General features: G+C 47.9%; 2 protein-coding genes across 4 annotated transcripts; one reads left to right on the top strand and one right to left on the bottom strand.

Annotated features, from left to right (window-relative positions):
• Positions 1 to 67,911: 67,911 nt before the first annotated feature.
• Positions 67,912 to 221,605, bottom strand: LOC144160889 (uncharacterized). 3 transcript variants are annotated; one of them, XM_077691994.1, is made up of 8 exons: positions 221,484 to 221,605; positions 164,617 to 164,696; positions 163,996 to 164,085; positions 108,067 to 108,114; positions 73,839 to 73,886; positions 73,364 to 73,499; positions 70,674 to 70,778; positions 67,912 to 68,058 (listed from the first exon to the last, which is right to left on the bottom strand). In XM_077691994.1, exons 1-7 carry the CDS (start codon positions 221,560 to 221,562, stop codon positions 70,675 to 70,677), a joined length of 585 nt encoding a protein of 194 aa, XP_077548120.1. In that variant the 5' UTR covers positions 221,563 to 221,605; the 3' UTR covers positions 67,912 to 68,058; position 70,674. The 3 variants fall into 3 exon arrangements, 2 of the variants coding, with proteins under 2 accessions (XP_077548120.1, XP_077548121.1); XR_013320426.1 differs by lacking the exon at positions 70,674 to 70,778; XM_077691995.1 differs by lacking the exons at positions 70,674 to 70,778; positions 73,364 to 73,499.
• Positions 221,606 to 271,966: 50,361 nt separating this feature from the next.
• LOC144160760 (uncharacterized) lies at positions 271,967 to 273,472 on the top strand. The gene is made up of 3 exons (XM_077691937.1): positions 271,967 to 272,219; positions 272,489 to 272,669; positions 273,307 to 273,472. Exons 1-3 carry the CDS (start codon positions 271,967 to 271,969, stop codon positions 273,470 to 273,472), a joined length of 600 nt encoding a protein of 199 aa, XP_077548063.1.
• Positions 273,473 to 288,358: the final 14,886 nt, after the last annotated feature.

Genomic DNA, 288,358 nt, shown 5'->3' on the forward strand with positions numbered 1-288,358 from the left:
GGCAACAGCAACGAAAGATTCCACAAGCTAGGTTCCACGTTCTGCTTGGAACGCACATGAAGCACGGCCACGCGGTTCTATAAACCTTGTAGTCGGCCGCCTCCATTCACGCGCGTCTCCGCCGTACTGCAGCGCTGCATCGAGGAACCCGGCCTGTAGCAGTGGAACGCGGTAAATTCAAATCGCCGTGCGCAAACCTTTGGTGTGTTTACCTTGGAATGAGCGCTACGGTACAGGAACAGCATGAGCGGTGAGCGGAAAAGCAAAGGGGTGCATTTCCTTGGCAAATGTCTACAAAGACTATCGTCTTTTGACGACATTTGCAACGAAAGGAGCAGATACGCGGCCAATTTTTTATTTGCTCTTTTCAGCTGCGTCCGTTTTCTGCGCAGGATGATAACAACGTCACCAACAACAACGCTGGTTGTTCGCAAAATGGGGCACTTCAGGCTTTCGCCTTTAAAAATCGCCAGTTGGACTGAGAGCTACAGAGAATACGTGGGGAAGTTAGCTTTGCCGTAAAGCGTCTTGTGTGTACTTTCGTCCATGGACGCCGTACACGATTGAGTTATTTGTGATGGAGACGTGTATTGGATACAGTTTCGCTCAAAGACTAAAACGATTCTTTCGGAAATTCTTCGATGAAATTTCATGTCTTCGGGGTTAATGTCTTCGACGTAATTTCAGACTTTTTTCTAAGCTATACCTACTGAGGCGAATCTAGATTTGGGTAAAATAGCTGCCTTAACGGTGTACTCAGTATGTGTTATACCCCTTGTTATGTGTACTGACAGACCCGGGCATGGCCGGGAACTAAGGCTAGTTTTTCATAAGCTGCTTTGATTGCACAGCAGTATCAGAGAATCTTGTATTCGTACCTTTTCTTGTTACTACCTGTTTCTTTATATTAAGGGATAATGAAAATCTTTGCGCCTACCAGCTGTGTCGTGCAGCACCAAAAGAGTATCGGCGATGAAGATAAAAAATTGATGAGCCATTACACTCTGTGAAGGTGAATTACCAGTAAAGCTTCGCGCGCAATGCGTAGTTTTCCCAATTTTCTTTTAGTTATAATATGAGTATTTATTTATTTATTTATACTCATTTTCCCATTTGTTTTTATTTTCAGTTATTTTATACTATGCTTTATTTCTATGAAAAAAACGCGAACATCATCCTTATCCATAAGAAAGGCGACATGAAGGACTTGAAAAATTACAGGCCGATCAGCTTCGGGGGGAGTCAGTCGTCTACAAGGTATTTACCAAGGTAATCGCTAACCGAATTTCTGCAACCTTAGATTTCAGTCAACCTAAAGAACAAGCAGGGTTCCGTAAAGGTTATTCAACAATGGACCATATTCACACGTTCAATCAGGTGATAGAGAAGTGCGCTGAGTATACTGAACCCCTGTATATACCCTTCATAGATTATGAGAAAGCATTTGACTCGGTCGAAACCCTAGCAGTCATTCAGGCATTACGGAACCAGGGGGTAGATGAGCATTATGTAAGAATACTAGAGGACATCTACAATGGGTCTACAGCTACCATCATCCTCCATAGGGAGAGCAGTAAAATACCTATAAGGAAGGGTGTCAGACAAGGAGACACAATCTCTCCGATGTTATTCACAGCATGTTTACAAGAAGTATTCAGAACGTTGGATTGGGAACCGGTAGGAGTAAGGGTTAATGGAGAATACCTCAGTGACCTCAGATTTGCTAATGACGTTGCCTTGCTTAGTAACTCGTGGGACGAATTGCAAAGCATGCTTTCCGCACTGGGCGAACAGAGTAGAACCGTGGGCCCGAAAATAATATGCAGAAAACTAACGTAATGATCAATAACCTCGGGACAGCACAGCGGTTTGATATAGGTGGCGAGGCAGTGGAAGTGGTAAGCGAATATATCTACTTAGGCCAAGTTGTGACACCAGATCCCAACCATGAGGCAGAGATAATTAGAAGGATCAGAATGGGGTGCCGGTGCATTTGGCAGACACTCTCAGATAATGAATAGCAGTCTGCCATTGTCACTGAAGAAGAAAGTGTATGACAGCTGCATCTTACCGGTACTCACCTGCGGGGAAGAAACCTGGAGGCTCAATAAGAGGGTTCAACTTGAACTGAGAACGACTCAGCGGGCAATGGAGAGTAAAATGATAGATATAACATTAAGGGGCAAGAAGAGAGCGGAGTGGGTCAGGGAACAAACACATGTTAAGGACATATTAGTAGAGATCAAGAAGAAGAAATGGACGTGGGCTGGGCATGTAATGCGAAGGCAAGATAACCGCTGGTCATTAAGGGTAACAGAGTGGATCCCCAGAGAAGGCAAGCGTTGCAGAGGGCGGCTGAAAGTTACATGGCAGAGGAAATTAAGAAGTTTGCGGAGATAAACTGGTCACAGTTGGCAGAGGACGGAGGTAATTGGAGAATAATGGGAGATGCCTTTGCCCTGCAGTGGGTGTAGATAGGCTGATGATGATGATGATGATGATGATGATGATGATGATGATCATAACGAAGTTGAAGAGCATGGGTGAGATGACGGAGCCTTGGGGGATTCCCTCACTACCTAATGCGTTCTCATACATCTTCAAGTCGCCAGCTCTGAACCCTGCCGTTCTACTGCTGAGGAAGACGTTAATATATTCGTACAACGTTTTACCTATGTTTAAATTGGATAAATTCGAAAGGATGGCCGAGTGCGTGACTTTATGAAAGGGCACTCTCCAGGTGAAGCCCGAGGACGGCTTTGGTGTCCCTGGTTTCGCCGTCGATGACTTGATATTTGATTTGGATCATGGCGTCCTGCGTGCTCAGGTGTTGGCGGAAGCCGATGATCGTCTCGGGATAGAGGTCTTCGTTTTCGAGAAACTCTTGCCATCGGTTGAGTAGGACGTGTTCCAGGACCTTGCCCAAGCAGTACGTGAGCCAAATCGGGAAGAGGCTGTCCGTGCTCAGTGGCTTCCCGGGTTTGGGGATGAGAATTGTCTTGGCCCTTTTCCACAGCTTCGTCAGGGTACCACTCCTCCAGCATTGGTTGTAATACGTCGTGAGGTTCTCGAAGGAGTGGTCGTCGAGATTTTTTAGGGCCTTGTTTATGATGAGGTCAGGCCCAGGTGCCAAACAGCTGTTGAGGTCGTGAAGGGCAGTGCATACCTCTTCAATTTCTATATCCCTGTCCAGACGCACGTTGGGTCGGCTGCGGTATGGACCGTGGTCGACCGACGGAGTCATCGGGGAGTATTTGTCTTAAAGCTTCTTTCGCAGGGTGGCAGCTCTTGTCTCCATAGTCTCTCGATGCAGAAGTTTAGCGAGACGGTCTCTTTGGTGGGACTTGGTTTTGGTCTCGTCAAGTAGCTGTTTGAGTAAATTCCATGTCTTGCCGTTGCCTAGCTGGCCGTCAGCCGCATTGCATAGCTCGTTCCACTGCTAGCTGCACAGCGTGACACAGTGCTCTTCGATCGTGTGTTTGAGCTCGGCCACTTTCTTGCGGTGCCTTCTGTTAAGCCTCTGCTTTTTCCATCTGCTTTGTATGGATTTCTTTGCCTCGATGAGGTAGGCAAGTCGGCTGTCCATCCTGTCTGCATCTACGTCCGTCTGGATTTCTCGCTTCGAGTCACGCACGTTTCGGACGATCTTTTGAGCCCACGTGTCGATGTCCGTGATCTCGTCTGTCTCAGCTTCTTCTCGATCCCTGAGCTTCCTGAACTCGGTCAAGTCGACCGAGGTGTACTTTCTTGTACTGCTTCGTTGTTCTCCCTACGTGTGCACAATGATTTCGACGATCGTGTGGTCGCTTCCTAGGTCCTCTCCGGTGTTTCTCCAGGTGATGGTGACCGGTTCGTCGTTCTTGACGAGCGTGAGGTCGGGTGTGGTGTCGCGGGAGACAGAGTTTCCGATTCTTGTGGGGTATGCCGGATCCGTGATGAGGGTGTAGTTTAGTTCTAGTGCGTCTTGTGCTAGGTTCCTCCCCTTGGCATTATTCATGGTGTATCCCTACGTCTGATCCATGGCGTTGAAGTCTCCGCACGCCAGTAGCTTTGACCTTCCCGCTGCAGTGCTCACCTTGTGCAGCACCGACTTGAACCGCTGTAGCCTTTGCGACGGGTTGCTGTATATGTTTAACTAAAAAACGCTTTCCTTTCTGCGTTTGGTCGGCACGAGCTCCGTGAATGTGCGCTCTATCTTAACGTTTTTGAGTACGTGCTCCACGAAGGTCAGTCCCTTTCTGACCAGGGGGCACAGGCCCCTGCCGTCTGGAGGGCCGGCGTGCACTAAGTAGCCGGGAAAGTATGGTGTGATGGTGAGAGTCTCTTGTAATAGTAGCACGTCGGGTTTTCGGTTGGCGCGGTCGATGTGTTGTTGGATCACTGCACGCTTCCGTTGGAGGCCGCGGCAGTTGCACTGCCACACGACTATGCTTGCTGGTTTGGTGGCCATGTTTGTCCGAAGTGTAAGTTGTTACCGGGAGCTTGGGTACCTTGCTGTTGAGCAAAAATCAGGTGGCTCGTTATCAGTTGAGTGTTCCTCTCCTAGACGGCGAGTTTGCTGTCGTACTCGCCGAACGTTCTCTCAATGGTGGTCTTCTGTGCCAGGATCATCTTCTCGAGCTTGTCTAGACGGGAGTCGATACCAGCGAAGTGAGCGTCGAGGTCACCGGCTGTCTCCTTATTTGCTTGCTTATCGACGGCTCTCTTCTTTCGGTCTGGCTCTGTGGCGGAGTGGAGCTCTTTCGTCGCTGCCTCGCTAGTACTCCGCACGGTTGGTGCTTGCTCCATTGGTTGTTCCTTGTTGTTAATCTCCTTGCGGATCTTCGCCATCTCCTGGGTTAATTGAAATATCGTGACCTTCATCTCACCATTTTTTTTCGCAGTGCATCGATCGTTTGGGTCTCCTTGCTCGCCATTTGTTGCTTCTTGCGGTCGACGCTTGCGTCCCTGCTTATCATTGCGTGGGGGCATCGGACGGTGTCTGCCCAGCTCACCCGGTCTCTCGAAGGGGATCTTTTGGCGCTATGTGCACTAGCGTCATGGCTCTGCAGTCTCTCTTTGCTGCCTCTTATCGATTGTGAGCAATTCCTGGAAGGAGCTCTCGACTTGCGCGCAGATGGTGGCTCAAGCGATGGAAAAGTCGTGCTCGAGCGACATCTCGCTTTCACGTTTCGCCGTTCCCACTGTCTCTTGCGAACGACGTATGTGATTTTGTACCCGGCTTTGCATTCTCTGTCGGCGGTTAAGTGCTTACCGCCGCAGAGCTTTTGCTGCACGTTGAGGCACAACGTGTCGGAGTGCCCGGCTTTCTTGGTGATTCCAGCCGCTGCGTGTATTGCTGTGGTGATGTCGATCAGCCCACTCTTGATGACGGTTAGGGCGCCCCTAGGTCTGACAACGATTTTGATTTCCTCGCGTGGCATTGCCCGCATTCTTGCGGCCCTAATGGCTGAGGCCTTCACTTTCTTGGCGTTGAACCTTGCCTTGCGATTGACGGCGTTGTCATTTTGGAGCTTCTTGTCTGCTCCTCGCTGGCGGTTTCTCAGCAGGTGGTCTCCTGTAAGTTTCCAGCCGGCGTCTTCGTGAAATTCTTCGGGAGAAATTTCTTCGCCCATCACATCGACACATATATTGGCTTCCGAGCTTCTTGTCGGAGCAGACGACTCCATCTCCGAGATGAGCGACAGCCGCAGGGGCCGGCGGTCGCGCAGCACGTGCAGCGACTGCACCTAGCTTCAGCGCAGCACGCCTAGGCTTAGCAGTCGGTCACACGGATTTGACACAAAAAGTTCGATAATTCGGAAAAAAATCACTTGCCTTCGTTAATTTCGGTGTCTGTCGACGCCGCTCGACTTTAGGAACACACTGGTGAAGAGGAAACTTCGGCGTTGGCTAATTAACACTGCGAGAGAACCCATTAAAGACGGAGCCGATATGAACACACCCGTTCGCCAAAGCGACAGCAGCGCCCTCTTCCTCCCTTAGTACACTTTTTTGCTAAGAACGCGTCGCAGTCAATGGGTGCGCTTCATTTCTTTGTATTTAATTTCTTATGCGCGCCAGCTTGGTCTCACTTTTCTTGATGTTTTATTGCGCCCAGCGTCACGGCTTACGCGCAAGGCGAACGCGCTGGCTCGTGAATCCTGAAGAAGAGACACCGCGATAATCATTTTTGGATTTCGCGTGCCTTACGACGCACATTTTGCCGTCGTACGGCGTCGCAAAAAGACATTTGGCGTGTTAAGTACTTTCTATATATTTGCGGTAAATATGACGTGAAGGAGGTGCCAGGGAAGGGAGTGTGGCATACTTCTAGTAGGCTCCTGTTACTTGTCCGTCACCTTCCGTTAACGAAAATCCATGGGTTTATCCCTGTCACGATTTAGCCCTGCGTTCGTGAACCGGAGAGGGCAGGGGTACCCTCCAGCCGAGTGACGACATCCAGGGCACTGGTGGTGACAGTGACTGACCGCGAGCTGCTGTGCTCAGCGGTGTTTATTGTCCGGCCACAAACAATGTTGCCCACCGAGCCTGGCGGGGCCACTGAACCTAGCGGCCAACGAATATCAGAGTTGGGGGGCGCCACACACTTGTCAAACCCATCACTCCCAAGTTTGTTTGTCCACACAAACACAAAAAAAAATCTCCGTCGCATGCCCCCGCGCGAGGGACACGAGTAAATGCAGAGCATTGGGGGTGGGCACATTGCGTAGGTTGTGGTAGTTGGCGATGGTACTTGTAGTTGTTCTTGTCGTAGGGGTTGGGTAGTTGGGTTGCGAGACGAGAGAGAGACAGAGAGAGACACGAGAGACGTAATTACGTAACGTGTTGTTTATTGCCATTGTTTGCACCCCACCCTCTCTGCGGGGCAATCGGTTGGATCTGTAGTCCGCCGTAGGTCCAAGTGCTTCGTAGTCTCTGCCCCGAGCACTCTGCGTCACTCCAGTGGGGGCGGGGGCGCACGTTTCTTTGACGATGCTCGGCTCCCGGTTGAGGTCGCCCACGTGACGAACGCACGTAAGCAGAACAGAGCGCAGGAGTACAATGGAGTGAGCCGCGCCGATACCCGCTTTATATTCGTAGCGCGCGCAGTAGAGGGAGAGGAGGGAGCACCTGCTGCTGCAACGCCTCTTTCAGCGCCGGAGCACGCGCATGCGCGCCCGCACCTGTTGTTGAGAGCGAGGAGGAGCGGGGGCGGGGCGCACGTGCTGGCTGGCTGCGGACGCCGATCGCCAACGGACGGGTGACATTGTGAGTTAAAGAAATGCTCTGCATTTAAAAGTCCACCTGTCACCCCAGCGAGTAGTGATACGGTGGCCTCCGCAGTCTCTCACTCCGCCTGAGCACAGGTGTCGAAGCAGTTGTAGCAGCATTGGGTGCCGTCTGTGTCTCTCTCGCACCAGCTGTCAGCCTTGCAGGTGTCACCGGACTTGCACGTGGCGCCACAGTGGAGCGAGTAGCACCAGCCCTTGGTGCTGTGCTGGCAGCGGTACATGTAGTTGGCTCCCCTGCCTGCTGGCTTCCTGAAGGGGTGGCTGAGGTTGCGAGGCGAGGCCTCTCATGGTCAGCATACCGGTTCCACGTGGTTCCGTCCGACATGCGGACCAGCAGCGACAACGCACTGGCAGGAGACCACGTTCCCGGCAGACCAGGGTGGACCAGGCCGGAAGTTCATGGCGAAGACCGGAGCCCCAGACTCCGGCAAAGACCCAGGACGGCAAACTCGGTCAGCCGCCAGCTTCTGCTTGAGCTGCTTCAGAAGCGCTGTGGACCGGGGGTCTGGGTGCAACACATTCAATGGTGTCTTGACCATCCGGCTCAAAAGGAGCTCGCAGGGGCCACGCCTGTGACGTCATGTGGTGTACTCCGGTACTGGAACTGGACCCGGGCAACCTGCGGCCTGAAATCCCCAGCCTTGTTCTTTTTGAGCTTGTCTTTGACCATTTGCACCACCCGCTCGGCAGCACTATTCGACGCGGGGTGGTACAGCGGAACCATCATCCGACGGATTCCGTTCTTCGTCAGCCAGGCCAGGCACTCCTCGCTGGCGAAAGCGGGTCCGTTGTCGGACACGATGACGTCCGGCAAGCCCTGGGCTGGGATGACTTGCCGCAACGCCGCAATGGTTGCTCCTGCCGAGGGAGTGGTGACTCGCAGTACCTCCACCCACTAGGAGAAGGCGTCCACCACCACCAGGAAGTAGTGGCATTTGAAGGGCGCCGGAAATCCATGTGCAGGCGGGACCAGGGTCTCTCCAGGAACTGCCAGGGCGTAACCTCCACATGGCGCGAGGCTCGCAGGTTCTCCTGGTAGAATTGGCAGCTCTGCACCATGCGAGCAATGTCCTGGTCCAAGCCTGGCCACCAAACGTGGGACCGGGCCACCATCTTGGTTTTCTCCACGCCTGCATGACCCGCGTGCAGCAACTGCAGGAACCTGGACCGCAAGCTCTGTGGAATCACCACCCTGGAATCCCACAGCGGGCAGCCCTGCTGCGCGCTCAGCTCAGCGGCCTTGTGGCTGTACGTCCGCTCAGCCAACTCCTCCTCTCGGGACACCGCCTTGACCACCTGCGACAGGACTGGGTCCCGGCTGGTCGCCTGCGACACTGCCGATCTGTACAGCACCTCCGGGTAAGCGCGGTCCAGCATGAACACTTCGGCAGGTTCAGGAACCGCAGCAGGCACCTCCGGCAGGGGCTGTCGGCTAAGGGCGTCAGCGGGTGCCAGGTCCTTTCCCGGACGGTAGACCAGCCAGTAGTTGCAGGCCGAGAGCCTCGGGGCGCAGCGCACCACTCGAGGCGATGCCTGCACTGGAACCGCCTTCCCAGGCCCCAGCGGTCACAGCAGCGGCATGTGGTCCGTGACCGCCTCGAACATTCGGCCCCACAGGTACTGGTGGAAGCGCTCGAGCCCGAACATGAGGGCCAGTCCTCCCTTATCCAGGTGGCTGTACCGCTGCTCTTCCACATGAAGCCGATGGGACGCAAACGATACAGGGTGTTCCTGGCCATTCTTCTCCCGGTGGGCCAGGACAGCTCCCACGCTGTACGGCGACGTATCTACAGTCAGGACGGCAGGCTTGGCCGGATCTAAGTGCACCAGCACCGGAGCCTTGGTGATCAGCTCCTTGCTGTGCTGGAAGGCTAAGTGCTGCTTCTTGCAATCCCACTGCTATCCACCTCGAAGCAGAAGATAGAGCGGCTGCAGTTGCGACGACAGGTTCGGCAGGAAGCTTCTGTAAAAGTTTACGAGGCCCAGGTAGCTCTACAGCTCCTTCTTGTTCTGGGGCTTGGGCGCATTGAGCACAGCCTCAACCTTACGGGGCACCGGGGTTAGGCCTGCCTGGGAAATGACGTGGCCCAGGTACTCAATGCTGGGGGACAAGGAAATGCACTTCTCCAGCATGAGCTTCAGCCCGGGCTCCTGCAATCGTGCCAGGACGTTGTGCAGGTTCTGCAGGTTGTCCTCGTAGTCTTTACCGGTCACTAGGATGTCGTCCAAGTACACCGCCACGTGCATCATGCCCCTGAACAGGTTGTCCGTCTCCCTCTGGAAATCTGGAAAATGTCAGGTGCTCACGCTACGCTGAACGGTAGGCGCCTCTAATGAAAGAGTCCCAACGTTGTCGATATGGTGACGTACTTCCGGGATCACTCCTGGAGCACAAGCAGCTGGTACGCATCTCTGATGTCGAGTTTCGTGAACTTCTGTCCCCCAGACAACACCGACAGAGATATTCAATGCGGGGCAGCGGGTACTTCTTCACGGTAGCGACGGCGTTGATGGTGACCTTGAAGTCCCCGCAGATCCTTACACTGCCGTATTGCTTCAGGAGTAGCACGATGAGAGCCGTCCACTATTGCGATTTGACAAGCACCAGGATGTCATCTCGGTGCACCCCTTGCAGCTCCTGGGTTACTCCGTCCTTCAGGGCAAACGGCAGCGGGCGGGCTGGAAAAATCGGGGCCGTGCTCCCTCTGGCACATGAATGCTTGCCGCCGTGCCGGTGAATGTGCCCATCCCAGGCTGGAACAGGGCCTTGAAATAGGTCAGGAGGCTCGTGACGTCTTCCACCGCACGCACTGCTTCCTGGTACTCCGGCAGCCGCACACCGAAAGCCTGGATCCAGTTCCGGCACCGCAGCATCAGTGACGACCCCTTGGTCAAGTACAGGTGCAAGGTGGCCTCCCTGTCGCAAAGGCGAACGCTGACCTGGGCTTGACCCTCGACTTGGGCGAGCTGTCCGGAGTACCTGCGCAGCATGACGCCCGACGCCTCGACGGACACGCCAGGGAAGGTGCGTCTGAAGGCTTTCCTGGCCATGACCGACACGCTGGCACATGTATCCAGCTCCATGGATATGGGACGCCCGCAGACTTCGACGGTCAGCAAGTATGGTGGCACCGACGGCTGCACTGTGGCCGCCTGCCACATGTCGAAAATCTGCGGGTCTTCTAGCCATTGCACGCGAAGCTGCTCCCGCACACCCCCGCCGCCTACCCTTGCGCCGACTCCCTTGGCCATGGGCTGGCGCGGAACATGTGCTCGACGCCGGCTGCTGCTTCTCTCCGTTCGCCGTCGTCCCCCCCTCGGCACGCCCGAGCAATGTGCCCAGTCCTCCCAGACGCAAAGTACACCGCTTGCGCGAACTGGCACTTTTGGGGGGGTAATCACCACCGCACGGAACGCATCTGCCATGCCGTCTCGACATCTTGTTCACCGCCGCCCCAGTCGACGGTGAGCCGGCCGCACGTGCTATCTCGCCCGCGTCCTTGGCCGCAGCATCCATAGCCAGCGCTGCCTTCACGGCGTCGTCCAGCGAGGGGTCGGGAAGCCCCAGGAGTCGCGTCTGCATGGTGGGGTCGTTGATGCCGCAGACGAAACGGTCCCGGAGCAGCGAGTCGGGCTGCTCCCCGATGGCGCAGCCGCTCGCCAACCCTCGCAGTGCTGCGACGAACTGCACGAGCGTCTCTCCGTCTCGGCGGCTCCGGTTGTTGAAGCGGAAGCGCTCCATTAACGTCGACGGAGCCGGGCTGTAGTGCGAGCGTAGCGTCGCGAGCAGCTCACCCAGCGACTTGTCATGCGGCGTGGCCGGCTTGAGCAGGTCGAGCAGGAGAGTGAAGACGCCGGTTCCGCATCTGGCCAGGAAAACGTCGCGCTGTTTTGCCTCGGGACTGTGGTTCGCCCGGCAGAACACGCCGACTTGTTCCCCGACTTGTTCCGACTTGTTCCAGGCAGACCCTTCACCCTCGAACGGCTCCAGCCTTCCGTACAGCGGCATGGCGTAAAGGCGACTGGCTTGTGGGGGCGGTGTCTCGGCGTTCTCGGTGGCGGCGCTCTCGGTGGCCTCGACCGCTCCGCGGGCTTCTTCCCTCGTCGCCATTGTCACGATTTAGGCCCGCGTTCGTGAAACGGGGAGGGCAGGGGTACCCTCCAGCCGAGTGACGACATGCAGCGTGCTGGTGGTGATGGTGACTGAACGCGAGCTGCTGTGCTCGGCGGTGTTTATTGCCCGGCCACAAACAAGGTTGCCCACCGAGCCTGGTGGGGCCACTGAACCTAGCGGCCAAATAATATCATGGTTGGGGGGCACCACACACTTGTCACAATCCAATGCTATGCTGAGCTCGCCTGTCTAGACCTAAACCTAAATGGTGAGGTTGAGGTGATATCGGGAAAAATCATTTCATTTTTGGGGGACGTGCAAGCTGGTGAGGTTGTTTTATCACCTCTGCGTAGCGTACCCTCAATGTACGTAAGAAAACCCAATTCTCTCTGGGAACCCCACCCTTCTGTGCATGTGCAAAATTTAAAAGTCGTGTATGCCACGTTTGTTTCACTTTATGTGGGGGCTTCAAAGCCATCTTACGTGGGGCAGTTTGGTAGATGTAGGCACATTTATTAGTAAAACGAGTCTGGACTTCTTTACATACTATTTTCTGTAGGAACTTCGATTGTTCCCCTTATACTGTCACGCAGCCATTAACAACGCAAGGTTTTCGAAGCAGTAACGTTTATTTGGAGCGAACTTGTACTACCTAATAAATTAAGAAAAGAAACACAAACGTCGACAGTGCACAAAGTGGAATGAACATTCGAGGGTCGGCAAACTGAATGTCAATGCGTATGTTCAGCACGATTTTATCGATAGGTGCTCATTTCCGGAAACATCGGTTAAGACCGAGAACACGATAGAATAAACGAGAAGCGTCGAGTATAGCTACCACAAGTAACACATTTTGCCTATCAAAATAAGATTGCCGGTGTGGCGTACAAAAGGAGGAGGACAAAACCCGCACTTCACTTAACACAAAACAGATAGCTGGGGGCGGCCTGGAGCTAGCACCAAAATATAAGCAACAAAATCAAATGGGCATTGTTCTCGGCAGTATAGGTTTGTGTAGTAAAAACCCGACCCGAATGTCAGAAGCCTAACGGCAGTCAGTACCAATAAAATGGACGTAAGATGACCACTCTATTCTTTTAACTATTCAAGAAAAACAGTAAGCTATTAGGCCATTTTTACTTTTATTTTCTGGCATATAAGGATTATCGCACCTTTGTGTTGAGCATGTGACATTATAGAGCATCTATGAACAGTTTTTCAAGGTGGCTACAGCAAGGTTTAGAGAAGAGAACTCAGCAGCTTCGTACGGCGACCCTAATTATATAAACACATGGGCGTAGCCTTAAGCAAGCGTGTATTCGTACGCTTTTTGAGAGAGCTGGCTGCTTTTTCTTCACTGGGTAACTCAAACTCCAATTTTTTGGTCTTTATCTGTCTGTCCACCGTTTCAAATATTCTCTCGCTTAAGCTCAGGGAGAGCTCCTTGCTTCAGTCACCATGAATATGTGCATTCGCTCCACAGGAAATCCCAAGGTTTATTTTCCTGAGGCTTTCCTTATTCACGGCGTCGCCTTCACACGCAATGGGAACCGATTCTGGATTTGTTCGACAAGTGCGTTAATTGAAACAAACCAATCATTCGGGAGAGGCAGGTTAAGAACATCTTCCTTCTCGCAAACAAGCAAACCATGTTCGAGAAGTTTACCTGCACCTCCTTTAAATGCCCAACAAAAGATGTCAATGTCACACGGAATCGAAAGAATTCCCTTTGATCTCCGTCTGAAGCGCAGCATTTTGTACTTCATACAGAAACACATCGGCTGCGCTGTGCAATCTCCGGCGTTCAGGAATCCTTGGGTCTTCGAAGCTATGCAGACACTGCTTGTTCAATTTTTTGTTGGCTCGAAGGTGCAGGCCCATCTGGAGCACCCTTTCCATTCCACGAAGTAGCCCTTCCTCTGCAATTAAATAGCGGGAAAAGCACTGAAAAACACATTATTCCGCTACATATGTTTCAATACCATAACGAGGGAGCTCATAAAAATATGCATGGCTAACATATCTCGATTGCTTACTCTTCTATATCTGAGAATTCAAAAAATTTGTTTTACAGAAAGTGTGTTTATGAAAAACCAGACCAAAAGCGGTCTAAATAGAAAGCGCTGATGGGGGCGCCGGAGAAGACATGCTCATGGAAGTTAATGCGTTCCCTATAAAGCTTATTTAGGCTGATATCTGCAAGGACTCTTGTGGAACCACAAACGTATTTGGTATTGTTTTATGGACGTCAATGCGCACTTCTGTCGTCTCATAACCGAGGTTCGTCGGCTAATGTATTCGCGCATTCCGTCCTATATCATGCATCGACGCCGCGTGAAGCTCTAATTTAAATTTGTCTTGGTATTTCAAAAGCCGGATAGGAATTGTTACTGTATTGCTCTATGATCTTTTGTTAGCATCGAATTAGAAATTTACCAACACCAAAGAAATAGATCCGAGTAGGCCCACTAGGAAAGTAGTACACTGGCTTCGGATTTTCATTTTAAAGCTTTGCCCTTAATGATAATTTAGTTATTATTCGCAATTCTAATTAATAGACACATTATATACATAAAGTATTCCTTTTTATGCAACAGGTTTTAGAATCATATATACATATTCCGGTTTTGCACCCCCGGCCACATTTCTACGCGTTGCACATTGCTGCAGAGGCGCTTTGTTTCAAGATAACTATATCGGTTCGGTGCGGTTTGGTTTAATCTTTGCCACAGCTGCCCGTACGAACGTTTTACATATACCTGTCACTTGTGTACCCCCCGCTGAAGCAAAAAAGGCCATGCACACGTTCCCGGGTACAGGTAGAGCCTATCTACTTACTGCTAACGTTTCACTTGCGCTTCTCACGTATTCTACTACTTCATACAAACATACGTAGTACACGGCACTGTTTCAATACCAACTTTGTCATTGTCCTTAATGATAGTGTCCTTCACGCAACTCATTAGGTGGCATCGGACAACGAACAGAACTGGTTTTGTATTCCTGTAGAGCTTCCGAGATCTACTAGGATCCGCGGTTGTTTCGTTTGGCAACCGGCTTTGTAGGAAACTATCTGCCCATGCTGGGCTATTCCGTGTGCCAAATTTGTTTTTCTTTCTATGGCTTTTTTAGTCCTTTCCGGCGCCCCTCACTGGCTTGAAGTGCATTCGATCCTAACCGTTCGTCATCCTTTGAAGTCTTCTATTCGTCAGGTATAATACGCGCGTGCCCGGCCTGCAGCCGTTGTTATATCGTCTTTTTTCGGTCCGTTGCACTTACTGCAGATCCACCCTGAGGGGAGCGAAAACCTGCTGTGGGCTTTACGGTGGACATAAATGAGGAACGATTTTGAGGTTAAAGCCTTAATTGGTTAAGTTTGCTAAAGCACGCATCCTTAGCCATTCTGCCTCATAGCTCACGTGTAGCTGCGGCGTGTAAAGGCCCCAAGTTTGAAATTTGAAATTTTGAATATTTTCAGCTTGTACTAGTGGACGTAACCCTCCCGTCTTCAGCCGTTTTGCCTTGATTTGGTCTACTGACCGTGGTGCTGAATACTTTAATCAACGATAAAAAAAGCACGCGCGTGCGTCTATAAACATTGCGCACAGCTCGTATTATTTCTGCACCGTGTATTTTGAGGCAGCTGTAGTCATTTTCTAGTCATGTAGTCATTTTATGGGAAACAGTTTTTCCCCTACGATATTACATTTGCCATTGAAACCCTATTATGATAAAAATTTGGCCACCTTCGCAATTGAGATGGGAAAACTGATGAAACAGCGGATCGGATGGCCGACACTAGCTTTAACTGGCTTTTCTTATGTCTGCGCTTTAACTTCAACTCAGCCAAAGTCCAAAGCCAACGCCCTCTCTACAAACCCAAAGGAAGTGCTGAACGCCACGAATGCGATAATAGTGTAATAGGGTAGACGCCGGTTTCATAAATCCAGGGACCCAGGTTTCATTCCGACCACGGGAAGCGGTTTTTTTCTTGAGGCGCGCAGTCCCCACACCTACTCTTCGGTGGCTTGCCTCCTCGCCATTTTCTCTCACACTTCTGGGCCTAGCCGTTTCTTCCTCTCCACTTTGCTGCACCGAGTTTTGAGCAACGCCAGGCACGGATGAACCCATTCCAAGCTTAAAGGGGTCCTGAAATACATTCCGCCGATGCATGGATGTACATGTAACCGAATAAAGCAATGAATTAGCAATCTCCTTCCGCAAGAATTTTGTTAAAGCGATGAGTATTAAAGCGAAGACCGCGCATTATCGTCGCACCGCGTTTCCTCCTCCTTTCAACTTACTCTCCGCTGTTGACGGCGCGCGAGCAGTCCCTCCCATGATGCTGCGCTCCTCAGCGGTGACGTACTTCCGCTATTACGCTCCTCCGACTGCCGTCTGCTACGGGCAAGCTTTGTTGACGTCATGAATCCCGCACTCCGCTCAAGGCTGGAAAAGCGAACGGGAAATCTGGCCGCATGTGTGCGTCCCCTGGCCTTGCCCTTTCGCGGTGTACGTTGGTGCAGTTTCTGTCGGCAGCACGTGACTTTTTATCGGCGGCGAACTCGCAGCCGCACTGGGAGGATCGTGCGCTCGTTCTCTGATGCACCGCGCACTGTTTTCCAAAAAGCGCCGTATCAGATGTGGCCCCGCTGGTGCCGGGTCTTATTTTGCGGCGGTGGTAATTCCTGCCGGCGGCATGTGAAAAAGACATTTTAAACCGATGCAGAACCCGTGCACAAAACGCTGAAATCAGTTCAGCTGGGGCGACGTGTGTTGGAGAGCGGCAACGTTGGCAAAACACGCTCCACCGCGGCTCGGAGCTTTCTAGCGCTGGAGCTGGCGCCATTTCTTTGACAATCTCAAACATCGGTTGCCTTGGCAACAAGGCACAAACCACTCTAGAGGTCAGTTACGGTTCCGTGATCCCGGTTCAGCTCGGGGCCCCACCTCGCGACATGTGGGAACTGCAGGCGTACGACTTACTCCGATTGGGAAGTGCGAGATGCGTTTGGCATTACAGGAGGCGATGGTGTGTGTGTTGTGGACGCCTTTGTTTCGCGATGAAATGCGACGTTGAGCTTCTGCGGGTCGATAGTGCTTCCCATGGTCTGGATTATCTTTCTCGAGCGACGTACGACTCAACCTCGCATGGTGTATGTGCAGTGGGCGTGGCTAAAAGCCATCTCGGCTTGTGCGCCAGAGTTAAGTGACTTGTTCTTCCCCGCAAGCCGCGCGCGGGGTGAGTGCCGAATTTACGACAGGGGGAGTCTGTCAATCGCGGTTGAGACTTGCACCGCATGTCGTGGCGTTGTGTTCGTTCGAAATGCATCTCTGAATTGTTTTGAAGTTGAATAAAATGTGTGCGTCAAACCCGGGCATTCGGCTCAGGGCGTTCTCTGCGATTGCACGAAAGAAGTGCCACGGGGCTTCAACGCTTTCTTTACGGAACGTACTCAGGTAAGAGAATATCCATGTCGTGTTATGGCTGTGTTGCATTCAGTACCAACGGTTAAGCGTTTGTTTACACTTGTTTCGTTTGTCGTAAAATGTCCAAGCACTCCGGCACTACGCTGGCAGCTCAGCCGGCGAGCCGACGCTGAGCAGACGACTCATCTCTTTGCCAGAAGTGCGTGAAAAAGTCGCCCAGTAGCAGGATGTCTTGCTCATGACCAACATCTGGGAATCGTTGACGTAGATATGTGATGATGGCGGCGTCCAAAAACACGAAGGGAAGGGTGAGAAAAAAGCGACAAACTTTGCAACAAAAGTGTGAGCTTTCCGCTGCGGGTAAAAGAGTGATACTGGGCACAGATGACGTTGACGACCCAATCTAACGATTGCGCTAGTTCATATAGTGTGCTCAAAATGCCTTTCAGGGCCCCTTTAAACAGCACAGTTGTTTAAAAAGTCAAGGCGGAGTCAGATCGCCCGCAGCTGCTCTTCCTTCAGCTTCTGGTTATCATACACGCGCTAAATGCGGATTGCGTGCCTCGACACGTTCTGAACCAATATATCGGATGAAGTACTGTCCATTATTGCCGTTAGCCATTAATGCATTGTTGTATTCACTGGTTACGTCAGCAAGCTGATTGGTGCCCGCCACGGCTTTCGGAGAATCAGGGTTATATGGTGCTGGTGTGCACATGTTCTACTCACGTGCCATCCCGTTCAGGTGTCGCGCGGCACACACTATGTTACAACTTTTGCGGTTCAATTCAGATTTTGGAGCACAGCCCTTATGCGTCCGCTGCCGGGGTTTGGGAGCGTATGCGTCAGCGTTGGCGTTGGCGTCTGTGTAACCGAGAGAACGAAGAGGAAACCGGAGAGAAACCAGTTGCTCGAGCCCCCGCGTGTTGAGAGAACGAAGAGGAGACCGAAGTGAGGCAAGCGGCATCACTAGTCACCGTGTGTCGAGAGAGGAGGACACCGCAGATAGGAAACCTGCAATGCGTGCTGTTGTGTGTTCGCCACGAGCCGCCGTGTGTCGAAAGGAGATGACACTGGAGAGAGGAAAGCTGTAGCGCGTGCCGTTGTGTGTTGGCCGATGACGCGATCACTAATGCGTAGCACGTCCACCGATACCAATGTGGAAACGATGCGCTGCATAACAGGTGTGTTCGGCGCGGCTGTGGACCGCACCAACTCGCTGCCTCCCGCGATGTCGGGATTAGCGTGGCAGTCGCACCGCGAAGAAGGAGTAATATGTGAAGAACAAAAGTGGTCTGTAACCATATATATATATATATATATATATATGTCTGTCCGAAATTATTTACCTCTACATATTTTGGAAAGTCCAACCAGCTAAACTAGCTGCGCTCACGCTTCGCATTAGGGAGTGTCGGAATCGTCAGCCAATGCTTTGTAAATTTTGTGAAGTGGTCACATAAGCCCCTCAAAGCTCTCGATGCCTGACCAATATCCAAAGCGGGTGTGTGCCTCGAAGAAAGGATTAACATGTTTTGTTCCACCGCTGGCAAACTACAGAGGTAGCGTGGTTGGTAACGCGCTTTTGTATGGCGCTGGAGTCCCGGGTTGAAATCCCATCGGAAGACAAGTGGTGTTTATTTATTTTCTCTTGAAAGCGGCGGCCCTTTTCTGTACCGAACAACGACAACGGCACTTTTTCGCTGAATGGGGCCCTTAAAGGTTTCGCCTTAGTAGGCATTGTGAAGAAGGATGGGCCTCCGCCGGATTGGAATGAAAAATGATTCCAGCCCAGGTTCAGATTGATAAGGGCCCTACCCTTTGGCGACCGACGCTGCTTGAGAATGATGTTTTTGGGGGGTAGGGGGTCTGCGAGCGGTTCCAAAGATTCATTCCTCCTGATTGTTAGGTGTGAGGGCTGTTCCACGTGGCTGCTTGCCACTTGCCCGTTCAGCGAAATTTAATGAAAACCCCCTCGGACTGCGGCACGTTAGCTTTACTATCGACACCGGAACATAATATTGCCGCGAACCATACATTGGGTTTGTTTATTTGTGTTTTGCTTTTACCGCCCGGCTCCGCCGGTCTGTGTTATCTCTGCGCCAAGGGAAGCGCGTGTTCCATTCTTTCTTTCTGTGCCGCATGTGTTATCTGTTGATAGGGAGAGCATTCCGATCTAACGTGAACAGCCCAGAATAATCTTCTTGGATCTACTATGTTCTCGATGCGAATCGACGTTTCGAGAACCACGCGCGCCAAAAGATAAAAAGCCTGCAGTGCGGACGCCGGGGAATGCGATTCGACGACACTCGCCTGTGCAGGTCACTTTGTTGACCGCTGCTTCGCCGCCTCTGTATTCTTTTGAGTGGTTAGGGGAGCACAAGTTCGCTCCAATAAACGTGTTTCTCATTCAACACAACTGCATCGTCCTTGTCTTCGTGACATCTGGTGGAGGTCCTGGGTACGCACCCTTCATGCCCACAACAACCTCGAAAAGCCGCCAAGCCAGTCCAACAAGAGCCAGCCCCCGCCTGCAAGATTTACCGCCCGAGTTCGGTTTGATGCCAGAAGGGCCCAAGAAAAGGAACGCTGCAACCAACACCATGGTGCAAGAAACAACGTCGCCAATCGTCCTGCAGCAGCCCCGGGAACCGCCATCGTTCCGACGAGCCCTCGCAGAAGACCCAGAAGAATGGTTGGAGAAACTGGAGCGCGTCCGGAAATTCAACAGGTGGGACGACGCAGAAACGTTCCGGCACGTTTTCTTTTACTTGGAAGATTCGGCTCGCACTTGGTTCGAGAACCACGAGAGCTCCTTGACAAACTGGGCTCAGTTCAAAAGCGAGTTTACTAAGACCTTCACTACCGTCGTGCGAAAAGAAAGAGCCGGCCTTTTGTTAGAAACGCGCACGCAACACCCCAACGAAGGTGTCGTGATCTTCGTTGAGGAGATGAAGCAGCTATTTCGCCGCGCGGACCCCGAAATGACGGAAGAAAAGAAGTTGCGCTACTTAATGCGCGGAGTGAAGGAGGAACTGTTTGCTGGACTTGTCCGAAATCCGCCCAAAACCGTCGCCGAATTCGTGACCGAAGCCAGCACCATTGAGAAAGCCCTCGAAATGCGTGCTAAGCAGTATGACCGCAACTTTGTTGGCGCGGCCAATGCGAACGACTTTGGCAGCACGCAAATCCCGGCCGACAGCCTACGCGAGACTATCCGCGCAATAGTGAGAGAGGAGCTGCTGAAACTTCTCCCAACGCCGCCGCAGCCCCAAGTCGCTTCCCTCACCGACGTGATTAGAGAAGAAGTGCAACAAGCGTTGGGAACTCCTACGCCATCCGAGGTACCCCGAGAGCCACAAGCTATGACATACTCCGCGGCTGTTCGTCGACCCCGCCCTGCTCCAACACGCCGTCAAGAGGCCCCGCCGTACCGCCGCCCACTGTCACCCGCCCCACCCCCGGTAGCCCGAAACCAGACGCCGAGGAAGGCGGACGTATGGCGAACTCCCGATAACCGTCCTCTGTGCTACCACTGCGGAGAGGCCGACCACATTTACCGTCGCTGCCCATACAAGAGACTCGGACTGCGTGGTTTCTCCGTCGATGCACCTCGCCCTCTCCCTGGCCAACGACCACGTGAGATCGACGAGTATCTATCTGAAACCAGCCGTGGCCCAGCGCGTTTCAACCGTTCGCCGTCGCCCTACCCCTACCAATCGCCGAACCGCCGTAGCAACGCTGACTTCGCCCGTGGAAGGTCCCCCAGCCCACGCGGGGGAAACTAAAGGCGGCAACTTCTGGAGGTGAAGTTGCTCTACGGCGAAAAACTAGAAACCCTCCAACGAAGCAAGGACGCGCTGATTCACGACATGCCCTCATCCCGACGACCCGACCTAACCCTGACGAGACTCCCGAACAGGACGACAGCTACACGGCGCGACGCGTACCCGACCTGACCGAGACGTCCGTTGAGAAGACGACGACAACGACGATACACAGTGCCCGACCATCAACACGTACAAGCAGAGATACGACGCCCCGACGAACCCGGAACTCGAGGACGACTGCATCTGACGTCAAGGTGTCCATCGACGGCTTTGACGTAGTCGCCCTCGTAGACACGGGAGCTGACTATTCGGTAATGAGCGGACCATTTCCGTCTAAACTGAAAAAAGTTATGACCAGATGGGACGGTCCGCACATACGCTCAGCTGGAGGCCACCTCGTGACGCCAAGTGGAACGTGCACATCGCGCGTCACCATAGACGGCACAACGTACCCTGCGGCGTTCGTCGTTCTGCCTAACTGCTCCCGCGACGTGATTCTCGGAATGGACTTTTTGACGGACAACGGCGCAATAATTGATCTGCATACCAAGTCGATAACATTTTCCTCCAATCACTCCACGACGCCGCAGCCGAACCCCGATCACCGTGCTGCTGTCAGGATCGCCAACGATCACATCACCCTGCCACCCAGCGCAAGCTTGATGATCGCCGTCTACTGTGAGGATGCTGCTTCTAACATCGACGCTATCGTAGAGAGTGATCGAAGGTTGCTTCTCGACCGCGGTGTCTCCGTCGCAAGAGGCATTGCGCACTTTAAGCAACGCCAATCTCACGTTTTAATCACTAATTTCACCGAAGAGTACCAGCATTTAAACAAGGGAGCTGCAATTGCGTTCCTCGAAGAAACGCAAGAAGCAAGTGATGTGATCGCAGTCGCCGACTTTGAACGCACACCCGTAGAAACATTCAAGCTCCCGCAGCCATTCGACGTGAATCCGGCGCTACTGCAAGAACAACGGAAAAAATTATTGGCTTTGCTGCGTCGCTGTAGCGAATGTTTTTCGTCGAGCGCAAAGCTACGTCAGACCCCTCTAGCGAAGCACCGAATAATAACAAAGATGGAGCCCGACCTACCCGACAGTCACCGTACCGCGTCTCTTTACACGAACGTGAAGCCATCCGGACTCAAGTCGACGACATGCTGAGCGATGACATTATACAGCCATCGAAAAGCCCCTGGGCTGCGCCCGTCGTACTCGTAAAGAAAAAAGACGGCACATTAAGGTTTTGCGGTGACTACCGGCGACTGAACAAAATCACGAAAAAGAATGTGTACCCCCTCCCCCGAACCGACGACGCCCTCGACCACCTCTGCCACGCGAAGTACTTCTCATCGATGGACCTGAAGACCGGCTACTGGCAAATTGAAGTGGACGAGAGAGACCGAGAGAAGACTGCATTTATAACCCCAGACGGCCTATACGAGTTCAAGGTGATGCCGTTTGGGCTGTGCACAGCACCAGCGACGTTTCAAAGACTCATGGACACTGTGCTAGCTGGCCTTAAGTGGCACACCTGCCTCGTATACCTCGACGACGTAGTGGTATTCGCCCGGACTTTCGACGAACACCTTGCAAGGTTGGAGTCTGTACTCGAGGCTATTCGTACGTCGGGGTTGACGCTGAAGCCTGATAAGTGCCGTTTCGCATACGGGGAACTCAAGTTCTTGGCCACGTCGTCAACGCCGTGGGAGTCCTACCTGACCCGGCAAAAACTTCAGCCATTGCGAACTTCCCAAGGGCGAAAGACAAGAAGGGCGTGCGGAGATTTCTCGGGCTGTGCGCATACTACCGGCGCTTCGTCGCAAACTTCGCACGCATTGCAGAGCCACTCACGCGCTTGACGAAAGATAGCAGCCCTTTCATCTGGGAAAACGACCAAGAAAAAGCATTCGGCGAGCTGCAAAAACGCCTGCAAAGCCCGCCCGCGCTCGCTCATTTCGACGGAAATGCCGAAACGGAAATGCATACGGATGCCAGTGATATAGGCTTGGGTGCCGTCCTTATCCAAAAGCAAAGCGGCTGCGAAAGGGTAATCGCCTATGCTAGCCGTGGTCTGTCGAAGGAGGAGAAAAACTATTCTGCCTCTGAGAAAGAGTGCCTGGCTATTATATGGGCGATTTCAAAATTTCGCCCATACGTGTATGGAAGGCCATTCAAGGTTGTAACAGACCACCATGCGCTGTGTTGGCTCGCCAATTTGAAGGACCCCTCTGGCCGTCTTGGGCAGTGGAGCTTGCGCCTGCAGGAGTTCGACGTTACAGTCGTTTATAAATCCGGCAGGAAACACTCCGACGCCGACTGCCTGTCCCGCGCCCCCGTCGACCCACCACCACAAGACTCTGATGAAGACAGCGCGTTCTTCGGGATCGTGACGGAGAGCGACCTAGCCGCCCAGCAGCGTGCCGACCCCGACTTACGCGTCATAATCGAGTACCTCGAGGGATGCAACGTTGCCGTTCCTAGGACCTTCAAACGCAGCTTACCAGCATTCAGCCTGAGAAACTCCGTCCTTGTGAAGAAGAATTTCAGCCCCGGAACAAGAGCGAATTACCTTCTCGTCATCCCCGTGGACCTTCGTGACGAAATTTTGGAAGCGTGCCACGACGACCCGTCTTCCGGACATCTGGGCACAGCCCGCACTATTGGAAAAATCAAGGCGAGGCCCGGCCCGGCCTTACCTCTGGCCCGGCCTTACCTCTGACGTCACCCACTACGTCCGGAGCTGCCGTGACTGCCAGCGACGAAAAACGCCGCCGACAAGAACCGCCGGACTTCTGCAACCGATCGCCGTCCCATCGAGACCATTTCAACAGGTTGGAATGGACCTTTTAGGCCCGTTCCCTACATCACGATCACAGAACAAGTGGATTGTCGTAGCGACAGACTACATGACGCGCTACGCAGAGACCGCCGCTCTTCCGAGTGGCGAAGTTCTTTCTAAGCCAAGTTGTGCTGCGACATGGAGCCCCGGAAGTCCTAATCACAGACCGCGGAACGGCATTTACTGCGGAGCTGATGCAAGGAGTATTACGCTACAGCAACACGGATCACCGAAGAACGACGGCGTACCACCCCCAAACGAACGGACTAACAGAACGTCTGAACAAGACAATCGCAGATATGCTGTCAATGTACGTTGACGTTGAACATAAGACTTGGGACGAACTGCTCCCGTATGTCACGTTTGCGTACAACACGGCTATCCAGGAGACAACACAGCTGACGCCGTTCGAGCTTGTCTACGGTAGAAGGCCGACTACGATGCTCGACGCCATGCTTCCGCACGTAGAAGACGACGACCTCAACGCTGACGTCCACGGATATCTTCAACGTGCGGAGGAGGCCCGCCAGCTCGCTCGAGTTCGTATAACGGACCAGCAGCTGGTGGATGCGGGCCGCTACAACCTCCGACGCCGAGACGCCGAGTACCAACCAGGGGATCGTGTGTGGGTTTGGTCTCCCATCCGACGACGCGGACTCAGTGAGAAGCTCCTGCGACGGTATTTCGGACCCTACCAGATTCTACGACGTGTTGGCCAACTTACCTACGAAGTGATCCCCGATGGTGACTCCGGCACATCACGACGACGCACGCGGCCTGAAGTCGTCCACGTGGTTCGCTTAAAACCTTTCTACGGACGATGACGAACTTTTATTTTCATTTGTTCGGACTGTCGCTTATGTTAGCATCGGGTCGATGCACTCTTAGAGGGGGGGGGGTTAATGCCGCGAACCATACATTGGGTTTGTTTATTTGTGTTTTGCTTTTACCGCCCGGCAGCGCCGGTCTGTGTTATCTCTGCGCCAAGGGAAGCGCGTGTTCCATTCTTTCTTTCTGTGCCGCATGTGTTATCTGTTGTGATAGGGAGAGCATTCCGATCTAACGTGAACAGCCCAGAATAATCTTCTTGGATCTACTATGTTCTCGATGCGAATCGACGTTCCGAGAACCACGCGCGCCAAAAGATATAAAGCCTGCAGTGCGGACGCCGGGGCATTCGATTCGACGATACTCGCCTGTGCAAGTCACTTTGTTGACCGCTGCTTCGCCGCCTATGTATTCTTTTGAGTTGTTAGGGGAGCACAAGTTCGCTCCAATAAACGTGTTTCTCATTCAACACAACTGCATCGTCCTTGTCTTCGTGACAATATTCAGAATGAACAGAAAAACTGCGATTGAAACTCAAGACAGCAGCGTTGAAGCTAACAAAGTATAGTGTAAGGGCTAGTTGGTATGGCCTGGTATTCAAATTGAGGGTGCCCTGCATCTTTGGACGAATGACAGGAACCGTGCGACAGACAAAATCATACGCACATCGCCTCCACTTTCGAAGGCGCAGAACGTACCACGTAAATATTGTGCCTCCCTGTCACTTTTTTCAGTGTGTGCCAAACTCTGCGCACGTACGGGAGCACTACCAGGAATTGTTTTGTGTAGTCTCGCTTTTCCTTTCGGTTTGTCATAAATTTTTCTGAGGCACTTTTAGCTACGGAAACCACTACCTTCTTTGTGTATCCGCTGGACCTAAGGCACTCAGATTGAAAGCTCAAATTTCACGAAAAATACCCCAGCAAAATGTATGACCAAAATAAAAAGCGAAACTATATAAAAAAGCCATCGTAGTGCTCTCGTACGTGCACAGAGTTTCTCACATACTAAAAAAATTGGCAGGCAGGTGCAATATTTACGTAGTATGTTGTGCGCCTTCAAAACTAAAGGCGATGTTAAAAAAAGTAAATTCGCTGAAGGAAACCACGCAAAACGTGCTATGGTCTCGCGGCGTAAAACACGTAAGCGAATTCGTGGAATGCGCAGTCGGCGTTGTTTATAAAATTCCCTTCTCCTATGGTGCATCTTACATCAGCCAAATTGGCCGGTGTTTGAGTGATAGACTTCGAGCGCTACAACGCTTGCAAACAACTGCAATCGCCGGTCCATCCAGCTGCCTAGTGCGCTAGGTGTGGATGCGCGGCTGGAGCATGCAACTGTGCTGAGATGCTCTCAAGAGAAGAGAGTGAGGGAGGTGGTGGAGGCTCTTGATTAATATGTTCTCGGAGGGACACGGCGAATGTGTTAAGCTTGCCGACAATAGCGCGCACTGATAGGGAGATCGCACTGCTAAAAAAAAACATCCGATGTCTCGTGAGCACACGTCAGCACTGTTTCACCACGATTGTACCCTTACCACTACCTCGCATGCATATATGTAACCATCAACACTTTGATTAAACCAGTTGCAAGTTTGCGCACCAACATAAGATTATTCGGTTCCACTGTCCCTGTCATTCGTCCAAGGATGCAGCGCATGCTAAATTTCAATTCAATACCGGCGTTGACCTTCAAAAAAGCTTTTGTTGCGCTTGTTGAACCTGCTTCTGATATATAGTAACTTTAGTATATTGGAAGAAGACGTCTATTCAGTTTATAAACCTAGTCTAAGACATATCTCAAATGGTGAACCAACGCACTCGCCATTCTGACGACCGCCCCTGAAACAGTTGGCACCCTGCTACACGTAGATACATTTTGCGATCATAACCTTCATCAATTAACCCTTAACATTCGGCTTGCGTTCACTGGCACTGAAACGACAAAATTACGCCCATCTTCCCGCGAGGGAACCCTAATGTGATGCGACGCATCAGGGGGGAGCGTCAGTCCACTCGCTCAAAGAACTTTCGCTTCCATCACGTCTTCATCGGAAGATCTTGCACGGAGGTATCGTCAAGCAAAGTCAAGTCAAGTGCGCGAGCGAGTGCTGGACTGATCCGGCGACGTGCGCTCACCCGCTTACATTCCCGCTTTTGAAAGGAGAGGAGCTGGGGAGGAGAGTCGCGCGCATGCGCACACATGCGCGCCCCCAGAGCACCGAAGCGCACACGCGCAGCTGTTGTTATGATAATGAGATGGAGTGAGAGTGCGCACACATGCGCGCATCCAGAGCAGCGAAGCGCACACGCGCAGCTGTTTTTATTATAATGAGACGGAGTGAGAGTTGCGCACAGCTGTCAAAAAGAAGAACGGAGGAGAGTTGCGCATGTGCAGTGAGCGTGAGGACAACGCCGCGACGACAACAACAATGGAGGGACATACCCGAGAGCTGGAGATGCTTCGCATCTAAAAAATCACGGTTACAGTAAAGATGACTACAGCAAAATTAGCGCCGCACTCGAGACCTTCTATAGTGACACATTCCTGCCATCTTTCTACAGTCCTAACGTCAGTGATAACTGGGTGCTCTACGGAGACAAATTATTTTCCCTAGCCGACCGATACATCCCTTATTTAAGTCAAAAATGACAAAAATAACCCCTAGCTGAAACAAAAAGAAGCGTTTATATCGAACAGACCTCTCAAAGAAGTAGTGACACCAAATTTTTACGTCATGTTTTTATTGCTTAGATCGATGCCTTCGGGGCTACCTATCACGACACAGTAGTTCAAATACATCAGCGGACGATAAATGAGGAATTATAACGCAGCGAAAACCGCCGTCAACAGCTTCCGTTTGAAAAAAAAACGCCCACCTCCCCTCGCGGGAACCCTGGTGTGATGCGACGCTGGAGGGGGTTCCGTTGGGTGTTTCCGTTGGGTCGATTAGTCGAATTGCGTGAAACGCGTAGTCAACGTGAATTGCGTTTCAATCACATCGTTGGATTCCACGCGAGGGGTAGCGGGCGTAATTTTGAGCATAATGAGAGACGGTGTTGTTGTCGTTTAGACGGAGGCTTTATTAAAGGAACCGTCGCATCAAGCAATCGTGGGTACTGCGAGAGAGCAAGCGCAAGCGCGGGCGACCATCGACTGAGAGACCGCCCGGAGCGCAGCACTCCGCTCAAGCGGAATTCACACGACGGAGTAGGAGGCGCGCGGAGACCGACGGATATGTAACATCAACAGCACGTGACCGGATTATCCGGCCTAGCGGCGCATGCACACGCGCGGAGCTACGCGGAGTGACTAGCAGACGACAGCGCCGAGGAAAAGGTTCCATTCCCCGCCGAGGGCAACCGCCCTCGAGCGGAAACATGCGGAGGCATTTTCTTTCCTGGAGCCTCCGCGGGCTATACCCATCGAGGGTGGAGCCTAAAACAAGTCACGTGAGCGGGCCCCGCGGGCCAAAAAGAGAGGGTTTCTCCGTCGTCTGAATCCCGCTTTATATGCACAGCGCACCGGAAGGAGAGGAGACCGCGGAGAGAGAGAGAGAGGACTGCACATTAGCACAGCGCGCAGCGCCGCCCACCGGCGGAGGAGAGTGCGCTGCGCCATGTGCCCGCAGATGGTTGGCGAGAGTGTTCCCTATCAGAGAGAGGAGAGGGGTGAGCAGAGGAGAGACGCAGCTGTGCGGACGCGGACGACAACGACGACGGACGCAGGACAGGGCCGCCGGCAAAAGATGCTCCTCTCAGCGTCGCATCTAAAAGCCCGGAGTTCGCAGGCGACCAAAAGTACGCTAGGACGTCAAGGTTTCCGCTGAAAAGGGCCGGCGCGATCACTTGGGTATGCGAAAACCTGTGACGCTCCATCCACGCGCCAGACGGTTGTGCCTTGGCATTAGCCGGGTGCGGAGTGGACGTCACGGAGTAGGGGAGCAAGCGGCTACGTCCCTCGTTTGCTCTACCACACCCTGATGTCACACGATGTCGATTTCGGTGGAGGCCTCCAGCACAGTCGTCTCGTCGGCGCTACATTTGCAATCAATTTAGGATATGTTCCACGCGACGCATGCTGTTCATACTTTACGCAGGGTATCCTGGTGGGTAAAGGAAACGAACTGTACAATAATATCAGCCCAAAAAATTGGTGTCAGTGCTTTACACCGTTGGGTGGGCAGTTGAGCGCGCGTGAAAGCGGCTCTGGGAAACCGGTGGCGACCTCAGCGTTCTGCGCAGGCACACTGGCGCCTCCGCTCCACTGGCCGTAAATCCGCTCAGTAAAACTAGTTTTCCGCTTTCTTAAAGGCAGCAATATTCTTTTTATTTTTCCCAGCACATGGAAAGGGTCATGCCCTACTGGAAATACTGACGGCATTGCACATTCTTAAAATTTCAGCTTTTCCTTTTATGCATAACGCATTGCAAATCAATGTGACTACCATAGCAAGAGAAAAATCAAACCAGTTTGTAAGAATGAAATCTCAAGCCATGTCATAATAACAGGGTTTACAAACTGCTATCCTCCTTTCATAATTGTATGTATTATTCGACCATGAGCATAGCCTGAGGGGGAACTTTCAGAGACTGGAAAAATTGATAATTTTTCCAGTTTGATCATTTATAATTTCCAATTTTGATAATTTATAAAACTAAATGCAAGAAAAACGGAAATAGCATGTAAATGACATGTGTTTGCAGCGTTTTATTCATAGTCACTGGGATCTTCCACACTCAAGATTGTAACAGGGCTGGACGAAGCTACGCTGGTGCCCGTTCATTGAGCTTACTTGAAGCACGGAAAAAATAACGTTTTTTTCTGCATCCTGTCTGCGCTACGCTGTTACTAAACATGTAAATAATTGTCATTGATATGCTGAGATAAACGAGTTGGGGGAATGGGGGGGGGTTGCATGTAAGTCTGGCGCTTTCTCGCTTTGCATGGGCGTTTTCTTCTGGAAATAATCAATTATACATCGTCACTAAAGTCTGTTTCGACAAGGTGATCACGGTTCAAGCATAGCTATAATGGCTCTTCGTTAAACAGCCAGCGCCTTTTTATTCTCGCGCGCTAGCAGAAAGCATGCCGATAGCGTTTAGGATTGCGATATTTCCGTCTACCGACAATAAATTGAGTAGCCTTAGTTCGCACGCAAAGTACATGAAAGCACCTCGAAGTTCAGCAATAAAAGACGAAATGTTGTAGGCATACTTACAAAGGCAAATAACAGTGACTAGAAGCGACACCGTCACGTTCCTTGTAGTCGTTTCCTCCTCGTCCAAATGGCTCTCTGTTTTTCTTTTCATTTTATTGCGCCAAGTGTCGCGTCACTTCGAGCTGTCGTTTTGCTTCTCGTCAGGAGCGGCGCTATTTTTTTTTCGAATGTCTACGATCACAGGACTCCCGAACCAAGGAAAACACGCATTTCTAAAGCTAAAACCCCGTCATTCCCAAAGACGGCCGCCAGTTGACAGAATCCGGCCCCTTGTATGACTAGAACTTGAGTATGCACAAACCGGCAGCGGCTTGATAACTGCTAATTCGGTTACGTCTGTTGTGCGTGGACGGAACACTTGACACGGGGGGAACAGGACGATCCGCAGACAACGATACGTTGCACGCTGCCGAGCAAGCTTTCACGCACGTATTTAAAAAAAGGGAAAGGGGGAGAAAGAGCGATGCACGAAACGCGAAGTTACCGTAACCGCGACATAAATAACAGTCAGACCAGGAAATACTAGCTACAGGGCATCCGTAATTGAAAATAAATGTAATCCAAACGAAAGGCTCACCTCCAACAAGCTCCCACGGAAAGTCTGGTCCTTCCTCGACGAACCTTCAGTTTTTTACAACGAAGCTGTATACTTCTCGTTGGTGGGAAAATGTTGTGGCGTAAACACAAAACGCACTGCAGGAAAGCCAACTTTCACTGGCGATGGGGATGATAGTGGATGAGTTGAAGAAAAAAAAAACGGTTCGCGTGTTCGGATTCGAACCTGTGTCCCTCGCGATATGTAGCCGACGTCAATACGATTGTGCCATTCCGACGCGGTCGAAGCAGTTCGGATTTGGAGAGGGGTACATGGACGTACCAAGTAATTAAACATAAATATGCACCCCTCACTCCAACGACGACGATGGTTTAAAATTCGTTTCAATAAGCATCAAAACGCATATGATAGATGATTAGGTTCTGTGAACAATGGGAACACCCTCGCACGCGTTCCCGGTAAAGGTTAGGTTGCAGCTGCATTCGAAATGGCCGTTTGATCTCATTAAAAACTCTCGTGTGAAGTGCAAACCGCACAATGGTTTATAACTACGCCTCCGTCAATGGGAGCCCGTTCCTTCACCACCCGTGTGTTTCCCCGTTGCATAAGAATGTAGCGAAAATGGCCGCGGAACCAATCACGGTCTACCATAGCGACCACAAAGCGATTACCACTACCATTACTCTAAAGTAATAAAACACACGCCCCATCAGCATGTGCGGTGTTTGATACAGCTTCGCTTGAGATTCACGTTTGCAGGGCGGGATGGCTGCCATTTTTTTTCCTTTAGTGGAGGTGGTTAGGATATTTACACACGACTCCCCTCTAATATTGTCACCTGCCACGATTGTTTACTGCTCTAAAAGAAAATTGCGAGCGCAGCACCAAGATGTAAAACATGCGCGCCTTCGCTGCACGTCGGACATGAAACAACAGGCGTCAGGGAATAGTTCGTCTGTATGGTCAAAGGTAAAGGCCAACATGCACACAACGTAGAAATACCTTCCCTCTCGCATGTACCCCCATGATAAGAGTTGTTTAGCGCCACATTTGTAACTTTACTCAACTGTAACATTTTTAGTACACGTGAACTGCGTAGATAGCGCTACCTAGCACATTATCGCAGGGACCAATGTCGGTGCTAATACTTCTTGCAATTTCTGAACTTTTTTGTTGATAAATGCTGTATATTGAATAAACGAATCAGAGCCAGCTACCTTTATATTAAATAAACGCACAAAAAACATTGAAACTGTGTTAAAAGATTTCCCGACGAGCTTTTATCCCTCATAAGCAGAGAAAATAGGCTTTAAAAGGATATCTCGACAAAAAACGAGCGAGGTACAGTAAATGTATAAACGTTTGTCACCAAAAATATCGTCCTTTCAGCACCAAAGTTAAATCGAAAAAAAAAGCTGCGTGGTCCGGAATCGACATCCCTTCCCGGAAAAATGAAACCAACCCGAAGTGCCTAAGGCAAAACCGCTCGGCCATCAGCTTTTGTTTTATAGCCGGTTTCAAACAAAATCCAGAAACAACGGTACATATGATAAAATCGCTGACTTCACCCAAGCCAGCGCTACATAACTAAAAACGGGGCATAGACAATACCTTTTCAAATTCATGCAACCATTCAGGAGTACATTTCTTACTCTTCCACATTTCTACAATACGTTGGGCACTCTCACAGAAATACTGCCTTGCTGGCCATCCGTCTACGTCACAGTGCCGAAACGCCATTCGAGACCTCCATATTCCGTGGAGGACCAGCAACATCACTAGGTTGTAAGGACTCCATTATCGTTTTGCAGTGCCAAAAACCGGATGCCATAAGGGCTCAACGGAAACTCCTTTTTTAATGTTCGCTGAAGAACGTCCCAGAAAAACACCCCATCCCAACAATCCTAAAAAACATGTTCCACCGTCTCGGGCTTTTTACACAAAGAACAGTCCACTCCCCGTTGCGCATACAGACTCTTCTCCAACATCCATGTTTTAACTGGCAACACACCAGAGTGCAGTTGAAAGAAAAATGTTTTAACACCAGGAGGAATGGCCATGGCTTCTACACGTTTCAAAACGTTTTGCCCGGGGCCCACTGGAAACATGGATCGGTATAGAGGAACCGGAAAACGATTTTCAGCAAGATCCCTGTAAAGCTTTTTCTTCGACACAGAGCTCAAATACTCCATCGAGAAGCGTACACACAGAAATTGAGTCGCTTGCACAACTTCCTTTAAACACCCGTGTACTCCGCTGTAGCTTTGACATAATGTAATAATGAATTGGGGCAGTAGTTTACCTAACCTGACTTGAATGAAAGGGCGCAGGAAGGGGTCCTTTACCTCACGCAAGAAATAAAAACGATTCAGCACTTGTCTTAAAAAAAGATGCGAGAGTGATAGACCGTCTTCGCGTACTCTTCCAAAAAGATTCGTTCTACTCGTCCTTTCCCCGGACGAGCCCCAAACAAAAACCGCACAAACGCGATGCGGCCGCTGAACATTGGCGCGAGAACAGTAGATCACTTGCAAAACCTACCAAAGTTCCGCAAACAAAAGTATTTTGCACACCGTTGCGCGCGAAAACATCGACAGCTCACGCCCCTTCCCTCCCCACTTTTCCGCTTTATCACGCATCGCAGTCATCTGGCTATGCCAGTACGGGTCGCAATCTCTGAAGTTTTCAAGTAGCACGCCTAAGTATTTGACCGGCACAACCTGCCAGTTCATACCTTCGAAGACACTAGCGGGTACGTCCCTATTGCCGTGCCAAAAACCCAAGCACTTGCTCCAATTTACAGATATCCCAGTATACTCGCAGAATATTTTAAGCAACTACACTGCAACACTGATGATTTTTCTGTCACGACAAAATAAAGCAATGTCATCCGCATATGCCAATACACGTACCTCACATACTTGCAACTGGAAACCATGTATAATGTTGCTGTTTAGGATGCTAGCACAAAACGTCTCGATGTACAAACAAAACCGTAAAGGGGGCAGCGGGCATCCTTGCCGTACTGAACGCGTGACATTTACTGGTCGGCTCACTGACCGATTTATTACCAGCCTTGTCGAACAATCTTTATACGCCAGCCTTACGCCCTTCATTATTACTTTCCCGAGGTTTACTTTTTCAAAATTAGTATAGAATAGCTCATGCCAGACCTTATCAAAGGCTTTTTCCAAGTGTATTTGTAGCATGGCTACAACGTCATTCATGCTATCACAACATTCGAGAATGCTCCGTGCTATGTGTATATTACTTGCAATAGACCTTCCCTTTTGTACCACAAGTTTGGTGTTCACCCACTACGTTCGTTATCACACTCTGTAATCTCTTTGCTAAAACTTTCATTAAAATTTGATAATCAACATTCGTTAAATATATTGGCCTATACGCAGTAACTTTTCTGAGCTCTTCGCTTACGTCTGTTTTTGGTATGATGACAGTGTGCGATTGTGAGAACGAGGGCGGCAGTCTTTCCTGCTTGTAGGCTTCTTTGTACAGGCCACACAACACTGGACTTAAGTCATTGCGGAAGGCTTTGTAGAGCGCCGTGCACAACCCGTGTGGGCCTGGAGACTTTCCCGGACTTAGTTCGCCGATAGCATTAACCTCCTCCTCTGTAATTGGTACTTCTAAATTTTTTTTTGTCTCATCTTCTGTCAGCGACAAAAATCTTAAAAAGTTGTCCTTAAACCGTTCCAACTTGACAGGTCTGTAGAAAAACAAACCATCATAAAACTCACAAAAAGCTTCGTTAATTGCTTCTTGTTAGCCAAGAACGTGCTCCTTGTAGTCTATTTCCGCAATCGAGTTGCGGGTGGCGTATCTCTTCTCGGAGCTAAATGCTCTCTTTGTAGGGGCTTCCCCTAACATGAACTTTTCCGCACGGGCTCGCACTATCGCGCCATGATATTTTTCTTGTTCTATAGCCTCTATCTGATGTTTCAAAACTTTAATGTCGTCCTTGAACAGTCCAGGTGACTGGCACTCAAGTGCAGAAAGCGTCTCCAGGTTCCCTCTAAGCACGGCTTTCTTTTTTCTTTTATCATGCTTTACGGCGGTCGACCTTTCTATTGCTGGCCTCTTAATTTCTGATTTGAAGTTCTCCCACTCAGAGGCCCAGTCACGTGTGTGCTGTTGAAGGTTCGTAATCTTTTTTGTAACTTCTTTTAAGAATCCTTCATCCTGCAAAAACAAGCTATTCATTTTCTATAAGTCCCAGTTGAACTTATTCTTATCTTTGGTCTTGCCAATCGAGAACGACACTAGGCAATGGTCGCTAAACGACACGGGTGTAACACTATACTCAGAGAACTCCGCCACAAGTTCTAACGAAACATATGCTCGGTCTAATCTTGCGTGGCTCGTTCCTTGAAAGTGGGTGAACTGGATATGCATCTTGCATTCCAACGTATCCCCTACATCTTCCAAATCCAACTCTACCGTAATACCATTCAATGCGATCGTACTTCCGTCACGATAAGGAGGGCCACTTCATTTATCGCGAGCCGAGCACACACAATGAAAATCTCCCAGTTGCACAAGAGCCCGTTCTGTGTAAAGCCGCGTCCGCAACTCTTCAAAAAACAATTTTCGTTCATCCACCCTTGTAGGCGCGTACACACAAATAATCCGCATTGTTTTGACGCTAAAATAAAATCACAAATAACAATGGGCCCAGATAAACTGGACGTCACGTTTTGCACTACTGCGCCGCTGCTCCGACGTATTAAAATCAGACAACCAGCCGATAATCCCACCGCATGGCTGACACAGACTTCATAACTAGAACTAAACACTCCCACCATCCTTTCCGTGCTTTGCTCGGTCTCTACTTTCGTCTCCTGGAAGGCTACGACATCTAACTCGCTCTCCTTGATGATTCTGTACAATTGACTCTGACGTTTACTCTCGGAAAGGCCGCGTACATTAAGTGTGGCACAACGCAGATGCGGAAATGAACACCGCATGAATGGAAGATGAAGGCAAGTAACCCACTGTTACACACACGTTTCAAGAACATTTGCCCCGTCCCTTTTCTACCCCTCAAAAAAAAGAAAAAGTATTGTCCGTGCCGTAAGGCTTATTCAAAGACCTCCCCCCGAAAAACAGCAAACGTTTCGCTTACGGAGGCTTGCCCGCCGCAGGTCCTCGGTCATAAGGCGTAGTGTAAGGCTTTGGATTGAAGCTTGGACGCCTCAGCATAACCCCGCCCACACTTGCCTTGAGTCGTCACGCTTGTCGTCCTCCTTACGCGGCCACTTGACGGTGGCTTCCGGGTTGACTCCGTCGCCGTCGCCGGCGTCACGCACTTCACGAGTTGACGCGTTGTTCGTCGAACCCGCGCCAAAACACTCCTCACTTTTCGCATCCAGCACAGGTGCCACTGGCGCTGGGTCGTTCTGGGAGGTCGATTGCTGCTCCGCGGGCGCAGCATTTACGTTCTCCGCGCCTGGTTCCGCCAAAGGGTCCCCTGGTGCGGACGCACCACCTCCACCTGCCGCCGCCGCCCTCGCCTCCTCCTCGTCCATACGGTTTTCGGCCGCGTCCGCATCTCCGACAGGTTCGGTGACATGTGCATACGTCCGCACGCACTGTGTCGCCTCGTGACCGAAGCGGCGGTAGACAGTGCAGCGCGGCACCTTGCAGTCGCGCCTCATATGGCCACCCCGAGCAGCGGATGCACTGCGGGGCCCTGCCTGGAACGACCACGAGCGCCTGGCCGCCCGCAACACGGAGCTAGTGCGGCAGGTCGTCGAGCCTCACGCCGGAATTGAGCCTGAGGGTCACCGACCGCGTCGTCGAACCTTTCTCCTCCATGCCCTTGACCCGCCACCTCTCGCGTCCGATGTCGACGACACGCCCGTAAGGAAGCAGTGCCGCTCGCACCTCGTCGTCCGGCACGTTGTACAGAATCCAGTTCAGTTTCATCCGGACATCCTGGTTCGCCGGATCGATGACGAGGCACCGACGCTCGTTCACCTTCACGTCGATGGCCGCGAGCATGCGCTTTACGCCGCCTTCGTCCCTGAATGCCGGGGCCCAAACGTGGTTCATTTTATACGCCCCCAAGGCAAGCACCTCGGGGAGCAGTTTCAAACGAGCCAAAGTGTCCCTGAAATCCTCGACGCGATAAGGCCTTGCACGAACGTCCGCATGAAGAAAAATGGTGTTTACAACACACCGACCTGTTGGCAGAACTGGTAAACTGACGGGGTAATCTCCCGATTCCTGGCAAAAACCTGTTTCCGCGGCCAGACCTGGCCGCATTCACCGCTCCTGAGGAGCCAAGCATCATGCGTCTGCACACTAGCGCGGCCGGAAGCAGAATCTTACCGCCGGCCATCAGAATGAAGATAGCGTTTATGTAGCTGCTAGGCGATAACAGTGACTGTTTCAGAAATTGTCAACTTGGAACGCTTTATCTTCCGCGTGATGACTTGTCGTTTGCACGCAAGGGAAGCCAAGTCCCTGCTCTAGCTATATCAGTTAACACAACCTGCAGTTCAGCCACTCTGTTGTAACTAGGCGCATTTTTGTGGCTCAAAGGTGGCTGAAAGTGACCCCGATTTGTAGCGCCTTCCATAGGCTCCCATTGTTCAAACTTCATCCGCTGTGGGAACAACTGATGTTGCGTTGGCAAAAGTGCTGTGGCCTTTAAAATGTTCGCAGGGATTACTGGAAACTCTTCCCGTCCTCACAAATTTGGTTTATGCCCTGTATTTTTAAATTAAATAAGAAAACAGCCTCTTCCCATTGAAAACGCGCGTGCTTCGCGTCGGCTCCACCAGGAGCGTCGTTGCTTCGTGTCCCATAATTCTGGATACGGCACCCCTGCCTTGCGCCGGGAATCCTCGACTCGCACCGAGTCGTCGGTGCAACCGCTGTTCACGGTGGATCTGCCGCTCCTTCCAGTCGAGGCAGTGGCGCCAAAACGACCTGACCGGTACGCTACGGGCACAGGGCACTCCAGAACGTGAAGCCGTCGGGCAGGTCTACGCTTCTACAATGGATGCACCTTACGGCGTACCTGAAGAACTGTGAGCTCGTTCTTCTGTTTTCCTAATAGTGACATTTAGCGGGTCCTAGAACTATTGTTCTTAGTATCAGGACTATTCCATCAAGCTTTCGTTTTTGTGGAGTGTGTGTTTAGTCTCGCTACTTTTGCTGCGTTCTCTCCGTCTCGAGTTCTTGAGCCCATTTATAAATGTGTCTGGTTTCTCTGGAGACCCGTGTTGCCTCTCCTTCTTTGCTTGTCACGTGTGCATCGTCTCGGTCGTAACACCCGAACCCTGATATCATCACTAGTAGCTAGGTTGTGCACCATGTTTGTATGGCGTTTATGGCAGGTCGAATAATGTCCTGGTGATAAACATAATGTTACGAAATTGAAATTCAAAACAGCGCAAAAAGACGGGACATGGATACGCGACAAAAGGCGCTGACTCGCAACTGTTTGGTTGGTTTATTGCACAGCTGGCTAGTGAGCGTTCGGTTTATTTCTTTCATGGGTATGTTTCGCAAGGCGGGCAATAAACCAACCAGTTGCTAATCAGCGCCTTGTGTCGTCGTATCCTTGTCCCGTCTTTTCGCGCTGTTTTGAATTTCAGTATGCACTAACTAGTCCAAACCACCGTTCTAATTTTACGGTATAGTACGCAGTTATCAGCAGATAGTCTGATGCGAGATTTAGCCCAGTCTGGTAGCTCACAATGAAAGTCACAAAAGGCACTGGCACAAGTACAATTCGCTGCTGTACCCCAAGTGCTACGGAAACTTGTGGTTGTTAACATGAGTAAACGCCACCCTGGCAGAAGGAAATCTTTTATTTATGTAATAAACAATGGGGTATTTGTCCAGAAGACTAAGCATACGAATAAGTCGTTGGTGAGGGGCACGATGGAATGATTTTGGGAAGTCTAGGAAATAATTGCGCTTATTTGAATCCTTGCGTCTATAGTTGAATTTGAGGTTGGGAATTAAGCCATCTAGTGCAGTAGCACATGAATATTGTCTGCGGCCACCGTGCAGACGCAAAAATCTAGGATTATGCGGTTAAATGTAGATAGTATTATAAAAAGCAGATAATGATCGAATTCTGTATATTATACCGTATTTTCTTACATGTGGTAGTGCCTAAGGAAAATGGCAATAATTAAGGAGTGGGGTACGATCACTTGATTTGAACAACGGAACAACCTTAGACATCGTGAAATCATGGGGGATCAAGGATTTTATTGGTGACTCGTGGATAAGGGCGGATAATATTGGTAAGATGCTTGGCGCTGTTTTAAAGTAGCTCATTTAAACCATTGGAGGGAGCGGAAGAAGAAATGTTTAGTTTGGTGAGGACAGAAATTATGACAGTGTGGGTTATTAATATTTTCGCATAAGCGCATCAGTGCGTTTTCAATGGTGGAAAAACTGGGCGTGAGAGACAAGACAATAACAAAGGGACAGGACGGGCGCCGACTCACAACTAGCCTTATTGAAAAAAACGAACCTGAGTATATACCATCTGTTGCACATGCGCACAAAGGCGCCAGTTTTGCCCCCTTTCCCTTTTTTTCCTCATCCATGCAGTATCCTTCGAAAATTCACACTCACTTCCGTACAACATAATAGAAGGTTCGCTCACACAATTTCCGTTGTTTTCACAGGTAAAGAAGTCTTCAATCAACATACGGCCGGCTCGTTCTCGGCTTCTGCTGAGCACTTTCCTTTCGTTTAACAGCGGCTGAAGCGGCCTTTAAATTTTAAAAAGATTTATACTCATTTAGGAAAAGTGGCAATGACCATTCGTGCAACTAAAAGCTTGCAGCTTACATCGAGAGTGATACTGGCACCCCGGAAGTTTTGCTATCGCAACGAAAATATCGAAGTCCGTTTCACGTAGAAATATAGAGTTATTAGTCAGAGCTTGTGTCTGACTTTCTTCCCTTTGTCCCGTGTCTTGCCCTGTTTCGTTTAATGACGTATCAGCTTGCCCAACTACAAACCGTGCTACCACTAGGAAAATTATCATTTCCCCAGATTCAGCTAAAACTGTTACTGTATGAGAAGTTGAGCTGAATAATCAGCATAAGGCCACATTTTTACTAACAGCACATATGTAATCTAGACTAAGTAACAACCATTTTCACTACTAGTAATGCCATATTTTATTGCTCATGCATCTTAGCTGAAGATTAAGGGTCGCGTCAAATCGGAAGAGCACGGGGGAAGCAGGCTTCGCACAGTTGGCTTCGGTATCCCGTGTAAACACCCTCACTTACTTTTTGTTACAGGCCAGGTGAACTCGGTCTTTGTGTTTATTTTTATTGTTGGAGGACTGCCATTATTTTCCTCTGTTTCCGCGTACTGCCGCGGAGTACTCTCGAGAAATGGCGGTTTTCGTACATCTGAACATCTTGACATTACTTAGTATTTAGCGTGTGAGTTTTGTTTCGTTGAGAAGCTTCGCTAATCTGGGTCAAGGGTGCTCGTTCGTAAATAGCGCAAGGCGATGCGCACGTGCGGTTGTTGCTCCTGGGTGGTGTTCACATAATTATTTTACTCTTTGCAGAGACGTTTTCCAGTCTTCGGGTTCAACCGTTACTTTATTACCGTAAACGAAAGATTAGAGCGCATTAAGTGGTTTCATAAGTAGTTTATTTTGTCCTGCAGCATAATAATACCCCGCTGGCTGCTGCTAGGAGAGTGAGGCGTAGCCCCTGATGACCATGTTGATTCTAAGTCTGGTTTGTGTTTCGATTTGTTTGACTCACATCCGAACTCGAGATTAGTCCCTGTCATGTAAACGATTAAATTAAACCTTTCATTTTCTGAACGTGCGTGCTCAGCAATTCTAAGTAGTTTTTTATTACCATGTGAGTGCACATTACTTCGTTTAACGATTTTATCAGGTTAACAGTACTTGTTTTAAAGGTTCTCGCGGCAGTAGGAATGATATCGAGTACTAAGAGCAGATCCGTTGACTTCTTGGTCAGGTCGTCTATAAGCAAGAAAATACCCAGAAAAGAATGAACGCGTGTGAATGTGCATTTCGTGAGAAGCACACGGGGTTGGCCAGGCTTGCGCGTGGGGTTGCACCACATGAGGGGATCGCGAAAAAAAGAGAAAAAAAAAGGAAGCGGCTCAGCTCAGCTAACCTTGGATATCCGAACCAGAAGCTTTGCTTAGTCTGACTGAGGCTTGGCTTCGCTTGGCTAACCTTTGCTGTAGCTGCATTGCCAACCACGCCTCAAAGCAGTTCGTTCCGAAATTTGTTCACAGTAGGAGGCGCGGCCTTGCTGTCGTTCACGGGGAACGCGGCTCGGGAGGAGTCACGAAGCTCGAGAGTCGAGACGACCCAGCGGCGCACCCGCTGGAGGCTGCGGGGTTGGTCGGCTGCCCATCAGCTGAGCGGCCACTCCCGACGCTGCCGCCGATGCTACTTCGGCACACCGACTAAACACAGAGCCTTGTGCACAGCGCTGCCAGCGGGCCAGGCGAATCACGCGACGCGCTTCAATGGGTGTCGCACCGGTGGTGTGTCTGCGGTAAAAAGGCGAACTTGCGCATCCGCGGCGAAACCGCTGGACGAAAGTTGCAAAGCTTTGCTTTAAAAATACCAAGCCCACATGCCAGTCAGCGTTTGTGCAAACCGCGTTGCCGAATGGAGAACTGCCATCTGCCCCTGAACTCACTCTCTCAGCGTTTCTAGGTAGAACCCCCCGCGCGTATATATTCTGAAACCTGGAGACGCAGTTTCGCCAAAACTGTCTTCGGCACTGTGCCGCGCACATGGGGGACGGGGCCACGAAAGTAGATCCGGATGCTCGAAAAAGAACCGAGTTATCAGAAAGTGCACTAGGCAGCCCTGCCCGAATGCAATCGCCCAGTCGAACACCAAGAAGAAATAGTACAGGTCTTCAACGGCGAGGGGGCGCTGTACACATAAAGCACTTATATGCCATACTTTGCTTTTGATTAAATCTTCCACTGACGAGCGCCATACACACAGGGTAAATTATTCTGAGTTACTGATATAATGCTCGTCGAGTTTCGCGGAGGGAGACGAACACTGCTGCGTTCTGAAATCAGGCTTGCACCACTTTGCAAGCTGGCTTGCAGTTTTTTCCTCTTGCGCTTTCGCAATGAGACCGCGACAGTTTAATGACCCTCCTCTCCCCTTAAGCGAAAAAGACGCCAATAAATACTCACAATCCGCTTCATTCGGCTGGAGAGAGGTCCATGGCACGACAGCGCGGCAAACATTGTTTATAAGGTACCATTAAGCTGAACGTTAACCTGAACGTTCTAAACATGCCATCGCAAGCGATGATTACATCATTCCAACCGCGGTGGTGTGGCCCGAATTGCCGAATAAAGGTGACTGATCAATTTCAACCCCCTCAGCTGAAATGGTTATGGTTTTTCCGCAGATTGGATGAAAATTCATCAGGCCTGGTTTCACGCCCCGACCGCTTATTATGGGCGGCGGCTCGTTGCTGCAGAACTTGTTCATTCGCACCATCCCCCAGTCGGCCACCAAGGTACAGCTGAAGTTGAAGACGTCTGACGGAGTATGACCACTAGCAGAACCTGTGCAACCACAAACGAGGAGTGCAACATTCGAAATGCAGTGGCGTGGTGACCAGTAATTGCGGACATCACTCAATAATTGCGGTCATTGATCTCTGGGTTGCCAGGAAAGCTTTCCTACAACGTCCTCTGTCCGGTTATTGGTATAGATTACGACTAACTAAAAGTGATTTTACCCTCCTAACTGTTATTCATGTCTGTGTCCTACGGCACACTTCCCTTGTGTAAGCAATGTTCCTGGTGTCAGATTTCCGGGTGTGTCTTCGGTGTTTAATTTCAGCTCTTGATGAAAACGTTCTAGGGAGTTTTTCTCTCTCCTCACTGCGGTCTTTCGATACCAAACGAGTTTTTATCAGGAACATAGGTACACATGCAGATAGGAGTTACAAAGAGATTATGTACAACAAGCACATCGAATTGCCGCCATGTCAGTGCCCAGTTTTTAATTAGGCCTCGATCTAAGCCGTTGTTGCCCTTGACACTGTATCACCATGTTCCTTACACAGCCACTCATGAAGTCAGAAATTTACGGTTACCCGTTGTGTAAAAAGCCTTCAGAATATTTCGCTACGCATTTTGCCAGACGTAATTTCGTAACACCCCATTCACTAGGAAGGCGTAAAATGCTCGGTCGAAAACACCTTGACCATTTTTAAACCAGTGCCGCCATGTTGCTAGCGCAGAGCCCCTGCAAGTGCAGCCGGTGCTTCCGGCGCCATGCAACCACCCGGCCCTGAATGTATTTACTCCCAACACGAAATAATGTATCCCTTGAGGGTCTATATGATCGCAGGTATCTGTATTTTAAATACCTGGGTTCAGGTGCTTCACTTCTACCATCGATGAACTCTCCAGAACAATAAATTTTATTGCACTTCGTATCCCGCCAATTTACGAAAACACCTTTTATTTTTAAACGCGTTGTACAGTTGGATGGACAATCAACTGTCTTTGCTGAAACTGCAAAAAACGTGGAATGGCTTGTATCATGCCACTATATTTTCTCTTCATACAGTTTCCGCTATTCTGTCGAGAAAAAAGGTTTTAGGCAAATGCTCTAACTGTTTGAATTGGAGAAAAGCCTTACATTCGATGTCTGCAACAAAAAAAAAGAGCTGTTGCACGATGCGTTATTGGTTATCGAGGCACTCCACAAAGCGTGGCGTTCTCCTCGTACGAAATAATTGTGTTGGCCATCAGTACCCCAATTATAAATAGTAAACGAGTGTTTCGGGGAACTCCACGCCACAACGACTTCAAAAACCCACGCTTAAACTTGGCTGTGGCGATATATAGCTGGGCACACAAGGGCTTAGCAGATGAATGAAGATATAAGAGAGGGGCATATTGCCAGCAGCCAAGTTTCTCATCGTGAAACTTCCATTAAACGGCCGCACTAAGAAGCAGAGGTGCAACGCACAAGAGGCAGATCAGAGCGATTTTAAAATTTTTAGGAGGGTCGCAATGTAAATAACTTCAAATAGAAAGATTACAAAGCCGTCCGACATTGCCAGACCAAAGAAACATACCTGATGGCATCAACTCGCTATTCATGCTTTCCATTTTCCAACCCCTACAATTTTCGTCGTTGTACTCAGATATGTTTTTCTAAATGATTGTAGATCACAAATTAGCTCACGCAAGCCTTATTTACTAAAAGCTGCCTGACGACGTTTCCTATATTTTCCGGCGCCGCAGTGCCTCGGTGTTGCGGGGCCTACTTTGTTGCAGTAATATGAGCCATCATATCGCATTTTAAAAAAAGCTATTTGAAAGCACCGTTTCTAACCCGTTTTTTTTATTTTTAATCATCCATCACTTTGTAATAAACGAGCACGAAAAAGGTTTCTTGTAAAAGAAGGTAAATATTACTATGTATGTAGTTTGCTCTTTCGAAATATTTTTTCTTGTATAGGACAGCTTAGTGACCATTTGGTGACATAATATGTTCACAAAAGACACCCTGTTCTTCATATGATGTTTTTATATTCATGACCTTTATTCCTCCTTTATGTCTATTTTTTTATCTCAATACTAACTTATGCTGACATGTATTGTCTAGTCTCAACCTGGTGTGCTCTGTACAACAAATTTGTTATTTTTATATATTCCTAGGTTTCTCGGCGTTACCGTTTGTCTTGCGCTTACCTCACCAAAACTCTCTTTTCCACAATGAATGTAACGAGTCAAGTTGATGAGAACTACTTTTATTTAGGACCCTTTTAACGATTTAGGTTTACGGCAAGTTCTTTTATTTGGGACCATTTTTACGAATTAGGAATAACATTTACTTATGTTGTCAATTCTAACTATTGTAACAAAACCTCACTCTGCCCGAATAAAGTATTCTATCCACACCCGTTGCAAAGCGCGCCAAGTTGCAAAGTCCGCTGGTCTGCTCACACGCGCACAGGCGCTCCGTGACATTGTAAAATGTGTGGCCCAAATATTGTGTTCGCGGACTGATCAAACTTGGTCTTCTTGGACTAATTAGAATACATTAAAGCCAGTTAGGCCATACTGGATGCAGGAATCTAGCTTCACGGAAATCTTCCACAAGAAAACTTATCGAAATACGATGTGCTCTTTATGAGCACCCACCCCCCGAACTCTGGGCCAGTTTTGTATGCACACAACCCAGGGCCGCGGTGTAATATTTTTAAGCATATTCCGTTTCTACGCTAACACTGGTAACCATGAACGTTGTATTCCCATGGTCACATCATAGGCAATTTACTAGCTATAGGGAAATATATATTGCGGGTAGATTAGCTAGCAACCCTATAAGTGTTTTTTACGTAAGAACAGCCCTGCGGTGTTGCTCCACGGCAATGCTGTGCGAGTCCTGAAAGAGACGCAATCGCAATTAGCTCTGGCGGTTTATGTCAGACGGTGATTGTTCTCACTGTCTCTTAAAGTACAAAATTTCGCCTAGCGTTTGTGCGCTGATTTAGCTTGAGGACCACACAAAATATGCGTACTCTCTTTAAAAATCAAAAATCGTCACGTGGAGTTCTTTCAAAACTATTTATTGGGGCATTGGGATAGCGCACTTCCGCAAACACTGGAAAGTATGCAGAATAATCTTTATTCAGTAGGCGACTCAACAACCACGGACAGAAGCAATGAAATGTGTACGACCTACGGCGGTGCACTCCGTTTAAGGCAAAGTTGCAGAGGAGTAACATCTTAGCGCTTCACACTTTACCTATAGGAGTGGCATTTTTAATAAGCACCGATAAGTATTTAAACAGAGCACCTTGAATTCATCTGCACTGCGGACAATAACAAAGATCATGGAGAAAGCAAAGGCAATATTAGAGAGCACCGTTTTATTAACACTGCGCCTTTCAAACAGTGGTTCATTGAAGTAATGCAGAATATACCGACTTATGCCTCTCCCAAAATAACTATCCTGGAAAGTTACACGTAAGGTGAATATGCCTGTTAAGAAAAAAACCCACTCCACCGATGCAGGTACAAGAAAATTGACTTTGCTGAGTGCTCGCCACATGAATGTCTACTCAGCTCAGTACTATGGAACATAATGGAACCATCTATGTTAATTAATTCTGTTATACAACGAGTGCACGTTTAGGCCCTTGCGGACGATGTGGTGATGTCCACAGTGGCCGCAAGCAGGAAAAAACTTGAACGAAATGCCAGTGTCGAAGGTGCAGAAGAGTGGGGCGAGAAAATGGGAGTCCACTTTAGAAGTCGAGAAGTGAAATGGAGGTGATTTTTCGGAAATATTCGGACAAACCCCTGGAGTGTACTTAATGCCCTAGCACCAAATCAAATCATTTAAATTTCTTTGATTAGTATTTTATCTCATACTGCCATTTCTACGGCAGGTAGAATAAGCACAAGAAAAGGGGTAGAATGTAAATCCCAATCTACCCACTTTCATGGCTCTCCTCAGTATTAGCAGAAGAGAAATTGTTATCCTTTAAAAAACGGGGACAAAATGCATTGTCGTGTATGCTGCACCAGTATGGTGCGAAAGCAGCACACATAAACTACCATACTCTCAAGAATTGAAAATGTTTTCCTCTAAATAACGCAAGCAAACCACACAGTTCCAAACAATTCACTAAACTTTGCGGATGTCTTGCCTGGACTTAAAATGGAATAGAAGGAATACGTATGTTTTTTAGAAAACAACCGGTAGGCGAGCCGTTTAAGGGGGAGGGGAGTGGAAATCAGCTGAGAGTGGTTGAAATTTAAGTTTTACTTCGGCGAACATTACACGAGCTCTGGCTGCGGTTAACTGGCCGGAAACGAGAGGAGCTAATAGAAGGTCACTGATAGGCGTTTTCAGCGCCCACAACTAAGAACGGAGTTGTTATATAGGTTGCTCAAGGTCATCAATGTTACCCGTTTGACAGTTTTACCTGTTAAGGAAAACAAACACTTTCGTTGCCAAGTTTGTCGCCCTTTCCCGCCCTTTCGGGAGTGTTTTTGGACACCACCCTTTTTAACGCACGTACAGCCGGCAAAAGGATGGTCTATAACGCGCAAGCAGGGTGCTCCGGACTGCCCGGGAGATATGTAGTGATAACGCGCGGTTTGAGACAGGTAGAATGTGAGCATGCGTGACCTGCATCAGCTATACGGCGGTTTCCCTTGTCGCTGTGCCCCGCGCTTTGCCTTCCGTAGCTTCTTTCGCAGTGAGAGGCGCTGCCTGCGCTGCCGGGCCGGGAAAGGATAGCGGCCAGGAGCGATTGGTAGTACAGCGTTGGCGGCGTTTAACTACGTGCAACACTTGATTTTTCCGGTGCCCCACATTATTTATACAGGAGTTTATTTTTCCGTAGGCGAGAAAACGAACAAAAATTGCCGAGAACGCATCGCTGCCAGTTTTCTAGAATGACTAGATCCGTGATCCGTGATCGCTTTCACAGTGCATTAAATAGTGTCATGTTAACCCGTCAGTCTTCTTGCTGGCGAGTTCACTAGGAAATCAAAGAGAAGAAACTGACGAAATCGCGGTATACCAGAAAAGAAGCCCGTCATATGCCAAAATATATACAGAAAGACAAAGAAATAAAAGCGAGGAAAAATACGCAAGTGCAATATATCAATTAGCAATAGGTATCGCAAGTGCAATGTATCAGATGTTATTTGGAATCGCCAAGCTTTCGTCGTCAAATCAAGTAAGATGGCAGAAGTGGTTCTACGAAATTTCGTATCTTAAAGCGGACGGAGGGTTTCCATAGCACCGAGCCGCAAGTACTTTGAATGTGGCGCGTTTCCATCACTCGCTTTTTTTTCTGTCCGTCGGCCTTAGTCACGTGATTGCATTGTCTGCCACCGACGGAAGAAGTGGGCAGAAACTGCTGCTTAGGACGAAACATTTCAAACAAAAAGCTCATCAGAACGCCTCACCCGCCGTGGTGGCTCAGTGGCTAAGGCGTTGTGCTGCTGAGCACGAGGTCGCGGGTTCAATTCCCAGCCGCGGCGGCCGCTTTTCTGATGGAGGAGAAAATCAAAAACGCCTGTGTGTACGAGATTTCGGCGCACGATAAAGATCCCCAGGTGGTCAAAATTAATCCGCAGCCCTCCACTACGGCGCGCCTCATCGCCTGCGTTGCGTCGGCGCGTAAAACCCTACAATCAAATAAAAAAATCAATCAGAACGCCTCAAATAAAAATAAATGAACTTTGTAGTGAAACACATATTATTCAAACAAAAGCGCGATAGAGTAATGTAGATTGAATTTGCTTGCCCCCAGTAGTTACCGGCGCAGCTGTGGAACGAGAGACAGCAATGACAAACGCGCCACGCCCTCGTCGCGCCTCCTTGGAACGCGCTGCTCTGGACCGATTACGTCGCCCCAATAATCAGCAAATAGCAGGAATTGCAGTTTTAAAGCGCTTGGACGCCGCCTAGAAATATAATCATTACGTTACGTGGACGTCGCTAGAGCTCGTTGTTTCCCGAGTTTCGCTGAACGTCGGGCCTTCTGGAATACCACCCCTGGATGTAACACTCGCGCCCAATGATAAATTCCCGCAGAGCACACGCCGCGGCATTCGATTCATCGTTGCTCGTCTACGCACGTCACTTTGTTGGGTGCTGCGTCGCCGCCCGTTATTCTTTAAGTTTTTAGGGGAGCACAAGTTTGCTCCAAGAAACTTGTTTTCCTTGAAGCCAACTGCGTCTTCTTTGGCTTCGTGACAATATATACTGTTTTTACTCCTTTACCACGCTTCTAGTGAAGGCGTGGTCGTACTAGGCGGCACGACGCCGACGAGTTGCAGGCGAGTCGACCACCATCTCAGTTGGCAGACCGCGCTGTCAGACTACGCCGAATGGAAAGCAAACACGCTCACCTGCCGAAAGTCCGCGTAGTGTGACTTGCTCGCCGACAGAAGATCCGACAATGCCGGTCGGCCGATGGATCTTCCGGAGTAAATCGAGAACAAAAACTTCATCACGAAAGCATCCCTTTCGTAATAAATGCAGCTGTCTTGTTAGTTCAAGAAAGTGATCCTTATAGAAATGACCGTAAAACCTGTTGCAAATAAAAAGAAAGAAGCGCGCCACGATCGCAGCCAGCGGGAGCTCGTTCCACGAGCGCGCGGCCGTCGGTTCGCGCGCAGCTCGATATCCGGACGCCTGGTCCTCTCTTTTCTTTCCCAAACTCTAATATTTGGTGCCGAGACCTCCAGCTGTCGGGCCACGTCAACTCGCGCCGTGAACATGTTTCAGCTACACCGAGGTGTTCTCCGTACCACCTTTACAAAGAAGGTGACGGCCCCCGACCTTCTGCACCAGAACGCGTCGGCAAGGACCATTGACTTGCAGATGCATCGGGGCATAATCCTCGACAAACAGCTAACGTTGCACGACCTTTAAAACCACAGTCAGGGGAGGCTCAAGAACGAAAAAAATCACGCTGACTTTCGTGCTGCGATAAAATACGACGAACGAATCCGCCCTTCTCAAGTGTGCGTCCTCCGTCGTAAGCCCACCCCATTGTGGCGGCGACGCTGCAGCCGTGTCCGCTGAGCCATCCGGGAGCGCATCTTCGCCGCCTCGACCCTGCATCCTTCAGGCCACGCAGGGAATCCGCTTCACGGCACTCGCGAAGCTCCATGTGCCGACTTTCTCGGGCGAGAGACGCGACTGGCAAGGGCTCTGCGATTAGTATGACGCGAGCATCTACTCAATCCCACCCGTGCCACGAGTCGACAAGTTTCAGAGCTTGCTATCGCACCGGACAGGTCTCTTCGAGGACCCGATCGATGGCATCAGACTGGCTGATGACAACTACTACTTCGCTGGCACGTTCCTCACCAACTTATTTGGGTGGGAAGAACTTCTCGTGGACGACGACTTCGAGAAGTGGCTCGCCCTGCAGGCCGCACAGAGATTTGCCTACGTCGCGAAATCGCTGGTCCTTTACACTGGGGTGACGTAGGGTCACAAGTATTGGGGCCACGGAATCGCCAGCCCCATACTGGACACAACACTTCTAACCTTCGAGGTGCTGACTTGCCTGATCCCTGGACCCGTTGACCCTTCCTTCACATCCCTAAGCCCCTCCGGCACTACTCATCTAGGTTCTCCGCCTGCAGCTATCCCAGCCACCGAGGTTAATGTCACCAGTCGCCCATTTCCAGCGCGACCACGGCGCACCACCTGGCAACATTGGCCGTCTCCTACGTCAGCAACCACGGCACCAGATAGCGCACTACATAAGCAGCAAAGAATCGCCGACTGCTCGGGGCACGGAACCGCCAGACCCACAATGGTCACAACAATTATAACCTTCCAGGTTGGTTACTTAGCTCATTCAAAACAATCGAGAAGTGATGACAGATGTATAGCGGCGGTGTCGTGCCCCTACGACTTGAAGTGCCGCGGTTTGGTGCTATTGTGCCGCGATCCGTTTGCCTTGTGTTTGTTGTGCGAAATTATGTTATTATTATCTGGTGATGAGCTTAACCCCGGTCCACCCCGTAGTGCTGATCTTCGACGCTATCAAACCGCTCGAGAGTGTTCAAGCCGCAATTCGTGCCGAGCGTGACCAAATCAAGTCAACCTAAACTTCCCAAGAAAAACATATAGCTGCAATTATGACACGCTGCAACATCTTAGAAAAACATATAGCTGCATATGGCATGCAGCTGGCACGAAACCACGAGCACTTCAACCGCGGCAAATATTATCGGCCGACTAGCGTGACATGACTACGTTGGAAGCCGCAAACGAGGCGATCAAGCAATACGAGACGAGCAAACCTTCTTTTCTTTGGCATTGACGATTCCGATAAAGACGTCAGGACCGATTCAGAGAGCAAAGTACTAGACCTGTGCAAAAATATTCTAGGCCGAACTTTGAACACCTGTGATATCGAGCGTGCGCACCGCTTGGGCCCATTTTCTGCAAACAAAAAAAAACCCTATAATAGAAAAACTGGCTCACATCAATAAGGAAGAAAACATACTGGGATTTGGGCGTAAGCTAGAAGACACATGTTTTGCAGTCAGAGGAGATTTCGCCCGAAGTACACGTGTTGCACGCTCCAAATTGTTAACATTCATTAGGCCAATAAATGCTCGTTTATGCTCACCCTTGATAAACTGCATGTTGGTAGGAAGTGTTATAACGACGCAGCATCCGACAGCGTGATCGAGCAGACAACAACACCTGACAGCAGTCAGCAACCAACTCGTAATGATAGCTTATCTAACCCACCCAACTGACGATCAAAAAAATCTGCACCTGCTCCCTTAAAACACTGGCCTAATTCATTTCTTAATATTAGCATGGCTTTCACTAACATCCGCAGTATTATACCAAAACGTGACCAACTAGAAAGTTTCATAGCAGGCACCACAGACGATATGGTGTTGCTAACAGAGGCGTGGCTGAATAAGGATGCCAGCGACAATGAAGTCTTTAAATCTTACCCTAACTCAACAGTTTATCGACGTAACCTTGATGGTAGGCGAGGAGGAGGCGTGCTAATTGCCGTTAGAGACGCCTTACCGTCCTCACTCATCTTTAACCCCGAAATCATTGAACTTTCTTGGGTATGTCTACACAGCGCAATTGGCAAAATGGTGTTCGGAATCTGTTACCGCCCCCCAGATGGTAATCCTTATTTTGCGAATTCTTGCGCCTTTCACAAGAACACATACAAAAAGATATGCCCGCTGCACCTATCTCTGTTCTTGGAGATTGTAATCATCCTTGCAATAATTGGCCGCGACTTTCGGTACCCCACTGAACACCACACAACGAACCCAAACAGTTTCTGGAATTAACCTAAGACTTTGACGTACATCAAGCAATAACATGCCCAACTAGGGGCGTCAGCACCCTGGATCTCTTGTTAACACTGGTCCAGACTACATAAAAAATGTAAATTCGCTCCCTGGCTTCAGCGACCACGGCCATATCGACATTTGTGTGCCTGTAAAAACGGAAGCCCCCCTCCACCCCCAGGCCAAAAATTAATCACCGATTATAAAAACGCCAGCTTCGACTACTTCAACTGAGAACTGGCACTCTTCTACAAAAATTCTCCACAGTCAAACTCGGCTCGCTCGGGTAACGCGAATTTGGAATTATACAAAAACGTGGTGCGGAATTTAAAAGACAAATATATTCCTACTATCCTTGTAAATACCGACAAAAATAACCAATGGTTTACACAATGCCTGAAGGGTCTACTCAATAAGGGAAAACGTCGCTATCGGAAAGCAAAGCTTACAAATAGCCCTAGGGCTTGGCACCCGTACCAGGCGAGCGCTAACGAATACGTTTTGCAACTGAAAGCCACCAAAGACAATTTCTTTTTCGACTGATCTATTCTCAATTCTCCAGTCTAACCCTCGTAACTGCTTTGAAATTATCTCCACGACAAATCGTCAAACGCAGCTCCAGCTATCAGACGACGACAACGTGATTGAAACTAAAATTTGTGCTACAGTCCTTAACGATTTTTGTACATCAGTTTTTTCGCCTGCTGCTAATTTTAGTTTTAGGGAATTATCACAGCGGTCCCAGACCGCAGTGCCCGAAATACAGATTAAAGCTCATGGTGTAGTTAACTTAATCAAGTCTCTAAAATTATCGTCCTCAGCTGTCTGCGGCGAAATCAGCACCAAATTGCTTAAAAACACTACTTCCTTGTCAAGCACAATACTAAGTTTATTCTTCCAGCAATCAATTAGTACCGGTGAAGTCCATTACGATTGGAAAAAAAAGGACCCCGACATGCCCTGGCGGGAGGGGCACGAGTAAATGCAGAGCATTAGCGGCGTTACGCGCGTGGCGGTGGCGATGGGTGTTGTAATGGTGGTGGTAGGGTTGTTGTACAGCCGCGTACGTACAGCCAAGTACGTACAGCCGCACGTACTTGTTGCCCTCCAGAACGTCTACGGCCTCGCTTCGGAACGGGACGTACAGCAAGACTTGCTCGCGCATGTACGAGTCGACGGCCTCGCTTCGGAACGGGACGTACAGCAAGACTTGCTCGCGCATGTACGAGTCGACGTCGTTGGCGGGGCTGTAGTTGCGGTAGCGTATGACGACAGGTCTCTCGCGCGGGCCAGTGGGTGCCGTCGCGCGTAGTGGGTCCAGGAAGTCGCGCTTGAACCGCGCGTCGGGGTGCGCAAAGTCTCGGTAACGTGCCGGCGCGGCCCGCTGACGCGCGCGGGTGGCCTCCGGTGTGGCCTGTCGTCGGCGACGCTTGCTCGCGGCTTCCCGTTCTCGTACCGCCGGAATTGCGGCTCGACGATGACGCTTCGAAGTCGTGTCGCGCTCGCGAATCGAAGGATCGGCGGCCCAACGCTGACGAGCCGCTGCCGCCACTCGTTCGCGACGCTCGGGTTCCGCGGCTAGACGCTGACGTTGCGCAGACACGTCTCGTTGACCTATCGCAGGGTCCGCGGCCCAACGTTGACGCTTCGTCTCGGCTTCTCGTGCACGTAGGTCGGCGTCGGCAGCGCGCTTACACCGCTTGCGCTCGGCGTCGGCAGCCCGCCGCCTCGCCGCCTTGTCTTCCGCCAACGATGCCGTTGATCCCGAAGATGAAGATGACGATGGCACGATGTCTTGAACTGGTGCCGCGACCCGGAAGTTGGATTGCGTCGCGGTACTAGTTGAAGGTCTTGCTTCCATCGCTTAGCAACTGCGACAACCGCGACGAGAAGAGAGCGAAGCAGAACTGGAGTGCGGCTGACGCGCCGACGCCCGGGTTTATATTCCCAACGAACGCAGTAGAGGGAGAGGAGGCGGAGAGAGAGCGCGCTATCACGCCACCGTCACGCCACGACGCGCCCGCACCTGCTGTTGCTACGGTGCTTGCAACGCCGGAGCGCGCGCTGCACCTGTTGTTGCTATCGTGTTGAGGGCGAGAAGGAGTCATGATATCTTAGAACATATGGATGATCATCTACAAATTGACGCCAACTTCCTCGACTTCTCGAATGCCTTCGACCGTGTCCCACACAATCGCTTACTTGAAAAGTTATCTACTCTTGGAATTCCCTCAGCACTCTTAGCTTTCACTGAACGTTTCCTGAAAGGTCGCGTACAATATACATCCGAAACTCTTATGGCTCCCCCATCTGGCATGTTACATGCGGAGTCCCCCTTGGAGCAGGCTTTTCACCCCTGTTATTCTTAATCTAGTACAATGACCTGCCCTTCAATACAAAAACCAGACTTCGACTTGTTGCAGACCATTGCGTCATACACAACGCCATTCATAACACTAGTGATTCCATTGACCTTCAAGAAGAGACGCTATCACTTCGTGGTGTGAAAAATGGCTCATGCCTCTTAACCTTAATAGGTGCCAATATATGTCCTTTTCCCATAAGCGCAGCGGCACAAATCACTCATACCATATAAACTTGACTGAAATAACCCGCAGAGACTGCTATAAATATCTCGGCGTTTACTTTACATAGTTATCATCACGGGTTGCTCATATTGAACCACACGCCACACGCAGGCTCGGTTTTCTTCGTCACAATCTCACATTCGCATCGCCCGCTGTTAAAAAACTCTGGTTTCAGAGATACGTCCGGCCTAAATTGGTATACGCTTCATCTATCTGGCACCTCTCGCAAGCTTATAAAACCTACGAATTAGAATCCATCCAGAACCATGCTGCACGCTTTACCATGTTAAACTACTCGCGTATAACCAGCATCACTGAACTAAAACGAACACTTAACCTTCCTTGCTTCGAATCACGTCCTATCATCTCGTGTCTCTGCATGCTTCGCTCTTTGTATCACCCAATCGCAAGACACCCTCGTCTTCAACCACCCTTTACAATCTCCCCGCGCCACAACCACATCAGTCCAATCGCGCACATTCACTGTCGTACATCTGCGATGGAAGATTCTTTTTTTCCTAATGCAATAACCCTGTGGAACAATCTCCCCGACACTATTGTTTCAACCACCGACCGCAAGGTCGTCCGCGAAAAACTAACAAATCATTTTACCTAGAAGGATTCTCATTTCTTGAACCCTATTAGTAGCAATGTATAGTCACGTGTATCCCTTGCTTGTATTTTTCTAATAACAGTGACTTCGACTTTTGTACCGGTTGCTTCTTTATAAGCGTCGTTCGTCTGTTGAATTTGTACACCTCTTTTTCCGTTTTCCTTCGTTGTTTTTGTGATTAAGAGCTCCCAAACAATGTTCGCACCCGCCTAATGTAATGCCTCCGGGCCTTTAAGGCTCCAGTTATGAAATGAAATGAAAGTGGTTTGGATGTCCTAAAAATATCCCCGGACCTTCGAGAATTTCCGCGGATTCTGTCGTGCTTCATCAAGTCCCTCTAAGGACCTTGCGCACGACCTGGGACTACTCTATAGGCCCAGGAATAAATGGTTTCAGAAGAACGCTTCTAAAAACTCCGCACCCCTTTTCCCTAGGTCCCAGAAAATCAAACTAATTCTAGACATCCTCCGCGTCTAAGGAAAAATTGGAGAGGAGAGTTTGATCGGTCTGCTCCGTTCAGCCACCGCTTCCACGAGCGACACCATTCATTGCTTCTGCCCTTCAGTCCTCCAACGGCGATGACTGCGGCCCCCAGTCCCGGCCCTGCAAGCTGCCCTGGTGTCAACGTTGCAGCGGTCGTGACCAAGGCCTCAACCACTGCACAACACTGCAATCGCCCAGAAGAAGCCAATGCGGCTGCAGGCAGACAAACGCTGTTAGAGATGTGAAAAGTACAACCAACTTGTACGATACTGCAGATCAGCCAACAGGCTTGTTTGCAGACTCTGGTTTGTCGGCAACTCATAACTCCGCGCGGTATCCAGCTTTCAGCGGAAGGTTCCCGACTTTTATCCGAGACTCACATCTACATCGCAGAAAATGCGCTATTGTAGGTAAAACCAGTGTGGTGACCTCAGCATCGGCTAGAGGTGCAGAATTACGCTAGTACTCCCACAGACAGGCCGTGCAATGAAGTCACGCGGAAGAGAAACCATCTACTCGTTCGCATTTTGGGGGCGAAGCCCCATAGGTACTCGGGCTGTCGGCGTGTCATGCCGTCATTGTCGTAAGAGTCGTCTCATGTAGTCATGGTGCTAAAACACCGGGACACTCGTTTACGCCTCGCGCCAGAACGCTTCGTGCTTCAAAAACACGACACTTTTACAGCAAAGCTGTTTATCTCTACCCCCAGCGGTTTCCTCTCCGTTGGCAAAAACGCCAACGTGCGAGAAGTACACTTATAGAGGGCATGCTTCGTCCCTCTCCATGTTAAACCTGAGTGAAGATGGTCCGGAATTTTTATACACAATAGTTCTCGAAAACAAAACAAACATAAGTTTTAAATGAAACATGAAAATCGCTATTTCAGGCCATAAAATAGACATGACCATCAGAGCCAAGTCTGCAAAAAATACGCATCAGGGTAGCGCGCGCATCCGGGACGAGATCTTCATCTGGATGCTTGTAGTCTGAAAACGTCATTCGACGTGACAAGTACCGCACACGTCCTTGTCCATTAAACGGTGTCAAATGTCTAAAGAGTACTGCGTTAGCACTCGCAGGAGAGCACTTAAAATCAGCACACAGGCCAGCACGTCAAAGTCAAGACATTGGAATTCCCAGACATCTTTACCGTCAAAAGCCCGCTTGTATGCAAGGAAGTCGTTTGTGCAAACGCTGATCGGTCAAGTTGCTGCTGATGCCCAACTTGCGTCCACATTTTCGAAAAATCAGGTCAGAGAGTTGGTCGGGTTGAATGCCTATTGTAAAGTGGCAACGAAGCAAGTTGCACGAATTGCGCCCACCCTCACTGCCGCGGAGATAGCTCTTGCTGGGACCATATATGGTTCGCTACTCGACAGCCCAAGCCATTGGAACGCTCATTTAAGCACAGTTTTTTTATTCCTTGGGATATGGGCCTCTGAAGACGCAACCGCACACGTTCGTGTCGTGCACACGTGGCGCCCGGATGCTATGAAAGTTCAGATAACTTCGAAAACGTTCGAGTTAGACGATCCAAGCACCAACCCATTCGAACGGGGGTCCGCTAACGAAAAGACCGGGATCAAGTTTTCCTTTCCACTCAAGATCCGGGATTTGATGTTCCTAACATTTCCTTCTTTCGACACTACTCTTAGCCTCCCTTTAATGTGTACGACATGCAGTGGGAACTCTCAGACGACCTTCTCGTGCTTAACGGGGACAATAATAAAACTGCTGTGACTGTGAGTGGAGCCGTGCAGGCTAATATAGATGCATTTCTGGGTAAGCATAGCAAAATCTGTCTGTCGCACAAGCTCGGCCTTCCGGAGGTCATGTTGACTGGCAGCCAGCTGTGCATCCGACAAAAATACATTGAAGCCGTAAAGCAGCTCCATTTGCACTGTTGCGAATGTACGTGATTTCTGCAGCTTCGATGCGCTGACGAGGTGTGGCGCTGTTGCCACTCAAGCTGCAAGTGGGAGTATACTGCAGCAGAGTGGCGAGTTGGGCTAGTTGGTGAAATTTTATGTCGAAGCCTTCAAAGAGCGCAACACTTGAAAAAACGCGACACAAACGGAGGGAATCCTGGACGAGCGCCTACTAACAATTTAAGTTATAAAAAAAAGACACAAAGAACATATACTCACTCAGTCGCCGACCACGCGTGCCTTTCCAATAATGAGATAGGAACAGCCCAAAAACCACAAACAATATTAAAAAAATAAAGAAAACTACCGAAAACAAACAAAATAACTACATCATCAACGGCCACTTGGTGTGCAACTCAATTACTACCAAACGCAATCTCTTTCGTGTGCAAGGCAACAGAAGCCTGGCTGACACAAAACTATCCTCTATGGCTTATCTGGAACGCCTCAGCTATTTTCCTTGCCATCTGACGCCCACGCTTCAACAAAATCTTTGTATCACAGAAAAGCGGCCTGCAACAACCTCGGTACCGGCATTTGCTCCAATGCTCCGCGATATGTGACGATACAGCCCATTTCAAAGACAGTTCGTGCTCTCTGAGGCGCAAGTTGACACACCAGCCAGTTTGTATTAGGTAATCTTTATCGGAAGCCAGTGCAAGCACATAAACGCAGCCAACGTTGCAGTTGATATACCTGGTTCATGTTTCACACTGCATTAATTCCTGCCTGCGTGGTGGTCACCGGACAATCTTTTTTCAACCAAAGAACAAACTCTACAAACTCTATTTCGTGCAGTAAACAGAACCTTCACATTCTACCAGGAACCAACCTATTCCAACGCATGAGACATTTTGTTCAGAAAGGGTATTACTGATGGCCTCTTATTTCTACCGTACAACCCTGTAAACGTACCAACGTCATCCTTCCTTCTTTTTAGTTCTGCAATAATTTTTGTTCATATACTCACCTCAAAACATTGCTTGGGAGACCGGCATCTCGGAGGCGACGCAAGTGACCATCAAAAGCCTCTTCTAAGCAATGGACACGGCACCAAACACAAACTTTGCAATTATTCGTTTTACCAACTTGGAATGCCCAGACGCATAACTCAAAATTGGCTTTACGGACGGAGGATGATGAAACCAACACAAATGTTTATTTTCAAGTTTCAAATTCAAATCCAAGAACTGAACTCTGATTTAACAAGGGGTCTCAAAGGTGAATTTCAGGACCAGAGCGACCTTCTCAAAGAGGTCTATAAAACCAGTGACCATGGAGGAGAAGGCTTCGTGGTTTCCTACTACCAAAAAATCATCAGAGTAGCAAAATATGCGGAATACTGAACTGGCAAGCATACTCTCTAAACGTCTGTGCACTCGAGCTAAGGAAATGTCAGTCAATGCGGGTGCTACACCTTATTCTACACTCCCTAATAGGAAATTTGTGCGCAGCGCGAGGTGATATCTTCTCAGTCAGGGCACATTTCTTCTGCGTCTCAGGAAAGGTTCGCGTGATCAGCGAAGGAGGAGGAGGAATCAACTTTTACTAAGCCCAAAAAGAAAGCGGTGGTGCACGCTGGCACCATAAGGGGTGGTTCCCTACTTACGGGACCCATATGTTCCCAGCAGCTCCTGGCCATTGTCTGTCAGTGCGAGCTGATTCGGTAGGGCGGGGCTAGACAACAAGGTCTACCGCTCAAGGGGTTGGGGATTGGGGGTGTTGTGGGTAAGGGAAGGAGGGGGGTCTTGAGTTGTGTGCACTCTCCCAAGATGTGCGGCCGGGTGACCTTCTCTCTTTCGCAAAACGGACAGAGCGTATCGTCTTCCGCAGGGTACATGCCGCTCATCAGTACGGGATGCGCAAGCGATCCCTCCTGCGCTCGACGCAGGATCGTCTGTTGTTGCCTTGTCAGTTTGGGGTGCGGTTCCGGCAGTCTGCACCTCTCCGCACGGTACATCCGGGTAATGTCCCCAAAGCTGGTAACCGGGTGCGGTAGCTCTTCCGGCTTGTGCTCGGCCCCGATTGACATTTCTCCGGCATGGTAGACGGCGATGGTGTTGCCTGCTATCAGCGAGTGAGAAGGGACCCACACGACTTCTATGGCTCTTCCCGGTTGCTTGCACTTGGATAGAATGGCTTAGGCCACGGAGGAGATTCCCCCCTGCGGAAGCTTCCGTACGCTGTCTTTAAGTCGGTGACCCCGGTGTCCATGCACGGCTGTGCGAGTGCCAGGGCCACGGCCACTTCCTTGGCAACTGCGGGGTCTGTTGCCTTCAGGGACGCGCTGACGATCAGCCTGTCTCCGGACGTAACTACCCCCGCTGCACGGTGGCTGTATTTTCGGAGCGAGGCGTCCGCGTAGAGGACCCTGGGGTTCTCTTCCAGCTTCCGGGCCATTGCTTTTGCCCACGCGGTGCGCCTCTCGTCGTCCTTGCCCGGCGTCATGTTCCCGGAAGGGGTTTGGTCTGAATGCTCATCTTGCAGTTTTCCAGAAGGCCTGCCTTGATGGGCACTGGCTTGATCTGCCACCCTATCTTGCGTAGGACGGCTCGCCCGGGCTCCGTGTGACTGAGCCGGATTCTCTGATTCGAAAGGTGGGCTTCGATGACCTCCTCCACCGTATTGTGGGCGCCCATGTCTAGCAGTCTTTGTGCGGACGAGTATATGTGAATGCCGAGTGCTTGATTCCTTTCCTTGCGAAGCATTGTGTTTAGGGTGTCCTTATTCGCCTTCGTCAGCTGGAGATACGCGGCCGGCTCGGCAGCCAGGAAGAGAGTGTCAGCGCGCGCGCGCGTGCGGGCGTGGGAGGCGGTCGGAAACGCGAGCGCTTCTCCGGCAAGCACGACATTATTCGTGCGCTCCGACAGCCGTACACCGCATAGGCATGATGTCGGGACGACACTCGAAAGGGAGAGAACCCTACGGGTAACGAGCAGGGTGTCGAACCGAAATTTTTTCGGGTTCGGTTCGGATTCGGGTTCAAGCCTTTCGGGTTCGGTTCGGGTTCAGTTCCAGAGCACCATTCCGTTCCGGTTCGAACCGGTTCGAACTCGTTCGAACCGGTTCAAACGGGTTCAAATGGGTTCAAAGAAAAAAAAAAAGCAGGCGTGTTTTTTTCTGTTAATTTTTTGTGCTTGTTTTTTGTTTCCTTATCAAATCGGCATAACAACAAATTCATAATGAAGGTTTCTTTGTCCAAATATTTTGTCTTCGCCAAACTAAAGCAACCCTGCAACACGTTTTTCAACTTTTGTCTTAATCTTGAGTGCTTGCAGAAAGCAGTCAACCAACGCATTATACTATGGGGTCGCAATGTGCCTCAGCCAAAAATTACTGTTCTCTCCTCGTCAGATAACATAGAAACTTGCTCAAGATATTTTTCTCTCCTTCCCGGTCTTCGCGTTCTTCGACCGCTGAATGACGTTATTACAGCGGTGTAGCGGCTGTTTGCCGGCTTTCCTTAAGTTGCAGAATAGGACGCATTTGATAGCCATCCAAAAAAAGCCACAAAAGCGAACCAGAAACGGAAGGTGCATTTGCAGCGACGAGCAAATCACGCACTGTTGCTCTGTGCTGGCAATAGCTATAGTTTTCGCAGTGCTTCCAGATGCGAAGAAGATTCAAAGCGTTTTCGAAAGGGTTTATTTATTTATTTACTGCTTTTTATTTATTTATTTATTTATTTATTTATTTATTTATTTATTTATTTATTTACCTAGTTATATTTATTTATTTATTTATTTATTTATTTACTGTTGGGTTTAACGCGCCGTCGCAACGCCGACGACAAGGCGCGCCATAGTGGAGGGCTCCGGATTAATTTTGACCACCTGGGGATCTTTACGTGCGACGAAATTTCGGACACACGGACGTTTTCGCTTTTCGCTTCCATCAGAAAAGCGGCCGCCGCGACCGGGAATCTAAACCGCGTCTGTGTGCTCATCAGCGCTACGCCTTAGCCACTGAGCCACCGCGGCGAGTTTATCTAAGGTGTTGAAAAGCTCCTTTAACTGTACCCGCAAAATATTTTCTATGGTAGTGTGACGAGTATGTGGCGCCGACTGCCAAGCGTGACAGGTGGCATTTAGAAAAATTTCCTACTGCTCATCTTTTATCTGCGAACAGAGCTGTTAGAAAGAAAGAATGGCTCTAAAGACTCATTGGACGGCGGGTATAGGACGACATTGGATAGGGAACCACTGGAGATAGGAACTTGCTAATGGCCCTTCAGCGACTGGTGACAGCGATTGGGCTCTAGGAAAGATGATAGCCAAGTGAAGTCACAAGCAGCAGTAATGATCACTTGTAGAGAGAGAGAGAGAGAGAGAAAATGAAGTTTAATTCAATCGAGGCAATGTTTAAGAGAGGCGTCCTCATTCGAGGGGGCCGAATCGACAGCCGTTTCCATCAAGAACGACTGATCTTCCAGGCCGCAGCTGGCCATGGCTGTCTCCCAATTCTGTATGGAAACGTGAAGGTTGGATGGATCTACGGCACACTAGTCACAGCCGCCTACTATGTGTATGAGGTTCCCATGCTCTCCACAGAAGCAACGCAATGGAGAGAGTTGTGTCCCGTCAAAGAGGTGAAGTCTGGCATTGTGTGGGAAGGTGTATGCCCACAGGGTGCGGAGTAATGTTTCCTGGTTAATCGGTAGCGATTTGTTCGGGGAGGAGTACGTTCTATGGAAGAGGCCAGAGTGCTGAGTAACTTCTTGGTCTGTGACTGCAGGATGCATGCACTCGGGCCGGGCTTCATCAGCGCCGGCTAAGCGAGTCAAATCTCGAACCACGAGGTTGATGATCTTGTTTGCCGTGGATGCCAGTATGAGCTGGCGCCCATACAATCGTGACTGGTCTCGTTGGTGGTTTGCAGGGAATGAAAGTTTGCAGGGAATGAAGACAATGCCAATAAAACGCTTGAAAAATATTGCAAGTAATTTTGGCTAAACCAAGGTTACCACGAGAGACAACGCTTAATAGATTGTCAGTTAAAAATGTTCTATGTTCAGCAGTAAACTTTTCCTTAAGTCTCACTTAGAAATTGTATTTATAGCTATGCCACTCTCGGCTAGGTTATTTAAAAGGCGGGCAGTTCGGGATTGCAACCTATCATTGCCATAATTCGTTCTTGAAAATGGCACGAACCATGTACTCCTTCCCCTAATTTCGTACGGTACGTCCAACGGTTTTCTTAAACTACATCGACTTAGATATGCTACACCGTTGTGTTGCAAGCTATTTTTATACTTTGTTAGAAGATTAAAGTTGTAGATACATTGGACAGGAAGCAAATTATACTGCAGAAATAGTTCGTTGGTGTGAGAGTCATATGGTACAGTTGCGATATGTCGAATGGCCTTTTTCTGAAATAAATGCAGCTTATTAATCATTTTTGCGGAACTGGTTAACCATACAAGGCTGCAGTAATTGATGTGAGCTGTGAATATAGCATGATAAAGAATAAGTTTAATATTTGATGTAACCACAGGCCGTAACCTGCAAAGCACCCCACACGCTCGAGATAAATTAATGCAGACGTGATCGACATGGGCATCCCATTTTAAATGTTCATTAAAAACAATGCCTAATGTTTTTATTTCACTAACTATACAAATCTTTTCAGATCCGATGTACAAACTGAGGTTTCTGTCAACAGATCTTTGAGCTGGTGAAAATAACACCGCTTTAGTTTTCTTAGTATTTATTTTTAACGAGTTTGCTTTAGTCCATTTGTGAAGCTTTTGGAGGGTTATATTTGCTAAATGCAAAAGCTGAGTAGTATCACATGATTGAAAGAAAATGCTGGTATCATCTGCGTAAATAATAAAATGTGCAATGTCAGTAATTTCTACGATATCATTCATATAAATATTGATCAGGATTGGCCTAGAAGACTGCCTTGCGGAACTCCAGCACTTACTTCTTGTGAAGAAGAGTTGTGTTCCTTTATTGCTACGACCTGTTGCCGGTTACTTAAATAAGATTGCAAAAGAGTAAAGCCCCCGGAATCCATAATGTTGTTATTTTTAAAGCAATGTTAAATGACTAATTTTATCAAATCCTTTGAAAAAGTCTATAAATATAACTAAAGTTACCTTCTTTTCTTCAAATCCCTGGATTATTAATTCTTTTTGCGTTAGTAAAGCTAATTCGTTGACTTATGTTTACGAAAACCGAACTGTTTTGATGATATAATAGAGTGTTTGTCACAGAAGGACACAAGGTGTTTCGCGATTACTTTTTCTAGCCTTTTAAAATAACTGGAAGTACAGAAACCAATCTATAATTGGAAAAAATGATTTTGTCTCCGGATTTAAACAGTAGCGTGACCTTAGCTTGCTGCATGTTTTTTGGAAAAACACCAGTAGTAAGGCATAAGTTATATATATGGCTAAGTGGCGATACAAGCAGGTCCAGTACAAACTTAAAAGGCCGAATCTGAAGCCTATCGATGTCTATGGCCTTGCTATTTTTTAGTGACAAGAAAATCGACCATATTTCCTGAGGCGTTACCGGAGAAAAAAAGGCTCTGTGGGGGTTAGCATCCTTTAGAAACCTCATAGCGCTTTCATTGTGGCAGCATTGCATAACATTCGTTAAATAGTGATTACACTTGGTTGCCAGTTCTTGACCCTTGAGTGGTTTATTATCTACTGTCAATTCAAAGTCGTCGTTACGGGGGGTAAGTGGGTGCAAAAGTTTATTCAATTCCCGCCACATGACATCACGCCGGGAGGAAGCCTCAGAAAACACATGTTCGAAGTACATTTTTTTAGTATAGCGTAAGAACTTTGTCACAAAGTTTCGGTACTTTTTAAAGGCTACAAAATCGTCCCTGTTCTTTGTTTTTACAAACCTATGGTACAATAAATCTTTTTTACGAATCATCTTCAGACATTCGTCTGTAATCTATGGTTTCCTTATATTCTTATTTTTCTTGACCATAACTAATCTAAGGAAAATACTTTTTATATGCATCTTTATATGATTCTAGAAAAGTATCGTAGGCATCATCTGCAGTGGTGCACAGAAGTAAAGGGTTCCACCAAATAGAGGGAATTTTCTGACGAAAAGTAGTCAAAGTATTCTGATTAATATCGTGAAAAGCGAAAGATTCGGGGCATTGCTTACATCTTAGTATTTCTGTGTGCATTGAAAACATATATATAGGTAAATGGTCACCTATATGTACACCAATCACACCGGACATGGTACTGCTACTTGTATCACTGGTTATAAATACATCAATAAGACTTTGGGAAACACGGCCCATACGAGTCGGTTCTTTGATCACGTTCATGCATCCGAAATAACCGAAAAGGAGCTCTAGATGACGCGAATGTGCGCTTGCCTGTAATATGTTAATGTTAAAGTCCCCACCAATAGTTATTTGTAAATCATAAGACGAAACAAAATTGAGAAGGTCTTCTAAAAATGCGAAACAATTTTCGAGTTTTCCATCAGGGGGGCGGTACACAACAACAAAAATAGCATTTTTACATTGCACCGTTAAAGCTTCATAATCTGTCGTAACTGTCGAAAATTCGTTCATTGTACTACAAGAAAGCTGTGTAGACACGAGCTGTAACACACCCCCACCTCGCGGTGGGACCTATTTAAAAAGAACGTGTTGAAGCCCGAAAGGCGCAGCACTTTTGTGTCACTCGTATACCAGGTTTCCGTTATCATGACAACGTCGAACTTGAAACTTTCAAAGCTGCGTTTTTTTTTCTTGTAGTTTCACATTCTTCTTTCATTTCCTCGTAGCTTTTGTTGAATAATTCGCAGCTTTTTTGCATTTCCACATTTTCTTTCCTAGTGGTTTCATATTCTTTTTTAATTTCCTCGTAGCTTTTCTGCATTTCCCTTACTTCTTTTCGAAATTCACGCTTAAAGGAGCACTGACACCAATTTTCGGCGTTAATATTATTGCACAGTTCGCTTCCTTCACTCAACAGAATACCCTGGCTGAAATATGATCGGCCTGCGACGCGAAGAACATAGTTCAATTGGATCGCATATATCGCGCCGACGGAGCAGCGCGCGGAGCGGCACTCAGCAAATGGACATCAGCGTGACATCACTCCAGGAGAGGAAAAAGAAGTGACGCGCAGCGCTCGCCAAAAACTCGTGACGTCACTTCAGGCGCGCGACCCCACGAGCGGCGAGCGGGCGCAACACCCTCTCAAGCGGGCGCCGGTGACGTCCGCACAAAGCGGTGAGGTCAAACCGGGAGGCTGTCATATGCGCCGTTCGGGATGAAAGCGCGGGAATGTGAAACAAACGATTTTCAGGCCGTTCAATGTAATTAACTATCGCGCGCTGAAGTATTTGAAGTGCTGTTTCAGGTTCGCCAGACCATTAAGCATCGATAAAAGCAATAAAAGTGTAACACAAAATTTTCGTGTCAGTGCTCCTTTAAGATCAGCGATCTCGCGTCTTAGGTCAGCAATGTCAGTTTTCATGACCAAAGCAATGCGGGATTATACACAAGGGCGCACAATAGCAATGACACTGGGTGGTTGGCACCAGAGGCAACAGAAAAAGTCACTGAGTAAGCGAACAAAGATTACTGCAGAATATTCAAACCTGTGAAATAGGAAGGCGAATATCAGGCGACCGTTCTGTTCGCTGCCTCCGCTGCCAAGTGATGCTGAGGTGGACGGAGCGTTCTTTTAAAGGATCCACTTCGTGACGAAAGCCACGCGTGGTCCAGGAAACAGGGGGTGTGGGGAGGCGATGTGGCGAGGGGGTGTGGCGAGTCTACCCGCTAACCCGCACTAATCGACTTCAATCCATTCACCTCTTCAGTTTAAGGTTAAGCAGATTCGAGATAACATAAAAATGCTATCAAATATACTTTAAAAGTGGAAATTAGGATTCCCCATTTTTTTAAATCTCATGTTCTCTTAGAGCAGGAACCAAAAGACACAACGGCACTGTATACAAGAAAAGTTACGTTAATTTTGAGAACTGCGAGTGTTTGTGTCTCAGTGCTGTTTGTATATAACTTCCCATTCAAACTATAAGTGGAAGATATGGATGTATTGTTGATGGTGTCCCTGAAGGCCTTCACAAGCGGACAGGGATGCATGCGAATTAATAAGACATTAAAAACTTTACGCTATTTTAAACACCATGTAGAGAAACCATGAAGAATATTCCATGATATGTTGCCTCGTAATATGCGTTATAACTTAAGTTATTCTAAACGTAAAAGACAATTGGGAGAGATGGGCAGTGCCTAACGCAAACTGATAGTATATACGGACAACTTTACATTAAATTGAGGGAAATAATTAGAAGAGAACATGATGGGCCTTGGGAACTGCAGACTACGCAAAATATTTCATGGTTCTGTGTGGGGAGTGGCAAAATATCTTCAGACGCAAGGTCGGGTACCGAACTGGAAAACTAGAAATCACATTTTTGAAGCCCCGGAACCGGTTCGGAACGGTTCCTTCGATTCGTTCCGGTTCGGGTTCAGTTCCAAAATGGCGGAAAAAATACAGTTCCGGTTCAGTTCCGGTTCCGGGCAAAAATTCGGGTTCGGTTCCGGTTTTCGGTTCGGTTCCGGTTCCGGTTCGACACCCTGGTAACGAGGACTCTTTGTAGCCATGAAAGCCAGGCCTGCCGCCGCGAAATGCGAGTTTACTGGATTCCCCCGCTGCGAGGCAGGCCGATCGGCCTAGACGGCTGGCATGTCACTTCCGCTAAATGGCTGTTTTCGCAACACGCCGGCAGGCGCTTTGTTGTCTGCAAGGGCGTTGTTTTGAGTGCCTAAAACTGAATAACCACACATTGTACAGAGCTACCGGTGGCGTCGCAGTAGTTCTCATGGTACCTACTACACATTTCGAAGTCACTTAGCCAGGGTGAAATTTGAGTGCAGTTGGCCTTTAAGCGCATAGTTTGCGTGAAGCATTTCAGAATTCATTTTTCGGTTGATTTCAAGAGACAAATACACTTGTTAAATACATTACCTCTAGTATAGGTAATGTAAATCACTGCAGAATATATCCTGGGCATCAGCAAAGCCGATTTTAGACGCCTAGAAAATATCTATGATGCGTAATGCGATTTGCTGAGAAGATGTACAGTGACGCTTCGAAGACTTCCAATATGGTGTTTGTGCTGCTCATGAACGAAACTTTAATGCGTGCAGAACCATGAAAGTACCAACCACTATTTTGTCAGGCATTGCTGGAAGGTAGCAAAGCTGAAGATAAGACTTGAATGTAGCGAAGCTGTACGCAACCTTCACTACCCTCACGATGGTTTGAGTCAATGATTGCAGCCGATTTGCTTCTTCGCTGCTGCCGCGACTACCTTTACTCCAACATTGGTGCCATAAGTGTGAGCATCCTTCATTTTTTGGAAGTGATTAATCACTGGACATCTCCTTGGAGGGGCGTTTGCGCTGACCTGTCTTTCTCGTTCAGAGCAAGTTTTGCACGATAACTGCTAACGCTGGAGTTTTTTTTCTTTTGGCAAAGCTTGGCAAACCTCCCAAGTGGGTATGGCTGGCTTGCAAACGTGAGCCAATGATGCTGCCCCGTCACCGCGAGGCACGTACATGGGAGTGCTCGGGAGTTTCCTGTTTTTCTGAACTGCTGGGCGGTCGCCACAATCTAGGGAGAGCTCTATAAATGGGCATGCTTGGCTTCACCCATCTGTGCAGGAGACTCTGTGCGGGCGTCGCGAGGCGCCCACACACTGGCGTTAGGCATTTTCTTGGTATTTTTGACTGCCGGTTGGTTCCCTTCAGTCCCGCGCTCACATGGGCGCAGTCGAACAATTCATGGTATTTTCAACTGCGGACAGAAAAAATTACGATCTGCTCAGAACTTCGCATTCGTCCATACCATCTAAATATTGCTGAAATAAATTGAGCGCATTGTCATCTACGAAGCTCAGCAAAAGCCAGAGAGTCAGGTCAACACCGTCATCTCTGCGTATGCCCACAAAAGAAGTGGTCCTGTGGTAAGGCCACGCTGAGACCACTGGCAACGAGCAGGCAGAGAAAGAGTCCGCTGTTGAAGCGCTCAGAAACAGTGAGCATATGAACAGTAACCAAGGCTCCCATCAAGCCACACGTCAGGCAACGCTTTCCTGAAACGGGCCGCGGCGATTGTTTTTAACGCACAGACAACACACTAGACGTAAAAAAAACAATTAGGACGACATACAACAGAGCCACAAAGCAAATACACACAAGATCCTTCAGCGAGGTTACAGATAGGCCAGGTTCATGTTAAGCACTCGCACCGGCTCCCTGCATCCCCAAGACACTCCGAAAACCTTTATGACAGATATTTATTAAACCCACTGGGAATGTAGTTTTTTAGCGCTTTATATCTCTGAAGGGCTTTTCTGAAGATACATTGTTCAGGTTCAAGTAAGCAATTTTCAGCGAGGTTCGCCAGCATCCCCGTAATCAAAGATACAGCTTTCTTATGCAGGTCTGAAAAACAAGAGAAATGGTTGCAATAAACCAAAAAATGCATCATATTTGATTATCAGCTTTACTAACTTCGCTTTGTTGCCAATACTAATGTCAGAGATAATTTCAACTCTCTTTAAGGCGCGATGAATGCAACGTGTTTTAATCGCAAAGTGTTTATGCGTCTCGGGTTTTTATCACAAACACGAATCGCTTAGTCTGTTACGCAAAAAACAAGAAAAGTAATTTCAACCATCGCTGAAAAGGTACCTGCAGTAGACTTGGACGTTCTACGTTCATTTTTCATCCGTGTTCACTTTTTATTTCCGAAGTCCAAGGCGACCTTTCGGAGTTTTCTTCTTTCATGGCCTCAGAGAAAGAATTACGATACCGGCAATCTTCCCCATTGGCTAACTGCTAAATCAAGAAGAGCTTTCGCAAAAAGAAAGAACCTGATGTTATTGATGCAGCATGTTGTGTAGCTGGTTGTGGCGTAACGAAATGTAATGTACCAAGAAGTAGCGTTCTATGTACTGTAGCCAACTGTTGTTCCTAACTCTGTTATGGTAAATTAGACGGTTAAGACGAACCCTTATTATTTTTGGTTGTATGCCCAATACAAAATACAACCCCTTGAACCGAGTGTTTGATAATGCGACGAGGTTTGTACGGCCCCTTCCAGTTCTCCTTAACAGGAGTTTGTTGATATTTTATTTTTTTTTCTATTTTGGGCAGCTGAGGTGCTTTGTTTGAGTTTGCCTCATATTCTTCGTAAATTAATATACAATCAGGTTACGTGGCTAATTCCTGATTCTTAACTCTTTCTGTACTACGATTGAATATAGGAAGTCGATTCGGTCACTGGAATGCGAAGAGCCTGTCAAATATTTGGTTTATACATGCGTGCGGCATTTTCCATCAGACCTATCTTCGCACTTTGAAATGGGTTAGAGTCTGAAAGCTTTTGCACTATTGCCTGCACATTATCTTTATCACTTCTGTACTACGTCTACACGGAAGAAATAACAAGCAGCTCCTACGAAATGTTAGGTACGAAGGCGACAAACGCAGCGTGCCTTATTTGCACTATGTTTCGTTCGCCAGCAGCGCTGTCATTGTTGACCCTCTCACGGAGGCTCGTACCTTGATTTAGAATAGAATCCGAAAGCCACACCGCCACAGGCTCCGGGTTTTCTTGGTTAGCCGCGAATAAGTAGAAACTGGGGGTGTACCAAGCATCTTTCAATAAATACCGAGTATAAAACCAGCGAAAGCAGCGTTTCGTATTGTCACTTCGTGTCATTCGGCAAGAGGACTCGCGGGTGCTTCTGCGTTCTTCTCGCGCATTACTCCCCACCGCGAAATAGCCGCAAATTCGAACGGTGTACCGCCACGACCTTTACATTTTTTCTTGTCAATTTTGACTCCGCTTCATGGACGGAATAAAAAAAAACGGGTGTAGGCCCGTTCCGCACATGGCATTTTGTCATAGGCGGGTTCGTAATAGGCCGTTTGGTCACATTGGATCATTAGTCAAAGGCCAGTTTTTCACTTACGAAAATTCGTCACAGGGGCGGTTAACCGAAGTTCGCGGATCGCTTATATATTCTGCGCAAAGGTTGCTGAATAGAAAGTGTTTATATATTCTGCGCAAAGGTTGCTGAATAGAAAGTGTAATAATTACTTAGTTGCAACATCGTTAAATAAAAAAAATTGTTCCACACTTGAATAAATCAGCAGTGAATGACGGAGCGGGTCATGTTAGCCCGTGAGAAATCATTTATTTGTACAACTTTTTGCAATTGAAAAAGCAGTATTTCTGGAGGCTGCCCTCAAAGATGTCAACCGATTGTCGTCGCTGTAGCCGCTCATCACTTTTGAAACGTAGATTGATTGACTTTGATCGAAGTGTACGAGCACCCTGAGTTGGTGCTCGTACACAAAATATTTCCTTTGAACACTTCCGTGTTCAAAGGAAATATAAAATCAAGCACGAAAATGCCATTTCTTTTACATTGCGTATACAACTACCCTGAAGAATAAAAAAAAATGCCCAAAAGGGGGAAAGGATTTAGCTTGAATCACGGTACCATCCTTGTGCACTACGACTGGCCTTCGCTTCTAAAGAGACCGAGATGAAGGAGAAGAAAGCATGTTATGTTAGAACCATGTGATTCTCAGAACTCTTTCTCAGCAGGACGTGTTAATAAATGTTGCACTACATATTTCCGTCCTTGTGGGGGGTTCATAGACGTCCAAGTCGTCCGCTACAATGAAACTAAATGTGCGCGATCTTTGTGGTCCCTCTTCCAAGATATTTTCTTTATTGTGCTACGTCCCTGCATAATTTTCTGCCCATGGCCTGTTAACCTTGAGGTTAAAACCATTGCGGTTAGAACCATGTGACCCCACCAGTCCACGCTTACTGGCACTTTCTGCTGAAATGCCCTGGATTACGGCCACCAGAGAGGAGGAAAAGAAAAGAAAACATCCAGGGTTAATTCCCCGCGTGGTTCTCCAAATCCTTTCTCAGCATGTAGCATGCAGTATGTAGCATGTAGTGTCAAAAGTCTCGTACTATATTCATGAGTCTTTAAGTGGGGCTCAGGCGGACCCAAGTGGCCAAAACTATTTACTTTAGCTTTGCTGGTTGCAGCGATTGCTGATGCCACACGAAACTCTTTGTCGCTGGGACGAAGTCCATCCATGCCGCGGACTGCCCGCTGATCGCGACAAAATGCCTAGAAACAAATGAATAAAAGTTTTCGACCATTTGGCTGTGAATCATTACGTCTGCCCGGTAGCGCCATAAGGTCAGCTTTTCGTACTTTGGCAGGATATTTGAGGTATAGTTGTCTCTGCCCAACTGTGAGTGGCGCCGACAGCAGACGGGAATCGCAATGGCAGGCGCCGTGTGCCGAGGCCATATGTAAAGCGTCCGTGCATGAAACATGAAACAACGAGTCTAAGTGGCGTTCTCCGCACACCCTCAATACCCGGGGCGCAATGCAGAGCATTGTGGCTTGTAAACCGACCTGGTAGGCATTGTGGCAGGAAGCAAAGAGAAAAATGTGGTTGAGGAGACCACGTGTCCGGCACCCGCTATAAACGTAAGAAGCCTGCTGCGGATGTGCTACTGAGCTTTCTACCACCATGCTGTGCTACGGTAATGGGAAGCTAGGATGTATGACTACAATAGAGATTATATACTACAATGCAGAAGACACAGCTACCAAAGGGCGTTTGTTTCTCAAACTCCCGGCTCCAGCGTCGCCCTTGTTTGGAAATGCTTTGACAGCTGAAAGCAGCGAGATATCGTGCTTTACATAGATCCGAACGTACGGGGCTCTCCTACAGTTGTGAGAAACCTGCTCACGGTTTGCTCACGTGGCCTTTGCGCCTGAATACTGAAGCCTTACTCGTAAGGTTGAAAACTGGGGCCTCGCCTCAACTCACGTAGGAATGCCTCGTTTCAAAATTTTGATAAGGTCCTGATGCATATAGGTTGCTCGTTCGTAGAAACAGAATGCCTGACCACACATCTTTATATTGCTAGAGCTCTCATCACGACGTGATTCCGTCACTCTACACGTGGTGGCGAGTAAACGATCTTTAGAACAGCTGACCGAAGTGCTTTTTGCCAAAGAAATCTAGCAGCCCTATCAACAAGCCCGATTATTCATTTGTCCAATTTCTTTCGTTATGTTGGGAAACCACACAGCGCTGAAGTCGCGTACAAAACGTCCAGTATTAGCTTAGGGCATACCTTTGCATGCGCAGAAAAATTATGGGGTCATAAGTAATATCCTGTATTGAACGGATTGGGCTGAGGCTATAGGGTCAGGGCCAGGGATTCAGCCAGGCGAATAAGCAAGCGTAATGGAGGTCAACGCCGAAGCGATGACGCCTTTCAAACGGTGAATGGAAAAACTGTTAACAGTGTTCCGTGACGCTCCTTGGCCGTCTCTCGCCTTGGTACATAATTTTACTGCTCAATTCTCTACATTCACTTGAAATCAGTCAAGCAAGCATTTTTAGTTCGTGTAAATATGAGTTAGGCACGCGCGACATGCCTGTGAGTTTTCCACAGTATACTAATGCCGCTGGTCTAACGGTACGCGAATCAGATAGAAATAGCGGTCTACAGGCTGTGCAACAAAACAGAAAAATGAGACATGAACCTAATAGCTACTTCATCTCGAGTCACGCAGGAGCAAACCATTACAACAAGCTAACACGCGAAAACTATAATAGGTAGCAATACTTCCGCTGCTTGTTATGCAAAAAAGGGGCAGCTGTGAGCCTGCCTCTTTTTGCATGAGGAGGGCGGTTGTTCTGCACAAATATGTTACCAAGCTGCTGCCACTTCTTGGATAAGTGACATGTTCTCCGTGCTTTCGTAGATTTGAACGAGTAGGATAACGTCTTATTCATTTTGCGTTCCTTGGTAACTAACTACAGCACCACGTAAGAGACAGTTTTCACGTCGAGGAATTAAAGAAATGGAATTGAACTACCCGTCCATTCCAGGCTTGGGAATAGACCAAGTTTTGTCATACCGAGGAATTGAACGAAATGAAATCACCACAAGTTTTAATTCATCGGAATGGAATTTGGATGGAATGGGGATACCCATTCCGGAACACTGCTGTGCATGCGCGAGAAGTATTGGTTTGGATTCGATTGGACTAGATTGAATTGAATTGAGTTGAATTGGATTAGGTTCGAGTTTGGATTTGGATTTCGATTTGAATTGGGTTAGATTGGATTGGATGGTATCGGTTAGATTGGAATTGTATATACTGACGCACGCATGGTCACTCGTTTACATGCTCGAGTGGGCAATGCCACGGGTCATTTACGGTAAGAACAAACCCCAATGCTTCCCCCAATCGTCATGATTCACTTCGTGGAGATGCTTGAATTTTTTTTTGCGAAAAGGTCTAATAGGAGCACCGTATCCTTTCCTTTCGCAATTTCTGCACCTTGAGACAGCATCAAACCTGAAATTTAGACAGCTATCGCTTCCTTATTTTTTTTTTAATTTCTGACTTTGCCCGAGACAACGGTACTAGTGTGGCGGTCGCCAGGACAGAGGAGGTAAGAAGCATGTCCTGATAAATGATCGGCATAAAAGTGCCTACCGCCAAAATTCTATTGCCACATTGTTTAGAAGGCGAAAATCGCTTTCGAACGTGCTTCATTTTGTCTATAGCACATCTGTGCACGTTGAAATAAGTTATAATCTGAATGCTGCATCACCATGTATTCCACGTACTTTTGCTAGTTCTGGCTCCACAATGACAGGCGGAGTGGAAAGCCTTACCTATATATCGCCGCGTGATATAAACCCGCAGTTGCTGAGCCGGGGACCTTGAAGGAGCCGACCAGGTCAGTGCAAGCAGCGGGAGGCTTTTGTGGGATAGCTCGAGCACAGGGTTCCAAGCGCGAGCGCCAGAGCTCTGAATGACAATGATGAGAGACCACGCGCACGCAACCACTTCTTCATCCTCAAAGTCGCCAGTTGGTGCCAACGTTAAGAAACACGTGACAATATGTTCCGTTATGAAGCACCTCTCGCTATATACAAGGTTTTGTTTGCAATCAAATGTTTGGTTTAGAGGTACGTATCACTTTGTCTTTGTAAATATGTTTGAACCTCTGAAGAGGGTTGAACCTCTCGGAAACATTTCTCTACTCACTATTGTTAATGCCTAATTCCCGTTTTTCACACATTTCTTACTCTTTACCCACTTTCGCTGCACTTTTGAAAATAAAAATTTTCAGGGCATAAAACTTACTTCCATAGGCCGAAAAATCTTGTCAATCCCCATCGAAGGTTTAAATCCCTGCGAAAAGTAATGAAAAGTGCAGAAAATGTATTTCGGTAGCTGATGAGTTCTTCAAAATCAATAACTAAAACGAATATTTGATCTTTTGGTTATGATATTAAGAGTCAAGTTTTTCTAAATCACGCATTGTAATTTTTACATCTTCAAAGCAACATAAGGCTGCCACCAACAGAGCTCGCCCCACACAAGCAGTTATGCATGAAAGAAGCGTATAGGAAGTTGCTTTGCCGACATACCCTCTTACTGTAGATTATGCAATTGTCTGCGAAAAACCTCTTTTGTACATTTTTCGACAGCGAACATGCTTTACTCTTGCATCCACAAAAAATATCTATATAGAATGAGGAGGTTGTTTCAATAGGTAATGCCTCAAAAAAGGAAAATGCATATACCTTTTTACATTTTCTAACTAAAACTTTTTTCTTGTCTTCCACTTTACACTAAGGACAGAGCCCGCCAAGCGCTGCCCTTCAAGCCTACTGTAGCTCTGGCAAGCCTGTGATTTTGTACAGTTTTGTGTTTTGTGTAATAAAAGTATTATTGTTATTATAATGTTGTTATTAAAAAAATTCCCCCGCATTTCCCCGAGGGGGAGAATGTGAAAGTGCGAATGCACGGTTGTCGGCCCGCTTCCGGCGCTTGCGCTCGGCCCCCGCAGCCCACCGCCTCGCCGCCTTCTCTTCCATCTCTTCCATCGGGTTTGTAGTATCACGTGTACACCACGCAGTTATCAAGCCGCTATAACGCCGCTGAGTCGCCAACGCACGCCGCTGACGACGTAGTTTAAATGCGTTAAAGATATAAGGCCCGTCACTAACACTGAAATCAGCGTCGCGTCCGTGGCTTGGTCGGTAGAGCGTCGCGCTGCGGCCGCAAAGTCCTCGGATCGAAACCTGGCGCCGGATGCTGTTTCTTTTTTAAATATAGAGGAGCACTGCGGACGCCGCCGCCGGCGCCGCCGGCGGTGGATGGTTTGGGGTCGCTTATAAAGTGCATTCGCACTTAAAAAGTAAAGACGCAAATGAAAAGGGCAATGCAGGGGAAATATTAGTGTCTTAACCTGCTGAGGATGCAGATAATTCTACAAGAAATACGCATCTGCAATGATAGTAGGTAGTTTCATCTAAATTAGTTGATAATGGCAGTGCTATAAAACTGCATTTTTAGAAAATGGTAACACATTATAGGCTTCTTATTTCACAACTACGCGGCATATGCCCATTGTCTTACAGCAAAAACCTCTCTGCACGCGTATTGGGCACAAATACACACGGGCATAAAGGGCAAGCAACAAACAAAATTCACTGTGCGTAGATACCATTGTATGCTGACGACCCGGATCCGCACGTACAGGATATGCTGACGCATTTGAAGATTCTAAACAGTGTTTTTAAGTGCGAATGCACTTTATAAGCGACCCCAAACCATCCACCGCCGGCGGCGGCGGCGGCGGCGTCGGCGGCGTTGGCGTCCGCAGTGTTCCTCTATATTTAAAAAAGAAACAGCATCCGGCGCCAGGTTTCGATCCGAGGACTTTGCGGCCGCAGCGCGACGCTCTACCGACCAAGCGACGGACACGACGCTAATATCAGTGTTAGTGACGCGCCTTATATCTTTAACGCATTCAAACTACGTCGTCAGCGGCGTGGGTTGGCGACTCAGCGGCGTTATAGCGGCTTGATAACTGCGTGGTGTACACGTGATAGTACAAACCCGATGGAAGAGATGGAAGAGAAGGCGGCGAGGCGGTGGGCTGCGGGGGCCGAGCGCAAGCGCCGCAAGCGGGCCGACAACCGTGCATTCGCACTTTCACATTCTCCCCCTCGGGGAAATGCGGGGAAATTTTTTTTAGCATGGTTTCCTTCCAAGATATTGTTTCGCTGCAGTAACCTCTTCTTTCCCTGCTTAATGTAAAATGGCAAACTTCATTGACCAAGCATATTTCAATTGTTCCACGTAAAGGACACAATAAAGAATACCTTCTGGTAGTTTTCTAGAAACTTACGGCCAAGTACATTGAGGTCGCGGGCGTTCCACATTCTTTTCCTTTTCTACAGCGACCGCCGTTAGTGTGGCGCGCCGCGCAGTCACGTTTTATTCTTGCTCCAGGTTTTTTCGCAAGTTCATGCCATTCATGCTATGCGAGTGCCCTTCTTCCACTGCATTCGAGTATTTATGAAGGTTTGCTAACTTCGTCGATCCAAAAACCAACCTTCGAAAGAGTCACTAAACCAAAAGCAGGCCGCTTTACCAAGCCGTTAATTAGGCCTAGCAATCCCACTGCCTCAATACCTCCTGCTTCCTCTGGCCGTCGCTGTGGCTTGGAAGCTGCGTGCGTGCTGTCGCAACTTCGGTGGGTGGGAAAGATTGATTGATTGATTGATTGATTGATTGATTGATTGGTTGTAGGGTTTAACGCGCCGACGCAACGCAGGCGATGAGGCGCGCCGTAGTGGAGGGCCCCGGATTAATTTTGACCAACTGCGGATCTTTGTCGTGCGCCGAAATCTCGAACACACGGGCGTTTTTGTTTTTTGCCTCCATCAGAAAACCGACCTCCGATGCCGGCAATCGAACCCCCAGCCTCGTGCTCAGCAGCGCAACGCCTTAGCCACTGAGCCACCGCGGAGGGTGGTGGAAAAGATCCCCTTTTTGATTGTATCGCGTCACTGTGCATGCTGGTGGCGCACTCACTCCACCTTGACGGAAAGACGGTCACCCAGAATGCTTAACCACCGAGACCGTTTCGCTCGACAACGTCCGGAGTTGTTGGGAAAAAAAGCTTGCGAGACCTAGCGTTTAGCAGCCCTAAGATACCGCCACCATGGAAGCTGGAGTTTAGCAATCATATAACCTATCCAAGTTACGAAGAGATAGGAGCACACTGTACTGCAACAAAGCGGCTGACGGTTTCAGACGTACTGATAGAGACACTTGCAAAACTAAGATTGATTGATTGATTGATTGATTGATTGAGTGATTGTGTGGTTTAACGCGCCGACGCAACGCAGGCGATGAGGCGCGCCGTAGTGGAGGGCTCCGGATTAATTTTGTCCACCTGGGGATCTTTATCGTGCGCCGAAATCTCGTACACACGGGCGTTTTTGTTTTTCGCCTCCATCAGAAAAACCGACCTCCGGGGCCGCGAATCGAACCCCGACCTCGTGCTCAGCAGCGCAACGCCTTAGCCACTGAGCCACCACGGAGGGTGGTGGAAAAGATCCCCGTTTTGATTGTATCGCGTCACTGTGCATGCTGGTGGCGCACTCACTCCACCTTGACGGAAAGACGGTCACCCAGAATGCTTAACCACCGAGACCGTTTCGCTCGACAACGTCCGGAGTTGTTGGGAAAAAAAGCTTGCGAGACCTAGCGTTTAGCAGCCCGAAGATACCGCCACCATGGAAGCTGGAGTTTAGCAATCATATAACCTATCCAAGTTACGAAGAGATAGGAGCACACTGTACTGCAACAAAGCGGCTGACGGTTTCAGACGTACTGATAGAGACACTTGCAAAACTAAGATTGATTGATTGATTGATTGATTGATTGATTGATTGATTGAGTGATTGTGTGGTTTAACGCGCCGACGCAACGCAGGCGATGAGGCGCGCCGTAGTGGAGGGCTCCGGATTAATTTTGACCACCTGGGGATCTTTATGGTGCGCCGAAATCTCGTACACACGGGCGTTTTTGTTTTTCGCCTCCATCAGAAAACCGACCTCCGGGTCCGCGAATCGAACCCCGACCTCGTGCTCAGCAGCGCAACGCCTTAGCCACTGAGCCACCGCGGAGAGTGGTGGAAAAGATCCCCGTTTTGATTGTATCGCGTCACTGTGCATGCTGGTGGCGCACTCACTCCACCTTGACGGAAAGACGGTCACCCAGAATGCTTAACCACCGAGACCGTTTCGCTCGACAACGTCCGGAGTTGTTGGGAAAAAAAGCTTGCGAGACCTAGCGTTTAGCAGCCCGAAGATACCGCCACTATGGAAGCTGGAGTTTAGCAATCATATAACCTATCCAAGTTACGAAGAGATAGGAGCACACTGTACTGCAACAAAGCGGCTGACGGTTTCAGACGTACTGATAGAGACACTTGCAAAACTAAGATTGATTGATTGATTGATTGATTGAGTGATTGTGTGGTTTAACGCGCCGACGCAACGCAGGCGATGAGGCGCGCCGTAGTGGAGGGCTCCGGATTAATTTTGACCACCTGGGGATCTTTATGGTGCGCCGAAATCTCGTACACACGGGCGTTTTTGTTTTTTGCCTCCATCAGAAAACCGACCTCCGATGCCGGCAATCGAACCCCCGACCTCGTGCTCAGCAGCGCAACGCCTTAGCCACTGAGCCACCGCGGAGGGTGGTGGAAAAGATCCCCTTTTTGTTTGTATCGCGTCACTGTGCATGCTGGTGGCGCACTCACTCCACCTTGACGGAAAGACGGTCACCCAGAATGCTTAACAACCGAGACCGTTTCGCTCGACAACGTCCGGAGTTGTTTGGAAAAAAAGCTTGCGAGATCTAGCGTTTAGGAGCCCGAAGATACGGCCACCATGGAAGCTGGAGTTTAGCAATCATATAACCTATCCAAGTTACGAAGAGATAGGAGCACACTGTACTGCAACAAAGCGGCTGACGGTTTCAGACGTACTGATAGAGACACTTGCAAAACTAAGATTGATTGATTGATTGATTGATTGATTGATTGATTGATTGATTGATTGAGTGAGTGAGTGATTGTGGGGTTTAACGCGCCGACGCAACGCAGGCGATGAGGCGCGCCGTAGTGGAGGGCTCCGGATTAATTTTGACAACCAGGGGATCTTTATCGTGCGGCGAAATCTCGTACACACAGGCGTTTTTGTTTTTCGCCTCCATCAGAAAAGCGACCTCCGATGCCGGGAATCGAACCCCCGACCTCGTGCTCAGCAGCGCAACGCCTTAGCCACTGAGCCACCGCGGCGGGTGGTGGAAAAGATCCCCGTTTTGGTTGTATCGCGTCACTGTGCATGCTGGTGGCGCACTCACTCCACCTTGACGGAAAGACGGTCACCCAGAATGCTTAACCACCGAGACCGTTTCGCTCGACAACGTCCGGAGTTGTTGGGAAAAAAACCTTGCGAGACCTAGCGTTTAGCAGCCCGAAGATACCGCCACCATGGAAGCTGGAGTTTAGCAATCATATAACCTATCCAAGTTACGAAGAGATAGGAGCACACTGTACTGCAAGAAAGCGGCTGACGGTTTCAGACGTACTGATAGAGACACTTGCAAAACAAAGATTGATTGATTAAATGATTGATTGAGTGATTGTGTGGTTTAACGCGCCGACGCAACGCAGGCGATGAGGCGCGCCGTAGTGGAGGGCTCCGGATTAATTTTGTCCACCTGGGGATCTTTATCGTGCGCCGAAATCTCGTACACACGGGCGTTTTTGTTTTTCGCCTCCATCAGAAAAACCGACCTCCGGGGCCGCGAATCGAACCCCGACCTCGTGCTCAGCAGCGCAACGCCTTAGCCACTGAGCCACCGCGGAGGGTGGTGGAAAAGATCCCCGTTTTGATTGTATCGCGTCACTGTGCATGCTGGTGGCGCACTCACTCCACCTTGACGGAAAGACGGTCACCCAGAATGCTTAACCACCGAGACCGTTTCGCTCGACAACGTCCGGAGTTGTTGGGAAAAAAAGCTTGCGAGACCTAGCGTTTAGCAGCCCGAAGATACCGCCACCATGGAAGCTGGAGTTTAGCAATCATATAACCTATCCAAGTTACGAAGAGATAGGAGCACACTGTACTGCAACAAAGCGGCTGACGGTTTCAGACGTACTGATAGAGACACTTGCAAAACTAAGATTGATTGATTGATTGATTGATTGATTGATTGATTGATTGAGTGATTGTGTGGTTTAACGCGCCGACGCAACGCAGGCGATGAGGCGCGCCGTAGTGGAGGGCTCCGGATTAATTTTGACCACCTGGGGATCTTTATGGTGCGCCGAAATCTCGTACACACGGGCGTTTTTGTTTTTCGCCTCCATCAGAAAACCGACCTCCGGGGCCGCGAATCGAACCCCGACCTCGTGCTCAGCAGCGCAACGCCTTAGCCACTGAGCCACCGCGGAGGGTGGTGGAAAAGATCCCCGTTTTGATTGTATCGCGTCACTGTGCATGCTGTTGGCGCACTCACTCCACCTTGACGGAAAGACGGTCACCCAGAATGCTTAACCACCGAGACCGTTTCGTTCGACAACGTCCGGAGTTGTTGGGAAAAAAAGCTTGCGAGACCTAGCGTTTAGCAGCCCGAAGATACCGCCACTATGGAAGCTGGAGTTTAGCAATCATATAACCTATCCAAGTTACGAAGATATAGGAGCACACTGTACTGCAACAAAGCGGCTGACGGTTTCAGACGTACTGATAGAGACACTTGCAAAACTAAGATTGATTGATTGATTGATTGATTGATTGAGTGATTGTGTGGTTTAACGCGCCGACGCAACGCAGGCGATGAGGCGCGCCGTAGTGGAGGGCTCCGGATTAATTTTGACCACCTGGGGATCTTTATGGTGCGCCGAAATCTCGTACACACGGGCGTTTTTGTTTTTTGCCTCCATCAGAAAACCGACCTCCGATGCCGGCAATCGAACCCCCGACCTCGTGCTCAGCAGCGCAACGCCTTAGCCACTGAGCCACCGCGGAGGGTGGTGGAAAAGATCCCCTTTTTGTTTGTATCGCGTCACTGTGCATGCTGGTGGCGCACTCACTCCACCTTGACGGAAAGACGGTCACCCAGAATGCTTAACAACCGAGACCGTTTCGCTCGACAACGTCCGGAGTTGTTGGGAAAAAAAGCTTGCGAGATCTAGCGTTTAGGAGCCCGAAGATACGGCCACCATGGAAGCTGGAGTTTAGCAATCATATAACCTATCCAAGTTACGAAGAGATAGGAGCACACTGTACTGCAACAAAGCGGCTGACGGTTTCAGACGTACTGATAGAGACACTTGCAAAACTAAGATTGATTGATTGATTGATTGATTGATTGATTGATTGATTGATTGAGTGATTGTGGGGTTTAACGCGCCGACGCAACGCAGGCGATGAGGCGCGCCGTAGTGGAGGGCTCCGGATTAATTTTGACAACCAGGGGATCTTTATCGTGCGCCGAAATCTCGTACACACAGGCGTTTTTGTTTTTCGCCTCCATCAGAAAAGCGACCTCCGATGCCGGGAATCGAACCCCCGACCTCGTGCTCAGCAGCGCAACGCCTTAGCCACTGAGCCACCGCGGCGGGTGGTGGAAAAGATCCCCGTTTTGGTTGTATCGCGTCACTGTGCATGCTGGTGGCGCACTCACTCCACCTTGACGGAAAGACGGTCACCCAGAATGCTTAACAACCGAGACCGTTTCGCTCGACAACGTCCGGAGTTGTTGGGAAAAAAAGCTTGCGAGATCTAGCGTTTAGGAGCCCGGAGATACGGCCACCGTGGTAGCTGGAGTTTAGCAATCATATAACCTATCCAAGTTACGAAGAGATAGGAGCACACTGTACTGCAACAAAGCGGCTGACGGTTTCAGACGTACTGATAGACACTTGCAAAACTAAGATTGATTGATTGATTGAGTGATTGTGGGGTTTAACGCGCCGACGCAACGCAGACGATGAGGCGCGCCGTAGTGGAGGGCTCCGGATTAATTTTGACCACCTGGGGATCTTTATGGTGCGCCGAAATCTCGTACACACGGGCGTTTTTGTTTTTCGCCTCCATCAGAAAACCGACCTCCGGCTCCACGAATCGAACCCCGACCTCGTGCTCAGCAGCGCAACGCCTTAGCCACTGAGCCACCGCGGAGGGTGGTGGAAAAGATCCCCGTTTTGATTGTATCGCGTCACTGTGCATGCTGGTGGCGCACTCACTCCACCTTGACGGAAATACCGTCACCCAGAATGCTTAACCACCGAGACCGTTTCGCTCGACAACGTCCGGAGTTGTTGGGAAAAAAAGCTTGCGAGACCTAGCGTTTAGCAGCCCGAAGATACCGCCACTATGGAAGCTGGAGTTTAGCAATCATATAACCTATCCAAGTTACGAAGAGATAGGAGCACACTGTACTGCAACAAAGCGGCTGACGGTTTCAGACGTACTGATAGAGACACTTGCAAAACTAAGATTGATTGATTGATTGATTGATTGAGTGATTGTGTGGTTTAACGCGCCGACGCAACGCAGGCGATGAGGCGCGCCGTAGTGGAGGGCTCCGGATTAATTTTGACCACCTGGGGATCTTTATGGTGCGCCGAAATCTCGTACACACGGGCGTTTTTGTTTTTTGCCTCCATCAGAAAACCGACCTCCGATGCCGGCAATCGAACCCCCGACCTCGTGCTCAGCAGCGCAACGCCTTAGCCACTGAGCCACCGCGGAGGGTGGTGGAAAAGATCCCCTTTTTGTTTGTATCGCGTCACTGTGCATGCTGGTGGCGCACTCACTCCACCTTGACGGAAAGACGGTTACCCAGAATGCTTAACAACCGAGACCGTTTCGCTCGACAACGTCCGGAGTTGTTGGGAAAAAAAGCTTGCGAGATCTAGCGTTTAGGAGCCCGAAGATACGGCCACCATGGAAGCTGGAGTTTAGCAATCATATAACCTATCCAAGTTACGAAGAGATAGGAGCACACTGTACTGCAACAAAGCGGCTGACGGTTTCAGACGTACTGATAGAGACACTTGCAAAACTAAGATTGATTGATTGATTGATTGATTGATTGATTGATTGATTGATTGATTGAGTGATTGTGGGGTTTAACGCGCCGACGCAACGCAGGCGATGAGGCGCGCCGTAGTGGAGGGCTCCGGATTAATTTTGACAACCAGGGGATCTTTATCGTGCGCCGAAATCTCGTACACACAGGCGTTTTTGTTTTTCGCCTCCATCAGAAAAGCGACCTCCGATGCCGGGAATCGAACCCCCGACCTCGTGCTCAGCAGCGCAACGCCTTAGCCACTGAGCCACCGCGGCGGGTGGTGGAAAAGATCCCCGTTTTGGTTGTATCGCGTCACTGTGCATGCTGGTGGCGCACTCACTCCACCTTGACGGAAAGACGGTCACCCAGAATGCTTAACCACAGAGACCGTTTCGCTCGACAACGTCCGGAGTTGTTGGGAAAAAAACCTTGCGAGACCTAGCGTTTAGCAGCCCGAAGATACCGCCACCATGGAAGCTGGAGTTTAGCAATCATATAACCTATCCAAGTTACGAAGAGATAGGAGCACACTGTACTGCAACAAAGCGGCTGACGGTTTCAGACGTACTGATAGAGACACTTGCAAAACTAAGATTGATTGATTGATTGATTGATTGATTGAGTGATTGTGTGGTTTAACGCGCCGACGCAACGCAGGCGATGAGGCGCGCCGTAGTGGAGGGCTCCGGATTAATTTTGACCACCTGGGGATCTTTATGGTGCGCCGAAATCTCGTACACACGGGCGTTTTTGTTTTTCGCCTCCATCAGAAAACCGACCTCCGGGGCCGCGAATCGAACCCCGACCTCGTGCTCAGCAGCGCAACGCCTTAGCCACTGAGCCACCGCGGAGGGTGGTGGAAAAGATCCCCGTTTTGATTGTATCGCGTCACTGTGCATGCTGGTGGCGCACTCACTCCACCTTGACGGAAAGACGGTCACCCAGAATGCTTAACCACCGAGACCGTTTCGTTCGACAACGTCCGGAGTTGTTGGGAAAAAAAGCTTGCGAGACCTAGCGTTTAGCAGCCCGAAGATACCGCCACTATGGAAGCTGGAGTTTAGCAATCATATAACCTATCCAAGTTACGAAGAGATAGGAGCACACTGTACTGCAACAAAGCGGCTGACGGTTTCAGACGTACTGATAGAGACACTTGCAAAACTAAGATTGATTGATTGATTGATTGATTGATTGAGTGATTGTGTGGTTTAACGCGCCGACGCAACGCAGGCGATGAGGCGCGCCGTAGTGGAGGGCTCCGGATTAATTTTGACCACCTGGGGATCTTTATGGTGCGCCGAAATCTCGTACACACGGGCGTTTTTGTTTTTTGCCTCCATCAGAAAACCGACCTCCGATGCCGGCAATCGAACCCCCGACCTCGTGCTCAGCAGCGCAACGCCTTAGCCACTGAGCCACCGCGGAGGGTGGTGGAAAAGATCCCCTTTTTGTTTGTATCGCGTCACTGTGCATGCTGGTGGCGCACTCACTCCACCTTGACGGAAAGACGGTCACCCAGAATGCTTAACAACCGAGACCGTTTCGCTCGACAACGTCCGGAGTTGTTGGGAAAAAAAGCTTGCGAGATCTAGCGTTTAGGAGCCCGAAGATACGGCCACCATGGAAGCTGGAGTTTAGCAATCATATAACCTATCCAAGTTACGAAGAGATAGGAGCACACTGTACTGCAACAAAGCGGCTGACGGTTTCAGACGTACTGATAGAGACACTTGCAAAACTAAGATTGATTGATTGATTGATTGATTGATTGATTGATTGAGTGATTGTGGGGTTTAACGCGCCGACGCAACGCAGGCGATGAGGCGCGCCGTAGTGGAGGGCTCCGGATTAATTTTGACAACCAGGGGATCTTTATCGTGCGCCGAAATCTCGTACACACAGGCGTTTTTGTTTTTCGCCTCCATCAGAAAAGCGACCTCCGATGCCGGGAATCGAACCCCCGACCTCGTGCTCAGCAGCGCAACGCCTTAGCCACTGAGCCACCGCGGCGGGTGGTGGAAAAGATCCCCGTTTTGGTTGTATCGCGTCACTGTGCATGCTGGTGGCGCACTCACTCCACCTTGACGGAAAGACGGTCACCCAGAATGCTTAACAACCGAGACCGTTTCGCTCGACAACGTCCGGAGTTGTTGGGAAAAAAAGCTTGCGAGATCTAGCGTTTAGGAGCCCGGAGATACGGCCACCGTGGTAGCTGGAGTTTAGCAATCATATAACCTATCCAAGTTACGAAGAGATAGGAGCACACTGTACTGCAACAAAGCGGCTGACGGTTTCAGACGTACTGATAGACACTTGCAAAACTAAGATTGATTGGTTGATTGAGTGATTGTGGGGTTTAACGCGCCGACGCAACGCAGACGATGAGGCGCGCCGTAGTGGAGGGCTCCGGATTAATTTTGACCACCTGGGGATCTTTATCGTGCGCCGAAATCTCGTACACACGGGCGTTTTTGTTTTTCGCCTTCATCAGAAAAGCGACCTCCGATGCCGGGAATCGAACCCCCGACCTCGTGCTCAGCAGCGCAACGCCTTAGCCACTGAGCCACCGCGGCGGGTGGTGGAAAAGATCCCCTTTTTGGTTGTATCGCGTCACTGTGCATGCTGGTGGCGCACTCACTCCACCTTGACGGAAAGACGGTCACCCAGAATGCTTAACCACCGAGACCGTTTCGCTCGACAACGTCCGGAGTTGTTGGGAAAAAAAGCTTGCGAGATCTAGCGTTTAGCAGCCCGAAGATACCGCCACCATGGAAGCTGGAGTTTAGCAATCATATAACCTATCCAAGTTACGAAGAGATAGGAGCACACTGTACTGCAACAAAGCGGCTGACGGTTTCAGACGTACTGATAGAGACACTTGCAAAACTAAGATTTATTGATTTATTGATTGATTGATTGTGGGGTTTAACGCGCCGACGCAACGCAGGCGATGAGGCGCGCCGTAGTGGAGGGCTCCGGATTAATTTTGACCACCTGGGGATCTTTATCGTGCGCCGAAATCTCGTACACACGGGCGTTTTTGTTTTTCGCCTCCATCAGAAAAGCGGCCCCCGCGGCCGGGAATCGAGCCCGCGACCTCGTGCTCAGCAGCGCAACGCCTTAGCCACTGAGCCACCGCGGCGGGTAAGATTAAAAAATATATTCTTTTTTATAGTTAGTGTACAGGGGCGATGAAAAAATACGAACAAGTAGGGCTAGGCAATGTATGCAAAAGGCGCATAAAAATAAATTACCAGCAGTTTAGAAGAACTTGTTGGTGCATCTTCATAGTAAAGGGAAACACTGCACAATTTTCTACGGCCATAAAGAGGGAGGGAACGCAGAACAGGCGCAGACTTGCAACTTGCAACTTGAGCAGACTTGAATGCAGTAACTATATACAACGAGCGGGGAGATGCATAGGATCTCGCGTCGCCCCCTACCTGTCCATCCCATACATGGCCGAGATGGACCGGCGCATTCAGGGAAGCCTGGAAGGAAAGCCGATTGTGACCATTTTTTTTATGTGGATGACTATTTGGTTCTGTGCGCGATGGACCTAGATAGTGTGAAATTATGGGGTGTTTTGAAGACAGCGCCCAGGGCCTATCCTTCCCTCTTGAACAACGGAAAATGGCCACCTGAGGTGCTTGGACCTCAGCCTGTGATTCGACAAGGGGCATATCTGCTGGTGGTAGGAGACACGGATCAGTAAGGGCTTCCTACCCCACGACTCGGCACACTCCAACAACGTGAAGCGAGCGATTGCAAATATGGGTTTGTGCTCCGGCATTGAGAAGTCCTGCGCGTATCAGATGACAACGAGCTTCAACCGGCAGATAACCAGGCTGCGTAACGCCGGCTACAAGGAAAGCGTCCTGGCGTTAGTTACCGAAAGCCTACTACAACGTGTGAAAGGAAGAAACAAGAGGAGACAAGGCGTGCAACGCACGAGAGGGCAAATAGTGGTAGTTCCCTATGTGCATGGCGTTGTCCACAACCTAAAAAAAAACTGCAGCCAGGCAAGGTGTGTTCGTTGTCTGCAGTTTCCCCAACATGGAGTATCAAATGCGCCGAAGCATGAATCAAGATTGGAGACATGCACCATGTGGGATATATGAGGGGTTCCTCGGGGGCCTTAGCCAGTCCTTGCGTAAGCCACCACGCTAGCTCCCGGCGTGTCAACCACGCGGGCTCCCATGGCTACGGCAGCCCAGCGAGGTTCGCCGATACGAGAACACAGTAGACAGTAGTGCCGAAGCACAGCCGTTTATTTGGGGAATCCCAAAGCATGCGAGCACAGGGCTCGACGGCGTTCACGAATCATGCCGTCCGGGTCGTGACCGCGAACGGGAGGCAGGCACTCACGGCGCGCGACAAACAAAGCTCCCACCTGAGACACAAGTATCCATCACCGCCGCGTTCCGCCGATCTCGGCCCGACCGGGTCTCCGACGAGACTCCCCCGTCTCCCGCGCCGCCCGCGCGACTATCCCCGCACACATCGGTGGCGCCATCTCTCGGGGGACGCCGACGAACCAGCGGAGCGCCGGACCGGTTTCAGCGCACAAGCGTCTCTCCCGAAGCGCGCGCTGGCTCGGGATCGGAGGTCGCGGTTCTCCACGATTCCCACACTCCTCCCCCCTAAAACTGGACGCAACTTGAGGTCGAGTGACGTCACGTCACCACACTCGTCACGACGTCTCAAGTCAGCAAAACAGCCACCGAACGCCACTCCACACCAAAGTTCGCCACACGATGCCGCCGTCGCGGTGCTCGCCTCACAAACCCGCAAACACATTGCAATGGTTCCAAGTCTCTCGCGGTTGGGCAGCACAGCAGGTTGGCAGGCCCGGGGGTAGCTGCAGCCGCAGCCGACGAACGCCGGGGTCGCGCCATGATGCGACCCCCACTCCCAGCTCGAGGCGGCAACGGGAACGGCCGTGCCCACTGCGGCTGCCCGAAGGCTCGCGCCGCTCGCGTAGGCGCCAGATCCCGCCGCCTCCTGGGTTCCGTGGCCGCTTCGGCCGCAGGTCCTCCCGAACGGTTGGCTGCCGCCCGGCAGGCCGGAGCAGCAACTGGCGGTAGCTTCGCGGGCCGCGCTCGGCCCCGCCGGTGGTTCAGCAGGCCATCCTCGCTGTCCGTGGCAGTGGTGACTGGCGTGGCTCCCGGTGGTATCCGTATGCTGCAGGTCTCGCTCTCACCGTCCAGTTTAAACGATTCCCGAACTTGAAGTGGGGAGCAGCGGGACTCCGCAATCTACTGTGACTGGCCGGAAACCTTATCGACGATCTCGCCAAATAGGGTAACAAAGATGCCCGAGGGGACTCCCCCTTGCACGTTCGCTTGCTCGCGGAATCACGAGTCCGGCAACTGTGCTCCAGCCGCCACCCCCGCCTGGAGGCAGCTCGCCTGACTATTACGGGTTTTCGGCATCGAAACGCCCGTCCGAGCTATTTCGGCCTGGTGCGTTGGTCGGCAAAGCAGCGTCAGCATCCAGCAGGCGGGCTCCTGCAACTCACTCGCAGCTATACAAGCTGCCGTAGAGCCAGCGCCAACCGCAATACCAGCGGCTTACGGGCGCACATCACCGGTATAGGTCGCCTGAGAGTCCATCTCTTACTAAGACTGGCGATCTCTCGCGACCAACGAGCCCGCTGCCGAGCCGCGCGAAGCTCTTACTGCCTAAACGCAATCTCAAGCGGAGACTTCACGGCATCGAGACGCACGCACTCCGGAAGCGCGGAGACAACGGTCCCATTTCTCCCGCTTCCCCCCGCAGCGAGAGGAGACTGATTCTTCAGCGATCCCCCTCGCTCTTTGTCAGGCGTCAAATCGGCAAACACTCCGCCTCGGACTTGAAGCGCAGTAGCGGCGGGCTCATCGTGCGGCTTGCGAACTCCCAAACACCGCACCCTCGCTCGGTAGTGTCCGCCGCGCCTGGGGGAAACTTCAACCGGCGCCGCCGGCGCGACTGCGCGGGGACGGCGCTACGAGGAAGGCGACCCGCCGCCATGTTGGAACAAGGCCTACGCACCTCCCGTCTCGCAAGCGGGCCGCGACTGCGGTGCTCGGAGGTATCCTTCTGACTCACCGCCTGGTGCGTGTAGGAAGGTTTACGCATTTGCCGTCACGGCTGTATCGGGCATCATAACTGTCTGCCTGCAACCGACTGGCGCGAGGCGTTTCGTCCGAAGTCTTCCGGACAAAGTGTAGCGGGCTACGACTGCAGCAACGCATTTCTCGGAGAGCTAGCAACCTCGAATTCGTCCAAATACGAGATCCACGTTCGGGCGCCATGTGGGATATTGTGGGGTTCCTCGGAGGCCCAGCCAGTCCTGGCGTAAGGCCCCCACGCTATCTCCCGGCGTGTCAACCACGCGGGCTCCCATGGCTACGGCAGCCCAGCGAGGTTCGCCGATACGAGAACACAGTAGACAGTAGTGCCGAAGCACAGCCGTTTATTTGGGGAATCCCAAAGCATGCGAGCACAGGGCTCGACGGCGTTCACGAATCACGCCGTCCGGGTCGTGACCGCGAACGGGAGGCAGGCACTCACGGCGCGCGACAAACAAAGCTCCCACCTGAGACACAAGTATCCATCACCGCCGCGTTCCGCCGATCTCGCCCCGACCGGGTCTCCGACGAGACTCCCCCGTCTCCCGCGCCGCCCGCGCGACTATCCCCGCACACATCGGTGGCGCCATCTCTCGGGGGACGCCGACGAACCAGCGGAGCGCCGGACCGGTTTCAGCGCACAAGCGTCTCTCCCGAAGCGCGCGCTGGCTCGGGTTCGGAGGTCGCGGTTCTCCAACCACCAACCCTCGAACAACATACGCCAAATGCCAGACTGAAGTCGTATACAGCATCCCATTATCATGCGGAAAAGTCTACGTAGACCAAACGGGAAAGTGAATTAATGACAGGGCACGACAACGCCCCGTCGCACTCAAGACAACGTCATCCGGCAACCTTTTATTCCATTGCCACCCTTGCCCCAAACGATCAGCGCGCATCGATGAGATCGACGTGCTTCGGAAGAAACGGAATCGCCTCGCACGTGAGGTCATCGAAGCAGTGGCCATCAGCAAGAAAGGTGACATGTGCCTCAGCACAGCTTCCGTTGCACTGACAGATAAAGAACAGGACCTGCTTAGCGATTATCCTTTTAACTTATCTCGGGAAAAATAGTTTCGCGCTGTGTCAATGTTGTGCAATGTTTCATGTATACAGGGTGATCAAAGATAAGTCGACAGGTTTTTTTTTTAAATAGGCGCCTAAATTTACGCGAAGACGACCTCTTCGGGGAGGTTATGCGCCCAGGGGGACACATAAATAGGCGGTAATTATTCATTTTGAAGGCTTAGTAACTAAAATTGATTAATTAACTTTTTAGTGGCTGCAGTAACCAGGCATGTTTCTATTGGAAAGTTAGACGCAATCTTGCTTCTAAGCAGATTCAATTGGCAGAGTTCTTCTAGCGCATTCGTAGCCCGAGATATCAAGCGGCGAAGTTTAATTGCCGTTCGCATGATTACGCATGCAAGACAGTCGGTACGGGCGCAAAGTTCCTCCCTTCTGTGACGTGCCTTCTGTGTACGGTGTTTTGTTCGACAATGGAGAAAACGCACAGGAAAAAGTGATAACTGGCACCCATTCAATCTTGCCTGGCGTTGTCGCAATCTGCAGTACCCGGAACCGCTTTCAAACCACAGAACTTAAGGGAGGAGCTATGCGCAGGTCTTTACTTCTAGCATGCGTAATCATGCGAACGGCAATTAAACTTCACCGCTTGATATCTCGGAACATGGATGCGCTATAAGAGTTTTGTCAATTGAAACTCCGTATAAACACGATGGCGTCTAACATTCCATTACAAATATGCCTGGTTACTGCAGCCACTAAACATTAATTAATCAATTTTAATTAAGTCACCTACATCAATAATTAGCTGCATATCATTTGTCCCCCTGGGCGCATAACCTTACTGTAGAGGTGGTCTTTGCGTAAATCTAAGCGCCTATTTTTACAGAAACCTGTCGACTTACCTTGGATCACCCTGTATATGTCCCGCTTTTTTGTTAGTAAAGTTAGTTGATTGTCAGCATGGTGTCCGCGTTTCCTTCCTGAATCCTGTGGTTCTTGTTCAAGCTGAAACTTCAAGTCAACAAATCAAAGTATGACGACGCCATCGCTGATAATTTTTATGTCTTGCAGAGCCATGGTAAAGGTCGAACTTACACGCATGAGCTAAGAAATCACAGCACGATTCAGTTTTTAGACACCGCCATAACCTTCTGGGACAGTCATCTGTGCTGGAAATATAACCGAAGGTCCAAACATTTATTGCCCTCCAATCTGTGAAGAAGGATGACCTGCAAAGCTGGGCGCAATTGACGGAGTGCACGAAGTAAAACACGTTTATCGTTTTTTGCGACGGACTTCCTAGCCAATTAACGCAATGAACCTCTTAAGGATCCAAGCTTTGTTCTTGTAAATACACATTGAACTGCCTGCGTCCCTCCCGCGTCGTAAGCATCTTTCTGTTTATGCAAGGCCGGGTTCAGACTGTTGCCGCAACTGTCGTAATAACTTTAAAGAATGACCTCAGGTAACGTATCAGCCAGCCGAACTTCGCGAATGGCATTTTTTACGTTCACAGATCTCGATACGGCTTTTTCGTCGGTAGATTGCACACAGCCGAACACACAAACCTAATCCGCTCTACCAGTAAGGACTCCGGACAGGTCCCATTGGGCCTTCGCGTTTAAACTTCCTCGTTTAAACAACGCACCAGGACAACTGCGAAGCCATCCACCAGTACGGGAATGAAACCTAAAGCTGCGTGTGCACGCCTCCTCTACTCCCTCCTGTTCTTTATTGCAAATCTGCACCCGCATAAACCCGCAACCGGTCATGTGCGCCTGCTTAGAATTGACAGACGCCACCGAAAATATCCCCTGAAAGCCCCCTGAAGAAGTGATATTGCCTCACGCCAGCGTTCCAAGCAGGCACATTGCTATTAACCCGGGAGGGATTCCACGCTACTCGCCGAGCTTATCGTCAGACAGGTAACGACGGCGCCAGCAGCTTTCCGCTGTTTTTGCGCCCATTCGTGCTTGTTTTAGGGCCAACGGTTGTTCAATTATTGGCCTTCTACCTCCAAAAAAAACGACATGCATCCGTCCAAACACCATTTAAAACCTGGAAATCCTCTAGCTCTATTCTGGCGTACAAACGTGTTGCTGTCTGTTTTCCTTCCCCCTCGTATGCATCTAACTGTGTCGTGTAAGATCTCTGTTGTGTACCCGTGAACCCACACCCGAACCATTTGATTAAGGAGGACAGGAATCTACCCACATTGAGCCATGTTTTTTCGACATCTAAATCTCCTGGAAGCACTACCACATTTCATCGGTAACGCCATGAAGCCTAACTGTGCACGCCCCCATTTACTACAGGAAACCGTGCATGCATGAACCAGCAACCGGTGATGGCGCATACTTAGGCGTTAAAGACACCGGCGAAAATGTCGCTCGGAAGGTCTTCCAAGCTGAAAAAGAAATATGGACCCTAGCCGGCGTTCCAATAGGGGAAGTTTCTCTTCTACCGTGAGGGATACGGAACTACTTGGCGAAGTTAATTTGAGCAGGAACGGCGACGGCGGGTTTTGGTAGTTTAAGGGAGAAGCCCTTTGGCAGCCGTTACCTGGGCTTCGCGGTAGCGGTGTCTGGTTATGTCCGCATAGGTTAGTGAGGAAACGCAGCAGCGACGAAAAAAAGAAAACGGAGAGGAGCGTCTAGCGAAAGGTGAAGTGGAGTAGGACACGTGCGGCTGCGGCGTCATCTCTCACTGCCTTTCGTTCACACATGTCTCATGCGTCACCACCGGGGAGCGTCCTCCCCCTTACACTTTCCCCGGACGCTGTTCCATTTTCTGCTATTCCAAACCATGTTACGTTTGGGCGGGACGTTCAAACACGATTTGCAACATGCTGGCCGGTTGGTAGCGGTGCACTGCAAGGCAGCTGCAGAGTAGCCTACGCTGCCGTACGTTCGCTGATCATGCAAACTTTTCCTGAGACGCAGCAGAAATGCGCCATGACCGAGAAGACTGCAGCTCGCGGTGCGCAGAAATTTCCTATTAGAGAGTGTAGTAATTGTCAATGCGGCTAAGGCGTTGCGCTGCTGAGCACAAGGTCGCCGGTTTCATTCGCGGCCGCGGCGGCCGCTTTTCTGACGGAGGCAAAAAGCAAAAACGCCCGTGTGTATGAGATTTCGGCGCACGTTAATCATCCCCAAGTGGTCAAAATTAATCCGGAGCCCTCCACTACGGCACGACTTATCGCCGGCGTTGCGTCGGCGTTTTTAAACCCTACAATCAATCAGTAATTTTCAATGCGTTTTGTTACGCCCATCCGTGCATACGTTTATTTTTTGCAATCATCTCATAACCGCACTACCACTTTTAAATGCCGACTGCGCAACTTGCCAGATGGGCATCTGTGGAGGCGAGGGGAATATAGTTGTGAAATGGGTGTCAGCGGCGGTGAGGAGGAGACCCGGAGCGGCGCCGAGTATATCGATGAAACTGCAATGAAAACTGAGGAGGATGGAGGTATACATAGACTGCCTTGGAATAAAATAAATTGCTGCCGTACGAATCGGCACATTCCAAAATGAAGAAACTGGCGATAGGTACCGAGTACATCGCGTCAGCTGTAAAGAGATCGTGCTCACACAAAGTGCACGAAACCTTTATTGCACAGATTACAAGATTATAGGAGGCAGGATTCCCCAATTCGCTGGTTTCAACAGTAGTTAAGGTGGTGCTAAAGCAAAAGAAAGGTGAAAATACCAATTGTGTACCTCATAGAGAACGCAAAAATAACAAAGGTGAAGTTGTGCCTTCTGTGCACAAAGCGTCCTACAATTTCATGAAGGTCATGAGATGGTATGTCGTTCAGGTGGCATTTTCAGCACCGGTAAAGCTATGCGGGATGTGCTCGCGCATAGGCAAAAGTCGCGCTGGACTGAAAGGTTGCGGAAAAAAGCACACCCGTGCATACGTTGATTGCTGCACGGGGGTAGTCTATCCAATATCACTGACATGTGGCAAGGTTTACGTAAGCGAAACGGGAAGATTCGTTAGTGTGTGACTGCGAGAGCATGCATTACCGATACAGAACAGCGGGAGCGGGCATCAGCCCACCCACTGCTCGGCATGCAGGTGTAAGCCGTGTAAGCCACTCTTCCAGGAGGTTAACGTCTTGTGTCGGTGCCGTGATGGCCGGGCGAGAGAGATACGCGAGGCATATTACATAAAAAAGCTGGGTGAGTTCGTCAGCGAAACGTCGATCTCGTTGCACAACGGTGAGATGAAGTTTATTGATGACCAAAGTTAGGGCATCTGTTTTGTTATATTTTATTGTTTTTATGCTAAGTTTCATCGGTTTTGTTTTGCGCATGCGCAGTAGCGTTGGTTCCGGCGGTCCTTAAAGGTGACTTTGGTATAATAAATGTTAGTTGCGAGTCAGCGCCTGTCCTGTTTCCTCCCTTTTTGTGCCGGTCCAAAATTACGCAATTTTTTACCATACTTTCCTCAAGACCATACTTCCCTTTACCATACTTTCCTCAGGGTGGGCAAGCCTTACATCTCAAGATGTAAGCAAGAACGGCTAATTTGGGCAGTTTACCGAATTCACAGCCACACGGTCCAATATACGTGGGAGGTTCCGTGTTTTGTTGTTCGCATTTTTAATCCCACCGCGCGGAAGATCGCCTGGTGCAATACTCACAAAATCCAGAAACGTTACCTTGATGACACTGCAAGCAGTGCCCACAGCAGTATGCAGCCGCCATGTATCAAAGTTCACTGAAGTAAATAAATTCGCTGCCAGTAGAACACAATTTAGAAAGTAGATGTTTATTGCTTGCCCTTAATCAAGAACACTAAATAGGGAGCCATCCCGTCAAATAAAGAGCATTCCAGGAACCTATTAAGTTGGATTTGTTGCTGGCAGCCTTAACCTGTTCACGTAACGAAATAACAAAAGACGGATAGCACACTCATTTTTGAGTGCTCTACGTTAAAGTACCTTGTGCTATATTACTGCAAGTCATTCTGTCTGTTTTGTGTACTGGGGTGCTTTGTCTTCATAACCTCCGCGTTGCTGGGCTGTGTTACCTGTGCTCGAAGAGAGACGCGCGTTGCCTGACCTTTTTTCCATTCAGGGAGATTGCGCTATTCTAGTGTCATTCGGCTAGAATGTCGTTTAGTGTTCGCAGTCTGATCGATGGCACCTTTAGCCAGACAGATAAAAGCTCCTAAAGCAAGTTTTAAAGCATTTGATTGGCCCACTATTCGGTGTCCGTCATCTTGTTCACTCTTGTGCCGCCATTTGTGTGTTGTTTAAGATTTGGCAGAGCATACATTTTCTCTAATACGCCTTTTTTTTAACAAACCTGCATCGACCTTGGCTGTGGGACACGTGACGATTGTGCTTGGTATGCGCGCTTTATACCAGCAATGCCTTTTGGAAACAGACAAGCCAGCCTAACTCGATCCAGCCGCCGACGACAAGGTTTACCTCCAGAGATTGCTCTCCATCCAAAAGGACGAAAGAGAACGACCGCTGCAACCAAACCCATGGTTCAAAAAGAAGATTAAGACTGGGCTCATGCCCAAAGAATAGTACTATTCACAAGCTAACCGGTTCACGGCCAGCACCACCGCGAACAGGTTTACGTTTTCCGGAAGGCTTGCGTGAAACCACCCGCGGATTAGTTCTCCAAGAGCCCTGAAAAGGGCTTGCACGCTCCATCCTCAAGTCACATCATTTGATGTGATCCGTGAAAAAAAGTGCAGCATGCAATTCAGGCTGCCCCGCCGGCGAAACCATGTAAGCCTAGAATCCCCAGCAAGGACGTACGCCACTGCCTTCGCCATTGTGTTGTTTCTGCCCCTCATGACACCATTCAACGTAACCCGCCTGGGAAATTGCAGTTCACCAACCCACTTCGTAAAAGACCGACACGTCGCGAAATCCAGATAGCTATCCGCTGTGCTACCACCTTGGAGAGGCCGGTGACAACTACCATCACTGCCCATGCAAGCAACAGGGACTGCGAGGATTCCTTGTCGACAAACTTCGGCCGTTGCCCGGGCAGCGCTCGAACGAGGTCGGCCAACACTTACCCCGCAGCAGCCGAGGCCTAGTGCGATAGAACCGTACGTCGTGGCCCTACCCATAAAAGTTGCCAAGTTACGGCATGACACGGGACGAGAGAAGAACACAGCAACATAGAAGATACAAATCACTGCTATCAACTCAAATTTTATTTTGAAACAACACCGCTTATATACTATACATTGTGTCACTGAAACACAAGGAAGATATCGGCGAGCTTAAAAGATCGCCATAAAAACTATGCATTCTCACTAGAAACACTAAGCCATCTTATACCAGTCCGCCACAAGCCGATATATATTGCAGTTCTTCTGGTGGCACTGAAACGAACGGAAAGCGGATACAGTCGTCCCCTAATCTAAGAGTTTACACGGCTTTTATGAATTATCCGGTAGTCTGCTCTGTTTGACGGCCTATTACTTTGCAGTCTTCACACAGCGGCCAGCAGCAACACCGGAGGCAATGCGAGCCCAGATGGCCGCTACTAGTATTTCGTACATTGTTGATGTGTTCGCGCTGCGTTTCATTAAGGCAGCGGCCTGTTTGGCCGACGTAACGCTTTTTCTATAAGTGGAGGGGTAGCGAATATACAACTCCTTTTTGACAAGGCACAAACTTTGCCCCGTGCTGCTTATCGCACCTCTTCTCCTGTGAAGGCTCAATGTTAACTTTTCTGCAAAGTCACGAAAGCTTGTCGGGGGCAGAAAAACCGACTGTAACTCCTGAATTCTGCGCAATTTTCTGTAGTCTGTGCGAGAGCCTATGCATTGAGAGGAATAATGTCAAACTCGAATCGGTAACAATTATTTTTGCGTTGGCGTTGCGTATGGCCATGTCAATGGACACCGCTTCCCCATCCGTAGTTCGCACCACAGTGATCGATGCGGCCGTGAGTAATTGCCCCCGGCGATCGACTATCGCTGCCGTCATGGCGTCGCGGGCACCATATTCGGCTGCGTCAACGATCGGTCAAATAGCTTATGTAGCACGCGTGTTCGTTCCCGTCTGCGGTCGACGTTGCGCACAGGATTCATGTTTTTTGGGAGCGGGGAACGTAGAAGTGCGCTCTCCATTGATGGGGCATAGCCTCTTTCGGGCCCGCCTGTGTTCCGGATGCTGTTCCTAGCAAACGAACAATATGTCTTCCGCTGTGCCTTGGGAATAGCCTTTCGTAATGGACCGTTTTCTGTGCCTTTACAAATTCACCGAACATGTTGTGAATGCCCAACGCTTCAAAATGATCATTTACAATGCTGAATAAAAGGGCAATCGCTTGTTTGAACACATTTTACTAGCGAAAAACGGACGGGGACGAAGAATTACACAGGACACTAGCGAGTGTCCTGTTTGCTTCTTTTTCGTCGCCGTCTGTTTTTCGCTGGTAAAATGCAGTCAGATAATCAACTAGCCCTACTTTCTGCTTTAACTGTTTGGACGCCTTTTTGATGAGACCGTGGATTTTGATTTTCTCGTCCGCTTTAAAATTGAGAAAGGAAGCAAAATAAGTAATTTTGCTTAGAACGAAGGACTGAATGGGTCGTATTAGGCTTTCGTCTTTAATGCCTCGGTGCATATTTACTACCAGCGGTATCAATCGCATAGTGAATTGCGTGCTTTTCTCTAATTGTTTACTGGTGTCCTTACGGTGGCCATTATCTTGAATAATAGGGCCAGGGAATCGGATACTGGGCATTGTCTAAATGAGTTGGCTGCCCGCGTAGAGCTCGATGTTCCGTGTATCAGGGTGCACCGTTGTACCGTGTGCGCCCTCTGCTGGCGGGTCTGTATATAAAAGATCGAATTTTTTAGAGGAGCACTCATTGCCTCGAGTGCGGACGTAATCAATTATCGCGTCTATTCAACTATGTAACGGGCCGTGCACCTGTCCATCGCTACCTCCCGTGACCAGTAGGGTCCAGTCGGCGGCGTAGAGGCTGTGATGTAGAGTGGCTATCTCATCTAAATTGTGGAGTTATTCCATCATGGCGGTGTTAAATAGAAATGGTAAAGGTACAGAGCCTTGCGGCATCCCACAGCTTCCTATCTCAAATTAGCTCGATTCGCTTTTTCTAATCACTACGCATGCTGTTCTATCAGAAAGAGAATTTCTAATGTAAATGTGTGCTCATTTCCCCCTACCAAGTCTCTCGATGCTCCCAAGAATCGCCTCGTGACTGTTGAACGCCTTGATGAGATCAAGATCGAGAATCGCTCTGGTGTCGATCGGGAAGCTGCCTTCGCCGTCGGTTATCTGATGTTTGATGCGGAACATCACGTCCTGGGTCAATAATATCGCGCGGAAACCGATCATGGCGTGAGGGTACAGGTCGTTTTCCTCCATGTGGACATTTATTCTGCTTAACACCACATGCTCCAGAAGCTTCCCCGAACTCGACGTTAAAGATATAGGCCCGAGGTTTTCAAGGTGTAGCTTTTCCCCAGGCTACGGTATCATGACTACTCTCATCGTTTTCCATTGGTGTGGTAGGCGGCTAGTTTCCCAGCAGTCGTTCGTAAATTTGGTTAGTGCCTCGATAGATCCGTCATCTAGAGTTCAAATCATTTTATTCGTTACGCCGTCCGGACCAGCCGCGGATTTAAGGCGCAAGTCGTGTATTGCAAGGCAAACCTCGAACGTGGTTATGGGGCGGTCTAGTTTTGGCTTGTCCATTGCTGCGTAGTATGAGTTGAGTCTTAAAGTTCGTCCAGGAGTTATCTATGATTTCTGCAAGTATTTCGGCCCCCGTATTATTGTTCTCGTGCAATAACCGGCCTATGTTCTGTCGTTGTGTTGTTTTACTGTTCTCTGGGTTCATGAGGCTGTGTAAGATGTTCCATTATTGAGACAACCCCTACTGAAGGTTTATGTGCTCGCAGGCCACATTCCAGTGTTGACGCGAGAGCTGATTCGCATAGTATCTTAGGTTTCTATCCAGCCGCGCTATTCGCCTCCTGAGGGACTTCTCTTACTTCTGCTCATTCAGACGTTTCTGTAGGATGGAGTTTGCTTCTCACACGTGTAGGAGCTTGGCACCTGTAAATTGAAGCTCAGCTTCCTCCGGAATGGTCTCCGTGGAGCGTTCCACGTGTTGGCGGAGTAGTACGTCCGTTCGTCTATGTCAGCGATTTTCGTTACATCGACCCCAGTTCCTAGATCTGTGGGTCAAAGGGCCCGAAAGGCGTCCCATTTCGTTATTCTTATTTTGTTTCCCTAAGGTTTGGACGGTTCCGCCTTTAGGTTTATAGAAACGATATAATGGTCGCTGCCCATACTTTCCGGCGTATTGTAACAGTGCGCCAACGGGAACGCCTTTCATGAAAGTCAGATCCGGCGTGGGATCTGCGCAAACGCTATTGCCAATGCGCGTGCGAAAGGCCGGTTCTGGTATTAGGGTCAGACGTTCTTGTTGCGCATCGAGTCGAAATTGTCTGCCCTTCGGTATTTCCTTCCAAATTGGGGACAATTGTTGAGTACACAAACGCTTGCTTACGGGGTCATCCATTTCCGGAAAATTATGAAAACTCGGACGTTTCGCGGTGGTGTTTGGACGCCCGGATTACTCGTAATAATTTACGTAAATGGTACCTATAATGTATTGAGCGCCAAGATGCACCCTGAGAAAATAAAATACTTAATTGTGGCTACTTTCAGAAATAATTTCTTGAGATGTGCTATTTGGATAAATCGTTATACTTAATTTTAAGTCCATCACAAAGTGAGATTACAGAAACCACTGTTGCCCATCACAGGCACTCGCCGATGTTTGCAGACGCGTAAAGTTTGAAGATCAAGCACTATTTTATTGCATACAAATACGCTGAGGCATAGCATCACCCAACGTTGTAGTCTTTTGCTTACGAAATTCTCGAAGTATTAGACACAAAAATTGCCGAGTTGATTTACAATTAACACACAGACCTATTGGACAAGTATAGTATTTGCAGAAGCGGGAACCGCAACCATGTTTGGAGAGAGTGAGGGAGAGTTAAATTATTTTGTTTTGCATTTCAGGAAAACCTGCAATAATCTATAAACAATTAAAAATAAATTGCTGAGCAAAGCGTCATTCCGCGCAATTGTTTTAGTGCTTGCTAGTTTAAAATGAATGATGATAAAAAACAGAGAAACCATGTTTTACACAACAACGAGTCATGTTTTCTAGGCAAATAAACTACAACACAATGGTGCTTTCGCCTTCACTCCTCGTAAAACTAGCATACACGATGGCGAAATGGCGAACCTACTATGTGTCCTGGATATAAATGACTCAGTTATTTTGGCGGCAATAGCTGCTTTGGGGTAATCATTAAACAGCTGTTTTCATTGAAAGAATGGGCTTTTTCCCCCCTAGCAAACTGTACACCTGAGTGATTGATAACGCGGCTCTCTGAAGTGAAAAACTTATCAAGAGAAACCAACCGCCACAAATAAATCATAGACTAACGTACCAGAAGCATAAAATTTAAAGGGAGTTACACAGCATTTCTAGAAAAGAAATTGCTAACAGCAATGTTGTACTAAAACAATCAGTCTCATTTAATACATTTCTGGCGCGACATTTTTTCGCGGCATGCTTAAAGGGACACTGAAGTGAATTTGTCAAGCTCCCGTTTTTGCTTGCACTGCGTAGACTGGCTCAAATTAGCACACTTTTCATCGTTTATCCGGTTGACAAATCGGTAAATATTTTACAAAGTGCGAAAGAAGAAAAACTGCCATGCGCGGTTTGCGGCGGCCGCACCAACTAAGCTGTGACGTTGAGAGGAGGGGGCACCGTGATTGGACGATGCCGAAGGTTAGCAATCAAACAAGTTTCGGTTTCGGTTCTGTAAAACAACATGTGATGATGATGGTGGTTGGTGTTTCATGGCGCAAGGCCAACGAGGGCAAAGAGCGCCAGAAAAGAAGTTATATAATGAAGCGAGGTGATTACCACAAAAGGGTAGGTATAAAAACATGTAAATCGGACATAGTAAAATCAATTAAAAGTAGTGGTGATGGCTGGTGTATAGGGCCAGATTTGATTATGCGTGATATGAGATAAGGTTTAAAAACTTAACATCTGACAAATAATCAAACACACGTTTCATAGAAACACTGGCATCGTCCCCTAGGAACAGCGATGGATGTAGTGGGATATGTTGTCTGTAGAGTTCTCTGAAGTGTTTGTGTCGTGTTGTGTGAAGTGCCTTGCATGGTATTAGTATGTGGACTACGGATAGGCCCTCCCCGCACCTTCTACACAGAGGTCTAGGAGATCCCGTGAGCAGGTGGGAATGTGTTGCATGCGTGTGGCCTATCCGTAATCGAGCCAGGGTAACTTCGTTGTGTCTGTTGTGAGTATCAGTGGTGTATGCTCCCAAGAGTGGCTTTGTAATGTGTAGTTTGTTGTCAGTCTGTTGATTCCAGTGTGCTTGCCATGTTGTGCGAAGGTGTTGTCTGATGTGCGATTTGAGGTCGGTGTAGGGTACTGTTGTTATGTCAACGGTAGTTGTAAGGGCAGCAGCGGCCGCCATTCGGTCTGCGGTCTCATTACCTGGAATTCCAGAGTGCCCTGGCACCCAGCACACGGTCCCCTCAAGGTTTAACGCATTCACAGACATAATAGTACTAATGAGAGCATTGACCACATGGTTTTTAGACTTCTGTGAGGATAATGTACGCACAACACTTAAAGAATCAGTATAAATTACAGATTTCGTAATTCGACTCAGAACAATATGTTGAACTACAAGAAGTATGCCATAGGCCTCTGCCGTAAAGATACTTGTATTTCTATTCATAGTTCTACAGACATTAAAGGTGCCACCATGCGCAGCACAGGAAACAGTTGTGGCAGTTTTTGAAGCATCCGTGTAAAATTCAGCACACTTATATTTGTGCTGCAGGGACAAGAAATGTTGCACGATCGCGCTTCTAGGCACTCTGTTTTTCTCTACACTTATAAAAGATACATCACATGATAACGGGCGAAGCTGCCACGGTACTAGAAGTTCAGTAGCGGAGGTTTTGATGGTGTCTGAGAACATGACATCAAGTTGCGACGCTTCTTCTCTTACTCTGAAAGCGAAGGGAGCAGAGACTGGTGGACGATTAGTAAGAAGTTGAGATAAGGATGTATCATAAAAAACTGATGTAAAAGGATGGTGAGGCATTGATGAGATTTTAAAAGCATAAAGCAAGTCTGTGTAGGTTCGCTGACGTTCTAGGCTCCATTTGTTGCCCTCTACATACAGACTTTCGACTGGACTAGTCCGAAAGGCACCACATGACAAGCGGAGCCCTAGATGAAGCACAGGGTCCAGCATTCTGAGGGATGTTTTAGTGGCTGACCCATAAACAACGCTACCATAGTCCAGTCGTAAGCCTATCAAGCTGGTAAAAACACGTAAAAGAAGTTGTTTGTCAGCACCGAAAGAGATGTGCGACAGAACCTTCAGGATATTCATTGTTTTTAAGCATTTATGTTTTAGTTGTTTTACGTGTGGGATAAATGTGAGCTTTTCGTCAAAGATTATACCTAAAAACTTGTGTTCTTTCTTGACAGGAATCGAGACACCATTGAGATGAATGTCTAGATCCGGCCGGATGCCACGCCTCTTGGAAAACAAGACACAAGTGCACTTCACTGGATTAAATTTAAAACCGTGTCTGTCTGCCCAACCAGCTAGCTTGTTAACACCAAGCTGGACTTGGCGCTCGCAGACAGACAGGTTACAAGACTTAAAGGATAATTGAATGTCGTCTACATAAATAGAGGAGGAAATCGATGGTGGTAGTGCCTGACGAAGAGAATTCATTTTTACAATAAAAAGGGTGCAACTTAAAACTCCACCTTGCGGCACGCCGTTTTCCTGCACATGAACCCTAGAAAGTGCAGTTCCAACTCGCACGCGAAACGTTCTTTCAGACAGGTAACTGGCAAGCGTGTTCATCATGTGACCCGACATGCCAAAGGTCTTCAAGTCGCTAAGGATACCGTACCGCCAAGCAGTATCGTACGCCTTTTCAAGATCAAAGAAGACCGTCATGCAGTACTGCTTGTGGAGGAAAGCATCTTTGATATAAGACTCTAACTCAACGAGTTGATCGTTGGTAGATCGCCCCGCCCTGAAGCCCGCCTTTCAGCTCTCGAGAAGACCATTGTACTCTAAGAAGTACACAAGTGTCCTGTTTATCATCTTCTCGAAGAGCTTACACAGGCAGCTTGTCAGGGCAATGGGGCGATAACTGGCAGGAGAGGAAGGGTCCTTCCCTTCCTTTAGGACAGCCACTACTATGGCTTCCCTCCAAGAGCGAGGAATGTGCCCCGAAAGCCATATTTTATTGTATAGGTGTAAGAGTGTTTCAAGAGTGTCTGGGTGTAGGTGTTGTATCATGGTGTATGTGATTTTGTCTGCACCTGGAGCTGACGTCTTACATGTGCTCAGAGCAACCTTCAGCTCATGAATTGAAAAACAAGAATTGTAAGAAGTGTGCGACTTGTTGTTATCACGCAGGGACTTCTTTTCCACAGATGTTTTGTGTTTTATGAAAGTGTTTGTGTAGTGTGCTGAACTGGACACGTGTTCGAAGTGTTGTGCAAGTGTGTTAGCCTGGTCTTCCAGTGTGTCCCCTGTTGTACTAACCAGGGGCAGGCTGTGTGTCTGTTGTCCTTTTAGTTTTCGTATTCGTGTCCAGACTTTGTGTGTATCAGTGTATGAATTGATGGAAGTGAGGAAGGTGCGCCAACTCTCCCTTTTCGCCTCACGACGCACTCGCTTCCCAAAAGCCTTCGTCCGTTTAAAAGAAATGAGGTTGTCCGACGTGGGGTACCGGCGAAGGACACCCCACGCCTTGTTCTGGGCCTCTCGCGCCCGCCTGCAGTCCTCGTTCCACCAGGGCCTCCTTGGGCAGCGGGACCCACTGGAGGCCTGGGGAATGGACTTTTCGGCGGCGTCGAGGATGTGCGCCCAGACGAGTTGGGCGGCTTCCTCCACGTGTAGGTGTTTTATGGATGTGGGGTGTAGTTGAGATGATTGTGTGAATGTGCTCCAGTTTGCTTGTGATTCATTAAACCTTTTATGGGAAGATGGACTGCTCGGGCCTATACCTATATACGTTAATGAAGTGGGGAAATGGTCACTACCATATGGGTCCGTGCCCACACCCCTATCAAGGCATGGAAAGAGAACTGCGGAACCAATAGCCAAGTCAAGATGCGAGTATGTATTGTGTCCTAAGTTATGGTATGTAGGCTGTTTTTTGTTGAAAAGGCATGCTCCGGAGGATGTAAGGAACTTCTCTACCAGACGACCTCGGGCATCCGTTCTGGTGGAGCCCCAAAGAGAGTTGTGCGCATTAAGGTCGCCTGTTAGTATGTATGGTTCGGGCAGCTGGTCAACCAGTGCCTCGAAATCAGAGCTCAGAAGTGCAAAATCAGGAGAGATGTAAATAGAGCATACCGTTATCAACCTATTAAATATTATGGTACGGATCGCTACAGCCTCGAGGAGAGTGTTTAAAGTGACAGGGTGGCATGGTAATGATTTCCGGGCGATAATGGCCACACCTCCTGAAGAGTGGGTGCAGCCAACCCTGTCCTTTCTGAATATCATGTACCTATTTAAGAAATTTGTTTGTTTAGAGTTGAGGTGGGTTTCCTGGAGACACATAATACTTGGCTGACTGGCATGCAGAATCTCATACACATCGTCAAGATTTTTAGGAGGCCTCTGCAGTTCCATTGGATAATATTTTCTGTTCCCATTATTTAAATTTAAGAATGATTGGAATGTGTGTGTTCGTGTGTGTTCATGTGTCGTCTTTCGGGGCTGTTACTCTTGGATTGGGCTTTTTGGGCCTTTCTGCAGGCTTGGAAGTCGGTGGCCGCTCCTTGCGCTACGTTGCAGGCAGGAACGGCCCGACGTCCATCTCGTCGTCAGATGTCCGAGGGGTGCCCGACGGACCGGGCCCCCCGGACTTCGCCCCCCTTCGGGAGCCCTTCGTTTGAGCCGCCACCGTCGGGGGCGCCAGAGGTGGCACAGGCGGTGCTGTGGCGGTGGGAGCCGGTGCGGTGCCCGTGGTGTCCATCACCTTGGTACCCTCCAACGCACTGGAGGACGGGGAGACAGAGGCGGGAGCGGCACCGGTCCCGACAGGAGTGGTTTGCACCACAACCGCTGCTGCCTCAGCAAGCGGCGTGGTGCCGGGTTGGGCTGCGTGAGGCAACCCAGCGGGGAGCGGGGGCGGGACCAGGTCAGACTCGCTGAACTGGGTCCCTGTGGACACCAGACGCCGCTCCGCCCCCCGGCGAGCCACGTCAGCGTACCTCCCCAGAGGGAAAGAGGCGAACCTCTTTCTCGCCTCCGGGAAGGTGATGTTCTCGGTTACCTTGATGTTGATTATCTTTTTTTCGAGTTGGAACTTTTCGCACTTGCGGGAGTACGCTGCATGCGGTCCCCCGCAGTTTACACAAGTGAGGGTATCGGATTGGCAGTTGTCACTAGGATGATCGTGCGCCGCGCATTTCGCACACGTCGTTCGGCCACGGCAAGAGTTCGTACCGTGCCCGAACCGCTGGCACTTAAAACAGCGCCGCGGGTTCGGGATGTACGGACGTATTGAGCACCGGATAAAACCTGCATATATATGTTGTGGGAGAACTGCGCGGTCAAAGGTCAAGATGATGTGCTTGGTGGGAATCTCCTTGTCGTCTCTACGGATAGTGATGCGTCTCACGGCAGTGACGCCCTGATCCTTCAAGCCGGCAAAGAGATCCGCATCGGTTTCGTTCAGGAGGTCTGTCTCGGATATCACACCCTGCGAGCTGTTGAGGCTCCGATGCGGTGTGACCCGGATGTCAAGATCAGCCAGTCTAGTCTGAGCTAGAAGCTTTGCAGACTGCTGCTTGTCATTTATTTCAATTAAGAGTTCACCAGACCTTTGTTTTTTGCATTTATACGATTTTCCTACTATGGCTTCAAGATACTTGGCGATCAAGAAGACTGACTGAGATGCAAGAGGGTGGGTTGGATTGAGCAATTCCATCACAAGAAATCGAGAAAAATTATCTGGTTCAGGAAATGTCAAAGATGGCAATGGGGGAAACGATACTTCGGTGCGGCCCCTTTTAGGGGGCCGATCACGGTTGGAGGGGGTTTTAGACAATACCATAAAGCATAGTATAAAAGCAGGGAGACGGGGGTACTTTCTCCTTTGACCTTACCCTGGTAGTCAAAGAGGTCCCGGAGCTCCCTGCCTGGTTGACAGGCAGGGAGCTCATCGGCCGGAGCTGGACCAAGGCTCCGACGGCCACCGTTTACGGCTTCTACCCTTCACCTTTAAACACGTCGCCACGGTTGGACACGGCTTATGTTGGGAGCTCGGGGTCCGCGGTGTCGCTGCTCACCGTCACCATGAATACTCAAGGTGCCCCGCGCGGGGTAAAACAACATGTTTGACATCCGATGGCGTCGTTGGATGGGCATTTTCAATATGCCAGTAATCGTAGTACCGCGCTTCTGCCATGTTGTCGGCTGTAAAATGCATAAGTTAAGCCTCCCAGGAGGGCTTGGAATCGTAGCATTCACTACCTGAGGCCTACGCAGTGCATGAACGCCCTCCGCGTCCCCGCAGACGCTCAAATACATGCGCTTTTCCCCCATATTTGGAGCTTTCCTCACTCACGCCTGTATCGTAAAAAGCGTGTTCGCACCAGGCCAAGGTTCTGTTGATTCTGGGCTGTGCCCGCTGCCCGCAAGCAGTCGGTGCTTATGGCAACAGCACGACAACGAGAACTCGCTAGCGCGTCAGTGCCAGCCTAAGCGAGTTCTGTGGACTAGTTCGTGGAGCAATGAACGTTGCGGCCCAAAAAAAGATGAACTCAGTATAGAAAACATCGGCGAAAAACGAAAAAGTTAACTTATAAAAAAAAAGCATTTACCCGCGAGGATTCGAACTTGCGACTGGCAAAACACTTGCGACTACATACCTAGCGCTCCAAACCACTAGGCCACTTTTTTTTTCTTTATTACCGGTTTCAGACATCACAAAAACGTGCTACAGATAACAAACGCTAGCTTTGCCTAAGCCAGCGTGTTATGTCTAAAAACGGGGCATAGACAACACTTTCTCTACTTCCTGCAGCCACTCGGGTGTACAAGGTTGACCCTTCCACATTTCTACAGTGCGATGAACGCTTTCACAGAAATACTGCCTCGCGGGCCGTCCATCAACGTCCGAGTAACGAGCTGCCAATCGAGACCTGCATATTCCGTGGAGGACCAGCAACATCAATAGGTCGTAAGGCACTGGGGGCTGCGTGATTGTCGAAATAAAAGGTATATAATGTATAACCAGTTTACACTTTTATTTAGTTTTAGTATTTTAAGCAGCTTAGGTGACTATTTGTTGTATTGCGCTCGTGCAGTAAGCGTCCCCCGAGTTTCCACAATAGCTCACGTCTAGGAATTGCATTTCGTAAACGGAAAAGCGTTCGCAGATGCGTAGTCGTGCTGCTGACCGCTGTGCTTGTTTGCCCAGCGCAAAAAAGTGCTTCCCGCACCCTAGGTTTACGCTGTACGGTAAAAATATCAGTTGATTTTATTTCCTTAGTACCTATATTCACTTCCCTGACTGTTCTCCCCCTTAAAGAGGCCTTATATTTTCCTACTGGCGTACCAGTCAGCGAAGCGTCGCACGTGCGCTTGTGTTAAGCGACCTTGACTTGGAGCTAGATACAGTGTACAAACTAACGAAGTAAAGAAAGGCAAATTCTTCCATTCCCAAACGTGTTGTGGCTTAGTTTCAACTGATCGAGCGAATTGCGACGACCCGTCGGGGGCCGGCGGACTAAACGTTGGGCCGACTGACTCGGTCGCGGAAGGTCGGCGAGCCGTGCAGTAGCGCAGCCAATTGCCAGCTGCTCTCCTGCTGACGTCACACGAAAACGCCACCCAAAATGGGCGAGAGTGCAGAGAGGACGACAGCCTTTTCGAATTAATTTTTCTACTAAATAAATTCGCGTAAACGTGCTCAGAGTGGTCGAAACAGGGCCTAGGGACTCCGCACTACAATTTGCGCTCGTAATCCGGCATTGTTTACAAATCACTTCAGTGTCCCTTTAAGCCAACGGTTTCGACAAGGGTATTTTTAAGTAGATATCGTTTTGACAAAATTAATGTATTAATGGAGTTTTATTTAACTGATTTCCCATGAACTAGATTAAAGAAAGAGATACGTTACATTTCCGAAAACAGCATTGGATTTGTAGCAGCCGAAAAACGCCCGCATCTGGAGAAAAAAAGATACACATCAAATCAAAGCTGTAAACCAAAACGCATTTATATCAACAAGATATATATATACATATATATATATAAAACAAGAGAAAGATAAACTCACAAAGCGCGCAGAATTAGTATAAGTAAAGGAGTCGGATACACAGCAAGAACAACAACAAACGAGGTTTACTTACGTAGCGGCAACGGGACTTGCCTTCATCAGAGTAAAGTTACATGATTTTGCTGTCGCAAACATTTCGAACACATTTCTTATCTAGGTTTGCAGAACACTGTGAGAAGGAGCGGAAAATGTTTCGGAAATGGAGAGTGTGCATACAGTCGGGCTACCCCTATGTTACAAAAACAACAACAAAAAAAGGGGGGGTGGAGCGAGAGAGAGAAAAAGGGGTCGTGTTAAAAATGCAGCGTTCAAGGTTGCACCATGACGGGTCAACGTATGCCGCGCGGGCTGCAAGTTCAGACAATGCGGGAAACTGGACAACCCCGGTTTGAAAAGAAAGGGAAGAGTATACAGTAAGGTATTCAGTGGTTGGGGAGACTGGTTGGGGCAGAAGCGAAGATGGGTGTGCCCCCCGCGGATGAAGAGAATAGATAGGGGGCACAAAAGAGCATTTCACAGAAGCTAGCAACTGAACAGGAAATAGGTAGGGTCACAAAAGGTTAAACATGAATAAATCACAAAGAGTTAAACATTCTTAAGTGGTGGTGGGAACGAGGCCTCCTTCCCCAGGACAAATGGCATTGTTGAGCCGCATTAGGCTAATAAAGCTGCTGTATTAGGAGAGTTTCTGCCAATTCTGATGGGAAACTCGAGGGTAGGAATAATGAACATAGTTATAAAAATTATGAAGCGGCTAATTTTAATCGAGGGATAAGCACGTTAGTTTTCCGTAACTTTCATGAATTCCACGTGTGGCTGACCCAAACTTATAAATGAGACAAGATTCCCGAACCTCGCGGTCGTGGTGCGTTTTGAAGGCGGATTCCGAAATCGTTGCTTTAAGATGTTCAAATGCATGCCCGGGACTGTTCACATGTCTAGATGGGGGCAAATAAGAGCAGCTTTTTGCATGAGAGCGGTGATTATTGAACCGTATTCGGAAGGGCGTTTCAGTTTGGCAGAGATATTGTTGCCTACAAACAGTGCGCTCTAGAAGATATACGACATTAGCGGAGTCACAGTTAAAGTTACCTTTTATATTTACGTAGTAGTCTGAAGCCGTGCTGGTGGCGCGCTGTGCAGTGGTCATGTGTGGGCATACTTTACATCGGGGTTTATTGCAGGGCATGCAGCTAGTAGTTGCCGGTCGGTTGATACCAGAGTTAGTAACAAAGTCTTATTAGCATAAAATTCTTATTACGCCGGTAGACAACACGTAGTGGTTCGGGGAATATGCTTTTTAAGCGGCCACTTTGCATTAAGATAATGTGATGTTTTTTTAGCACGGTTGGCACTCTTGGAGCGGAGGTAGAGTAGGTTAAAACTAAGTTTTTTTGCGGGTTCCAGTTCGGGGCTTTTTTCTTACAGATTTTGTTACGGTCTAATTGGCTGGCTCGCACAATAGCGTCGTCGATAACGTTTTCCGGGTATTTTTTATTCAGGAGGGCGGTCTTGAGTTCTCGACAGTTTGAGTCAAAGTCGGCTTGGTTTGAGCAAATTCTCTTAAATCGTTGGGCTTGGCTGTAAGGTATTGCTGCCTTGCAGTGTCTGACATGGCGACTTCGGAAGTACAAATACTGCCGCGTGTCTGTCGTTTTTCTATACAGTTCAGTTTGAAGCCGACCTTGGAAGGTAGTAACGGTGACGTCCAGAAAGTTTACACTGTGTTCCGAATAGCAATGAGCAAGGGAAATACTAGGATGGGCTAGGTTAAATGCCTCAAAGAAACTCCCAATGAAGCTAAGAAGCTCCCTGACCGGCGCCGCACCAACAGCATGCCACGCCCAACCTCCGCATCTTCAGCGACCGCGGAGCCCACGAAAACCAACAGCAGCGCGTCTGCCGGACCTTCCGGGGTCCAAAATCCAGCCCTCCGTGCCACATGCCCTTACAACCTTCGAAACAATCGGCATAGCAGCAACTGACTACAACACAAAAAAACAGGTAACGCGGCCTCCTTCCCCGTTTCAAAACAGTTTTTAAAGCTAAGGAATATCACCAAAAAGCGCATACGTTCCGAATTGCACGTTTCCGCTGTTGCACAGTACTTGACTGCCGCGGTCGCTCCCAGGGGTCTTAGGATTAGAATAAAACGTGCTACTACCGAACTCTCCCCGTCCAACATGAATAAGTGGAAACAGGTACTTGATAAAGCATCTTTACAATTAACTGAAATAATCCTCAATCACTACGAAACTATGCCCCATTCTCTCCGAAAGAAAGAGGAACTACTTAGTCAGGAACTAAGCAAAAGAGAGTTGAACCTTTTAAGCAACTACGAATCTAAGACGGCCTCCGCCATATCCCGAACAAAAGACCGAAAGTTTAACCGAGATAAGATTTCTAACACTGGCCACATGCGTAAGAACCTAACTAGCTCCTGCACTAGTAACTGCCCCAACTCTGACAATACGGCCGATAATGTCACTACGGCTGTAATAAATGCTTCGACTACTGCACCCCAAAAAGTTCAGTTAAACCCCTGTACTAATATTTTTCCCTCGCCTGCCGTCACAAAAGAAAACCTTACCGGGAATGTAATGAACCTTTCAAGTATAACCCTGTCCCCAGCTCAGATGAACGTCTTGTCAAAGGCCTAAACGTTTGCCCGGCTACTGGTGGTTTTGATGAATTTCAACTTTTTAAGGACTTAAATAACTTCGCCAGAAACATGAGGCTACGAGAATACTTCTACGATCACCCCGCGACGGAAGAGGAGTGCAGAACCCTACCTAGCTATAAGCACTGGAACCCTCCCACACAGCGTGATAGTTGCCTCGACATGTACATCAAAGCTGTCCAACGCGATGTGCGAAAAGCATACAAAACACAAATTTCTTTCCACCACAACATGACTACCAACGAAAAGAAAGCCCTAGAGGAACTCGCAAGCTGTCCCGACATAATTATTAAACCTACCGAAAGGGGAGGCGCAATCGTAATCCTTGACAAAACCGACTATGTTAACGAGGCCAATAAGCAACTATCAGTATCGCCGTTCTATAAAGCACTACCCAATGATCCCACTCAAGATTATAAGCATATTGTCAAAGATAAACTTGCTGAGCTTGTTAAAAATAAAACAATAAATGAAACCACGGCTCGTTCCCTGATCCCCTTAAGCCCAGTAGCCGGTAAATTCTATCTTCTCCCAAAGATTCACAAGGCGGACAACCCAGGGCGCCCCATTGTTTCTGGCATTGGCACTGTTACCGAAAACCTCTCGCGCTATGTGGATAATCTCATTTGCGACATTCCGCCCAGCTTTCCCTCCTTCATCAAGGATACCAATCACTTTCTCTCAGACATCTCAAAAATTGAAATTCCTGATAACTGCCTTCTAGTCACCCTTGATGTTGCGTCACTGTATACTAACATCCCCCATGAAGATGGCATCGCCGCTGTATCCCTTGCGTATGAGGAGTCATCGTGCGACAAACCTATCGATTCTTCTGCTCTCCAAGCATTCCTTAGGCTTATTCTTGAACTTAACAATTTTGAGTTCGACGGAGCTCATTACGTGCAAGTCAGCGGAACGTCAATGGGAACTCGAATCGGACCTAACTACGCTAATATCTTTATGGCTCACCTCGAATCAAATTTTCTTGACACCCAAAATTTAAAGCCAATGTACTATAAAAGGTATATTGATGACATATTCATGATCTGGCAACACGGTGAGGCGGAGCTCCTCACCTTCATTGAGGCATTTAACCTAGCCCATCCTAGTATTTCCCTTGCTTATTGCTATTCGGAACACAGTGTAAACTTTCTGGACGTCACCGTTACTACCTTCCAAGGTCGGCTTCAAACTAAACTGTATAGAAAACCGACAGACACGTGGCAGTATTTCCACTTACGACGTAGCCATGTCAGACACTGCAAGACAGCAATACCTTATAGCCAAGCCCACCGATTTAGGAGAATTTTCTCAAATCAAGTCGACTTTGACTCAAACTGTCTAGAACTCAAGACCGCCCTCCTGAATAAAAAATACCCGGAAAAAGGTATCGACGACGCTATTGTGCGAGCCAACCAATTAGACCGTAACGAAATCTGTAAGAAAAAAGCCCCGAACGGGAACCCGCAAACTAACTTAGTTTTAACCCACTCATCCTCCGCTCCAATTGTTTCAACCCTGCTAAAAAAAACATCACAATATCCTAATTCAAAGTGACCGCTTAAAAAGCATATTCCCCGAACCACCACGCGTTGTCTAGCGGCGTAATAAGAATTTAGGTGACTTTCTTACTAACTCTGGTATCAACCGACCGGCAACTACTAGCTGCATGCCCTGTAATAAACCCCGATGTAAAGTATGCCCACACATGACCACTACACAGCGCGCCACCAGCACGGCTTCAGACTAATACGTAAATATAAAAAGTAACTTTAACTGTGACTCCGCTAATGTCGTATATCTTCTATAGTGCACTGTTTGTAGGCAACAATATATCGGCCAAACTGAAACGCCCTTCCGAATACGGTTCAATATTCACCGCTCTCATGCAAAATGCTGCCCTTATTTGCCCCTGTCAAGACATGTGAACAGTCCCGGGCATGCATTTGAACATCTTAAAGCAACGATTTTGGAATCTGCCTTCAAAACGCACCACGACCGCGAGGTTCGGGAATCTTGTCTCATTTATAAGTTTGGGTCAGCCACACTTGGAATTAATGAAAGTTACGGAAAACTAACGTGCTTATATCTCGATTAAAATTAGCGGCTTCATAGTTTTTATAACTATGTTCATTATTCCTATCCTCGAGTTTCCCATCAGAATTCGCCGAAACTCTCCTAATACAGCAGCTTTATTAGCCTAATGCAGCTAAACAATGCCATTTGTCCTGGGGAAGGAGGCCTCGTTCCCACCACCACTTAAGAATGTTTAACTCTTTGTGATCTATTCATGTTTAACCTTTTGTGACCCTACCTATTTCCTGTTCAGTTGCTAGCTTCTGTGAAATGCTCTTTTGTGCCCCCTATCTATTCTCTTCATCCGCGGGGGGCACACCCATCTTCGCAGATGCCCCAACCAGTCTCCCCAGCCACTGAATACCTTACTGTATACTCTTCCCTTTCTTTTCAAACCGGGGTTGTCTAGTTTCCCGCGTTGTCTGAACTTGCAGCCCACGCGGCATACGTTGACTCGTCATGGTGCAACCTTGAACGCTACAATATTAACACGACCCCTTTTTCTCTCTGTTGCTTCCCCCCCTTTTTTTGTTGGTTTGTTGTTGTTGAAACATAGGCGTAGCCCGACTGTATGCACACTCTCCATTTCCGAAACATTTTCCGCTCCTTCTCACAGTGTTCTGCAAACCTATATAAGAAATGTGTTCGAAATGTTTGCGACACCAAAATCATGTAACTTTACTGTGATGAAGGCAAGTCCCATTGCCGCTACGTAAGTAAACCTTGTTTGTTATTGTTCTTGCTGTGTATCCGACTCTACTTATACCAGAGTCCGTCAAAAGCATTGACGGACTCTGCTTATGCTATATATATATATATATATATAAGGTTAGTAGAGACAGAGACAAACGAGAAAGGCGTAGCAAATAGAAATACGTTTACTGACGTTTCTGGGAGAGGACTCCCTTTCTTCAAAGTACTCTGAAGAAAGGGAGTCCTCTCGCTGAAACGTCAGTAAACTTATTTCTATTTTCTACGTCTTTCTCGTTTGTCTTTGTCTCTACTAACCTTATTTTGTTCGCGCTCTGTGTTTGTTTTTATTTTTCAGACTATATATATATATATATATATATATATATATATATATATATATATATATATATATATATATATATATATATATACACACATATATATATATAGATTTCGAGAAGGGCTGTTAGGTTGCCGTAACAAATCGTAAAAAATGGGTAAAAACTTCTAACAAAACTGTTTATTGGTCGACGTTTCGGTCGGATGCCGACCTTTCCTCTTCCGACGCAACAAAACTATAACAGCAGCAAAACTATATCTTCTAGGTCTTACCAAGAACCACTGTGCCCATGGATGACAGAGAACATCCTCTCCACCCTAAAACAAAGACTACTGGTATCATAAATGGAAGAATAATAAACACAATAGGTATTACCTGCACAATTATAAAATGTTCCGTAATAAATCAGTGTGGGTTATTAAAATACGCAAAAAAGAATATTATAGCCGTCTTATACAGCACGCAAATGGTATTACTAAAAATATATGGGAAATAGTTAAAGAAGTTACTGGCAACAGCCCAAAACAGTAGGGCCTGGCCGACTTCATAGACGGAAGTATTGTTGACAGCTTTAATCGATATTTCACGAGCGTCGGCCGTGCCTTGGCAGCAAAATTTGACAATTCGACTGAGTACCCCTTTCAAGCACACCCTTAAACCATCTCTTTCTATATGTATGACATTGAATTCAAGGATATTGAAGCTGTTGTATTAAATATGTCTACGAATAAGGCTGCCGGACCAGACCGCATCACGGTGCCGTTTCTTAAGGAAAACATGAATATACTGTGCCCTATCTTATGTAATATTTTCAATCATTCTCTGCATGCTTCTACGTACCCATGTCCTCTAAAAAAGCTAGGGTCGCACTGATCTACAAAGAGGGAGACCCCACTGACCCATCGAGTTATCGTCCAATATCCGTGCTGAGCGTCCTTAACAATCTATATAAGAAAATTCTTGCAGCCCGAATACATAAATTCCTAGATAAATACCACACAATTTGTACACAACAGCACGGTTTTTGTTCCGAGCGCTCAACATCAACCGCGGTGCTGTCTTTAACACAAGCAATTAACTCGGCCCTAAACAATAACAAACTGGTGGCTGTCGTGTACTTAGACTTGAAAAAAGCATTCACACCGTAGATCACTCCATCCTCCTAGGCAAATTGAAGCACTACGGTTTTAGAGTTACATCTTTCGACCTATTCTCAAGTTATTTTCATGACCGGTACCAGATAGTTCGCATTAACAATGTATGTTCTTTGCTGCAGCCTATAGAAACTGGAGTTCCACAGGGGTCTGTCCTTGGGCCCTTATTTTTCTCTTTGTATATAATCGATCTCCCATTATCCTTACATTGCTCTGACGTTTTGATGTACTCTGATGACACAGCTATAATTATTACGGGTAACAATATCGAGGAAATTGAGTCTAAAACAAACTCAGAGTTATCAAGAATTTCCAAATGGTTTTGTGCCAACAAACTAACAATTAATACCAAGAAAACTAAATATATAATTTTTCATTCTCGTAACAAGACCGTAAACAATAACTACATCAATATAGCTATCGACAACCACTCTCTTCTTCATGCAACCTCTTTCAAGAACCTTGGCGTTTATTTCGATAACCACTTAAACTGGCAAAACCACGTAACGGAAGTTTGTACTAGGTTGGCGTCTGGATGTTATGCTTTACTGCAGGCCCGTAACTACTTCGATAGAGACATTTTACGAACATTATAATTGGCATTCATCCACTCTCTCATTACATATTGCATTGAATCTTGGGGATGGACTTATAAAAATTACCTAGAACCTATTCGAAAATTACAGAAACGATCTCTAAAAACAATAACATACTCTAAGCATGATCATCCGAGTGAACCACTGTTTAATGATATGCAAATTTTACCTTTTGATGCTTTTCGTGAAGCAAAGGCAGCCAGCTGTGTAAATAATATCATACGGCAAAACAACCCTTTCGATGCATCCTTGTTCTACACTACTTCTCGGCCCACTAGAAATGCTGCGTCTGGTAATTTAAACCTGCCCCCCACAAACAACGCGTATTGAGAACGTCAGTTGCCGTTTATTGGAGCAAAAATATGGAACAGCTTGCCATCTGAAATGAAGAAAGGCCAAAATTTTAACACTTCTATAAAACGTTTATCTAAGCTTGAATGATGCGAGCTAACTTTGCGATTTTTTGTTTCCTGACATGTCGTGTTGCAGTCACAGAAATATCATACGTGCTGGATGGTTATTTGGTTTGTGCATTCTTCAAAATTTGTGCCGCTGTTCTGGATTGTGAATCTTGTTGTGGCCTAGGAATGAATGTTGCATTTGTATTGTATTTGGGAATACCGGTACTGGTATTGTTGGCTACCTAAATGTGTCGTAGTTGTTTTTTATGTTATTATGTACACTTGCATTGGTGCACCTTTTGGTGCATTGGTGCATTGGTGCACTTGCATTGGCGCATTGGTGCACCTTTTCACACTATCGCGATTATAAAATTTTATTGTTGTTGGGCACGAAGATTGCATGTTAAAAAATGCTTGTACTAGGAACAACAGCCTGTGTTTTAAACTGTTAGTTTCTTTTTTTCTGTAGAAGAAAGCCGGCATCACTGCATACATTTTCTTTTTGGATCCAGGACTAGCCATTGGCTATGGGTCCAAGCAGTCTGATGATCCATTGTATTGTATGATTTGACAAATAAAAAAAATGATAATAAAAAAACTAAATGTTAAAAACTAAAAAAAAGAAATAATAAGACAGTACCGAAAATGGCAAACCGTGTAACACGGGAGTCATGGATAGTCTCAGATTGGGTTAAAATTCAGGGAGATGTTGCGCTAAAGAATGCTGGTTACCAAATTGAGGGTATCGAGAGCTCAATCACGTGGGACAAACAAAAAAGTGCCTCGCTGTTTTTTGAGGCACTTGTATTAGTTTTTATTAGCATTTGCTAGATGGGATGAGCTCTCGTAGCTTGGAAAAGCACAAGGCTATCGTTGTAAGCAATTACCGCCCCCGTACCAAGCTGGTGACGTCCAGCATGCACGCGCGTGCGTGTGCGCGTGTGTGTTTGCGTGCGTGCGTGTGTGTGTGTGTGTGTGTGTGTGTGTGTATGTGTGTGTGTGTGTGTGTGTGTGTGTGTTGCGTAAGTCATCTGTTCCTTCATTGTGTTTGATATGTAGTCATTGTAGAACTGCACAGCCCGAGTTAATTCTTTTAATTAACATTGTTATCATGTTCTATTTTTGATATCTTGCGCTGATTTCTTATTGTAATAAAATCAGTTCGAGCGCACACACAAACAGCGCTTGCTTATTTTTCTGAAGTGTTTTCCTTCCGTCGCTATGTCTGCTTATGTCGTGGTGGCTCTGTTGCCTCTCTATCTCCTGCACTCGAGCAAGGAGTTAATGTCTCACATGTAATTGGCCAATTCTGGGTTCGAGTGCACGATCGTACACTGTGGGAAGGAAATTACGGAGACGAAACACAGCCGCAATGCTTATTCATAAACATATGTGAAATTCGCCTTTCTTATAGGGTCTGATGCCCCCTGTTACCTATGGTCGTCCACAATTTCCACGACACCATATGTGTCGAAGAATTTACTTGTTGGTTGGGACACGGCGAAATGAAGGAAGTAACGTTTGAATGGCAGTTATTAGCAGATAGTTTTAGGGGCGAACCGTAGGGGCGATTAGAAGACAGTTTTAGGGAATTGCCAACCAAAGATTGGCCGAGGAAGTCACAACGTTCAACGCGTTCGTTGCTACCCAACAAGGAGGCGAGGAAGAAAAAGAGGTTGTCGTTCGACACCTGCGAGCTCAAGACTCTTGCTCGGGCCCTGTCGCGTCCCTGATTGCTTCCATACACGGCGGAATGATGATGATTGTGGCAGGATCCCTCTAGGGATTGGCCAACCAAAGATTGGCCGAAGAGGTCAAAACGTTCAACGCGTTCGTTGCTACCCAACAAGGAGGAGACGAAGAAGAGGTTGTCGTTCGTTGCCGGTGAGCAGAAGACACGTACCGGGGGTACGCGACACAAGACGCTCTGCAAAAGGCGATGGCCAAGGTGGCTAAATTGTGACACACCGAATTCGCCAACATACCCATGGAGATTCTCATCGTCCCAAACAAGCCCTACATAATCACTACAAACATCGACGTCGTCGACGGGCTTGTCAACGGAGCGATAGAAAGCTTGACGTGTCGAGTCTTTATATGATGTGTGGGCAAATGTTTCACGGTTTTACCGATGAGCATATTTGCTTCGCCCCTCTCATCATCATTCACTTCGTGGAGATGGGTGGATTTTTTTTAGTCTGGGTATTTAGATTTGAGAGCTTGGCATGGCTTTTGTTTTACCCCATGCCATCCTGCCTCGATGATTCAGCAATCACACGCCAATATTTTTACTACTATATACCGCATTGATGGACATCTCCGGGCAAACCTTTACATGTATATAGCACAACTGCCTTACGATATGGCAAGGAATTTTGGTTAAACCGGACCCAGCCATTAAAGAAATATACCTTTTGCTAAAACCTCGTAACTATAACCAGAAAGCATTTTATATATGTACCACGTGATCCCCATCGACGATACCTTTAGTTTGATACCTCACACACCCTAGCAGGATCATAATCATATAAAATTCATACAAGTCAAACTAACCATGACTGTCTTGACTGTAGCCAGGACGAAATATTTAAATGTCCGACGTGATTCTCCTAACTGAAACCTTCAATTTGACACCCCAAATGCTTTAACGACCTCACCTTGAATTTAACCCATTCTATGACTCATAATGACTATCTCATCATTAGAACCACGAAGACTTTTTTATTTGTACCACGTGATTCCCCTCGTCAAGACCGTAAATTTGATGTCCTCCTTGACCTAGGGGGGACACTTCGAATGTTAATCCAATATAAAACTCGCCATGACTATCTCATAGTTATAACCAAGAGGCAATTCTGTATTTCTCCCGGGTGGTTGGGATTTTCGGTTGGGATTTTCTTTCGTCAGCCTCAGCCATTATCTCCTGTTCTCAACCAGCAATTCACATTACAAACACCGAACCTTCTGCTCCTAGTCCGCGACATCAGTTCTTGACTTTGCATGCCGACCACGTTCTGGCGCCCGGTAGTGAAGAGGTCCTGATGGTTTTCTCAAGCAGCATTTCTGACGGGGATGTGGTGGCCTCGCCGTCAACCCGCTTGTTTCCTCGAGGAATCGCCATGTCGACGTGCCTTCTCCGCTTTTCACGGGGACTTGCAGCTTTGGCCGTCATCAACACCACGGGTGAGCCCATTCTATTACCAAAGGGCATGGCCATCGCTGCAGTGGTCGATGTCGCGCCCGCTTCTGCCGTCTCTAGCTCCCTAACGTCTTCAGGCATGTGCGGTCTCACTACTTCGGATGGTTTGTCAGCTCTTACCGCTACCATTAGCCCAGACCTGACAACCACACAGAAAGAAAAGTTGCTTCCGGTATTGAAGAAGCACATTGCATCTTTTGATGTGAATTCATCTACGCTAAAACGAACGTCTGTGGCCGCACACCGGATTGAGGTCGATGGCTCGGCGGTTGTGTGACGTCGCCCCTACCGTGTCTCTACGCATGATCGGAAGATCATAGAAGACCACGTCGCTGACATGCTCAAGCGTGATGTCATACGTCCATCATCGAGCCCGTGGTCATCGCCAGTCGTGCTAGTAGAGAAAAAGGATGGCTCAGTTCGCTTTTGTGTTGATTACCGTGCCCTCAATAAGATAACACGGAAAGACGTATATCCGATGCCACGCATCGATGACGCTCCCGACCGGCTTGAAGGAGCGGAGTTCTTCTCCAGCCTTGATTTACGCTACGGTTATTGGCAAATCCCGATGCACGAAGATGACAAAGAAAAGACGGCCTTCGCCACTCCTGATGGGCTTTACGAATTCAATGTTATGCCTTTCGGGCTGTGTAATGCGCCCGCGACATTTGAACGCATGATTGATACCGTGCTCCGCGGCCTCAAATAGAAAACTTGCCTCTGCTACCTCGACGACATTGTTGTTTTTCCAACCACGTTTGAGCAACATCTCCATCGTCTAGACGAGGTACTGGCGTGTCTCTCAAATGCCGGACTCCAGATTAATACAAAAAGTGCACATTCGCCAGTAAATCGATAAAGGTGTTAGGGCGCATCGTAAGCAAAACCGGCATACAAGCAGACCCTGCGAAGATTTCTGCAGTTTTAAATTTTCCGCGCCCGCTACAGCAAAAAGACCTTCGCAGCTTTCTCGGACTAGCTTCGTACTTCCGCCGCTTCATACGAAATTTTGCAACAGTTGCTTCTCCTCTCAATAACCTCTTGCGTTCTGGCACAGCTTTTGTTTGGAGTGAAGATTGCGAACGGGCTTTTCAAGCTCTGAAAAACGCACTCACGTCGAGCCCTGTGCTTTGCCACTTCGATGACGCTGCACCAACGGTTCTACACACGGACGCCAGTGGTTAAGGCATCGGTGCAGTCTTGTTGCAACTCGATTCGTGCAAAAGGGAGCGAGTGGTCGCCTATGCTAGCCGCAAACTGACGTCGGCAGAACAAAACTATACAATCACGGAGCAGGAATGCCTTGCTGTTGTGTGGGCCATCCTGAAGTTTCGCCCTTACTTGTACGGTCGACATTTCAATGTCGTCACTGACCATCACGCATTATGTTGGTTGTCGACGTTGAAGAACCTCTCCGGCCGTCTCGGCCGTTGGGTTCTCCGTCTACAGCAGTATCATTTTACCATCACGTATAAGTCCGGCAAAAAGCATTTAGATGCAGATGCCCTCTCGCGCTGTCCCTTATCGCAATCGGCCGTCTGCTTCTCGCCGGCAAGCAGGCCTGCTTTACCCATGGCGCCCATTGCTTACTCCACGGTTGATGACATCAGTCTCCTGGCCAAACAGCGCGACGATACTTTTTGTCGCAGGATAATCGACCGGATAGACGGCTCCGCGCGACCTCCCAACAGCCGGTTACATCGCCAACTCCAGAAGTTTCGGCTTGAAAACGGGGTTCTGCACCGTTACAGCCACCACCCTACAGGGGCCAGGTGGGTCCCTCTCCTACCTCGGGAGCTACGCGCAGCTGTGTTAGAGGCATTTCACGATGATCCGACAGCAGGACATCTCGGGTTTGGAAAAACCTACGACCGCATTCGTTGTCGCTTCTTTTGGCCTGGGATGTCGACAAGCGTGGCAAAGTACATTTCTTCATGCACCAAACGCCAGCACCGAAAACGCACTACGACTCCGCCAGCCGGTTTGCTACAACCGGCACCTTGTCCTTCGACGCCCTTCGAAGCTGTGGGCATTGACCTGTACGGCCCGCTAACCAGCACACCAAACGGCTATCGCTGGATAGTGACTGCTGTCGACCATCTAACCAGGTACGCCGAGACGGCCCCTCTACGATCTGGCTGCGCCCAAGAAATCGCTGACTTTCTGCTGCAGAATATCATCTTGCGCCATGGTGCACCCCGCGTCCTTTTAAGCGACCGCGGCAAGGCCTTCTTGTCCCGAATTGTGGCTGAAGTACTTCAAGCGGCAGGTACGATTCATAAAACAACAAGCAGCTATCATCCTCAGACGAACGGCCTCACTGAACGCTTTCACCGGACTCTATCCGATATGCTCTCTATGTATATCAAACCAGACCACACCAACTGGGACCAAATTCTTCCGTTTGTAACCTTTGCCTACCACACAGCAATTCAGCGCACCACTAGCTACTCACCAGTTTTCTTGGTTTTTGGCCGTTCCCCTTCCTTCTTTATTGATACCGCTTTCTTATCTGCACCGGTCTCTCCCGTTACCCCGTTTTCTGACCAGTTCATCTCCCGGATTAACCACTGTCGACACCTAGCCCGCATCCACACTGAAGCAACGCAGCAGGAACGAAAAGCTCATGACGATGCGCAGCACCGCAACATCGAGTATCATCCCGGTGAAGAAGTGCTTTTGTGGACCCCGATACGATCGCCGGGCCTGTGCGAGAAGTTTCTGAGCCGCTATATTGGTCCATACACCGTCATTGAGCAAACTTCACCTGTCAACTATAGAGTGTCTCCTGCAGTTGCCTCCAATGACCGTCGCAGACGTGGAAGTGAAGTCATCCATGTTTCTCGTATGAAGCGTTTTACCCAGCGTGCGCCTTAGCTACAAGCGTTCAGGAGGCCGCTTCCAAGCGAGGGGGGGAAAGTGTGAGCGTTTATTGGTGCCTGCACTCATGAAGAAGACTCATGGAATGAATTAATTGCCATTCGCTAGTGGTACCAATCTCTCACCTGTACATACCCATTATAATCATCATTTGTGGATTATCATCATCGTCTGGGTTCGTTCGGCCGAGTCACCAAGTTCCCTGCGGGCTGAGTAACGAGACCTGCCTCGGGATTACCGTCTCCTTGTTCCAGTCTGCTTCCCTCTTACAATATATATATATATATATATATATATATATATATATATATATATATAGAATATTGTGGTGGTTTTTTAGCATGGTTGACACTCTTGGAGCGGAGGATGAGTGGGTTAAAACTAAGGTAGTTTTCGGGTTCCCGTTCGGGGCTTTTTTCTTACAGATTTCGTTACGGTCTGATTGGTTGGCTCAACGATAGCGTCGTCGATAACTTTTTCCGGGTATTTTTTATTCAGGAGGGCGGTCTTGAGTTCTCGACAGTTTGAGTCAAAGTCGGTTGGTTTGAGCAAATTCTCCTAAATCGGTGGGCTTAGGTGTAAGGTATTGCTGTCTTGCAGTGTCTGACATGGCTACTTCGGAAGTGCAATACTGCCGCGTGTTTGTCGGTTTTCTATACAGTTTAGTTTGAAGCCGACCTTGGAAGGTAGTAATGGTGACGTCCAGAAAGTTTACACTGTGTTCCGAATAGGAATGAGCAAGGGAAATACCAGGATGAGCTAGGTTAAATGCCTCAATGAAGGTGAGGAGCTCCGCCTCACCGTGTTGCCAAATCATGAATATGTCATCAATATACCTTTTATAGTACATTGGCTTCAAATTTTGGGTGTCAAGAAAGTTTGATTCGAGGTGAGCCATAAAGATATTAGCGTAGTTAGGCCCGATTCGAGTTTCCATTGACGTTCCGCTGACTTGCACGTAATGAACTCCGTCGAACTCAAAATTGTTAATTTCAAGAATCAACAGGACCTGGGAGACCTCCCTACTGCCCATGGAATGGAAAGAGGCGCAAGTGCGCTTCATCCCCAAGCCGGGCAAAGCCCTCACAATCGAGAACATGCGACCCATCTCCCTCACGTCGTGCGTAGGGAAGGTAATGGAGCGCATGGTGCTCCGTAGACTCCAAAACTACCTAGAAGAGACCAACCAAATGCCCGAAACGATGTACGGCTTCCGGCAGCACCTCGGCACGCATGACGTCCTGGTGCAACTGCAGGAGCTCGTGATGAAGAAAGCCACTCGGAGCTCGCCGCGCGGGATACTGGCCCTCGACTTAAAGGGGGCATTTGACAACGTGTCCCACGCGAGCGTTCTCGGTAACCTCAAGAAGACGGGATGTGGCCAACGCACGTTCGGCTACGTTAAGGATTTCCTGAGCAAGCGCATGGCGGTCATACAGATTGCAGGAGAGAAGTCGGACCCGATAGAACTGGGAGACTGCGGCACCCCACAAGGTTCCGTCCTGTCGGCCCTGCTATTCAACCTGGCCCTCCTCCCGCTGCCAAGTCTACTCAAACAGATCGACGGCGTGGACCACGCGTTCTACGCCGACGACATTACGGTGTGGACGAGTCGCGCGGGATCCGAAGCCTGGACGGAGGAGGTCCTGCAGAGGGCGGCAACGACGGTCCACGAATACGCCAAGACCTGCGGGTTGTGCTGCGCACCCCAGAAGTCGGAGCCCCTCATCGTGCAGCCCAGAAGACGCAAGAACGATGCCGAGCCGAATGGGGTCGTTACCATCGACGGCGTAGACGTCAAGCCCACGCAGCAGCTGCGCATCCTCGGTCTCTTGCTACAACGAGACGGCAAGGCGACAGCGGCCATTGCTAAGATCAAGATGGCCTCCGAACAGGTCACCGGAATGATCCGACGCGTTGCGAACCGGAACAGAGGACTTAAAGAAGACGACGCCTTCCGCCTGGTCAGAGCGTTCATCGTGTCTCGCATCACCTACTCGGCCCCGTACCTCCAGCTAACGAAGGCGAACAGGAACACGCTAGACACGATCATAAGGAAAGCCACCAAGACGGCTATGGGCCTGCCCCAGTACTCGTCTACGCAGAAGCTGCTGGACATGGGGGCACATAATACGGTAGACGAGCTCATAGAGGCTCATCGTTCCAACCAGAGAGTGCGACTGAGCCAGACTGAGCACGGCCGAGCAGTCCTTCGGAAGATTGGTTGGCCCATCGAACCACAGATACCCAAGCACCCTCTACCTCCGCCGTGGAGGGAAGCGCTCAAGACCAAGCCCCTGCCGCGCAATATGCAGGCCGGCAGGAACAACGAGAGGCGTGCCGCGCGGGCACAGGCACTCGCCCGACAGCTGGAAGCAGACCCCCGGGTCCTCTACGTGGACGCCTCACTTCCCCAGCACAGCAGCAAAGCAGTGGCCGCAGTCACGACCATCGACAAGCTGGTGACCAGCGCGTCGTTACGGACGACAGATGCCAGCCAAGCAGAAGAGATGGCCATCGCTCTCGCCCTCACGCACGGAGACGTGCATACGATCGTCACTGATTCCAAGACGGCTTACGGCAACTACCGCAAGGGGATCGTCTCCCACGCGGCCATGGCAATTCTTGCAAAACGCAGCCCACCGGACGAGACGTAGAGCTCGTGTGGGTTCCGGCACACTCGACAGTGGAAGGCAATGCCCTCGCCGACCACTACGCCCGCGAACTAGCAGACCGGGCCGAGGACGAGTCGGAGCTACCGCACCCAGTCACGAGCTACCGCGAGATTACCACGCTGTACAGGAGCGCCAGGTGCAGGCTTCCCGTGCCGCACCAGCAACTCGATCGCAAGCAACAAACAATAGTGCGCCGCGCACAAGCGGGGTCACTGGCGCACCCAGCTTTATTGAACAAGATGTTCCCGGCAGAACACGACCCCATCTGCCCGTTCTGCAAAAAGACGGAAGGCACCCTGCCGCACATACTGGCGGAATGTACTGAGCTCAAGAATCCTCTACCTTCCCTCCCCCTTCCCCTTCCCCCCCTACCCGAGCGATGGGAGATCTTGATGTCCAGCCCCGACCTGTCGACGCAGCAAGAGCTCGCGTCCAGGGGCCAGGAGCTATTGGACTCATATGGGACTCGTGACTAGGGTTCCACCCCGTCTGACGCCTGCGAGCGTCACCTGAAATGGGCTCAGCGAAAGTTGTTTCTCTCTCTCTCTCAAGAATAAGCCTAAGGAATGTTTGGAGAGCAGAAGAATCGATAGGTTTGTCGCACGATGACTGCTCATACGCAAGGGATACAGCGGCGATGCCATCTTCATGGGGGATGTTAGTATACAGTGACGCAACATCAAGGGTGACTAGAAGAGAGTTATCTGGAATTTCAATTTTTGAGATGTCTGAGAGAAAGTCATTGGTATCCTAATGAAGAAGGGAAAGCTGGGCGGAATGTCGCAAATGAGATTATCCACATAGCGCGAGAGGTTTCCGGTAACAGTGCCAATGCCAGAAACAATGGGGCGCCATGGGTTGTTCACCTTGTGAATCTTTGGGAGAAGATAGAATTTACCGGCAACTGGGCTTAAGGGGATCAGGGAACGAGCCGTGGGTTCATTTATTGATTCATTTTTAACAAGCTCAGCAAGTTTATCTTTGACAATTTGCTTATAATCTTGAGTGGGATCATTGGGTAGTGCTTTATAGAACCTTGATACTGATAGTTGCTGATTGGCCTCGTTAAAATAGTCGGTTTTGTCAAGGATTACGATTGCGCCTCCCTTGTCAGCAGGTTTAATAATTATGTCGGGACAGCTTGCGAGTTCCTCTAGGGCTCTAGGCAACCATGCAAGGACAATTCCCCGTTGGGGATATTCGGCTTGGTGCACGCCCGACGACGAGGAGGCAGAAGCATCGCTTGGCGCATGGGCCGATCGAGTATCGCGTCGGACACAGCTTGCTTGGCACGAAGAACCTCGGCTTCTCCGCAGGTCTAACTGCTCGTTAGTGGTCCAATAAACCACGCTTCAATATATATATATATATATATATATATATATATATATATATATATATATATATATATATGGCGGCCGCTGGGAAAGAAGACGTTCTACGTCTCCCGCGGTAGTCGAGGGGCGGCGCTAGTTGACCGGCCTCAGAGCTCTTGTAAATATAAGCCCCCGCTTTAAAGTCGAGAGAGAAGCCGCTGTGGGGATAGCGTAATTGGTTAACGCACCGCACCGGTTATGCGGAGATGTGGGTTCGAGTCCCGCTCCCGGAAAACGGCGGATTTTTTCTCGACTTATATTTTCGCTTATTTATCAATGAATCAAAGAAACGTGACAAGCACACGTCATTCGGCCCTATTATATATTTCGAAAAAAAAAAAAAAAGCCGAATAGCACTGGCAATGACGACTGCAACCTTGATATGTATATATATATATATATATATATATATATATATATATATATATATATATATATATATAGTTAAGAGAAACGCTTCCTGGCTATTAAGGTAACTGTACGATAGAGAAGTCACATTGAAAAACATAATATTTATTCTAACGTTTCGACGGGGGGCCGGTCTTTTTCAAAGATAGAAATAGTGAAGATCAGTTGGGTTTAAATACATTTCAGTTGTGGGCGGGGCAAGAAGATGTATCAAGCAAAAAAACGTAGGCTCTACGCGGCACAAAAAAGCATTCCATGCCGCAGAACGCAAGAGGTGGGGGAAAAAAGGAGGAGGGTCTTTGGAGTGCTTAAGGGGAACAGAGGGGAAAGGGGCCTAATCAAGGCAGGCGAAGCTATAGGATAAGAGGAAAGCATTGCAAGGTAATGAAGTCACGACGCGAAAGCAAGAAGATGAGAACTATGGAGGTGCTCGTTTCGTGCTCGTTTGTTGACCTGTTTCTGGCGGCACGTGCCAGGTAGGGCAACCTGCAGGGTGTGAGAGTTTCAAAAATACAGAAAATATCCAAAGGACCACAGGAAATTGACTGGTGAGGAAAAATGGGTGGGCGAGCCCAGAGGTAATTACGGATGCCTAGTGCAAGCATTAACAACACACACACAAAGGAAAAAAAAAAGAAAAATGAAAGCGAGGGAAGGAAGAGGGAGATTGAGATTAGCGGGAGGGGCGCGGAAACCGCAGGGGGGGAATAGGGGGATAAAAGAGGTTCGAAGAAAAGACCGAAGCGACACGTGGTTTCAAATGGCATGAAATCGCGGAAACGTTTTCCTGTTTAAAACGTGGCAGCAGTCCACGAGTAGTCCACGAGGTCATGCAATGCAAAGACAATACAATGCAAAGTAAAGCTAATTTCAGCTTGATCACATAAATACCGAAAATAATGGGACATACGGCTAAAAACGCATAGAAAAAAGGAGATATACAGTGCCACATGAAGTTTCTGAAAACATTCATGCAAGATCTTATTTCTTTACAAACCCGCGTACAGACACACAGAAAAATCTATAAACAGAATATCACCACAGAAAAGACAAGCAGTTTTATCTACCCGATAGCAATTGTTCAGTGCAAAAGCACACAAAATATTAATCATACAAATAAAGAAAAATATAAAAAATTAAAAAATATATACACAGCAACGGGTTCTTAGATTGAAATCTACGTATATTCGTGCGTATGTGGTACGGCCACTACACACAAGCAATACACTGACACAGTACAAAGTACAATACGTAGACAGATGTAAAAAAAGAGAAAAGAAGAAGTAAGAACGCTTTTCTTTCACAACAAAGTTTTTCAGTTGCTCGCTGCGTCGGCCTTCTCCGGTGCCAGATTGGGCAAGCAAGACAATCGGCCTGTGTTTTCATTTATGCCGCTCAAGACAGCGTTAAACTTGTAAATAAGGTACGATCCACGGGCTTCGCAATCATACTGCGTTTTGAAACTAGACTAAAGCACTGTGGCTGTGAATGCGTGGAAAGGGTGGCCTAGATTATTTACATGTTTAGATAGGGCAAAGTGTGTTATGGACTTTATGTGTTCTCGGTGGTTGTTGATTGTCATTCTAAGCGGATTCTCAGTTTGACCAACGTACTGGGGGTGGCGTATGATGCATTCGAGAAGGTAGACAATGTTTGCGCAGTCACAGTCAAAGTTTCCTCTTATCTGGAAAGAGAATGAAGACGTGGTGCTGGTGGCGACGGAGGCTTTAGTCATCATGGAGCACAGTTTGCACATATACTTATTGCAGGCTCCGCTGCCTGTGAAACTCGGGGTGCTGACCTTAGATGATGTTACAATATCACGGATGTTCCTCGCACGTCGGCACACGACGTGGGGAGGCTCAGCGAAAACACTCGGGGACCTTTCGCTTTGAAATAGAATGTTGTGGTGCTTTCTGAGTATGCAGTTTACGCTGGAGGACGAAGCGGCATGTGTTAAAATAAGGTTGCGGGTCGTATTCGAAGATTTGGCTTTTGAGTTAGTTATCAGGTGGCGGCGGTCCTGTTTCTCACACTTCCTAATGGCATCACTGATGACAGATGGTGGGTATTGTTGTCCTGTTAGGTCATTAGTTAGTTTTTGACAGTTAGAGGCTAAATAAGCTAGGTCAGAGCATATCCTTCTGAAACGCAGAGACTGACTGTATGGTATGCCGAGTTTACAGTGTTTAACGTGGTTGCTTTTGAAATGCAAGTATTGGTGTCGGTCCGTTGGCTTCCTGTACACTGAGGTCACAAGTTTGTTGTCCGATATCCGCACTGAAGCATCAAGAAAAGTAATGGCAGATGCGGAATATGAGTGGGAGAATTACACGCTCTCGTGGGCGTTGTTGAAAGCGGTGATAAACTTTAGAAGTTCCTCTGCCCCATGGCACCAAATGAGAAACATATCTTCAATGAACCTTCGATAGAAAAGTGGGTGAAGCTGAGCCTTGCTTAAAAATTCAGACTCCAATGTGCCCATGAAAATATTATCATAGTTGGGTCCTTTTTTGTTCCCATCGAGGTCCCGTCGATTTCGACGTAGTGCTTATTGTCGAACTCAAAGTTGTTCAGCTCCAAGACAAGCTTTAGAAGTACCCCGAGAGTTTCACCATCAATTGAATTGTCTTTGGCGGCATCATTGTATGCCTGGATGACAGATCGGATGCCGTCCGAGTGTGAAATATTTGTTTATAGCGAGGCGACGTCAAGAGTGACTAGCAGGCTATCTTCCAGTGTAACTAGATCCACAATATCAGCCAGAAAATGGTTTGTATCCTTTACTTATGAAGGTAGTGTGGGAGGAATGTCTTTGATTACGCTATCGATAAAACTAGAGATCCTTTCTGTTACTGTCCCTATACCGGAGACGATTGGCCTGCCTGGATTTCCTGCTTTATGTATTTTAGGCAACATATAAAATCGTCCTGGAACTGGGCTTAAAACTTGAATTGAGGCTGCAGTTTTTTCCGGAAGTTTTTTGTCCTTGACGAGCGCAATAAGTGTCTGGCTTCCCTTGTTCTTAAATTGGGAAGTCTGATCGGTGACAGTAGGTTTATAGAAAGAAGTACCACTTAGCTGTCTTTCACCCTCAGTGATGTAGTCCTGCTTATTCATAATAACAATTGCGCCACCTTTGTCGGCGCGTTTGATTGTTATGTGGGAGCGCTCGCTTAAACCTTTTAATGCCTTTTCCTCTTTCTGTCAGAGATTTTTGGAATGCGGTGATCGATTTTTACATTCAGAGAGAATGCCACGTTGTACCGCCTTGATGTAACTGTCTAAGCATTTGTCTAAGCATTTGTCTCTTTGAGGAGAAGGAGTCCAATGGCGTAGTGATGGCAGCCTAGTGTCCATACTAGGGTCTTGTGATTTACCATGGCAGTATTCGCTGAGCCTAAGCGTTCGGGAGAAGTTCTCTGGATCCTTTTAAAGTTGGAATTCGTCTAGTCTGCCGGTTGCAGGACAAAAACTCAAGCCTCTTGAAAGCACGTGTTCTTCGCCATCAGTGCTGGGGGCATCGGAAAGATTTACTATACGCCTCGAGCTTCGCGATCGCTGCGCCGCGTGCCACCGCTTCTCCGGGGCGTTGACGGGATTGGCGCTGCGTGGCTGATAGGGGCTCGTGCAGTGTTTGGGCTCTCTTTCGCTTCTTTTCGATTTTCCACGCCCTAAAACAAACTTGTTATGGTGATGTCTATAGGCAAAGAGTACGTTAGATCACCTAAAAAGCAGCTGCGTCTTCGTAGAGTACGCGATCGCCTCCAAGAGCTACCCGAAGACGCGGTTCTGCGCGCTTCGTCGCCGTTCTTCCGTGCGTCGGCGGCGGCAGCAACATATCACCCATGTAACCTCCAAAACATCGGGCACAAATGAATTCTACTGTCGCCTCGTTTAGACCTGATGCTGGCACAATGAGAGGTTGGCTTCATTTTGCAGCGCTGACAACGAATGCGGCTTCGCTTATAATATATACGTCGAAGAAAAATATGTTTCGGGGATGTGATTACCCATTCTTGGACAATAACTTATGCCTTTTATAAGAATATAAACCATGCGAAAATGTTAAGTATATTCCAAGCCTGTGCGTCGTTAAATATGTGCCCACACACGCAATATAGCAAGAACCAAGGGAAGGTAATGAAACCACGGAAAAATAAATGCTGTGCAAGTGAGGAATTAAGAAACAGAATAGCTCTAACGGAATTGAACAAAAAAGAAACAGTGCAGCTTTTGACATGTTAAATACGTTCTTCCAAACTTAAGCCAGGTAGGGTTCACTAGACCAACTACAGTCAAACCCGTTTATAGCGAACTGCAATATGCACTGCGATTAGTTCGATATATCCAATAGTTCGATATAGCCGAACCCGCCTATAACGAGCCTATTGTTACGAGTTCGCAATCCGTGGGAGCCCCCCGTCCCATCCCCAACTCCACCATCCGCGTATGCAGAAACGAACACAGTACAGTAGCCATTACCAGACCAAAATAGTCCATTTATTGCAAGTATCAAAGCTACTTTCCGCCTTAACTGCCCACGTTGCAAAAAAAAAACGCTGATTTTTGTTTTCACTTTCATTTTGGCGGCTTCAACTAGCGTAGCATTCTCTACACGAAACATTGTTTGCACCAGTTCGAGTCCGTGTCCTCAAAATCTAAGAAGCAATGGCGGAGCACATCGACTGCCGAAAGCGCTTCATTATAAGCGTCGGACGGATTTCACTGGCGACATCATCGGGAACATTGGCGAGCTCTTCCCACAGTTCACCGATGCTGCTGTCTTGTTCCGCACTCAGTGACTGGGCGGGTTCCGTCGCACGTATCGCGCATCGGAAACAGTTCCGGAAAGTATTGGGCGTCAGGTCGCTCCGTGCGAGGCGCAATGTCTCAGTCGCGGCTCTTGCTCCGTGGTCGCGGCCAATCCACATCTCAATCGCCGCTCCGAGATCATGCATTTCGGCGGCCATTCTAGGCGCCCAGACTTCGATATATCGGATGTGAACTTCGTTATAAGGAATATGTTTCCCATGTATTTCCGCAACTTAATTGTTTTTGTTCGATATATAGCATAATTCGCTCTATCCGGGTTTGTTATAGCCGGGTTTGACTGTATACGCGAAATGCACTGCTATTTCGCGAGTCATCGGTGGGGTGGGGGGGGGGGGGGTGGCGGAGGGGGACGCTGTGTACAAATGCGGAGCGGAATCCAGCAATGAACGTTTTTGTAATCCCACACACAAATCTCGCGTTCACTTTCCTTTAGTTTTTCTACTTCAACGAAGAGCTGATCGTACAGCGCACGCATTTTTGGAAGTATACAGGGTAGGCTGTTCAACAAGCGATGAAGCGTCATTGGAAGAGTGTGGTATGTGATAAGGCCCTTAGATTTTAGTTTCTGCCTCATTCTGTATGCTTCCTGTGCCATATGACGATATTTTGAAGAAGTATTTAGCCGCGGACACGGATTATATTCTAAGCCCGTCTCCGCGCTGCTAGCATAGGTTATATGTAGCAGATGAATGTTTGCGGGCGCTCACCTCACGACAAGACGACTTTGTCGTGTACTGATCCCCTAGTATAATAATGCATTGTCCATCGTACTTTTGTTGAATATTGCCGAAATTAACACAGACTGGCTTGTAAATGGTGGTGATCAATATCTGAGGTATAATATTGGCAAACGCAACTGGCGTGCTGTCAGGTATGAGTGCCCCGTTGATTACGTAAGCGCAAAAAACCAATTTAAATCGTTGTGCATAGCCGTAGCATGAACATCTGAGGAACCAGTGGTTACGGAGACACGGCTAGTAAACTTAGGTCAGAGTAACTACAATCGGCTTCATCACAAGCCGGTTCCGCGCCGCTGGCCTGTGACACATACCTGGCGCTTATACAGACCGAATATACCACACTAAGATAGCGTCAGAAACATTTACACTCTCGTAAACACGCCTCATTTGCGAACAGAGTGACTGCTTCACATAAACATGGATTTCAAACACCCGCACAGGGTAAAACTCAGTCGTGGACGTGCCGCAAAAGCAGCGGCGGCCCTTGGGAGCCGGACGCCCACTCCCGCGCCTGCTTTCGAAACGGGCCGCTAGGGGGATTTCAGTGGCGCCCCTACAGGCCGTGCTCGAGGCGTATATGGGACTCTTTGAGCTGTGCGGTATTCAGTTAAGGAGCATTTTCGGGGCTTGCATGGGACTGAAAGAAAGACGTGTCTATTTTCTCAACAGGGGAAGTTATGCCGTCCCGAAGCAGCTTTTTCTCTTTTTTTAGCATTACTTGGCGCTCTTTGTTTTCTGCAAACACTTTGAAGAGGTTCATTTTATGGGGCGTCAAGTCTACCTGGTCAGCGAGATTTCGTTCCTCACTGAGGATGTGATCTAGTTGTGAGTTATTGTGGTCAATCACAATATTCAAAAGTTGCTTGGATGCCTCATGTATGCATAGCACCCACGTAGCCTTAAGCTCTTGGGACGTGTCGGATGTAGCTGCTTTAACGTAAATACGCAGCCCTTTCGGAACTACGTCGTTTGTGCGATACAAAATAAGGGTTCTAACATGACACCGATATTGTACTCGCTTTTCGACAATTTTCCTAGCCTTCAAAAAATGTTTTGACACGGTTGGTCTGCTCTGACCACAAGAGTCACCTGATTCTAGTCAGTTCCTTGGGTTTTCCTTCACGACGGCCGGCAGCTCTCCAACAGCCCTCCCCCTTTTTTTCCCCCACCCCTTGCGTTCTGCGGCTTCGTATGCTTTTTTTGTGTGACGTAGAACCTACGTTTTTTTTTTTTGCTTGATACATCTTCTTGCTTCGCCCACAACCGCAATGTATTTAAACCCGACTGATCTGCACTATTTGTATCTTTGAAAAAGACCGGCCCCCGGTCGAAACGTTAGAATAAATATTGTTGATTTTCAATGTTACTCCTCTATCGTACAGTTAACCTTATAGCCAGGAAGCTTTTTCTTAACTTTACCACAATGGCTAGAGGCACAGTCAACGCGAAAAACATAAGTTTGAAATTTCCCAACTTCCTACCTACTTCACTTCTCCTTGGACACTCGCACTGCAAGCACCTGCACACCCACTTCGACCCAGGGCGGAAAGGAACGCCAGCGTTCATCTCTCAATCCAGTGCGAAAATCGACGACGTCTGCTCCCTGCTGGGCTTCGTCCCAAAGACAACAACCGCCATCGTGCTGCATGTCGGCACCAACGATATGGCCCAGTCCTCAGCGGGAGAGGCGTTGGGGCGCTATCGCACCGTTTTGTATGTCATCGTCAGAGACTTCCCGAGCATCAAAAGGGTGTATACCACCCTAATCCTGCCCCGCTCAATGAATCGTCGCCGGGGCGGAACAAACCGTCGTTTCGTCGGGAAATGCAAGAGGTAGGCTGGCCGGTTCAACGGCCTTCTTCGCTGGCATTGCCAGCAAACGAGGGGACTCTTCTTCCTCGACCACGGCTTCCAGTGGCTCCCGCCGGCTCGGGTGCTAGCCGCTGACGAGCTTCACCCAAGTTTTGAGGGAGTGGCGATCGTGGCGAGCCACCTTCACCAGACCCTACGCCGAGGATACGCACGCTTAGACGACACGTGGCAACAGCACTCTGACGGCCAGACGGCGGCTGAACCGGCCCCGACCTCCCCTCCATCAGCCCGGGCCTCCCCAGCGGCAGCACTCCAAGCTTCACCCCAGGCTTCATTGGAGCCACGCTACAACTTGCGAAGGAATTTCTAGGCCGTCGTGAAGCAAAACCCAACAAACTGACTAGAATCAGGTGACTCTTGTGGTAAGAGCAGACCAACCCTGTCAAAACATTTTTTAAAGGCTAGGAAAATTGTCGAAAGCGAGTACGATATCAGTGTCATGTTAGTACCCTTATTTTGTATCGCACAAGTCACGTAGTTCCGAAAGGGCTGCGTATTTACGTTAAAGCAGCTACATCCGACACGTCCCAAGAGCTTAAGGCTACGTGGGCGCTATGCATACATGAGGCATCCAAGCAACTTTTGAATATTGTTGTTGATCACGATAACTCACAACTAGAGCACATCCTCAGTGAGGAACGAAACTTCGCAGACGAGGTAGGCTTGACGCCCCATGAAATTAACTTCTTAGAAATGTTTGCAGAAAACAAAGACCGCCAAGTAATGCTAACAAGACAGAAAAAGCTGCTTCGGGACGGCATAACTTCCCCTGTTGAGATAGTAGACACCTCTTTCTTCAGTCCCGTGCAACCCCCGAAAATGTTACTGAACTGAATACCTCACAGCTCAAAGAGTGCCATATAGTAAACCTTTCCGACACCCCCTCACTGATGACGAAAAACGCGTACTTTCAAGAGGCTTTAGTTTTTGTCCTGCAACCGGCAGACTAGACAAAATTCCAACTTTATAAGGATCTAGACACTTCTCCCGAAAGCTTAGGCTCAGCGAATACTACCATGGCAAATCACAAGACCCTAATATGAACACTAGGCTGCCATCACTACGCCATTGGACTCCTCCTCCCCAAAGAGACAAATGCTTAGACAAATGCTTAGACAGTTACATCAAGGCGGCACAACGTGGCATTCTCTCTGGATGTAAAAATCGATCACCGCATCACAAAAATCTCTCACAGAAAGAGGAAAAGGCATTAAAAGGTTTAAGCGAGCGCTCCCATATAACAATCAACCGGGCCGACAAAGGGGGCGCAATTGTTATTGTGAATAAGCTGGACTACATCACTGAGGCGGAAAGACAGCTCAGCGATACGTCTTTCTATAAACCAACTGTCACCAATCAGACTCCCCAATTTACGAACAAGGTAAGCCAGACACTGATTGCGCTCGTCAAGGACAAAAACTTCCGGAAAAAACTGCAGCCTCACTTCAAGTTTTCATCCCAGTTCCAGGACGATTTTATATGTTGCCTAAAATAAAGCAGGAAATCGAGGGAGGCCAATCAGCTCCGGTATAGGGACAGTAACAGAAAGGATATCTAGTTTTATCGATAGCCTAATCAAAGACATTCCTCCCACACTACCTTCATAAGTAAAGGATACAAACCATTTTCTGGCTGATATTATGGATCTAGTTATACCGGAACATAGCCTGCTAGTCACTCTTGAAGTCGCCTCGCTATATACAAATATTCCACACTCGGACGGCATCCGATCTGTCCTCCAGGCATACAAGGACGCCGCCCAAGACAATTGAATAACGCAGCCCCTGGCCCCCGAGACGAAGTTCGCCGTCCGAATCCCGCCGCCGCTCTGTCTCTTCCCTTCGTCCGCCCTCCCAGATGTCAACTACCACACAGAAAACAAGGAACTACAGTTTCTGGGGGAAACACTGCGTTGCAATAGATTTCTAGAAGTTCTCCTGACTGGCGATCAAACACATTATCTGTTGTCGTTGAAGGAACTGATGTGGAAGCTCTTGTCGACAATGTTTCGTTACACGCGTCGGTTTTATTTCCGTTTTATAAAACGCGTCGGTTTTATAGTCTTCAATAACACAATATTTGGCGAAACTAAAATAAGTTGCCAATCCTGATAGAAGTTCTCTCCCGGCTAATAGGTAAACAGTATTCCTACAAAGTGGAAGAACCAAGACCACCACACTATTTATTTTGCAAGTATACATAACTCGAGAATGTAATATTTGTCTGGAATTAAAAAAACACCGCTCCGAACAACGACCGTACCATAATTTGTGAGTGAATGGGGGAGGGGGGGGGCTAATTCTTTGCCAAAGATTACGTGTGCCTGCACATTATAACCTGGCAAGGAATTGTTGACGCTGAACCTCAACTCTGCTCCAGAGATAGTCATTGATATATATACCCACGAGACAAAAAAAGCAGGAGCTAGCGCGGTAAATGCTTGAATCTAGAAATTCTGAAACACGCCAACGATTCATTATCACAAACCTTTGGTGATTGTTACCTAAAGTAACGTAAGTACAACGTAACTGCCTGGTCCGACTGGTGTGTTGATTATAATAAGGTGGCCGTAATATTGTAGAAGAATGTGCAACGCACATGCAAAAATCAAGTCCTACTAGAGCCGGTAATGCTGCGGAGGCACCATTATGCTACCATGTTTTCAGAATAAATGCACGTCAAGCAGTAAGACGCCACTCTTTGAAGTGAAGCTAGCAATCGCGGAGGCGCCTAAGCCCCGCTCCCAAATGGCGCGCGTGTGCATCGCGTGCGCGTGTGTGTATGGGGATGAGTAAAGGGGGTGGTGTGGGCTGCAACGAACAAAGCAAATTCGGAAGCAGAGTCCGCTTGTTGGTTTAGGCGTGTACCGGAAACATATCTCGCATTCACGTTTACAACGCATGAACACTATATTTTCGCGCAGTGCACGTACGTGCTTTTCGCTGGTACGTTGTTTATAATACACCGCTTAATTTTGGGCATAAATGGTTTCGTATATAGTAACAAACAGTTCAGGCAGTACCCAATATTAACATGAGGAATAGAAACCCCCTATGCTGGTTGCCCAGTTCAGAAATATTCAGACGGATCCCTCTAGCTGACGCCACAGTCACTGCTTTGGGGTTCTCGGTCGTGTAAAGCAAATTCAAGCTCCACGATACTTTACCCCAGAGCACGGGAAGTTGAAAAATAAACTTGCAGTCATGTGCGAACACCAAACTTCAAGCCGAATTGCCGAAAAGGCAAGCGCCGCTGTCATGCTATCGTTCCCAATGCTTCCGAAAACCCGCGCGGCCGAAGGGTGTCCTTTGACGTCATGACGGGCGCAACCAATCAGAGTCGTCAAAGACGGGGGCGGGGAGGGCATCACATGGCAAACCCCGAAGGGTGTCCTTTGACGTCATGACGGGCGCAACCAATCAGAGTCGTCAAAGACGGGGGCGGGGAGGGCATCACATGGCAAACCAAGGAATGTACGATTAATGTTCTGCCTGAGATTATTACGTGGAATACACTGCAGGGTTGGCCATGTTTGCAATTTCCTAAAAATGAGGTTCTTTTTTCGCTGGTCTGAGAACGTGTAAGGTCATGTCTTTATTGGTAAATGGGACATGTCATATGTAATGGTCAATGTTGGGTATGTATGTATTGCACGGTTCTGCGGGCACGGCCAGGCCAAGGCCGCTAAGCCGCCTGTGTGGTATCCGTTGTTGGTGCAGTTAGCCGGCTGTTAGTGTTCGTAGGGTGGCGTTGTTGTGTGAATGAATGAATGAATGAATGAATGAATGAATGAATGAATGAATGAATGAATTTATTGTCAACAAGAAAAAGAAAGACCACCAGCAGGCGTAGTTTGTCTCACCTAAGTGTGATACCGGAACGCCTGCTGGTGTGGGAAATAGGGGACACAGTTGTACAGGAAAGGGAGGATAGAGAGAAGGAGGGGATACATATAAACATGCATACATGTCTTGCGGGACATATATGTGCAATATATACGAGCTAAACGCTAAAACACGAAGGCAAAAAAGCGCACATTGAAACACAGTCACACACACACACACACGAAAAAAAGGCCACAGTTTAGTTTAGCTGGGGAGAAAGCGGAGAGCCGGGAGGAGTCCTGAGACATCCAGGTAGCACCCCAGGGCCTCGTGGACTCCGTCCTGCTCTCTGGCACTGCCTGGTGGCCACAGAAAGTCTTCGAGGTGCCGAGCCCCTCCCCCGAAGGGGGCTTACAGTTCAGGCCTCCCTGCAACAAACCGGGGGGCACTCCAGGACCATATGCGGCAGCTGCTTCCACGGCGGCCACCACCTCCTCGTACAGTCCTAACATGCGCCAAATGCTCACTGCAGTATTGTAGTAATACTTATTACCGAGCTATTACCGTGCCTATTACCTGACCGTACGACTAGCGCAACTGCTTGAGTGTGTTTGTTTAGATATTACTTTGCTGTAAGACATAACGTGCAGTGAGAGTTAATGTTGTACTTACACCTGGTGTATGGAAAACATTCTTGGTGCGGAGGTTTTACGTTCGGGCTCCTCATTTAATTAATGAAAGCCGCCGGTGGCTCATGTACGGGCTTTTTCCCCGCTGCCATGCTGTGTTCCTTTCCTGCAGCCGCAGGGACGGGAAGATGGGGGCCGCCGAGTGCATGCTTTGTGGTCCTTTATTTTGTGTGGCAAAAGACCGGTGTGCTTAGAACGAGTACCTCTGTTGCGTTGGTATGCGGTCAGTTAGACCGGGCAGTCTAAGTGAACGGTTAATGGTTGCACAGCGTTGAAAACGGTTCAGGCGCGCGGTTCCCTCTCGGACAGCGCGCACACCGCTATTATGGCATGCCGACGTTCGGAGGTGGCTCGGTCGTTCGTCAATGTTGACAGCTATCGGGAAGCGAAAGGATGCCGTCTCTTGGTGTCGAAAGGGCGCGCGGCGTAGTCTTTGAGTATTTTACGAAGCCGGCGTAGGTGCTCTTCGTTTATGGGTCATTCGCCTCGAGAATGCTCGCTTGGGTTTGTAACAGCTCTTCCCATGAGTGAGGCGGCGGGCGGCGACGTCCCTTAGTCAGGGGAATGGATTAGCCCACGACTCCCTCGTTGTGCAACGGTGCACAGGGACAAATCCGAGGCGGGAAGGCGAGGACACTGTAAGATGTTAGGCGCGCGAAGAACGCTCTAAGCGTTCATATTTGGCTTTGTGCAGGTGCCGCCGGCTTAACGTAATGGTTAGGACACTCCCCGCGGTCAGTGACATTACGTGGTATTTGATTGTGGGTTGCAATAGCGATGCAGCGATGGCGTAGAGGTAGAACACCCGTCTCGCGTGCAGAAGGACCGCGGTTCGAATCCCGGTGCAGGACAATTCCCACCGGATTAAAAAAAAAAAAATCCGCGTATTGATGGAATTGCACAAAGGGGCTTGGGGTGCCGCCTGACCCCGGCGACCATTGCCGGTAATGCACTCCCTCACCAGAGCAGGATTGGCCACCCTGGTGTAGTAATGGCCACAACCTCCCATGAATACGCCAACTAACCCTCGGCCCTCAGTCCCCAGCGGCTGCGAAGCAACTGACCACGGCTGCGGTCAGACCTGTGACGCAGCAGAGGGTGCTAAGAATCCCTGGATCCGGACAGGCCGCCAATGGAATCTGAACCTGGCAACGTTTAACGCGCGAACTTTATCTAGCGAAGCAAGTCTCGAGGTGTTGTTCGAGGAATTAGAGGGCATTAAATGGGATGTAATAGGGCTTAGCGAGGTAAGGAGGGCAGGCGAAGCCCTTACGGTGCTGAAAAATGGACACGTCCTATGTTACCGTGGTCTAGAGGACAGAAGAGAACTTGGAGTGGGATTTATAGTCAATAAAAGCATAGCTGGCAACATAGACGAACACTATAGCATTAACGAAAGGGCAGCAGGTCTTGTAATTAGGCTAAATAAGAGGTACAAGCTCAAGGTGGTGCAGGCCTACGCGCCCACATCCAGCCACGACGACAAAGTAGTGGAACGCTTCTATGAAGATGTGGAATCGGCAATGGCCAAAGCAAAAACACAGTATACCGTAGTTACGGGGGACTTCAATGCTAAAGTAGGCAAGAATCAGGCTGGAGACAAGGCAGTTGGGAACTATGGTCTGGGCTGTAGAAATAGCAGGGGGGACCTACTAGTTGAGTTTGCAGAAGGGAATAACCTACGCATAATGAATACCTTCTTCTGTAAACGGGAGAGTCGGAAGTGGACCTGGAGGAGCCCGAATGGGGAGCACAAAAATGAAATAGACTTCATATTATGCGATAACCCTGGCGTCGTGCAGGATGTGGAAGTGCTCGGAAGGGTAAGGTGTAGTGACCACCGTATGGTAAGATCCCGAATTAGGCTAGATTTGAGGAGGGACCGCAACAAGCTAGTACGAAAGAAGCCGATAAATGAGCTAACAGTAAGACGTAAAGTAGAAGAATTCAGGATCGCGCTGCAGAACCGATATTCCGCTCTTAACGAGGAAGCCGAGTTTACGACACAGGAAGCCAGCGACAACCTTACACGCATTATTACGGAGTGTGCAGTAGAAGTTGGGGGCACTATGGCTAGACAGAATACTGGTAAACTTTCACAGGAGACGAAAGATCTAATCAGGAAACGGCAAACTATGAGAATCTCCACCGCAGCTGAAAGAATAGAACTAGCGGAGCTCTCCAAGCTAATCAACAAGCGTAAGACAGCTGACATACGGAAGTATAATATGGAGAGGATCGAATACGCTGTAAAGAACTGAGGTAGCCTGAAAGCAGTGAAGAGACGTCTTGGCGAGGGGAAAAATCAGATATATGCACTTAAGGATAAGCAAGGCAATGTCATCACAAATAGGGATAAAATAGTCACAGTGGCCGAGGAGCTCTATAGGGATCTGTACAGTAGCCAGGACATACAGGATAATGCCGAACGAGACAGTAGTTCACAGGAGATAGACATCCCACCAGTAACGACTGAAGAAGTAAGGAAGGCTTTGAAAGAAATGAAAGGGGGCAAAGCACCTGGTGAGGATCAGATAACAGCAGACCTCTTGAAGGATGGCGGAGAAATTGTCCTTGAAAAACTGGCAAACCTGTATACGCAATGCCTAATGACCGCAATGGTACCGCAATCTTGGAAGAACGCGAACATCATCCTAATTCATAAGAAAGGCGACATGAAGGACTTGAAAAATTACCGGCCGATCAGCTTACTGTCAGTCGTCTACAAGGTATTTACCAAGGTAATCGCTAACCGAATTTCTGCAACCTTAGATTTCAGTCAACCTAAACAACAAGCAGGGTTCCGTAAAGGTTATTCAACAATGGACCATATTCACACGATCAATCAGGTGATAGAGAAGTGCGCTGAGTATACTGAACCCCTATATATAGCCTTCATAGATTATGAGAAAGCATTTGACTCGGTCGAAACCCTAGCAGTCATTCAGGCATTACGGAACCAGGGGGTAGATGAGCATTATGTAAGAATACTAGAGGATATCTACAATGGGTCTACAGCTACGATCATCCTCCATAGAGAGAGCAGTAAAATACCTATAAGAAAGGGTGTCAGACAAGGAGACACAATTTCTCCAATGCTATTCACAGCATGTTTACAAGAAGTATTCAGAACGTTGGATTGGGAACAGGTGGGAGTAAGGGTTAATGGAGAATACCTCAGTAACCTCAGATTTGCTGATGACGTTGCCTTGCTAAGTAACTCGGGGGACGAATTGCAAAGCATGCTTTCCGCACTGGGCGAAAAGAGTAGAACCGTGGGACTGAAAATTAATATGCAGAAAACTAAAGTAATGATCAATAACCTCGGGACAGCACAGCGGTTTGACATAGGTGGCGAGGCAGTGGAAGTGGTAAGCGAATATATCTACTTAGGCCAAGTTGTGACCCCAGATCCAAACCATGAGGCAGAGATAATTAGAAGGATCAGAATGGGGTGGGGTGCATATGGCAGACATTCTCAGATAATGAATAGCAGCCTACCATTGTCGCTGAAGAAGAAAGTGTATGACAGCTGCATCTTACCGGTACTCACCTACGGGGCAGAAACTTGGAGGCTCACTAAGAGGGTTCAACTTAAATTGAGAACGACTCAGCGGGCAATGGAGCGGAAAATGATAGGTGTAACATTAAGGGACAGGAAGAGAGCGGAGTGGGTCAGGGAGCAAACTGGTGTTAAAGACATATTAGTAGAAATTAAGAAGAAGAAATGGACGTGGGCAGGACATGTAATGCGAAGGCAAGATAACCGCTGGTCATTAAGGGTAACAGAGTGGATCCCTAGAGAAGGCAAGCGTTGCAGGGGGCGGCAGAAAGTTAGATGGGCAGATGAGATAAAGAAGTTTGCGGGGATAAATTGGTCACAGTTGGCACAGGACCGAGGTAATTGGACAGTAATGGGAGAGGCCTTTGCCCTGCAGTGGGCGTAGATAGGCTGGTGATGATGATGATGATGATGATGCAATAACGTGCGCGGGAAACGAACTACTAGTGCATGAGAGAGAGTGCTGGGACATGTCACCGCAGGTGCGAACACGTCAAGAATTGGTTATTTCTTGCAGCCAATCCGTGGTTCATATGAATCATGTTGAAAGGTTTTTTCGCCCTTTGTAGAACGCCCCCCTTTGGAGGCGTAGTTTTTGGAATCAAAACCAGTGTACCTGGTTTTGTCCGGGGTCGGTTGTGGAGATCGAGTTCTGTATAGACCATGGCCGAAGAGGATGCTGCGGGCAGATTGACAAAGTAACCATCATTCTGTTCTGATGTGAATACTTGTAGTAATGTAAATTGTGTAAATAAACCTTAAATCCAGCAAGAAAAGCAGTCGTCAACCCTCACCCGGTTCAAGCATCGCACGTTGGTCATCATAGCGACTCTAGATTGTCCTCTCGGCTCGAGTAACAAAAGAACCTCATTATTTCATCTTCATCATTCACCAACTAGAAGGACAAGCAAAATCTAACTGGAAGGACAAAATTTGTTAGGCCTTTCCGGCTTATCAGGCCTGTCATTGCCAAAAATCTTTTTCACCACTTTAGCTGCATCGCTGGGTGAAATCCTTAAAATTGGTTTTCCGTATTTGTATGAGTAACGTTTATGACTAAAAACCAAGTTGACAAATCGAGCATTCAATCGTTAATTAGAGAACACTTAAAGGACTACTGACACTAAATTTCTCGCTTTCAGTTTTTATGCTGTAAAGAATACCTGCTCGCCCAGTAATTATGAAAATCGAAACGAAAGCCGTCAGGCGCCAACATAGAAATAATTATAGCACGTATATTGCAACCAGTTAAAATTAGGTCGCCGCGATGGAAAATGGCCGTTCGAAAGCCAGCCTGCAAGCTTGCCCGTCTTACGTCACGGTCTCACACGTGACGTCAGGGACGTTCGCCCCATCGTCTGCTACGGATTGCAAGCGGCTCACACTTTCTCGCGCAGTCATGTCTGAAACGTCAAACTCAGATGAGTCGTTTCCACCTGATTTTTTAAATGTTGGTGCTGCGGTAGCGGCGAATCATAATTAATTCATCCCGCAGGCCAGCAGCGACTCGGAGAATGGCGATTGCGGAATCGACGCGGGCGGCAACGACGACGACTAACCCGTCCGCGAGCTCGGCGACGCCCACGGGCCGCTCAGACATAACACAGTCTTCACACCAGTCCCAGAAAACAGCAAGCAAGCACAAATTGATGAGCAAAACCGTTCAAAACGTCAAGTGCGCAGTTTACAAGCCTTGCTTACACTGGTATCACAGCCAAGCCTCTCCTATCGAAGCGAGATCGGTTAGACTTAGTAAAGCACCAGCAGGAGAGACCATCCTTACCCAACTGAACCTCAAGGCCATCCACGTTAATGAAGCATCCCGGAAAATACCATCTGCCATGAGGTCCCTTATCGACTTCCGCCCAATAGCAAAAAACATGCACCCAACGAAGTCTCTTGTCTCTTCTATGTCAGAAATATTAATTACTCATTCTGGAATTTATTCTCTCCTTACTAATCTCAAGAGTTCATCTTCAGCGGACAATACAGGCCTAAATGAAACAATTCTAAAAAATTTGGCACCAAGAATTTTCCACTATTGTCAGCCTTGTTTTCAAAGTCACTATCAACAGGCGTAATACCCTGAGATGGGAAGGTGGCCATGGTGGTACCATTCTTCAAATCAGGTGATCGTTCCTCACCCCTTAACTATCGACCCATTTTTTTAACAACCACCATTTCTAAATTGTTAGAGCATATTATACATTCGCAAGTGATTATATACCTCAATTTCAATTTCAATTTGTTTATTTTTCACCAAAATCAATACACCAGGTGAAAAATGGTGAAAAAATGGCGGCCGAAAAAAAAACTGCAATAAAGCAGTTTGACAGAGCTCCGGCCACCGTCAACTAGCTGCAAATAAGTGCAAATACAATACATACATACATACTGTTGGATTATTCATTTCCTACTGGGTAACATTTCACACAGGGGAAAAAAACGAGATAGCTGAGGAAACACGGTAAAACGCAATTAGAAACAGTATTTGTTAACTTTAGAAAAAACTAAATGAAGGCGTGCACCGTAAAAACGAGGTAAAAGCAACGCGAATATTCAGCAATGTAGCGCTTGTCACATGTAAAAACAAGTACATAAAATGCAAACAGGCAACGAGGTAAAATTGCAGGACATGGTATCTTAGAATTCCAATGACACATAACATTCGTACGCGAGAGTGATAATGTATACATGAAATTGACACTGCGTTCAGGAACACGTTTTCGCAAGTAAAATTCAAATAAAGCCATCACAACGATAGTTCCAACATGCTCTTGCCACTCATGGATAAAGGATCAATGCAGTGCTTATAAAGCTCATTTAATGTGTTGGGTAACGTGTGGCATAATCTCTGGCGCACATAATCTGTGCGTGAGAATGGTACCTGCCAAGGAATTTGACATCGACAGGAATATGGCAAACTCTTTTTTTGTAGCTTAGCTAATTCTATAAATACCGCTAATTTACCCTGTACTGCATTTTTATAGCTTCTAGTTAGTTTTTGATGATATAGTTTAAATGCTCGGACTATCCGATTTTTCTTGAATAATTCGTCAGTGTGTGCATTATACGGAACATTTTCAATGGCTCGGACTGCCTTTTTTTGCAAAACCGTGAGTTTGTTTAGATTATTTGCTGTTGTGTTTCCCCATATTAACACACAATAACTGAGCTGCGAATGGAATAAAGAATTGTATAATAATTTTTTAATTCCAAAAGGAAGAAAATACCGATACCTGCTTATTATCCCAAGAGTTTTGCGAGCTTTTGAGCACAGTAAGTCAACATGGTCGTTCCAGGACATATGTTTAGTGAATATTCCACCTAGCGTTTTGACACATTTTTCAAGCTTTACCGTGTATGGGTCCAAAATAATACTGTTTGGTATATTTATGGGTGTATTCCGAGCCCTATATAAGACGCACTTTGTTTTAGATTCATTAAGCAAAAGGTTATTGGTTTCAGACCAATTTTTTATCTCGCCACAAAGTCTACCTGCCTGTTCTGTTATGTCAGTTAATTGTTTTCCATTAACAAACACTGTGCAGTCATCAGCATAAATGACAAAAGTGCATCTTGTACTGATATTGACAATGTCGTTTATGTAATACAGAAAGAGAATGGGACCGAGAATACTGCCTTGCGGCACTCCTGTGACAACCGGTCGAACATTAGATCTGCACTTATTAATTTCTGTAAACTGTTTACGTGATCCTAGGTACGACGGTAAAAGAGCTAGTATATTTCCTCGAAAGCCATATTTTTCTAATTTAGAGATCAGAAAATTGTGATTGACGCGATCGAAGGCTTTACTGAAATCGAGGTATATTCCTAGGGCCATCATTTTTTTCTCAATATTATCTAAAATTATTTCTTTTTGTACCAGTAATGCAGATTCAGTGGAATGCTTTTTTCTAAAACCGTGTTGGCTGCTTGTAATTAAGTTGTATTTGTGTGAAAAACAGTTCATTCTAAGGTTGATAATTTTTTCAATACATTTCGAAAATATCGGTAATATCGACAACGGACGGTAATTGCTGAACACATTTTTGTCCCCGCCTTTGTGAAGTACGGTTACCCTCGCTATCTGCATGCTTTTAGGAAATACACTAGTTGACAGAACTAAATTATAAATGTGTGTTAACACAGGCGCAATAAGGTCTAATACATGTTTTATCGGTGCAATTTCTAGGCCGAAGAAGATAACCTCATACCTCGAAGAAGATAACCTCATATTTAAGCATCAGCACGGTTTTCGCAAAAACTATTCATGTGACACATGAATAGCCCCCGGGCCTGTAAGGTATTTTGAATAAATAAATAAATAAATAAACAACTTGCTGGCTTCATTCACGACGTACATTCATCTATAGATGCCGGAGTCCAAGTAGATGCCATCTTCCTAGATTTTTCAAAAGCATTTGACCGGGTCCCTCATCGTCGGCTCATTCACAAGCTTAATAAATTGAACATTGACCCTACTGTTGTCACATGAATAAAAAAACTTCTTTCTAACAATGCAATTCACATCAATTAACAATCACAGCTCATGTCTAGTCCCCGTAACATCTGGTGTACCACAGGGAAGCGTACTTTGGCCTCTACGTTTTCTAATATATAATAATGATCTACCAGATGGCGTTAAATCTAATATTAGACTTTTTGCGTACGACTGCGTAATATATCGTAATATTCATTCTAACTCCAATCATGACATTCTCCAGTCCGACCTAAACGCTGTAAACACATGGGGTTCCACCTGGCTAATGCCCCTCAACCTTGCTAAAATAAAATTAATGTCTTTCACTAATCAGGCTTTCCGCCCATCCACTTGTTACATCTTAAACAACAATGATGTGGAACAGGCTTCTTCCTACAAATACCTTGGCGTTCACCTAACCACTAACCTCAGGTGGAATGATCACATTAACCATATTCTCGCATCTGCAAATCGTTCTCTTGGCTTTCTGAAACATAACCTCAAACATGCGCCTGCACATTTACGCAAGCTGGCATACACAACACTAATACGTCCTAAAATAGAGTACGCTTCAGCCATATGGGATCCTCATCAAACATACCTAATAAATGGTTTGGAAGCACTGCAAAACCGTGCTGCGCGCTTCATTTATTCGGATTATTCACGTCACACCAGTGTAACAGCCTTAAAAAATCGCGCCGAACTTGAAGCCTTATTCCATCGTCGTTTTGTATCTCGTTTAACACTATTTCACAAACTTTACTGTCATGCGTCTCTTTATAATGATTTAATGTTTGAACCTTCAGCCATCTTCCACGCCGTGATCATCCACACAAGGTGAAATGCATCACTTGTCGTTCACTTGCATTTGCTCAATCATTCATACCTCGAACGGCAATGGAATGGAATAATCTGCCATCACACATTTTCATCGAAACAAATGTGTCGAAGTTATCAGATGCCCTAAACAAGAGGGTGCAGACCTAACTCCATTTCACTGCCCCGTTTGTACATTTGTTTTCGTTATTGCTTATTTTTTCCCATTTGTACATTTGTTCATTTGTTTTCCTCGTTATTGCTTGTTTTTTTCCGCATGCTAGAACACGTGCTGTGACGTATCAAGTTTGATACGGTGCTCCCAGAAGTACTTTTTTCCCTTCCTCTGCGAATGTTCCTTTTCTTACGTGATGCACTGTCCTTTTCCTTTGCTCTTTTTGTTCTCGTGTTTTGTTTTAAGTAAATTTTGATTTATCATTTCACTATTGTATTTAGATGTATACCATATGTAATACCCTCCGCCAGAGGGCCTTTAGGGTTGTTTTGAAATAAATAAATAAATAAGTGCAAGGGCAGACGAGAAGCACGCGCCAAAGCACTCAGCAAGATGCTACAGTACATATCCTCTCACAGAGTAGCCTACACAGACGCAGCCCTGGTCTGTGCAGGTGAAGTGGTAGCCGTGGCATGTACTGGGGACGACAACTCGAAAGTAGCTTCTCTTCGCACCCCTGTAAGTGAAGAAATTCTGATCGATGAGCAGGTGGCCATCGCTCTAGCCATCATACAGCATCCTCGTTACATCTACACCGACTCCCAAGACGCCTGCTGTGCCTACCTACGTGGTCGCATTTGTCCTGATGCTCATCACATCCTCGACACCCACCACCCACCAGAAGGGAAGCTGACCATCAGCATCATCTGGACTCCGTCCCATACTGAGACCAAAGTGAGAGGCAATGCCCGAGCCCATCACTTGGCACGCGAAGAAGCTAGCGCCCGTGCCGTCGTTTCGGGGCACGAAGATCGAGAAGAGCGGCGGGACCCACCTACCCCCATCACCACCTTTCGGAGCATTAGAAAACACTATCGGGAGCAGCGGCGCACTCTACCACCACCTCATCATCTGCTTGACAAGAGGGAGCAAGTCAAGTGGCGTCTGCTCCAGAGCAACACCTCGCCGAAACCATCCAGAATGAACCTGCTCCACCCCCAGCTCTACCCCTCACCCGTATGTCCCAACTGCCAACAGGGCCGCGGCACCATCTACCACATGGTCCTTGCCTGCCCCAACCATCCGGCACCACAACATGCTGCACGACTGCGAGACCACCCCAACTCCTGGGAGGCGGCTGTCAGGGCCTCGGAGGCGGAGGGTCAGCACCAGCTGATATCCTTGGCGGATGAGGCCTGCAGGACCAACGGGACCCTGGACGTAGGGACCAGCCCAGGTTGATCACCTGAAGTCCTTTATGGCTTCAATAAAGTCTAGTCCTTCCTCCCACAACAGCAGCGCAGGCTATGGGTTCCGGTTCCGGAAACAACTGTAAGACGTCATGCTGAATCAGCCGCAAATTCCGGCTAGTCTCACGTCACACCCATAACGATTTCGCTACTGCTGACGATTTGTGGTAGCTCGCAGACAGGGCAATTAAAATCAATTTTCGATGAGTTTCCAGCCTCGGATCGCTGCAAACATTTCTGTGGGGAATCTGTACAAACTACTGAAGCCAGTTATATCGTTCTTTAGGCTTCTAAATTTGGTGTCAGTACTCCTTTAACAAGCCCCGTATAGATACAAAATGCAGATTGGCTCAATAGTGTGGGTAATAGCGAAAACCCTAAACCTACTTTTTAGGTGTTCTTAAGAGCTACATATGTCCGCAAAAATCACTTGGATATATGAAACCCTGGGTGAGATATTAGGAAATTTACGAAAACACAATTTCGCTTTGTTCCTCCGTTAGGAGTACAATTTCCGAAAAGCCCGCCTTAGTGATGCCCTAGACCACGACACAAATGTAGGCCTGAAATTTTAGGTATCCAGTTATTGCAGTTTTGGCTTGGTGTTGATGATTCCGTGAGTCAGTCAGTCATTCATTCAGTCGGCCACTGCTCCTTATAGGTACTGATATGTAGTTGTGTTTGACGAGAGCATTGTAATTGGCCTAGATTCGTCACTAGCATGTGTGTCATGTAAATTTTTCTTCTTCCCTTCTGTTTAGTCCTTAGAGTGTTGCAGTATGGTCTAACCAGTATAGATGAATAAATAAGAAGATGGAGATTTACGGATACCTTAGTAGTAAATAGTAAAAGGGGGCGCTAAGCTGACGAAGAAGTAGAAACATACACCACATACAGGGGCCAACTTCCAACTGTTTATTTATGAAAACCAAGCTTGCTTATATACAGGCCATTAGTACAGAATCAAGATTACTGTCAGGAATGAACATTTGCTGACGGCTATCAGATAAAATTGTAACATCATTGAACATGTCGGCACCCACACGCACTACTGATACTGCATACACACAAACATGACGAATAACGCACATTCTACTCTCGGTGATTAGAAGCTGTCTTTAATAAAGACAGCTCTTTATCACTTAGTGATAGCGATGGCGTGCTGACGCAGACATCCCCTGCTTTTTTGATGAAATAAGCCTCGAGAATCTCCTTTCCGTCTCGTTTCCTGCTTTTTTCAAGAAGGTCGTCTGGTCCAGGAATGGCGTGCAACCGCATCGCTTACAGTGATCCGCCAAGTGCCCACGGCTGTTGCTGCTAACAGCCATCCGGTGCTCTCTGGCCCGGTCGTTGAAGCAGCGGCCCGTTCGCCCAATGTACACCTTCCCGCAATTCAACGCATTACTGTGTACGACATTGCTGGCACAGTCTCTGTAGCAGGTAGCGTGCTTCTTGGTGCATGTTCCTACTGGCTTACTCACCATGAAAGGGCAAGTCTTAGCCAGCTTGCTAGGGGACTAGAATACAATACTCACGTTGTATCTGGCCGCAAGCTTCTTGATATTGTGTGATAGTGTATGCACGCATTGTATAATATGCTTTTTTCATGTATTCTTTTTGCTTGTGCATTTTCTCGCCATGTTTTAGCCTCTGCAAAAGGCTTTGGCACACGCTTTTAATGATGGTGGGAGAAAATTGAGCTTCTTGAAGGTGACTGATCTGGTTACTGAAACCCGTAACCAAATTATGCTCAGAAGACTTGGTTAAGGCCGAATTGAGGCATGTGTTAGCAATACCTCTCTTGTTCAGTTTAGAATGGCGCTGTCGAAAGGTAAAAGGCTTTTCTTGGTTCTAGGGCTATGTATCCAGCAAACATGTGGCTTCGTGCAGCTAAGTGTAAGGTCCAGAAACTGAATTAAGTCATTTTCTGGCAATTCACATGTAAACTCTAGACCGCCAGATTCCGCGAGGAAAGAATAGAGAAATCTGTCACAGCAATGTCAAGGCTAAGGTCATTAGGATTTGAAAGCACAAGGTGGTCATCCACGTATCTATTGATACCATTGTTTAAATGGGCATTGATGCGTTTGTCAATGAATGATCAATAGATGTCGCAAAAAACAGGAGCTACAGATAACCCGATGCAAGTTTCGTCATTTTGAACGTGGTGGGATCCTTTAAAACCTATGAGGGTTGATTGCAAGTAAAATTCTAAAAGTTCAAACCGTCCTCTGATCTCAAGATGGCATGGTTCTGGAATTCAACTGGAATTCAATCATCATAAGTTTTAATGGATTCCACTACGTTCAAAAAGACGGCATTTGCATCGGGTCATCTGCAGCTCCTGTTTTGTGCGACAACTATTTATCATTCATTGACAAACGCATCAATGCCCATTTCAACAATCGTAATGTTGTTAGAATCTACAGATACGGGGATGACTACCTTGTGCTTTTAAATCTTAATGATCTTGGCCTTGATGTTACGGTTGCAGATCTCATGAATCTTTTCCTTGCGGAATCAGGTGGTTTATAGTTTTCACGTGAATTGCCAAAAGATGACTTAATTCAGTTTCTAGACCTTAAACGTAGCTTCACGAAGGCACATGTTTGCTGGATGTACAGCCCTAGAACCAAGAAGAGCCTTTTACCCTTCGACAGCGCACATTCTAAACTGATCAAGGAGTAGATTGCTAACACATGCCCCAATTCGGCCTTAACCAAGTCTTGTGAGCATGATTTGGTTACGGGTTTCAGTAACCAGCTCAGTCGCCTTAAGTTATCTCAATTTTTTCCCACCATCATTAGGGCATGTGCGAAAGCCCTTCGCAGAGGCTAAAACATTGCAAAAAGATGCACAAGCAAAACGAAAACATGAAAATGCATGTGCGAAAGCCTTTTGCAGAGGCTAAAACATTGCAAAAAGATGCACAAGCAAAACGAAAACATGAAAGTGCATGTGCGAAAGCCTTTTGCAGAGGCTAAAACATTGCAACAAGATGCACAAGCAAAACGAAAACATGAAAGTGCATGTGCGAAAGCGCTTTGCAGAGGCTAAAACATTGCAAAAAGATGCACAAGCAAAACGAAAACATGAAAGTGCATGTGCGAACGCCTTTTGCAGAGGCTAAAACATTGCAAAAAGTCAATGGTTATTGCAACAGCACACCAACGAGAACTGGCTAGCGCGTCAGTGTGAGTCTGCACGCGTTCTGCGAACTCGCCCGTGGAGCAGTGAATGTTAGGGCCCAAAAGTGGTGAACTCCGTATAGAAGGGCACCAACCAGTCAAAAGGGAACCCGCCAGACAAAGGGTACAAGTGCCCCCTGTACAGCCTTGGCAGGGGATAAAGGGCTTTGGGCCCGCTCTACCACTGCGGTATACGTGGGAGACTGCTGCTCCGCGACTTCAGCCGCTGGCCAGCCACCAGTTTGAAAGTGGGAACAAGCGCCTACCTTGGGGGTTCCTGGAAACCGTAATACCACGCCCTACCGTATCATTGGTTACAAGAAAGTGGTAGGTACTTCGGTACGGCTGGGAACCAACCAGTATAAAATAGGTACAAGCACCTCCTGAACAGGGGATCCAGTGCTTGGGAAGTTAGCCGACTTTGTCGGGAAATGCCCCAGTGGAAGGGGTGGTAACTTTTAAACCGCAGGGATGGCTCAGAGGTACAGCACTCGCCTCGTATGCGGGAGGTACTGGGTTCGAATATTGGTACCGCCGGGCATCCACCGGTTTCTTTAACGGGTACAGGTGTCCCTGATCGAGTGCGGACCCTTGAAACAGGGAATCCACGCCTGGAAAGCTGTCTTTACCCTATCAATGGGCCCCTGACCCTTGTCCATCTGGCGGGGCCCCCGGCCATCATGCCGCGTTGCGCTATTGCGGGGGTTGGAAGAGTCTGGCGGCATGTCCTGCCACAGGCGGTTGCGAGTTGAGCGTCCATAGTGGCTGTGGAAGGCACCATGTGAATGTGTGTTCCTTGGTGGCGCCGGGCACCTACCGGTAGAATAGGTACAAGCGACTCCCCGGCCTGGCGCTCGGCCCTTGTGTGGGACTACAACGCTTGGAAAGTTCATCCGGCTTGCACGGGAAAATCGCCCCTATGGAAAGGGGCGGCTGCAAAAACGCAGGAATGTTTAACCGCAGCGGTGCCTCAGAGGTACAGAACTCGCCTCGTATGCGGAAGGTACTGGGTTCGAATCCTAGTGCCGCCGGGCACCCACCGGTTTCTTTAATGGGTGCAGGAATGCCTGGTCGAGTGTAAACCCTTGAAAGGGGAATCCACGTCTGGAAAGCTGGGCCACGTTGGGCCCCTTACCCTTGTCCATCTGACGGGGCCCCCGGCCATTATGCCGCGTTGCGCCAATCCGGGAGGTGAAAGAGTCTGGCGGCATCAGGCGGTTGCGAGTTGAGTGTCCATTGTGGCTGTGGAAGGCACCATGTGAATGCGTGTTCTTTTGGTGGCGCCGGGCACTTACCGGTAAAATAGGTACAAGCGACTCCCCGGCCTGCGCTCAGCCCTTCTGTGGGACTACAACGCATGGGAAGTTCACCCGGCTTGCACTGGAATTCGCCGCTATGGAAAGGGGCGGCTGCAAAAACGCGGGGACTTTTTTCTTTGAGCTTGATGTGGGCGAGTTGGTACATTACGCTAAAACAATCACTCGGCGCAAAAACAGGGAAGAAGAAGAATTGCGTAATACACAACACAGTACCTGTGTTGTGTATTACTTGTTTCTTCTTAGTCCCTATTTTTGCGTAGAGGGATTGTTTATCAGTATAGAAAACATCGGCTGAAAACAAAAATCAACTTTCAAAAAAACAAAGAATATACCCTCGGCGATCCCATCTTGATACTTGCAAGATGACATATCTAGTGCACCAGACAACTCGGCCACGGGCCAGCGCTGCCGGCGGTGGAAATATAAGCTATATAATATATAACCAGTTTACACTTTTATTTAGTTTTAGCATTTTAAGTAGCTAATGTGTCTATATGTTGTATAGCGCTCATGCAGTGCGCGTCCCTAAAGTTTTCACAATATCTAACTTCTAGCAATTGCATTTCTTAGACGGAAAAGCGTTCCCAGATGTGTAGCCGTGCTGCTGACCGCTTTGCTTGTTCACCCAGCGCAAAAAAGTGCTTCCTGCTGCCCCGTTTTACGTTGTAGGGTAAAAGTTTCAGTTGATTTTTTTCCTTAGTATTTATATTGACTTCGCCGACTCACCTCCCGGCTTTCAGTGGCCTCAGACTTTTCTACTAGCGTACCAGTTAGCCAAGGGTAGCATGTGTGCTTCCGCAGCGCTTGTGTGGAGCAACGTAGACTTGGAAATTGGTACAGTGTACCTATTAACAAAGTAAAGAAATGCACATTCTTCCATTCACGAACGTGTGATGGCTTAGTTTTAAGTGAGCTGACCAATTGCGGCTGGCGCGTCGGCGGCCGGCGAACTAGAAGCTGGGCCGGTGGGCCAGGGCTCGCCGACGGAAGGTCGGCAAGCCGTGCAGTAGAACGGTCAAGGCAAGTCATTTTCTCCTGACGTCACACGAAGGCGCCGCATGAAATGGGCAAGGATGCAGAGAGGAGGACAGCATTTTCGAATTTGTTTTTCCATAAATAAATTCGCGTGGCCTAAATAAACATGGCCTATTGACTCCGGCCTACAATTTGCGCTATTAATCCCACAACGCTTACAAATCACTTCAGTGTTCCTTGTGGGAGCACAAACGCAGTGCGCACGCGCCTTGCCAGTGCGCGTGTTGTTGGGGACGATGCTGGTCGCTATGAGGGACTCCCCTCACCCCTTGCGTGAGAAATAAATGTTAGTAGCGCGTGGAAAGGCGGGCTGTTCGGCGCGACCACGAAGACGGGCTGGACTTGCCGTCGCTTGAGTGAGATGCATTAAATATCTTTTTGTTCCTTGCCTTTTCAGGCTTCGTTATGTGCACTGCCGTCCATGCCAAGAAGGCACGATTCCCCATACCTTTTAAAGGGTCGGGATGCGAAACTGGATTCAGACGTCACCAGGGGATCTTGCTACTCGATATTATTTGTATCATAATTACCCTTATTCTAAATGAGGATTGCTTTGTCGAAAAGGTGGCAGTTATGTTATTGAGGTTTGGTGACACAAGGACTCCGGAATGACGGATCGCAACACGAGTTTTGGTGGTACAGTGAGGCTGGTTACAGAAGGTGAGCAGGAGAACAAAGACAACGGAACTCGCTGGCGATGAAAATACCGCCTCAGCACAGCCTAGCCGGCGACGTTGTTCCCAGCGTCCTCACGAGGACCGCAGGTCACTTGGCCATCCCGAAAACTGCTAGGCCATGGAGCTTTTTCTGCAGCGTGAGCTTCTTCGTCCTCTTCTCTCCTCTCGGACCTTCCTCCGGTTACTGGATGGCTTGAATGCGGCGACACTTTGCACTCAGCTATTTTCTTCTATTTCATTCTTGGTTTCTCGCCCAATGCCACAGTGGCGCGTATTCGGCATAACAAACGTGTAGTAATGTTGACCTTGTGGTCACTGCTTTCATGCAAGAATATCATCGACTTTAAGCTTTCTGGGTTGTTCATTAGTGATAGATTTAATATATTTGAACAGTTATGAGTCCCTCTTGCTATTTCAGCTGCCATTTGACTAAGGTTATAGTTTAGAAAAACAACCAGATATGCTCTTGGTTCAGTATGTCACGTAATCAGTTTCAATTGGTTTAACCAGGGAATGTTCCACAACGCTTTGAAAAGCGTTTGGGCGTCAATATAGGAAGTTCCCGAACCAGGTGCGTGTGCATTTATTAATGCGCTGTTATCCGGCTCATTGACGGACATCTATCCAAAAACAACCAGGCGCACTGCGGCACAAAAGATATAGAATGACTGCTGCCCGGCGTGCGGCTTTCTAGTCGTTTCCTTCATTTCCCTTGTTCACGTCAGTTAATTCCATAGATCAGGCACTTTCAAAATGGTTCTGGCGTCCTTTTCGTGCGTTCCTGGAACAGAGGGCAGCTGCGTTTTGCTACTGCTTAGGAACCCGTATTGCTTAACGATATCGAACACAACCAGGCACCGATGTGTGTCACAAACGGAGCACGAAACGTTGAGTGGCAGTGAGAAATTGACTGTCTGCAGTGGGGCTTCGTAGTCGTTTCCATTTCATTTTCTTTGTTGCTGACTTTTATTTCTGCAATTCAGCTACTTTGAAACAGCGGTTCCGGCTTTCCTGTTGGGCGTTACTTGAACCAAAGGGCAGCTGCCGTAAGTTATGGCGATGCCACCCGCCTTTTCACGGATATCTGGATGCAGCCAAGCACGTGCACCTATTAATGTACTGGCGCGAGAAAATGTCGCCCAGTGGGGCTCCTTAAGCGTTTCATTTTGTTTCCTTTGTTGCATTGGTAATCCTTCGTTATTCTGTTAATCCTGTTAATTGAGCCTCATTGAAAGGCATTGTGGCATTCATATCTGATGTCCAAGAAAAAAAAAGGGATGTACCGTTAGTTATTGCTGTGCGTCTGGATTTTTGATGACACCTCTTTCAACGCAACCAGGCACCTTTACCTGTTAGTCTTCGAGCTCACCCGCCGCGGTGGCTCAGTGGCTAAGGCGTTGCGCTGCTGAGCACGAGGTCGCGGTTTCAGTTCCCGGCCGCGCCGGCCGCTTTTCTGATGGACGCGAAAAGGAAAAACGCCCGTGTGTTTGAGATTTCGGCGCATCTTAGAGGTCCCCAGGTGGTCAAAATTAATCCGGAGCCCTCCACTACAGCGCGCCTCACCGCCTGCGCTGCGTCGGCGCGTTAAACCCTACAATCAATCAATTCTTCGAGCAAAAAAATTACACCATCTTCCCGTGGCGAACCATGAGGAGGATGCAAAGCATCATAGGGGCTCCGTGTAGGTTCCATTGTGTTGCCGTTATGTTGTTCCATCTATCGGAGCACGAATGGGAACGTAGTGGAACTCCCATGCAGAGACAGACAAATGTAGAGACAGCGAAGAAACCGATACCAACGTTACAGCATCGAACACCTCCTGATTCTCGTCTTTCTTTATTTCGTGCTCACGCTCCTACCCCGCTGCACGCCCTCTTCGTCCTCTTCCCTGGTGAGCTGGAAAGCGCGTGGCGCTTCCCGCCACAGCTTTCCCACGGGAAATTCAACATCCTCCTCTAAAGTTTTCAGTTCGTCGTTTCTGTTGACGTTAAAATCGCGTGCCTTCGTTGTATCAGTAGCTTATTTACGTAGTTTGAATGAGTCAAGGACATAAGGCGCGTTCGTAGCACATGCTCCTGTTCCGGTTTTGTAGCGCAGATCAATAAAGAAAAAAATCGTTGTTGTAGCGCAGTGGGAAGAGCTCCACCTACCTCCCTTTGCGGCCCGAGAGTAGTGGGACCGAAACCGGGCGCCGCTACTATTTCTTTTTTCAGAGTGTAGGGGGAGAGGTGCGAACAGATGGACGACGGACGACGGAGCCAAAAGCAAAAGATGCTTCGCATCTAAAACTATCGTGTGTTCGATATTTCGGCGCACCCTAAAGATCCCCAGGTGGCCAAAATAAATCCGGATCCCTCCACTACGGCGCGTCATCACCTGCGTTAAACCCTACAGTCAATCAATTCTTCGAGCTCGCGAAAATGAACGGCTGCTGTCGCCCACTGGCATCCTAGTCGTTTGCTTTTTATCTCTTTTTTTTCTTCTGTTACTGCCTTATCATAACGCGCTTTCAAAGGCGTTCTCGCTTCCCAGTTGCGTGTTTGTAAGACACGAGGGAAGCTGATTTTATTTATAGCAACGAGAACTACGGTATTGGCGGGCATCAATTTAATCAGTACATTGCTGAAGCGTGAGAACACGTCAGTCACCCCTGTTACCCCGGGTGGCTTCCTAGACTTTTGCTTTGTGATTACCTTTTGTTCAAGTCTGTAAATCCCCCCTCAGTCGTTTTCTAAAACCACTTTGTTGTCCTTGTTACGTGTTTTAAAACGAGAGCAAAACTGGCTTTATTGTTTCAACAGGTGATTGACTGATTATAAGGTTAACGTGCCGCCGCTACACAGGTGATGAGGCACTCCCGCTTTCCACTATCACTATTTCTTTCACTAATTTTCACTATCTCGTGGTCTTCGACACGCACGAAACCTTGAACACAACGGCGTTTTCGCTTTTCGTCTCATTAGAAACCGGCTGCCTTGGCAGGGAATCGAAACTGTGTCCTTCGCGCTGCAGTACAACACTTTAGTCACTGAGCCAGCGCGGTGGGTAATCATTGTGACAGGACCGCTCCATTGATGGATATCTGTTGAAACGCAACAAGGCGCGTATACCTTGTATGATGCCCATTCTTATTCGTTTTTAAAGCAAAGTTTTTTACCTCTACCCCGCAAGGGTTCTTTCGCGACCGTTGGTGTCACCAGAAAACTCCAGCGAACAAATAAACGAATTTACTGGCACCGCCGCGAATAGAACCTGGAACTAATAGCGTAACAAAGCGAGAGCCCGTTGTCTTACCGATTTAGCTACGAGCCGACGCGAACACAGGGAAGACAGGTGGTGTACTCGCCAGACACATCTACGGGTTTACCCACGGCGTTCTCGCTGAATGCCACGTGAAAGCGTCACGCGATAACTCACGCCCGTCTAGCGGCCCTGTACGCACCTTGCTCATGTGCTAACAGTTACGAATGTTAAAGGAAGCTCACACCAATACATGGCATCTCACTTCTAGTAGGCCAATGTGCTAAAGCCTGTGGCCTCCAGTGTTCATGTAACAATCACAGCTCCTTGTCGTCCACCCTCACGCCAAACCAAGGAATACATTCAAATACTCCTTGATGGCCAAGCCATCACTCCAAGCCCCAGCATCAAGATCCTGGGCCTACATCTCGATCCTATCACCAAGAGTGACGTCTCCTTCAGCGCCTCAAAAACAGCAATTATCAAATCATACACATGATCAGGCGAGTTGAAACAAAGAAGCGAGGCGTAAAGGAATCTGGTATCTTTCGATTAATTGAAGTTTTTGTCCTCTCGAGAGTTACTTACGTGAACCCCTGGTCTTCTTGTCGACAACAAAGACATAGAGATGCTTTATATAATCATTATAAATGCGGTCTAGCACGCCATTGGACTTCTCATGAGTGCGTCCACACAGAGGCTGCTTAGCACGGGGCTCCACAACACGGTGGAATAGCTGATAGAAGGCCATCTTTCTAACCAGAAGGTCCGACTCAGAACAGCGGTGGGTAACTGCATCCTTCACCAGATTGGCTGGGCCGCCCAGAATGTCACTCTGCTTGACGTGCTCCCAGACTCTTGGCGACTAAAACTAAAGATGCTCCCTTTGCATAGACATATGAACCCCGCACATGACGAGGGTCACCGAAAAGCACGGGCTCAAGCGCTAAACACCAGCCTCAGTGGGGATCATGCAGTTATCTACACAGACGCCTCCAAACATCGAGGGCAGCAATACGCCATCATCGTGGCTACCTCCAGAACCAACCTTCTTGGGTGTACCTCGCTTAGGACACAAGAAATGACGGCATAAGAAAAGGCAGCCATCACCTTGGCTCTCACTCAACCAGGGGTACGGAGGGTAGTCGCCGATTCCCAGCAAGCCTATTGGAATTACCAGTCGGGTTGGGTGTCCTGACCTGCAGTGCGCGTGTTAAAAAACCACTCCCCAAACGGTTCCACTCCGCTCATCTTGACACCCCCTCACGCTTCAATTGAGGGCAACAGATACGCCCACCCAACAAGCCTGCGCTGTTACCTCCAGTGCTATGGAGCTGCACGAGGACAGTCACCCGCTTGGCACGTTCAGGCATATAACGCAGCATTATCGCCTTCTGAGACAGACCGTACCTTCACCTTACCCTGACCTTTCGAGAGAACAACGAACTACCCCACCGCTCATAAAATCAGGGCTCCTTCCCACAGCCTACGCGTCTTCACTTAATGCATCCGATTCGCTACGACGCTGAATGTATATTTTGCTCAGAAGTAGGAAAAATCCGCCCCGTCATCGGGATATGCGACATTAGCCTTGAGCACTTTCCTCCCTTTCTGTCAACTACCCAACAAGAGCAATGGGAGATGCTGCTGTCCAGGCCCTCTCTACTTACCCAGCTCCAGCAGGTGGACATAACACAGTCCGCGCGGACTGCATATGGGCCCCACAGAAGAAGGAATCACTTCCCAGGGCTGCACTCTGGGTTGTTCAGAAATCTGAACAGAAGTATTTCTTCCTCCTCCTTCTCTGCCGCAAATCTCGTCGCCTCCGTCAGCGGCGCAGAGACGGAGAAGTCAGATCGCCTAACACCGTGTCGGAGCTTACTTTGATTTTATAAAAAAAAGTTTTCATTCTAGTGCTACACCAATACAACTCAAACAAACGCGGTTCATGCACCATGCATTCATTTAACCTTAGCAAGAATATCTCTTTGAAGTAATCGATGGTGTGGTTAAGTGCATTTCACTTCTCTCTGGTTTTGCTATTTGTAGAGAGATGTGAGCGCATTTAAGTGACGTCGCATGGGTAATCGTTATGGGTGCCGGTTACTGCTTTGCTTTCCAACCACATTCACGGGGTGGATTGGCGCGATTTTTTTACAATATATAGTTAACGGCGGTTATTGTCGTAATGCAACCACTTTGTAAAATAGCGTTTTGACTTCATTTTCCCAGAGTTCCTATCTGCACAGGGCAATCTGTTTATTTCATTGCTATGCGACTGCCTTTGTTGAAGGGTATCTGTTAAAACGCATTCGGACACGAACGGCTCTTGTATTTTAGGCCGGACAAATTATTACTGCTGGCTGAGCCCCATTTCGACTTTTTAGTCACTGCCTTATCATTTCCATTACGGAATAACGGCAAGGCCCCTTTATATACCTGCTATTTTCAGTAAATTTCCTTACGAAATGTTCTCTTCAGCAACGCGTAGACATTGAGTGCTGCCATTCGAGCAATAAATATTGCGGAAATACATGCCTGTGCGGTGACCATTTGGCTAGTTCTTTGATTTCCAAGCATTCCTTTGTGATGAGGAGGCATACGATTCTTTGAAAGAGCAGGAATCGGTTATGAAAGCGGGATGAGCTGTGCTGAGAAATGCCAAGAGTGCAGTTATGGCTAATGTCGATTTATTTTATTTTTGTTTGCGTCTGTTTGCCGTTGCTTTTGTCTGTGTGTCTGATTCCTTCCGTTTCCTTTTCTTTCTGTTATCGCTATTAATGGTATTTTTGACAAAAGTGGCGGCTGCTGCTGCCGGTTCGCGCCGCACAAGCCCGTTTGTTGGCTTTGGCGGGCGTATTTTTTACACGTATGTTCTCCTTGAAAATGAACAACTTAATATTTCTTTATTTCACGCCCGTTGATCTTCTAATGCACCCGCTTTCTGAAGAGTTTCGGTGGTCTTGTCACGCGTTTCTCGACCAACAGGGAAACTGCCATAGTGGTATTGACGGGACCTGCTTCACTGACCGTTATCTGTGTAAGCGGAACTACGCACGTACGCTTCTCATTCCCTCCAGGCGGCGAGGTGTGAGTAGCTGCTCTCGCCCCGCGCCACTTCTTAGTAGTTTGCTTTTCTTTTCTTTTGCCCCCCTCTGTTGCTCCCCTAAAGAAGCCCTTTATAAACACTTTTTCATGTCCCAGTCGTGTGTTCCTACAACCAGACGAAAATGGCCTTCTGGTAGATCAATGCGACCCGGTTGGCTCAAGGTTGTCTATTCAAGCGCAACCAGTCAGTGTAGCTGTCAGTGCTGGAGCGCGACAAATTGGGAGTGATTGACGTCGCCCAGGGCAGCTAGTGAGGCATTTGCTTATTTTTCATTTTTATTCTTGCGCGGAGAAACAACAAACATGTTCCCGCAAAGGGAGCCGGGAAAAAAGCCGTAAAACAGCCTGACGAGCCCCAATCCCGCGGTGCGAAGGGCGGCAAGCGGCATTGGCCTATATTGACAAAAATCAAGACAAACAAAAAACGCAAAGTATACACAATATATGCGGTGACTAAAAACAGTGCTCAGAATACACACTAAACAGGGCTTGGAAAAATAGGAACTTACAAATACAGTAGGGAGAAAGAGGAAAATATTTATCCCTATAAAAACAACATGAGTTACATTTTAAACATGCTGCGTATATGATTAAAAGGCATGGTAGAAATTTCCGAAAATTATTTTGGGAAAATGGCTATTTGTATGGCCACACTTATTCTCCCTAATTTGTCCGGCTATTTTTCACTTTCCAGGTTTCAGTATTTCGAGTAGAATATATCGAAGAGAGCTTTTCTAGACCAGGTAGGTTAATTATTGAGCCGTTATTTACTACTGCTTTTTTGTAACATCCGCAAAGTTTATAACTGTAAATAGAATCCATGCGAATAACATTGTACTTTTTAAATAGTTTTCGTGTAGGAGAAAGATACGGAACCTTGCTGACTCAGCAAAAAGCTCATTTTTGTAGAACTGTTATTTTGCCCACATTTCCGCGAGTTGTGGTAGCCCAAATTAGTACGTCTTAGTGAAGCATAGATTTAAATACCGTTGTAAAGTAGAGAGTTTTAAGTTGTAACTTGTAAAGTATCAAGTAGATAGTTAAATAGTTGGTGTGTTTATTGCATGACACAGTTTCTTCAAAATATACACCCAGTTTTAATATTGTTTTTCTCGGCAGTTATTCCCGTAATGTCGCGACTATCTTCAAAGGACAAATTTCTTATTTTATGGCGACGCGACCCGCTTTGTTGATGGATAACTGTTTAACCGCTATCTGTCACGTATGCATCGTACATCTCGAACGCAAAAAATATTGAGTGACTTTTGGCAGTCACCCAGTGCTGCTTCTTAGTCCTTTTATAATTTCTTTTGTTCGCAACGATTATTCTGGTAATGCAACGGGTTTAAGTGTTTCGGCGTTCATCTCAGGTGTAACCGCGAAGCAGAGGGCCGAGAAGCGACTTATTTTTGTGTTTGGGATGCCGCACGCTTCTTAGACGGATATTTGTTTTGACCAACCCTGGCACGTACACCTCTCGAGCACGAAAAAATTTGAGTCGATAACTTGAGGGGGGGACCGCTTTTTGTTATTGCAATGCAACCAGGTTTGTGGACGGATATTTCTTTAGGCACAACCAGGCACGTACTCCTGTGATTTCTTGAGGGCGCCAAAATGTGACTGCTGCCACCCAGTACGGCTCCTTAGTAAAAATCTCTGCACTTTATTTGTTCGCAAATGTTCATTTTCTAATATAGCAGCTTTCAACTCATGTTGGATTCCTTGTCTCGTGTTCCTAGAAACAGAGGGCAACTGCCTTTGGAGGCGACCCGCTATAGACACATATCCAGCAGTCGAACGGAGCTCGCGTGTGAAAGAACGTGACTGCTTTTGACCGCTGGGGATTCATAGTCGTGCGAGCATTCTTTACATTGTTCACGCCTTTTAATCCTTTTCTGCAGCCGCTTTTCAAAGCGTTTTCGCCTCCTCGGCGGGTGTTCCTAGAACCAGATGGCAACTGCTCTTACTCATTGCAATGCGACCCTGGTAATTAACGGATATATATATAAACAAACGAAGCACGTTTGCCCCTGACGGTTTGAGCAAGACAAAAATTTAGTGACCGCCAACGCCCAGATTGTATTCAAAGTCGTAGGTACCTGGGGACACTTTGATGCTTCTGTGCGATGTCCGGGTTCAATAAAGCATTGGAACTGAAATGTGTTTTACTTTATCTCGATATCCGCATTCATTTTTACTACTGAGCATTCGCAGCACTGTGTCCGCACCGTGGAGCACCGAATGCTTTTGCCCTAAATATGAAAACTAAGGGTACGCAACGTTTTCCCCCTGAAAATAGCGAATCCAATCTACCACCACCGAGTGAGAGATATAGCTCCTACCCTTTTGTGGGTGGGACAACACGGATAATACCGAGCAAACGGATGGAAAACAAAACTGGCTTTATCAATTTGAGGTACTCCCCTATTGAATTTTACTAGTCAATATTGCAAAGTAGACTAGTTAAAATGAACTCACGCTTTTCCAGTCTGTACACAGGTCAGCGATTTCTTCGATGGTCATCCTCGTTTTAATACATTTACTGAAGTTACGAAACGCCGTTCCCGTCTAAACAAAAAAAAAACACAGACATCGCAAGCTTTCACAGTGCCAATCACAAACACTTCACGTTATATATTTACCGTAGGTATGTACGACAAAATCTGAAGATTTAAAGTCCAACTCACTGAATGTGTTGAAGACCAATGGGCCAAAATCTTTGACCTCTGCGCACTATAGAAACAACTTATTGAGATGTGTTTTGTTTATACAGCTAAGGTGTCGTGTCTTTTTCTAAATTTGTATATCTAAACCTATCAGATATACTGGGGACTGTTTTTAAATCTGAACTTGATATCTAGTAGTGCTTTCTGTGAACACATACTGCCATCCGCAATGGTTGAAACTTGTTTTTAGAGAAAAATTTGATTACGGAACTTTTTCAGCAAATATTTGCTGTCGGTAAAAAAAAGTAGACATCAATAAAATGGTTTCTCAGCCTCCCGGCTGAAGTAGACTGGTAAACGTAGAAGTAATTGCGTTCGGAGACACAAATGTGTTCCAAATATTACGAGATTAGGTAGACAAAATAAAACTCACCCAATTGGTGGTAAAGTATATGTCCGCTATTTCGTAATCGTCATTGCACCCTTTTTCGCATTCTTCAACGCCTGTCATCACTGTGGGAAAAAATACGTTTAAATACACCAAGCCGCACAAAGCATCACACTGCACACGCCTGACATAAAAGCACCACAAAGAATAGATTAATATCATTTTGAGAGGTAGATACTTCCATGTGGACGTGCTCCAGCTTTTATTTTTTTATCATCTTACCCACATGTATACAATTCTTATTTCTCATTTTTATCCCAATGCAAAATTTACCAACGAGGGCAACAGATTGTTTACAGAATGTTCCAAATTTAGCTCTGTTGGTTAGAACGTACTTTCGTAAAAACAGTTTTGTCAAATTACAGGCTCAAATAACAGGCCCCTCGATAGACAAATATCTCGTTTGTCACTCTTTCATAAAATTCTTTATACAAGTGCAACCCTAAGTGAAAGTCTTTTCACTTGTCCCAGCTACCTATCACCTCGCATAGACCACGACCTGAAAGTTGGCCTACCCCAGTGCAGGACTAACCCTTTTTATGATTCTTTTGTACCCAGAACCAGCAGGGAATGGAACCACCTTCCGGCCTCTGTTGTCGCAATCAAAGATCAATCAATTTTAACAATTGCACTTCTTGCCTGAACAACGGGAGATTGTCTGCCATTGTCACCCATTACATGCTTGTTACTTTAGTGTTAATATTTTCGTAGTGTGTACCCTGTCATCTCTGTAACACCTGAATGGTCGTGAGAGAACGCAAATAAATTAACAATACACAAAATAAATATATAAATAAATAAAATATAAGTGAATAAATAAATAAATAAAAATTGTAAGATGGGTTTATTTCCAAAGGAAATGCAGCAGCCCAGTCGAAAATGTCAACACGAATACGACAGAAACCCAACAAGAATTTCTGTCGTACGACACAATTTTTTGTAGTTACGAAACAAGTCCTGTCGTACGACAAAGCCATCTATTGTTACGACACAAATTTCTTAACGACAGAGTCAATTTTCTCAACGACAAACATTCCTGTAGTGACAACAGAACTACCTGTCGCCACGACAGCGATCATGCTGCCGTGACATAGCCAGCTGTCGTGACGTCTGTCGTTACTACAAGACTACGACAAAAATGCTGTAGTAGCAAAGCTCGCCGTCTTGACGACAGAATCTTGTAGTCACTACGGAGCCATAAATGCTGCCGTGACGTCTGTCGTTGCAACAGGACCACGACGAAAATGCTGTAGTAGCAAAGACGGCTGTCGTGACGACAGATTCTTTTCGTCACTACAGCTGCGGCTGCCGTGGCAAAATATGTCGCGATACATGGAGCTGCCTACACAAAAGCCAACAGTCGAACAAGATAATTCTGTCGTGAGGACAGCTTTGCAACTGCAGTTGCAAATCGGTTGTGTGTTTTTTTCTTGCGATGAAAGAGAATATTTTTCCCACTTTCCTGCTCACACAATCAACGAAGAAATGAAACTTACAATTTTAACACCGGGGACGCGGGAGCAGAATTGAGTTTACTATTTTGCTCGCTGTAACACGACGACTAACAAAATAAAACGCACAATAGCGCCGTAAACCAGACACCACAACTCGTGAACTAGAATACGGCTTGTTAGCAGCCAATAAAAAAAAAGGTGCGAAAGCCCAAGAAGTGTCTTTCCATCAAAACCAAATTGTAGGTTAGAAAAAAAGCTCAAACCAAACTCCACACCTATCCACATCGTGGCGGTAGGCGAACAGCTGAAGCACCAATGACAAAACTAAAAGAGAATCAATACAAATAAAGCAGACACAATGAAGCCGTAACCACGTACATGGACGCGAAATCACGCGTCGCGCGAGCGTCGGCGTCGTTGGGCGCCAACGCACGGGCGCGCAGGAAAGGGCGAACAACCGCATGAGACCGGCGAAGTCGCGCCGTCGCTGCGTCGGCGGGTGTTGCTGGACGCTGCCATACTGTTGAAGTCGTTTATGAGCAGTTATTATCGGTTCTTGAACTGCAATTATCAACACTTTATCTTTAGCAAAAATGAAAATCACTTGGCATATATATTCATTGCTTGCTAAGTATTTTCGCGGGCAAATATTGAAATGCTGCGAAATGTATCTGGAGTCATCACGGTCAAATCTGAACAAAATAAGATAGGATGATAAACGAAGACGCACCTCGCACAACTGCTTTACTTGCTTCTTGATTTTCCTTTATGTTATGTACCGACTGCAGGTTCATCAATTCAAAGTGTAAGCAAAACAAATTTCAGCGCTGCCTTGACACTGAGGTTACCGTCAAGCGTCATTTGTAGGTTAAAAGGCAAGGTACTCTGGCACCTTGGTTGTAGCCTGTAAAAAATTACACCCATCTCCCGGAAGGGAACCATGAGTAGGATGCAGAGCGTCATAGTGGTTACTTTGGCGTTTCTATTATGTTTGTTAGCCAAATTTGGTGGAAATGTAGTGAGCCCAGTAATGCTCATATATCCTACTCATGGTTACCTTCGGGGAGATGGGTGTAATTTTCCTTATTGTATGCGTAATACGCGAGTGAGACGAGATTGAAGTGGTATCTTAAGGTAGTTATTTAGGTTTGCACGTCTTCTTACTTTGAGTATGATGGCCTTATGATCGCTGAAGTGCACAGTCAGTGGATCTCGTAGCAGCGGTTGTATGTAGTCGTCGCCGTTGCAGTTGGTAAAGACGAGATCGATACACGTTCCGTGGATTGTAGTTGGGTGTAATTGCTGTTAGTGTTAGCGCTGATGCTCTCACTTAATTGCGTCAGCACACTCACTGACGGTGCTGTTGGTTCCATCCTACTTCATCTGAAGAATCATGGAGTCAAGAGCAAGCACAACCGGAGTGGTTGTTGTTGTTGTTGTTCCTCTTCTATAGCACGTACCCACGAGGGGGATTGGCCAAGAAACGGTGGTTTACGGACGCCGGGCCACCGCCGACGCCGCGGGACATACCCCCGAGCATAAGACGCTCCGCATCTAAAAAAACTGATCAAACCCTCGCCGCAAAAAAAAAAACTGCGGTTTTAAGGGCGAATGCACTTCTTAAGCGAGCCTGAATCGTCCGCCGCCGTCGTCCGCATAGCAACAGCTGCGGGTGCGCGCGCTCCTCGTCTTCCCTAGCAACGGGGGGAGATGGGCGCGCGCTGCCTGGCCGCGTCCCCATGGCTCATTCTTGTTGTTGTTCCTGCTGACATGGCACATACCCACGTGGGGGATTGGCCAGGAATCGGGCGTGAGAAGGGCTAATGCACCCGCTTAAAGGAGTACTGACACAAAATTTCAAAGCTGAGATCCGCTCTAGCAATCAAGTACAACGACAACACAAATAGGTGTCTGTGAATAAATGCATCTTTCTTTCTTTGTAGTTGTGTGTGTGTGTGTGTGTGTGATCTCTCTTTCGCGAACATTACCGAACCGCGCAAATTCAACCTGTGCATTCGCACTTTCACATTCTTCCCCTCGGGGAAATGCGCGGAATTTTTTTCAGGATTCGAACCACGGACTTCAAAATAAAAGCCCGGTACTCAACCGCTTCACCATGCGAGGAGAGTTGGAGACTCGGAGAATTGGCTGTACCAAACGAGGCTGCCCGCAAATAGTGTTGGGTGTGCTTTGTTTTGGTCGTATTTAAGATATTTGAGCAATGGCAACGCTTGTTTCCAGTGCACCGATCTTGGAACCGAGGACAATAATGCTAGTGCTACAAGCAATGTAACCACAGGTCCCTTATGTGAGTCAAGAAAAGCTATCCCACATCCCCGGTCTCCCCTGCGGAAGCCAAGGGAGCTACGAATGGAATCGAATGCGGCGCTAGAATCCTGGCGTTGATAACGCTTGTTGTCACGCACCGATCTTGCAGACACGTCACGTTACGCTTCTACTAGATGAGATGTTGCCAGAGCTCCCGTATTTACTCGCACAAAGCTATCGCAGATCCCCGATCTCCTCGATGAAAGCCGAACAAGCAACAAATGGATGAGCGCTTGCAAACAGAAATAGCTTGCAATTTGTCTCAAGGCAACCGATTCTCTCAAGTTAAAAATAAATCGATTGTTTTCTGCTGAAAGAAACGACCCCAAACAACACAAAGACGAACGCTGTCCCACGCTTTCCGATGCTCTCTCACGCTGCGTCGACGCCGATATCTGGCGAGCGTACACATCGGTGTCGCTCGGGCGTCAGCTCGCGTAGCCATGGATTTGTGGCGACGACGTCGACGCGAGAAAACGCCGAAAGTACGCTGCACAGCTGCAAAAGAAAAGAGAACCAGCGCACATACTATGTAGCCACGCCGAGGGTAGAAAAACGAACGGTGCAGAAAATGATGTGAGATAACACGACATGAAAGAACCGTGCTGAAGCAGCTGAAGTTGGAAGCTGCTACCACTGGTTAATACAGTACTAATTTTTATCCTGTTAATAAATCTTAACCGGTTAATAAATTATGTTCATTATTACAACCAAAATGATTGAGTTTTGATGTATCTTACTTCGCTTCATCCGCTTCGTCCGCTGGCATCAACCAACGCCATCTATATAGGCCGACTAAAGCCGTAGCCAGCCGTAGCCGCAGCCCTCACTGATGCAACAAAGCATAGAGTATAGTGAACTAGAATACTTGGGTAGTGGAATAAGCGCCGCCTTCTCCCCATAGCGCCCTCGAAGCCGAACATGTTAACCGCCCCGCGTGGCGCTGGTGTGCCCCGCCCGAGGAGCTGAACAAAGATACGGCAACCGCGGGGTGAGGGGGAAATGACGCTGGTGGAAGCTTTGGGATTTGGGGGAAGGGGGAACCTCAACTTCAAGGCCATAGAGCTGACGGAGTTGCGACTGGAGTGGTGGTGGAGGAAAAGTAGGGAAGGCATGGGTACGAAGGCGGAGTAATCATACGGATGAGAATTTAGAAAAGCGAGAGGAGAAAAAACGCGGGTGGGGGCGATGAGTTTAAAAGAGGAAAAAGGGGGAGTTGGAACGGAGGAAGCAAATCTATACGTTAGCTGAGAGTAGGGCAAGTAAACCTTATAAAAGAGGCAAGTCGGTTGCTGACAACCGACACCCCGATTCAAAGGGAAAGCCAGTAATAATCATCATCATCATCGAGGAGATCCCGAGGTGGCGTGCCTTGCCGCTATGCTGCTGTTGAGTGGTTCACGCTCGGTTTTAATGTTTCTTAAGCTGCTGCACATGATATGTTTGAGTGTGTAATTGCAAGAGTAGCCTAGCTTGCACTACACTCATCTTTAAATGTTATTGGGTCTTTTTTGTTTGTAATTTAGAGAGGACATATGCTTGCGGCGGTCTTTATTTCCGAAGGGCCATGGCCCATGCGGTTTGAAAGGATAGTGCGATAGGGTGTTGTGGGACTACACCCCTAATAGATGGATGTGATCGCTACAAAGATTTTATATTTGCAATTTGTTTTACCCTGCTTTCATTTGTTGAATTCCTAACTGTTTCATAATATCTTGCGTCTGCGAGACGTGGGAAGCACTTTTAATGAACTTGTGCATTCGTAATATGGTAATTGTATTATGTTAATGAATGGCCAGTGTAGTACTAAACTGTACAGTTTTAAACTGATCCCGTTATAAAGAATGATCCTGCTTTGGAAATGATCCCGCTCTGGAAATTCTTTAAAAGTACCGTTGAACGTTGCTTATCGACGTATGTTCCCAAAAAAGTAAAACAAGTCAGGAAAAATAACCCTTGGATTACATGAAACGTCATCCATTTAAAGCGTAAAATCTGTCGGCTGCGCAAGTTAAAAAATAAATGTGCTTTGCCCTTCCATGCGCCAAAAATAAAGGAACTTTCCATCAAATTAAAAGCTGTCATCGAAGAAGCAACGCGCAAATATACTAATGTAACATTAAGAAACTTTATAACGTCCGTCCCCCCAGAAGTTCTGGCGTTACCTCAATGCTAAGAAAAATAATCAGAATAGGATACCCCTTAGTGAAGCCTTAGATAAAGCTAACATGTTTAATAAGTTCTTCCAGTCAGTATTTAGCGTAGGCAACGGAAACGGCCCGCAAATAAGGCGGCCAGCTCAAGCTACAAACCACCAAATAGATGAAATTACCTTAACTGAATCCGGAATATTTCCTTTATTACTTAACCTCAATCCTAAGAAATCATGTGGCCCCGACAATATACCTAATGCTTTTTTGGTAAGGTACGCGGAGTGGGTTTCAAAGTACTTGCTCTTAATATACAAAAGGTCACTAGATTTGGGTATGCTCCCTAAGGATTGAAAAATAGCTAAAGTTGCACCGGTACCTAAGTCTGGTAAAAGCCGTCATCCCTCAAACTACGGACCCATTTTTTTAACTTGTGCATCAGAAAAAAATCTTAGAGGACATAGTCCTCAAGCACATAATTGCCTACTCTGAAGATCATGAACTAATCAATCCAAATCAACATGGCTTTCGAAAAGGCTTATCCACGGTAACTAAACTCACAGAAATAATACACGATCTAGCTTTGACTCTAGATAACCGAGGACAAACAGACGTAATGTTTCTCGACCAATCGAAAGCGTTCGAACGCGTATCGCATCCTAAGCTACTTTGTAAATTACACAACTTCTTGGGGTACGGAATGGTTTTTAAATGGCTGGCTTCATACCTCTCTGATCAACAACAGTTTGTTTATTGTGCCAATCAATCATCAGACATCTTAGAAGTAACCGCAGGAGTGCCCCAAGGTTCGGTTCTTGCGCCTATTTTGTTTCTTCTGTATATCGATGATATTGCCTACGATATTGATGTTCCAGTCCGCATGTTCGCGGATGATTGTAAGATTTATAAAGTAATTGTAGCAAAGACAATCAGATTGCACTTAACCAGGCCCTCTCCAAAATAACATGCTGGTGCCAAGAATGGCAAATGTCTATTAATGCACAAAATACCGTCGCCATAACAGTGAGTAGGAAAAAAAACCACTAATCTTTTCTTATGAAATTCAGCAAACACAATAAGACAGGGTTCAGGACTATAAATACCTCGGCATAATTATAACCGACTACTTAAAGTGGGATAAACAAGCAGAATTTGTAACCAACAAAGCCCTTGCTTCGCTATACTCTCTTAAGAGGTTCATTTGTACGGCCTCACCTGATACAAAATTACTTGCCTACAAATCGCTTGTACGGCCGATCCTGGAATATAGTATAATTTGCTGGTTCCCTCACACAAAACACCTTATTGCTAAACTAGAAAATGTCCAGCGGGGGGCCATTCGTTTCATCTACAATAAATATAAACGCTATGACTCTCCCACGGAAGTACTCAGACGAGCTGAGCTACCTACAATAGGTTAACGCGCCAAAATTTTACGCCTAAAATTTTAGTTTTAACTAATCCATGACGGACTAAAAATACCTTGTAAGAAATTCATTACTCCATCTGTTTCCAGGTCTACAAGAACAAAACACGAGAAACATCTTATTTAGTACAGGTTCCACAATGTATCCTTTAAATACTCTTATTTTCTATGTCTAATAAGAAAATGGAATTGTCTTCCTAATGAAATTGTTACTAGTTCATACCTTGATAATTTTGCTCCTAAATTGTCTAAGTTTTTGCTAAATAATCTTTCTTGATATGTGTTCTGTACTCCCTATTGCTGAATCTTTCATGCGCTTCTCGTTGGTATCATTTGAATGGCCGGGTGTTTATGTGTGTAGCTGTTTGGCTGATATTGTTGTTTTCACCTTGACCCTTGTTTCTGCTTTCGTGAGTAGTTTAAAAACAGCACGCCTATTATTGATGTATCCCCCAATCCTGCAACAGCCTCCAGAGTTGAAGCTAGCAGTATCAACAAATAAATAACTAACTAACTAACTAACGAACTAAATAAATAAATAAATAAATAAATAAATAAATAAAGTGCGTCATATGGTGCTGAGATGGTTTCTGAGATGGTTTTTGAGAATTACAGTTTTGAATGTTGATCGTTTTCGCTGCCTTGAGTGAAGTTATTAAAAGCATATCGTGTGTATTGTGTGGATTAGTGCACTGAAATGGCCCGGGCAAGGTGGGACGCATTTTCTCGGGACCGAGCGGGGCTCGGCCTTCAACAATTTTTTTTTTGTATCATGCTGGCCCGGCGCATGCATGCAGTGTCTGAAGTCCTATAGTCATGCACCGCAAATTCGTGATTTTTGATACGAAAAAGGTAGCTCATTGAATTAGGTTAAATGAAAACAAAAATCCAAGCGCAAAGTCACTGGAGCTCTGTTCAAAATATATTTCGTCGATATTCCCCAAAATTCATTTTTCTTTGTCAGGTTATATATTTAGAAAGCTCGGTCCAAGTTTAAAAATTGTAAGTCCAATATTACGTTTTCAGGTTGAAAAGGCCAATTTTTTCCCGACTCATGTTTACAGTCTTTCGAACGCGGGCTGATATTTCAAAACAATCCGACGGGCTGAGGTTTCTTTTATTAAATTTTGCCGGGTACGGGCGGGGCTCGGGCTTATATTTAAAAATTTTTCGGGTTGGAGCCGGGCCTAGGAATTGTGGCTTGCGCAGTGCTCTAGCGTGATCAAATTAAAAAAACGGAAATGTGCGTACGTCAGCCTGCCTTACGCACCATGCTGTTTCCGCGGCTGACAAAATGCGAAAGAAACATTAGCAAACAATGAAGAAACACTATCCACACGCTAGCCTCGATCACTAAACCACGACACACGCGGTCTGCTTGATTGGCCAAATGGGTTGAAAAAATTAACAAATAGTACATGCGCATGGCATAGCTGTACTTTTTCCATAAGAACCTTGCTACCTTACTAATAGTATTCGCAAAGCTATTCCAACGCGCATTCGCCGCACCAGGGATGAATTTACACTGCAATAGATCTGATGATCCTCGAATACAGTCGGAAATGAACGCTTTGGGTTGCGTTATTTATTTGCTTACGTTCTCCGTGGTTTTGTGCGTTTTATCACACGCGCTGCGTTTGCGCGCATTACCGGCATTCCTTTGCCGTTGCTCACGCGCTCCTGCGAGTTGACGCTTTCGCGTGGTAGTGATTCGTACCTGTTCTTGCTTCAAGCGCACCGAGCTTCTATTTCGCACTTGCATTTTGACTCACATGTGGTTTCGGTTTGGCTTTTCCCTTCGTGTTCCTATAGTCTGCTATAGTAAGGTGCTCCACACGTTTTTTATTTATTTATTTAGCAATACTGCTCCATAGCAGAGTGGGTGTACATGGTACAAGAACAAAATCAACAGTACAATACCGAAGTCAGAACACAGAACAATGCACTTCAAACAACATGGAAAAGGTTTCACTGCAAAAAAAAGCAAGCATAGCTAGGCAGATATCAATTTTTCAAATTCCTCAATACTGGTTGATTCAATAATTTTACTGTCCAGCTCATTCCATTCTTTGGCAGTGCACGGAAGAAAGGAATACATGAAAACATTATATTTGGGCTGGAAAGGAACGGCATTATGTTTGGGACGTTGTCTGGTAGAGTAACCGGAAGAGGAGTTTAAGTATTCACCTGTGGTGATATTTATCCGACCGTTAACTATCTTAAAGAAGAACAACAAACGGGCAATTGTATTCCTTTCTGATGTTAGTTTCAATCCGGCTTTGGCAACCAATTCGGAGACTGACGTTGGGTCGTATTTATTGAAAATAAATCTGACAGCCTTGTTTTTGATTCTATCTAGTTTATGTATAATGCCGCGTAGCATGTATGGGCTTGCTTATTTATTGTTTGTTTTTACTGCCGGGCCACGCCCAGCTGTGTTATCTGCGTTCCAAGCAAAGCGGGTCTTCCATTCTTTATTTTTATGCCGCACGGGCTATCACATTCAGATAAGCAAACTGTTTCGCCCTAACGTCGCTAGCCCAGAATAATCGTCTGTGATCTACAATGTTCTGGATGTGAATCGACGGTTCCAGAAGCACTCGCGCCGAAAGATAAAAAGCCTGCAGACCAGACGCCTCGGCATTCGATTCTGCGACGCGCGCCGACGCAAGTCACTTTGTTGACCGCTGCTTCGCCGCCTTTGTATTCTTTTGAGTTGTTAGGGGAGCACAAGTTCGCTCGAATAAACTTGTTTCTCCTTCATAACAACTGCGTCGTCCTTGGCTTCGTGACATCTGGTGAGGTGCGGGGTACTCACCCTTTATGCTCTCTACGACATCTGGAAGCCGCCAAGCCAGCCCAACAAGAGAATGCCGCCGACTGCAAGGATTGCTACCCGAGTTCGGATGATGCCAGAAGGGCCCAAGAAAAGGAACGCTGCAACCAACACCATGGTGCAAGAAACAACGTCGCCAATCGTCCTGCAGCAGCACCGGGAACCGCGATAGTTCCGGGGAGCCCCCGCTGAAGTCCCCGAAGAATGGTTGGAGAAGCTGGAGCGCGTCCGCATCTTCAATAGGTGGGACGACGAAGAAACTTTCCGGCATGTCTTCTTTTCCTTAGAAGATGCTGCTCGAACTTGGTTCGAGAACCATGAGAGTTCTTTAACCGACTGGACTCAATTCAAAAGGGAGTTCCTTAAGACCTTCACTACCGTTGTGAGAAAAGAGCGAGCTGCGCTTTTGCTTGAAACTCGAACGCAGCACCCCAACGAAGCTGTCGTGATCTTCGTTGAGGAGATGAAGCGACGTTTTCGCCATCCGGACCCCGAAATGGCCGAAGAAAAGAAGCTCAGGTTTCTGATGCGAGCAGTGAGGCAAGAGCTTTTTGCTTGTCTGCTCCGTAACCCGCCGAAGACGGTGGCTGAATTCGCGTCTGAGGCGGCCGCGATGGAAAAGACGCTAGAAATTCGAACGAGGCAAACGACCGTCCTGTCAGCGCGCTGTTCTCGGAGACCATCGGTGCCGCAACTGGAAGCTCCGGTACATTGCGCGAGACCATTCGAGCAGTAGTCAAGGAGGAGCTTCAGAAGCTTTTTTCAACAACGCCGCAACCTGAAGTGGCTTCTCTGACTGACGTCATCAGTGAAGAGGTTCAACAGGCGCTCGGAACTTCTTTGCCTTCAGAAGCACCCCGTCAGCCCCAAGTGAAAACCTACTCCGCAGCTCTTCGTCAACCCCACCCTGCTCCAACCCGTCATCAAGAGGCCCAGCCATACCGCCGTCCTATGCCGCCCGCCCCACGCCCTGTAGACCAATACCAGACGCCAAGGAAGACCGACGTGTGGCGAATGCCTGATAATCGCCCGCTGTGCTACCACTGCGGAGAGGCCGACCACATCTACCGTCGCTGCCCTTACAAGAGGCTTGGTCTGCGAGGATTCTCCGTCGACGCACCACGCCGCCGACCTGGCCAGCGCCCTACTGAGATCGACGAATACCTGTCCAACACGAACCGAGGACCTGCCCGCTTCAACCGTTCGCCGTCGCTCTACCGGTACCAGTCGCCAAACCGCCATAACACCGCTGACTTCAAACGTGGAAGGTCCCCCAGCCCACGCGGGGGAAACTTAAAGCAACAACTTCTGTAGGTGAAGTTGCAGAACGGCGAAAAAACCAAAACCCTCCATCGACGCATGGCCGCACCGAACACCTTACCTGCAGCCCAACGACTCGATCTAACCCGGACGTGACTCCCGAACCCGACGACGACACGACGCGACGCGTACCCGAAACGACAGAGCCTGCCGCTGAGAAGATGACGAGAATGATGCCGCATGGTGCCCGACCGTCAACACGTACAAGCCGAGATACAACGCCCCGACGCACCAAAAACTCCAGGAAAGCGGCGTCCGACGTCGAGTTGTCCATCGACGGCTTTGAGGTAGTCGCCCTCATCGACACGGGAGCCGACTACTCGGTAATGAGCGGCTCATTCGAGTCGAAGCTGAAGAAAGCTACGACAACATGGGACGGTCCACATATGCGCACAGCAGGAGGCCATCTCGTAACACCAAGTGGAACGTGCACATCACGCGTCACCATAGGCGGCACCACGTACCCTGCTGAGTTCGTTATTTTGCCTAACTGCTCCCGCGACGTAATTCTCGGAATGGACTTTTTGACGGACAACGGCGCAATATTTGATCTGCAGACCAAGTCGATAACTTTTTCCTCCGATCACTCCACGGCGCCGCAGCCGAACCCCGATCACCGTGCTGCTGTCAGGATCGCCGACGATCACATCACCCTGCCACCCCGCGCAAGCTTGATGATCGCCGATGATGCTGCTTCTGACATCGACGCTATCGTAGAGAGTGATCGAAGGTTGCTTCTCGACTGCGGTGTCTCCGTCGCAAGAGGCATTGCGCACTTTAAGCAATGGCAATCTCACGTTTTGGTCACTAATTTCACCGAAGAGTACCAGCATTTAAACAAGGGAGCTGCAATTGCGTTCCTCGAAGAAACGCAAGAAGCAACTGACGTGATCGCGGTCGCCGACTTTGAACGCACACCCGATTACACCTTCAATCTTCCGCACCCCTTCGACGTAAATCTGGCGCTACCGCAAGAACAACGGAACAAATTATTGGCTTTGCTGCGTCGCTATAGCGAATGTTTTTCGTCGAGCGCAAAACTACGTCAGACCCCTCTAGCGAAGCACCGAATAATAACCGAAGATGGAGCCCGACCTACCCGACAGTCACCGTACCGCGTCTCTTCACACGAACGGGAAGCCATCCGGACTCAAGTCGACGACATGCTCAGCGACGACATTATACAGCCATCGAAAAGCCCCTGGGCTGCGCCCGTCGTACTCGTAAAGAAAAAAGACGGCACATTAAATTTCTGCGTTGACTACCGGCGATTGAACAAGATCTCCAAAAAGGACGTGTACCCCCTGCCACGAATTGACGACGCCCTTGAACACCTCTGCCACGCGAGGTACTTCTCATCTATGGACCTGAAGACCGGCTACTGGCAAATTGAAGTGGACGAGGGAGACCCAGAGAAGACTGCATTTATAACCCCGACGGCCTACACGAGTTCAAGGTGATGCCTTTTGGGCTGTGTATGGCGCCAGCACCGTTTGAAAGAGTCATGGACACTGTGATAGCTGGCCTGAAGTGGCACACTTGCCTCGTATACCTCGTCGACGTTGTGGTATTCGCCCGGAATTTCGACGAACACCTTGACGGTTGGAGTCTGCACTCGAGGCCATTCGTACATCGGGGTTAACGCTGAAGCCTGAAAAGTGTCGTTTCGGGTATGAGGAGCTGAAGTTCTTGGGCCACGTCCTCAACGCCATGGGAGTCCTACCTGACCCGGCAAAAACATCGGCCATTGCGAACTTCCCAAGGCCGAAAGACAAGAAGGGCGTGCGAAGATTTCTCGGACTGTGCGCATACTACCGGCGTTTCGTCGCAAACTTCGCCCGCATTGCAGAGCCACTCACACGGTTGACAAAGGATAGCACGCCTTTTTGCTGGGAAAACGACCAAGAAGAGGCATTCTGCGAGCTGCAAAAATGCCTGCAAAGCCCTCCCGTGCTCGCTTATTTCGACGAAAACGCCGAAACCGAAATGCACACCGACGCTAGCGATATAGGCTTGGGTGCCGTTCTCGTCCAAAAGCAAAGCGCTGGCGAAAAAGTAATCGCCTTTGCAAGCCGTGGTCTGTCGAAGGAGGAGAAAAATTACTCAGCCTCTGAAAAAGAGTGCCTCGCAATTATATGGACCATTTCAAAATTTCGCCCATACGTATATGGTAGACCATACAAGGTTGTCACAGACCACCATGCGCTGTGTTGGCTCGCCAATATGAAGGACCCCTCTGGCCGTCTTGGGCGGTGAAGCTTGCGCCTGCAAGAGTTCGACGTTACAATCGTCTACAAATCCGGCAGGAAACACTCCGGCGCCGACTGCCTGTCCCGCGCCCCGTCGACCCGCCACCACTTGACTGCGATGAAGACAGCGCGTCCTTCGGAGTCGTTACGGAGAGCGACCTAGCCGCCCAGCAGCGTGCCGACCCCGACTTGCGCGTCATGATCGACTACCTCGAAGGACGAAGTGTCACCGTGCCTATGTCGTTCAAGCGGAACTTGCCAGCATTCAGCCTCAAAAACTCAGTCCTCATGAAAAAGAATTTCAGACCCGGAACGAGAACGCATTACCTACTTGTCATCCCTGCAGAGCTCCGTGACGAAATTTTGGAAGCGTGCCACGACGACCCGTCTTCCGGACATCTCGGCACAGCTCGCACTATTGCAAAAATCAATGCGAAGTACTTCTGGCCCCGCCTTACATCCGACGTCACCCACTACGTTCGGAGTTGCCGTGAGTGCCAGCGACGAAAAATGCCGCCGACACGACCCGCTGGCTTTCTGCAACCGATCGCCGTCCCGTCGAGGCCCTTCCAAAAGTGCTTTGTTCGTCTACCCTTCAAAGTCTAGTCAATTTTGTCACTCGCGAAGAGGTTGTCCGCGTGAAACTGGTTCAATCTTGTTTAAATCATATTGCTTTAAGGGATCGAAAATTGCTCTTTTTCTTCTTGCTTCATCGCTCAAAGGTTGGCGGACGATTACATTGTGGCATGTCGAATACCTGCTAGTTCGTCTGCTCCTACTTATCAGGTAGACAGGGTACCTGTTTGTCGAGATATCTGTTTTTCTTTAGTAAATAAAAATATGCTTGACAGTTTGATTGCCAGTTTAGAATTGTCGTCTCTGATAGCGGATAACCCGTTTCATGGAACAGTGTACGCAGGCATATGGGATCATCCTAAACGGTTCCAGGCTTCAAGTACTGGTTCTATGATCAGGAAGCGGCGTAAAGATTACAGTTGGGTAACCGCGGACATCATGCAAGCTATTTCGTGTAGGGATTGCCTATAGAAGCGCGTAAAGCGCGCACGTAAAAATGAAGCTCGACGCGTGAAATACAAAAGTGCTCGCAACAGAGTAGTGGCTGTTCTAAGATCTCCCAAGCGTACACATTTCTTTCAGAAATTCAGCATGTATGCAAAAAATCCAGCGCAAACATGGTATTTAATTAACAGGTTGCGTGTAAAGACAAGTAATCCCCCGTTCTTTAAAGCGGTTTCGGAGGATGCGGAAACTGTGGCGGGCACATTTAATCATGCGTTCCGTATTACTCCCGATAATACATCACCTTTACTTGATTCTTGCTCACTTGATAAATTCGTTCATTCATCGGCGTTTCTGCCTTGCCTCTCTAAATCCTAGCTGAGGTTATACTGTTCAGTTTCCGAACTAATAAGCCCCCTGGTTATGATGAAATATGGGTAGAGACGCTTTGCAGGAACGTCGATGTTTTGTCGGATGTTCTTTTCGTTCCTAATGGATTTATTAATGACGCAGGCATTCCTAACAATTTAAAAACTGCTATCCTTAAGCATCTCTATGACGGAGGTCCGAAGGATAAAGTCGACTCGTATAGGCCCATAGCCATACTGATGATGATGATGGTTGGGTTTTTATGTCGCAAGGCCGACTAAGGGGAAAGAGCGCCAGAAAAAAGGGTATTTAATGAAGTGAAGTGTTTACCACAAAAAGGTGGGTAAAAAAACGTGTAAACCAAACATAGTAAAATCAGGTAAAGGTAATGGTGATGGCTGGTGTATGGGGCCAGTTTTGATTATGCGTGATAGGAAATGAGGTTTAAAAACTTAACGTCTGACAAATACTCAAACACACGTTTCACGGATACCATGGCATCGTCACAGAGAAACAGTGATGGATGTAGGGGAATATGTTTTCTGTAGAGTTCTCTGAAGTGTTTGTGTCGTGTTGTATGACGTGCCTTGCATGTGACTAGTATGTGCACTACGGATAGGGCCTCTCCGCACCTGCTGCACTGGAGCCTAGAAGATCCCATCTGCAGATACGAGTGCGTTGCATGGGTGTGCCCTATTTGCAGCCTACCCATGGCGACTTCCGTGTGTCTGTTGTGTGAGTCAGCTGTGTACCGTCCCAAGTGTGGCTTCATTAAATGTAGTTTGTTGTCTGTCTGTTCCTTCCAGTGGGTTTGCAATATTCTGCGCAAGTGTTGTCTTATGTGTGGCTTTAGGTCTGTATATGGTACCGTTGTTATGTCTACAGTGTTCTTGAGAGCAGCAGCAGCGGGCTTCTCATCAGCCAACTCGTTCCCAGCGATCCCAGCGTGTCCTGGGACCCAGCAGAGGAGCAGCTGATGCTTCTGCGCATACACAGACATGATGGTGTTGAATACAAGATTAACTATGTGGTTTTTGGGGGGTGTATGCGATGATAGGTCGCGAACAACACTCAAGGAACATGTGTAGATGATAGACTGCGGAATTTGAGTGTCAAGTATGTGTCCTACAATTAGTAAAATTCTATACTTTTGTGCTGAAAAAATTGTTGTGTGCATGCTCATGATTCTGGCTGCATTGAAATTCGGACATTGAGCAGCGCAGGAGACCATAGTCGAGGTTTTAGATGCGTCACTGTGAAATTGTGCAAGTGGGTATTTAAAGTGCACAGACAGAAAGTGCTGCAGTATTGCCGCTCGCGGTACCCGATTTTTGTCAAGTTTTATAAAAAAAAGGTCACAGGACACAGGGCGAACTTTCCAAGGCGGTAAAATGTTTGAAAAGGGTGACCTGTACTCATCTAAAAACGAAGCGCTGAGATCCGAGGCTCGCTCTGTCACTCTAACTGAAAAGGGCAGAGGAACAGATGGGGGATTTACAAACAGCACAGATGTGGGCGTGCTGTTAAAGACAGTATAAAAAGATGGTTATTCAGCGATGAAATTTTAAAAGCGTAAAGTAAGTCCGTGTACGTCCGTTGGTTCGCAAGGCTCCACTCATTACACTCGACATGCAGACTCTCGACAGGGCTAGTGTGAAAAGCACCCGACGCAAGCCGTAGTCCCAAGTGGAGCACTGGATCAAGCATTCGCAACGCTGTTTTCGTCGCCGACACATATACCACACTGCCATAGTCTAAGCGAGAACCAACCAAAGCAGTATAGAGCCGTAGTAGGAGTTCTTTGTCAGCCCCACAGGATTGGTGGGAGAGAACCTTAAGGATATTCATTGTAAGGATATTCATTGCTGTGCACTGGCCTCCTTTGTTCCGGCACCTCAAATTTTCCTTCGTTATGTAGATGACTCTTTTTGCATAATTCGTAGAGACGTGTTACCCCAGTTCACGACGCACCTCAACTGCATGAATGCGGCCATACAGTTTGCTGTTGAAGAAGAGATCGATGGACAACTGCCGTTTTTAGACGTGCTCGTCAAACGCTCCGGACCCGACCTCGAATTTGACGTGTACCGGACGAGCAGCCACACCGGTCGTTATCTCCACTTCAGATCCATTCAACCCGCCTCACACAAGCGCTCTTTAGTGTCTTCTCTGATCCGACGCAGCCATACTATTTGCACAAGGCCAGAAGACGTGGCGAACGACGTTAAGAGTGTTCGTCAGGACCTGTCCGGCTGCGGCTACCCTGACGCCTTTGTTTCCTCCGTGGAAAGAGGGATGGCTCTGCAGACAACGCCCAGTGCCGGTAAAAAGAAGTGGGCTGCCATTCTTTATGTCCCTGGCACAAGCGAAGCATTGGCTCGTATTCTGCGCAGCTATGTAGTGCACGTGGCACACGTGCCATCGAAGAGGCTGCGACACACATTGACCCTCGTAAAGGATAAGCTTCCTAAAGAAAGATATCCCGGAGTGATATATGAGGTCCCTTGTGGAAACTGCAACTCTGTGTACGTGGGCGAGACGGGCTGCTTTCAAAAGCGCCTAAAACAGCACTGCTATGATGTGAGGATGAAAAAAGTGGTGTCGAATGCCCTCGCCGAACATGCAGAGCTGTCGGGTCACGAGATAGACTGGAAAAATGCACGCATCATCACTACGGAGAAGAATTTGGCCGCAAGATTAAATTTAGAATCGCCAATAATACAGACAACGCCTAACACCCTCAATCGCAACATCGGAACCTTGCACCAAATGTATGCGCGCTGCCTACGTCATGTTTTAAAGCGTACTTAAGGCCGTTTTTCTCTGCAATAAATTTCATTGTGAACAATGCTCCGGTGCGGGAGCCGAAACGTCTTTTAAGTTTTTCTTTTTCGTTACTTGGTCATGCCCTCTTTCTCTCTCAAATTCATTGTTTTCAGACATTTATGCTTACGTTTCTTGATATATAGGATGTATGTGAGTTTGTGGTCAAACACCACACCTAAAAACTTGTGCTCCTTGTTTACGGGAAGCGACATGCTAATATGAGTAATGTTTGGGTCCATCTGGACCTCGCGCTTCCTGGAGAACACAACGCAGGAGCGTTTTACAGAATTCAATTTAAAATCAATCTTGTCTGCCCAGCCGGCAAGTTTCTTGACGCCGAGCTGGACTTGACGTTCGCATATTGACGTATTACATGTATTAAAATATATCTGCACGTCATCTACATACATAGAATAAGAGATTGTTGGTGGCAGTGCTTTTACGGTGGCAGTTCATCTTTACAATGAAGAGAGTGCAACTCAACACGCCACCTGGAGGCACGCCATTTTATTGGACGTGAACCTTTGAGAGTGCACAGCCAACTCTTTCTCGAAACGTTCTCTCTGACAAGTAACTAACAAGGGTGTTCAACATGTTACCCTAAACAGCGAATGACTTGAGGTCACTAAGGGTCCCATTACGCCAAGCGGTGTCGTAGGCCTTCTCGAGGTCGAAAAAGACAGTTAAACAGTACTGCTTATGCTACCAGTCAAGTGCTACCAGTTGATCGTTCGTCCATCGCCCCACCCTGAAGCCTGCCTGGCAGCTCTCGGGAAGACCGCGGTACTCAAGGAAGTACACGAGCTGCGACTTATCATCTTTCGAAGAGCTTGCACAGGCAGCTGGTCAAGGCTATAGGACGGTAGCTTGAGGGGGACGACGGTTCCTTTCAATCCTTCAAGAAAGCCACTACTATGGTCTCCCTCCAAGAGTGTCGAATGTGCCCCGAAAGGCATATTTTATTATATAAATTTAGAAGTGCTTCAGTTGTGTCTGCGTGTAGGTGTTGTATCATTGTATATGTTATGTTGTCTGGGCCTGGAGCTGAGGGTTTACACGTGCTCGAAGCAGCCCTCAGCTCATGCAGTGAAAACTGAATTTTTAAGAACATGTTGACCTATTGTTATCTATTATAGGTTTCTTTTAGGCCGTTTGTTTGTGTTTCATGAAAGTGGGTTGTGTGCTGAACTGGAGACGTGTTGGAAGTGTTCTGCGAGTGTGTCAGCCTGGTCTTCGATTGTGTCCCCTGTTGTGCTGACCAAAGGCACGCTGTGTGTTTGTTGTCCTTTGAGTTTGTGTATACTTATCCATAATTTCCGTGTGTCTTTGTAGAAGTTTAATTATTTTATGAAGGAACACCAACTCTGTCGTTTTGCCTGGCGGCGCACACGTTTTCCTAACGCCTTGACCCGTTTGAACAAAATGAGGTTACCCTACGTGGGTTACCGACGAGGGATACCCCACGCCTTGTTCTGGGCCTCTCGCGCCCGCCTACAGTCCTGATTCCACCACGGCCTCCGCTGCATGCGCGGGGCACCAGAGGCGCGGGGAATTGACTTTTCGGCGGCGTCGAGGATGTGCAACGTGAGCAGTTGGGTAGCTTCTTCAATGTGTAGGTGTCCTATGGATGTGTGGTGTAGTTTGGATGTCTCTGTAAATGTATTCCAGTTAGCTCTTGCTTCGTTGAATCTGTTGTGGGTAGATGGACTGCATGGGCCTTTACCTATATATGTTAGTGAGGTGGGGAAGTGGTCACTGCTATATGGGTCAGTGCCCACACCCCACTCGACAAGAGGAAAGAGAACTGCGGAGCCAATCGCCAAGTCAAGATATGAGTAATTGTTGTGTCCTATGCTATGGTATGTAGACTGTTTATTGTTGAAAAAGCATGCTCCTGAAGATGTAAGGAATTTCTCTATCAGGCGACCTCGGGCATCCGTTCTGGAGGAGCCCCAAAAAGAGTTGTGTGCATTTAGGTTGCCTGTTAGAATGTCCGGTTCGGAAAGCTGATCAACCAGCGCCTCGAAGTCAGAGCTCGAAAGTGCATAATCAGCACGAATGTAAATGGAGCATACCGCTATCAACCTATTAAAAATTATTGTGCGGATGGCTACAGCCTCAATCAAGGTGACAGGGTGGCATGCTAAGGATTTTCAGGCGGTTATGGCCACACCATCAGACGAGTGTGTGCAGCCATCACTGTCCTTTCTGTATACCAAGTAACTATTCAAGAAGTTTGTGTGTTTGGAATTCAGATGTGTTTCCTGGACACACAATACACTTGGCTGATTGACATGTAGAATCTCATACACGTCGTCAAGATTATTCAGAAAGCCTCTGCAGTTCCATTGAAGGATATTTTGTCTTCCCATTATGATGTGTTACCTGAAATCTTTTACAACCATTCCTGGCAAGCCTTCCTCCAAAAGCCGATCAACTTTCCTCGGAAATACCACATAATATTGGCGCCACCTTAGACCCATTGCATACCCCAGATTTTTGCAAGAACACATCTTCATTATAAAAAACACACATGAAATTAAGGTAAAACAAAAGCAATTCAGAGCTAATGGAGTGTGTATGTTTATGTGTAGTCTTTCGGGGCTGTGACTCTCGTCTTTTTGGACTTGTCGGGAGGCTTTGGCGTCGGAACACGTTCCTTGCGGTGCACCGCAGACAAGAACGGTCCGACATCCGTTTCGTCCTCTGATGTACTCGGAGTGCCTGATTTGTCAGTCTCCTTTGACCGCGCACCCTTTTGGGCGCGCTTTGACTAACCCACAACCATCGAGGGTTTCAGGAATGCCTCGGATGGCACAGGCGGTGTGGTGAGGATAGGAGCTGCCGCTGGTTCCTCTGTCTCTATCTCCTCTGCGCCCTCGCCTGTGGTTTGGAACGCTGGAGCGGACGTGGAGGATGCAGCATCACTCCCACCTGACGTGGTTGCCACCACAAACCCTGCTGGCCCAGCGAGCGGTGTGGAGGAGGGTTGGGCTGCCAGAAGGAACCCGGGGGGGGGGGGGGCGGGACCAATTTCGATTCGCGGTGCTGGGTCCCCGCCGAAACCAGACGCCGTTCCGCCCCCGGTGAGCTGCTTCGCCATACCTCCCCAGAGGGAAAGAGGCGAACCTCTTCCGCGCCTCTGGGAAAGTGATGTTTTCGGTGACCTTAATGTTAATGATTTTCATTTCTAATTGAAACTTTTCGCATTTTCGCAGTAGGCCGCAGGTGAACCCTGGCAGTTTACACAAAGAAATTGTTGCACGTTGCAGTTTTCGGACCGGTGATCGTGCTAGGCGCATTTTTCGCAGGTAGGTCAGCCGCGACAGGTGTTGGTGCCGTGCCCGATCTGTGGGCACTTGAAACAGCGCCGTGGGTTCGGGATGTAAGGCCGGACTGAACAATGGATGTAACCTGCGTGGATGAATTCTGGAAGGGTCGACTTGTCGAACGTTAGGATAAGGTGCTTTGTCGGTATTTGTTTATCGTCTCTGCGGATGGCTATGCGCCTGACCGCTGTTACGCCCTGACTACGAAGGCCCTCCAGCAGGTCAGCTTCAGATTCATTGATTAGGTCATATTCGGAAATCACGCCCCGGGAGCTGATTAGGCTCCGGTGGGGTGTGACTCGGACTGCCAGATCGGCGATGCGGGTTTGTGCAAGTAGTTTATCAGCCTGATCCTGGCTACTGACCTCGACAAGGATTTCACCGGTTCTTTGTTTTTTGGCCTTATACGACTCTGCAACGATACCCTCAATAAACTTTGAAATAACAAATACCGACTGTGAAGAAAGAGGTTGTGATTGGTCTACTGATTCCATCACGATGAAGCGAGAATAGTTGTTCGGTTTTCGAGGACTCAAGTTAGGAAGGGGTGGGAATGAAGCTTCAGTGCGGCCCCTTTTCGGGGGCCGATCACGTTTGGGGGGGGGGGGGTTGGAAAGTGCCATATAATACATTAGAAAGCAGGGAGACGGGGGTACGTTCTTCGTCTGCCTTACCCTGATAGCACAGAGGTATCGGAGCTCCCTGCCTGGTAGACAGACAGGGAACCCATCCGCCGGAGCTTGACCTGGGCTCCGACGGCCACCGTTTGAGGTTCCTACCCTTCACCTTAAAACCCATTACCATGGTCGGTTACAGCGTGAGTGTGGGGGCTCTGGGTCAGCGGTGTTGCCAACACTGTCACCAAGATTACTCAAGGTGCCCCGTGCGGGGCCATATCAATACTGCCTATTCTTTCTAAAATTCTGGAAAAATACCTTTTACAAATTATGTCTTCATTTCTAGAAGAATTTTTGGTTATGTCGCCTCGGCAGTATGGTTCCCTGTCTGGCCGTGGCACAATTGCTCTATTAGAAGAATTTGCTGATGACCTGTTCAGTGCTGCAGATAGTAACTGATTTGCATGTGCTTTATTTATAGATGTGTCTAAAGCTTTCGATTCTGTGTGTCATAACCTATTTGTAAGGAAACTGTACTTATTGGGTTTCCGTGGCCCGTTTTTTGATCTTCTGTATAAGTATCTCTCGGAGCGCTCTCAGGTTGTTGCTACTGATGATCATTTTCATTTCAGTAGACCACTATCTCTATTTGCTGGAGTTCCACAAGGTTTTATTTTGTTGCCTTTGCTTTTTAACGTTTACATGAATGATTTTTCGGTGTTAATTTCTAAATGCATAGTTTACCATTACGCAGATGACACAGTTTAGGTTGCCAAACATGTGAACTATAAAAAGGCGATACACATGCTTCAAAATTACATTTGTAATGCAGTGCATTGGTTCTGCGAAAATCGCCTTAAAATATATTCTCGTAAAACTAAACAAATCAGTTTCCGTAATCCGTTGACTGGGCACGGTCGCACCGCAGCGATGACGGTCGCTTACCCGTTCACTCTCATTGCACAGATTTGCCTCGGCCTGCTTCAACACACGGAGAGCGTGCGCGCGGGATCCCCTGCGCTGACCCAACCGCTGCATCGGCTCGAGACTGCCACCTTCGACGCCCCGGACCGGTTCAACGGAGCCCCCTGGGAAGCCTGGCCGTGTCACTCGACGTCGACAGCGCCGCTCTCCTACGAGAGTACAAAATACCTTCCGCCCCTCCCCAAGACCACTGGGCACGGTCGCACCGCAGCGATGACGGTCGCTTATCCGTTCACTCTCATTGCACAGGTAAGACGGCGTTACGGCCTGTGGTACAGATCTAGTGATCCATTTCTGTTTGTGCTGCCGTGCCCACGGCTTTTCTCGAGTGCGGGTGTTTGCATGTCATTCAGAAAGCTGCTCTTATTATGCGGGGACGTCGAGACCAACACAGGCCCTGAATTAAAACAAATCCTTGATCAACTTAAAGCCATAGCACAAGATATTAACGACATTAAAGAAACAAGACTAGCAGACATCGACAGAAAACTGGACGCGATTGCCAATCTCGAGCAAAAGCTCGAGCGATGCGTGCATGAAATCGCGGCGACAAACGAGGTCATAAAGAGACTGGAAAAACGCGTGGATGACCTTGAGAATCGTAGCCGAAGGTCGAACCTCATTGTGTACGGCTTAACAGAAAGAGGAGGAGAGACCAGCAAAGATCTCGAGTTAGCCGTTAACGACAACATAATATAAGGTAAACTCGAACTAGAACCGGTCACCATCGAGCGCATCCAACGTATAGGACAACCGGGGACAGACAAAACACTACCGGTAATACTCAAACTTTTGGATTCAAGTAAGAAAATGCCCGTACTGAGAAGTTGCAAAAAACTTAAAGGAACAAACATCTCTATCGGGGAAGACTTCAGCCAAAGAATCCGATATCTTAGGAAGAAGTTATGGGACAGTGCTAAACCAAACCGAGAAAACAACGACAAGGTCTCTCTCTCCTTCGATAGGCTGTTCATCAATGACTGCGCGTTCATTTGGGACGAAGATAAGAACGAAAGAGTGTCTTTGCAAAAAAAGTCGATGTCAGAAAGAGGCCACCCACAAACCCGCAGCCGAACAATAGAAACGCACTAACAATACTAAACGTGAACGCCAGAAGCATACTCAACAAATCAGAAGATTTTGAAAGCCTGCTTCTTGAGCATGCTCCCGACATCGTCGGCATCAATGAAACATGGCTCACCTCCGATATTTTCAACCACGAATTCGCGCCGCCCAATTATTCTGTTATCCGCAAAGACAGACCCAGCCGGGGCGGGGGCGTAACCCTGCTGATTAATAACACAATACCATTCACTCCTCTTCCCGCCATCGCAGACACCGAGGCCGCCTTCACCCGAATTATTTGCAACGACTTCCCCATATTTATCGGCTGCTTTTACCGAAGCCCTCAGTCTGGACCCGAACCCATAATAGCACTGCAGAGCTTCATGCAAAACTACGTCCAGAACTCACGACTTATTCTGCTCGGCGACTTCAACCTCCCGGATTTTGATTGGTTGTCCATGCGTTACACATCCCCTGGTTCAAGCGCACTGACAGACCTAATGTTAAACTTTAATCTTCATCAAGTGGTACGTCATCCCACACGCACTCAGGGTACCGCGCACAAGATTATCGACCTAATACTCTTAAGTGATCTGTTTCCTCTCCAGGGAAGCCAAACAGTCGTAATCGTTGGCTTCTCCGACCATGATATACCCAAATGTACCTTACCACTTGGCACTGCTGTTCAAAAAATACATACTCAACGAGAAGTCGTCAATTTCAATAGGGCGGACGACGCCAGCGTGACAACCTACCTGGCCCACGAATTCGAAAGCTTCTCTCAAATGGCTTCGGATCCATTAATTATTGTAAACGATCTTTGGCTTCGGTTTAAATCTATCATTGGAAACAGCATAGAAAATTACATTCCCCTGAAAACTCTAAAAACGCGAAAACACAACCCGTGGATTACCCGCGATGTAATTCACGCTAAGCGTCAAGTAAAAAGACAACGGCGTACCCTCAAAACAAAGAGTGGCAGCCCTTTGGTAAATAGTAGACTAAAAAGTGCCACAAAAGACTTCAAAACGCAAGTGACTAACGCAAAACAACACTACTTTAACGAAACACTGTCACAATTCATTACAAACAACCCGCAGAGGTTTTGGAACTATTTCTGCACACCCCAAACCACAGCTCCAGTGGTATCGTCAGAAGATAAAACAGCAAAGGCTAACCAGTTCAACGACAACTTTCACTCCATGTTTATATCCGATAACGGCGCGCTCCCGACACTAAGTTCTACCGCGGATCCACCTATCGATCCCCTAAACATAGCGGACGCCGGTATCTTTAATCTTCTACTCAGCCTTGACCACAAAAAAGCAAATGGCCATGACAATATCCTGAACGAATTTATGAAACGATACGCGGAGTTGTGTAGCCATTACCTTGGAATTGTGTTCAGAAAATCTCTTGAGACTGCGCAGTTACCAGATGACTGGAAAATAGCCAAAGTTGTACCAATTCACAAATCAGGCGATGACACACCGTGTAATTACCGACCAATTTCCCTCATTAGCACATGTTGCAAAATCATGGAACACATCATACTGAAACACTTAACCACCTTTCTAGAAAACAATAACATTCTTACGCCTCACCAGCACGGCTTCCGAAGGAGCCTATCAACCATCACCCAGTTAGCCGAGGTAGTACATGATCTCGCGCTAACGATCAACAACCGCGGTCAAACAGACATAATTCTTTTAGACTTCACAAAAGCATTCGACTGTGTATCCCACGCCAAGTTAATCTCGAATTTGAGGGCCATTATCGGGGAAGGATCTATTACAGCATGGATCACAAGTTTTCTGTCCCAGCGATTGCAATACACTGTTTGCGACCAAGCACCATCCGATACAGTTACCGTCACTTCAGCCGTCCCCCAGGGATCAGTGCTAGGACCTCTGTTATTCCTCAATTTCATTAACGACATCACCTGCAACTTAGACCGTCACATTAAACTTTTTGCAGACGACTGCATCATATACAAATAAATTAAGGGCCCGAAAGACCACTGCACTCTGAATAGTTCACTCCAAAAAATTGCCGAATGGTGTAACACGTGGCAAATGTCCATCAACAAAAGAAATCAGTGTGTATGACCATTACAGCGAAAAAGAATCCCTCTTACGTCTCGTACGTTCTTGAAGGAACCGTCCTTACCAAAGTCAACCAGCACAAATATTTAGGTGTCACTCTAAAATCAACCCTTCAGTGGGATTCACACATCGACATCCTCACTTCAGCTGCTCTGCGCAAGTTATTTTTTCTTATACGCCGCTTGCGACTAGCACCATGGCATACCAAGCTGCTTTCCTACACCACGTTCGTACGCCCAATTCTCGAGTATGCCAACGTTGTTTGGTTTCCGCACACAATTTCCAGCAGAAATAAAATAGAAAGGGTACAGAGAAAAGCCATCAGGTTCATCTACAACAGGTACACCCGCAACGACTCGCCCACAAACTTGCTACTTCTTGCGGGTCTTTCAACACTATCAGACAGAGCAATAGTAGCGCGCTTGAAATTCCTACACCAGGTACTGCACCATCGGCTGAAAATAGATGCTTCCAAATATATATCACTCTCGACGTCACGCCTCTCACGCCGCAAACACTCGTACACACTAAAAGAGTACTCTTTTCGTAATGATACATTTCAATACTCGCTTTTTCCGCTTGCAGTGAAAGAATGGAACGAACTGGACCCAACTATATCAAATACAGTATGCTTTTCAACTTTCTGCAGATTACTGGATAACGACTCAACCGATCACAATTGCGAACTTTAAACATGTTAAGACGACTCTATATCTGTGCTCATTCCCATAGTCACCTGCTTTAAGTACAAAGTGCCCTCCTTTCAAAGTGACATTCCGGTCAATGCCACCTTTGTCTGGTTTTGTTTTCTTTTTGTAAAGCACATCTGTTGTCCACGCAATGAACTCACTTTGCGGTTTTCTCTACACGTCCTTTGGATATGGTTGCACCTCAGCCCAACCAATAGCGCAGGGAATAGAAACCCGACGTTTCGAGGCCGGCACGGCCTTGAGGCTTCGTGGATGCGGCGCCCCCGCTCTAGCGCCGTCTAGCATTCTTTCAGCGCGGTTGACCTCTCTCGGGGATCTTCGCTGAGGAACGTAGCCCTTTTTCCTGCACGGACGGGCGCCTGTCGGCAGGGCTAAGCCGAATTATTCCGGCCCGGTGGGGCAACAAAGGGATGGGATGCTTCGCCCAGTTCGTATCCCTTTCGAGGACGGCCGTTCCGGCAAGGTCAACTTTCTGGTATCCCGTCCCGCATTGTTCGTCGACGGCGCTGCGTCCTATCTTCTCTCCGCCGACTTCGTTTCTGCCTTCCGCGCGATCTCTTTGGGGCGGGGAGCGGGTAGTTCGTCGTCGTTGATGGTTATGGACGCATTTTACTAGCGAAAAATAGACGCGGACGAAGAAGAAGTACACAGGACACTCGCTAGACTACAACTGAAATTTTACATAGCGGTTGTGAAACAAAGAAAGATAACATATCACCACGACCTGCCTCTACACATCCCCACACACGCCAACCTATGTGTCACACATGCGCCCTCGTAGGTAGCATATCTCCTTATCTGTAAGAGTGATTGAGGGGGTGCTGACACAATTAACTCCTTCCCTGTAGATCTGAAATGCCTCGTTAATCTCGCGACTAGTTTGGTCACGTCCAGATCCTACAACACGTGTTTTATCGAACGCCGGCGTACAATCAGGGCACCGCCTGCAATGATCGGCCAGATGGCCTCCCGCCGCAAGCGACGAAACTGCTGCACGGTGCTCTCTCAGCCTGTCGTTTAAACACCGCCCCGTCTGTCCCACGTAGCATTTGCCACAGGACAGCGGAATGCGGTAGATGATACCTTCTTTGCAGGTTACAAACCTGGTGCCATGCCATTAGAACGGAACCATTGAGTTTCTGGATGTGAAGCTTTGTTTTACGGAGTAGATCTGAAATGCCTCGTTAATCTCGCGACTAGTTTGGTCACGTCCAGATCCTACAACAAGTGTTTTATCGAACGCCGGCGTACAATCAGGGCACCGCCTGCAATGATCGGCCAGATGGCCTCCCGCCGCAAGCGACGAAACTGCTGCACGGTGCTCTCTCAGCCTGTCGTTTAAACACCGCCCCGTCTGTCGCACGTAGCATTTGCCACAGGACAGCGGAATGCGGTAGATGATACCTTCTTTGCAGGTTACAAACCTGGTGCCATGCCATTAGAACGGAACCATTCAGTTTCTGGATGTGAAGCTTTGTTTTACGGAGTAGATCTGAAATGCCTCGTTAATCTCGCGACTAGTTTGGTCACGTCCAGATCCTACAACAAGTGTTTTATCGAACGCCGGCGTACAATCAGGGCACCGCCTGCAATGATCGGCCAGATGGCCTCCCGCCGCAAGCGACGAAACTGCTGCACGGTGCTCTCTCAGCCTGTCGTTTAAACACCGCCCCGTCTGTCCCACGTAGCATTTGCCACAGGACAGCGGAATGCGGTAGATGATACCTTCTTTGCAGGTTACAAACCTGGTGCCATGTTTTTTGGTGCAAGCTTGGCGTGGCTTCTCGTTTACGGCGGGGCACATCCTCATCAGCTTGCCAGGCGCGGTGGCCAGCACTTCCACGCCGCATTTTTTCCCCACTTTTTTGAGCCGGTGCGTGAGCTGATGTACGTATGGCACGGATACGCGTCGCAACCTCTCCCGGTTGGCGTCTTCTTCCCTTAAAGGGCCCTTACCGGCTTTAACCTCCTTGATGACGCTTTCTGCGACCGAAGCCACCAACTCCAAAGGGAAGCCCGCTTGCGTCAGACGAGCCACTTGAGCTTGCACACTACCAGATACCTTGTGAGCGCACGACTTCTGGATGGCACCGCGCAGGCAGTTCGCCGCTATGCCGCGCCTAACCACCTTGGAGTGGGCCGAAGCGTAATTCAAAATCTGCTTTTTTGAGCGCGGTTGGTACATCCAGCATATGTGCCACTCCGTAAAACAAAGCTTCACATCCAGAAACTGAATGGTTCCGTTCTCATGGCATGTCACCAGGTTTGTAACCTGCGAAGAAGGTATCATCTACCGCATTCCGCTGTCCTGTGGCAAATGCTACGTGGGACAGACGGGGCGGTGTTTAAACGACAGGCTGAGAGAGCACCGTGCAGCAGTTTCGTCGCTTGCGGCGGGAGGCCATCTGGCCGATCATTGCAGGCGGTGCCCTGATTGTACGCCGGCGTTCGATAAAACACTTGTTGTAGGATCTGGACGTGACCAAACTAGTCGCGAGATTAACGAGGCATTTCAGATCTACTCCGTAAAACAAAGCTTCACATCCAGAAACTCAATGGTTCCGTTCTAATGGCATGGCACCAGGTTTGTAACCTGCAAAGAAGGTATCATCTACCGCATTCCGCTGTCCTGTGGCAAATGCTACGTGGGACAGACGGGGCGGTGTTTAAACGACAGGCTGAGAGAGCACCGTGCAGCAGTTTCGTCGCTTGCGGCGGGAGGCCATCTGGCCGATCATTGCAGGCGGTGCCCTGATTGTACGCCGGCGTTCGATAAAACACGTGTTGTAGGATCTGGACGTGACTAAACTAGTCGCGAGATTAACGAGGCATTTCAGATCTACAGGGAAGGAGTTAATTGTGTCAGCACCCCTCCAATCACTCTTACAGATAAGGAGATATGCTACCTACGAGGGCGCATGTGTGACACATAGGTTGGCGTGTGTGGGGATGTGTAGAGGCAAGTCGTGGTGATATGTTATCTTTCTTTGTTTCACAACCGCTATGTAAAATTTCAGTTGTAGTCTAGCGAGTGTCCTGTGTACTTCTTCTTCGTCCGCGTCTATTTTTCGCTAGTAAAATGCAGTCAGATAACCAACTAGCCCAACTTTATGCCTTAACTGTGGTTATGGACGATTTGCACCCCTCTTTTCTGAATAAGCCGTCTGGCGCCTCGCTTGCTCATGGCACGCCGGGCACCGGATTCGGCGTTCTAGGGCTCCGACGGTCGATGCCCTCTCGCAGTTAGCCGCCCTCTCTTGCTTACGGCGGCGGACACGGAAAAGATAAACCTTTAGAGTGGTTCTCTTTTTCTTCTTTCTTGTTGTTGGGTCCGAAATTACCCGATTCTGCTATCTTTGCGGGCATAATCCGGGAAACAAACAGTCGCCGCTCTTGGAATAGGGAGGACACACCTGAGGCCTTTCGTTCGAGGGGGGGAGCCGAACTAAACTGAGGATGACGACCGGTGTGCGTCGTCTTCCTGTGAGCGGAGAGCTCCTGCTTCTACTCGTCACTTGGACATCAAGGAAGAGGGAGGGGGGAAGGGGTGGGGGGAAGGGAGCTGTCGCGTTCGCTTTGAAGCGTGAACTGGATGTCGGGGTGGAGGAAATTTGATGCTTTTCGTGAACCAAACTTCTGTGGTCTACAGTGCGCAAAGACTTTGTATGTCTATGTCTTTAGATTGTTTACATGTCTGTGCGTCCGTATTGTTGTCTGTATTCTTGTGTCTACACCATTGTTGTGTTTATACCATTGTTTTTACCTTCCCCTTATGTAACACCCTGCAAGGGGTCCCTGAGGGAAACCTCAACGTTGACGATGCTGCACAACTCAGCGGTTCTGCACGTAAAGTGAAAGTGTGTGGTACCCTTTTATTGTACAGTTCATTGTTGTTTTTGCTTGTTGGCCAATGTTAGGCCCATCGCTGTTGTTCCTGCTGAAATTGTATGAATGCCCACCTGCTATGGTCTCGCCCGAGACTGGAAGTATTGAAAATAAATAAATAAATAAATAAATCTACTGTGATTAACGCTCCTGTTTATATTCATGATGTCCAGTGCACCTCCTGTAAGTGTGAAGTTGTAAATTCTGTTGATACTATTAAATATTCATACATTGTTTTTGATTCCGCATTGTCTTGGCACGCACACTTAGCATATGTCTGTGGGAAAATCCGAAATGTGGCTTGTGTGCTTCACAACGTTAAATCGTTCGTTCCCTTTCACGTCCAGAAAAGTATTGCGCATGCCCTCGCCTCTTGTGTACTGAGGTATGGGATAACCATTTTTCATTTCTGTTCATCCCGTTGGAAAAGCTCGCGTGAACAGCCTCTTGAAAAATATATTGATGCCTATCACCTACGTATTGCCGTTCACAGATGTGCAGGATATATTAAAACTTTTACTTTTCGTCATTTGATGCTTTATTTATTGAAACAATGGTTGTTAAAAATTTTTGGTTGCCTAATTTTAAGCAGGAAGTCAAGTCTGCCCGGCCTGTGAGAAATCAGCCTCGCTTTTCAGTCCCCCGCTCCCGTACATCGTATGGTATGGCATGTAGAAGTGTTTATGTCCCAAAATTATTTAAAGATTTACCCCAAGAAGTCTTTGCCGCACAATCAAAACAACAACTTAGAAAAGCCCTGTTGACCTTTTGTTAATTCATGTGCCTGACATTTTGTTTGACATATGCAACTATTGTATATGCGTCTTGTAATTATGGAAGTGTGTTCTAATATGGTTCTGATATCTTTTCTGCGATAATTTTCTTGCGTTATGTTTCGTTTATTGAATTCGTAAATATTGTGTTCGCGCTTTCGTATTTCCAAGTACTCCATTGCTTTCTTTTTTTCGCTTCGCTGGCTTGCCAGGGCTAGTCCCACAAGCCTATATTGGCTTCGACAGGGCTGCCATTTTACTTTGTAAATAAAAGGACAATAAAGATTTTTGTTATTAATATTATTATTATATTATTATATTATTATTTTCAATTTTTCACGTGCCTTCAACGTTTTGCTGGCCGGGTGTCAGGGCTTCTAACACTAGGCTTCCTTTTTTTTTTTGCTGTTTTGCTTTCTGGGATCTCTGTAACTATTTTTATCTTATTGTTTCTTTCATATATATGGTTTTCTGTGTTGTGTTGTCTTGATTTTAGTTTGTTTTTATGAATGCTTGTATATGGTGTACCAGTACCAAGACCCTAGGGTTGTTCCTGGGCACCAAAAATAAAGATTGATTGATTGATTGATTGATTGATTGATTCATTGATTGATTGATTGATTATTATTATTATACGCGCAGAGGTAGCTGCGTTGAAGAATCTCCTGTCCGAACCCTGCGCCAGCCTCTCTTTTATCGGGGATGTTGTCACCGAGCTGAGCGAGGAGAACCGGCTTCTGCGACGGGACAATGTGGCTGGGCTTGCCCATCAGGCTGCAATCGTCGCTTCCTTGCGCGAAGAGGTTCGCTGCCTGCGAGGGGAGATCGCGCGTCCCCCGCGTCCCCCGCCTTCTCCGCCTGCTTCCCCGAAGCCTGCTAATCCTTTCATGCCGCCGGTGGCGTCACCGCAGTCTGGTATCCCTACGAGGTCGTCGTTCGCCGAAGCCGCCGCCGGTGCAGCTGGTGAAGGTGCCCCCTTCCTGTCCACTACCACCGCTTCGCCGTTCCTTGACCGCCCCAGAAGTCAACCTGCAACGGCCTTGAGCACTTTGGTTTCCCCTTCGGTCCACCCTCTGCCCCCGCCTTCTAGGCCCGACACTGCGTTTAATGGCCCGCCGACGAACTTGCAGAAGAAAAGGAGCCCTCCCCGCGTGGGTGCGTCGGAAGCTTCTCAGTTGGTTGTGGTACACCGACCACGGAGCTCCAGAGTCATCTTTGTTTCAAAACTGTCGGCTAACACCACATCTGCTCAACTGTTGGCTCACTTGTCAACTGTGCAAGTTACGCCATTGTCGTGCAAACGCCTTAGGACCAAGTACGACTCCTATTCTTCTTTTTGCGTAACTGTTAACGAGGAGTGCTTTAGGCGCCTGAGCGACCCGTCTATGTGGCCAAAAGGCTGCCTTTTCAAGCCGTTCCAAGGCAAGGTCCACCCTGGTATGCTGCACAGCTCTGAAATAACTGAAAATGATCAGTAAGTACGAGAGTCTCGACATATACTATCAAAACACTCGAGGTCTACGAACTAAGTCCTCTGAATTTATTAGAAATATTGTATGCTCTAAATTTTCTGCTGTTGTCATTACTGAAACCTGGCTTCCGATGATATCTCGTCTTCCGATTATTTCCCTTCTGACTATCAAATCTTTAGAAGCGACAGAAAATTAACTGGACCTAAACAAAAAGGTGGCGGGGTTCTCGTTGCCGTTGATTTTCAGTGCAGTGCATGCGGCGTGCTGACCTCGAGACCCTAGACGAATCAGTTTGGCTTGAGGTAGGCCTCACGAAGGGCGAGAAGCTACTCATCGGTGCATTCTATATATCCCCGGATGTATTACCTTCTGAATTTAATCGAACACTCACATCCATAGAACATGTCTCAAATGCACACTCCAACCATAAGCTCATTATACTTGGAGACTTCAACACCCCAGGTATTCGCTGGAACAGTCTTTCCTTTGAGCACAAAAACCATTATGCAGCGCAGAAATGCAGCATGCTATTAGATTTTCAATCGTTCACCTCCATGCAGCAGTTTTGACGCATAGAAAACTCTTGTGGTAATGTTCTAGATGTGTGCTTCTCAAACTTAAAAAACGTACAAGTGTGTGCCTCCGAAATATCCCTTGTGCACCCCGACAAGTTTCACCCCCCTCTTATTGTCTCTGTCTCGGTCGCGACCCAGCATCGCTCTGGCGGTGTTGACAATTGTGCAGTCCCGCGATACGCTTTCAAGCGTGGAGATTATGCTGGGCTGTATCACTTTTATTCATCTGCTGAATGGTCTAGTGTTTTGGATGTCAATGATGTTGACGAACAGGTTCGACGTTTTACAGAAATCGTCAGAAGTGGCATGGAAAAGTATATCCCTTGTTATAAGCCTGTTCCTTCCAAATTTCCCCACTGGTTTTCTAAAGAACTTCGAAGTTCGCTTAAACTTAAGGACAGCGCCCACAAAAAGGCCAAGCGTTCTGGGCTTGACAAGTGGAAAGCGGAGTTTAGTCGGTATCGCTCACTTTGTAAAATCCTCTACCGGCGTGACCACCAGCTCTATATAGAATCGTTAGAGGCTGCTGCTTCTCAGAAACCAGTTGAATTCTGGAGGTATGTACGCGGCCGTTCTAAGGCGTCTAAAGAACACGTTAGCCTGCTTAATTCCGATGGTGAAGAGGTTGAGGATGTTGCCACCAGTTTTGCTCAATACTTTCATTCTGTCTTTCAACTGCCAGATGGCAACGACGAACGCCTATCGTTTAATAACTCTAATTTTAACACACTTATGTTCGATGAAAAAATTGTCAAGATATCCTTCAACGGATGAAACCATCATTTTCCTGTGGTGCAGATGGAATTCCAGCAGCCCTCATGAAGGCTTACGGCAACATTTTCGTGCCTGTCTTAACTTCCATTTATAATAACTGCTTACTTTTAGGTAAGTTTCCTCGTGCATGGAAGATCGCTCGAATTTTTCCAATATTTAAGTCTGGTGATAAGTCAGCCGTTTCTAACTATCGCCCGATCTCACTCCTTTGTGTCGCCTCAAAACTCTTTGGGTCAGCTCTGCACAAAGTTCTTGCTGCCTGCGTCAAGAACGTTGTGATACCAAATCAGCATGTCTTTTTCTCTGGTCGATCGACGGTCACAAATTGTGCAAGCTTTATGACACAGGCTTCGGCTGCAGTTTGTGAAAACGGCCAGTTGGACGTTATTTATTTTGACCTCAGTAAGGCGTTTGATGTGGTTAACCATCACTTATTAATTAACAAGCTTGCTAAGTCCGGTGTAGACGCAAGCCTTGTTGCCTTGTTGTCCAACTACCTCCTTGACCGGTCCTTTTATGTAGATGTTAACTACAAAAGTCTAGTGTTTACCCTGCAACAAGTGGTGTACCCCAGGGGTCCGTGCTGGGTCCATTATTGTTTTCTGTCTTTATCAATGATGTGTCAACAGTGTTAACAAACTCTTCTTTTAATCTCTATGCTGATGATGTCAAACTATTTAAGCACATTAGCGGTGTTCAGGACTGCTGTGCCTTGCAGAGGGATGTGTCGGAATTATCGGTCTGGTGCAGAAAAAACTGCCTAATTTTAAACCCCACTAAAACAAAGGTTGTCACCTACAGCCGGAAAACCCACCGTCTGCTGTTTTCCTATAGTATTGAGGGAGCTCCTCTGCAAAGGGTTGAGGAGATTAGGGACCTAGGGGTGCTTTTCGACAGTACCCTCTCTTTTTCTCCTCATATTAGGCTCATCACCCGGCGAGCACTCCGAAGCCTTGGAAATGTGTGTCGGATTACAAAGGAATTCTCTTCTCCAGATCCATTTCTAATGCTATACAATGCTATATGTATACCACAGTTAGAATATGCTTCTGTCTCCTGGAATGGCATCTCCAAATCTAGTAGTGATTTAATAGAACGTGTGCAGAAGACGTTTTTATCCATATTTAAGCACCGTCATCACAATCACAGTTTTCATCGTGATTCTGACTTACCCATAGCCCCTTCCATCCCTTCCTTGAACTGCAGACGTATGCGTGCAGACCTTACATTTCTTCACAAAATTGTTCATGGTGACCTTTCTTGCGCAGACCTGCTTAACTGTTTAGAGTTTAGTGTACCACAAAGGCCCACCAGGTCGCATCGCCCGTTCTTGACCGCTGCGCGCAACTCCAATCATTCTCCTGTGCGCAGAATACAGAATTGTTACAACCGCTTCTTTGAAGGCCTTGACATCTTTCAGAAATCCTTTACAATTTACCGTACAGCGGTGTTGAATACAGTATGTTAAACACCTATAATACGTCTGTCTTTTTTTTTCTGGAATTTGGTTTCTCTGCGGTTGTGTCTATCCAACTGATAGTTGCCTATTATTGAAACTGTTTACTGTCATTTGTTCGTCTTATCATTTGTCTCTACACTCTTGCCGTTGTTTTTGTTGTATTACTGTAAACTTTGTTGCTCTGCCTGTCGTGTGGCCTTTACGACAGGCAGAGCAACATAGGCATCTTCTTTTTTTATTTTTTACCTGTACCCAGGCTCCGCCTGTGCTTTATTTCTGTCATCTTGACTACTTCAATTTGTGTGTGTCTTTCGCTTGTTTGTTTCTTGTTATATGTTTCTTGTATTTTGTGTTCATGTAACTACCCGTGCGCCAGCACTCAGGCCTCTGGCTGTTCCTGGGCACGTAAATTAACATGATTGATTGATTGATTGATTGATTGATTCATTGATTGATTGATTGATTGAATATTATTATAATATTATTGTGATGGCCGCATGATGGCGCCCAGTAAGGACAAGTGCCTCCTCTGCTGCCTGGCTTTCTTCGGCAGGCAGGAGTTTTTTCGATGTTCTGCGTGTAAACGCCGTGCGCACGGAAAGTGCATTGTTCTTCCGGACGAGGAACTGCAGCGTTTGATCTCCGGTGAGCAGCCGTTCGTCTGCAATCTGTGTGTGGTTGCGGCGTCACCCGCTAGGCCTAGCGACCCCGGTGACCAAGCCAGCGAAGACGGTGAGCCAGCGAACATCCCGGCCAAACGAGTGGCGTCCCCTGTAGGAGCAAGCTTCAACCCTTCGGCGGACCTACGCGCAGAGGTAGCTGCGTTGAATAATCTCCTGTCCGAGCCTGCGCCAGCCTCTATTTTCTCGGGGATGTTGTCACCGAGCTGCGCGAGGAGAACCGGCTTCTTCGACGGGACAATGTGGCTGGGCTTGCCCAGCAGGCTCCAATCGTCGCTTCCCTGCGCGAGGAGGTTCGCTGCCGGCGAGGGGAGCTCGCGTGTCCCCCGCCTTCTCCGTCTGCTTCCCCGAAGCCTGCTAATCCTTTCATGCCGCCGGTGACGTCACCGCAGTCTGGCATCCCTACGAGGTCGTCGTTCGCCGAAGCCGCCGCCGGTGCAGCTGGTGAAGGTGCCCCCTTCCTGTCCTCTACCACCGCTTCGCCGTTCGTTGACCGCCCCAGCAGTCAACGTGCTACGGCCTTGAGCACTTTGGTTTCCTCTTCGGTCCACCCTCTGACGCCTCCTAGGTCCGACACTGCGTTTAATGGCCCGCCGACAAACTTGCAGAAGAAATCGAGCCCTCCCCGCGTGGGTGCGTCGGAAGCTTCTCAGTTGGTTGTGGTACACCGACCACCGAGCTCCAGGGTCATCTTTGTTTCAAACCTGTCGGCTAACACCACATCTGCTCAACTGTTCGCTCAACTGTCAACTGTGCAAGTTACGCCATTGTCGTGCAAACGCCTTAGGACCAAGTACGACTCCTATTCTTCTTTTTGCGTAACTATTAACGAGGAGTGTTTCAGGCGCCTGAGCGACCCGTCTATGTGGCCAAACGGCTGCCTTTTCAAGCCGTTTCAAGGCAAGTTCCACCCTGGTATGCTGCACAGCTCTGAAATAACTGAAAATGATCAGTAAGTACGAGAGTTTCGACATATACTATCAAAATACTCGAGGTCTACGAACTAAGTCCTCTGAATTTATTAGAAATATTGTATGCTCTAAATTTTCTGCTGTCGTCATTACTTGAAACCTGGCTTTCCGATGATATCTCGTCTTCCGATTATTTCCCTTCTAACTATCAAATCTTTAGAAGCGACAGAAAATTAACTGGACCTAAACAAAAAGGTGGCGGGGTTCTCGTTGCCGTTGATCATTCAGTGCAGTGCATGCGGCGTGCTGACCTCGAGACCCTAGACGAATCAGTTTGGCTTGAGGTAGGCCTCACGAAGGGCGAGAAGCTACTCATCGATGCATTCTATATATCCCCGGATGTATTACCTTCTGAATTTAATCGAACACTCACAACATGGAAAATGTCTCAAATGCACACTCCAACCTTAGGCTCATTATACTTGGACACTTGAACTCCCCAGGTATTCGCTGGAACAGTCTTTCCTTTGAGCACAAAAACCATTATGCAGCGCAGAAATGCAGCATGCTATTAGATTTTCCATCGTTCACCTCCATGCAGCAGTTTTGCCGCATAGAAAACTCTTGTGGTAATGTTCTAAATGTGTGCTTCTCAAACTTAAAAAACGTACAAGTGTGTGCCTCCGAAATATCCCTTGTGCACGGCGACAAGTTTCACCCCCCTCTTATTGTCTCTGTCTCGGTCGCGACCCAGCATCGCTGTGGCGGTGTTGACAATTGTGCAGTCCTGCGATATGATTTCAAGCGTGGAGATTATGCTGGGCTGTATCACTTTTATTCATCTGCTCAATGGTCTAGTGTTTTGGATGTCAATGATGTTGACGAACAGGTTCGACGTTTTACCGAAATCGTCAGAAGTGGCATGGAAAAGTATATTCCTTGTTATAAACTTGTTCCTTCCAAATTTCCCCACTGGTTTTCTAAAGAACTTCGAAGTTCGCTTAAACTTAAGGATAGCGCCCACAAAAAGGCCAAGCGTTTTGGGCTTCACAAGTGGAAAGCGGAGTTTAGTCGGTATCGCTCACTTTGTAAAATCCTGTACCGGCGTGACCACCAGCTCTATATAGAATCGTTAGAGGCTGCTGCGTCTCAGAAACCGGCTGAAGTCTGGAGTTATGTACGCAGGCCGTTCTAAGGCGTCTAAAGAACACGTTAGCCTGCTTAATTCCGATAGTGAAGAGGTGGAGGATGTTGCCACCAGTTTTGCTCAGTACTTTCATTCTGTCTTTCAACTACCAGATGGCAACGACGAACACCTATCGTTTAATAACTGTAATTTTAACACACTTATGTTCGATGAAAAAATTGCCAATGATATCCTTCAACGGATGAACCATCATTTTCCTGTGGTGCAGATGGAATTCCAGCAGCCCTCATGAAGGCTTACGGCAACATTTTCGTGCCTGTCTTAACTTCCATTTATAATAACTGCTTACTTTTAGGCAAATTTCCTCGTGCATGGAAGATCGCTCGAATTTTTCCAATATTTAAGTCTGGTGATAAGTCAGCCGTTTCTAACTATCGCCCGATCTCACTCCTTTGTGTCGCCTCAAAACGCTTTGGGTCAGCTCTGCACAAAGTTCTTGCTGCCTGCGTCAAGAACGTTGTGATACCAAATCAGCACGGCTTTTTCTCTGGTCGATCGACGGTCACAAATCTTGCAAGCTTTATGACACAGGCTTCGGCTGCAGTTTGTGAAAACGGCCAGTTGGACGTTATTTATTTTGACCTCAGTAAGGCGTTTGATGTGGTTAACCATCACTTATTAATTAACAAGCTTGCTAAGTCCGGTGTTGACGCAAGCCTTGTTGCCTTGTTGTCCAACTATCTCCTTGACGGGTCCTTTTATGTAGATGTTAACTACAAAAAGTCTAGTGTTTACCCTGCAACAAGTGGTGTACCCCAGGGTTCCGTGCTGGGAACATTATTGTTTTCTGTCTTTATCAATGATTTGTCAACAGTGTTAACAAACTCTTCTTTTCTTCTCTATTCTGATGATGTCAAACTATTTAGGCACATTAGCGGTTTTCAGGACTGCTATGCCTTGCAGAGGGATGTGTCGGAATTATCGGTCTGGTGCAGGAAAAACTGCCTAATTTTAAACCCCACAAAAAGAAAGGTTGTCACCTACAGCTGGAAAACCCACCGTCCGCTGTTTTCCTACAGTATTGAGAGAGCTCCTCTGCAAAGGATTGAGGAGATTAGAGACCTAGGGGTGCTTTTCGACAGTACCCTCTCTTTTTCTCCTCATATTAGGCTCATCACCCAGCGAGCACTCCGAAGCCTTGGAAATGTGTGTCGGATTACAAAGGACTTCTCTTCTCGAGATCCATTTCTAATGCTATACAATGCAATATGTATACCACAGTTAGAATATGCTTCTGTTGCCTGGAACGGCATCTCCAAATTAAGTAGAGAATTAATAGAACGTGTGCAGAAGAAGTTTTTATCCATATTTAAGCACCGTCATCACAATCACAGTTTTTATCCTGATTCTGACTTACCCATAGTCCCTTCCATCCCTTCCTTGAACTGCAGACGTATGCGTGCAGACCTTACATTTCTCCACAAAATTGTTCATGGTGACCTTTCTTGCGCAGACCTGCTTAACTGCTTAGAGTTTAGTGTACCACAAAGGCCCACCAGGTCGCATCGCTCGTTCTTGACCGCTGCGCGCAACTCCAATCATTCTCCTGTGCGTAGAATACATAATTGTTACAACCCCTTCTTTGAACGCCTTGACATCTTTCAGAAATCCTTTACAATTTACCGTACAGCGCTGTTGAATACAGTATGTTAAACACCTATGATATGTCTGTCGTTCTTTTTTTTCTGGAATTTGGTTTCTCTGCGGTTGTGTCTATCCAACTGATAGTTGCCTATTTTTGAAATTGTTTACTGTCATTTGTTCGTTTTATCATTTGTCTCTACACTCTTGCCGTTGTTTTTGTTGTATTACTGTCAATCTTTGTTGCTCTGCCTGTCGTGTGGCCTTCACGACAGGCACAGCAACATAGGAATCTTCTTTTTATTTTTTACCTGTACCCAGGCTCCGCCTGTGCTTTATTTCTGTCATTTTCACTATTTCAATTTGTGTGTGTCTTGTCGCTTGTTTGTTTCTTGCTATATGTTTCTTGTATTTTGTTTTCATGTAACTACCCGTGCGCCAGCACTCAGCCCTCTGGCTGTTCCTGGGCACGTATATAAACATGATTGATTGATTGATTGATTATTATTAATAATATTATTATTATTATTATTCTCGTTGAGTCAGCTCTGCACAAAGTTCTTGCTGCCTGCGTCAAGAACGTTGTGATACCAAATCAGCACGGCTTTTTCTCGGGTCGATCGACGGTCACGAATCTTGCAAGCTTTATGACACAGGCTTCGGCTGCAGTTTGTGAAAACGGCCAGTTGGACGTTATTTATTTTGACCTCAGTAAGGCGTTTGATGTGGTGAACCATCAGTTATTAATTAACAAGCTTGCTAAGTCCGGTGTAGACGCAAGCGTTGTTGCCTTGTTGTTCAACTGTCTCCTTGACCGGTCGTTTTATGTAGATGTTAACTACAAAAAGTCTAGTGTTTACCCTGCAACAAGTGCTGTACCCCTGGGGTGCGTGCTGGGTCCATTATTGTTTTCTGTCTTTATCAATGATGTGTCAACAGTGTTAACAAACTCTTCTTTTCTTCTCTATTCTGATGATGTCAAACTATTTAGGCACATTAGCGGTGTTCAGGACTGCTATGCCTTGCAGAGGGATGTGTCGGAATTATCGGTCTGGTGCATGAAAAACTGCCTAATTTTAAACCCCACTAAAACAAAGGTGGTCACCTACAGCCGGAAAACCCACCATCTGCTGTTTTCCTACAGTTATTAAGGAGCTCCTCTGCAAATGGTTGAAGAGATTAGGGACCTAGGGGTGCTTTTCGACAGTACCCTCTCTTTTTCTCCTCATATGAGGCTCATCACTCGGTGAGCACTCCGACGCCTTGCAAATGTGTGTAGGGTTATAAAGGAATTCTCTTCTCCAGATCCATTTCTAATGCTATACAATGCAATATGTATACCACAGTTAGAATATGCTTCTGTTGCTTGGAACGGCATCTCCAAATCTAGTAGTGAATAATAGAACGAGTGCAGAAGAAGTTTTTATCCATATTTAAGCACCGTCACCACAATCACAGTTTTTATCCTGATTCTGACTTACCCATAGTCCCTTCCATCCCTTCATTGAACTGCAGACGTATGCGTGCAGACCTTACATTTCTCCACAAAATTGTTCATTGTGACCTTTCTTGCGCAGACCTGCTTAACTGCTTAGAGTTTAGTGTACCACAAAGGCCCACCAGGTCGCATCGCCCGTTCTTGACCGCTGCGCGCAACTCCAATCATTCTCCTGTGCGCAGACTACAGAATTGTTACAACTGCTTCTTTGAACGCCTTGACATCTTTCAGAAATCTTTTACAATTTACCGTACAGCGGTGTTGAATACAGTATGTTAAACACCCATTATATGTCGGTCGTTCTTTTTTTTCTGGAATTTGGTTTCTCTGCGGTTGTCTATCCCACTGATCGTTGCCTATTTTTGAAACTGTTAACTGTCATTTGTTCGTTTTATCATTTGTCTCTACACTCTTGCCGTTGTTTTTGTTGTATTACTGTCAAACTTTGTTGCTCTGCCTGTCGTGTGCCCTTTACGACAGGCAGGGCAACATAGGCATCTTTTTTTTATTTTTTACCTGTACCCAGGCTCCGCCTGTGCTTTATTTCTGTCATCTTCACTACTTCAACTTGTGTGTGTCTTGTCGCTTGTTTGTTTCTTGCTATATGTTTCTTGTATTTTGTTTGATGTAACTACCCGTGCGCCAGCACTCAGGCCTCTGGCTGTTCCTGGGCACGTAAATAAACATGATTGATTGATTGATTGATTGATTGATTGATTGATTGATTGATTGATTATTATTCACCAGCACATCGTTCCTGGACACACTATCAAACAAATAATTGGTTGATTCATTCGTCATTTATATTATCTCTGCGATTTGTTGGTGTGATTATTTATGTCTCTACTCCTGCCTATTTGCTGTTTACTGTTTGTAAATCTGCTGTCTGCTATTTGCTTTTTACTGTTTGTATTTGGTTGATACTGTTACCACATTATGCCCCTCCTGCTTGGGCCTACATGGCCTCCAGTATGTTCTGAAATAAATAAATAAATAAATAAATAAATAAAAAATTGTTTTTTCGCTATTTTTCTGTCAAACGCGTTGCTATGTTTTTTGCGTGTCTCGACAAGATGGGACATTGCAAAGGCATCGTTCGTTTTACGCTAATACTTTATAGCAGTGTAACTTTTCAGAAATCTAAACTCTCGTTTTATATGTACACTCTGTCTCTATCATATGCACTGTGTATTTTGTTGTATGTTACATTTTCTCAAGTGCCTTGAATGTTTCGCTGGCCGAGGGCCATAGCTTGCAACACTGTTTTTTTTTTGCTTTTTTTTCTGAATTTCTGTAAGTATTTTTACTTTATTTTTTCTCTCACATCCAGCATTTCGTGTCTTGTGCCGCGCTGTTCTACGTTTCTTTTATTATTGTTTTGTATGTGGTGTGCCAGCACCAAGACCTTAGGGTTGTTCCTGGGCACCGAAAATAAAGGTTGATTGATTGATTGGTTGATTGATTGATGGAATAATATTATTAACCGACATTGCCCGCTGTTCAGGCTGCAGAACACGTGTAACTTCTACTCTGCAGACGTAGATATTTTAACAGCTCCCTCAATCAGTTCAGTTCAGACACTTTCAGAATTCTCATTCGCTAATATGCTCTCTCTTATTCTCTTACATGGAACTATACGGAATATTTCTTTGCTCAGTCATACTGAATGGATCTTGTTCTAGTTATAGTAACTTCTTTTTACCTGCTTGCCTTACTGTATAGAGAGTATGCTGTTTATATGACTCTTTTGTTGTTTTCCATTTTATGGATTGCTGTTATAAGGTTACACGATAATCTGTAGTGTGCAGATGTTCTGTTTCAATGGTACGATGTAATTACCAATTCTGTTGTATGCTGTCAGTTTTGTTTCTGTTCATTGCATGTAGTGTATCCGCTATCTACGTTTTCTAGAGATTTGTACGGTATACTTTGTAATATACATTCTAAACGTTCATTTTTCAACTCTTTTATTTTACACGCTGTCAAAGTGTTACTTCCTTTCAATTTTTGTTTTCCTTTTTTTTACCTGTATCCATCTGTGTACCAGCACCAAGGCCTCACGGCTGTTCCTTGCACAATAAATATACATGATGGATTGATTGATTGATTATTATTACATGTTTACATGTTTCAGTGTACAGAGTTTTAATCATGTCTTACACTTGCCTTGTTTGCATATGTGCATGGGTCATGTGCGCGTGTCGGCGTGTGTATATCTCAAAGTGTCTCATTCTCGTTCAGACTAAGCAATGCTATTTTCTATATTTTTCTGAGATATGCACTTTTCTTTCCGCACCAGCACATCGTTCCTGGACACACTATTAAACAAATAATTGGTTGATTCATTCGTCATTTTTATTATCTCTGCGATTTGTTTGTCTGATCATTTATGTCTGTACTCCTGCCATTGTTTTTTCGCTATTTTTCTGTCAAACGCGTTGCAATGTTTTTTGTGTGTCTCGACAAGTTGGGACATTGCAAACGCATCGCTCGTTTTACGCTAATACTTTATTTCACTGAAACTTTTCAGAAATCTAAACTCTCGTTTTATATGTACAATCTGTCTCTATCATATGCACTGTGTATTTTGTTGTATATTTCCTTTTCTCAAGTGCCTTGAACGTTTCGCTGGCCTAGGGCCATAGCTTGCAACACTGTTTTTTTATGCTTTTTTTCTGAATTTCTGAAAGTATTTTTAGTTTATTTTTTCTGTCATATCGAGGATTTTGTGTCTTGTGCCGTGCTGTTCTACGTTTCTTTTATTAATGTTATGTATATGGTGTGCCAGCACCAAGACCTAAGGGTTGTTCCTGGGCTCCGAAATTAAAGGTTGATTGATTGATTGATTGATTGATTGATTATTATCATCATCAGCCTGCACAGGTCCACTCCCGGCAACAACATTGCTCTCCTGCAATAACGGAGCAACAACGCATCACCACGGGCTTTAGGATAGAGTGCCAACAAGCCTTTGCGCCTCAACAAACGAGGAACACGAATAGAATTGAAGGCTCCCGTTATTTCCAAGCGCCACGCTTGCAAGCGTGCCGAATTGAAAGAACATAGTTTTAGCTTACGTTTCAAGGTATCAGTTTAAATGTTCACGTTTCTGCCAGAATGTCTACCACACTTTGGGTAAGGTGAGAAAGATGCTTGCCTAAATTGTAAGATCTGAACAGTGCGTCTGCGGCATCGCTTCCATTATACAAAGTTGCCTTCATGCAATCGTTATTCTAAGGTGGTTCCGGAATAGGTCCTGGTCCTGGTTCAAACTTTTACCCATGTTGATGGGGTGGAATCTAAGTTCATTAATACAGCTGCTATAGTCGCGCCTTGCTAAAAGTGGATTCTTTGACAACATTGACTGGTATCTGTGTGTGCGTTGTCGGTATCATCTCTTTGGTTTATATGGAAACTTCAACACGGCCACAAGCAGCAAATTATAAGTGTGTGGCCTGCATGAAAAAGCCATAATTTTTAAAAATCGTATGTTTCTGAAGTGCTTTGGGTACATAATTGCGTTAGTGCGGTGCACGTTGAGAAAGCAACACTATGACCGTGTCCTAAACGTCCGTACACAAGACTTGAAAAACCTAAAAGCGTGGTATTCATTACGACACAGGTAACAGCTCTGTCAGCAGTTCAAGGAGCAGACCACCAGGTGCCACAAGAAGCCACACTATGCTTGCTAACAGTTTCCACGTCGGGCTCATCAGATCAATAATCAGCACTGAAAGACTGGGGAGGCACGCCGCAAGCCTATCAAAAACACTACAATTCTCGCAAAATCCTCTAAAAAAATCAACATAGATTGGGGAGAGGTTGGCTGCAGCCCACAAAATGTTAATTGTAAGAGAAAGGTCGGGTACATTCTCCCACACAGTAAAAAAAAATCTCGTTTGGAGAAAGCCTTGCAGTACAATGAAAAATGCTCTTTGCATCCTGAGTCTTAGTCTCTGGTTATAGAAGCTAAGAATTAGTTTTTCAAGAACATTAATTTTATATAAAACTGTGACTTATGGCAGCGCCTTCACTTTGCGATAGAATGGGAACATCCTGATACCAACCTGGTTTAGGTACTGGGAGCAGGAACAGCCGTTTGAAGACTTGTGAATGTGCTTATTTAGGTTAAATATTTCGGGGTAAGTAATCGGCGCGGTCTATTAGAACAATGTGTTCTCGGAGTGCTGTCCATGTGGGGGAGCCTTGTGAACAGGTATGTCAGATGGAAGAATGAGCTCCGCTGCCTTTTGAAGTCCCGTCTGATCATGCAGCCTGATTGATCGACCTCGTCAATATGTCGACTCTTCCAATAACATATGCATGAGTGCGTGACGTAGGTGATCGGCTTTCACTTTGTGAATGTCGCTGAAAACTGACCTTCTCTTCTGTGTGCTGTGGCTGCAGTTTTTGTTTATGCACTTGTAATATACAGGGTGAACAAAACTAAGTTTACACGTTTATTCCTATTGGGCGCTTAAATGTACGTAAAAAACCCCTGTACAGTGAGATTATGCGCCCAGGTGGACACATAGTTAGGTGGTAATTATTGATGCGGTGGCCTAATTACCTAAAATTTAAAAATACGGTTTTTAGTGGGTGCAGTAAGCAGGCACGTTTGTCTTGAAAAGTTGGACGCAACCGTGTTTCTCTGCCATTAAATTTGGCAGTATTGTTCCAGCGCATTCGTACTCTGAGATATAAAATTATGGAGTTTAATTGCCGTTCGCATAATTGCACATGCAAGACAGTGAAGACCAGCGCTAAACCCCATCCATTTGTGACGTTCCTGTTGTGTACGGTGCTTAGTTTGACAATGGGGTGGAGGCATCGGAAAAACCTATAACTGGCACCCTTTCAGTATTGCAATAAAGCTTGACTTTGGGCTAGTTGTGTACACAAGACACCTTGAAAAACAGCGCAAAAAAAACTCGGACGGGAAGAGGGCAAACGGATACGAGCACTGACTAGCAACAGGTGAAATTTTATTAAAGTTGGCAATAAATAGAAGGAAACAAAATATTCATACGCCAGTAAAACCGAGATAAACAATGAGCTGAAAAGCGGCGTCTGGTGTAAAAGGTGAAAAAACACACACAAATTTCTTTTTATCCGGCCAGATAAGCAATTTACCGCTTAAAGAGCGCCACGGAACGCGTACTCACGCAATCCGACCCTTAGTGGCTATGACTAAAGCCTAAAAGATTTCGCGGGATCGGGCGTCACCATACCTTTTTAAAATTCTGGTTTCTAGAGCTTGGGGTAGGAATTTTTTTCAATTCTTGCAGAGTAGGGCATGATTGCTACCTGTTCCTGTGCGTTTGTTATTTCCGTGCTCACGAAGATGGCCGTTACCGCACCTGCCACTCTGGCCCACGTAGACGCACTCGCACGAATGTGGGATCTCCTGTGGGATGTCCACGCACTTAGCATACTGTTTTATATGGTTCTTTCATAAAGCAGCCCTGGGATACTTTCCGTCATTCACCATCGCACACGAGGTGACCAGTTTGTTGGGCGCTAAAAAACTGTCCGCACTCCTGCCGTGTATCCGACCTTCTTCAGGGGGTGTGACACGCCGTGTACGTAGGAGATGACGTTGAGGCGGCCACTGGCATTCTCTCGCGACCTTTTCGTGGTCGCGTTGGAATTCACCTGTTTCAAAATGGTTTCTCTGAGCTGCGCAGCAATGGCATGGGATACCCTGCCAAATTGAGTCTGCCGGCGTGGCTGTCCAAGCTCGTCGTTATGATGTGACGGCAGGACCTGGTTGCTGCGTTTGGGAAGGCTGCCACGGCTATCCGACGTTTTACAACCTTCGAGTGTGCCGAACTGAACTGTAGCAGTCCTTGTTAAGAACACGGGGAATATTGCCAGCACACGTGACTGCCGAACGTCAATCCCAAGTCAGGGAAACGCAGCTTCTTGTCTTCTGGCCCCTCGCTCGTCAACGTGAAGGTCGTCATGACAGATGAAAATGTCTCCAGAAGCTTCTCTCCTTGGCTTGACGGGTTTCCACATACCGTGAACAGCGCGAGGTAGCCGTCCACATACCGAGACATTCTCACGACTGCAATGTGAGGAAGGACGGATTGCAGACGCCAGTCAAATACGGCAAGTAGAGGGTCGCTGAATACGGGTGCAAAAGTGGAGGCTATGCATTTCCCTCTCGCTGGAGGAATAGCTTGTTGTGCATTACGAATGTCGACTGCAGGTAAAATGCTAGCCCCTCAAGGAAGGCTTCCGTACCGATGCCGCACTCACTTCCGTACCGATGCCGCACTCACCGCTTCCAAAACCAAGGGATGAGGGAGCGAGTCGTACATGTCTCTCAGGTTCAACGACAAGCCATTTAGAAGGTCGGAGGGCTGCGCCTCCAAAAATTCTGAGACCACTCGGGGGTTCTGCACAAACAAGGGGTTCTCTATCGGCAGTTTTGACAGATGCTTGTGAAGGAAACACCTGAAGGCGTTCTGCCAAGTGCCTCTTTCTGTGACGGTCACCCTAAATGTGCAGAACTTCTTGTGGGCTTTGGCACCAAAGAAGCTCTTCAAGTGCAAACCTTAAGCCTTCTTGATTGAAGTTACTAGCTTGGACAACTCGTGGGACTCACAGAAGCGGAAGGCGTCCTTCGCCTTTTCAGGTTTCCTTCCCGTCAAGCTACGAAGTCTGACTCAATTATCTCATCGGTCCTCCTCTCATACTCTCCTGTGGTAGCAACCGTAAAACCGCCTTGCTTGTCAGCAAGAAGTAGCTTCAATCCGCGTTGTTGGAAGCTTTTCGATACGTCACGCTTGCTGTTACGCTGGCGGTTGCATTTTGATTGCAGCACGCGCACTTCTTCCAACATGCATCGCTCTTGCTCATCACTTTTGGTCTTCTCAGCTGTTCCTCACACCAGGGAGAGCCGCTCAGTCTTTTCAAGTTGCGGCTGTAGGCAAAACTTGGGCCCACATTCTAGCGTCTTGTCCACGCCGTTTGGCAGAGCTTCAACCCCCAGCACGTCAAGCTCCTGTTTTTGCTTTTTTTCGCCTTGCTCTCTTGGAAGGTTGGCCAGAATTCCTTTCCAGACAACCTCGGTTGCTGTTGAGGGTACCCACAAATCCGTACTCCCCCGGCCTAGAACTTGGCTGCTAAGTGCAACCTGCGGATGCTCCACTTGAAGGCAAGGCTGAAGGAAGCGGACTTGCCAATGAGCTTCTGAGCGAATTATACGGCAAATCCGGACGCTGTGCCTCACCGACGGTGGTAGAAGTCCTGTCTAGGCGGGCGACATCCGCTGGGACGTGAAAATTTTACATGGCGAATGCCGGCAGACGTACTGGGAAGGTCACTTGGACGATGATTGTGACACAGGCAGAAGGGTTTAGCAGGATAGAGAAGAAACAGACGAAAAGAAGCCCGATGTACTAGAAATAAAACGGAATAAATCTTGACTTTGGGCTAGTTGGGTACACATGAAACCTTGTAAAAAATGCGGGAATCCACCCAGTGAATGTGCTTGGAAAGTAAAGCTGCCAGCGGACCCACAATGATTACCCATGCTACATCACTTGAATTCACTCCCGTGGCCAACAAATAGTAAAACCAGAGACAAGTGTAATGCACTTAATCACGCCACTTATTACTTCAAAGAGGTATTCTATGCTAGGTTCAAATCAATGCATGATGCATAAACGATGGCAAGGTTGAGTCGTATTGGTGAAACACATAAATGGAAACTTTTTTTTATAAAATAAAGGAAGCTCAGACCCCGTGTTAAACGATCTCCCTTCTCTGTCTCTACCGCCGCCGGAAAAGGTGACGAAATCGGCGACAGATGGAGGAGGAGGGCATAGAGGAGCCGGAAGAGGAGGAAATACTTCCATACAGATTTTTGAACTACCCAGAGGGCGGGTAAGGCGAGTGGTTCCTTTTTCACCGGAGCCATATGCATCCCGCGTCGCCTGTGCTTGGTCCACCAGCTGAAGCTGTATAGACAGAGAGAGCTGGACTGCAACATGTCGCATTGCTGTTGTTGGGTAGCTGACAGGAAGATTGGTGGGTGCTCAGGGATGAAGTCGCACACCTTGATTAAGTGGCAGAGTGTTTCTACTGCTGACCAAATTTTACATTCCGCGTAGTAGCGATTGAAGTGCATTCAGTGAAGACGCGTTGGATGGTATAAACCCTAGGGCAGTTGTTCCGTGGAAAGTTCAGGGTGCGGTGAACATGGTGTCGGTCTCTGAAGGCGATAATGCTGGGTTATGTCTCGGAACGTGGCAAGCGGGTGACGGTCCTCGTGCAGCTCCATAGCATAGGGGGAGGCAAAAGTGCAGCCCTTTTGGTGGGCGTATTCGTTGCCCTTCATGGAGGCGTGAGCAGGCGTATAGATAAGGTGGGGCTGTTTTTTACCACACGCAGTGCAGCTCAGGACACCCACCTTCTCTGGTATTTCTGCTAGGCTTGTTGGGAATCGGTCACTGCCAGAGCCAAGGCGATGGCTTCCTCTTCTGCTGCCGTCATGTCTTGTGTTTTTAGTGAGGCACATGTAAGATGGTTGGTTGTGGTGGTAGGCAATAAGATGATGGCGTACTTCTGCCCTCAATGTTAGGAGGCGTCTGTCTAGATAAAGCATGATCCACGCAGGGGGGTGGTGCTGAGCACTTGTGTCCCTTATTGTCTTCGAGCCTCATTCATATTTCTATGTAAAGGGGGTATCATCTTAGTTCTTGTCGCCAAGAGTAAGGGAGTACCTCCCACAGAGTGAGATTTTGTGCTGCCCAGCCACTCTGGTGAAGGATGCGGCCACTCAGTACAGTTGTGCTCAATCGGAGCTTCTGGTTAGAAAGATAGACCTCTATCACCTCTTCCACCGTGTATTGCATTCCCATCCATGCAACCTCTCTGTGGATGCACTCATGGGAAGACCAATGGCCCGCTTAACCGCATTTATAATCATTATATCAAGCATCTGTATGTCCTCCTTGCCGAGAAGATTGGCGGTGACGTAAGTGATTCTCTAGAAGATAAAAGCTTGAAATATTCGAAGGGTATTGGCTTGCTGGAGGCCTCGCGTCTTGCTGGCAACTCACCTGGTCATGTGTCTGATTTGATTCATGCTGTGTTTTAGGCGCTGCAAGGATCGTCACTCTTGGTTTTGGACTGGAGATGTAGGCCCAGGATTTTGATGATGGGGCTTGGGTGGTGACCTGGCCAACAACGAGTACTTGAGTGTCTTCCTTGATGTGTTCTTTGACGTACGGACGGACGACAATTATCTCTGATTTTGGGGGTGAACACTGGAGGCCACAGGCTTTAGCATATTGCCGTACTAGAAGTTAGATTGCATGCGTTGGTGTAAGCTTGCTTTAATTTTTGTAAGTCCTAGCGCATGCTCAAGGTGCGGACGCGGCGGCTACACGTACCGCGGGTAGAGCGCACAGCGGCGCAAGAGGTCGGGTGCCGCTATCACGTGACATTCAGCGAGAACGCAGAAGGTAAACCCCCAGGTGTGCTTGGTGAGGGCACCTCCGGTCTTCCCCGTTTCCACTTCGGATCGTTGCTCAATCGGTAAGACAACGGGCTCACACTCCATTACTGTATTAGTTCCAGGTTCGATTCCTGGTGGTGCTAGTAACTTCGTTTATTTTTTCGCGGTAGTTTTCTGTTGACCCCAACGGTCGCTATAGAACCCTTGGGGTGTAGAGGTAAAAACTTTGCTTTAAAGCAGCCATGAAGAGAAAATACAAGTTTGTTTTATCCGAAAGATTTCTTGTTTTATAGCGTCCCCAGCTCTTCCGATGCAGCTAATGATGCTGTGTTCACTGACAAATTAATCAATTCAGGTTAAAAGTTTGATCTCCCGTCATATCGTGTGCTATACTAACGTCTACAATGAAGTCATAGCGGCGCGTATAACAACAAACGTCCAGTGGCCATTCGGCTCTGCAGCCTTGCTTGCCGTCAAACCTCCCAAATGGCGCTAGCATAGTCAGCCCTGCCTCATTGCATTGTTTTTGACAGTATTTACACCTGGATTGTTTTTGTTACGGTAGAAAGCAATCGCTTCGAGAAACAGGGAGTATGCTTGACAAACAGTGTCACGTAAGGCACCATCGCTTACGCCAATCGGCCAGCGTCGTATAAAACAACTCCAAAGCGTCGGACTGCTGTGCAGCTAAAACAAGCATTGTGCGTCCACTACCAACACCAGTGCGCATCGGTATTACCATGTTTACGTGTATTTTCGTAACTTTTGTTGTTTGCCGCACCATTAATACTGCTGTAAAATCGATATGCTTGCATTTAGTAGAAATAGTTTGTTCCGCAAGCTTATAGGTTCTGCCAAAATTGCGTGTGATTTTGCCAGCTTCAGCCAATTGCAGAGCTAGACTCATATGACTTCATAGGTTCTGTTGCAGGAAAACAGCTAGTGGGTCGCATGGTCATTCCCTTTTTTCCAAATTATATAGCTTATTTAAGCGAAGAGTACGTTAAAAGTGGTGTCAGTATGATTCTAACGAGGCAACCTTTCTATTGAACTAAACTTATTTTCCTTCTCATTGCTCCTTTAAAACAGCGCGAAAAAACTCGGACGGAAAGAGGGTAAACAGACACGAGCACTGACGAGCACCTGGTAAAATTTTATTAGAGTTGGCAATAAATACAAGGAAGCAAAGTATCCATACGCCAGTAAAACTGAGATAAACAAAGATACGCAATGTTTCAAATTTTCCTACTCGCCCCTGGTCCTTTCGACCGCCAAGAAATGCCCACTAGAATTATTTCTGATACATCCTAGGAGTTTTTCAAAATTCTATGGCTCGATAACTCGCCGCAGGAAGTCCCAAATGCACTTTGCAAGATGGATCCTCTATCATTAGCCCTCCCGGTGGGTCAGTACCTACATTCAATGTTTGTGTGATACATTTTTTACCGGGTGTTGATATAATAAATACCCACTTTTATTTCTTGGTATACATATACCCAAATGTATATTGGTATATGCTACATTATATACCATCTTTATATGTTGGTATACATATACCTCAATGTAAATTGGTATACGCTACATTATATACCCAAATTATATATGTAGGTTTATATATGTTCACTCTTAATGCGTTTATGATACACTATGTAATATTGAAACCCTAGGAAAAGCATTTTTTCTTCGTGTTTTTTTTTTCATTTTTAGTAACAAACTACACTGTAGCAAAGCATTCGAATTTTTTTGTTTAGTTTTCATTGGTTGGGCATTACAGGGTTAAAAGCGGCGTCTAGTGTAAAGGGTGATAAAACACACACAATTTTGTTTTTATACGGCCAGATAAGCAATCTCTCGCTCAAAGAGTGCCACGGAAGGCGAATTCACACGATCCTCCCCCTTAGTGGCTATGCCTGAAGCCTCAAAGATTTCGCGTGTTCAGGCGTCACGATAGCATTTTAAAATGCTCGTGTCGTTAAGCTTGGGGTAGCAATTTTTTTTATAATTCATCCAGTATAAGGCAAGGTTGGTACCTGTTACGGTGCGCATGGTATTTCCGTGCTCACGAAGATGGTCGTTAACGCACCTGCCACTCTGGCCTACGTAGACCCTCCCGCACAAAAGTGGGATCTCGTATACTATGCAGTCCACGGATTTAACATACTTTTTTTCATGCTTAAAGGAAGAAGGAAACGTTGCGCAAACTAGAAGTTGACGAAGAAAACGCTGTATATATTTTACCTCGTTTCCTTCGTTCACGCGTTCTTCCTTAAAATATGTACCAACTAGCTCAGCAACAAATTTTGCTAAATGTTTTTTATGCTTGTTCCCACAAGCTACCCTGGGATCATTTCCATTGTTCACCATGGCACACAAGATGGCTAGTTGGTATGGCGCTTCAAAAACTGTCTGCACTCCTGCCTTGTCTCCTATGTTCTTCAGGGGGTGTGACACGCAGTATACGTAGGGGATGACGTTGATGCGGCCGCTAGCATTCTCTTGCGACCTTTATGTATTCCCGTTGGAATTCACCCGTTTCAAAACGGTTTCCGCTGAGCTGCGGAGCAATGATTTGGGATACCTTGCCAAATTGAGTGTGCTGACCTTGCTCTCCAAGATCCTCCTTATGAAGTGACGCAGGACCTGGTCACTGCGTTTGGGATGGCTTTCACGGCTATCCCACGTTTTACAACCTTCGACTGTACCGAACTGAACGGTATCAGTCCTTGTTGTGAACGCGGGGGATATTGCCAGCAGATGTGACTGCCGAAGGTCAATCCCAGGTCAGGGAAACGCAGCTTCTTGTCTACTGGCCCCTCGCTCGTCAACGTGAAGGTCGTCATAACAAAAAAATATGTCTCCAGAAGCTTGTCTCCTTGGCTTGATGGGTTTCCACATACCTTGAACAGCACGAGGTAGACGTCCACATACCGAAACATTCTCGCGACTGCAAGGTCAGTAAGGACGGATTACAGACGCCAGTCAAATACGGCAGGTAGAGGGTCGCTAAACACGGGTGCAAAATTGGAGGCTATGCATTTCTCTCTCGCTGGAGGAATAGCTTGTTGTGCATTACGAAAGTCGACTGCTGGTAAAATGCTAGCCCCTCAAGGAAGGCTTCCGTTCCGATGCCGCACTCACGTTGGAATCTTGTGTTCCTGAACACGTGGATGGCCTCACTCACCGCTTCCAAAACCACGGGATGAGGGAGCGAGTAGTACATGTTTTTCAGGTCCCCCAACAGGCCACTGAGAAGGTCGGAGGGCTGGGTCTCCAAATACTCTGAGACCGCTCGGGAGTTTCGCACCAAGAAGGGGTCGTCTATCCGCAGTTTTCACAGATGCTTCTGAAGGAAACGCCCAAAGGCGTTCTGCCAAATGCCTCTTTCCGTGATCACCCTAAAATGGCACAACTCCTTGTGAGTCTTCCCAGAAGCTCTTCAAGAGCAAACCTTTGCCTTCTTGACTGTTGTGGCTAGCTTGGGCAACTCTTGGGACTACCGCAAATTTGCGTGGTCATGAGCGGTGAGAGCAATTTGGGTGCGCCTTGTTCGCGCGAATGATGACACGCAGCTGGTTGTGAGCAAAAAAGGCTATGGTGTGCGAGTTCGCACCGCCTAGCAGACGACTGTTGCATTGGAATAATCAATGAGTTCATGAGACCTACCCTTGCTTGTTTCGCCGCTTTCTACCGCTATAAAATGTTGCCGCACCTGCCGGAAGACGCTCAGGGGTGGTTAGAGAGCTTTCACTGAGTGCTTTCGACGTGCCATTCTGATACCGGCCCAATGCACTTCGCGGCCAAGTGCGCCATGCATGCGCAACGGCGCACTCGCTGGCTATTGAAGTGGTGCGGAGTCTCAAAAACGGTGAAATGATGGGGAGAGCTCCCGCGCCAGCGACAATATTGGTGCGGAGCCCCGGCCTCCCGCCTCGCACGCTGAGCCGCCCATCGAAGCGGTAGCTGCGAATTCTAACATGGCTGCCACCAGCCAGGTCAGCCCCTTGCAGTAAACCGCACTTGTTATTAATTGAAAACGGAGCGAAAAAGGCACACATGCGCTTCCGAATACGCAAAGATGCCACACACTTCAACAAGCCTTACAACGAGAGTTAAAAGCGTCGAGGAAAACGCAAGCCTACTTCTATGCAGCTTTCTGACAGAATATCTGGTTTCGAGTATTCAAAAGATGAATGGTTTATTCCAGATTATTTAGCACCCGTATGGCGCGTCAGCATCTAAACAAAATTAGAAAGTAAAGAAGGCAATAAACACGGTTTTTCGGGCTATTTGTGCGAACAAACTTTAAACATCTATATTTTGTTTTGGATGATATTATTGTTTAACAGGAAAGGGGAAAACTGAGAATAAAGAAAATATAGTGGCACCATGAAAAGAAACGCGTATTGCACTGGCCCGTTTGAAAAGAAAGAGAATAAAATACAAGGAAGAAAGTATCAATAATGTAACAATGAGGAATCAAGTGTAATATCGAAATCCTTATATAAGGAAACTTTAAAGGAGAAGTCGACAGCAACAAGAAATCATAGCGATTAAAAACCGTTTCTCGGATGGTTATGCTCAAAAAAGGCAAAGTTTTCTTCAAGATTTCAGTAGGTTTTAAAATAGATATGGGGAATATTTACAATGAAAGGGTGTGAATAAAACGCCCACGTAACAATGACGTTTCGTTTTCGCGTAATTAGCGAAAACACTTCTGATGTGACTTTTTTTCAGTGAGTCGAAGTGCCCTCTGTCTTTTGCGGATGAATACCTTTCTGTATCGCACTATCAAGCCTTGAGTACAACATAGTTGTAAAGTGTTTTCCTAGTACAGCACAGCTGTATAGCTGTATAGTTGCAAAAAAAGCAATGTTTGGCATGCCTGCGCTAAATTGGGTACTTCGATTTCATCTAAACGATAAGGCAACCTTGTCAATATACGCCCTGATTTACCTAAAAAAATATTCGAACTGTTTCCGGCAAACTGGGCTACCTAATACTCTACGGGAAACCTGGTACCCTGTCCTTTTGTTCTTGTGTGGTGTCCTGCACACAGCGTGGAACTTTCGCCGAAACGTTTGCAACCGCTCATGATTTTAACCAGTAAAAATGAGGGTTCATTCTCGGCAAAAGGCAGCACCGTCGTCTAGCACAAAAAATTGTGAAGTTTCCATGAGATACCACCCATCGTACACGCATCATCAATTAACGAATGGGGCTTTGATCCCTGCAGTGGAAGTACTGTTACTATTACATCTGTCGAAAATACTCAAGCACGATAAGTAAATATTGTGATTTTTCTGCTTTCTTTAACAAAACATAAGGAGGAAATTTCGTCTTTTAACTATTGTTTGTTATTTAGGGCTGCGTTCTTTGGGAAATGTTAGTAACGTAGTGTATGCATGTTCTTTTTAATGGAACAAATACCTCTACCTAAATATATACATTGAACAATTTGATGGTACGTTTATGGTGTAATTGCTTTCATAAAATTATGTTGAAATGCGAAGGTTGCTTCACGTCAATTGTTCACGTAGGAATCTAAAATGGCTTTTCTCATAATAATTTCGGAAGCGTTATAGCAATAGCCACCGATACAGCTGGCTAAATAGTATATCGTGCTCCAGTTTTTCTATATTACCGCTGCCTGTGCAGCTTCGAAATTGCTTTCTTCCGTTTTGTACTACGGAGTGTCGTCCTAATTTTGTTTTTAGGAGTAGATTCAATAACTTAAAAGACATTATTCAACAAACGTTTTTGCATTTGGATGTACTTACAACTGTCGCACACTTTCGGGAAAAGGCCGCAGCTTACTTTGGACATCGTCAATATAATCAGCGCTGAAATAACGAGCATGGTGTGCTACGGCCAGTTTCACTATCTCAGGGTATAGTATGATACGGAAAGTGGCAGCTCATTTTTCTGAAGACCATAACCCCGACAAGCCTCGTAAAATACTTAAATGGGGTCATAAAAATAACGTATATGCTCTACCCTGTGGTTTGTTTGAAAGGTAATTGCGTATAACGTTTCCTGGGCAGATGTTTTCAAAATATGCACATGTCAACGTGACAGGCACTGCTGAGACTGTCCTTATTATTCCTGCAACGTCTAACATGGTCTTTTTTTAAAATATACTCTGTGTGATGGCCTAAAATGGTGCTGGTTATGTTTTGAGTAATGCTACGTATTCTTACGCCGCCAACATGGGGTGAGGGGGGGGGGGTAAAAACAGGACATGCCGTAATAGCAAATTGCAACGTGTTGGCTCTAGGCTGTAGTAACTCATTGGTAATGGAAAAGTAATGGGTTGGTTTGCTTTGTTTTCTCGATTTTTATCACCGGCAGAAATTTTTACGCAACGTCTTTCTACTAATGTTCCGGAATAAATTACTGGTAATAAAAGTTTATGAGATTCGCACGAGATACGTGAGATGATACAGGAATAAACCCCTCGGTTTCTCCTTTTCTTTTTTATATATGTGATTATATGAAGCCGATATTTAAATATAGATTTTAAGACGGCTCCAATTTGTAGTATTTTGTGGGGATCTACGACAAGGAGAACAATATTTCTTGCCGATTCCTATACACTCCATTATTGTCCTATAATTTATCGGTTCGTTTTCTTGTACTTGAGAGTTTGTAGTTCAAACATGATTTAAGAGTTGTCGTTACACCCCCTCCCTTTAGTGCTTTTCGTTGAGATGTAACGAACCTCGTATAAAATTACGTGGCCAATTTACACAAGTAAACTTTACACCTACCAGAATATCGTTTTCTGAACGTGATTCAGCTGAAATATTTTCACACGCAGTGATGGCAAAACGCCAGAAAAGCGTAGGAATTTCTGAAATGATACCAAATGGCTTTTGTTAAGAAGTATTCGTAGCAATCTCCATATGATGCCATATTTAGTGGTACGCGTCGTCGTCAAAGCAAACTATAAAGATAACATAGGCGAAGACATTTTCTTTACATGTTCTTTTTATATTTTATGCGTACACGAAATTGTGCGGGTAGCCTACGTTTGTCGTAAACCAAAGGAAATAACTTCCTGGTTGCAGGGATATTTCAGTCAAGTAAGTGAGACTGCGATGGGGGCAGCTATTTTCGTGACCACAGCCAACCTTGTAATGGAAAAAAATTGGAAGGACCGCTCTGGAAAATTTCCACGACAAGCCCGAAGTGTTTCTACGGTACGTGGACGACTGCTTTTGTGTCATTAAAGAAACAACAGCAGAAAACTTCCTGTAGCAGCTAAATTCGATTAAACTAGCCATCCAATTCACCATAGAAAAAGAAACGAACAGCTCCTTACCATTCCTCGACGATTTGATAAAAAGACAGCCAGACGGACCAAATTTTACAGTATACAGGAAACCCACCCATACCGGCCGCTACCTGCAATTCAATTCCGGCCACCCAAATTCCCACAATTTTTTTTTTTTTTTTTTGCGAGAGTTTGCCTTACGGCATAACAGTCATATATACAACATTACATTGGTTTCACGCAGAAACGTCAACAGAGACCGGTACTGAGGCCCCCATATCCACCGCTGTAGATCAGGGGGTCTCCCAGGATGGAGCCCTGTGCCCCGGAGGTGTTGCAGGCGAGAGGTTTGAAGGGCAGGGCAGGTCCATAGAAGGTGGCTCGTGTCGGCTTCAGACGCAGGGACCGTACAAAAGGGACAGGTGTCCGCAAACGGTGCGTGATAGCGGGCAGGCCAAGCGTGGGTCACTGCTGGGGATAATGCCACCCCAACTCGAAGCCTCCGCAGCAGGACCTCCTCCCAGCGAGCGAGCCCACTGGGGAGGTCGGTTCCACGCGGTGGAAGTAAAGCACGCGTGGCGCGGCGGAGGTTCTCCTTTTCCACCAGCAGTTCTTCTCGGGTGGACACCGGAAGAAGTGGCAGCGGCCTTTGTAGGTCTATACGGCGACAGGCGCGATCCGCCGCTATGTGGGCAGGAAGCATGTCCCGGCGAACCCACAATACACGCACAGGGCATGGGTATGTGTCCAGGATCGCGTGAATACGTGCCGACATGCTGGTGCTACGCGCAACGCGACGTAGATCACGTATCGCCGTCGTTGAGTCCGTGTAAATTTCCAGTTTCACACCGGTAGTTACAGTCGATGAGAGCGCTTGGAGACCATCCCGAATTGCAGTAAGTTCTGCCAACAGGCTTGGGAGAGGTCGGAGGGTCTCGTAGGCGCAGCACTGGTTTAAGGTTGGGTGAGAGGGACAAGCCAAGGCTGTGGTTACGAGGCAGTCATGTGCCCCGGCGTCCACGAAAGCCTGTATGACTCGTGTCCGCGTCGCAGGCGCCCAGTGACGGACATGAAGGAGGGCTGTATCCGGAGGTTGATGAAGGCCAGAGGTTCGGACATGTAGCCTTGCCAGGGGCTTGTTGTCCGTCACCTGATGGTAGAGCCAGGGCGGTCTAGCCGCAGAAAAGGCTGGCATCGTATCAGGAACGTGGCCCATATACGCAGCGAGAGCCGCTGCCTCCGGTACATATCCACGCTTTAGCAGGCGAGCGGAACGACGCTGATGGATGATCTCATCTAGGGTGTTTAGCTGGGCTTCGGCTTGTAGCGGCGGGATTGGTGTTATGCGAGGGAGGCCAGTAATGGTGCGCATGGCGGCCCTGTTGATGGCCTCAAGCCGAGCCCAGTCCGCTTGCGTCATGTGCTGGAACTGGGCCTGATACACAAGCCGTGGCTGTAGTACGGCGCGCACTAGGAGACGGGCAACAGTCCAGCAGGCCCCGCCAGACTTCTGAGCGATGCGGCGAACGAGGTGGAGCATCTGTCCGGCTTTCTGCCGAGCAGATCGGAGCCACTGAGCTGCTGACCCTGATGCCGATATTTCTAGTCCTAGGACCCGAAGACGGTCAACCACGGGTATGTCGTTCCCATTCAGTTGCAGTGAAACGGGAGACACTGCAAGGAGGCGGCGGCCCCAAGCGTTGGCCACGGGAAGTAAAGCAGTTTTCTCTTGCGAGAGAGAGAGGCCCGCATACTCGCACCATCTCTGGCAGTCTGTTAGTGCTTGCTGGAGACACTCAGCTCAAATGATCTGTGGTCTCAGCTCAGCCAGAACTATATGCTCAACAGAAGAGGACAGAAAGAAAGAAGAAAAAGCCGTAATCCCTGACCTGAAGAAAAATGGATACACAAGCAACTTCATACGACGCGTCAAACGCCATCTGCCTCAGCCGGGCTGCAACCAAGATAATTACTCTGTACGGACGCCGCCGGTGTCAACAACCCCTCTCTTGTCTCCGCCGTCTGCCCCCCCCCCCCCCCCCCTCCCACCTTTCCGCACGCCGGCCCACCCGTATTTCCCTCCCCTATGTTAAAGGAACGAGTGAAACATTATGCCGCATTCTTCGCAAGGCAGGCATTGTCATCACCCACAAGCCAGTGTCAAGTCTTTCACGGCTCATACCTCGACCTAAAGAGCGGCCGCCAAAAAAAAAAATCTCAAGGGGTCGTCTACAAAATTGCTTGCTCACAATGCCCCACTTTTGATGTTGGGGAGACCATGAACTTCCAGGAACGCCTCCGCCTACTAAAAAAACGACGTTCGCAAGTCCGACACTAAGCGCAGTGCATTGGCCGAGCACTACGAAAAAGCTGACCACAGGATTAACTTTGACGGCGCGCAGGTGATTGGCACCGAAACCAATTACTCACAAAGATTACTCCTTGAGTCCTCGCACTTACAAGGGAACCGGCAAGGCCTTAATATATCCCTCGGAGCCCTTCCCACCATCTACGCCCACTGCCTCCGACACGCAAGGGCAAGATTCCAATAAGAAAAAAGAAAAAGAAAAGACATCTTTATAACCGCTGCTTCTTGTCGTACACAGTCACCCCTGATGAAGGAGGCGAGTTGGCTCCGAAACGTTGGGACCGATTTGAATAAACGCCCTTGGTTGTTGTATTTGCCTCTTCAAGTTTAACCCAACCAGACAGGGTTTTGTGAAAGACGTTCACATTCAAAAACTGTAACGCAGGCTGCTGGAAGGGAATGCTGGAAGGTGCTGGCAGGCTTGCGGCGCAATGGCGGCAGATGTTACCGGGACGGCAAGCTTTTCTGCTGATTGCAATATCGAAAGGCATTTTCTGAATGAATGATGCCAGAAAGCCAAAATTCATACAAGTACGAAGCGCTTGTAATAACAGAAACATAGCGGTGGCATTGACCGTTTCGACAAAATTACAAAAGCTACCTGTTTGAAGAGGTGTTGCCGAAAACTTGGCAGGCACGCTGCGCAATGACAGCAGATGTTGGTGCGACGACAAGCTTTACTGCTGTATTGATGATGGAAAGGCATTTTCCGAACGAATGCTGGCAGCAAGCCAAAATTCATTCGATAGCGAAGGGCACATATAGTAACAGAATCTTAGCGGTGGCATTGGGAATTTTGAGGAAAAAAAACAATAACTGCCTTTTTTAAAGGGGCCGCCGAAAACATCGCATATTAGAGAAAAGCTACTTTGTTTAGCGCTTCTTGTTTTTAAGCCAGAAATTGGAGGGCTGGTATCGAACTGTATGCCCTCTATTAGCCGTTTTTGGTGTGAGGGGGGCAGTGCCGACCCTTACGTTGAAAACATGGGCAGCTTTTTTTTCGCTGCGACAGGGTCAAACCATGTTGATTTTCGCTGTGCTTTTATATAAGGTGGGCGGAGCCCGCGGACAGAATCGTCCGTGGTATGGCTTAAATTGTACGTGGCAGAGTACCGGTCTAGCCTTTCGCCGGTCTAGCCAATTACTATTACACAACATAATTTTCATTCCGGGCGCGCACGCCATTTCACTCAAAGCTACGTTGGCTTTCGTCGAGGAGCACGGGTATGGGCGATAGCTCTTTTAGGTTGAGATAGGTGGCTACACGACTCAAGGTGGCCTTGTTTTGAAGACCGGTGCGTGGCGAAAAAGAGGTATGACTGCTGGAATAGGTTATATAGACGTTTTTATATTTTCAGCGCTGCGCGACGCCATTTTGGCCGACGCGACACCTAGCGTCAAGGTTTACCAAGCCGCCGTACTGAGCTGTGAAGCGTGAAACGACGAACGTTGTTTATGCCCAGTGCGGTCCCTCTTGGTGCCGGTATTTTTGTCCAAGTTCTTTTTCCCCCCGTCTCATTCGCGTTATTGTTTGAGCCAGTCCGCACTGGCGGTTCGGAACACTGTTGTGACGCTGGTTTGACAAGTAGTCATGAGTACTGCGGGTGCATATCACGACGTTGAGGGCGACGAAATGCCAGGCCCATCGCACATGACAACCAGCCAACCAAATACCCGGGACGTGCGTGTCAACGGTGAGTAGTCATCATCATCATCATCATCATTATCACCTGCCTATCTACGCCCACTGCAGGGCAAAGGCCTCTCCCATTATTCTCCAATTACCTCGGTCCTGTGCCAACTGTGACCAATTTATCCCCGCAAGCTTCTTGATCTCATCTGCCCATCTAACTTTTTGCCGCCCCCTGCAGCGCTTGCCTTCTCTAGGGATCCACTCTGTTACCCTTAATGACCAGCGGTTATCTTGCCTTCGCATTACATGCCCTGCCCACGTCCATTTCTTCTTCTTAATTGCTACTAATATATCTTTAACACCAGTTTGCTCCCTGACCCACTCCGCTCTCTTCTTGTCCCTTAATGTTACACCTATCATTTTCCGCTCCGTTGCCCGCTGAGTCGTTCTTAATTTAAGTCGAAGCCTCTTAGTGAGCCTCCAAGTTTCTGCCCCGTGTGTGAGTACCGGTAAGATGCAGCTGTCATACACACTCTTCTTCAGCGACAATGGTAGGCTGCTATTCATTATCTGAGAATGTCTGCCATATGCACCCCACCCCATTCTGATCCTTCTAATTATCTCTGCCTCATGGTTGGGATCTGGGGTCACAACTTGGCCTAGGTATATATATTCGCTTACCACTTCCACTGCCTCGCCATCTATCTCAAAGTGCTGTGCTGTCCCGAGGTTATTGATCATTACTTTAGTTTTCTGCATATTAATTTTCAGGCCCATGGTTCTACTCTGTTCGCCCAGTGCGGAAAGCATGCTTTGGAATTCGTCCCCCGAGTTACTTAGCAAGGCAACGTCATCAGCAAATCTGAGGTTACTGAGGTATTCTCCATTAACACTTAATCCCACCTGTTCCCAATCCAACGTTCTGAGTACTTCTTGTAAGCAGGCTGTGAATAACATTGGAGAGATTGTGTCTCCTTGTCTGACACCCTTTCTTATAGGTATTTTACTGATCTCCCTATGGAGGATGATGGTAGCTGTAGACCCATTGGTCTACAGCTACCTGTAGACCAATGGGTCTACTGGTAGCTGTAGCTGTAGATATCTGTGGATGGTAGCTGTAGATATCCTCTAGTATTCTTACATAATGCTCATCTACACCCTGGTTCCGTAATGCCTGAATGACTGCTAGGGTTTCGACCGAGTCAAATGATTTCACATAGTCTATGAGGGCTATGCATAGGGGTTCAGTATACTCAGTGCACTTCTCAATCACCTGATTGATCGTGTGAATATGGTCCATTGTTGAATAACCTTCACGGAACCCTGCTTGTTCTTTAGGTTGACTGAAATCTAAGGTTGCAGAGATTCGGTTAGCGATTACCTTGGTAAATACCTTGTAGACGACTGACCGTAAGCTGATCGGCCTGTAATTTTTCAAGTCCTTCATGTCGCCTTTCTTACGGATTAGGATGATGTTCGCGTTCTTCCAAGATTCCGGTACCATTGCGATCATTATGCATTGCGTCAACAGGTTTGCCAGTTTTTCAAGTACAATTTCTCCGCCATCCTTCAAGAGGTCTGCTGTTATCTGATCCTCACCAGGTGCTTTGCCCCCTTTCATTTCTTTCAAAGCCTTCCTTACTTCTTCGGTCGCTACTGGTGGGATGTCTACCTCCACTGAACTACTGTCTTGTTCGGCATTATCCTTTATGTCCCGGCTACTGTGCAGATCCCTATAGAACTCCTCGGCCACTGTGACTATTTTACCCCTATTTGTGATGACATTGCCTTGCTTATCCTTAAGTGCATACATCTGATTTTTCCCCACGCCAAGACGTCTCTTCACTGCTTTCAGGGTACCTCCGTTTTTTACAGCGTATTCGATCCTCTCCATATTATAACTCCATATGTCAGCTGTCTTACGCTTATTGATAACCTTCGAGAGCTCGGCTAGTTCTATTCTCTCAGCTGCGGTGGAGATTCTCATGGTTTGCCGTTTCCTGATTAGATGTTTCGTCTCCTGAGAGAGTTTACCAGTATCCTGTCTAGCCATAGTGCCCCCGACATCTACTGCACACTCCGTGAGAATGCGTGTAAGATTGTCGCTGCCTTCCTGTGTCGTAAGCTCGGCTTCCTCGTTAAGGGCGGAATATCGGTTCTGCAGCGCGATCCTGAATTCTTCTACTTTACGTCTTTCTGTTAGCTCATTTATCGGCTTCTTTCGTACTAGCTGGTTGCGGTCCCTCATCAAATCTAGTCTAATTCGAGATCTTACCATACGGTGGTCACTACACCTTACCCGTCCGAGCACTTCTACATCCTGCACGACGCCAGGGTTATCGCATTATATAAAGTCTATTTCATTTTTGTGCTCCCCATTCGGGCTTCTCCAGGTCCACTTCCGACTCTCCCGTTTACAGAGGAAGGTATTCATTATGCGCAGGTTATTCCGTCCTGCAAACTCAACTACTAGGTCCCCCCTGCTATTTCTACAGCCCAGACCACAGTTCCCAACTGCCTTGTCTCCAGCCTGATTCTTGCCTACTTTAGCATTAAGTCCCCCATAACTACGGTATTCTGCGTTTTTACTTTAGCCATTGCCGATTCCACATCTTCATAGAGGCGTTCCACTACTTGGTCCTCGTGGCTGGATGTGGGCGCGTAGCCCTCCACCACCTTGAGCTTGTACCTCTTATTGAGCCTAAATACAAGACCTGCTGCCCTTTCGTTAATGCTATAGTATTCGTCTATGTTGCCAGCTATGCTTTTATTGACTAGAAATCCCACTCCTAGTTCTCTTCTGTCCTCTAGACCACGGTAACATAGGACGTGTCCATTTTTCAGCACCGTAAAGGCTTCGCCTGCCCTCCTAACCTCGCTAAGCCCTATTACATCCCATTTAATGCCCTCTAATTCCTCGAACCACACCTCGAGACTTGCTTCGCTAGATAAGGTTCGCACGTTAAACGTTGCCAGGTTCAGATTCCATTGGCAGCCTGTCCGGATCCAGGGATTCTTAGCACCCTCTGCTGCGTCACAGGTCTGACCGCCGCCGTGGTCAGTTGCTTCGCAGCCGCTGGGGACTGAGGGCCGAGGGTTAATTGGCGTATTCATGGGAGGTTGTGGCCGTTGCTACACCAGGGTGGCCAATCCTGCTCTGGTGAGGGAGTGCATTGCCGGCAATGGTCGCCGGGGTCTGGCCGCACCCCAAGCCCCTTTGTGCAATTTCATCAATACGCGGATTTTTTTTTTCTTTTTAATCCGGTGGGAATTGTCCGGCACCGGGATTCGAACCACGGTCCCTCTGCGCGCGCGGCGGGTGTTCTTTCTCTACGCCAGGATGCAGCGATGGTGCGTAGTATCATACCTCTAATGTTGTTCTTGACCGAACATGTTATTCTGTGCAGTGGCTATTCACGCGTGGTGCACGTGAGCGTACATCTTGGCTGATGCCTGCATTTTCTACCGCGAAGCATTGCTGGCACTCTCAGGACGCGGGCCCCTAGATTTTAAGCGATAACCACATGGAGCGCTTTGCTCGCGTCTGACGAACAACGAGCTTCGAACGTGCGCCGTAGAAGCCCGACCAGCCATTTCTCAAGCAAAGCATCGCGACCACCACAACCTCTGGGCTGAAGATGCGGCCGCAGTGCTGCCCGGCACAAACGATATCAGCGGCGTCGAAAGTGGACGGCAGCATTCGTGTGCGATAGCTTTTTATGAATTAAATACGACAGCTCTGAATACATCGCTTGTAGTATTAACATGATGGGCCTCGTCTGCAAGATCAGTGCGTGAGAAACAAGCGTTATCAATGTCAGAACTGTAGTGGCGCATTTCATTCCATTGGGGATAGCGTATGGAGGATCGGGGGTCCGCGATAGCTTTTCTTGAGTTAAATAAGGGAGCTCTGGCTGCATCGTCTGCAGGGCTAGCATCATTGGCCTCGTCCCCAAGGTCGGTGCGCGAAAAACTACCGTTATCACCGCCAGAATATCTCAAATACGGCAAAAACTAGGCACACCTGACAATATTAGTTGATCACCTGGCTTGGTACCCCGAATTGTTGAAGCCGTTCCGGGTCTGCGAAATGGCTCAGAGGTAACATGATAGGCTCACGTTTTGCAGGTCGTTGGTTTGAATCCTGAATCGACCTCTATTTTATTAAAGGCAGAGCTTCATCAGCTTTTTTTTTACCGCATGTGCCCCTGTTCGTTGCCTTTCATTCCGGAGGCGATGCTAAACACAAACCTCAGTACACTCCAGCACTGAACTTAGCTTCATGCTTTGAATTCACGAGGAAATCGGTACATAACTTAAAGATAGGGCTTCTTATGAACAGTGGCCCTATTAACTACGCCAAATAAAGTAGCAGGGAAGTTGTACCAAGTCCGATCTTTTTTATCGTGCTGTCTGAGTTTGTTCAGATTTGGCTGTCACATTTCTCAGTACTTCAAAATTGGACGGAAAATATTTTAAGTGCGATGCACTTCTTAAGCGACCCTGAACCTGCGTCCACCGGCGATGTCCGCATAGCATACCAACGTGGGGGATTGGCCAGGAATCTCCTCGTCTTCCTTTGCAAGGGGGGGAGATGGGGATTGGCCAGGAATCTCCTCGTCTTCCTTGGCAACGGGGGGAGATGGGCGCGCGCTGCCTGGCCGCTGACATGGCACATACCCACGTGGGAGATTGGCCAGGAATCGGGCGTGAGAAGGGCTAATGCACCCGCTTAAAGGAGTACTGACACGAAATTTACAATCTGAGATCCGCTCTAGCAATCAAGTACAACGACAACAAAATAGGTGCCTGTGAATAAATGCATCTTTCTTTCTTTGTAGTTGTGTGTGTGTGTGATCTCTCTTTCGCGAACATTACCGAACCGCGCAAATTCAACTCGTGCATTCGCACTTTCACATTCTTCCCCTCGGGGAAATGCGGGGAATTTTTAGCAGTGAAGACAGCATCCATTATTCCATTTTCATTTTTATTTGTTGAAGCATACATTTAACGTTTCTTTATTTGATTAAAAACTGATTACTCTTCAACCTATTAACAGCGACTTGGAACAGAATGCTGAAGCCTTTACCAAAGCGCGCGTCTCATGTGGTTACTCGCCCTCTCCAATGTCCGTGTGGCGCCGACGCCGGCCAGGCGCCGTGAAACACTTGATGTGGTTACCGCTTTAGCCATTTGTTTGTTAGCGCTGCGGAGGCCACGTGTTTGGGATTAGAGTGCATGGTTTTCATGGTGTGGAGGCATTCGCATTCAGCTATTGCGAATGTTGCTGAAGCAGATGGACGTAAACGCCATTGCCGGAGTGTCGCGCTCAAATCAAGCGCAAGGATTTCTTTGAACGGTCAGTATTGTTCCGTGCATACCGCCCTCGCCAGGTGTTGGCAAAGAAAGCAGATGTGCGTTTGTTTAATAATGTGTTGACGTACTAAATATTGTTTTTTATCTTTCGGTTCGTTCTGCTTTTTGAGCTTTCACAGTGATTATCTTTGCTGCTTATTTTGCGTAAGCAAAAACCAACCGGCACAGTATTGTTAACTGTTGTGTTTAAGATAGGATATTTCAGTTGTGGTTGAGACTAATGCGGTGTTTGACATCATTGCTTGGCCTGCGGGTATGCAAGCAGCATATTGCTAATTTCTTGTCATGGAAGAATCTCTGCTTTCTCTAAGTAAAGGATTGCTTTCTTTAATTTCATCCTAACAATCTTTTTTTTTTAATTCTTTGCAGAACCCCTAGTTTACACCCACCCTGACAACATACGTGAATGGTAGGACGACATGCGGGATTGGCCAGACGTCAGGGGGCCTGATAGTTTCATATGATCCTGCCACTCGAATACTGACTTGCAGTTGGCACCCTGGAAACTCTGTTTAGTGTTCCCTGTACTATGTCGCTGCTGATGTGTAGTGCGAAAGTGTTGTTCAAAATTTTTTTTCGTTTTTTTTTGCTTGAACATCTTTCAGGGATGGAGAGAGGACTAATTCTATCGTGTTATTTCTGGTCACGCTAGCTCTTTCGTGCTAGTTGTGCTGTTTCATCTAAGTCATGCTAGTTGTTTCAAACAGTTGTGTTCAGTGCTTTTAAGTGCGAATGCACTTCTTAAGCGACCCTGAACCTGCGTCCACAGGCGATGTCCGCGCTCGTGCGAATGCACTTCTTCCACGTGGGGGATTGGCCAGGAATCTCCTCGTCTTCCTTGGCAACGCGGGGAGATGGGCGCGCGCTGCCTGGCCGCTGACATGGCACATACCCACGTGGGGTATTGGCCAAGAATCGGGCGTGAGAAGGGCTAATGCACCTGCTTAAAGGAGTACTGACACGAAATTTCAAAGCTGAGATCCGCTCTTGCAATCAAGTACAACGACAACACAAATAGGTGTCTGTGAATAAATGCATTTTTCTTACTTTGTAGTTTGTGTGTGTGTGATCTCTCTTTCGCGAACATTACCGAACCGCGCAAATTCAACTCGTGCATTCGCACTTTCACATTCTTCCCCTCGGGGAAATGCGGGGAATTTTTTTGATCTTTTGTAATGCTGTGACTTGTTCGCTCTAGAGCTTTATTTTATGTGCTTCCTTTCCTGTTTTCATGTGCTGTCATTACATGGTGCTGAGTGGTAGCCAATATGTTCTCCTAGTTGGCGGGGGGGGGCGGTGGAGAGAAATTGTTACGTGCACACACAGCTATTCCGTTTCTACTGGGACAACCAGTTCAATGACTGGGTGGAAGGCAGGTTCAAGCAACTTAGGTAGCTCTTTTTATTTACACACATAATCCCCCCTTTGTACCTTTGAGAGCGAGACGTTGCTATAAGCAAGCTATTGCTCTAAAAGATGTTTTAAAATTTCACAGTACAAATTATGTTAGTACTAATGTTGCTTCACAAGAACTCAAGATTGAGGTATGACTGTAGCCTAGCTCAACTTGCAATGGTGCTGCGCAACCCACCTAAACCTCAGGTTGTACACTAGTGTAAAACAGTTTTCAGTCACCTATACAGGTTTGTACTGTACTGTTTGTACTGCCGGTATTTCTGAACAGTCTATAATGCAAGTCGTGCCTTCAAAGCCATTGTTGAGAGATGAGTCAGGCGTGCCATTTCTAATGGCTGCTCTTGGCAGCCACATTACTATCTTCTTCATAATGCTCGTGAGCACTCATAAAATGTGCCTGAAAATGTTATGTGCACACGTTACAGACACTTTAAACACCGTGGCCAAATGCCCGTACAAGAAACCGAGACGCAATCTCATTAAAGTAAGAAGTAGCTGGTCTTCGGTCGGAAGGCTCAGAAACGTCTTCGTTGCCTCAGCACTTGCAGCTTTGGCCAGATGGTTGAACACAGTCTTTGATAGGCCCGTATAGAACGTGCAGTCATCTTTTTTCAGGCTTGACGCAAGCACATGACGACTTTTAAATGGCTCCAGTCATGTAAAACCGTAGCTGTGGTCACGATGTGTCATCCACTCCCACTGGGTCGACTGTTCCTTTCTTGATTTCTGTCCACAGGGCAAAGATCATATTACTGTGCGCATTTCCGAAAGACAGCAAGATTTGTGTAGCTGAGGGCATTTGTTTGCACTGTTCAGGCTCAGGCGCACGAATACTTAAAAGTGGGATTTCAATTTAGGACACAGTTGCAATAAAATTAGTGCGATTTTAGACAAACTACATCTTTGTAAAATACGTGAACCCTCTAATAATATGTGCACCGCCCCAACAAAAGCTTGATGGGGGTAAGTTGGTACATGATGCTTGGAGGTAACTATGGCGTAAGAAAACGAGGACGAAAGAAGAAACACGTACATCAGCACAGCGCCAAAGTGGCACTGCGTTGTTGTACGTTTCTTTTTTTGTCCTCGTTTTCTTGCACCGTAGTTACCTTAAAATGATTAAGATGGTTCAGAAAGAAAAGTGCGACATGTGTAGCTGTTTCAGAAGCAATGGACATCCATGGCGACCAGCTTGCCAAGGGGATAAGCAGCCTTTCACATCAACAAGACAGGGCTAAAATGTGATTTTAGCTAGCCGTCTGTTGCCTCGCACGATAAAAGGCTGCCGTCTGACAGGAAGGGGTTGACACCATTCTCACAGGAATCGGCACTTTTAGTCGGCAAATTACAATAAAGTTTACCTAACCTGACAGTGACTGCGCAGGGGGTTTACATTTAGAGCGTGTTTACATTTTCATCATGTGTTCGGCCCTTCAGCCACGGTGTTCCACATTGGGTTCATATGCTCTGTTCTGTGGTGCAGATGTTCTTCCAAAGTAATAAAATCAGTCGCTATTTAGCGCTTGTGTTCTCGTTCACAGTCTGTGTTCCTGTTGCACTACAATCGTGCATGAAATCATACTAAGTGTCCCATTTACCTCTCCTTGTTAAAGAGAGCAAGTCGGCAGCGGGTGTTTTGATGTCATCCACTCGGTCACATGGTCAAATTGTGCCCTTCCAGAGCTGTTTATGGTCACTGCCGTCGCATGCATGAGGAAGATAAGCAATGTGAAGACACCCCCTTGCGCCTAGGCTGCCAAGCTGCAGGTCACAGTTCGCTGGATCCCACCTGCCCAACCAGAGCCTTGAAAGTCAAAATTTCGTTAGTACCCCAAAAAAAACCCTCTGCTAAAGCTGAATCCCAAGAGTTGGCGTCAGCGTTAGCAAGGAATGCAGGAGCGCCCTCAAGCCATGATCCCAGGTAACGGCCTTGAACACGGCTGTAAACAACACCAAGACTGAGGCTAGGGCCACGTGTATCAAGCAAACCCAGGTTGTCTAGGCAGACCCTAAGCGAGCTCTAACAACAAATGGAAAGCTTCATTCAGCAAAACTTAGAAGCAATGCAGAAACAGATCATATCTTGGATATAGCAAGCAGCCAGCAATCAACCCAGTGCCAATTGCAAAGGTTGCAACTTCAGCTGGATTACCTCCCCCAAGAAACCTCTTTTAACCTCCCAAGAACAACCCTCGAATGTACCGCTACGTCGCAAGCACTTGTTCTTTCGCAGGTCGTGCAGGAACCCAAAACCGAGGCTCCCAAGACGCAGTTATGCAAGGTGCAAGAAGAGCCAGAAAACTCACCTGTTCCTCTCGAACAACGGGATGCAATTTTAACGAGCTTGCCACTGGATACAATCATGAATTCGCTAGAGAACATGAACCCCGTACGGAGGCAATTGAACGGGCCTGAGAAAAGCAGGACGAATTACTCAAGAAGCACAAAGAAGCCAATCAACATAAGCTAGCCCAATTGAAAGCTAAGCTAGACGAATGCAAAAGAAACTATCGACGCGCCCGTCATCGCAGCAGGGACAAATCATGAAAACTCCAACAAATATTTGCAGACAGTGAAAGTGGAGGAGCATCTCTCAACATTTTCAGGCATTAAGATATCATGTAGACCAATACAAACCCCTCATTATTCTTCTACAGGAAACTAGAGGCAAACTTTCGTTGCAAATTGCTCGCACATTCATACACCCAAATATTATCCACGGCTCCAGAAGGCGCATACACCGTGTTTCCTCGCAGAAACGCCAGGCAGCAGTATTATCCACAAGTAATGGACTGTCATTCACATGCATACTTCACAGGAAAGCAATCCATGCATAGAGAGAGGGAAAGAGAGAAAGCTCTTTATAAAAGAATAAAGCCGAGAGGCTTGCCAGAATCTTTACACTGACATGCTACTCGGCGGAGGAATGGAAGGGGATGGTAGAAAATGCCCTATAGATAACAGGGCGGAAGAACTAGGAGAAAAGAAGTAAGAAAAAAGCACACATCGTGGAGTGTGTGGGAACAGTTCGATGAATGTCACAATCTCCGTAGTAAAAAGAAGAAGGGAAAAAAATCACACATCGTGTAGTTGGTGGGAACAGTTCGATGAACGTCACAATCCGCGTAGTGTGTCAAATCAGTTCAGTGACACCGATCTCGTCTAGGTATTCAAATAATGCCACTAGTGCTTTGCGTTGAGCAGAAGGGGAGGGCCATGGACCGAGGAGTACTTTTAAGCTGATTGGTTCTGGGCGTAGGTGTTCGATCTCCTGCTCCAAACTGCACCTTGCGACTATGTAAGCGGGGCACTATAACAGTAGGTGTTCTACAGTTTCTCACTATCCGCAGTTATCACAGTACGGATTCGAGGTTACACCGAGTCGAAACAGGTATGTTTTCGTGGGCGCTGCATTGAGGCGTAATCGATGGTATAAAGTTTCTTGTCGGCGCGGAAGTCGCTCCGGCAGCTTAATCCTGAGCTCGGGGTCTACGTATTGCGAGAAGGCATAATGGTGCTCTAGAAGAAACCAGAGACAGTTCCGCTCCATTCAGAGAAGTTCCTTCGTCACAGCTGAGGCATCATGCTTGGTGAAGAAGACCTTCCTCTTGTTATGCATTTCAAGACACCTAACGAGCTGCTTTATCTGCCTTCTCGTTCCCTGGGACACCGCAGTGGCCTGGAATCCACTGAAATGTCACTTGGTGCCCAATCTCTTTGGCTAGGTGGTGCAAGTAGGTTATTTCACGAGAGGCGTGTTCGTGAATGCTGAAGCAGTCGTTGCGCAGTAGACTTTGGAGGGCTGCCTTGGAATCGGTGAAGATGGTATATTGGTCCGGCGGTTGGCGGAGAAGGTACCGGATGGCTTCCTTGATGGCGTGAAGCTCGGCTGACATTGATGACGTTGCCCGCTCAAGACGATGAGAGCACATATGCCCAGTGGACAAGATAAAGATCCCAGATGAACTACGATCAAGCGTACATGAGCCGTCTGTAAAAATTTGGTGCGTGCCTGAGTATAGCCGGCTAATGTGGCCGAGTGTCAACTGCAGCAAGCCGCTGTGAGGCATCTTCTTTTTAGAGCCAATTCCTGTGATGGTGCATCTAATTTGCAATGGCGAAAGGGTTGAGGGTGGGAAATAAGACGGCATTGAATTTAAATTGTGGCAGTCAAGCTGGGGCTCCCCGGCAAAAGCACTCGCTCGTGGTTGCCTATGTATACTACCGACCGAAAGCGGCACCACACTGCCGGACGAGTACAACTGGATACCAAAATTAGTGCACGAAGCCACTGGCACCCAAATCATCATAGGCGGAGACTTAAACGCCAAGCATCGTATCTGGGGATATGCCACCACTGATTCGAGAGGACGCCTCCTCGCTGATCAACTCGAGCTATTACCGCTTCATACCTGCAACACAAGCGGAGAACACACCTGAGCAGGGCTCCATGCGAAACAAGCCGACATTATGCGTGAATTAACCATTTTCTTCCTGAAAGCAGGCAAGCATTGGCAGACGCATTCTTCAACATGGGGCAGTAATCACTATCCACTTTTTGTTACCGTCAATAAAAAAAGTTCTAAACAGCGTTCGCGGTAAACTGGTCTCACTTCCGAGATGGCCTAGGAGTGCAATTGGACACCGATGAAGAGTTCGTTAAGCTCATGCGAAGCAATCTGACCTCCGCAACAGAGGAAACAGTTGGCCAAGAACACAGGGGACCTTGAAAAAGAGCGCGAAAAAGTCGGGCGTGGAGGGGTAAACAGACACGAGCGCTCAAGCAGCGCTCATTTCTGTTTGCCTGTTTAACCTTCAGATTCTCCATTCTGACGAGCCACGTGGCTTCCTACCTTCCCATTCGTGATTACTGCACAAGTAAGCCGTTGACAGACAACACATACCAAATGCCACACAATGCGCACTGCACCAGAGAATAATGAAAACACAGTCTATAACCTTGGCAAACGCGATTACAACAGACAAAATGCACGTGCCAAGGGCCACACTAATGCGCTCCTCGACCAGTCAAGAAAACATATTCACTTTCAGCTAACGACACTGACGCAACGCTGACGCACTTATCTTCATTTTTTTCTAATTTGATACTCTTCAAAATTTCCCGTACAGGTTGGCCCTTGTTCTTAGCAATTAACACGGTGTCTTGAAAGACAGGGACACACCCACACTTCGCAAAACGCAGAGATACATCTGAATACTAGTCACCTTGCAACGTGGGCTTGTGCTCCAAGAGTCTCAGGTTTAGGCACCGCCCCTTTTGCCCGATATACACTTTTTGGTGGCACCAAAACCGGATTATATACACCACTGCCACGCTGTAGGGAACGAAAGGCGAGACGTGTTTGACTCCGCAGCGTGTATGCTTGGTGGCTCCTGGTCCCTTGTTGCCAACTGCTTTGCACTCTTCTTAATATATTTGGCGCAGAGAACAATACATTTACCCTGTACCTTCCAGCTGCATTTTTAAACTAGGCGACAATAGGTTTACATAGAGTATGATGGAGAAGATCTTCTTTTCGCATTCTGTCTGACGGTTTTCTCACATCAGAGACGCACATTTCACCCATTTCTGAACTATTCCTACCGCGAGACGCATAACTTGCTTGTCATAACGAGCCTTCCTCAACATTTCCGTTTGCGCGCTAAATTGATATAATCTTATACAGGACTTTGCAAATAAGTTGCTGATGTAGTAGACATCTATGCCTGCCTTCACAATTTTAGAATGCCCAGAGTTAAAGTTAAATACAGGTTTTTGGGACCTAGGGTTCTACTTCCAGAATACATGCTTAAAATTAAGAACCACCTTAAGATCAACCCGTCAAGGTGGCTCAGTGGCTAAGGCGTTGTGCTGCTGATCACGAGCTCGCTGGTTCGGTTCCCGGCTGCGGCGACGGCTTTTCTGATAGAGGCGAAAAGCAAAAACGCCCGTCTCTATGCGATTTCGGTGCACGTTAAAGATCCCCAGGTAGTCGAAATTATTCCGGAGCCCACCACTGCGGTGCGCCTCATCGCCTGCGTTCCATCGGTGCGTTAAACCCTACAATCAATCAAATCAATCACCTTAAGATGAATGAACTGGATTTGGTTTTCTTGGGAAAGTTCAAACGTAAACTTCAGTGCACGACCACACTCCATAAAAACTTTCAGGACATAAGGCACCCCACTAACAACGTGACACGGTTCTGTAAGAATAAGAAAATCATCGGCGTACCTAAACACCTCAGCGCACATGTGTAGATTACGTTCAAGCACCCTGTCCACTTTCGTTAGCAAAATGTCGCCCAGGACTAGTGCTACATTGGAACCTATGTAGATTCCGCTTTTCTGTGTGTACAATTAATTGCACTGCTCGACAAAAGTAGAAGTAAGGTAAAAGGTCAGAATCTCCATGAAACTGCTTACTGGGACACCGCAAGCATTGAAAAACTTAAACTCACCAGTTTCTTCAATGATGCATGCTTTTACGGTTGTCAGTAGCTCGTTCTGTAGTATAGCATAGTATAAAACCTGCACATCCACACTAAATACTCAGCAAGTTCCAGGATGTTCCTCTTGCAAAAACCCCACTACTTCTTTAGAGGTTGATACCCTGCAGTGATCTTGCAAGCATAAATATTTTAAGTGCCGCTGCAGTTACGCTGACACGGAAGACCGCCATGTCTTATTTTATGACACTATAGTACGGAATGGTACGTATGTTTTGTGTGTTTTGGCAGGAAAGAATACCTCTAAAACATCGCATTTGAACTTCTTCACGGACGTCGCAAGTCTCTCTAGGGGGTGCCCATCTAAAAGTGCAACTGCCCGGGACTTTGATAGCCTTAGTGTCTGTTGTTCTAACGGAGTTCTTTCGTAACGCACCCTCTGCCTTCTCGAGGTAAGCCGATTCATCGAGGACTACAAAACACCCTTCCTTGCCTGCGACCATAGCATCCAGCTTATTCTTCACAGACAAGTCCACCATTGAACGAGATGAATGAGGTTTCGCCCCGTGCCTGCAGTCCTAGAATACACGTACACACACTCCGACAGGAATCTTGGGCCTTCTTCGTCCAATCATGGAGTATAAATATATGGGTTCTTTCTTATAAAATTCAGTTGAAAGTTTAGCGCTGTGTCGTCGTTAATTCTGCTTTTGTCCCGTCCTTCTTCCGCTGCCTGTTTGGTATGGTCGAACATATATGCCACACAATGGTCTCGTGGGTCGTGATGTTGTGACGACCAAGCTTCGAGTTATTTTCCACGCGTCGTCCAATGTTCCCGGACATTCATCCTTGGACAACGTGCTACTGAAAGGCCCGGAGTTGGACGCCCACGTACTGAAGTTGCTGGTTGAGTTGCCCTGCTGCCACATGTCGTCAGGGTAGACAGCACGGATCAAGCCAAGCGGGTCTACACCGAATCGAGGTCCATTTTGGCGGGTCCCTGTGTACGCCTCGAGCTTTGCGATCGCGGCGCCGCCTGCCGCACCTTCTCCGCGCCGTTGACGGGATTAGCGGTCCGCGGCCGATAGAAGCTCATGCAGTGTTTCGGGTCTCTTTCGCTTCTTTTTTCCCTTCCACGTCCTAAACAAACTTGTAATGGTGACTTCTGTAAGTAAATAGTACGTTTAGGTCACTTAAAAAGCCACTGCGTGTTGAAAGGGTGCTGAAACAACAACAATAGCTATCCAGAAACATGGTACTGCGCCCTTCTTGGCCGGTGGTACGGGCGTCGGCGGCGGCAGCAGCATACCACCGCTGTCAGCTCCGAATACATCCGGCACAAGTGAATTCTATAGACCCCTTTCAAAAAGGCGTCAACCCTGTGCGCCGCTGGCAACACTTGTGCACCGCCGCCATGGTGAAGGAAACTCCTTCCTTCCTCACGTTCGCTCTGCGTTGCTCTGCACGAGTTAGCAGCATGACAAGCGCGAGCAAAGCGATTGTTTGGGCCATCACCGGCTGGGAAAACAATATATCTAGCGTTCCTCCACTGAGGGAGGAGAAGCTCAGAGTGCTTTACGCGAGTAGATCCACGACACAACGCTGCCTCGAAAGAAGCTATAACTTTAGCGTCGAGTCGTACGTGCTCCCGTCGACGTTTAGAACGAACGACTCCCAGGGAACGTACGACTTTTTTCTTTGCCATTGCGACTTTCTTTCAGCCGTTGGTGCACCAGTCACCAGTACATGTGAAGTTGTATAGTATCATTGTTTAACACATTCCGAGCAAGTGTGGCAGAACGAAGGGTCTTCCGTCCAGCCAACTTTTTGCTCGTCCCGTGTTCGTAGCGCGACGACTTCAGCTTTCCTACGCGCGCCATAGAAAAGTTTGTAAACCATGAGCAGCCATTCGACAGAAGAAAAACACCGCTAGACTTACTCATGCTTCTGCAAGGCTGGGGAGGTCAATTCACGAGGGTGTTTGCGCCGCGCAAAACTAAGTGCGTACGTACCTACACGAGCAGGACAGTCATGCAGTACCGAAACAGTTGCTTCCCGCATCTAGCAATGATGTTTTACCAACATCGCTTTTCAGTGTCCCGTTTTGTGTTCGCCAGCCTTGATACGATGCAAAAGCACTCGCCTCGCTTGTTTCAGATCGAAAGCACGAGCTTTAGAGACAACAGAACTGCTGCCTTTCATTAGCTCCCTCGAAAGTGGTTACTGGTGGGGGATCGTAGCGGTGGGACAGAGGAGTAAGAACGCGAACGCAGAGATGTGGAGGAGGGGGCGGATAAGCAAATGAGAGCTAGAAAAGTAGGGGGTGAAGCATTAAAAAAACACAGCCATTTTATGGGTGGTAGTGGTGAGTGTTGCAGCATCTGTGTTTGTACTGGTTGTTTTAGTTGCATCATTTAAAAGTTGCTAGAAGTCACCAATTTCTGAACACTTCTTTCCAGCAATGCACTTGTGTTCGTTCGAGCACAGTGCCATCAGAGCAAGAATAAGAACGCTTCGCCATATCCTGCTCCAGCGGCAATTGGCCAGCACGGCGAAGTTGTTGATGGCAACTGTGAATGCACTGCAGTTAAGGTTGCCTGCAACCATTTAATGGGCATGCTTCGGACGGTTGGCTTTTTGCAATCGAAGGGCTTCAGAGAAGCGCGCCTGCACATGGCGTGCAATGATTTGCCCCATAATTGGAGAGTGCCACGTGGCAGTGCCATAACGGGGAGCTCCATCCAAGGCATTGACTGGGGGAGCATGACGGAAGGCGGCCTGAGCGTTCCCCTGCTGGCAAGACAAACAGAGAGCCGGACACACCCACGCACTGTGGCACAGCAAGCGGCGGCAAAGGAGAGGCTGTGCCAAAAGATGTCATCCCGAAATCCGAGCAACGCCTTCGCCCGGGGTCTGCTGCTGACACCGGGGCAGCTGTGTAAGGAAACAAAGTACGGCCCGGCCCCAGCATCGTCTGAAACGTTTCATTCGCTGAAAGGGAAATAAGGGTTGGAACTCAAGAATTCCACAGAAAGCAAAAGGAGAACGTGGTAGGTCATATGTTATCGTTGAAACAGATGAAGAATTTTCGAAAGACAGAAAGGAAGTGGACACACCGAATGACAGAACACTATTTTGTCATAGCTGCTGCGGTTAGGCCGGGGACGTCTTCTCCTCCTCCGTAGGGCAGCAGGGCCCTTTTGGGGCAGGGTATCTTCGTTCCAGTTTATGTCGGCCAGGCGGGCCACGTCTTCTTGAACTCGGGGGTTCGGGTCACGCAGGGCGGCCTCCCAGCGCGCATCGCTGGTGATGGTAAGGAGAATGGGATGGGATGGGTGCCTGGATAATGCAATGCTATCACAGGCCTATATGATGTGGGATAGCGATGCGTGAGGGACCGAACAATATGGGAATGCGTCTATGCAGGTGTCAGGAAAGATCGCAGACATGATGGCAAAGGGGGGAAGGTGGTACGAGATAGTTGAGGCGTAACGCACTACCCAATTAGAATGACTCACCAAGAGTCACAGTGGTCGGCACTTGCTTACTTCCTTAGGCCTTTCACCCCCCCCCCCGCGAACTCTCAGCAATTGGTAGACGTTACCCCTTTCGTCCGCCAGACGCTCCGAAAGAACGTGGAGAAAAAAAAAATTCACAGCATATCCACGGGGTGAATGATGATGAGTGGGCGAAGCTCCTGAGGGGAAATCATCGGTAAAACCGTGACTCTTCAGTGAAAGTTCGCCCACTACATCTGTATCCGAACGTAACGTCTAGAAAGTCTCGCTTAAACCGCGCGTCGGCACCTTGGGGCTGAGCTCGCCTGATGCGTTTTGCAGACGCCTCACGAGCTCTGACTGCATCGGGGTCTGCCTGCCGATACGCGCGCTTTCTCGCCGCTTCCCGTTCTCTGACGTTTTGGAGATCCTCTTCGCGCCGCAGCCGTGCCGCTTCGCTTACGGCAGGGTCCTCGCGCCGTTGCCGTGACGCTTGGGCCTCTCGTTCTCGAACGCTGGGATCTTTGCGGCGTCGTCGCGCAGCCAGACGACACGCTTCGGCCTCCCGCTTTCGTACGGCAGGATCTTGGCGGCGGCGTCGCGCAGCTTCACGGAGCGCTTCTGCCTCGCGGGCTCGCACATCTGCAGCCTTATCCATCGGGCGACTCCGAGCGCGCGCCAACAGCGAACGGATTTTATTACAACACTCCCCGCCATCTAGTACACAATCCAAGAACTAAACTAGAGGTAGCCACGCCATCTAGTAAACAATCCAAGCGCATCTTTTCATCATATACAAGTACCGCCATCTAGTAAACAATCCAAGAACTAAACTTGAGGTGGCTACATACATACGTCAAGGATGGACATACCCACGCCTTAAGGAGCTTTGCCCCTAAAAAATGCCTGCCTGGTGGGATCCGAACCCACGGACATTCCAGGAGCAGGTGCCATAGGTATTTTAAGTGGGTTAAATGCTGGTAGACCCCTGTTGACAGGTCGTTGACGATCGAGCCACGGCTCAAGCGTAAAAACAACGTTCGCTGCACCCAGAGTAGAACGAGTGGTGATGGCTACCATCCCCACGCGCAGGAAACAGATACGTTAACATAAATAGCTGAGGAAGTCGAGGGCAGAACCGCCGCGCTCTTAGCGAAGTGGTCATCGCACCATACGCGTATTCTGGTGATCCTGGGTTCGGATCCCACCCAGCGGGTATGTTTTTCTCCACTTTCGTAAGAAAACTCTATCTGTTCAATTATACTTCTGCCACATTTTCCCCTTCGCTTTCCATAGCTGCCTACTCTTTTTTCTGTGTTAATTCAAGGAGCCTCTCATTTCCTATTCTTATGCATAGCGAGGGCCTCTATTCCGGCAGTCTTGGTGCCATAGGTGGCTTAAGAGGGTTCAGGGCTGGTTGATTACTCTCGACATGTAGACGCTAGAGTGACGGCCCGGGGTTAAAAAGAAGGTCCCCTTGACACGGAGTAGTCCCAGTGGTGCTGGCTATCAGCCCAAATATGGGAAGAGGTTAAGCGCAAGGCACAACAGGAGGGCGAAAAACAGCTAGGAAAGGGAGCACTAACAACTGAGCTTTGTTCGCTCCGAAAGTGATACTAAAGACACGAAAACACCCTGTATTGCTGGTTGTTCCACGTGTGAAAGTGAGTAGAGCTGCAGCAACCTTCTGACTAATCGTCCAGGTAATCCACCTCGCTGGAAAGACAACTGAAGGTTTGCTGAGACATCGGTTCCCCATCTTTTTTATGACGCAGGCCTGAAAAACTTCCCTTTCTCCTTTTTACAGTATGAATGTAGCAGTCGGGTCCTAATGAACGCTCGCACGCAGTCCTTTGGCTTGCAGTGCGTCTTGCAGTGAAGGCCCAGACTGCTTCCTGTTCCCGTCTTTAGCGTCGCGTCATCCTCACGCAACCGGCCGTTGAAGCAGCGTCCCGTCAGTCTTACGTATACACGGCCGTACTTCAAGGAATTCGGATACACTGAATTTTTTGCACACTACACAAACGTAGTAGCATGCTTGCGGCACAATGCGGCACAGAGTTCCGAGATTGTTGGGAGAGCTCAAGACCTCGCGCACACAGGCACGCTCCGCATTTTTCTTTCCGTGATGCTATATTCCATCGCGGAAAGGTATGGGGTGACAGGATATTCCAGGTATGGTATGACAGCAATCTTCTGCCTTTGCTTTTGTCTGCTGTCCGAATGGCTGGCTCATTCGGGCTGCTCACTTAAAAGCTTTCCCGCCAAACCGCATAGCCTCGATGCAGGGAATCCTACCTGGAACAGTCTCCCGACCTGCGAGAATAAACTCTCCTGTATCTGATGCTGGGAGAAACATACAAGGGCGTTCCTCAAGGCAGCGACCGCTATGCCCCGCGAGACCAACTTGGAGTGACAAGAGGCGAATGGAAACAAGGCTTTCTTGTAGCGTGGAGGGTACCCCAGCAAATGTGGCCCTCAAAGAACATGAGGTTCAGGTCAAGCAACCTCAGGCAACGTTCAAGTGGCAGCTCCACGGTCATTGTGAGGCAGCCAAGCGTGCCTTCGAAAACTGCCGGAAACCGCCTAGCATAGTCTTCGCCAGATGTGCCGGCTGACGACCTGAAAAGAACAAGGTAGTCTTCCACGAACCGGAAAACGCGCAAAACACCTGGGTCGCCAAGTTCGTGTTTCAATGGCTGGTCAAAACGAGCCATCAGCATGTCACTGAGCGCAGGGTCTAGGCAGGAACCCATCATGCCCCTTCCTTCTACTAGTAGTCATCACCAGCCTATCTACACCCACTGCTGGGCAAAGGCCTCTCCCATTATTCTCCAATTACCTCGGTGCTGTGCCAACTGTGACCAATTTATCCCCGCAAACTGCTTGATCTCATCTGCCCATCTAACTTTCTCTCGCCCTCTGCAACGCTTGCCTTCTCTAGGGATCCACTCTGTTACCCTTAACGACCAGCGGTTATCTTGCCTTCTCATTACATGCCCTGCCCACGTCCATTTCTTCTTAATTTCAACTAATATATCTTTAACACCAGTTTGCTCCCTGACCCACTCCGCTATCTTCTTGTCCCTTATGTTCCGCTTCATTGCCCGCTGAGTCGTTCTCAATTTAATTTTAACCCTTTTAGTAAGCCTCCAAGTTTCTGCCCCGTAGGTGAGTACCGGTAAGATGCAGCTGTCATACACTTTCTTCTTTAGCGACAATAGTAGGCTGCTATTCATTATCTGAGAAAGTCTGCCATATGCACCCCACCCAATTCTGATCCTTCTAATTATTTCTGCCTCATGGTTGGGATCTGGGGTCACAACTTGGCATAAGTAGATATATTCGCTTACCACTTCCCCTGCATCGCCACCTGCCTCAAACCGCTGTGCGGTCCTGAGGTTATTGATCATTACTGCTACTGGTTATTTATTGAGGTTATTGATCATTACCCTACTAGTAGTAGGGTGCTTCAAACTCCACAGTTGAATACTTTAGATAAGACCCCAGGTGTTCAAGGAAGCCACAGACGCTCACACCGCAGTCGCTGTGAAAGCGCACAGACTCGTACTTGTCGATTCCTTCGTTAACCACTTCCATAAGTAATTCTTGGGTCAGGGAGTAGTATAGATCCGTGACGTCGAAAGAAACGCCGCTGACATTCGTGGAAATCATGCAGCCAAGGAATTGAGACTTTAAGCGGGCCCCACACCAAGTAGGGATAATCTATCCTAGCATATTAAGGTATCGCTGTAGGTACTGGTTTAAATGAAGCGGCCAATAGCCACGCTCGTAAATTATCCCTTGTTACGTATAGGCCCGCCGACGTGCTTTCTTTCAGCACACCTCGGCTGTGCGGCGAAGCCACTACGTGCGCCTTCCAAACAAACCCCACCTTGTCGGTGACTTGTATTTTCGTGTCTCGACAAAGCCCGGGTCAGACGCTTCGCTTTTGGCGCGTTTCAAACTTAGATGGTTGCCGGTCCGGCGAGGCATGTCTCAGCGTGCTTTAAGGACACATAGGTCCCGCGATCGCAGCGGAGTCCTCCTCTCTCCCATCTCAACGTGCGCCGATGCTACCGACTGCTCACAAACTCTGAAAAGAGCGTTGTGTGTGCCTGTGAAGCTAGTAGCGTGTGCACAAATACAGAGGGAACGCTGTTTTGACCGTTGCGCTTATGGGTACAAATACGAGCCGCCCAAGCGCTGTAGAATATTTCTGTTTGAGCAGCGAATCAAGGCTGTCAGTCTACTCGAGTCCTCTGCTGTTATCTCGCCCGTCGGTGCATTGTTCTTTGGCTTCGGATCAATTCTCGCTATGAAGTAAACAGTTACGTTAGACTACGGATTCTGGACTTCTTCACGGCTGCAACAGTGGCTGGGCGCTCACTCTTCACACCACGCTACCAAAGGTATGTCGGAGGCGACGGAGCTCGGCTCGGTTGGGCCCACCTGGTCGTAACAACTGGTTTGAAGCGGTCGGATGGCAACTTCGTAACCCCTGGAGCCAGCGGTTCGAGATCCAGAACCACGGACGTCAAGGCGATTTCGGACTTCGCAGAATTCAAGGCAGTCAATGGTGGGTGCGGGACTTTTATTCACTGAGTTTTACGAGGATTCTGAGGATAGCTGGTCGGGCGTGTGTTTTTGTCGCGTGGGTCATTCGCGCTAAACATTTTTGGAGCAGTGGGAAAGCAGTGCTCTAGACTGGCCATGAATTTGAAGGCATTGAAAAAAACGCAGTTGTTGGAGCTTGCAAAACAGTTGCGCTTGGAGGTGACTGACGCGCTGAGAAAGCCAGAGCTGATACAGGCTATACTCGGTGTTGGGGCTGACGACGACGAGTTGTCTAAGTGCATGGAGCTGATCAATGACATAGAGACCGCTAAACGTCAGGCTGCATAGACTGAGAGCCAGCGTGAGGGTCACGAGGAGAGAAAAACGAGAGGGAACGTGAGCAACAGCATCAGCTGGAGATGAAGCGTCTAGACATCGACGCATCTCGGCGTGGGAGTGACAGCAGCCCGCCAAGCGTGCAGTCTGCGGAGACTGAGCGACCTACGTTGCGAATGTATGACTTAATGCGACCCTACAAGGTAGGAGAAGACATCGGTCTTTTTTTGGTCAACTTCGACCGTATGGGAGAGAGGGCCCAGTCTAGCCGAGACACATGGCCGCAAAAGCTGCTTACGCTTTTGCAGGTAAGGCATCCGACGTGATAACCTCTTTGCCGAAGGAGGAGGCGCAGGACTACGAGAAAGTCAAGTCGAGCCTCCTTAAGTAGAGGGTGTCAACAGAGGCGTTTCGCCAGAAGTTCTGTGAAGCCGAGAAAGCTAAGGGCGAATAGTACTGGGAGTTCGCCTACAAGCTGGGGGGTAATATGGAAGAGTGACTCAAAGAGGCAAAGGCTTTCGGAGAGCACGACAAGGTAGTTGAGTTCTTCGGTTTTGATTACTTTTACTGCTTTCTACCACATAACCTGAGACTCTGGGTGCAAGATAGGCCAGGGGCAAATACTGTGGATCCGGCAGCTCAGCTAGACGACGAATTCATTGCACGTCGAGGTGCGCAGGGGCCAAAAGACGGCCAAAAAGAGCTCAGGCCGAGGCCTAATAAGTCAGGGCCCAAAGCCAGAGTTCGCCATGAAGACGGTGGAACCAGGGAAGGATTTGTTGTGGATAAGAAAACTGGCCGTGATAGCGAAAAGAGAGTAGAAGACGCTGAGTAGCAGCGCAGAAAGAAAGCTTTTGAAGTGCGCAGACAGGCCACGTGTTACAACTCTGGCGAGACGGGACATTTCGCTTAGAGTTGCAAGAAGGGAAAACTCGTCTTTCACGTGCTAGATCAGAATGAGGACAGCAGGCAGTTTCTAGAGCCGTACGTACGTGAGCTAGTGGTCAACCGTAAAGCGTGCGGAGTTATTCGCGTCTCCGCGACGACGGTTGACATAATCCACCCTTCTACGTTGAACCTCATCAGCTGACGGGACAGTGTGTTTGGGTTAAGAAGGCCATGGAAACACGAATTGTGCGCCTGCCGATTGCTGTGGTCTGCATCGGAGGTCCGTTTGGTGAACTTGTCACGCAGGCGGCAGTATCCCCACAACTTCTTGCGGAATACAGGTACCTATTCTCGGACAGGTCGGATCAGCTGTTACGGGACAAGGGGCACAATGTAGAGAAACCGCCGAGAAAAGAATAACCTGAGCTCGCTGCGAAGCGCTTATGTAACAATAGTTTCGCCACCTGTGAGAGGAACGGCAAAACTCAGACAGGTGGCGAGGATGGGGCATTTCCGGAGGCTCACGACAGAGGGTAGCGTAAGTACAATGTGTGTAAGGCTTCTACTGTGAGTGGAGATGTTTCGTCGCCATGTTCGAAGTGCGTAGGTTCTCGGCAGGCCTTGAAAATGGCTGTCAACCCGACCACGTGCAGTTCGCGGGCTAACGGCGATCCGCGGGAAAGCCTAAACCGGATGTTAGTGAAAGGGGCAAACACGAGTCCGTTGAAACGGCGGTTGTTTCTCCGGACGCGAGTTCAGAACCGAGCAACACTGTGGCAGAGCTGGCATTTGAGACACTTAACGATGTTCACGGTGCAGATAAGCGTAGTGACGGCGCCGCAAGGGCGCGAGTCGCTAGCGTTCTACCTGAAACTCAGATACTCGATGTCAGGCAACGGCCAGCCGAGCACGTAGCCATTTCTGTGTCGCCTTTGGTTGAGCCGTCTTCTGAGACCGGCAGCCGTGCCTAAATTGGCCTTGACAGCCTGAAAGAAGAGCGAAAACACCCAGTGGTGTTCGCTTGCCGACAGTGTCGCAAACAGAGGTTGCAAGAGCTCTCATGCGCGCCTGCTGAGTGGCAGCGCCGCTCGCCCGCTTTTCGCCGGGTCTCAGTGGACCACGCAGCAGCCGAGAACGAAAGCGCACGCCTTGCTCGAGCGGCGGCAAGTAGGGCAGTTTTCTCCGCGCACTCGAGACACGTATCGGAAGAAGGCCTATGTCCTCTCGACCGATCGCAGTCGCTTTCAGAGAGAGGGGGCACCTAAAGTACGGTAGAAAAAGGGGAAAGCTCAGGGCAATGACGTGAGCTCAAATCGCAGCTCTCAGCGCGAGATGTGACTTGTGGACGCCTGACTTTCTCAATTTCATTGTTTTCCTGAATCAGTTTTCCACCTTTACTATACATTTCTTTTTGCGTGGGACCTTTCCAATCACGCGAAATATCACCTTTCCAGTTTGTATATTTTTCTAAAGTACGGCTGGGCTAAAATGTAGCTATTGTAGTTAGTTATTCCCGTATATTTTCGCAAATAAAAGCCTGCTAGATCTTCAGCGTGGATTTGTCTTCACACTTGCCAGCGATACGGTTGTGTCATCCTGTGTTGTTTGGTTGCTTGCCTGACCAAGCCAGAGACGTTCTTGGCAAGCCACCATTCGTCCAGTGATCGGCCCTGTGAAGCTCCAGCACGGTGTCGTACAGCCCAGGCGTGGAGTCGAGCATCTTGTGAACACTTCTCTCCGAAAGGATCCCTCCTGACAGCGGTTGAAGACATTTATCCATCGGGACCTCGGACCCCCGGCCGAGAAGCTGTTATGTATAGGCCCGCCGACGGGATTTCTTTCAGCACTCCTTAGCTGTGCGGCGAAGCCACCACGTGCGCCTATCTATCAAGCCCTACCGTGTCTTGTGACATGTTTTGACCCCTCGACAGAGCTCGGGTCAGACGCTTCGTTTTCAACGCGTGTGAAACTTCGATGGTTGCCGGCCCGGCGAGGCATGTCTCAGCGCGCTTCAAGTACACACAGGCCCCGCGATCTCAGCGGAGTCCTCCTCTCACCTCTCTCTCGAACTCAACGTGCGCCAATGCTATCGACTGCTCACGAACTCGGGAAAGTGTGGTGTGTGTCTGTGACGTTGGTTGCGTGTGCAACTGTAGAGGGAACGCTGTTTTGACCGTTGCAGTTTTGGGTATAAATACGAGGCCCCGCAAGCGCTATAACCCATTCCTGTATGAGCAGCGAAGCACTGCTGTCATTCTGCTCCAGTCCTGTATTGTAACCTCGCCTGTCGTGGCATTGTTCTTTGGCTTCGGCTTACCTCTCGCTATGGAGGAAACAGTTATGTTAGCCTACGGCTTCTGAACCACTTCACGGCTGCAACAGCGGCCAGCCGCTCCCTCTTTACACCTCGCTACCATACGTATTTCAGAGGCGACGGAGCTCGGCTTGGGTCAGCTCACCCGGTCGCAACACCCTCTAAAAGGTGTCTCTTCCTTGTGTGCCTTGGCCGAGAAAAAAGGCTGAAGGATCAGGCCCTCTTCTTGTTAGTGCGCCTCTTTCTTTGTTGTTTCCTTCCTCCAGTTGTGCCTGGCGCCTCACCCGTTCCCATGATGTAGTAGAAACTAGCTCACATCGACACATTAATTCAGTGCATTGCACATTCAGCGGGCCATTTTCTTGCTCCAGCTCTCCAGAACCCTCGTTTTTGCATCATTCAACTTGCAGCCACTGCGTACAGGGCATGCGGCCTAGCGTTCTCCATCCGGCAAGAACAACTTCCACTGGACGCAGCAGTCTCCGCCGGACCATTCCCTCTTTCACAGGCACACGCTATGCGGTTGACCCGTATTCTTAGCAACGAAGCTTCAAGGCAGGAGAGGTGGCTCAAGATTGCCCTGTTTGTGGCCGACGCGCGGACTACTCCGCCTGGACACAACCGTCGCTATTTCCGCGAAGGGCTACGACAGCCTGAAGGGCTATCAGCTGATTTTACATGGAATAGCCTGATGGTAAGGCTCCCAAAGAAGAATTGCTCAGAACCGCCGAATCAAGGCGTGACGCTGCTTTGTGTGCCCCCGCAAAACCTCGTTCATGATGATATGGACGTTCTGCGGCAGGGGCCGAAGTTCTGCGTGGCACTAACCACCGACAAGATGCTGGGCATGGTTAGGACTTCAGCTTCCAGAGCACGTCTTGAAGACACGAACAGGTGTCTACGCAAACATGTCGAGGGACTACCTGAGATTCCTTTGGCGAAGCCTCAAACAAAACAACAACAAAAAAGCCCGTCGTCTGGCGCAGTACGTTTTGAGGCGAAGCACGTGGGCGACTTCGGGTCGCGTGACTCGTTGTGATGTGCAGGAATCACCATCGGGGATCACTTCGCAGGTAAGTTCAACAACACGTCGTTGAAAGTGGTAGGGTCCGAAATACCCCCGCAGAAGCAATCAACTGAGTACGCGTCATCGGATGGGAGTCCAAACCCACACCCGATCATCTGGTCGGTACTGAGGCGTCTCGGCCTCGCAGGTTGTAGGGTGCGGCATCCACCAGCTGCTGGTCCGTTGTATAAACTTGAGGGAGCTGGCGGGCCTCCTCCGCACGCTGAAGGTATCCTTGGACGTCGGCATTGAGATCGTCATCTTTTACGTGCAGCAACATGGCGTGAAGCATCGTAGTCGGTAGTCTTCCGTAGACCAGCTCGAACGGTGTCATCTGCGTAGTTTCCTGGATAGCCGTGTTGTAGGCAGACGTGACATACGGGAGAACGTCGTCCCAAGTCATGTTCAACGTCGACGTATATAGATAGCATATCTGCGGTACTCTTGTTTAGACGTTCCGTCAGTACGTTCGTTTGGGGGTGGTACGCCCTCGTTCTTCGGTGATCTGGGTTGCTGTAGCGATCGACCCCTAGCATCAGTTACGCAGTAAAGGCCATTCCGCAGTCCGTAAATCCGACTTCAGGGGCGCTGTGTCGCAGCACAACTTTGTTTATGAAGAACTTCGGGACTTCTTGTGCAGTCGCCCTCGGAAGCTCGGCGGTTTCTGCATAGCGCGTCATGTAGTCTGTCGCCACGACAATCCACATGTTCTCGGATCGTGCTGTAGGGAACGGCCCGAGAAGGTCAATTACAAACTGTTGGAAGGGCCTCGTTGGGACGGCGATCGGCTACAGAAGTCCGGTGGGTCTCGTCGGTGGCGTTTTTCGTCGCTGGCATTCACGGCAGCTGCGGACGTAGTGGGTGCCGTCTGATGTAAGGTGGGGCCAGTAGTACTTCTCCTTGAATTTTTGCAATAGTGGGAGCTGTGCCGAGATGTCCGGAAGACGGGTCATCGTGGCACGCTTCCAAAATTTCGTCACAAAGATCAGCGTGGATGAAAACAAGATAATTCGCTTTTGTAATGGGGCTGAAAGTCTTCTTCACGAGGGTGGAATTGTTCAGGCTCAATGGTCGTAAGTTGCGTTTGAAGGTCCTAGGCACGGTGACGCTGTGTCCTTGGATGTAGTCGATCATGGCTGGTACGTCGGAGTCGGCACCCTGCTTGGCGGCTAGATCGCTCTCCGTCACGATTTCTAATAAGGCGCTCTCTTCATCAGAGTCTTTCTTGTCGTAGTGGGTGTACGGGGGCGCGGGACAGGTACTCGGCGTCGGAGTGTTTCCTGCCGGCTTTATAGACGATTGTCACGTCGAACTCTTGCAAGCGCAAGCTCCACTGCCCAAGACGGCAAGAGGGGCCTTGGCAGTGGGCTTGGCAGCGGTGGGCTTGGCAGCACAGCATCGATGGGTCGCACTCACGATCCTCCGTTTTTTGTGCAGCTCTTCTGTCTGTTGTGCCCTATACTGGTGGATCTCCCTTTTGGCCCTTCTACTTTAACGGATGCTGCCCACGGCTTGCTTCCTGGATTTCATAGAGAAACTGCTTGGATCCTGACCGCCTGGCGCATCCCGGATGGCGCATCGGTTCCGCTGCAGCGCATACCTCTCCCCGAGAATCACAATCGTCCCCGGCAGCCTTATCCGCCGCTCTGTTGGCCCTTTATCCCAAGCATCGGAACCAGATCCTCTGGACCACCCTCTCCCGCGCAAAGACCCTACTTTAGGCCGACACGGAATCGCGCGCCCTTCGGTGGGCTTGGCAGCACAGCATCGATGGGTCGCACTCACGATCCTCCGTTTTTTGTGCAGCTCTTCTGTCTGTTGTGCCCTATACTGCTGGATCTCCCTTTTGGTACTTCTACTGGAACGGATGCTGCCCACGGCTTGCATCCTGGATTTCATAGAGAAACTGCTCGGATCCTGACCGCCTGGCGCATCCCGGATGGCGCATCGGTTCCGCTGCAGCGCATTCCTCTCCCCGAGAATCACAATCGTCCCCGGCAGCCTTATCCGCCGCTCTGTTGGCCCTTTATCGCAAGCATCGGAACCAGATCATCTGGACCACCCTCTCCCGCGCAAAGACCCTTCATAAGGCCGACACGGAATCGCGCGCCCTTCGGTGGGCTTGGCAGCACAGCATCGATGGGTCGCACTCACGATCCTCCGTTTTTTGTGCAGCTCTTCTGTCTGTTGTGCACTATACTGCTGGATCTCCCTTTTGGTACTTCTACTGGAACGGATGCTGCCCACGGCTTGCATCCTGGATTTCATAGAGAAACTGCTCGGATCCTGACCGCCTGGCGCATCCGGGATGGCGCATCGGTTCCACTGCAGCGCATCCCTCTCCCCGAGAATCACAATCGTCCCCGGCAGCCTTATCCGCCGCTCTGTTGGCCCTTTATCGCAAGCATTGGAACCAGATCATCTGGACCACCCTCTCCCGCGCAAAGACCCTACTTAAGGCCGACACGGAATCGCGCGCCCTTCGGTGGGCTTGGCAGCACAGCATCGATGGGTCGCACTCACGATCCTCCGTTTTTTGTGCAGCTCTTCTGTCTGTTGTGCCCTATACTGCTGGATCTCCCTTTTGGTACTTCTACTGGAACGGATGCTGCCCACGGCTTGCATCCTGGATTTCATAGAGAAACTGCTCGGATCCTGACCGCCTGGCGCATCCCGGATGGCGCATCGGTTCCACTGCAGCGCATCCCTCTCCCCGAGAATCACAATCATCCCCGGCAGCCTTATCCGCCACTCTGTTGGCCCTTTATTGCAAGCATCGGAACCAGATCATCTGGACCACCCTCTCCCGCGCAAAGACCCTACTTAAGGCCGACACGGAATCGCGCGCCCTTCGGTGGGCTTGGCAGCACAGCATCGATGGGTCGCACTCACGATCCTCCGTTTTTTGTGCAGCTCTTCTGTCTGTTGTGCCCTATACTGCTGGATCTCCCTTTTGGTACTTCTACTGGAACGGATGCTGCCCACGGCTTGCATCCTGGATTTCATAGAGAAACTGCTCGGATCCTGACCGCCTGGCGCATCCCGGATGGCGCATCGGTTCCACTGCAGCGCATCCCTCTCCCCGAGAATCACAATCGTCCCCGGCACCCTTATCCGCCGCTCTGTTGGCCCTTTATTGCAAGCATCGGAACCAGATCATCTGGACCACCCTCTCCCGCGCAAAGACCCTACTTAAGGCCGACACGGAATCGCGCGCCCTTCGGTGGGCTTCGCAGCACAGCATCAATGGGTCGCACTCACGATCCTCCGTTTTTTGTGCAGGTAACCAACTCTTATAGCATTTTTGCTAAGCGTACTAGTCGTCGTCCTCTGCTTGTGCTGCCGGGCCCACAGTGTTTTCTTGACATTTTGTGGGATTGCTGCCGTATGACTTTTAAGCTTCTTCTCTTGCTTGCCGGTGACGTGGAGTCAAACCCCGGTCCTCCAAAACCGGTCCCTCTCCCTCCAGACGTGCTCAGCGCATTGAAAGACCTGCAGTCAGGGCAGAATGCTATGCTCGAGCAACTCCAGTCCATTCGCACAACATTGGCAAACCACGAAAAAACATTTGGTGACTTGAAAGCTCGATTAGAAAAAATCGAATCGGACTGCGCTTCCATTGCAACAGTTAAAACACAAATTCGAGCCGTCCAGCCGACAACGCAAGCGTGTGTTTCCCAGAGTTCGAAATTGTCTGCGCGTGTAGATGATGCTGAAAATAGGTCAAGGCGTTCCAACCTGATCTTTTACGGCTTAAAGGACGCAAAAATGATGCTTGGGAGGCATTTTACTTGCCTTTACTTGCGCCGAACACCTTCAATTCTCGCACTTCAAAGACAAACAAAGTATCCTCTCGTTGCGTAGTCAACTTAAAGAAACTGATTACAGCATAGCGGAAGACTTCTCCCCGAAAGTTCGCCTTGCTCGAAGAAACCTGATTAGAAAGGCCCGCAATATGCAGTTTAAACTTAAATTCGACAAACTTACTTGTGATGGCAAAACCTTCGTTTTTGATCAGACTTCCGAAACTGTTACCGAACTGACCCCATAGCAACCAGATAAACCTAGAAAGTGCTCTTCTCAGCCCAGTCATTTCCCCTTACCATTCCTGTTTACTAACATACGTAGCCTAATTCCAAAGCGTGATTCCTCATGTGACCTATCGAATTCATCTTGCAGTAACATTATCATACTCACAGAAACTTGGTTAATCCCGTCGATACTCGATTCTGAAGTGCTTCCACCACTCAAAGATTTTGACATATTTCGTAAGGATAGAACCAGTAATGTGCGCGGTGGTGGCGTGCTAATAGCAGCTAATCGGCAGTTACAATGCAGTGCAGTTAACTTGTCAACATTACTTGAAATGATCTGGATTTGTTGCAACGCCTGTTTTCCTCCCGTGCTGATTGGTGTGTGCTATCGCCCTCCTAACAGCGACAGCTCTTTCGCGGCTTCGTTTCATGACGCCTTGTTCGCAATCAAAGCTACTCACCAGAACGCCCTCATTTTACTTTTTGGCGATTTCAATTTTCCTACTATCGACTGGTCAGACCTCGCCACTGCGTTATCATCCAGTAACGTTGCATCTCAGTTTGTTGACACATGTCTTACTTTCGGGTTGTTCCAAATCGTCACGAATCCCACGCGAATTACTAATCATTCAGCCAACATTTTCGACTTAATCCTTACCACAGATCCTGATCGCTTTTCACCTCTTTGTTATCTCCAAGGGCTTAGTGACCACGCAGTCTTACACGCACCCTTTCAGTGCAGTCTTCAGATACCCAAAAAGAAAAAGAAAACCATTACCCTTTACAACCGTGGCGATTATGTGAACATGAACCGGGAGCTTGAGACTTTCGCTGACAACTTCGCCAATAGTTTTTCCAGCCGCTCTGTCCAATGTAACTGGGAAATATTTAAGAATGAAATGCACCGCTTAATCAATCTTTATATACCAACTACCACCATAACTGAACGTCTTCGCGCTCCTTGGTTTAACGTCGCTTTAAAACGCAAGAATAACAAGAAAAAACGCCTGTTTCGCTCTGCAAAATCTACTAGGTTGTATTCTGCCTGGAAAAAATATTACGCTACTGCTAAAAAATATGACACACTAATTACCGAAACTAAACGCAAGTTCTAATCTGACACATTACCTACAATGCTACAAACTGACCCTAAACAATTTTGGAATACCATAAACCCAAACCAATCTAACCTTATCTCTTTACTCGACCGCACCGGGTGCCCCATCCCCGATGCAACGGTAGCCGATATCTTATACACTGCTTTCTGTTCAGTATTTACTAACGAGCCTGCCATTGTTAAGGTTATAGACTCATTTGTTAAGGTTATAGACTCACTCAGTAATTCTTCCTCTACTGGAATCGAAGGTAATAATGCCAAAGTGCTGAAAAACACCAAATATCTATCATCAAGTATCTTGTGCCTCATATTTCAACAGTCATTGGACACCGGCATTGTTCCATTAGACTGGTTAATTGGCAAAATCACTCCTGTCTTCAAAAAAGGAAACCGATCATCCCCCCGCAATTACCGTCCAATCTCTATTACGTGCGTATGCTCAAAAATCATGGAACATTATGTACTCCCATGTTGCCAATTTTCTATCGTCGTCAAACTTTTTCAATCCCAACCAGCATGGTTTCCGCAAAGGCCTATCCTGCGACACTCTGCTTGCTCTATTCCTTCACGACCTGCATTTGCATTTTGACCGCAACATTCCAGTTGACGCCCTTTTCTTAGATTTCGAGAAAGCCTTCGATAAAGTCCCCCATTCTCGACTAATATTTAAGCTATCTCGTCTGAAGTTACATCCGTCCAAGTTAAACTGGATTCACTGTTTTCTTACGCATCGTAAACAGTTTGTTTATGCCAACTCGCACTCGTCCGATCTGTCCCCAGTTCTCTGGTGTTCCCCAAGGCACCGTGCTTGGGCCCCTTCTTTTTTTAGTCTATAATAATGAGCTGCCCGACGTTGTCTCTTCTAATATCCGCCTCTTTGCGGATGATTGTGTGGTATACCGGCCAATAATCGACTCTTCAGATGAGACTGCCCTTCAACACGATCTTCTTGTTGTTCAAGAGTGGTGCAGGAAATGGCTCGTGTCACTTAACGTCAGTAACACATCTTTGATTTCTTTTCACCGTCGTTCTAATTATGCACCCCAATCGTATTACCTAAACAATACTGCGGTACCCTCCTGTACGTCAGTCAAGTACTTAGGCATCCACATCAGTCACGATTTAACTTGGTCCTACCATATCAGTCAAATTACTAACGCAGCAAATCGTGTTCTCAGTTATTTACGTCGCAACCTTTCCTTAGCACCATTGTCTGTTAAATTACTTGCATACAAAACACTCGTTCTTTCCAAACTCGATTACGGCAACGCCATCTACGACACACACCAAGCCAACCTCTGTAACGTCCTTGAATCCGTTCAAAACCGCGCATCCAGATTCATCCTTTCAGATTATTCGTATCACTTGGCACAGTTGGCACTCGTCACACAGCAGCTGCAGCGGACGGCGCGTTTTTCGCTCGTCCTAAGCGCAATCTACTGTTTTTGCAGAATTCCCTGTTCTGTGACCACTGCGACTACCATCTGCGCACAAGCCGGGCCAAGCAAAAGTGGATCGACGCCTGGACGACTAGCGACAGCTCAGCGACACCTGACTGTGGCTCGCCTAGGTGACGTGTCGGCGGTGGACCACGCTTAAAAAGGCTGAACGCACCGAGATCCAGCGCACTCGTCACACAGCAGCTGCAGCGGACGGCGCGTTTTTCGCTCGTCCTAAGCGCAATCTACTGTTTTTGCAGAATTCCCTGTTCTGTGACCACTGCGACTACCATCTGCGCACAAGCCGGGCCAAGCAAAAGTGGATCGACGCCTGGACGACTAGCGACAGCTCAGCGACACCTGACTGTGGCTCGCCTAGGTGACGTGTCGGCGGTGGACCACGCTTAAAAAGGCTGAACGCACCGAGATCCAGCGCACTCGTCACACAGCAGCTGCAGCGGACGGCGCGTTTTTCGCTCGTCCTAAGCGCAATCTACTGTTTTTGCAGAATTCCCTGTTCTGTGACCACTGCGACTACCATCTGCGCACAAGCCGGGCCAAGCAAAAGTGGATCGACGCCTGGACGACTAGCGACAGCTCAGCGACACCTGACTGTGGCTCGCCTAGGTGACGTGTCGGCGGTGGACCACGCTTAAAAAGGCTGAACGCACCGAGATCCAGCGCACTCGTCACACAGCAGCTGCAGCGGACGGCGCGTTTTTCGCTCGTCCTAAGCGCAATCTACTGTTTTTGCAGGTTAGTAACTTTTTGCCCTGTAGTTGGCAATTGTGTGTCTACGTCCGCTGCTGCTGCTGTGCCGGGTGTTTAACATGGGCAATTGCTTGGCGTGTCATGAGAATGTTCCCGATGATGGCAAGTTTGTTCAGTGTACCTTCTGTCGGTATTCCTATCATCTTGGCAAGTGCTCTGGTGTAACGCCAGCCAGTTTTCGTAGTAAGGGCGACTCCCTTAGGTCTTCGTGGGCTTGCTCAACGTGCGAGGCAGCGCGTAAAAAGAGTGGCATGGCTACTGAGCCTGGAGCGTCTCTTGCGGATAGTACCGATAGAAAACTGCAAGAGTTGAACGATAAGTTTGCGCTGCTCCTCCCCCTTGTCGCCAAGGTCGACGCATTGTCGGAAGTGATTAAGAAAGTTAATGACATCGAAAAAGCCGTCGCTCATGTGTCTGATCAGTATGATACAATTCTAGCAAAACTCGACAACGATGTTACCGCGCTTAAGAAAAGGGTTGATCGTATTGAATCGGGCTCCTCATCACAGGTCAGACAAATGAGAATCCAGCTCAACGAACTTGAGCAATACAGTCGTCGACATAACATTGAGGTTCGGGGAATCGTTGAAGAAGAGAATGAAAATCTTCTGGAAAAAATGAACGATTTGGCCTGTAAACTGGAACTACCGGAGCTTGCACAATCCGATCTTGACGCCCTGCATCGCTTACCGTCTCGTCCTGGCAAACAACCTGTGGTGATTGCCCGTTTCGCTTCAATCGCTTTGAAGGAAAGCTGGATAAAAAAGCGCTCTGCTCTGAAGATAGCCGCCCCGTTAATACAGATAATGGACAACCTTACGCCCATGAACAAGCACCTTCTGTGGCTCGCAACAAACAAAGGGACAGAGATGGGTTATCGGTTTGTCTGGCAGAAAAACGGTCGAGTGATGGCACGAAAGTTCGATGGCGATAACGTCATTCACATTCGTGACGAAACTGACCTAGAAAAAATGACGTAAGAAGCTTCCTGTACGCTTTCACGCAGCCTAAAACTTGTTATGGCCACCGTTAAACAGTACCAGCATTATGACGCTGACTCTTTTTCTTCTGTCACGTCAAATAGTTCTAATTTCTTTTCCTTTTATCACTTGAACGCTCGCAGCCTAAAAAACAAAGAAGATGAGTTAACTATTTTCCTGTCCTCAATAAAACATGACTTCGATGTTCTAGCATTCAGTGAAACATGGTTTTCGAACTGTGGTGAGGCTGTTCAACTCGAAGGGTACAAGTCTGAGTCATTATTCAGGAAAGACAAACGGGGCGGGGGCGTCGCTCTCTACATTAAGAACACATTTGTTTATGATGTAATTCCAGAATACACTACTGTGAACTTCAACTTTGAATCACTGTTTATAAAAACCAGCCAATTTGTCGTTGGCGTTATCTACAGACCTCCCTCGGGATTCCTTGAAGAATTTTATCGTTTCTTCGAAGTAATGTTGGAAGGCTTATCAGCGTTAAAAAAAAGTGTTGTGATATTAGGTGACTTCAACATTAAACTTCTGCTTTTGTCCAATTCTACTAGTCAATTCACTGAAATGATTGATTGATTGATTGTGGGGTTTAACGCGCCGACACAACGCAGGCGATGAGGCGCGCCGTAGTGGAGGGCTCCGGATTAATTTTGACCACCTGGGGATCTTTATCGTGCGCCGAAATCTCGTACACACGGGTGTTTTTGCTTTTCGCCTCCATCAGAAAAGCGGCCGCCGCGGCCGGGAATCGAACCCGCGACCTCGTGCTCAGCAGCGCAACGCCTTAGCCACTGAGCCACCGCGGCGGGTAATTCACTGAAATGGCGCTTTCTTATGGTTTTTCAAACGTTATTAAGGCACCTACTCGTATTACAGAACATAGCGAAACATTAATTGATCTATGTTTAACCAATCTAAGTGAAAGTCAAACAAAATCAGGAACAATAACAAGCGATTTGAGTGATCACCTATCCATATTTTGTTTCATTCCGAAAACCTCGCCCTTCGTTCCCAAATCGATAAACGCATGTTTACCGATTCGTGTAATGGATGACTCCAACATTCAGTATTTCCGTCACTTGGTTGCAAATGTTAACTGGTCGGAACTATCATCCGAAAGCAATCCAAATCAATTGTAGAATGTATTTCTGGAGAAGGTAATAGAACTTTACGACCGTGCATTCCCGAGAAAAACAATTAAAATAAATAAAAGAGCGAAAAAGCCTTGGATAACCGGAGAGCTGTTAAAAAGAATCAAAGAACGTAATCTATTGTTTCATAAGTTCATTATATCTAGGGATGTCGAAATCTTCAAAAAGTATAAAAAAATTAGAAATAAACTAGGATCTGACATAAAGAAGTCGCGCATTAATTACTACACCAACAAATTTTCTGATATCATGTATGATCCGCAAAAAACATGGCGTATGCTTAAGAATTTATTAGGTAAATCGCGAACCGTTTTACCGGATGCAATGACAGTTTCTGGGCGAACCGTTAGAGGCAAAGCTCTTTCAGATGAATTTAATAGGCACTTTCTGCTTTCCGGAGCCCCACCAGTACAGAGCACTGGAGGTTTTGAAGATTATGTTTCTTGCAACCTTTCTAATTCGCTGTTCCTTTATCCTGCTTCTCCAGAAGAAATTGTGACGTTAATTAAGAATATTAAAACAAAATCGTGTGGGTTTGACGATATTAGCGCAAAGCCAATTAAAGCTGTGTCTGACCTCCTTGCTGGCGTACTGTGTCAGATAACCAATTTAGTTCTCTCCACTGGTATTTTTCCTGATAAAATGAAGATTGCAAAAGTGTGTGTTTTGTATAAAGGAGGCAGCGTTGACTGCTTCAGCAATTACCGGCCGATATCTATTCTCCCACTATTCTCAAAAATAGTGGAAAAAGTAATTAATGTGCGATTAGCAAATCATTTAAACAAACATGCATTGATATCTCCACATCAATATGGATTTCAAAAGGGCAAATCCACAGAAAGTGCATTACTTAATGTTAAAGATAAAATAGCAACAAACCTAGAAAACCGTCTTTACACTCTGGGTATCTTCTTAGATTTTAGCAAAGCATTTGATTCCCTTAAGCACGACATACTTTTCGCAAAATTACCTCACTATGGCATACGAGGCATCTCTCTTGATCTGATACAAAACTTCTTAACAGGCCGTTCTCAATATGTTTTTATTAACAACGAAAAATCTGACTTAAATAAAATTTTATTCGGTGTACCACAAGGATCTATTTTAGGTCCAGTTTTATTTTTACTCTATGTTAATGATATAACAGCTATTGTTGCTACCCAAGACATTGTTCTGTATGCCGACGATACAACGGTGTTTTTTTCAGCGGATGATATACCGTCGCTAATAAGTACAGCTAACCTGTGGCTTGAAAACTTGTCAAACTGGCTCTATGCAAACCAGCTTAAACTGAATACCAATAAAACAAAATATATTCTGTTTTCCTCTATTAACAAACCAGTTTACATTAACGACAATGTGACCTTTCGTACACAGGTAGTCGAACGCGTTCCTGAACATAAATTCCTCGGTGTGCAATTTCACGAAAACCTCAAATGGACATCCCATGTAAATAATGTACGACATAAGATCGCATATTCGATAGGTTTATTGAACAAGCTTCGTTCACTGCTACCTGAGCATCTAAGACGCCAACTTTACTTCAGTACAATTCAATCGCGCATAGACTACTGTCTATTAGTATGGGGCAACTCATCGAAATTCAACATTGACAGTCTTCACATCATGCAGAAAAAAGGAATCCGATTCATCTCAAACCTGGCTAGGTATGAACATACGTCTCCTTATTTCAGGCAGCTTCGGATCCTTCCAATTCACTACCTGTACAAATTACGACTCTCAGAAATTGTGTTCTCTGAAATAAAACGTGACCGTGATTTATTCTTCTCAATGTATGTCGATGTTGAATGCCGCTATAATTTAAGGCATAATAGTTTTAAAACACCGCGAACGAGAACTAAATATGGAGAACAAATTTTATCTTGGCAGATTCCTAATCTTCTCAACCAGCACCCGAATGTAATCGAAGTTATAGATAAATCTCCATCCATGCGTGTACTTAGAAAACAATTAAATGTTATGTTTCTGCAGTATATATGACACTCCCCCGTTACGTTATCAATTGTATCCCTGTATGTCATGTGTTTTTCACAAGTTGGGTATGTAGAGTATATGAAACCTTTATTTCTGCTGTATAGGTTGTTGTTGCTACTAGGCCTTTTTGTGTTATTTGTTACCATGATCCTCCTTCTTTGTATCGGATAACAAACCCTTTATTTTTAGTATCTAAGCTGTTTTTCACTTTTATTATATTGTATAATTTGAACGGAAATTATGTTGCTGTGTGTCGTGTGCAGCTGCCCTACGGGCCCAGTCAGGCGATCACGTCGTCATACAGCTGCTGCAGCTGTATGACGTTGTGGTATATCGCCTTTAGCCCACGGGCCGCTGCATTGTGCTTCACTGTTGTTGTTGTTGAATTGAACTCAAGCGTCTCGGCATTAAAATCGCAACTTCTTTTCCCTGCTCTCACCTCCCGTCAACAGATAGCACGCCTGTCTCTTTATCACCGGTTCTTTTATACCTTGCCCCCAAACAATCAGTTCATCCTACCCCCTCCTAAAACATCGCGCCACAGCCATCGTAAGGCTGTTTACCCACCACGCGCTCACACTACAACTTTTCAACGTTCATTTTTTGTTCATACAGCGAATTAATGGAACAATCTTCCTGCCGACATCGCCGTTATTACTGATAGCACTCGTTTTAGGTCTGCGATACAAGATTTGTGTCATGACGTGTAACCCTTATTGTTTACATCATTGCACTGTATTTTGCCTGCCTATTTTCCGGCCCACCCCTCATGTAATACCCCAAAAGGGCCCTTAAGGTACCAATAAATAAATAAAAATAAATAAAATAAAATAAATTGGTGAGCCAACACAGCGCATTGTGGTCTGTCACAACCTTGAATGGTAAATCATACACGTATGGCCGAGATTTTTAAATAGCCCATATATAATAGCGAGGCACTCTTTTTCAGAGGCTGAGTAGTTTTGCTCCCCCTTCGAAAGACCCCGGCTGGCGTAGGCCATTACATACTCGAACCGCTCTGCTTTTGGACGAGGACGGCACCCAAGCCTTTATCGCTGGCGCCCGTGTGCATTTTCGTTTCGGCGTTGTCGTCGAAATGAGCGAGCACGGGCGGGTATTGCAGGCGTTCTTGGAGCTCGCTGAATGCTTTTAGATGCAAACCACCTCTTAGTCGACCCACCGCGGTGGCTCAGTGGCTAAGGCGTTGCGCTGCTGAGCACGAGGTCGCGGGTTCGATTCCCGGCCGCGGCGGCCACTTTTCTGATGGAGGTGAAAAGCGAAAACGCCCGTGTGCACGAGATTTCGGCGCACGATAAAGATCCCCAGGTGGTCAAAATTAATCCGGAGCCCTCCACTACGGCGCGCCTCATCGCCTGCGTTGCGTCGGCGCGTTAAACCCCACAATCAATCAACCTCTTAGTCGACCCTCCATCAGCCGGCGTCCGCAACTCTCCTCCTCTCCATAACAGCTGTATTAACGCCACTCTCTCACCTTCTCTTCTCCACACCACCTGTGCGCTAGCGCGCTCTGCCCCTCCTCTTCACACCACCTGTGAACTACGCGCGCTGCTCCTTCTCTCCCCTCTCCCTATCAGCTGTCCAATCACGCGCGTGCGCGCTGCTCCTCGTCTCCACTCCCTCTGCTCTGCAAATACACCCCGTCCGCGCTCCGCTCAGTTGCTTCTTTGGTACTGCGCCGTCCGATGACTTGAAATGGACGCTAACGATTCCATCAGCGAACTGGTTGGCACACCTTCAAGTAGCGCCGGCCAGAACACTGTCAGAACCACGAGCCCATCCGAAGACATGGCTGCACAGAGGAGAGTTGGCGACGCCCACCGTAAATGGCAGCGGATTCCTCGCTTTGAGAACGAGAGGCCGCTTTGAAACGCCAGCGGCGAGCAGATGATTCAGATGGCGCTTGGCAATGTGAGAACACTTCGAAACGCCAGCGTCAAACAGCGGATTCCTTGCTTCGAGAACCAGAAGCCGCAAAACGTTCCCCACTACTCGATCAATAAAGAAGACATTTATTACACGTGTCTTTACTCTAACAACCAATTAACAGGATACTACTCCACGGCTTTGCATCCCCTCAGGGTTCCCACGTGGGAAGATGGTGTAATTTTTTCCTGGTGGTTTTCCCAGCTGAAAGGGGTGCGATCTTTCGTCAAGCGCCTTATTGGCTCGGCAAAGCGGGCAAAGTTTGCGGCGAAGCGCCGGTAGTATGCGCACAGTCCGAGAAACCTTCGCACGCCCTTCTTGGGTCTTGGGAAGTTTGCTATGTATTAAGTTTTTTCCGGGTCAGGCATCCCATCTTGCCCCAACTTGCCCACTCCCAAGCCTTGCAGGGATCCCACTTGCGAGTTGATGACGTGGCCCAAAAACCTCAGTTCTTCACACGTGAAGCGACACTTACCAGGCTTCAGCAATAACGCCGATGTGCGAATGCCCTCGGGTACAGACTCCAGCCTTGCAAGGTGTTCGTCAAATTTCCGGGCCAACACCACAAAATTGTCGAGGTATACGAAGCAGGCATGCCACTTCAGGCCTGCTAGCACAGTGTCCATGACTCTCTGAAAGGTTGCTACGCCGTGCAGAGCCCAAAAGGCATCACCTTGAATTCGTATAGGCCGTCCGGGGTTATAAATGCAGTCTTGTCTCGGTCTCTCTCGTCCACAACAATGTGCCAGTAGCTGGTCTCTTCAGATCCATCGATGAGAAGTACTTGGCGTGGGAGATATGGTCGAGCATCTCATGGTCGCCCCTCTGTCCTTCCTGCGTCTGGCCGGCGTTGTCCGCACAGCTGCGCCTCTCCTCTCTCCCAAACAGCTGCGGGTTGGCGCAGCGCGCTCTCACGCTGTTGCTAGGCGCCGGTGGGCGTCGCTGCGCTCGGCGCTGCGGGCGCTGCGCATTTGCAGTACCCTCTCTCTCCGCGCTCTCCTCTGCTTCGGGCGCTGCGATTATAAAGCGGCATGCCGCGCTGCGAAGGTCTCAGTCGATGGTCGTCCGCATTACGCTTGCACTCTATCGCAGTACTCGACGATTGCTTGATGCAATCGTCGAACCCATAACGGTGCACTTTACGGACCACAAGGCACTCATTCTCGTCTGCAATAAAGGCCGTGCCTGAGCATACGTGTACTGCATGTGCATTGCATGGTGAAAATGAAAAAGTACGCCAACCTCTCTTCGCGTGAGAATCCCTGCTATAAGCGTAATCAATACGATTGAAAACGCCAATGGAACCCCCTATGAGATGCGTTGCATCACTCCAGGGTTCCCGCGAGGGGAGGTGGGCGTAATTTTCTTGTTAACGAGTACGACTTGAGCAGCCCAGGGGCTTTTCGATGGCTCTATAATGCCGTCGACCAGTCAAGAAAACATATTCACTTTCAGCTAACGACACTGACGCAACTCTGACGCACTTATCTCCGATTTTTCTAAATTGATACGCTTCAAAATTTCCCGTACAGGTTGGTCCTTGTTCTTAGCAATTATTACGGTGTCTTGAAAGACAGGGACACATCCACACATCGCAAAATGGAGAGAAACATCTGAATACTTGTCACCTTGCAACGTGGGCTTGTGCTTCCAGAGTCTCAGGTTTAGGCAGCGCCCCGTTTGCCCGATATACACTTTTTGGTGGCACCAAAACGGGATTATATACACCACTGCCACGCTGTAGAGAACGGAAGGCGAGACGTGTTTGACTTCACAGCGTGTATCCTTGGCGGCTCCTGATAACTTGTTTCCAACTGCTTTGCATACTCTACTTAATATATTTGGCGCAGAGAACAATACGTTTACTCCGTACCTTCCAGCTACATTTTAAACCATGCGACAATACTTTTACATAGAGTATGATGGATAAGATCTTCTTTTCGCATTCACTCTGACGATTTTCTCACATCACAGACGCACATTTCACCCATTTCTGAACTATTCCTACCGCAAGATGCATAACTTGCTTGTCATAACGAGCCTTACACAACCTTTCCGTTTGCGCACTAAACTGATATGATACTTATGCGCACAGGCCTTGGAAATACGTTGCTGAGGTAGGAGACATCTATGCCGGCCTTCACAATTTTAGAATGCCCATAATTAAAGTTCAATTCAGGCTTTTGCGACATAGGGTTGTACTGCCAGCATACATAGTTAAAATCAAGAACGACCTTAAGATCAAGCCGGTGCGGTGGCTCAGTGGCTAAGGTGTTGTGCTGCTGAGCACGAGGTCGCAGGCTCGATTCCCGCTGCGGCGGCCGCTTTTCTGATGGAGGCGAAAAGCAAAAATTCCCGTCACTATGAGATTTCGGCGCACGTCAAAGATCTCCAGGTGGTCGAAATTAATCCGGAGCCCTCCACAACGGACGCCTCATCGCCTGCGTTGCGTCGGTGCGTTAAACCCTACAATCAATCAAATCAATCACCTTAAGATGAATGAACTGGATTTTGGTTTTCTTGGGAAAGTTCAAACGTGAACTTAAGTTCATGGCCACACTCCTTGAAAACTTTCAGGACATCACGCACCCTACTAACAACGTGACACGGCTCCGTAAGAAAAAGAAAATCATCCACGTACCTAAACACCTTAGTGCACTTTTTTGTGTGTACAATTTTTTGCGCTGCTCGAAAAAAGTAGAAGTAAGGTAAAAGGTCAGAATCTCCACGAAACTGCTTACTTGGACACCGCAAGCGTTGACAAACTTAAACTCATCAGTTTCTTCAGTGATGCATGCTTTTACGGTTGTCAGTAGCTCGTTGTGTGGTATGGAATAGTATAAAACCATCACATCCACACTAAATACTCAGCAAGTTCCAGGATGTTCCTCTTGCAAAAACTGCACTACTTCTTGAGAGGTTGATACCCTGCACGGATCTTATAAGCATAAATAATTCAAGTGCCCCTGCAGTTACGCTGATACGGAAGACCGCCATGTCTTATTTTATGACACTATAGTACGGAACGGTACGTATGTTTTGTGTGTTTTGGCAGGAAAGAATACCTCTAAAACATGGCATTTGAACTTCTTCACGGACGTCGCAAGTCCCTCCAGGGGGTGCCCATCTAAAAGTGCAACTGCCCGCTCCTTAACTTTACTAGCCTTAGTGTCTGTTCTTCTAACGGAGTTCTTTCCTAACGCACCCTTTGCCTTCCCGAGGTAAGCCGATTCATCGAGGACTACAAAACACCCTTCCTTGCCTGCGACCATAGCATGCAGCTTATTCTTCACAGAAAAGTCCACCATTGAACGAGATGAATGAGGCTTCGCCCCGTGCCTTCAGTCCTAGAATACACGTACACACACTCCGACAGGAATCTTGGGCTTTCTTCGTCCAATCATGGAGTATAAATATATGTGTTCTTTCTTATAAAATTCAGTTGAAAGTTTAGCGCTGTGTCGTCGTTAATTCTACTTTTGTCCCGTCCTTCTTCCGCTGCCTGTTTGGTATGGTCGAACATATATGCCACACAATGGTCTCGTGGGTCGTGATGTTGTGACGACCAAGCTTCGAGTTATTTTCGACGCGTCGTCCAATGTTCCCGGACATTCATCCTTGGACAACGTGCTACTGAAAGGCCCGGAGTTGGACGCCCACGTACTGAAGTTGCTGGTTGAGTTGCCCTGCCGCCACATGTCGTCAGGGTAGACAGCACGGATCAAGCCAAGCGGGTCTACACCGAATCGAGGTCCATTTTGGCGGGTGCCTGTGTACGCCTCGAGCTTCCCGATCGCGGCGCCGCCTGCCGCACCTTCTCCGCGCCGTTGACGGGATTAGCGCTCCGCGGCCGATAGAAGCTCATGCAGTGTTTTGGTTCTCTTTCGCTTCTTTTTTCCCTTCCACGTCCTAAACAAACTTGTAATGGTGACTTCTGTAAGTAAATAGTACGTTTAGGTCACTTAAAAAGCCACTGCGTGTTGAAAGGGTGCTGAAAAAACAACAATAGCTATCCAGAAACATGGGTCTGCGCCCTTCTTGGCCGCTGGTACGGGCGTATGCGGCGGCAGCAGCATACCACCGCTGTCACCTCCGAATACATCCAGTACAAGTGTATTCTATAGAACCCTTTCAAAAAGGCGTCAACCCTGTGCGCGGCTGGCAACACTGCGCACCGCCGCCATGGTGAAGGAAACTCCTTCCTTCCTCACGTTCGCTCTGCGTTGCTCTGCACGAGTTAGCAGCATGACAAGCGCGAGCAAAGCGATTGTTTGCGCCATCACCGGCTGGGAAAACAATATATCTAGCGTTCCTCCACTGAGGGGGGAGAAGCTCAGAGTGCTTTACGCGAGTAGATCTACGACACAACGCTGCCTCGAAAGAAGCTATAACTTTAGCGTCGAGTCGTACGTGCTCCCGTCAACATTTAGAACGAACGACTCCCAGCGAAGGTACGACTTTTTTCTTTGCCTTTACGACTTTCTTTCAGCCGCTGGTGCACCAGTCACCAGTACATGTGAAGTTGTATAGTATCATTGTTTAACACAACCCGAGCAAGTGTGGCAGAACGAAGGGTCGCCCGTCCAGCCACCTTTTTGCTCTTCCCGTGTTCGTAGCGCGACGACTTCAGCTTTCCTACGCGCGCCATAGAAAAGTTTGTAAACCATGAGCAGCCATTCGGCAGAAGAAAAACACCGCGAGACTTACTCGCGCTTCTGCAAGGGTGGGGAGGTCAATTCACGAGGGTGTTTGCGCCGCGCAAAACTGAGTGTGTACGTACCTACACGAGCAGGACAGTCATGCAGTACCGAAACAGTTGCTTCCCGCATCTAGCAAAGATGTTTTACCAACATCGCTTTTCAGTGTCCCGTTTTGTGTTCGCCAGCCTTGATACGGGGCTAAAGCACTGGCCTCGCTTGTTTCAGATCGAAAGCACGAGCTTTAGAGACAACAGAACTGCTGCCTTTCATTAGCTCCCTCGAAAGTGGTTACTGGTGGGGGATCGTAGCGGTGGGGCAGAGGAGTAAGAACACGAACGCAGAGAGGTGGAGAGGGGGCGGATAAGCAAATGGGAGCTAGAAAATTAGGAGGTGAAGCATTAAAAAAACACACCCATTTTATGGGTGGTAGTGGTGAGTGTTGCAGCATCTGTGTTTGTACTGGTTGTTTTAGTTGCAGCATTTAAAAGTTGCTAGAAGTCACCAATTTCCGAACACTTCTTTCCAGCAATGCACTTGTGTTCGTTCGAGCACAGGGCCATCGGAGCAAGAATAAGAACGCTTCGCCATATCCTGTTCCAGCGGCAATTGGCCAGCACGGCGAAGTTGTTGATGGCAACTGTGAATGCACTGCAGTTAAGGTTGCCTGCAACCATTTATTGGGCATGCTGCGGACGGTTGGCTTTTTGCAATCGAGGGGCTTCAGAGAAGCGCCCCTGCACATTGCGTGCAATGATTTGCCCCAGAATTGGAGAGTGCCACGTGACAGTGCCATAATGGGGAGCTCCATCCAAGGCACTGACTGGGGGAGCATGACGGAAGGCGGCCTGAGCGTTCCCCTGCTGGCAAGACAAACAGAGAGCCGGACACACCCACGCACTGTGGCACAGCAAGCGGCGGCAAAGGAGAGGCTGTGCCAAAAGATGCTGGCCCGAAATCCGAGCAACGCCTTCGCCCGGGGTCTGCTGCTCACACCGGGGCAGCTGTGTAAGGAAACAAAATACGGCCTGGCCCCAGCATCGTCGCCCCTTGCTTACCAGCAGGCACTGCTGCCGCACGGCTTCAGTGCACAGACGTCGGGCATTCTGCCGGTGTACGTGCCGTATTCCAAGCTAGTGCCTCCAGTCGACCTTTTCAAGGATGTGCAGCTGTGGCAACCAGCCACTCACCAAAGAGGCAGTGGATTTCTTGAGGTATGCCAACCTTATCTTTTGCAAGCAGTGCCAAGACCCACTAAGTCGTTGCTTACTCATGGGCACTCGCTTCTGCCGCACTAAAACGATGCAAACTTCTGTGTGTCATATTTTCCAGCATTTTGTATAGGCACAGCAGGTACATTAGGTTTCGTGCCCTGGTTATAACTAAACGAAGCTTATCTTGTTTAGAGTAATTGAATGAGCCGCAGTACAAAGAGGTTACCATTTTTGCCTGTTTTCTCTGGCAAGCATCCCTGGCCCTGGAGCGCAACACGCGGCAGCAGTCGGACAGCGTAACGTGGGCGAAAGAGCGGAGCCTGAGGCTGACGTCTTCAAACGTTGGTGTTGTGCTCGCAAGGAGGGAGTGGTCCTTGAAAGGACTACAATCTCTGACAGCCAGCAGAGACCTTTCAGGGGTGGCTCCATTCAGGTGCATAACCTACTTGAAATCTCATTTGTAATGATAACATGATGCGGAGAATTCTAGCGTGCCTAAACACTTTGAAAAACGTTTTTTCCCCACTGTTTTCTTGTTTGCTGTAAACATGTTTAATATTTCTCGAACTTAGTTAAATTTAATGTTTGTAACGTATTGTGGGTGTTTAATTGTGCGGCACAGAAACTTGAGAAACAGAGTTCTCAAGAAACCTCTCTTCATTGCTATTGTGCTTTGTATACATTCGTAGTGTTTTGAGGGCAGGCTAGGTGAGACAGTAAACGTTTATAATGCCTGAACGCAGGCACGAAAAGCAATGACCCGAAGCTTCATAGACTCAGGGGGGGGGGGGGGGGGTCTAGCAAGCTGTTGTGCTGTGCACAGGTGCCTGAGGAACCCAATATTTGTGTTCCTAAGGCGATGTTTTCCTCGAATTTCTTGCATATTGAAGGCAACAGATGGCAATTAAGTGGCCTGTGTTGTTCAGCATCACTGTAGTAGCCGCCCTGTATATAACGCGTTTATAGTGCCAGGCTAGTTGCACATGAATGTTTAAGGCTGTCAAGAGTATACCATCTTTGAAGTTTGTATTTGGCAGTGCTATGACATGCTGTTCTTAACGTGTATGCAGGTACAACATCGCCAACGAAGCCATGGCTGCAAAGCGCTATGAGGAGGTGCTCCGTACCATGGGACACGACGTCACCGTTCTGCACTGCGGCCTTCTTGGGAACCCCGCCTTCCCTTGGCTTGGTACATCGCCCGACAGGCTCGTGTTCGATCCAACCGAAGGGTAGTATGGGGTGCTGAATATTAAGTGCCCGCACACCTTTCGCGACAAAAAAGGGGAGGAGCTGGCGAGCTGCTGTTACTGCAGTGAGCTCACAGAGAATAGTTCAAGGCTGAAAAGAGAGAGAGAGAGAGAGAGAGAGAAGGCTCTTTATTGAAAAAGCAGAGAGTTTTGCCGGCGTTTGTGATCACCTACATGCTTCTCTGCTAGGGGTCGAGGATGTAGGGAGAACAGGCTCTAGGGAGAGGTGGGCAGAAAAGAAAAAAAGAGAGAGAAAAAAACCAAGAAGGAAACAAACAAAAAAACACTGGCGTGGTTTGGCGGGCTTGGCGGACTATTTTTTAGATTGTGTTACAGAATTTACAATTTTGAAATGTGGCCAATGTCCTCCAAATAAGAAAACAAGCTGAAATAAGACGAGTAATAATATGCACAGATAGTTGGCCAAATGTTGGCCCAGTTGGGACTTAGCTGGGGTGACTTTGTCGCCTACGGAAAGAAATTCGTTCTGATTGAGCGGATTCGGCTCATGCAGGCCGAATCGGAGGCAATGAAGGACCAGCTTAACTACTTCTTTTTAACACGCTTCTACCACGTCTAGAAGGTGGCGGTCACCAGGCCCCTGTTTATTCTGGAATACAAGTGTTCATCACTGCATGTCACACTTTAAAAACTGTTTATTCGATTTTTTTATTTCTTTCAATATTATCTCATGCAGAAGGAAGTTCTCACTGTGTTATGCGCAACGAAAGCACGTGGATGGCAAACAAGGTTTGCCATCCAAGGTTGGCCATCCATTGATTGATCGTAGGGTTTAACACGCCGAAGGAACGGAGGTGATGAGGCTCGCCGCAATCGAGGGCTCTAGATTAATTTTGACCACATGGGGATCTTTAATTTGCGCCGAAATCTCGTACACACGGGTGTTTTCACTTTTCGCCTCCATCAGAAAAGTGGCCACCGCGGCCGGGACTCGAAACTGCGACCTCGTGCTCAGCAGCCACTGAGCCGGCATGGCGGGGTGGACAGCACTATCCTGTCCACGGGGTAGGTGTCTAGGGAAGCCCGGAAATGGAGCTGGAGGGCGGTAGCATTGGCTACTTCGTTCCTTACGAGTCTCAAATGGGCAGGGACCCCGACAATGTCGAGGAGTGCAACAGGTAAACCTTGCAGAATTGGTATGGCGGGCAAGGGAGCGAGACTAGCTTGGTATACACGCCGGGCTTGCTGGGATTTGATAAGGATGATAAGATGCGAGGTGGTACCGGCTGTGGTTGCGGCATCGGCGATGGCGTGAGCTTCAGCTGTGGAGGGGTGAAACGTGATGCGGTAGGATGCGGCAGTGAGTAACGAGCTTCCATTCCCCGTCACTGGTTGCGGCGAGCGTGGCCTCAAGTGCAGAAGTTATTTTTCTGCAACCGCAGTGGTTGCCAGAAGTGTACGGCTGAGGCAGGTTCTCGTCTTATACAACCACCTCTTTTAGAGGAAGCTGGTTCTCTTCAGGAGTGCTGAACAACTCCCGACATTCGACGTCGATTGGCGGCTAGCCATCCGCATGTGCATGAACCCGTTTCTTTGGCTTGGGGGCAGGAATAGTTGAGCCTCCTCGCTGGCGAGGCAATTTTCTTGGAGGCTTCGTCATCCGGAGGGGAAAAATCGACGGCACAGCTGACTCCAGCAGTAGGCGATGGCCACTACCCACATTTGTACAAAGGTCTGTGGCTAGGAAGTGCGAGGAGCACACTTTAGTTGCCTTAGAGACTCGAAACAGTGGCCCCTCACCCCTCTTGATGGCTGCAATCCATTTTTTCTTGAGGCCCACATCTCTTCGGAACCTGTGGTATGACACCTGAAAATAAAGAGCACTTATCAAGATTGGTCTTGTTTCTTGTGCCGCAAGGCGCCCTGCAAACGCAACTTTTGCGTAAGAAAGCTTCCCGCAAAAGAACTACTGCAAGGTAGCATAAATAAAACATTACAACCTTCACCAATCTTCAATCTTCACAATCTTCACAATCAATCTTCACAATCTTCACCAAAACATTACAATCTTCACCAACAGCGTAGGACAGCGGCTCGTGAAAGCTGCTGAAAAGCAGTAAACGTTCGCAGCATTGATGGCTACATCTGACGCTCGTCTAGGCTCGTTGGTTGTCCCCCATCTAGATTAACTTGCTGGCACAGTTAAATAACGAGCCGGAATACAGAAACTTGTGAAGGAAATGAATGCGCACTCGGGACATCGTGCAATGTACGCCGCCTGGCCACGGATGCACTGAACGTCCGCCAAGCAACACCAAAGGGCAAACGCGCGATAAAATACCGCAATCCAGAGTACCTCCGAGCCAAAATATATTAATCCGCGAATAAACCACATGCGACAATCGTGCGCAATGCGCCGTCTGATGTACTGCACGTACGTACCTTTTGTCCAGATTTGTAAATGTATCCGTACTGCTTGCAGACGGGAACACAGCAGTGCGTTGGCATATTCACCCACTTGTCTCGAGTGCATTTATGGTTGTAAAAACGCCGATGAAAGGTGCACCGACCAGCGCACAGCTTCCACAACCAGGAGCGATGATCGCTTTTCCTGCGTGGCTAATTCCGATACTCTAAATTGATCGCTACTCTAGCACGAAACCAAATAAAAGGCTCTAGAACCTCGGACGCCGCTCGATTAGTGCGCGACGACGACGTAGAGTTCTAGCAGCTCTAGGTTCAAGCACGTTGTACTGCACAGAAGCGGCGTTCTTTCCTTCACCGTGGCCGCCACACGAAACTCGGCGGCGATGGCGATGGCGATAGCCTGGCGGATCGCAGTGTTGCCAGTGTTTTTGCAAGGGATCTATTGTCGCCGCGTTTAAACCTAATACTGGCACAGGGAGAGGTGTGTTTGGTTTTACAGCGCGGACAACGAATGCGGCCTCATATGGAATATATGCGTCGTAGAAAAATATATTTTGGGATTGTGATTACCCAATACCTGTTAAAGGGACACTGAAGTGAATTTGTCAAGCTCCCGTTTTTGCTTGCACTGCGTAGACTGGCTCAAATTAGCACACTTTTCATCGTTTATCCGGTTGACAAATCGGTAATTATTTTACAAAGCGCGAAAGAAGAAAAACTACCATGCGCGGTTTGCGGCGGCCGCACCAACTAAGGCTGTGACGTTGGGAGGAGGGGCGCCGTGATTGGACGATGCCCAAGGTTAGCAATCACACAAGTTTCGGTTTCGGTTTCGGTTCTGTAAAACATAACCAATGGCGTTGTTGGATGGGCATTCTCAATATCTCAGTAATCATCGTACCGCGCTTCTGCCATGTTGTCGGCTGTAAAATGCACAAGATAAGCCTCCCAGGATGGCTTGTAGTCGTAGCATTCACTAGCCGAGACCTACGCAGTGCATGAACGCCCTCCGCGTACCCGCAGACGCCCAAATGTCATGCGCTTTTCCCCCATATTTGGAGCTTGCCTCCCTCATGCCTGTATCGTAAAAAGCGTGTTCGCACCAGGCCAAGGGTCTGTTCATTCTGGCCTGTGCCCACTGCCTGCAAGCAGTCGGTGCTTATGGCAACAGCACGCCAACGAAAACTCGCTAGCGCGCCAGTGCCAGCCTGCGCGCGTTTTGTGAACTAGTTCGTGTAGCCATGAACGTTGCGGCCCAAAAAAAGGTGAACTCAATATAGAAAACATCGGCGGAAAACAAAAAAGTTAACTTACAAAAAAAAAAAGCACGTACCCACGGGGATTCTAACTCGTGACTTGCAAAACATTTGGGGTGACATACCTAGCGCCCCAGACAACTGAGCCACGGAGCAGGACGCGGAGGCCTACTTAATATAGGGTATATATTGTACAACCGGTTTACACTTTTATTTAGTTTTGGCATTTCAAGCAGCTTAGGTGACTATTTGTTGTACTGCGATCGTGCAGTAAGCGTCGCCCGAGTTTCCACAGTAGCTCACGTCTAGCAATTGCATTTCGTAGACGGAAAAGCGTTCGCAGATGCGTAGTCGTGCTGCTGACCGCTGTGCTTGTTCGCCCAGCGCAAAAAAGTGTTTCCCGCGCCCTAGTTTTACGCCGTACGGTAAAAATATCAGTTGATTTTATTTCCTTAGTACCTATATTGACTTCGCTCACTCTTCTCCCGCCTTCAAGAGGCCTTATATTTTCCTACTGGCGTACCAGTCAGCGAAGCGTCGCATGTGCACTTGTGCAGCGCTTGTGTGAAGCGACCTTGACTTGGAGCTAGATACAGTGTACAAACAAACCAAGTAAAGAAAGGCACATTCTTCCATTCACAAACGTGTCCTGGCTTCGTTTCAACTAAGCGAACGAATTGCGACCAAGCAATTTTTTTTAACCTCCTTGATTGCGACGACCCGCCGGCGGCCGGCGGACGAAACGCTGGGCCGACTGACTCTGTCGGCCGGGGAGCCAGGGGGAGCCGTGCAGTAGCGCAGCCGTGGCGCAGCCAATTGCCAGCTCATCCCCTCCTGACGTCACACGAAAACGCCACAGAAAATGGGCGAGCGTAAAGAGAGGAGGACAGCATTTTCGAATTAGTTTTTCTACTAAATAAAATCGCGTAAACGCGCCTAGAGTGGTCGAAACATGGCCTGGGGACTCCGGACTACAATTTGCGCTAGTAATCCCGCAATGTTTACATATCACTTCAGTGTCCCTTTAATAACTTGTGCCTTTTATAAGAATATAAGCCACGCGAAAATGTTAAGTATATTCCAAGGACTCCGAGGTGAAAGATCTGCACGCATGCCTTATAGCAAGAACCAAGAAGAGTGAACTAATCCACGGAAAAATAAATGTTTTGCGCGTCCGGTAGAAACAGAAAAGCTAGTACGGAAATGAAAAAAAATTTGAGTAAAGCTTCTGAAATGCTAAAGACGTTGTTCTAATCTTACGCCGGGTAGGCCGAGTATGGTCGAACATATATGCCACACCATGGTGTCGTGGGTCGTTATGTTGTGACGACGAAGCTTCGAGTTATTGTCGATGCGTCGTCCCATTTTCCCGGACATTCATCCTTGGGCAACGTGCTACTGAAAGGCCCGAAGTTAGACGCACACGTACTGAAGTTGCTGGTTGAGTTCGGGTGCCACCACATGTCGTCAGGGTCGACAACACTGATGAAGCCAAGCGTGTCTACACCAAACCGTGGTCCATTTTGGCGATTGCCTGTATACGCCTCGATTTTTGCGATCGCGGCACCGCCTGCCGCCGCTTCTCTGCGCGTTGATGGGATTAGCGCTGCGCGGCCGATAGGAGCTCATGCAGTGTTTTCTTTCTCTTTCGCTTCTTTATGGCCTTCCACGCCCTAAACAAACTTGTTATGGTGACGTCTGTAAGTAAATAGCACGTTTAGGTCAATTCAAAAGCCGCTGCGTCTTGGTAGGGTGCTCATACACCAATAATAGGTGTCGGGAAAGATGGTTCTGGTAGGACTCACGAGACTATACTGTGCGAAATCCACTGCTAATTCGCGAGGCAAGGGGAGAGGGGGAGGGAGGGGACACTTAAGCTTCGTTGTGTACAAATGCGGAGCGCAATCAAGGAATGAACGTTTTAGTAATCACACACACCAGCTACGCGTTCTTCACCTTACTCTAGTTTTGGGACTTCAACGAACAGTTCTCACTCGACGGACGCATTTTTTAAGTATGCAAGTTCACAACTGATAAAAGGTGCCGCTAGAAGAGTGTAATATCTGATAAGGCCCTCTGATTTCTCTTTGTGCTTGATTCTGCAGGCTCCCTGCGTCATATAACTATGCTTCGAAGAAACGTTTACTCGCGGACGGGCGTTACTCCAGAAGGCCTTCTCCGTGATGCTCGTATGAATGTTTGCAAATATGAATGTTTGCGGGCGCTAAGCTCACGGCAAGACACCCCAGCATTTTTTTGTCGTGCGCTGATCTCGGGTATAATTTTCGATTATCCATCGTAGTTATTTCTTAGAATGTTCGGAAGTTTATGCCCAGGGTAGTAACCAATATATGAGGTATGATATCGGCAAACATAACTGGCGTGCCGATGAGCGCTCCGCTACGTTATATAAGCCCACAAAACTTGTTTACATCGTAGTGTATAGCCATAGCAAGACCATCTGGGGAAACTGTGCTTACGGAGACACTGTTAGTAAATTTCAGGACAGTGAAATCGCAATCATCTCTATATGCATATCTTGGTTTTTCGACACCGACCTCTGACGCACGCCTGGCGCTTGTACAGACCGAATGTACCAGAATAAGATAGCATCCGACATATTTACACTCTCGTAAATGTGCCACATTTGCGAACAGAATCACGGCTCCACATGAATATGTATATCCAACGCCTACTAACGGTAAATCTCAGTTGTGAACGGGCCCCGAAAGCAACGGTGACAGTGGAGAGCGGGCCGGTGACTCCCGCAGCTGCTTTAGAAACGGGCCACTAGGGGGATTTCAATGGCGCCCCTACAGGCCGCGCTCTAGGCGTATGGAACTGAGGAAATGGGCTTCCACCTTTCTCTCATAGAAGACCAGTTCCTTGAACCCAACGTGGCTTTCGAAACCGAAGGAGCGGATGGACCCTTGTAACATGAAATTGCTCGGTATGCACTGGGACCGCTCAGAGGACAGTGTCGAGCTAACTGCGGACAATGTCGCCACCTTATTGTCCCAAAACCCTCTGACAAAGAGGACAATGCTCCAGTCGTTCGCACGGCTCTACGACCCTCTAGGATTTCTCGCCCCTTTCACCGTTCAAGCGAAGGTCATCTTCCAAGACCTATAGAAACTGCAGCATCTGAAGGATGCACCACTGCCAACGGCTCACCTCAATGCGTGGAACAGCTGGTGCAGCGATTTCAGCGACCTAAGACGCATTTGCTAGCAACGGCATGCCTAACGATGCAGGACACGGAACACGACATTTGAGAGCTTCACGTGTTCGCCGACGCAAGCCCGAGAGCTTATGGGACTGCAGTCTACGTCCGGTCGTATTCATGGGAAAGCGGAAGATGGGAACTGAACCCGCTGCACAGCAAAGGCCGAATTGCACTGATCAAAACCACCTCCCTCCCACGCCTTGAGCTCCTCGCCCGTTTGATAGCTGCGCCTATTGGATTGTCTGAAGCTGGTATCGGGAGTTCGGTTTTCTTCTGGAGTGATTCAAAAATTGCCCTGCATTGTACTGCGGGGGACCCGAGCAGATGGCCGCCATTCGTGAGAAATTGCGCGGACGAGATACAGCGTCTGACACAAGGCCGAAGGACGGCCTAGGCACATTGTCGCAGCAAGGATAACCCAGCCGATTTGATTACTCGTGGCCTTGCCGCATCTGCTGTCGCCGCCACACAAATGGGGTGGCATGGCCCACTTTGGCTCGTGCCTGCCTCAACAACTAAGCCTTCCATAACCGCTGTCCACGGGCAAAGAGCTTCGCAGACGGTCTCGACACCGTCAAATCGTAACACAGCATCGTTGGCTTCGATGGAAACTAGAGTACCTCCTGTTGCTCCGATCCGCTCATGAGGAAACAGCAAAAGCTTCCCTCAGGCTCCAGTGGGGGACGTAGTGCTCGTACACTAGAATTCGTCCCAGGCATTCCGAAAACTTGGGTGCATTCTTCAGCTATTTCCCGGACGTGATGGAGTTGTTCACTCATGTTCCTTGCGCCTCTCATTGAGATGGGAATTAAGTCGTCCATAGCCACTACTGAGCTTTTTTGAAGCAAGCCCCTGATCATGTTCGACCGCGGGAGAATGTTGAATAAAGAAAAGGACGCGCGCCACGACTGCAGGCAGCCGGGCTCATTCCACAAGAGTGGCTCCAGCGGCAGTAGTTTGTAGGCATCGCTGATAGCCGGAAGCCTGGTTTTCAGGTTCCCATTCGCCACAGTTATGTTAGAGAGGGCTACATGAGCAGTCGCCTCCAAATGTCGACGTCTACTAGCATGGATAATGATCACGGTTTCCTATGCATACGCTGAAATGTATGCATCTTGAGACGTAAGCAGGCAAAGCTTATCCTGCATTTGGCAGGGACGGCAGTGCAACGACGCATCGTTCGTGGCCTTACGCACGCTTTTTTACTGCGCAGCTTCTTCGACGCATCTACTGAGACCCGTGGACGCCAGCCGGTTTTTCGTGGAACCATGCCTGCAGCACTGTCATCGACGACACTTGTGGAGCGGCGGTCATGCTTCTCTGTTCGCACTGCGAGGATAGCTGCACAGGTGCTCCACTAGACGGCTTCACTTCGGCTGGCTCCACCATAAAAAGACGTCGAAACGAAGACGTGGCACATTTGGCAGCGACGGCAGTGCGACGACGCATCGTTCCCGGCCTTACGCGCGCCTCTTTACTGCGCAGGTTAGTACGACTGGAGGGTTCTTTTGGTGGTTGCTTTCCCGTTGCACTGTCGTTGCTGCCATATTGTTTGGTTGTCGCTTGCTCCCGCTGATCTTGTTGCGGGTATCTGTACGGCATACCCGAATTCTGCGCAATGCCTACTGTTGCTGAGCTGAACAAAAAGTTCTTGAGCTTGAAGCTAGACTCAATGAGTGTCCTAAAGAACTGGTTGAAGCTATCTTTAACAGGTTCATCGTAAAAGCCCAGGTCTGAACTTTCCTGAAATCAACAAATATTGACCGAGCTGGAATCGAGTGCTGAACACATGAATAGCCTCGTGGAAGAGTTGCGCACTGATAACACCTCTCTGATTGCTGAGAACAAGGCATTAAAACCGCAAAATGCGGCGCTATCTCAGAAAGTAGCGCAAATCGAGCAATACTCACGGATAAACAGCGTCGAGATCAAAGGAATTCCTGTAGCGGAACGGGAGGACTGCACAGCAATCATGCAGAGCATAGGTGCTACTATTGATTTTGAACTGGACCCTCTGACCTCGACGTTGTTCACCGGGTTACGATCCTGAAGGCTAGTCCAAAGAACATGCTTGCTCGCTTCTGCTCCCGGGGGAAAAAGGCCGAATTCGTGAGCAAGGCGCGAAAAGCTAAACTGTGCCTGAAAGATATCGGATTCCCTGAAACCGCGGATAGCCCTGTCTATATAAACGACCACCTGACCCCCAAAAACAAGGCACTCTTTTCTCAGGCGCGTTCTCTAAAAAAGGAAAATAGCTGGAAGTTCCTATGGAAGAAAACTGTCAAATTAAAGCCAGAAAAACCACAGAAAGCAAGGTACTCCGCATCACTTGTGAAGCTGACCTATCTAAAATCTTCTAGAATCATCCAATCCGAAATTCTTCCTCTTTTGGAACCTAAGACATCCACATATGGCTACCTATTTCTCAACTGACCAACTCAATTGCTTGCTCTCGCCTGTCTCCTCCTCTGCCATCACATAAATGCAAGAAGCATCCGTAAACATTTTGATGACATACAGCATCTTCTTTCCTCTTTTGAAAATCCTTCTCTCTTGTCAGTATCTCCGAAATCTGGCTTTCCGACAACGACAAAAATTTGTTCTGTTTCCCTTTTTACAAATCTGAGTACTCGAATCGTGCACATAGCAATCATGGAGGTGTAGCCGCGTACATCAACTCTGCCACTAAGTATAAACGTCGACATGACTTAGAGTTTAATGTAACGGACTGCCAAAGTGTCTGGGTGCCACTAAACCATAATTTTTGCAACCTTGACAATAGGAATTTTATCTTTGGATGTGTTTATCGATCTCCATCCTCTTCAGTCATTAATTTCTGTGAAGCCCTTCATGAAGGTTTTCATACATTATCTCTTGAAGACACAAATGTAGTGATTATGGGCGATTTCAATAGAAGCTTACTTGATGTTTATTCTCCTAGCTCTTTAAATTACTCCAGTGCTTTTCATAGCTTTGGTTATGAATGTTTAATTTCTCTTCCCACTCGCCGCATTATTGGCGTAAGCACACACTAATTGATCATGCTGTTTCTAATCTGTCACCTGCACCCGACGCAGGCGTTCTTAATGCCGACATTACTGATCATTATCCGATTTTCCTGCGCTTCACGACCAACACCATTCCAACCAGCAACTCCTTCATCCGAGTTGTTTTCGACAAGGAATCGTTCATTGATGCTGTAGAGCGCACTGATTGGCCCTCAGTGATACCCTTAGACGATCCCCAAATTGCATTTTCGGAGTTTTCTTCTATTTTGCTATCTCATATTCAATGCCATACACCGAACCGCAAATGTAAAAAAATATACGTCAGTTCTCAGAGCCCTTAGATAACTGAAAAATTCTTGAAAGAACTAAGAGCCAAAGAAAACCTTTATAAAAAAACAAAACGTAAGCCTTTTAATTTGAAGTTACTTGACCGATACAGAAGATTCTGAATGCTCTTAGAATACGGCTGGAAAATGCAAAAAGGCTGTATTATGAACGCAAAATTGAACATGCTGGATCTAATGTAAAGTAAACATGGGAGATAGTTAACTCTTTCTTGAACAGGAACGGCAGGCACTCTGGAATAACTACTGTTCACTATAATAACGACACGTATGACAGCCCACTAGAAATTTCTGAGGCTTTCAGCGATTATTGTTTTCATACTGATAACATCCACATTGCTGATTACAATCTATCCCAACATCGGCTGCCCCAATCTTTCTTTTTATTTCCGACCACATCTCACGAAGTCCATGATGTCATCCGTAGCCTGAAAACAACAAGTCCTGGTCTCGATGGTATTCACCCAACCCACAAAAAATGATTGCGCACGCTATTTCAGATTATTTGGAAACCATTATCAACCTAAATTTCAAAACTGGCATCTTTCCTGTTGAACTGAAAAGGGTTAATATTGTTCCCGTCTTTAAAAAAGGGGACTGTGCAATAATATCTAACTATCGCCCGATATGCATACTACCATTTCATATTAAAGTGCTTGAAAAATTACTTGAAATTCACATCGCGAATTACATCAGTAAATATAAGATTCTGACACCTTCTCAGTTTGGTTTTCGCGCGGCATATTCCACTGACCACACTTTGTTATGTTTAACAGATAAGCTGAAGAAAGCAATTGATGGAGGGTACTACGCAGGCTCTGTATTTGTAGACTTCACCAAAGCGCTCGACACTATCAACCACCACATTCTTTTTATGAAGCTTGAAGCAATAGGAGTAACTGGTTCCGCACTATTAATAATAAAAAAAATACTTCCTCAACAGAATTCAGGTTGTTTGTGTGTCAGGAATCAACCCTTGGCCCGAAATAACAAATATAGGCGTACCTCAAGGTTCTATTCTCGGATCTCTCTTTTTTTAAATTTACATAAATGATCTACCGAATTCTCTTAATACTTCAGATTGCTTACTTTATGCAGATGACACAACAATTGTCAACACTGATAAATGCCTCCAATCCCTTACAGAAAAACCAAACAATTACCTGGCAAGCTTGGCAGCTTGGTGCTCTCATAATAAACTACAGATTAATCCCACTAAAACCCTGTTCGTTGTTTTTCACTCTCACCGACGTGTAATAAATTACATCCCACGAGTATCTCTGAATCAATTTGCAATTGAAGCAGAAGAAGAGGCTGTTTTTTTAGGGGTTCAGTTGGACCGTCATTTGAAATTTCACTCTCACGTTTGTTATCTGAGAAGGAAGATAGCGTACGGCATACGTGTTTTGATTAAGGCCCGAGATGTATTCTCTCGGCCTACATTACTGTCGTTATATTACACTTTTGTTCATTCCCATATTAATTACTGTATTTCACCTTGGGCCAATACCTAAAGCACCCACCTTTCCTCTCTTCCAAATATGCAAAACCAATGTATTAGAATACTCACCCACAGTCCTTACCACAGTGACGCCAAAACACTCCTTCTTGAGAACAACATTCTAAATATTGAAAACAGTTGCAAATATAAGCTAGGTGTCTTATTGTTTAAACAAATCAACAATCAGCTTCCTGTGCTCATAATCCCCGAATACAACCTATTAAATACTAACTTCACAAGGTTTGCACGTAATCACAATTTCATTTTGCCTCTTGTTCATTCCAACTACAGCAAACAAACAGCTCTTTTCACCGGTATCCGGCTATGGAACATCATACCACCAGAAATAAGAATTTTCCAGTCAATTGGAAAATTCAAAAAAGATCTTAAAACGTTCCTCACGTCCATGCCACAATCACCATATATTTAAATAGTTTTTACTTTTCTTCGTGTTCTTTACCTTTCTACTCTCTGTCGCTCTCTTTTTCATGGCTACCTTTCCACAACCTTCTGCCGATGAATCACCTCATTGGTGGATGTTATATATCGCTGCGAATCTATGTGTTTTTTTTTGCGCTATCAGTATTGCTATTTTCCAACTTGTGTCGCTCTCACAATTGGAATGTTGAATTACACTTCCTGCTGAATAAATTTTGCTTTCTTTCTTTTCTTTTTTTGCCGTTTTGTTGTGTTATCGATCTCTGAATTTAAAAAATTCAATTACCATTGTTTTTTTAGCATAATTGTTGCTTTTTTTGCAGTTCTTTTGTGGAATATCTTTTGTTGCATGGGATGTATTTTATTTGTTTTTCGCTACTACTGTTTGCTGCTTCAAATATATTTCTTATGCTCACTAATATAGGAGTTCCCGTTTACGTCCCTGACTATGGTACCTCCTTCTGTATACAAAAATTTTGTAATCCATCGATTGCCTAATAAAATCCTTTTCTGAATCTCATACACATATGCGATCCAAAACGTGGTGTGATAGGAGAGCCCTGAGGAGGTGGCGGTGGGTAGTGCGTCCTCAATACACTTCAAAAGCAGACGGTGCGACCTTTCACAAACGATTTCAGAAGTTTGGTGAATGTTTTTGGTACAAGGATGAGATTGCAAAGCATAAAATAGGCGAGGATTTTGGATGCGTCAAATACGCCTCCAAACTCTAGAGATATTACGAGTGATAGTCATCCACTGTCTTTATGTTGCTGCAGACGATTGCGTAAAGCTAATAAGGAGACGTGCTGCTTTGTCAGGTAGTGAAGTAGGCGAGATCACTGCAGGAAATAATTTTAGCGGCCATTTACCATTCTTTCCAAAGGCTTGCCAATCACGGGTGTAAGGCATATTGTCCGGTACGAAGAAGGTGCAGTGGGTAAGCGTCCTGGTTCTAAATTAAGTCACACGTGCTGTTTCCAGTGAGGGCGACAATGGCCAATCGCAATACAAGAATTAAAAAAAACACAGAGTAAAAAGGTAGGAATCTGATTAACTAAAATACGAACCATGGGCGTTTTGACGCCGTCGAGACCGGGCGCTGCATTTCTTTTAGATTTGGACATACCAATTACAGTTCTAGCCTAAATGTATCATCTTCAGTTGCCGTCGGGTATAGAGTTAAGCCAGTATGGCGCTCATTGACATGTAGGCCAGAGTACCATCGGATTCATCACCAGGAAAGTGAGTCTTCACAAGCATATATCCGACTGTATTGGGGATGCTGTCACTGCGTGTGACAGATGTCACAGGTAAAACACAGGCTGGTCTGTGTTTGTGAAACGACACACTAAAAGGTGGTCCGAAAAGGTTCTTGCCGGACGCTGTAGAGCACGCCTATCGCACATTCTTTTCATTTGCAAGCGAAATATGTTTCGTGTTAGCAGCATGTTTGCCGATAGTAAGTAAATTTATATTCAGCTCTTAAGAAGGGGTCGCGACATTGCGGGTACGAGCGCTGAACCTTTGCACGGCTGCTCATTCTGTCGCAATGGCGTGACTCCACCACATATTTTTCTTGTGCTGCTTCGGAAGCCACTCAACCATTCTTTTGATACAGTCCATTCTTGAATAAATTGTGTCCAATGATGAGTTGACAGAGCTTAGTGTAGCGATATCTTGGAAAGTGAAGCCCTGAATACAATAACGAACACCTATTTCTTCAGCCGGATGCTTGAATTCGGCCTTGCGTAACCGTTTTTGTAGGGTAATTTCACCGCTCGCGGACCGAATACCACATATATATGATTAGATAGAGTTGGTATGTCTCGTACTTTACACTAGGAATTGCCATCCCAGATTGAGCCGTAAACGAGGCCAAGGTCAATTTAAGACTACGAGTAGGCAGTTTTAGATGTGGCTATTGCATGGGGTTGTTTATTATTCGAAGTTGTGGCCCATGAATTACATTAGCAAATTTAATAACACGGGAGCTCAGAACGCTGCCACACCAACATTAAATCCACCCGCACGCAACAAGTCCGGCACTCGGTGGCGCTGAAGGACGTAATCAATGCCGGACAGCGTAACATCATGAGGCACAGATGTAGTCACGTTAACGGCTATTTGGAGCAAGGTGAACCGTTAGTGCTGAAGGCGGAGAGCCACGATGTATGGAGACAGGGCGACGGAAATACGTCGAATGTGCACTTTGGTGTACGAACCGTACAACGAGGGGGGGGGGGGTGAGTTAAGAAAATTGAGCCAATTGTGTGGTACTTTGGGCACTGTGGAACCAGGAGCTTAGGAGTCAGACACCATAGCCACATCAGTGTGCTGTGCTTTTATGGTGAGAAGTAGCTGCAGGGGTGTTATCGAAATTCGCCTGAATAAATTTTAAGTACGTCGTTTGATTTTTTTACCGGTGGGCCTGAAACCAAATCTTGTTTAAAGCAGAGACAACGGAGAAGTGCAAAGTGTCTGCGTGTATTCACAAACGTTTTTTTTACACTGACGTAAGACCCTTAATTCTTTAGTGTAAAAGAACGCCCATCAAAAACATGGTTTGAATGAAATTCTGCTGCGCGACAGTCCCTGTAAGCAACCCTTACCTAGACATACAAAGCGCAGTCTGCAGCGGCGCGCTCTTCGGAGCAGTATGTGCCGAAAACATTTTCGGAATAGCATCGTGTCGCTACGTGACCATACGTACA

This window comes from Haemaphysalis longicornis, unplaced genomic scaffold (genome assembly GCF_048455015.1).
Source record: "Haemaphysalis longicornis isolate Haplotype H1 unplaced genomic scaffold, Haemaphysalis longicornis Haplotype H1 scaffold_11, whole genome shotgun sequence".
In the NCBI taxonomy this organism is placed as follows: domain Eukaryota; kingdom Metazoa; phylum Arthropoda; class Arachnida; order Ixodida; family Ixodidae; genus Haemaphysalis; species Haemaphysalis longicornis.

Coding starts and splice junctions, on each gene's coding strand:
- LOC144160889 (XM_077691994.1), bottom strand. CDS start 221,562: ATGCTCGTTATTTCAGCGCTGATTATATTGACGATGTCCAAAGTAAGC. Junction 108,115..163,995: donor TGTGTACAGACTGGAAAAGC/GTGAGTTCATTT, acceptor TTTTTTCTCCAG/ATGCGGGCGTTTTTCGGCTG. Junction 73,500..73,838: donor AGATTTTTCGGCCTATGGAA/GTAAGTTTTATG, acceptor ATTGTCATTCAG/AGCTCTGGCGCTCGCGCTTG.
- LOC144160760 (XM_077691937.1), top strand. CDS start 271,967: ATGCTGGCCCGAAATCCGAGCAACGCCTTCGCCCGGGGTCTGCTGCTC. Junction 272,220..272,488: donor ACCAGCCACTCACCAAAGAG/GCAGTGGATTTC, acceptor TTCTCTGGCAAG/CATCCCTGGCCCTGGAGCGC. Junction 272,670..273,306: donor TCAGGGGTGGCTCCATTCAG/GTGCATAACCTA, acceptor ACGTGTATGCAG/GTACAACATCGCCAACGAAG.